Genomic DNA, 257,621 nt, shown 5'->3' with positions numbered 1-257,621 from the left:
TAATTGGGGAGATTACAAAGGTGCCTGGCTGCGATTGGAGGAGAGCTGGGAATCTACTTGTCCATCACCCTAGTGTGCTGTGTGGGGCAGATGGGCAAGTGGCCCAGCCTGAGCACTGCAGGGGTCCCCCAGCACCTGGTCGCCTCTGCCCTGGGGCCTCAAATGAGCAGAGGCCAGGCGCTCGTGCCTTGCGCCACACATTGCTCCAGGAGTGCAACAATCACTCTCTTTACACACGTGTCACGTGTGGCCTGCACACGCTTAGCCTAGCACACAGTGCCCCACGTGCAACGCACCGGTCGCCACAAGAGCAAATGCAGTGCATGAAAGAGACAGTCGGTCGCTGTGCTCGTGCCAGGCAAATGGCCCAAAGTGCACTGCCCGGGGCCTGCGGGCGAACACGTGTCACCCAGGGAGCGCCCCGTAGCTGACCGCCAGCCTCCTCCTCCAAGTGAACCTGCACGATGCCCGGGGGGTGACAAGGCGTCGCTTTGCTAGATGGTGAAAGTCGTGGCCCGAGCAGAGATGCTGGATTTGGGGCTTATTACGACAATTGTGGTGGCCTTGCATGTGGTTCCCTACTGGAGCGGCCAGGCGGCAAGGGCCCCTGGACTAGTAAAAGTCCAGTCGGTGGTGGAGGGGAGCCCAGAGCAAAGGCTTCACTTGGCTCCCAGAACAGGACGCCAAGTCCCTGTGGACCATAGCCTCAGGGGTGGCCAGGGAGGCTCTGCGTGCTGCCTTCGCTCAGGCAGGTGCCACCCATGCAGTCCCCATTGGCCAGGAGCCCACGCTTTGCCACAGCCCAGAATCCTTCTCTGCACCATGAATCCCTCATTTCTCTCCCCCAGCCCAGAGCCCTCTCCCTCACCTCAAACCGTTCCCTGGCCTCACCTCAGAGCCTACACCCACAACTGAAGCCCTCACCCCCCTGCGCCCTAACCCTCTGCCCAACCCAGTGAAAGTGGGGAGGGTGGAGCCCAGCAAGCGGTGGATGGAGGTAGCATGGAGTTAGCAAAGTTGGGGCCTCAGAGGAGAGGCAGGGCCCTGGGAAGGAGGTGTTTGGTTTTGTGTGATTAGAAAGTTGCCAATGCTAACACCAATCTGGAACCCAAACTGCCCTTTTAGTCTTACGTCCACAGGGATATTAATGGGCACTTGTCCTTTAGTATATGTGCTAACTACTTATGCCAAGCTATCTGTTTGGTCTTACATTTAGCTATGGTACCACCTTTCCCAGACCTGAGGAAGAGCTCTGTGTTGCTGAAACGCTTGTCTCTCACCACCAGAAGTTGGTCCAATAAGATATTACCTCATCCACCTTGTCTCTCCAATAGCCTGACACTGGCAGGGCTACAACAACACTGTAAACACAATCAGTGCATGAGTAACCTGGGGAACTCCCTGCCACAGGATCCCAGAGAAGCCAATTACTCAGTAGAGGTCCAAAGGATGGGATGTTTCGGTGGAGACAGAGTAGCCACAGCCCAGCAGCCAGTGTTACATGCCAACTCCTTCTAGCAGCCTTGGAAGACTCTAGGTGCTCCTGTTTCTAGGCCTAGCCCAACCTCTCCTTGACAGGGTCAATTCTCCTTGGGAGCAGGGCTTCTTCCTGTGAACCACAGACGGGATTCTGGTCTAGGTGGGCTGGTGATCGGATCCAGTCTGATAATTCCTGAGCTGCTGTCCATGCTCCTTGGGCTGGGGCCATGACCAGTGGTTCCGGGGCACTGCATGCGAGTGGGAGCACATGTATGAAACTGCCCCAGGCATTTCTGAGTCCCCACCGCTCCATGTGGGACAGGATGGGGGCACGTTGGGGATGGCAGGTGTCCGTTTGTGATCTCTTCCAGTCCCTAGATGTTTGGCTCTGGGTGAGTCATGTCAGGTGTGGTGCCAGAGCAGCCTTTCCTGTGAAGCAGCCCAACAAGCAGCTGTGTGTGCAGGTTGTGAAATCTCTTCCCAGCCTTTGCTCCCTGCCACGCCCCTGGTGAATCAGCTGCACACAGAGGGCCGCAGCACGTGGGCCCTCAAAAGCCATTGCATCACGCAGGCTGAATCATGCAACGGGCAGGGCTCTCATCCCCCTCTGTGAATTCGCTGCCTCTCAGCAACTGAAGGTGCCTGAGAGGTAACCTCAAAACTCCCAGGAGCCGCAGCCAATCACTCCCCTCTTCCTGATTGCTCCAGCCTGCTGCCACGGGCCACAGGAGAGCTGCAGGTGGTGGAACGGGAAGGAAAGAGGGGCAGAAAAGATGCTCTAGTATCTGCATTACCCTGGGGTATTGCAGGTCCCAGTCACTCCACAGCATTGTGCCTGCAGGGGGACAGAGTGAACCAAGAGCCCACATGCTCCTTCCCAGCCTGGGTCACGTGAGATGCCAGGGCTCACGTTAATGAGCATCAGGAGAGGGTGGCAAGCGCAGGAGGGAAGCTCCCATCTGTGGCCCAACATGTCGTGTTTGGCTGAAGTCCAGACCCAGCCTGGCAAGGGAGACCAGCAGCTCCCTCCCCGAGGGCATGTCCTGGAGCCCAGCAGGGCTGACACCTGGGCTGGCCCCAGCTCTCCCGATAGGGATCAGCCTCAGAGGATCTGAAAGCACCATACAAATGCGGAGTCGTGAAGGCCCCTGGGCAGTGGTTACTGTGCCTGTCTCCCTGGTGCAAAGACCTGGAAAGCACCCAGGGTCCACTTCTAAACATGCCCACTCCTGAGAGGGGGAAGCAGGTGGGACAAGCTTTGTTTGAAGTCCCACCCCCTCAGTCTCTCCAGCTGCTCCAGACCAGCCCAGAGTCTGCACAAAGAGCCCTAACAGCCATTGCCCTGGCTAGAACTGCAGCTACTCAGCCAACGCTGAAAGAAGGGGCTGCTGTCCGTCCTGTGGTCTAGCCCTCCTCCTGGGAGCTACATGGGCACCTTGCAAACTGCCTGTGTAATTCACGGTGTAGCGGTGACACGCCCTCCACTGCCTTCAGGGGACGTGAGAATTGTATATGATGTAAGCTTCAGCATCTCTTGCCTTTCCTGACACCCCAGGGTGCAGCCTAAGGATCAGAACTCAGGAGGGGCCTTCTCCGGCTCATGAGGATGGCTGGCTGCTGTGTCCTCAGCTGTCTCTGCTGAGGCGGGTACAGGGAGTGAGGTTTAAAGTCTAACTGATCCCCTTCTTGTTACCGTCCCTGCTGAGGCCCAGCATGAGAAGGAACAGGGTCACTTTCAGAGCCTTGCCTTATTCATCCTACAGCAGCATTGCAGGAGCCAAAGACAGTGCTGAGGGAGCAAATGCATGGCTGGGAGCAAATTCCAGCCGCAGGAGACACTGGGTCTGGGCACCTACAAAGCTGCCACTTGTCCTGAAAATCAGCCTGTGCCCATACGCGCCCTCCACCCAGCCAGCACCCATCTACCTCAGCGAGGGTGCAGGGAACCGTGTTCCCTTCTCCCTGTGCTGTTCAGAGTGGCAGGGTTGTTACATCCCAGGTTGTCTTGGCCATCGGGTGATGCACCCTGAGTGATGTGCTGGGAGCGGGGGTAGGTGGGTTCAGCAGTGCCTGTGAGCCTGGCACTTTCCCCAGGCCCGGGGTACAACCCCCAACCCCCTATATTCCCTCACTTGAAGGAGTTTCAAGAAACACACTCGCTCTCCCTTTCACACCCTGCGCACACTGTCAGACACACACACCATCTCACACCACCATGCCCCGTCACTTGCTGACTCACACACATGCCCCAGACTGGCATGACTGGCAGGCTCTGGTGAGAAGACAACCACCCCTCGACTGGCAGGGGCGCTGCGCACCAGGAGCAAAGGGCCTACACAAAGCCAGAGTGTGAAAATTTGCCCTGTTCCTGCCAGTGCTGCACTGCACACGAGTGACACCAGCTGATTGCTCTAGAAGTGCCAGAGTCATGTCCCAATTCTGCATACGGTGCATGAAAAAGGGAGGCCCTAGGCTGGCCCCTGGTGTGGGGCCAGGGAGCGAATCAGGGAGGATTAACATGGTGCTAGTTTTCTTGCACAGCCCCATCATTAGAAATCAATGCCCAGAGCCTGACACTGGCTCCTCCTTGCTCTGTCGGGACGCCAGCTGTTCATCCTGTCCCAGAGCGCACAAGGCTGTTCCGTATCTTCAGCAGACAGTGAGCAAGAGAGACCCCTGGGCTGCACAGATGCAGGCAGAGCGACAGAAGTGCCACGAAAGAGAAACCAAGACACTGAAGGAGGCCCCAGCCCTTCGTCCCTCCCGCCCCAGCTCCCTGGGGCCCTTCAAGTCAGACGTGGCTGTGCTTGTGAAATTGGGACTCAGAGTTTTCCGAGGTCTGTGATTCTTGCTGAGTCAGAGTATTTTCTACCTAACTCCCGCTCGCTGGAGAAAAACATAAGGATGGTCAGAATAGGTCAGCTCAGTTATCCCATCTCCCGACAGAGGCCAGTGCCAGATGCCCCAGAGGGACTGAACAGAACAGGTGATCCATCATCAAGTGATCCCTCCCCTGTTGCCCATTCCCAGATTCTGCCAAGGACCATTCCCAGCACTGATGGACTTAACCTCCAAGAATTTATGTATTTCTTTTATGGAACCCTGTTATAGACTTGGTCTTCACAACATCCTTTGGCCAGGAGTTCCGCAGGTTGATTCTGTGGTGTGTTAATAATTCCTTTTGTTAGTTTTGAACCTGCTGCCTATTCATTTCTTTTGGTGACTCCAGTTCTTTGTGTAAGGAGAAGGAGTAAGTAACTCTTCCTTATTTACTCTCTCTACACCTGTCACGATTTTATAGACCTCTATCCTATCCCCGCCACCTTTTGTCATCTCTTTTCCAAGCTAAAAGTCCCAGTTTTATTAATCTCTCCTCAAACAGCGGCTGTACCATCTCTCTAATCATTTTTGTTGTCCCTTTCCAGTTCCAATATGTCTTTTTTGAGATGGAGCAACCACGCCTGCATGCAGCAGTCAAGAAGTGGCTGTACCATGGAGATTATATATATATAGCAGCACTATGCTATCTTCTGTCTCATCACTTCTCCCTTTCTTAATGATTCCCAACATCGCTGGCTTTGTCTGCTCAAACATACCCTAGAGCAGGATGTGTGTGTGAGCAGCAGCCTGGGGGTGAGTGGGAAGGACAGATCTGGAAGGGGTGCAGCTGGATTGCGTTAGGGGCCTGTGTCTGGCACATGGTGGTGCCTGCTGGACAGGCTAGGTGAGCCGTAGCAAGCTGAGTTATATCCCAGGCTGGGAACAGCCTGCAAGGGTCACTGACGAGCCCTGTGGGGGACTGTTCACCAGGGCCAAGCGAATGCAAACACTTCCACGGTGAATGGGCGATGTCTTGCCCTCTGCATGGGTGTACAGGGCTGCAGGGTGATGGGGAGTTCGACCTGCAACACATTTCAGGAGATGGGCTGGAGTCTCTCCCCTAAGGCCCAGGGAAAAGCCGCTCAATGCCCAAGCCCCAGCTCCTTGCTCCATATTGGCAAGAGGATAAGGAGCATAAGAACATAAGAACGGCCATACTGGGTCAGACCAAAGGTCCATCGAGCCCAGCATCCCATCTGCCGACGGTGGCCAATGCCAGGTGCCCCAGAGAAGGAGAACAGAAGACAATGATCAAGTGATTTATCTCCTGCCATCCATCTCCTGCCCTTGTTATGAAGGCTAGGGGCACCATACTTTATCCCTGGCTAATAGCCATTTATGGACCTAACCTGCAAAAATTTATCAAGCTCTTTTTTAAACCCTAATAGAGTCCTGGCCTTCACAGCCTCCTCGGGCAAGGAGTTCCACAGGTTGACTGTGCGCTGTGTGAAGAAAAATTTCCTTTTATTAGTTTTGAACCTACTACCCATCAATTTCATTTGGTGTCCCCTAGTTCTTGTATTATGGGAAAAGGTAAATAATTTTTCTATATTCACTTTCTCCACACCATTCATGATTTTATATACCTCTATCATATCGCTCCTCAATCGCCTCTTTTCCAAACTGAAAAGTCCCAGTCTCTCTAGCCTCTCCCCATATGGGACCCTTTCCAAGCCCCTAATCATCTTAGTCACCCTTTTCTAATGCCAATATATCTTTTTTGAGGTTAGGAGACCACATCTGCACGCAGTACTCGAGATGTGGGCGTACCATAGTTTTATATAGGGGAAGTATGATATCTTTTGTCTTATTATCGATCCCTTTTTTAATAATTCCTAACATCCTATTTGCCTTACTAACTGCCGCTGCACACTGCGTGGATGTCTTCAGAGAACTATCCACTATAACTCCAAGATCCCTTTCCTGATCTGTCGTAGCTAAATTTGACCCCATCATGTAGTACGTGTAATTTGGGTTATTTTTTCCAACATGCATTACCTTACACTTACCCACATTAAATTTCATTTGCCATTTTGCTGCCCAATCACTCAGTTTGCTGAGATCTTTTTGTAGTTCTTCACAATCCCTTTTGCTTTTGACTGTCCTGAACAACTTGGTGTCATCTGCAAACTTTGCCACCTCACTGCTTACCTCATTTTCTAGATCATTGATGAACAAGTTGAACAGGATCGGTCCCAGGACTGACCCCTGAGGAACACCACTAGCTACCCTCCTCCATTATGCCTATGGCCAGTGTCAAGCCCAGCCCCCCACAGCCCTGGGAGCCAACTGCTTTGTGCTGTCTGCAGCACACCCCAAGGGGCCTGACCAGCAGCCCAGTGTCACAGCCCAGGCTGACTCCATGTGGGCCGCACAAGTAACATAAGAGCAGGGGAAGCAGCCCAGCCGAGGGCGGCACAGGGACAAGGAACTAATGCATTAAGGGGGCTGCCACAACCCTCTGTGGGGGCAGCAGCTGCTCTCTGTTAGTGCAAGGTGCCCACTCTGGCCCAGAATACAACCACAGCAGATTTCCACCCCCAGGAGAAGCAACTTCCCCCACCCCCAGAACTCGGGGTGGCGACATGCCTGCATCTGATAGCACCCACCATGGACCCTCCAGCCACCCAGCCAGAGGAAAACTGGGTGGTGTCCAAGCTGTCACTTTTCTTGGCTTGTGCCTGGAGTAGCCCATGACCCTGCAGCAACTGCTGCCCTAAAGATCCTGGAAAGAGTAAATAAGACAGGCTCCTTCCTTTTCTAGCCTCCCACCCCCGACTCCAAGTGATTCAGCCACATGAGACCCAGCTTGCCAGTGAGAATATCAAGCAGCAGAGCCCCACTGGAAGAGCCAAGAGCAGAACACAGAAGTCTGGACTGCCACTCCCCTGCTCTAACACTCCAGCCCTATCCCCTCCCTGAGCTAGGCACAGAACCCAGGAGTCCTGGCTCCTCATCCTGTGGCTCAGCCCCTGAACCCACACTCCCCTCTCAGAAAGGAGAAGTCAAATCTCTCTCCTCCAAACCTGCACAGCCTTCTAGTTCCCACACTACTCCTGCCAGCCCCCACGCCAGCGGGGACTGCTCCCCTGCTGAATTGCTGCAGTTGACTCAGCCAGCCCCACACCTGAGCACATGGCTAATAAACAGGAGAGTGGGGGGTGTGGGCAGTGATCCTGTGACTTGGGCACAGGTGAGGACTGGGCTGTGTGGGAGTCGAGGGAAGAAACCAGAGTTTCATCTCACAGGAGTCAGACAGTGCTGACTGGCAAAAAAGAGCCCCGTCAAAACAGAAATCATCTGGTGCTCTCAGCTGTGGCCCAGGCTGACTCCTCCTTGGGTTGAGGGACCAGGAACGCAGTCAGGGACATCTGCTACATCTCAAGTGTCATTTAGGCTAGCAAATCATCAAAAAGAAATTCCATTCCACTTACTTAGGGATAGGTTTAGCAGATAAAATAAAAATGGAACAAGTTAAAAATCACTTAGGAAAGTTAGATGTCTGTGCATCACCAGGGCCTGATGAAATGCATCCTAGAATACTCAAGGAGCTGATAGAGGAGGTATCTGAGCCTTTATCTATCATCTTTGGAAAATCATGGGAGACGAGAGATTCCAGAAGATTGGAAAAAGGTAAATAAATATAGTGCCCATTTATAAAAAGGGGAATAAGAAGAATGCAGGAAACTACAGATGGTCAGTTTAACTTCTGTGCCAGGAAAGATAATGGAACAAGTAATTAAGGAAATCATCTGCAAACACCTGGAAGGTGGTAAGCTGATAGGGAACAGCCAGCATGGATTTGCAAAGAACAAATCGGTCCAAACCAATCTGATAGCTTTCTTTGATAGGATAATGAGCGTTGTGCCTAAGGGAGAAGCAGTGGATGTGGTATACCTAGATTTTAGTAAGGCATTTGATACAGTCCGGCAAGATATTCTTATCAATAAACTAGCCAAATACAACTTAGATGGGACTACTATAAGGTGGGTGCAAAACTGGCTGGATCACTGTACTCAGAGTAGTTATTAATAGTTCTCGATCCCGCTGGAAAGGTATAACAAGTGGGGTTCCACAGGGGTCTGTAATGGGACCAGTTCTGTTCAGTATCTTCATCAATGATTTGGATATTGCCATAGACAGTATGGTTATTAAGTTTGCAGATGATACCAAGCTGGGCGGGGTTGCAACTGCTTTGGAGGATAGGGTCAAAATTCAAAATGATCTGGACAAATTGGAGAAATGGTCTGAAGTAAATAGGATGAAGTTTAATAAAGACAAATGCAAAGTGCTCCACTTAGGAAGGAACAATCAGTTTTACACATACAGAATGGGAAGTGACTGTTTAGGAAGGAGTATGGCAGAAAGGGATCTAGGATTATAGTGGACCACAAGTTAAATATGAGTCAACAGTGTGATGCTGTTGCAAAAAAAGCAAACGTGATTCTGGGATGCATTAACAGGTGTGTTGTGAACAAGACATGAGAAGTCATTCTTCCGCTCTACTCTGCGCTGGTTAGGCCTCAGTTGGAGTACTGTGTCCAGTTCTGGGTGCTGCATTTCAAGAAAGATGTGGAGAAATTGGAAAGGTCCAAAAAAGAGCAACAAGAATGATCAAAGGTCTAGAGAACATGAGCTATGAAGAAAGGCTGAAAGAATTGGGCTTGTTTAGTTTGGAAAAAAGAAGATTAAGGGGGGGACATGATAGCAGTTTTCAAGTATCTAAAAGGGTGTCATAAGGAGGAGGGAAAAAACTTGTTCTTCTTGGCCTCTGAGGATAGAAGCAGCAATGGGCTTAAACTGCAGCAAGGGAGGTTTAGGTCAGCCACTAGGAAAAAGTTCCTAGCTGTCAGGGTGGTCAAACACTGGAATAAATTGCCAAGGGAGGTTGTGGAATCTCCATCCCAGATTTAAGAGGCATACTTAAGAACAGGTTAGATAGATGTTGAGACAGTACTTGGTCCTGCCATGAGGGCAGGGGGCTGGACTCGATGACCTCTCAAGGTCCCTTCCAGTCCTAGCATTCTATGATTCTATGATACTTTCCCTGGTGAAAATCACTCCCTCCTAAAATTAGCCAGGCCCGCCCCACCCCTTGGATGGCTGGGATGAACAGAGCTGTCTTAGGCTGGCACATCCTTGTTGAATCAGACAACCCATCTCTGGTGGAAACAAAAGTCTGTGTCATGAAGCACTGATCACTCATTGTGCTCCACAGAGGAAGGCGAGGCTGGGTTAATTTGTTGGCGGAGAGAATATGGTTTTTGTAAAGGGAAATCATGCCTCACCAATCCACCAGAATTCCCAACAAGCAGGTGGACAAGGAGGATCCAGCGGATATAGTGTACTTAGATTTGCAGAAAGCCTTTGACAAGGGCCCTCACCAAAGGCTCTTAAGCACAGGAAGCTGTCATGGGATAAGAGGGAAAGTCTTTGAGTTAACCACACATAGGCGTGGGTTAACTCTTGCATGAACTGATAACTGGTTAAAAGACAAGGCAACAAAGGGTGGGCATAAATGGTCACTATTCAGAATGGAGGGGGTAGATAATGATATTCCTCAGGAGGGTGTACTGGGGCTAATCCTATTCAACATATTCATAAATGTTCTGGAGAAAGGGGTAAAATGTGGGGTGGCAAAATTTGCAGATGACACAAAATTGCCCAAGATAATTAAGAACAAAATAGACTGCGAAGAGCCTCTAAACGACTTCACAAAACTGGGTGAACAGGCAACATACGGCAGATGAAATTCAGCGTTGGAACGCACACTGGAGAACATCATCCCAACTGTCCATGTAAAATGACGGGCTCTCAATTAGCTGTTACCACTCAAAAAGGAGAACTTGGAGGCAGTGCAGCTAGCTCTGAACGTAACCAATGAATGTGCAGTGGCAGTTAAAAAGGCAAACGACCAATGTTGGGACTCATTAAGAAAGGGATAGAGAACAAGAGAGAAAATATCACATAAACCCCTGGTATGCCTGGAGCTCGATTACTGTGTGCAGATGTCATTGTCTCATCTAAAAAAAAAGATATTTTGAAATTGGAAAAGTTTCAGAAAAAAGCAACAAAAACAATTAGGGGCATGGAACAGCTGTCATCTGAGGAGAGATTAACACCACTGGGATTTTTCAGCTTGGAAAAAGAGACGACTAAGGGGGGATATGACATAGGTCTATAAAATACAAGTCTGGTGTTGGAAAAGTACATAAAGAAAAGCTTTTACTCTTTCCAGTAACTCAAAAACTAGAGTTCACCAATGAAGTTAAAAGGCAGCAGGTACAAAGCAAGCAGAAGAAAGTATTTATTCACATAATGCAGAGTTAACCTCTGGAACTCCTTGCCGGAGGATGTTGTAGAGGCCTGGACTAAAACAGGATTAAAAAAAAGCACTAGATAAATTCATGGAGCTTAGGTAATAGCCAGGATTGGCTGGGATGGTGTCCCTAGCCTCTGTTTGCCAGATGCTAGGAATGGACAACAGGCTGGATCACTTGATGATTACCTGTTCTGTTTGCTCCGTTTGGGGCACCTGGCATGGGCCACTGTGGGAAGACAGGATCCTGAGCTACATGGGCCTTTGGTCCAATCTGATAGGGCTGTTCTTATGTTAGTGACTTTCTGTAATTACCCCAGGCACGAGTGGTAGACCACACCAGGATGAAGGCAGTATGGGGGAGGTCACAGCCCTCTCCCACAGCCGGGTGAAAGACTGGGAAAAGTGACAGACCCTTTGCATAGATGGATCCTTCTATTATTTTCCCACTTAAGATCCAGCATCACGGTATCCCCCATCATCCCCCGCGAGAAGGGAATGGACATGTTCAACAGTACACTTGATGCTGTATGCCACCAGAGTCGAGCCAGGCACCAGGGCTCTCTGCCCAACAGGCCAAGGGGTCACCACAAACCTCCCCCTCCAGAGCCTTAGTGCTGGGCTTGAGGAAATCCAGTGCTGGCAGCTGTTAATCAAGGCTCCTGTCGGTGCCTCAGAGAAGGGGATTCAGCCTGTTGTATTATCCGCAGCCAGCGCTGCCCACGCTCCCAGGGAGTTCCCAGGGCACCTAGGAAGAAATCTGAGCTGAGCAAGCTTCCAGTTGCCTCGGATGAAAGTCTGAGCTGGGAAAGGCTGCCCAGAAACCTAGGGTGGATTCACACACAGGCTGGGCATGTGGCTGCCTGAGTCACCACATTCCAGGAAGGAATTCCACCCAAGGAAGCATGGTGTCCGGCTCCCACGCCTCCACACTCCAGGAACTGTGCTCTAGGAGCAGACTGCAAGAGGCTGGAGGCCCAGACTAGAAGTTTCCTTCTCCAGCAAGCAGCACGGAAAAAAGTTTAACAAAGAAGGAAAGGAGAGCGATATGAAGTTAATCCATTTAACAACTGGCCAGTAAGTCTCAAAATGGAATGGTAAATATGGAACCAACATGTAGTGGGGCTCAGAAGGATAACTGTGTTTCTCCTTTACCCATGAAAGCTCAGGACCTAACAAGTTTGCTAGTCTTGAAGGTGCCACAGGACCACTTGTCCTCCCACTGGGTGGTGTTTCCAGACAGGCCCCATTGGGGTCGGTTCTTGGTGCTACACAGTTTCATACTTTTATCCACTCTCTGGAAGAAAAATATAAAGTGACCACCGAAAAAGTTGACAGATGACTCAAAAATTGGGACAGAGGTAAGTGACAGGGCAGGCCATTGAGTCAAACCGATGTGCAAACAACAGGCATTGAACATGGCTAGATGTTAATGCTCCCATGTATAAACTAGGGATGTCTAACTCCTCGTTTGATTAATTAACTGATTAAACACTAGGTTCAACCTGTTAAACAGGTGTGGGTGGGGGCTGGGGAGGCTGTCATGGGTAGGGGTGCTCCAGCCTGGTTGGACTAGCACCTGTCTGCAGCCTCCCTCCCAGGGGGCTGCTCTGGCACAGTTGGAGAAACCCCTACCCCTGAGTAAGCCCAGCCGGTCTGCTCCAGCCCCTACCAGTTAATCGTTAACAACCCTGGTATGAACTGCAGACTGTAAGCCCTACTTACCGGGTGGGGGACTCTGTCTTAGGACGCAGCAACTCAGAGGTGGTGATCGCGTGGTGACCTTGGTGGTTAATCAGCGAGACATAAGCTCCCTGTGTGATGCTAAGGCCAGAAAAGCCATTGCTATCCTGGGATGCACACATGGGGGGCTCTTGAGTAGGAGCAGAGAGGTCATTTCACTTCTGTATTTGGCACTGGTACAAGCCCTGCTGGAAACACGTGCCCAGATGTGGGGCCCACAATCCGTTAGGGATCATGATGGATTCTTCAGCTCTAGGAATTTTAAATCAAGCGTGGATGGTCTAGAACAGCTGCTGTACATATGATTTTGAGGAAGTCCTATGGCCTGAGTGGGGGACCTACATGAATACAGCCAGTATTAAGGCCCAGGGCTTATGTTCCAGCCTGTGGCAGGTCTCTGAGCCTCATGGTTAGAGTGCAAGCCCCAGCTGGCCTTGTCACCAGGGGATCCCTGAGCCTTGGTGCTACCCCAGGGAGCTGGAGAGTGAGCAGAGCCCCTGTGCCCCAAGATGGGCGAGAGTGTCTGTTTTTCAAATTTTGGCTTCTCACTTCTGTGCAATCCCCCCTCGATTTTCTGCGGGTCAGAGGCATTTGACTGGGAAAATAAATGCTGTCTCTGTTCTCTGGCCTGCGTGACAAGAGCTCAGACTAGATCACCAGATCACCATGGCCTTTGAGCCTATTTGGCTGTGAAAGAGAAAGGAGACCGGGGAGGGGAGGGGAAGGTGGGGATTTCCAAAGGAGTTTAAGGGCTTGCCTACACTTGAAAGTAACTTTGATTAACGTAGAGTGTGAATTTAAAGTGCAGTAGCTGTTCCTGACTGCATGTGGATTCTCTCATGTGCTAGTGAAAAAAATAAAAAAGTCTCTTATTCTGGGTTAGCTTCCGCACTTTCAAAGTAGGTTAGGCTAAACTGGAACATGGCAATTTTATCCTGTACAAAGAGAATCTGCCCTCGGAGCTGTCAAGAGTAGAAATGAATCCAGAATAACACCGCGTGTAGACAAGCTGTTACATTGGTAATTTGCAGGCTGGATGCATGCATCCCGGATGGCTCTTGGTAGCTACATTCCAGTTTGTACCTTCCTCTCTAGGTAAGAATTCTCAATGGACCTGGTCTCCAAAGGCACAGCATCCTCAGCCCTGCACAACACAGCCACTTCCCAATCCCGTCCAACATTCCAGCTTCATCTCTCCTGGCACCCATTCTCCACCAAGCAACACAGGCATGTCACTGTATGACCCCAAAATAGCAAGCTCCAGGAATCATGGCTGCTCTGTGCTTTCATTGAGCCAAGCAGCACATCACTCCTGGCAGCATGTTTCTGTCCTTTGGTCACAATGTACAGTCACAGCACAAGGCTTGCATGCTTCACGCACCCAAAACAATGCAGAAAAGGCTGAGCAAGCCCATGAGCTCAGAACACATTCGAAAGAGCACCAGCAGCGGCAGGCTTCACACAAAACCCACTTCTTCGGATGGCAATGGAATGGAAAACCAGAATCCAGGATTTATACAGTAGGGAGTGGTCGGGGGTGGGGGAGGAGGAGGAGAGCTGGAGGAAGATACCTGTCACTAGTAGGACCAACTGTTAGTGAAACAGATTAAGGTGGACATATTCTGTTCCTGCAGATATCAAAGGTGGATATTTGTAAAACACCAGGAGTTTGAATGTGCAAATTATGGAAAGTCCACACTAGCTAGGGACCTTCAGATCACTGGGGAAGTTAACAGAGAGGGCTTTCTAGAAGGAATACTCCTCCTTAAAGAGGAGCCCATTGAGAAAGGTCAGCTGCTCTTGAGCAGATTAACACTCAGAACAGTGGAAATCCATCCTGGTGCCAGAATCCAAACCCACAAAAGCGTGGGAGCAGAGTAAACGCGGCTGGCCTTGCCACTGCTGTGGGAACTAAAACAGCACCTGATGCCTAACATCCAGGGCAGCACTGGAGGACAAGAAAGGGGCTGAGTTCGAGTGAGCTGCAGTTGGGATGTGCGCTGCTAACCGGCACCGTGGCACTCTCGAGCAGTCTGTCTGAAGCAGCCTTTCTTGGACTTTGGAAGCTCTTGAGAAAACGGCTGTGCAAGGTGTTCACATGCGTGTGCTGCATTTGACAGAGATGATCAGGAGTGGTGCTCTCATTGCTTCCCACAGCCAGCACAGCTCATCCTTTGAGGGACTCTGCTGCCACCCCTGCCACTTCACGCCCATGCTGCTCTCAGCAGGAGCTGTGCAGTCACTCGGACGCAGGCCTGAAGGTGCACAGGGAGCAAGGTTGCACTCAGCACCTGAACAATCCCTGGCACTTTAATTTTCAATCAGGACTTCAGCGATTACAGGGTCTATCAGCTAGGGAAAGGCAGCACAGCTACAGTTTTGCTTGGTTGTGATCTAGGCCTTCCCGGTCTATTGCAGGGACAAAACCACTTCTTGCCTTTGGATAACACAAGGTGAGAAATGAGGGGTCATTTTATAAACCAGTTATCGCTGCTAGCTAGCCCTCTCCCCTGCCTCCTGGCCCAAGACGTCCACCTTGCCTTCCCCCTCAGGAGTATCCTTCTGGTTCTAACATCTGAATGGAGAGAAGGCAGTGAATTCTCACATCTCAGCTGGTGAGCAAAGATGCATGTGATCATGGAAATCAGCAGCCACTCATGAAAATAAAAATACAACAACGGCCCAATCTAGCAGGTCAGCAGGGTTGAAAAAAGGCACTGGAGAAACCTAACACCACAAAAAGTCTTGTGGCATCTTACAGACCAACAGATATTTTGGAGCATAAGTTTTCGTGGGCAAAGGCCCACTTCATCAGATGCATCTGATGAAGTGGGCCTTTGCCCACGAAAACTTATGCTCCAAAATATCTGTTGGTCTGTAAGATGCCACTAGACTTTTTGCTGTTCTCTAATAACACAGAAGAAGCTTGTTGGTTTGTGGCCAAAGGTTTTATTTGAAAAATGTTTACTGATCAACCTGAGAATGAGAAAGGATCCAAAACCGTGTCATCCTGCTCCTTAGATGCCAGGGAAGCAGGAAAAACAGAAGATCTCAAACAGGCATTTAAAAAAAAAAAACCCCTACAGAAGAGCCCTTTTCTGCAGCCTCCCAGCCCACTCCAACACCATCATCTGCCCTAAGAAACAAAAAGTCTCTGCAACAGTCAGACGAACCTGCAAAAGCAGCCAGGGGGCTCTCTCAGGATGAGACATGCTTGTTCTTGTCTTTGCAACCACAGCAAGAGAGACAGTAGGATTTCCTGTACAGAATTTGGAGCGGCAGGAGGAATGATGTTATAACAGCACTGTAAGCCCTAGCTTCAGGTTGGAGAGTTTACTTGTGCCGGGCAGTAGGGAATTCCTTTCTCCCTTTGTCTCGGCCACCGAAGTAGCGCACCTTATGGATCAACTGCAGCTGCTTCTCCACTGTGGCCCTGATATCCACTTCATCAGGGATATGGACATAGCGAACGTTCCTGCCCGTCACAAACAGGTCATCCAGTTGGGAGACTCGTCCTTGTCTATCTGTGAAAGTCACCTCGGCCAGGCGAATGTTCATAAAGGCATCCACGTTGGTGATGCGGCCCACGGCTGTGCTCTCGTCACGGAGATCAACTGTAGTGACGTAGCCATGGATGCCCTGGAGTAGGATGACCAGGCTGTTCTCAGCAATGGTACGCTCTTTGACAGAGTGGCTGATTTCCATTGTGCAGCACTATCCAGCTAGGAAAAGAGCAAGACCAGCCTATGTGACACTTGTTGAATTCACCTCATGTTACTTCTCTCTGTCAGGTCCCACTGCTTTCTTCTACTGCCCACCCCCAGCCTTGGCTAGTACTGACTTCTGCGAAGTTTGGGACAGTCTGTTGGGAACTCATTATTTGCATCACTAAAGCTTTTGAGTTTAGGTTAGCACTGGTGTGTAGGGCTGCCCTGACAACCCTGAGATGGATACTTCTGGTTCTCTCTACAAGTACATCAAGAACAGGAGCAAGCTTCAGACCCACAAAATGCCTCCCTCCTGCCCTCTAAAGGAGAAATGTGAATTGTCTCAATCCCATTTAGCCATTCTGCTGAGACACGAAAATACTGAAACAGCACCGAAGGGTCCTGTGGCACCTTATAGACTAACAGAAAAGTTTTGAGCATGAGCTTTCGTGAGCACAGACTCACTTCATCAGATGCATCAGAAAATACTGAGGCATTCAGCACCTCTTGTGGAATGTTTTGGGATATGCACTCTTCTGAAAGCAGGAAGTTCTAGAAAGCTGAGCAGGGACCTATGAGTTGTAGAGCCATAGATTCCAAAGCCAATAATATTGTCCTGGAATGGGAAATCTGTGGTCCAAGAGCACACGCGACTCATAAGGGTCCTATATGTGGCACACGAGATACTTTGTTTACTGTGGCCCATGTGTAGGCTTGCCAGATTCCAAAGGTTGCCATCCGCATAGGTATCTCGGATATTACTAAGGTGACACACTCAAAGGGCAAGGGTGGGGAAGTGAGATGGGTGATTGTCACCCATTGGCTACCTCTACACGTTCCCCAAACTTCGAAATGGCCACGCAAATGGCCATTTCGAAGTTTACTAATGAAGAGCTGAAATGCATATTCAGCGCTTCATTAACATGTGGGCAGCTAATGCTCATGGGAATAAGGGGACTTCGAAGTAGGCGGCGTCCTTTCGAAAAGGAGCCCTGTCTGGACAAGACGCGTGACGGCGAGGCGCGTCAATTTCGAAGTGCCGTGGCCGCCCGCATGCTAATGAAGCGCCGAATATGCATTTCAGCGCTTCATTAGTAAACTTCGAAACGGCCATTTGCGTGGCCATTTTGAAGTTTGGGGCACGTGTAGACACGGCCATTGAGAGAGCTGTGTGCCTGCTCTGGCTCCAATCAAAGAGCTGCTAGTGGTCAGTCAGCACACCCTGCAAATTCAAGGTGCACAAGTGCAGTTAGAAAAACTACTCTGTTCTGGTAACAGAGAGGAAGCTGTGCTAGTCTATACACTATCAAAACAAAAAGCAGTCAAGTAGCACTTTAAAGACTAGCAAAATAGTTTATTAGGTGAGCTTTCGTGGGACAGATCCACTTCTTCAGACCATAGCCAGACCAGAACAGACTCAATATTTAAGACACAGAGAACCAGACTGTTCTGGGAGGCCATCGTGGTTACAGCAATCTTGTGACCCATTGAGATGAAGGAGGGCCACCCATGTGTCCCATTAACTAGCCTTTGTTGCCCATGGCTGATCTAGTCTCATTTCCTGTCTAGTAGGGGCCACAGAGCCCACAAAATACTTCCTAGAGCAGTTCTCATAGGACAACCTCCAACCTTGATTGTAAATCCATTATTGATGGGGAATCCACCAGGATCCCTGGTAAACTGTTCCACTGGTTACAAAGATAAGCCATATTTCCAATCTAAGTTTGTCTAGTTTTAAATGCCATTCACCAAGCCTGCCCTCCTCTGTTTGTCTACCTATAAAACACACCTTCCATCGCAAGGGGGTTGCAAGGTTTAACTTTTGCGAAGCGTGCACTGGGAGCTGGACGGAGCCAGAGAGCCACTGCGGGTAGTAACCGTGTCGCTACGGACCTGTGATGGATTGGGAAAGAGCGTGGCTAGTGCCCTCCCTCCCACTAGACCCCGTACTCCCCAGTCCCAGCCCTATGGCACTAACACCCGGCTCCCCCACTTGGCCAATGGCGCAGCTTGTGCCGAAACGGCAAGGCAGCCCTTTGAAGTTAACTCACCCTGTGCCAGCCCACCTGGGCCAGACCCGCTGGGGGTGCAGGGCCGTGCCCGGCTCACCCGGCTGCTCGTGTGCGGGCCAGGGCCGGCCGGTGTGAGCACCTGGCACGTCTTGGGCGTCAGTGGACAACAAGCAGGACGTATTCCCACCCCCGCCGTGTGCACACTGACGTGCCAGTCGCGAGCGGGCACGGACACACGTGCGTGTGCAAGCACAGAGCCACGCGCGTGTGCACACCCCGTGCCAGGCAGCCTGGCCGGCCTCTGCTCAGCGGCCACTGATGGGGGTGGGTGGGGTGCCCGTCTGGCCCCGCCCCCGCATCAGAGCGCCCGGGTTTGGCCCCGCCCCCGCAGTCCCCCCCCGTCCCCGCTGTCAGGGGACCCGGCCGCTGCCTTACCCGCCGCGGAGCGCACCGGACCGCGCGCCTGCGCAGTGAGCGATCAACCGGCAAGGCCCAGGCCCCCTTCCGCCCCTTGCAGCGCGGGGGGGGAGGGGGCGGGCGGGGCGACCGCACCATTGGCTTGTGGGCGGGGAGACCACAGCGGAGCGCGGGACTGAGAGCCCGCCCTTCCGCCTGCCTTCGTCCGCTGGCGCCGTCATCTCCCCCCTCTGGCGCGGGCTATGGAACCTTCCAATCCCCCCTCCGGCGCGGGCCATGGAATCACCTCTCCCCTCCCTGGGGCGGGCCGTGGAACCTACCACTCCCCTCTCCGGGACGGGCCAGGGGACCTCCCCACGTTTCCCTTACTCCCGCCCCGGCCTTGAACCCTCCCATTCCTCCTCGCCCAGCCCGGGCCATTCAGCCTCCCTGCCACCGGCCAGGGAACCCTCCTCACCTTCCCTCGACATGCACCAAGGTACCTCCCCCACAGCTGGCCCCCTTGCAAGCCCTGGAACCTCCCCATTCCCCCCCTCTGCTCTATGTTGGATCTCCCCACGTGCAAGCCATGGAACCTCCCAATTTCCCCCTCCCCCCGGGCTATGGAACTATCCTTGCATCGCTCCCTCCCCACGTGCAAGCCATGGAACCTCCCAATTTCCCCCTCCCCCCGGGCTATGGAACTATCCTTGCATCGCTCCCTCCCCACGTGCAAGCCATGGAACCTCCCAATTCCCCCCTCCCCCCCGGGCTATGGAACTATCCTTGCATCTCTCCCTCCCCACGTGCAAGCCATGGAACCTCCCTGACCTTCCCTCCCAGGCCATGGAACCTCCCAATCGCCCCCCCTCGGGCTATGGAACTATCCTTGCATCTGCTCCCCCCAACCCCCATGCAAGCCCTAGACCTCCCCGCATCTCCCGGACTCGCCTGGCCCTGGTGGCTCCTGCCATCCCTCCCCGAGCCTGGGGCTGGCCCTGCCTTGGTGCTGGGGCCTCGCCAGCCTGCAGGCAGCACCCTCCGCGGCCTCCTTTACTCAGCTGCACGTTAGGGGCGTTCTCCCGATACCAATGCAGTGCCCCAGCCTCACCCATGCCAGGGCAGATTACTGGACCCTTGGGCTACCGTCGGCCTTGCACTAGCACTAAATCCCCTTACGCCGACAGCTGGCTTCCAGAGGCAGTCGTGTCAGTCTGTTCCAGCAAAAACAAGGAGTGTGGCAACACCTTAGTAACATGGTAGTCTCTAGAGTGCCATCAGCCGCCTTGTGCATATGGACAAGCTGAGAGAGGATTCCCTGTTCCTTGTGCACAGCAGAGTAGACGAGGGATCCAATTGAAAGTTAATTTCACGCTGCCACCTGTGTAAAGAGGCTCATCACAAAAGGGATGTAAGAAAAATGGTCGACAACGTTTAGGGGCACAGTGCAACAGATTTATTCCGACCATTTCTAAAGCAGAAAAACCTATGCACTCAGGACCATATTTCTGAAGAACTCTTACACAGGAATCTCCTGGTTCAAGGTGGAGGCAGAAACAAACAGTGACATGGTAATGTACCTTACTGAAAAGTGGGGGAAAAAATATCCTTTAAGTTCATAAGACACTCCTTTGACAGCAAGTCATTTCTAGGCCTCTCATTTTTATGACTACAGCAAAAAAAAAACAAACAAAAAAAAAACAAAACACAGGTTGCTGCTGTTTAACAGTGGTCAGACAGCTAGCTCCATGAATTCAAGCAAACACAATCTGTTCTGGCTTCAACTGGCAAGGAGAAAGAGCCATTCCTTCCAAGAGTGCTTAAGAACCACACACAAGCTGGTATATGTTACACCAAACATCACATTTCCCATTGTAAATGGTATCTAAAGTAACCGGACTTCCCACTGCAACAGGTAAGGGTGCTACATGAATGCTCACTTCCGCTTTAATTACTCAAGCTTCTAAATCTGAGGCGTGGAACAATCTAGAGCTTTCACAGAAAGTAAAGGAATTAAAAAAAAAAAGTCACACAGAGCAGAGTGGTTTTGGTGGACTGTGTATCAGTGCCATCCAGCCTGTGATTCTGGGGACTGAGGCTGTCCTGTGCAATCAGTCATGACACAAACAGGAATCGTTACAACTCCATGTGATAGGAGACTAGCAGCAGGTGTCTGTCTGCATCAAATTGTGACTAAATAAACAGCTTGTTCTGCCTCTGAGAAGCAGAGTATCACAGTTTATCCATCATAGCCAGTAAATCGTCTCCCTTGCTCATGCTCTGACTGGGCTGATCTGCCACCTCAAACTCTCCCATGATTCGAGCCAGCTGCTCATTCTGCTGTTGGTCCTGTTTAAAAGGAGGGGGGAAAAAAAACCCTTACAATATCTAAATTCTTAATTTCACAATTATTGTCAACATAACTCCATTCAGAGAGTTCATCTCAAGATTTCAGGTTCAAAATATAACAAAATTTAGAACTGTTGTCATAACCTTAGAAAAGCCCTGAGTGCTTTGAATTTTATACATCTGTCCATATATTAGAATGCATTTGTCTGTCCGAGAGTCCATCCATCCATGTATCTATTTGTTACTCCTCTGAAACTGTACATGCTAAAACCACTAAATTTGGTACACAGCTTCCTCTTATCCTAACTTAAAGTAAAGTCAGGGTTTGGTTGTGCCAGGAAAATGGAAAGGGCCTGGAATAGGTATGTTTTCTAGAACATGGAAAGGGAGGGGACAGAGAGAGGTGATGCTATACTGTAAAGTGACCACTGTGGGCAGCTATGCCACTGAGAGTGGCCAGCTGAGGCTGGGGCTGGCCATCTTGCCAGCCACTGGACTGGTTAACTGGCCCGCTGCCCTCTTTGGCTGCAGCACCAGAGTTGGGGGGGAGGAGAGGTAGAAAGCCCTATGGGATGGGGGGCAAAGGGAATAGGCTCCTGCTGGATGTGGGGTGGAGGAGAAGGGGAGAGACATCCCCACTAGAATGAAAGCACAGAGAAAAGGCCCCACCGGGTGGCAGGGTGAGGAGAGAAAGCCCTGCCACCCCGCAGAGGAGCCACAGGCTAGACCCCCGTACTGCTGGATCACCCAGCATGCCCCCTCTCCAGTCAGCCTGCCCGGCCTCCTCATCCCACAGGTCCAGCTTGGGGAGTGCCACCCTCCTGTGGCTCCTGAATAAGGACTGGGGAGTGTGAGCCTATATGGACCCTTCCTGCCCTGGGACTCTCCTGCCCTCCCTGGGGATAAGCTGGTGGGAAAGGTGTGCAGCCCCTCCCAGCCCGGGTCTCCTCCCCACCCCTGGCTGGCTCAGGTAGAAGCCCTATGGCAGGGTGAGCAGCTCCTGGCCTAAGGGATAAGCCAGTAGGCAGGATGCACGGTCCATGCCGCCCAGGGGGAAAAGCAGGCCCATCACACCCTCCTCCTGCCTTGAGCCCCCATCCCCTGACCTCTGGCTCTTCCCAATCTCCTGCCCAGATTTCTGCATCCCCAGCCCCTGCTCTGAGTCCGTCCTCACCCTCTGCCCTGACTCCTCAACCACACCCACCCTGAGCCTCTCCTCACTCCCAGTCCTCACTCTTGGACTCCCCGCATCTTCAGCCCTGTCCTGAAAACCTCCCCAACCTCCTCCTGACTCCAGCACCCTCAATGCCTCTAGCCTGGAGATCCTCACATCCCCATGGCCCTGCTCTGACTCCTGCACCCCGATGCCTCCAGCCATGAGATCCTCACATCCCCATGGCCTGCCCTGACTCCTGCACTCCCCAGCAACACCAGCCTCCTGCCCTGAAGGATCCAGGCAACAACTAATTAAGTCTTCTGTTTGTAACCATAGGTGAATGATCAGTTTTGTAAATGCTACAAATAAAAACCAATTGCATGGCACTCTTTCCCCCATTGGTTAATAATACTAGCCATGGCCTTTCCCTTAAAACACCTAATGATGGAGCCTGTCCTTTCAGTTCTGTGCTGTGCAGCCAGTAGAAATGGGATCAGAACACAAAAACACAGGTGACATTCTTAATTACCTGCTTAAAGTTGAGCACTGGGGAATCTGCAGGTACAGGGCAACAGGAGAAGGTAAATGGTTCGTCAGTTCTGCCTTCTCTATAGTCTTTACAGTTTAAAAACTTTGGCAGGTGGGTAAAGGAGATACAGTTGCAAATATCTCCACAAATTCTATTACTTTGTAATTCCTAACTCTGCACATAACTTACATTTCTGTGGTCCTCACTGGGTTTTGTCAGAATACATTTAATATTCTTTAAATGTATCAAATCCATCTTTAGTTTTTCAAACACAGAAATGACAAAGCTCAATTATCTGAAATACAATGGGCATACCTGGGTGGCTTGTATGTTGATAACTTTGTACGATAACTCTTCGGGCCTGGTCAGTGCTGCATATCTGATTGAAAGTATAAAAAAAGCGCACTTAATATCATGCATGGTAGATAGATAGTGAGTGAAGTGAAAAACATGTGGTTGGTTATTAATTTACTAAACACCATTCTTCATATAGCAGCAACCCATGCACACCTGTGATTCTTGTGCTAACTATGGAGACATGCTAGTATTGCTCTCTGGTACCAAACATATCTAGCTATCCTCAACTAACATCATGTATGTCATGGTGTGACAACAATGCCCAGATGCTTTGTATATTGGACAGACTTCAAACTCTCTTAGACAAAGAGTTAATGGGCACAAAACAGACATAAAAACACTCTTCTGGATCCACAAACTGGTCAGCCAACATTTTAATGGAGTGGGCCATTCTGTTAATGACTTAAAAGTTTGCGTCTTACTGAAGAGGAATTTTCACAACACTCTTGAAAGAGAGGCTGCTGAACTCTCTTTTGTATTCAAATTCGACACATCAACAAGTGGTTTGAACTGGGATGGGAATTTTCTGGGTCATTATAGGGGCTTGTTTGCATACTTGGCTTTATCTAATTCTTGACACCGCCCCCTTCTGCCCCTCCACTCTCTGATTTGCTCACCTTGATAATTTTTTTTCTGATTTGTCCACCTTGATTACTATATTTGGTTCTCTGTGCCTTAAATATTGAGTCTGTTCTGGTATGGCTATGGTCTGAAGAAGTGGGTCTGTCCCATGAAAGCTCACCTAATAAATTATTTTGTTAGTCTCTGAAGTGCTATGTGACTGCTTTTTTGTTTTGATAGTATATAGACTAGCATGGCTTCTTCTCTGTTACATATCTAGCTATCTTTAACTAATCAGACAATGCAATGGCAACCCTCCTCTCCCTGTTCCTTCCCAACCAGCAAAGAGATCCTTTATGAAAGAGACTAGGATGGTGTAAAGCTGAGAGACTGGACTGGCTGAATTATCATTAAGGATATAATAAAGCATGAATCTTGTGAAATGTTTATTTGCTGAAAAGGAGGTGGAGGGGGATTGGTAATGAGTTTATAGAGTATTTCGCTTCACGCCACAAGTTCAAATCTATCAGATCACTAGTGACCAAAAGTTATGACCGGTTGTCCAGTGGGGAATTGGAGACCTCAGTCACTTTATAGTAGAGAGGACATCACAACTCCCACTTCCCCAAAACAAAAGCCCACTCATGCTTACTGGATTCCTGGTTGGTAATTTCAAAAGAGACCAACATGTAAACACACCAGAGAGACCGAATGCCTCTCATGTCCCTGGAAAGGATCCATCCAGGTCAGGATTGAGCCATAATAGAAAGCTTATCCTGTGCTGTCCCTACTCTATGGAGAAAGGGCATCAGGCGCCAGAACTGTCAATGCTGTGCCTCTCCCCAGTACCAAAACCACAACCACAGCACTGCATTGGAATTAAGCATACTCTTCCTCCTCATCTGTTGTGAACAGGTTTAATCGGAATCCTGGTTCGCTGCCGTTGGGTTTCTCGATCTCTAGGCCTCCCATTAATCTAGCCAAAAAGTTCAGTTCTTCTTTAGCAAGAGGGTTAGGGGTTGCATTCTCCTGCAGAAAACAATACTGGAATCACTGGATGAACAAGCAGAGAAAGAAGGACCAGTGCTTTTTTTTTTTTTTTTTTGTATAAAAAGAGGAGCTGATACTCAATTGGCTTTCCCCCCACCCAGCCACCGGCCTGCCCGCTGATAATCCCCTGGCTGGGGCTGCTGAGGCTGGTACTGAGTACCAGCAAGTACTGGCACAAAAAATACTAAGAAGGACTGTACTCGCTTTGGTGGTTCCTGGTCCTATAAAATACAACATTTTTTCAGTGATATTATTACAGGTAACTAAACAAGTGGAAAAAATCTAAAACTGACAAAAGGACATACTTCTTCCCATAATGTATAAATTAGACCAAACTATTTTTCTGCCATACAATATCATTGAGGTCAAAAAGTCAGCAAAATATGAAGAGGACAGAAGGACATACAACCTTTGTGTGGGACGCCAAATTCTTGGATGCTCCTGACATGTGTGTCTCTACTGGCCGACTAACACTGTACCTAGCAAGAAACATAAAAGTTACTGCATGCATCGAAAAGAGACCAGTCCTGTGCACAGGGTAGGAGCCAAAGGGACTTCTCTCTGTTGCCATAGGATCCAAATTTGTTTTCTGGATCATAAAAGTATATCCATACATTCTTTTCTGGTGGTAGCAAATAGAATGAGCCTTTCTAATTCTGTCTGCTGACATACTGACTGGTAAGTGCTTGAGTGTAGAAAAGTACAAATAATAAAAAGAATCCTAACGCTTCTTTCTTGACTAGCAAAATTACTAAAAAGAAATATCTGTAATCAAAAGTATTCCCTGAAGGCAATCTAACATGCAGCACATAGAGTGTGGAGTGCTAAATGAGATCCAGTCATTTCTCAGTTCTCCTGTGGACGTGTGTTCAGATTTAGCTGTTCTTTTCCCCTGGGGAAATTTATACACATCCATACACAGCTAGCCAGGGGGAGATCACTGAACTAAAGGTGTCAAGTTGACAAGGAGCAGCAGAATTGACATAAACAAGCCAATGAGACACAAAGACTGACAACCTGTTTTCCTTAACAAACCAAGAGCATTCATATTCAAGGCTGAATTCCAGGAGGTTTTATTAAAAATGTATATGTAGTCACTACGCAGGGATAGTTTACTTACATATTTGTCCCCAGTTTAAGCACTCTGTCTCCATAAAGCTCAAACGAACCTTCCCTTTGTGGACTGATATAATTTCCACCAGTTGTGAATTCAACTCTTTTAACTTCATCTCCATTGCAATTAAACATTCTAAAAGGAATAAAATTAAATCTTTGTTATCTCAAGATATTTACTGGTGCCTTTTAGAGCTGACTTGCTCTGTTCTTCATACTGGAGGAGGGGGAAATCAAGTTGTCTTTTAGCAAATATTTGGTAAGACTACAAAAAACTACCAAACTGACAAAGGGCAGTGGTGTAATTTTAAAAGAGTAAAGAAGGACAGAACAAAAAAGCAGTCCTGTAGCACAGTAAGGACTAACAAAGTAATTTATTAGGTGATGAGCTTCTGTGGGACAAACCCACATTTTCAGATCTGGAAAATGGGAAATCTGAAGAAGTGGGCCTGTCCCATGAAAGCTCATCACCTAATAAATTACTTTGTTAGTCTTTAAGGTGCTACAGGACTGCTTTTTTGTTTTGTGAAGATACAAAATAACACAGCCATCTCTCTGGAAAAAAAAATGGGCAGTTTGCTAGAACCAATGATTACAGGAAAATACTCAGCCTGTCACTGCCAGGTCACTTGTTTCAGATCTTGAACTATGTAAGCAATTCATGCCCAACAAATGGCCAATGCTCTATGCAAAATGAAGGTGTACTTTGCACTGGCCAGCTATTTTTGTTATAGTTGGTATGAACTGCTCCTTTGTGGGGAGCTATGCATACTGGGAGATCTGCACACATAATTAATAAGGGTCTAGAAATCACCTGATGAGTCCTGGAACTTCTGTTCCCCATGGAACAGGACCTGATATTGGCAGCACAAAGCGACCATTCGAGTTTTGTACTTTATCCTTTAGAAAGATGGAGACCTGCAAAGAAACACCCCACCCACAAAAATACCAGTCAAATGCCTCCTAATGTAAATCTCTTGGAGCCTTCCTGTCAAAATCAAAGGCAGGATGATATGTGAAAGGACAGTGAGTTCAGGCCAACAATAGTCATACTCTAGTCATAACCACAGACTGGGAGCATTAATTTAAATTTTAGTTTAACTGGTCGTATGTAAATAAATAAAACAGAACCCTTTATTTAGGAATGTTGACTCCTTGCTGTCAGTCCTCAGTTTCTTATGGTTTATTAATCAATCCTTTAATTAGAAAGCAAAATGTCTGTCAGTTGAGCTTGTACATAAACAGGTCTCTAGGTTGCGAAATCTCCCAGTAATGAAAAACACAAGTCCAGAAAACAGTCCGTTTGTAAGTATTTAAAGAACTGCGGCTGTGTTTGAGCAGCAGTTGCTTTTCATCTCATTCTAGTGAATGGGATGTTCACTTAGTAAAATCTGTTGGAAACATTTGTTATTTATATTATGCTCCGTTTTTAGAACTACAGAGAAATCAAGCACATCAATGTAAGTTACAAGCCCAAGCAGCAAAAACACACCTGTTTCAAAATAATGTAATTGTAGCAAAATACCTACATTTTATTGCCAGAAGAATCAAAATTACTGTTTTTCTTATGTGCTAATGCAATGAGACACTTACCCTGATGTGCATGTCCTGAAAGAAAATTAGGAGTGTCTGCCTGATCAGTTGAAATTCACCAGCAGAGAGACAACTGTACATCTAGAGAACAGAAAAGAAATTGTAAGGATAATTCTGTTCTGTGAATGACCTGTCCAATCTAGTCAAATGTGGCCACAAAAGTGTCAAAACTGCGTTGCAGATAAGAGATCAGTAAAGGACAGTGCGGTAAGCAGGAATTGTCAACAAATTCCAAATTCAATTCCTAGTCAAAGCAATAGAAAGACTTACACTTCAATGGAAATTGGGTCAGACCCTAAAATAAATATAAATAAATAAATAAATAGCTTAAAATGTGCCAATATGAAAACAATACCAGAATTCTAAACAACGCAGTCTCAAGAAATACTTCTAAAACACACCAGAGCCTTTCTGCATCAATATTATTAGACTTTATCAGTCACTAATATCCCTTCCATAGAAATACAATTCAGAGTAAAAAATCCTTTCACCAGGATAGTTATATGTGTAGTTCCAAAAATATTAGAAAATATTAGTAACTGAAAACCAAATCTGTTTTCCTCAGGTTCTAAGGGGCATCAGAAAGATTTGAGATGTTCTCCACAATTGTAAGACAAATTCCACGTCCAGTGAAGTACTCATCAGCCTGGTATTGAGCATCTCTATAATTAGCTGAAAGAAAAAATGAAAAACCAAACAGCAATGAGCTCCATGGTTCATCCAGTAACTGGGCCTTACATCGATGAGCTGCCGAAATGTTTCATCCACTTGGTTAAGAATGTTAGGGGTGTCTCGTACAAAATCCTTGATAGCATCCAGATGATTGAAAGTGACTAGCAGTATGTCTTTGGGTCGAGGACAGAGCAGAACTTGGTATTTGAAAGCCATAGTCATAAGATCATAGAGCTGTAAAATGATGACAGGAAATCTAGTTAGATTCAAAACCCTCAGTCAATTATCATCTGGTTCAAATGCCACAGTCAAGTGAGGTTTAATCTGGAAAGAAACTTTCAAAACTCATTACAACCCCTATATGGTAAGAGCTATGATCTTTTATTCTTGTTACAGGCAGAATTTATTTTTAGTACCCAAATCCATAAAGGGTTTACAGAGGTTTCCTGCAAACTCCTTAGTAATAGCCACAATTGTTTGCCCGTAGACAAAAACTCTTCATAGGCACACATTCAGGTATTTGCATACACAAAATAGAGGGGATGAATTTGGAGATGTCCAAACAGTAATATGCACAGGCACAGTTAAAAGTAAGACATACCTAATGAATACCCCAAATTAAACAGTTTCACATTATCAAAGCAGAAACATAGAGCTTTGATATTTTTGTTGCTCTGAGTCATCTTTATGCGTCTGATACAACAGTGTATTTTCTAACTTTTCCTGGGTTTAGAAAAAAAGCAACTACAAGGAACTTTTGCAAGGAGGATTTCTGTCACAAAAATGCTTGATAAAATAGATTGATGTACAAATTCTACTGCAATTAACACCCAGTGAGAAGCAGCATTAAGGAAGCAACAAATGGCTTATAGCATATAGAATAATTGGAGAGGAAGACATTCTTTTTACCTTGTCCATGCTTGCCTGGTTCAACCTCATGATTGAAGCATGAGCCAGCCGATCGTACACTGTTCTCAGGGCCTTCTTGGAATAGAGTTCCTGTGGTTTAAATAACTCCTCCATAAACTTTTTATTGAACATGGTTGTGATGATATCATTCATAACTGTAAAGACAAAAGAACCTGTATAGTTGATTTTCCATACTGACAGTCTTCAAAAACATCAAATGCTCTATTTTGTTCCACACGGAGGACACAGACAGGATTCATATGAACCTAGGTAAACCACACACACAGAACCATGAGGGAAAATATACTGGTATTCTATACCAGCAAAGCACTTTTAGAGTGCATGCAGCTAAACCAGCAAAGCTATTCCTTGCTATTGTGCAGTAAAACCAACTCCCAGGAAAGAAACAAACTGTATGGTAAAAATGCAGTTCTCTCAATATAAAGGCATGTACAGTAGGACTTCCTGTTGGCACAGCTCTGTGGGTCAGCGATCACATCTATTCATCCCTGCAAATGACAGAGCTGGGCTGGTAGACGTCTGCAATGCAGACAGAGCGATAGGCAACAAAGACTTTTTTTTCTGATGGGAATAGGACTCTTGGATGCACTGCTTTCAAAGTCATGTCTACCACTTGACTTTTTAAATTTAAATTAGAAATGTCTGGTTCTGTGGACAGGCTGATACTGCCTACAGTATCTATTTAGTTGTAATTCTGCCTCCCAGGGAAAATTGCGTGGTTCTCAATTATATTAGACATTCACATTACCATCTTAAAACAAATTATGGTCAACAGAATCTTTTTCTCCCTTTAGAAATGTAAGAAATCAATTTTGTTTCCTCTGATTAACAGAAGTCTACCATCTGGTTCAAGGTTCCCTCTCTGGAGCTTTTCTGTTTAACAGATTGGGACTTTTTGGTTGTAAGGAAAGCATTTCAGGCATTGGCATCAATGGAAGATAATACTGAACGCTTCCACTGTGATTTTCATATGAGCATCTCAAAGCATGTCACAAACATTTATTAAGTTCACAACAGCCTAATGAGGTGAGTAGCACCTTTTGTGTATGTACACAGAGGCACAGAGCTGTTAAGTGACTTACTCAAGAGATGCAATGATAGAGCAGAGAACAACTCTGCTGTAGCCGTTGGCTTACATTGTCTTTTTGAAAAGGCAGAAATCAGGGACAAATGTAGCAGTGGTACAAGGAGAGGCAATGAATTTGGCCTTAAACTCTGTATCACACGTGCTCACTCCCTACTGTGGAAATGCGGAATAAAATCTAATACTGTATTGCAGTCCATACCAAGACTGCAGAGCAAGAATTAAGCCTCTTCCAAGCACATGACCACAACCAAAGATAGCGAGGCTAGCAAATGCAAACAGGATGACAAAATCCCCTGTGCAGAAGGCAAAGAGACACTTGGAGGTTGTGATTAGTTATATAACTACTGAAGTTATTATTGGTAGAGAGAGGCATGAACCCTCACTATTGTGGTGGTGATGGTGAGGGGTGAGTGCATTGACTGCACAGCAGTGTGATCTATGTAGCAGCTACTTTCACCTTTGCTGGTATGAAGTAATACTGGGATCTAGTTAGATATCTCTTGGGCAGTTGCTGGGTCCCATGCAGGTTCTGAGAAGCTAGAAACAGATAATTCAGGGTGCTGGAGTGCAACTCCCTCTACGTTTGCTTGGAGATAATATTTACAAAGATGCAAAACAGTATTTCCCCTTGGAGGTATTTTAAGACATTTCATAGCATCCCAATCCATTCTTGGGCTTCTGCAAAGCAATGACCCAAATAAAACCAATTATGATTTAAAGATTTTTCTTCCCCCTACTGCCTACCTTTGAAATGTACTGTCCATAAAACCTTTGATTTGTCAGTCCTAGCTAGAAAAGTTTGCTTCACAGCAATACAATGAATCTTAATCCACCATCCTTTAGGAATGAAGACAATCCAGTTCAATATCAATAAGTATCAATCATTACCTATTTTATTTTGCAGCTGGCAGATGAAAAAAAATCAGACCTTGGGCTCCTATGGCAATACTAAGGTGCTAAAGGACTGCTTGTTTTTTGTGATGCTACAGACTAATATGGCTACCCTCCTCAGACGATCTTACATCTGTTTGCACACTTTTATGTCCACCAAGCTCCATTAAGATCCTCTCCTGCACCTGTTACCACTGCTTTAGGAAAAACTGCTATCCCAACAAGTAGCAGACCAATTCTATTTAGAGTTGCAACAACACTGAAAATTAATCTGTGTTTAAAAATGGAATGCAACAGAACAGAATGAGACTTGTATTAAATATATATCAACCCTAAAATAAATTTCTGCAATTAAAATCATTCATACTACTGTGAAAGCAACAAATATTCAAGGTTAAAAGGGCACAGCAAGCCCCAGTATCATTTAAATAAGCCACTTTGACCACACACTTCTGAGAGTGAAATGTGGCATTAATTTCTTTAGAAATTAAAGACAATAGCTTTGGATCAAGCAAAGGGATCCCAGAGTGCAGGTTCACCCAAGGAGAACACATTGGCTCAGGGGTCGGCAACCAAAATAGCAAGAAGAGCCATTCTTTCCAATGTGGTTTAAAAAAAAACCAAAAAAAAAATCAATAATTCAAGAGCCGCAATGCATGTGAATACAAGACAGTGTATAATAAATAACGTCAAACCATACTTTTTGTAACCCCTTTTTTAAGAACAGCACACACACACAACAATTTGTAATGGAATACATGTTTACTGCAGGATGTTCACAAACTTTTTACATATTCTAGTTCCTCACACTCCATGTGTGTGTTTGTACCACTGCTTTCCTGACTTTCACTCCTGAACCTTCTCTCTCTGGAGGATGCTAGGGGAGTTATCCAATGTTTCAAGATCACATATTGTTTGCTATTCATATATGAGATGTTCATTTTGGGGCTCTTAGACATTCACCATTTATCAAAAATAATCAGGAGGGTTGTTTTTTTACTTTGCAATTATAGCACCAGGAGCCACACAAAAGTCCTTAAAGAGCCACATGTAGCTCTGGAGCCACAGGTTACAGACCCTTGTGTTAGCCACTTGAGCAAAGGAAAAACAAAAACAAAAAACTCAGAGGTTTGCCAGCACAGGGCTATGGAGACTCCAAGAAATGCAGCATAAAGGCAACTAAACACAGAGGGAGCTCAGCAAGCAGGACAGGACAAGGGATTCAAGCGCAGACAGGAGACATTCCTACAGGGAGAGAATGCTATGGACGAGAGAAAAGACAGAGGATTCACAGATGTTTTTCCATGATTGTGTCACATCATTTGTGATCCACGCATCTCTCTTGCTAATGCAGTTTAACAACACACGGCTCACATGCATGACAGGAGGCTAATAACTTTCTGCCTGGATAAAGCTCATGCTTCCCAGATTACATTCAAGTCAGCCAAAGGAAAAATCCAAGAACCAAACAGTTACACGTTTTTACCTGCAACAAGTTTCCATTTAAAACAAAATCCAGGTACACAACTGCTGACAACACAGGTTATAACTGACTCCAGTTGTGAATAACAGATACACACACATTCACATTACAATCTGCCAACTACTAATTACTGCTTCACACAGCAGTCACTAGCTACATTTTACACAGCTGCAGCAGCTCCTTTAGCTACTCATTATGAAAACAGGAACCATTTTACATTAATGATAAACAACTGAGGTCAGTGGAGTAGATGAGGGTGGGTGAAACCTGAACCATTATGATACCATCAACAACAGAATCTTGAGATTTTAAATTGTTGACTTGGGGATCATTACTTTTAAGAGCAGCCTCCAGCAATGGATACTGTATATTTTTACTGCACAGTCCTAACACAAAGAAAGAATTAAAGCTTTATTGATTGGATTTACAGTAAAGGCTTGCTTATCTGGCATCTGGATAACCGATACATTGGGCTAACTGGTATGGCCAGCGACTCCACTCCAATATTCAGCACGTGATTACCCAGCACCCCCAGCCAGATAATAGAGCTTTTACTGTACATAGAATCCACATTTGTGCACTGATCATAAAAATATGAAAAAAAACAGGTGCTTGTATTCTTCGCATCCCATTTTGAATGTGTTACCATACAACACCGCAGAGCCTTTTGATAGGCTTGTACATTTTAAATGCAGCAAGAACATGTAACTGCATGTAACACACTGTGGAGCCATACAGAAGAGCAGAAGCAAACTCCAGGATATTCACATGCCAATATCACTTGAACACTTAGATATCCCAGTGACAAGCACTTTAGCTCAATGTACAGAAAAGCCTGAAGGCTTATTTTGAAAACTGTGAATTGTAACTACTAAAAGGAAGCTGCTTAAAGAGTTGGGCCCAGGGAACTGGAGACTAATTAAAATTAGGAAAAGTAGGGGATTAGGGAATTGGGAATAACCTTACAGAAATACAGCTATGCATCATACATGATTACTGTCTGCATTTTACTCATGAACAATGCTCACAGAATTCATGCAGTCATAAGCTTGAATTTCCATAGGGTTAATCAACAAAGACATTCAGATTTGGCTAGAAAGCTCTCTAGTGAACACACCGTCTATTGATATCTATTGCCCTGATTGTAATTAATTTTCAGAGAAGCTATTTTTAAAGGCTGTGTGATTATAAGATATTTATTGTCAAAGGGTTTTTGATTTATTTGTGTTTAGATCTAAAATTATTAATGTATCTTTTAAAAAGAAAGTCTTGGTTGAAGAATCACTTGTTTGTGTTCTTGACAAATTACTATAACTACAGCACTGCAGCAACAGGGTTTGGAGTGCATGTGTGGCATATGGATTCAAAGTGCGTATGGTTGTGTTGGTCTACCGCATGCAGCTAACAGGTTACAGTACCTCGTTTCCTGTCCACATCTGTCCATTCATCTACACGAAGCATATAAAACAAAAACATGGGTTCAAGTAGTAAGAACAATATTGCAAGGAGATTAAAATAAAGAAATAGGAAAAAATCTAGCAAATGGACTTAATTTTTCATGTAGGCATTCAATGCTTAATAAAAAAAGGGCTGCCTGCCATTTTTACCTTTCACTCACATAAAAAATGTGAAATCCAGGCACTTTCGAGGTCAAAGGCAAAAATCCCACTGACTTCACTAAGACCAGAATTTTATCCCAGCAAATGTTCAGCACTTTTGACACCAAGCTTGGAAAAGGAAGGACTGAGATGTCTGGTTGTTTTAAGTACAACTATACCTATTACTCACAAGTAAACAATACAGTCAACAGTTCTGATCAATGCTACCACACTATAGCTGTAACCACATCTCAGTGTAAATAAAGCCTGACTTTATTGGAATGCAAAATGTGGATACAGCTGTGCTAGTCCTATGTCCTCATTGAGATGTAGAAGAACTTGCTCTACAGGTTTACCAGTTTACACCTGGGCTACGTCTACACGTGCCCCAAACTTTGAAATAGCCACACAAATGGCCATTTCGAAGTTTACTAATGAAGCGCTGAAATGCATATTCAGCGCTTCATTAGCATGCGGGCGGCAGCGGCGCTTCGAAATTGACACGGCTTGCCGCTGCGCATCTCGTCCAGACGGGGCTCCTTTTCGAAAGGACCCCGCCTACTTCGAAGTCCCCTTATTCCTATGAGCAGATTGGAATAAGGGGATTTCGAAGTAGGCGGCGTCCTTTCAAAGAGGAGCCCCATCTGGACGAGCCGCGTCAATTTCGAAGCGCTGCTGCCGCCCGCATGCTAATGAAGCGCTTAATATGCATTTCAGCGCTTCATTAGTAAACTTCGAAATGGCCATTTGCGTGGCCATTTTGAAGTTTGGGGCACGTGTAGACACGGCCCTGGTGTGTCATTATGGTTACCAGTTATTTCACACGTACAGCGCTGCAGTTGTGCTGGTGAAGCCACGCTGCTGTAGCTGTAGTGAAAATGCTATTCATATGGACGTGCGTTGGTAGTGTAGGCCAAGCGAAGTTTCCTATTTGGTTATAGGAATAAGGGGATTTTGAAGTGTGTGGGGTCCTTTTGAAAATGACCCTGTGTAGACAAGCCCTGCACAATCGAAAGCGGCACTTTCATTGCAGTGCCTCATTAGCATATGTCAAAGTGTCTCATTAACATCCTCCTTTTGAAAGGGGGGGTACTAGTGTGGACACAGCCACTGTGATATTTCAGAAGCAGGATGGTGAAAATATTGTCAGAAGACCAACTCTTTAGTTATGTTGGTTCCATAAATGAATCCCTGAGGCATTAAGCTCCAAAATACAAATACAGAAGTGTCCGAGTTTATCTGGGTTTCCATGATAACCATATACATAATGTTAGTTTTCACTTTCTTCCACTCTAGGCCTCCACCTATACCAGCTCTTCACAATAATAAATGTAGCAATCTCTAGTACCTAGAGAAGTGATGATTTTTTCTGGAGATGTAGATAAGTATGACGACAGCTTTGCGCAGTTATTACCAGAGAGGAACTTAGTGTAAGACAGCATACATTTATAATGGTGAGCAAGACTGGGTGCTTTTCTAAATGATAGACTATAAGAATTATTCTCAGGAAGTCTATAGACCGCGTTAGACAGGGCAGATTAGATGATCACAATGGCTCTTTGTCTTGGAATCTATTAATCTCTGACTATAATGTCCTGATTTGGGTATGCTTGTTATGACAATGTTGTGTTTGCAGTACCCTTTGGAAATCATAGTAATTCTCTTACATAAATGTAACACCACAGAAACAGCATCAAACAAAAATGACTGCATGAGACTAGCTTCCTATTAAACTGTAAACCAGGAATCTCAAATTCATGGCAAGTGACCCACCTGTGGCCTGAGCAGTTCCACAGTCCAGCCACACATGGGTGCTGGCATGAGAATCCCTGTGGCCTGGGTGTGTGTGCGTACCCTTACTCCAAATCCAGCCCCTGCTCCTCCCTTGCCTCTTCTCACCCTGCACTGCCTTCTCCCACCTGTCACACCTCTCCCAGCAGCTCCCTCTCCCAAGGGACAAGGCCTTAGGGATTACAGGGGGCCTGGTGCAGGATGGCAGCAGGGGTCAGGCCTCCTACACCAACCATTGTGGTGGGAGCTGAGGGGGAAGCAGAGCAACATAGCAGCCCCTGTTCTGCTCCCATCTCCCAGGCCAGCCCAGTTGCTCCACTTTACCACACCTGTGGGAAGCAGAGCGTCCCAGCCCCAATACAGGCTGGCTTGGACGACAGCAGTAGAGACCAAGCTGCTGTGTCTCTCCTCTTTCTCACAGCTCAGGTCCCCATGGCCTAAGCTGAGTATGCGGGACTGTCCCATCAATAGGACAGTTGGGATGGCTGCTGTGATGCTTCGCCTGTGATGTGGAACCCAGGATGGCTGCACTGAACTGTCCTATAGACAGGATGGCTCTGCATACATCTCCCCTAGGCCACAGGGATGTGCCAGCAGTGGCACAAAGCTAGCAGCTGGAAGCCACTCTAGTCCTGCTGCACTACTGGTGGTGGCACTGGGGCCCTCCTGGGGAGGGATTAATTTGCCTGGAGGTGGCAGGTGGGGCTGAAGAACACACGGGGGAACATGCAGACCAGTAGGTGGGGCCTGGAAACATGCAAGGGTGTGTGAGAAACATGTGGAGACTCCCCCACAGTCCTGCCAGAGAGAGGTGCCCACTAGCTGATTATGGAGGATTTGAGGACTGGTATCGGCCCTAAGGAAAACGAAGCTTGAGATCCCTGCTGTAGATCATTTGCAGCAGGAAAGTGGTTGATCATATTTCAGAGTGAAATTGCTAAAAAGAGGAAACTCACACGAACAAACACCTTTCAGCCCATTTTTGTGCTGCAGCAAAGTCATGTATGGGCAGATGGAATCACTAAGAGAATAGTATTTCACCTTATTTTTTTACATCCATGACTGGTGTTTACTCTGAGTATTTGCTTCTTCGTCTTTTGGGAATGCCTCCTTTTTTTTTCCCCCCCCCAATTCCCGCCCATTTCTCTTCACAGAGGCCAAGAATTCATATTCAATTGGAACATGCATTTCCAATACACAGGTCTCCTACCAAGGCAGCGACAATGAGTGTTTGCACCTGCCCCCAAAGAAAGGGAATCTAGTCAGAAATCCTGGTTTCAAACTATAACTGTTGATTTCATGGTCTCCATGCATCTGATGAAGTGGGTCTTTGCCAATGAAAGTTTATGCTTCAAAAAATCTGTTAGTTTATAAGGTGCCACAGGACTTCTCATTGTTTTCCCATAAAAGATATAACAATGGAACAAAACCTGCATACTAGGTAGTGGGATACGGCATGATTGTTTCTACTATGGGAACTGAGAATAGGGAACTGGAAAGTAGCTTTCAGCTCATTCAACAGTATACATTGCCCACCACACTTACATTAGGCCTAAATTTTCTGTTCAAAGTATAACTTCTCACCCCTGACATCTATAAGTATCCAGTAATGCTATGTCTACAGCTCCATGAAAGCTAAAATTTAAATCCAGTTCTAGGAAAGACAGCTTGGGAAAATATACTTGCAACAGGCTATTTTAAAATAATTCTAGCACCAGATTTGCTCACAGACTCTCAGCTGTTAAGGAGCAGAAACCCTCTTGAACAGATAGCCAAAGATCCAGGATCCAAGAGTGTGTGAATTATTTGCTGACTCTCTTTATGGATGAAGCTAAATTGTGTAGCTGTAAGCTGTACAAATATGAACATAACTCATAAATGTCAGACATGTAAAGGAAACTGAGTCTTTAGACAGACATGAACTTGAAGATGTGATGCTTCCCCATCAGGGCTCTGGATCTTAGTTCTAGCATCTGACCTATTAGCCAGAGGCCAGCAAAAAGCAAGGAGGGGCTGGGCTAAGGGCACCAAAGAGGAGCAGGAATAATACAAATGGAAAGATGTGCCCTACCTATTCCCAGGTGCTCAAAGTCTCTTTAGGTGTCAATACTGTACTTAGCAACGTGGCACCTGAACACCCGGATACTGTCTTCAAACTCTGCTCTATTTTTCTATTCTGTGGATAAGTAGATATTTGATACATTTGAAACCCCACCCCTTGTGGCTTCTGGAGGGGAAAGTGTTGTCTGAGCCAGTCTCCCAGAGGGCTTCCTGCTTTATGGGCTTGCTCCTCTACAGAGTCTGGTGCCCCTCTTTGGAGACCAGTGCAAGCCCAGTGTGCCCAGATTCCTAAGCAGTAGTGTGAACTTGACATGATTGGTTGTGGTCAAAAGACTATAAACAACAGCTGTACATTTGGGTCACAGGCAGAAAATGCTCCTTCCAAGCCACAGGGAGAAGTATTACGGCTTCAAAAAAAAAAACCAAAAAAAAAACCCCCACAAACAAGTATCTGATTTCTGCCCTGCGGTCTCAGCCTATCCAGGAACGCTTCCTACTGGCCCCTGGGGTTAGGATCCGGAAGCCCGTGACAAGGCTAGATCTCAAGTTCGGCCCATGTTGGGTGCATGGGGAGCCTGTGAAAGCGCCCCCCGTAAAGAGCCCTGACTTCCCCACGAGCTCCGCTCCCACTTCCAGCCTCGGCCGAGAGGCACAGAAACCCCACCCCCAGCCGCGTTCCCGGCAAGCGCAGCCCGCGGGCGGGCAGCCGCGCAGGCGAGAGCCCGGTGCGGCCCCGCTGGTTAGCAGCGCGCCCACGGCCCAGGGCAGGGGCTGCTCCCGCGAGCGGCGCGCACCCCACAATTCATTCCGCCGGGGACGGAAGAAGCCAGAGGGCCCCTGCGCCCGGCCTGCAATGCCGGGGCCCGCGGAGCAGCACCAGGGCGGCTGGCCAAAGGCCTCCCTCGGGCGGCTGCTGTGGCCGGGCGGGCGGGCGGCGGCCCCCGGGGATGCTCTCAGGGGGCGCGGGGGGAAGACCCCCCCGGAGGCGGCGGGAGGCCGGGCGGGCGCTCACCTTTGCGCGCCTTCTCGCCGGGGATGCTCTGGGCCCGCAGGCGCTGGTCCAGGATGTAGAGCATCTCCCCGCCCAGGTTGAGGAAGAGCAGCGGCAGCGCGCGGGTCGACATGGCCCCGGCCGGGCAGGGCCGCGGGGCTCGCGGAAACGCGGACGCCGTTGCCAGGGCACCCAAGCGGGGCAAGAGCCAATCAGGGGGCGCCTTATTGATGGGCTCGGCCTCTTAAAGGGGCCTGCGGGGTGGGGGTTCGGCCGACAGGAAGGCCCGCGCGGGGACGTGTTGCCGTTTGGTGCCCCCCCCCCCACAACGCAAACACAGGCACAAGCTAGAGCGGGGGGGTGGCGGCTACCCCGCACCCCAATCCCCCTCCCCGCTCCCCCCTCCCCCCATCCCTTTCCTCTCACACCCCCCGCCCACATACCCCCCCCGACCCATCTCACAGCCTTCTGCCCCTCGGGCCCCCCCCCGCCTGGACCTCAATCGTCCCCCCCCCACACCTCTCCCACTCCCCCAACGCACCTGAGCCCCTCACCCCCTAGCCTGTCGCTCCCACCCAGCCCCCCTTCCCCAACTCCCACTGCATACTTCTCTGCCCCCTCCCCGCACCCCAGTCCCTACCACATACCCTTCCCCCCCACCCCAGCGCCTCTTTCAGACCCCAATGCCCTCTCCCCCATGCACCACAGTTCCTGCACCCCTCTATCCCCACCTATTCACCTTCCTCTCAAATACTCCCCATTCCTCTTGTCCCGCTCCCAGCCCCCCACGACTGCAGTTCCTCCCACCCCCCATCCCTGTCACCTACTGAAGATCACAGAGGTCACCTACCACTGCAGTTCACGTGCCCAACCAGCCCCTCCACCTGCCCACAATGTCTATCAGCCAGCAATACACCCATAATAGTTTTATTCTCTCAACCACCTAATCCAATGGATGGAAATACTACCCCCCCCCCAACCCCCAGAACTGCACTGAGAGACCTTAGGACACGGAGTGAGAACTTTGGGGCAATCACACTCAAGGTGATGGCACTTCTCTGGTGAAAAAAGGCAATGGTGTGTGTGGGATTTCACCCACATGGCAGTGCTCTTTGTCTTTAATGCGGAGAGCGGATGTTCATTTCACGAGCCATTCTGCATAGCTCACAGGGGCCACAAAAGCACATTGCCAAGACATCTCTGCAGATGGTTCCCTGCATAAGTCAAACAAAATGAGAGGGTTATTATCAACCATATTCTAAATCCAATAGTCTGTGCTATTGAGTTGAATGGTCACACGTGTGCTTTTATATGGCTTGAGGCCATCTGTTGGGTACTGCAGGTAGGAATTTGATTTTGATATCAACTGCTAATTCCCTTGGCAGAGCATTGTCTGAATAATACCATTTCTCAAAAAAAAAAATTTGCATTAGTTTTTTTTTTTAAATCTACTGCTATAACCTAATTATTGTACCAGCTATAAACTTGCCCAGGTGGGCTGGACATGCTTTTCCCGGCTATGAACCACATGAGCACTTTGTCAAGGAGGCTATAGCCAGCAGAAACTGAATTGAGACCATTAAAACTCACCTCACAGGTAAGGTAAAATGCTAGTAGATATTAATGACTTTTCAAGCATTAACAACCTTGACAGTTTTCAGTGAGTGATTTAGAGGCGAGAGGCTCCAAAGGCCTGTTCTCACTCAATTCCCTAACAAACTTATTTAAATTTGTTAATTGAAGATAGCACCAAACCTCCCTCCCCATACCTCACTACTGCATATTGCTGTACAGAGATGAATTCTAGATGCTTATTTTACAGGCCTCTGTAGCCACCCACAGGTGAACTTGAACCTGGGACTTCTGGAGCTTAGTGGAGGAGCCTCTACAGTTTGAGCTAAAAAATAATTGGCCTTTAGCTAAGGCTGCAGAGAAGACTACTACTTTTCCTGGGCAAGTGGTCTAGGTACCACTACATGAGACAGTGAACCACACCCCTGCGTGGGTGGATTACACATAGATGGTAGCATATTATTTTCTGAGTTGCCTTGTGTATTTGTTGTCTGACATGAAGCAAAGGGGAAGTAACTTGTGTGGGCTGAGTAACAGAACTGAGGCCCAACAGCTCTAACTGCAGCCCCTACTTCAGGGAAAGAGAGTGCTCGTTTCCAGCCACAGAACATCTCCCCACTTCCTCAGCAAGATAGCAAGGGGTTTTGTAATATAACGATTTGCTGGAGAAAAAGAGAAACTGTAGTGTTGGGGGGAAAAAAAAAAGAGGCCTGTGTATCCCTCCTCACAAAGGGCGAGTTATTTATGCTGTTGCATAACAGAATAAACTCATTTATGTTGTTTTTGCTAGTGTGGTAGGTCAGGAATTAACAGAAGATATTAAGCTCTGTTCAAAAGTCAGAGATTTTAACATCACTCTCTGTCAAAGTTCCTAGCAAAGAAGTTAAAATAATTAAGCTGCTGGGCCAAAGCTGGATGAAGTGTGTTGTTTCATAGTCAGTTCTGTTCTGGAAATGGAAGCCCTCATGCCCACCTAGCAGATGGACTAACAGGGTTTACCTAGGTTTAGCACTTCTGAGGCTGTTGTCTGGTTGAATCATTACATACAAAGGAGTGATCAGATAGGGCTTTAACATAGAAAGCATTTTCACACTATGAGTTTATTTAGAACATGGGTGGGCAATAAGCAGCCCCTGGGCCAGATGCGGTTTGTCAGGGGCTCATCTGGTTTAAAATTTGTCTCTTTATCTTGGAAGACAAGCCTCCAGGTGAGGATTCAATTAATCAAGTGGTGCATAATTTTAGAACAAGTGGAAGGAATTATACATCACATGGTATGTGGTGAACTGTAAAATTACTGCCCCTGGGAGGGCAGAGTCAAGTATCAAAGATGGATTATGTTGCAAGCAATAACATTTGAAGTTATCTACGGTGAGAAAAGGGTCATGAAAACCACAAAACCGAGGGTGCAAGATACTCCTCACAGGGATCAATACTAGAAGGAATGGCTCCTCCCCATGTACCACACTGTACAATTGTTGAGCTGTGTAATGGGGTGGGTTTGCCCTCCTGTGAAAAAAAAATCAGGCATTGCTCACCAGCAGACTAGGGTGCAGAACGTCATGGACTTGAACTTTTATGCAGTACAGCAGATATGTTCATATTCTCAGACAATGTTAGGCATCTCGACAGCAAAGATTACCCTAAGCAAGTTCACAGTCAGTGCTATTAGTGCTTTCTGGATCCATTTACGTCCATTTTACAGACTACATAAGAGTCCTGTTGCTCTGATAGCCCAACTTAATTTAAACCTTGTTCAAAAGATGGACAAATCTAAATTAAAACTTTCCAGAAAGCATTGCTACCTGGATGCCGTAAGAGAGGCGCATGTGAGTTCGCAGTGCTGTCATGCCTCCCAGAGTGATTCCAAGGCAGCAGTTCTCTCCATACTTATTTGCCACATAACATGCCAGAACTGTGGGGCAGAAAGTCCCCAAACAGCCTTCAAAACAAAAGTAAACAAAAACAGTGCACAGGATATCAGTCATTCATTGTTCAGTTTTGTCAAGAAGGGGTAGTGAACCATTAGGGAAGGAACTATATTCCTCCTCCTACCCCTCTCAGTGCTGGGCCATAGATTATCCTAGAGACGGTTTTCAAATGACTAAACTGGGATTGTTTTAAAAAAAGGAACTATACCCCCTTCTCTTGGTGTTTAACTTCCTTAACATGTAGTTAGGTCTCAGCTCTTTCCTTTGTCCTGTGTTTAATGTTTTCATAGAAATGCTCACCCAGTGCGTTATCCATTTCCAACAGTATGGGCAATCAGCAGACCTCTCGTGACAGAGGTCACTTGGCTTGCCTCAAAAGTGCATCACAACTGCAGAAAAGTATTGTACTCACATGTAGCACAATCTGTACAACATTCATACCTCCCGGTGCTCCAGTCACCTGTTGGGGACATGATGGCAGAAACCACAGAGCCAGGTTGCTGGACGATCACTGTCTGGGACATTGTCTAGTGTTCAGTGCAGTCTCTGCAAACAAAGCCCAAGGTGCAGCAACAGTTCATGTTTGCTCCGTAAAGAGCCAAGAACCCTAAGCACTTACGAAGAGTAACGTCAGCCAGTGGTCTCTTGTTTCACAATTGGGGAACAGAGAGAAAGGGTGAGTGACCTTGGTCAACCTGTCGTGTGAAGTCAGCACACAAGATTCATCATAGATTGGGTTCATACACTGGTGTGGTTCTCTTTAGTCAAAGTCCAACAGGTTCCAGGCACTGAACAGAAATCACAGAAGCCCACAACCTGTTTGTGACTTTTGCTAAAAATACTGGGGAGGGTACGACCAGGTGTGGGGCAGGGGAGATTAGTGATGCCTGAGGGGTGAGAGAGGGAGAAATGAGAACCAGAGTCATGGGGGCAGGGGAGTCCAGCACCCAATGCTGTTGTGTGGTTCAGTGCTCCAGGGCGCCCCCATGGCAGCTTTGGACTGGTGCGGGCCCCCCCCCCCACCAGTGCAGTCCCAGCACCTTAAGGCTGTCACAGAGCTCTTGGAAAGTCATGGAATCCATGACTGCTGCAACATCATCTTATCCTTAATTATGAGTTTACAGCTGTGGCCAGTCACCTACACTTGCTAGTTTACCACATTGCCGTTACCACACTGAATCGTTCGTTGGAAATGCAATTCAGTATTTGAAACTACAACCCCTCCAGCCCAAGTTTTTCTTTTCTGTACATATACCACAGATGTCAGTGCTGGGCCACAGGAGATTATCCTAGAGACAGTTTTCAAATTACTAAACTGGATTTTTTTTTTAAATCCTTTATTAAAATATAGATTATGAAAATTTTTCAGCTGGCTCTCCAGTGTATCAAGACACTTTTCAACCAGACCAATAATATGGAAGTTACATATATTCACAATAAGTAAACATCCCTCTGATAGCCTGGAATGCTTTTCAAAGAGCAGCATTAAGAGTTCTGGATGCCTGGCAAATTAATAGGTAAAAATTGTACTCGGTTAATAGGGACAAGAAGTATTTTACAACTAAGAGTAATTTAACCCACAATTTGAAATGAAACAAGAACCACTTACCTCAAAGCTTTGTCTTCCCACTTTCAAGAAAGCCAAAAGAGTGAATGTATTCAAAGAGTGACTTGTAGGGGTTGGTGGTAAGTCACAAGTTGGCTAACTTCCTGCAACTGTCCCTCCTCTCATTTATATGTCATTTCTACAGATAACCATTGGTTAAATTCTGCTAAACTCTTGGCACCAGCAATATGAGGCAGAGAGCTCTTCAGGTGAACTATGCATTGTGTAATAAGAGGAGCTAGGTGGCTGTCAAAAGACACTCTCTTGCCAACCAAAAATGGAGTGGGATTTCTAAAATTAAAGATTTCCTAGCACCATCAGTGAGGACAGTGCTCAAAAAAGCAGCTCAAGTGCCTCAAACTGGTCATTACACCCACTGGGTATTTTCATTGCATATGCAGGGTTTTTTCATCATTCACACGTGGTACAGAGGACACACGCCACACACCAAGACATTGGAAACAGTAGCTTTAAAATCATTTATTGCATTTGGGAAGGAGAAATTACTTTTCGCAATCAGCTACAGAACATAACAGCTGTTCAGGGTGCTGCTAGACTGGGGTCCCTTCACTTCGCAGCGCCTGCTCCTTTGCGGCCCTTGCTTTTGCTTGCCATTCTCGTCTCTGCTTTAGCCTCTCAGATGCCTTCAGTTTCTGAACCTCTTTGAAAACCTGCAGGACAGAGTTAGAGGAGGGAAAGAAAAAGAAACATCGTGTACCGCTGTCAGAAAAAGTTCTAACATTAAGCCAGGATCATGCAAGAATTGATAAGATTTCATAGACCTTCCCTAACATCAGGTTTAAAAGGCAGAGGGCACATCTCAATAAAGCAACTGCATCAGGCAGGATCTCACTTTCTGGGACCCCAAACACGAGAGTTCCAGCAGATGTGTTTATTTCCACACTGCTATTATTTTGCTGAGCCAAAGTACTGTGGTTTTTAGAGGGTTTTTTAAATACAGTTTTTTGCTTTCACCCTCAGGTACATTAGTGTAGATCAGGGATTTTCAACTGGTTTTCTGCTGTAGTCCCCCTTGACCTAATATAAAAACTCCAGGGACTGGGAGGGTGGGGTTAAGCATAGGACTAGGGGTTGGGTGGGGACACCCTGGGGCACAGGCAAAGGTTTCACTTCAGGGAGAGGGGTGAAAGGAGGAAGGGCTGATGAGGCCCAAGTAAGCTTGGCCTCGGCATGGCCACCCCCATCCAAGGATTCACTCGGGAGGCTACCTACCCTGGGAGGCAGGGAGACGTGACAACCGAAAATTGTAACTCGAAAGGGCAGACTCTGTTCAGAAAGTTTGAAACCATTGAAAAGCAGTTGGCCACATGTGCAAGAGTGCACTGAGGGTGCAGGGAGGGGATTACTAGAATCTGTGTATGGCCAGGGAGCTCCCAGGTTCAGGAGAGAGGATTCTAGGGCTCGTGACTTCAGCCCCCTCCACTGCTCCTGGCTATATGCATATGTGGTTTGCTGTTGGTACTCCTGGCTTTGGTGGGCTGGGGGCAGGGTGCCAGTATTCGCCCTGCACTGCTCCCAGATTTGGGGGCGGGGGGAGACATATTTCAAACCCCCCCATCACTGCCTGTTCTTGGCTGGGGGGAGGGAAGGGCTGGTGTGGTTTCAGCCCCAGTGGGGAGGGGCCTGCAACACATGCTTCAACCCCATGCCTCTCCCAGCTTGGGGAAAGGGGGAGGTGCCAACTTCAGCCCCACGCCACTCAGATTCAGTGTGGGGCCCTGCGACCACTCTGAAAGGGCTCATGAACCCTTGACAGAGAACCACCAAGTTAGACTCTGACTCACATATGAGGCTGTTATTTCCCAAGAAATAACAGAACCTTGCAGTTTCATTTCTACATACTCAGTCTCCTAGCAGCACTCTGAAGAAGTGGATTTATCCTGAGCTTGTAACTGAAAACTTAACTGCCCACAGGCAGACTTGAACGTGGGACCTCTGGAGCTTAGTGCAGGCACTGCTACAGTTTGAGCTAAAAGCCCCCGGCTCGCAGCTCAGGCTGGAGAGGACACATTTTTTCCACTGTGTAAATGGTCTAATGCCACTACATAGGACAGTGAACCACACACAGGGGCATGGGTTACAAAAGCAGAATCTCTCATTCAGAGCAATTCAGCAGAATAACCTGATGCTTTCAGACAGATAAAAAGCAGGCCGTCCTGGTAGCCCTCTCAGTGATCCCAGAACATCCAGCTCCTAACTCACCTTCTTTGGCAGCCTTTGGAGAGCTCATCTCTCTCTCTCTCTAATTTTTCAAACTCAAAGCACATCCCAGACTTGATACAGTAAATGCAGGGGAGAGTCACTCCCTCCCCACCTGCACATGTCAGCAGTGATCCAAACCACTGTGCCCCTTAGCAGGAAGGTCACTTGAGTGGTGCTGGCTGGTTGCACTGCATACCTTGAGGCAGAAAGCCTTCTTAGCAACCCATCGCCGGGTCATTCGCCTGCAATAAGGTGGCGGAAACGTGTACTGGATGCCCAGCTGTTGGCAGGTGCGCTCAAAGATGTCATACTGGGTGCGACGCAGGTACTTGAGCAGTTTCTTCCTGCGATCTATGGCCATTAGCATGCAACGCCGGTTACTTTTGTCCTGCATGGGATTGAACATGTTAGCTGCAGTCAGACTGTAACTCCATCCCAATCAGTAGTTCACAACAGCCCCGGTTACTGCTGGAACAATAAAAGTGGTGTTCTCTGTAAGCTGAGCGCTTATGTGGCAGCTCAGGAGAGAGTCAAATGCCGCCCAGTTGATCAGCAGGGTGCCCAGAGCTCGGTTTTGTGTTTCTATTGGTGGTGCGCATTCGCACATGCCTTGGTTCATGGAGCAATTCAGCACATGGATAGAAAAAATCCACACGTGGAGGGAAAAGATTAGTGAGAACACTGGATAAGAGTAACATTTTAAGAACAGACTCTGAGGGAGAGTTGTGTTAGTCATTAGCTTCACAAATAATAAGCTGTCCTGTAGCACCTTAAAGACTAACACATTTATTAGGTCAGGAGTTTTGGTGGGTAAGACCCACTTCTTCAGATGGCTGGACTACACACACAGAATCCAGGGTTTCCAATAACAGATACAACCAGCACCTCAGATCCTGATAAACTCTGAAAAGTCTGATTGGATTTGATTTACAGTTTTTCGGCTATGTCAGTTTCAATTGTATACTCCCTTTTTCTGCTCAATTTCACTTTCACACTCCTCAAAACTACCTTAAACTGCACTGGACAGGTGCCAAAGACTGAAGGGACAGTCTTACTGGATAGAAGTTCTGCTTCCACTAACATTAATTGTTCCAGAAATCCTACAGAAGCATTCAGCTGTGTTTTCACGGTCTAAACTTGGGACCAATTTCACCTGAGGCGGGTCTATTGATTTATCCTCGGCAAAGTTGTTCAACCCTATTATTAGGGGAATCTCCAGCTTCAAGATATAAGAACTGCCTGCAGGTGTCAGAAGCAATCCCCTCCCCACACCAGGTGCACAGCTCCTGCACACAGTCAACTGCATTTCAAAGGCTCCTATTATCGCAGAAACAGAAGGTACAACTGCTGCTACAGGCTGGGTATTGAACTAGTGGGATCCCAATCCAGTATTATAACCCCGACCTTCTCAGGCTACATCTACACTACAAAATTAAATTGATCCAATTTACACTGGCACACAGCCACTGCAGTAGTTACATCTCTTGTGTGCGTCAACACTTTGCTCCTTGTGTCAGGAGTGTGTGTCTACACCAGGAGCACTTGTATTGATTGTACTGTCAGTGTGGGGCATTGGTGGGATGACTCCTGAAGCCTGTAACAGTTGACATAAGCAATGCAGTTTCTGCACTGATACTGCATTGACCTAACTACATCAACCATGACTCTATACTGCTCATGGAGGTGAAGTTCTTCAGTCAGTGTAGTGTGACACTCACACTGGTAAGAGCACAGTTAAAGCATGGACACTCCCATAATTATGTTGACACAAGCTGCCTTGCATCAACCTAACTCAATAGCGTAGACCAGATCTTAAAAGATTTTAATTCCATAAACGTAAAGCTAAACGGGGAACAACTTTAATGTGAGAAACTGAAGCATAATTTTGGGCCATATTTTGTTAATATATTTCCAAGCAACTTCACCAAGAACTTAAGAGTATCTTGTGCACAAACTTGTTTTTGCTGATGATCCAAGTCTGGACTTCAAACCTAGGGGGTTTTGAAATATCAAACTACATTTTAAGACAATGGGGCACTGAGATAAATCCTGTCTGGTAAAAATGTTTAATACCAGAAAGGAATGGGTTTCTAGCTGAAATATATAAATATGTTAAATAACCAACAGTTGAAAAGCCGATCTGAACTAGCGGCATGATTCAGTTTCGCGGTTAATTCAATGGCATCTAGTCACTGGCTTCCATTGCTCCAGGAGCAAATTTGTATCTCTGAAAATATAACTGTGAGCCAAAGAGTCTCCAGTTTGGTGCAGTAAGATTCAAAGCAGTCCTTGAAACTTGAGCTACTGCTTACAGTATTCTCCAGCTTCAAACCCTGCCAGTGACCTCACCTCTTTAGAAGGGAAGAGATATAGATATTTTAAAAACCGAATGAGAATCTCCTGCACAATTCAAACTCTCTAGTTCTGAGGCAAAGTACAAAACCCTCAGGCTGGTCCCAGATTTGTACATTTACATACCTATAGTAAAAACTTGGTTGTCTGGCACATGGATAATCGTCACATTTGGATAACTGGAATGCCACAGGGCTGGTTACCCAGCTGAGGCCATCTGAAGAGCCAGCTTCCGTGAGGCCAGTTATCTGGCCAGGGCTGGCAACGCAGGCCAGCTGCCCAGCCAGGACCCCTCAGAGCAGGGCCGGCTGCCCAGCCGGGTGGACAGAGTGGGGCCAGCTGCCAACACCAGCTTGAATTTCTGGCACATTTTATTATCAGTCATCCCTGGGGAATGGTGGATGCTGGATAATAAAGCTTTTACTGTAATGAGAATTACCTTGGGGTGCATATGAAGGTGCTCCTGAAGAGTTTGAATCTTGGCAGTCAAAATAGCAGCTGTAAAAGACAAATAAGAGATTGCATCAAAGCAGCAACACATTCTCTGCCACTGATGTTTTTTCAGGCTTCTGACAGGCTACATTAGGTACATTTTGGGTACCTGATGTGCACAGAACTCTGGGCACTCGCACAGAATTTGTAAATAAAATACAATATAAATCTTCAAAATTCAACACCCCAGAACCTAACCATCAGTTTTGCATTTATTGTGAAACTGTCTTATGTATTAAGAAGATTTTAATAACAATTGAGAGCCTGACTTTTCAGCTGACATGTCTGCTGCCCTGCTTAAATGGTGACAGCTTTATGTTCCCTCCCTCCACTCAGGTTCGATCTCAGAGGAACAAGAAGCAGCCCACTCTGCTTAACGATACTTGACTATACTTAAATTGATAATGCACTTCAGTACTGGCAGTACCCACTGCCCCCTACCAAGACACCTGAGCTTGGGCCTGGAGGAATTGCTTCAAGTGTTGAGAAGTTCCATTTCTGTGGCCAATTCAGCCTTTGTGCTGAAACTGCCAGGTGCAGCAGTTTGTGCAGTGTGGACATTTGGGTCTGGTTACCCCACACACTACTGTGGGGTGGGTGGGGGGAAACACTTCAGCATTGCAACTGGGAAGGTGCTGAGCAGACATTTGTAATGAAAAGCCTTGGAAGAAGGATGATGGTACTGCAAACCTTCTAGCACTGTACAGCTCTTTGAGCCCGCAGAAAAACCAACTAAGAGTCGGTGGCACAAGCTCCTTGTTTTTGCTGAAACAGACCAATACTGCCAAATCTCTAAGCCCAGAGAGGCACTACTCTTTTTGGCAGGTGGGAAAAGTGGTGACAATGGCTGCCAGATTCAGCATGGAGCTTTAACACAAGGGTGATGTGTCTGGAAGGAGTCAGCTCTCCCTGTCCCATACGAATCTCTGGACCAGGTTGCACACTGTCACATGAATTGTTACGCAGTAGCCTGGCCCCCGCCTCCGTACTCATCCCTTAAGAGTTCATTAAACCATTGGTATGTGTACAGAAAGGGGTGTTATTTCCAAACCCAACAGTGATCTTTCAAAAGCCACAACTCCTGTCATACGCTCCCTCCTTGTATTATTGCTTCATCTTGATGGGTATGGGACAGCACAATTGCAGAAATAGTGGAGGAAAAACAAGAAGAGGCATATTACTGTGACAATATTGTAGCAACATCAATAGTTGCAGCGGAGTCTCTGGAGCAACAAACTACAAGAAGTTCTCTTGCAAGATGATGTCAGCCAAGTAGCTGACTGTCCAGGATCAGACAGTGCAGTGCAATGAGTTTCATGCAGTACTGCCTGGCTCCCCACAGCATAGCTACGAAAGTCCTTCATTTGCAGTACAGTAAACTCATTCATATCCGGCATTCTATTACCCAGGACTCTCAAATAACCAGCATTTTAACCATAAGTACAGTACAGTGAAAGTAAATACAGCAAGTACAGTATAAGCTTACAGTGTACAATACTACTGTTGGTGGTAAATAACTAGAGTACTCTGCATACACTTTTGTTTATTTCTTAATAGCTAATCTTGTTTTTCGTTAATGTCATGCATTGCTAGGTATACTTCCCTATTATCCAGATTTGAATATCGGACAGACTCTCGGTCCCAGGGCTGCCAGAAATGAGAGAGTGTACTGTAATAAACGAAGCCCAGAGTTTGAACTTTCCTGTTGTGGGGTAGAGGGGCCCTGGTCCCCACTTTTCCTACCAGGTCTCATTCTCTATGCAGCAACAGGCACTCATTAGAAAAGTTCATGCTGCTCCATTTGCCACTGGAAAAGCATGTTACATCGATCCCACTCTCAGACTCCAAGGATCCCCCAGTGCCTATCGCAGGCGAGATATCTCCAGTGCTCCCACACAGGTGACACTTGTAGTTCTCACAAAAGCTCTGTAGGGATGTTAATCAATTAACTGGTAAGCATGTGGCTTACCTGTATGCTTACCAGTTAACCTGATAACTGGCTCTTGCCTGTTTCCTGTGGTGGCGGCTGGCCATGAGACATCATGGCAGGGCTGAGCTGAAGGACCAGTGTTAAAAGAGCTAACTGGTTAGCCATTTCAACATCCCTAAAGCCTTCGTAAAACGAGAGGAGAAATGGCTGGATAAAAGCAGAGGAGTGCTTTCTTTTGATGCTCTCTCTTCGGCTCTTGGACTTACTTTGCACCTCAAAGGAACCACTGTCACTGGGAGTCCTCCTGATCTTCTCGACCAACTGTTGTGTCTTTATCCTCACTTTTTCCCTCTGTGGGCAGACAGAAATCAAGGTGCTCAGCTTTGTTATTTTTCTTGGGATTATTCTAGAAGCAAGGCACCCCACCACCTCAAAGCACTGACTCTGTTAGCTGTGTGTTTCCTTTTCTTCTTGTACTTTTTTTTTTTTGATTTAGAAAGCAAGCAGCTCCATGGCATGCAGGCCTTCTAGTGGCTTTCACATGCCTGCATTTTTGAGACACTCAAAAATAGTAATAAAACCACTTTTTTAAATTAATTTTGACCATACATCATTTTCTAGAATAAACAGGTATCATTTCCTGGCACTGAACTGCACTGTGGTTCTTTCTGTGATTCTTACAGCATTTTCTCACTTACTTAATATATGTTAAAAAAATAGCACATGCATGTATTTTACTAGTATAAATGAGAGCTTTTTCAGTGAATTTTAGGCATATTGTGAGCTAATTGCCATCAGATCAGGTGTTTTGACCACCAGATTTGAAGTCACTTGGCAAAACTAACAAACCTGAAGAAGTAAATTATGAACTAAATTTCGTCATACAGACAGATCTTACAGAGGCATGGCCAACCAAATTTCTAGTGTTTACACAACCACAGAGACACTAACCTGGCTTGCCATTTCCAGAGACAACAGTCTTTTCACTACATCATCAACCCTGCAGGGAGAGCAGATTGCTTTATAAAACAAAGCAGAACATGTAATGTGTTAATTTTGTTTTTAATTCTGACTATTGATTCAGATTTCCAGAACGATTAGCATTTCTGTGTTTCAAGGAGCTTTAAAACAGAGTAGGCTTTCTACCAATATAAAATAATATGCAAATCAAACCATTTCTTACATTCTTGAAAACAAATGACTGCTAACAGTTAGTATGTAAGTTTTGTTTAAATTGGATAATAGGATCGAGATGTTTCAATTTGGTATGGAGTACTGATACATCCAAAATCTGCATGATGTGCAATCTCGGTGCTGGAGATCAACTTTCAGTGAACATTCAAAAACAAAATGATTCCTATTAAGGCCATAATCTTTCAAGACATATATTAGAACTGGAAAAGGTGCAGAGAAGGACAACAAAAAAAAATCAGGGGTATGGACCAGCTTTCATCTGAGTAGCAATTAAAAAGACTTAGACTGTGTAGCTTATAAAAGAGATGAATAAGGGGGAATACAATGTAAATCGATAAAATCATGAATGGCGTGGTGAAAGTGATTATGGAAATGCTATCTACCTCTTCACTTAACACATGAACAAGGGAGTTACCCAATGAAATTAATAAGCAGCAAGTTTAAAACAAACTTAAGAAAACAGGGTACTCTGCTCAGCACACAGTTAACCCGTGTACCTTGTTTACAGGGTATTATTTGAACACCAGAAGCACAACCGTGTTCCAACAAGAACTAAATAAGTTCCTGGAGACAGGTTTATCTATGGCTATTACCCAAGATGATCAGAGGGATAATTCTATGCTCTGGGTATCCCTACATCTCCAAATGCCAGAAGCTGGAACTGGACAACAGGTGATGGACCACTGGGCAACAGTCCCATCCTTTTCATTCTCTCCAGACTGGCCACAGGCCCACTAACCTAGCATAGCCATTTTTCAGTTCCTATGTCCTTAGAATCAGTGGCCACTTCTGCAAATTTCAAAACTTGTGCACTTCTCTCCAGACAGAAGAGTGAATGACTGCACAGTGTTGTGTAAATGCTAGCAGTATTACAACTACTACTTTCTGTGGTCAGACCTCTTTAATAATTAAATCTCCGAGGTGATTAATCACGTCCCCTTTCCCTGCTTCTGCAACATACTTATCGATTACTGGGACATTGGCATAATCTTTCTTCAGCATGGTAGGATGAAGGTCATCAAGGTGGCTGGGAAGTGCTGCAAAGAAAAGATCAACCTGTGAAGAACAGCACATTAAATCAAGGCTGTCTCATACCCTAGCGAATCTGGGAGGAGAACGGATCAGAGAGAGAAATCAAAACAAAAGAGGGGCTCTTTCAACTGTGAAGAGAAAAACCAAGAAAGATGTTTTGAATTAACCTTGGACCAGAAGGCAGGTTGTGGGGGTTGATATGGGCCTGCTTCCTGGCCACAGTGTTCTGGATTTGGTTCTGATCCAAACCCACTGAGGTCACTGCAAATGCTCACATTGACTTAAGCAAGCATTCCCCATGTAATCCACAAAAGGACAGCCCAGTTAAGATTTCTGAACAGCCCAGCATGTTTGCTGTCACAAAACTGTTTTTAGGATTTCTGCAACATGACTTGAGTAATTCAAGTAGTCCCCCTCTCCCAAATTATCACACCACTTCTAGAGGGCAACCTTTTCCCTCCCCTTCCCCCCAAATTGGTTACAATATTAATATAATTAAGAATAAAACATTGTGAAATGTGGTCATAATCCAGTCTCTACCCTACCTTTCTTCCTCTTTTTCACAGGCCTGGCATAACATCTGGCTGTCTGAAGAAGTGGGCTATAAACTTCATGGAAGAAAGCAAAGATTTATGAGAGACACAACTATCTGTCATCCATATAGTTTGTACGTTTGGTAAGAATATACTCGATGGCGCATATTTTAGCACAGAAGCTTATCTCCAAGGTTGTGGCAGGAACTGGCTAACATAGCTCAGAAGCAATGCTGTGGCACGAATACTGATGCACGTGTTTGGAATAAGTGGACGATTACAGCGCCTGGCAATCCATGTGAGAAATGACTGACCTAGTGTTACCCCTGCACAGAAGGCTCCAAGTCATACAGGCCCTCACCTATCCCAACCTGCTAACAAGCAAGTATACCCTGAAACTTGGGATCCCACATTCACTCGGTCCTGGGGCCTCCAGGACCCTGATTTCCCCTGGGAATGGCACCACCCTTGGGCCCAATGTCCCAGCTGCAAAACTTTGCTTCCCCCGCCACTTTAGACCCAGCAGGGAGCCTACAAAGGAGCCCCCACACCTCACTCAAGCACCTTTAGCCCAGAATACCACCAGCTCATCTCCATCCCACCCCACTATCCTCATACAACTGCGACTGAACCACCTTCTATTCCCATGGCCCTCCCTGCTCCTTGCCCCCACCCTATCTTCCCTCTTCCTTTCCCCATCACCTGACTAACCCCCTTCCCTCTCAGCCCCCCCGACCCCCACCCCTTCCTCTGTCCGGCTCCCCACCCCCCGCCAGCCCCCCCGACCCCCACCCCTTCCTCTGTCCGGCTCCCCACCCCCCGTCAGCCCCCCCGACCCCCACCCCTTCCTCTGTCCGGCTCCCCACCCCCCCCAGCCCCCTCCCTTCCCCCTGCTGGCCACCCCCGCTCACCTGAACCCCCCCCCGTCCCTCTCCCCACGTGCGGACCCCTCCCCCCAGCCGCCTCACCCGAACGCCTCTCGCCCGCCTCCTGCAGGCCGAGGGCCCCGCCGATCCCCCTGCTCCAGCTGGCACCCGGCAGGCGGCAGCTCCGGGCCCAGCCCAGCGCCCCGCGGAGGCCCTGCAGCAACAGCATCTCGAGCGCCCTACGGGGCGGCGGACATGGGCGCCGCCATCTTGAGACAGACCTGGCCAATCGATCGCTGAGCGCCGCCGCCGAGCTCATCGATAGGCAGCTGAGCTTGGTGGTGCGGGCGGGGCGGGGCGGGTTAGCCCGGCTCGGCTCGGCTCGGCTCGGCTCGGCTCAGGGCGGGTTAGCCCGGCCCGGTTTGGATCGGTTGGGCTCAGGGCGGGTTAGCCCGGCTCAGCTCAGCTCGGCTGGGCTCAGGGTGGGTTAGCCCGGCTCGGCTCGGCTCGGCTCGGCTCGGCTCAGCTTTCGGGCTGGGCTGGGCTCAGGGTGGTTCAGCTTTCCCAGTTCGGAGGGTTGGGTCTGACCCAGAACCTCCTGTGTCTCCGAGCGCTGTTGGGCTGTGGTTGGGGAGTGGGGCCTCTCAGCCCCTCTTGAGTGCATCCCCTAGTGATGGGCCTGGCTCCCTGCCCTTCTCTCCAGGAGGGGGCCCTGCCCCCATGCCTGGGGTAGGCAGGCTCTGTGGCTGGTTGGAAACTGGCTGGCCTGCTTTTAGTGGTTTGCCCCTCTCCGGTACTGAGCTAAACCAGACTTTTATCTGCTGTCGTGCACGAGAGAGGCTCTGCGGCCGAGCACACTGCCCCCAGCCTTAGTGCCGTGCAGGTGACCTTGCCCCAGTGGGGTGCTCTGCAAAATGCTTTTCTGTGTATGGGGTGACCTCACAAACACTGTGGGTGCTAGTTCATGCTGGCCACAGGGGGGACAACCAAGGGGATTCCCTGGATTCTGGGGACATGTCATGGTATCTGTGGAGCATTTTTGCAGCTGTGGAACCAAATTTCGTACCTGCACAGGCTCTAGGAATAGACAGCAGCAGATTCCCCCATACTGTGTAGCTGGCCTAGGCCAACACACTCACTGGTGGGTTCTCTGGAGGCAGGCAAGTGGTTCCGGCTCCTGGTCCCATTCTGTCCTCAGGCTTGCTGCCGTGACCACCAAAAAGCGGGAGATGCCACTGGGAACTGAAATGAGACGCTCCCCCAGCTGATTGTCCTGGGGGCTGCTGGAAAGCTAGCAGATATTATTGATGCTCAGTGGCTGTGGAGATGGCTTGAGCTCAAACACTGGCCCAGAGATTTCACATCCCACCCCTTGTCCTCTGAGCTGGTAAAGCCTTTAAGCGCTGGCAATCAGTTAGAGATCACTCTCAGGCTAACAGGGGGCCTTTGCAGTAGGCAAGAGTTCAGAGTTGTGAGCTGCAGTGGCGCCACAGACAATTGTTACACCTTGTTCCTGCAGGACAAGGCTCTTTTCAGTATGGCCAACACCTTCCCTGTCCACCTGGGTGCCCCATGTGCCCTCCATGTCTCCTTTGTCCATTTTGCTTGGAGGCTCCTGGTCTGAACAAAGCCAAACTCTCAAAGCAAAACTCAGTAAAGAGCAGCCAAAATTCACAGTGAAATGCATGTCCCTTGGTTGCAACACCAAACGTTTGAAGGCTCTGGGGTTATGCAAAGCTGGGAGAGTGGGACCTGTAACGGAGTGCAAGCCAGGTGGGTTTTTTGTGGTTTCAGGTTTCCTAATGTGACTGTCACAGAAGCAAATAGAAGGCCAATTTCCTGTTGTGTTGTTTCTTGTTGCAGCCATTTTCCTCAAGTGCAGAGGGGGAATGAACAGTTATGGGGGATAGCTCAGTGGTTTGAGCATTGGCCTAAACCCAGGGTTGTGAGCTCAATCCTTGAGGAGGCCATTTAGGGCTTGGGGCAAATAGATGTCACAGATGGTGCTTGGTCCTGCCAAGAGGGCAGGGGACTGGACTAGCTGACCTCCCAAGGGCCCTTCCAGCTCTAAGAGATGCATACCTCTTCTGACACTCACAGAGAGCCCATCCAGCAAACCTCGCTTCTCCCCTGGCTGTGCTCTTGTGTATCTTTAACATCAGGTGTCTGTCGGTCCCCATTCACTTCTGGGTGTAATGGCCCTTCTCAGACCCTTCCTGAGGCATAAAGTGCTTTGAGCTTTGAGCTACCATCTGCCTGCTGTGCTGGCCAGCGTGATGTGAATGTACCAGGGACTTCTCTGCAGCTTAGGGGTGCAAGTCCATACTGTGCTGCACTCCTGCCCTTTCCAGCAGGTAGATCAGGCCTGGCTTGGAGTGAAGAACACCAGTGTAGGCCAGGCCAATCCATCACTTTCACAGCAGGACTGGGGAGAACAGACACCACCCCCCTGCTCTGTCAATTTGCCCTTAAGGGGAGAGCAAGAAATGACAAACCTATGGCAGCCAATACAGCAACAAATAAAGACGCCTGGCAAACAAGGCCATTTCACAATGGTGCAATGATACGGTCAAAGGAAACAACCCAAGGTAACATTGAAAAGGGACACCTTCTCCATACAACGCACAGAGCTGGTGTCAGCGCAGCTGCTGGGGCCACAGGGACAGGGCTGGCATGGTTACATTGCGGTACAACACTTGCCCTGCGATGTCTCTCCTATATCTGCCAGCAGTTCCACACAGTGCGCTATTGACAGCGACTGGGAGAACTGGCCACGCACCGAGGCCCTGCACACGCAGCGAACGGCTTGCAGAAGGCTGGATTCAAAAGCCTCAAAGGATATACCCTCAAATGCTAAAGAGTGGTGGTTGGGGCAGCTCGACAAGCTGTTGCCTCGCAGAGTGACCAGGCAGTGCTGCTGACTGTATTAATGCTTGAGGGAGCTAATGCTGCTATGGGGCAAGCCGACCACTGACTTCCTGAGTTGGCAGTCAGGGAGAGCAAACTGGCTCTGCGTGAAGGAGGATGCAGGCTAATCGCTGCCCTACCCCCAACCCTGTGGAGAGTTTTGCACAAGGCCTGAGAAGTTGCATTTCATCCCCGGGGGAGCTGGGCTGGGTTTGCTCCAGTGCAGCTTCTGCCGTGGCAGCCTGTGCCCAGCCTTCGCCTTCCAGAGCTACAGAAACCAGCTAGCTCCAGCTCTGAAGGCGGCCCAGTGGGTTAAAACACCGTTTCCGAATGGGAATGGTCCGGTGGTTAGGGGTGTAACACAGCGTTCAATCACATGGCTAACTGATAACCATCTGCTGGTGAGTTTGTTGCCACTGGGATGCCCAGTTCATTTCATACGCACACCCTGAGAGATGCAGCAAAGGGCCGGACTGTTGATTAGCACGGGCTGTGGTTAGCTTTGAACGGGTGACCTAGGAGGAGCCAGCTCAGCAGCTTTGTACCAGTCCCTGGCCTCAGCTCTTGCTGGGCTGACTCTCTGCAACAAGTGAGCATGTGGAGAAGCAAATAAATAGCATAACGTTAACTTGGGGTTTAGAAAGTGCAGTGACATCTCTCAGCTACCCATCTCTGCCAGGGCCGTGGAGAGCCATGGGCCTTGCCAGAGAACCCCTGGTAGCAGGATAATGAGCTTAGACGACTGTTCCTTGGCATTTCCTCAGCAGGTCGGGAGCTTTGTAAAGTCTGCTGAATCTGTAGGGCTCCCTCCCCACCAGGGCAGCACCGGAGAGAGTAGCTGCAGAAGGGAACAGGTGCAGAGCCCGTTTGTACTGCAGAGCCTGCAGCCTCTGCATGGACCCTGCACCCAGCGGATGTTCTGTTTTCAGACACCCCCAGTTCCCCATCCTTCCTGTCTGTATCGCAGCCACCTTCCCCTTGTGGCAGAGGGACACAGCTCCCCGTAGGAAGGCAGCAGGGTCATCGGAGGGCTGCTCTCTCCCTCCCTACGGCTCTCTGTGGCATCCCCAGCCCCTGGGCAGAAAGAGACTGCAGGTGGTTTTGGGGAAGATACCCAGAGCTGGATTCTGCTGGCTGCTGAGTGCACTGCCCATGCTGAAGTCCAGAGGAGCAGAGCTCCCAGTGCCCAGCTCCTTACTGCCATGAGCAGGAGCGGGCCATGAGGCCTTGCCAGCCAGGGAGCCAGACTCAGGCTTCTTGCAGGGTGTGGGGGCAGCCCTCTGCCACCCCAGGCTCAGGCCACACCCATGGTTTGAAAGTATGTGGAGCAAATGCAAACTGCAGCTTGAGGCCCATTCCATGCAGGTTTCGGGAGCCGGGGCAGGAGAGACACACAGCCAAGCTGCCCATTCTCCTGGCCTCAGCTAGGTGCTAGACCCCTCGGAAGTTGTGCAGGTCTTCGGCCCCGTCAATTTTCAGGCCCTGCAGCAGGGGGAAGTCGATCAGGGGCTCCTCCAGGAAGACCCCATCCTCCTGGGTGCTGGGGCAGCCCAGCCCGGCCTGCGGGGCCCTGTGGAACCACAGGTTCTCATAAGGCTTGGGGCTGGGTGTGGGCTCACTCAGCAGGGGCTGGGTGGAGTCGGACCAGAGGTAAAGGGGAGATGGGAGCTGCTGATGCTGGCCCCTGTAGCCGTCGGTGACCACTGTGGCGTACTGGACAGCCCCCCCGCCATTGACGTAGGAGCCCGGCCTGGCCTCTCCCGGGGATGAATGGCTACTCGACGGGCTGGAGCTGCTGGCTTGGATGTAGGACGTGGGGAGGGCAGGGAAGCTGCCGGCCACTGCAGGGAGGGGGTCTGTTTTCCCCCACAGAGGAGCCTTCTTCTCGGCTCCTTTCTCCAGCACCATGACGTCAGAAATAGTCACCAGGCCCGGCTCCCTCACGCCGGCTGTCTGGAGAGTCTCCTGGGAAACAGGCGTGTGCTGAGAGATGGCCGACCTCGCGCGGTGAGGTGTGTCCGTTCAGCCCCACCAGCCTCCCCTGCCCTGATCGCCCCTGCACAGTCCGGCTGAGGGGGAGACTCTCACACTATGTGCAAGCCCCCGCCTCCGGCCCGCCCCCTGGCTTTTAGCCCCACAAGGTAGCGCTCCTTTCCGTGTTGCTTTGGGGCCTGGCTACAATCTCACCTCGGGGCCTAATCCTGCAGGGTGCTGAGTAAGCCAGCGGTCAGCATTTTGCATGATCAGCCCCGTCACTGTGGTCCTCTAGCCTTCTCCCCAGGACGCTCTACCGTCTCCCAGATAGTTGCCCAAACAGTGACTCGACGTTGGGGTCAGCCGGGGCGGAGGACTGGACCCTTTCTTACCTGCTGTAGGTCGGCTGGCACCCACTTGCTCAGGCTGCTGTTAGCTGGGTCTGGGACGCTGGGCCAGAACTGATTCTTCACCCTGCGTGTTGCATAGCAAAGAAGCTCAGGGCGAGGCCAGGGAGCTGCGTAAGGACCGGGCTGCCAGCCGGCTGCTCCGTCAGGGCTTGGGCTGGCAGGGTGAGAGCTGGGACTTGGCACCCAGCACCAGAGGGCCCTGAACCCCGGTGGAGGCCTCTGGGGGCTTCCCTACCACTATAGACATAATAATGGGAGGCAGCACTGACGCCCCAGGGACGCGTTTGGCTCATTGCCTTTTGCTGCTCCCGTCTGAGCCTGCTGGACCTGCCTGTCTTCAGACACCTCCCCCCAGTGAAGAGGCTGAGCGCTGTGGGGCTGAGCCCACAGAGTGCTGCCAATTCGCCCCACTGTGAGCAGCACAAAACTCCCCCACTGGTGAGCGTCCCGGAGCCTCGGGGGGCGGGGAACGTCTGCCCAGTCCCGTGACTCCTGCCCCCTCCCTCGGGCAGACAGAGATCAGTGCTCGTACGTCGCACGAGAGAGCAGCACAGGTCTCGGCTGCGCCCCGGGAGGCTCAGAGGCTACCAATGCGCTGCCCGGGCCACCAGCACGCACCTTCTGTTTTTCTGGAAGCAGACGATTAATGTGATGAGCAAGGCGCACAAGAGGCCGAAGGACAGGAGGAGGTACTGGAGTTCCGTCTCGTCTGGAAAAGCGACGGGAGACGGGGATGTTCCAGAAGCCTGGCCCCTTGCAGGGGGGTCCCCTTGGCAGCCTGGTGGGACCTGCAGGAGGTGGGGGCAGGGGCCCAGGGTGCTTTGTGCTAAGTAGATGGGGTGAACCTAGGACTTGGTCCCAGTACCTCAGTAACCCGCCACGTGCTCCCCTGTCACCTGGGGACGGGCCAAGCTTCGGTGCAGCTGGGGAGCCAGTTGTCCCTGGGGTTCACGTGTGTCTGTGTGTGTTAGTCCGTGCTCGCCCGCGTGCGTGCAGGTGTGAGGCGCGTGGCTCCCCGGCTGCCTCCTCCCATGCCTCTGTGGCACGGGCCACGCAGTGTCTCTGATCCCTGTGTTGGGTCCACCCCGAGAGCTGTGGGGTTCCCAAGCAGGCCAAGCCCACTGCCTTACCCAGCGCCGAGGTCACCAGCGTCAGGGTGGTGCTGTTGGTGCTGCCGGCCGCCGTGGAGGCCATGATGTGCACTTTGTACATCGTCGAAGGCACCAGGCCCCGGAGGGTGAAGGTGGTGAAGGAGGAGTTCACAACAGCACCTAGGGAGCAGGCACGGCTGTCAGTGACCCCGGGATCCCCATCCTGCGGGTACTCTCACCACTCATTCCTAGTCCTCTGTCCCCACCGGGGGCTAAATGCAGAGCTGGCGTGGGGGCAGGGGTCACCTGCACACGTGGGGCTGGGCAGAATCGAGCCCCACGCCCAACACAGACAGGACGACGAGTGGGAAGAGGGGGGCGTTGGTGATGAGGGGCAAGAGGGAGGAGAGAAAATCAAACACACGTCTGGCAAGAATGTGACCCCCAAAAGATCCCCACTGCCGGCTCGAGAGCATGGCCCCTGATGCACACACCCCTGGGGCAGCTGGAGCACCAGCCTGGGACTCACGGGAGCTGGGATCGGTTTGCTGTGCTGCCGACCACACGCAGGTCACTCAGCCTCGTGGGGCCAGCAGTGCAAAGGGATCTGGGCACCACAGCATGCAGGTAAGTGCCTCAGGGGAGCTTCATAGAGCTGCTGATTCCCAGGCTAGGAGGGATGAGGATGATCTCCTGGTCTGGCTCCCTGGATAGCACAGACCAGAGACCTGCCCCACAGTAATTCCTATGAACACAATCTGCACACCTGGCACGACAAGCTCTCTCTTCGCTTTCTCTAGGGCTGTGGTGCACCATGAGGCCTGGCCCCCTGCACAAATAGCCCCTCGCCCCGCTGCGGCTCCCAGGAAATCTGTTTCAGAGGCATTTGTTTTAAAGGGCCAGGCCTCTTTTTGTGGCGGTTTGCCCCAGTACTCAGCACCAGCACCTCCACACCAATGTTCCCCCCGCCAGGGTTCCCACAGCTGGGTCTGCTGGTGGAGCTCTGCCCCCAGCTGGCTCCCAGCTGCGGGGCTGCTGGAGCCCCTGCCAGCCCCTCAGAGAACGGTGTCATGCTGCTTCTGGAAAAGTGCACACAATAGGGACCAGTTCTAATGTGCCCCTGTTCCCCCAGCCCTGCCTGGACACACCCCCACCTGTCTCACGAGGAGGCCCTATGCAGAGGCCACATTCATAATGACAGCAACGAAGGGTCCTGTGGCACCTTATAGACTAATAGAAAAGTTTTGAGCAAGAGCTTTCGTGAGCACAGACTCACTTCATCAGATGCTGGTCTTGGAAATCTGCAGGGCCAGGTATGAATAAGCCAGAGTAAGGGTGGGGATAACAAGGTTAGCTCAGTCAGCAGGTGTGTAAGCCTCACCCTCCTTTGACCTCCTGCCCTTAGGCATGGCGCAAGGGGGAAGCTTCCCTGCTCCTGACCAGCCCTTGCTGGGGCGGAGCGTTGCTGCCCATCCAGTACAGGGAGAACATTGTGCTGCACAGCCCTGGGAAGGAGGACAAGCTCTGAGGTGCCTGGCGGGGGTGGCAGTGGTGCCGGCAGGACTTACAGAGCTCCTCCCTGGTGGGGCTGGTCCAGAAGATGGTGTAGTTGGTGATGAAGCCATTCTGCATCTCAATGGGAATGGGGTCCCAGCAGAGCTCGGCGTGGGACTTGCTGACTCTGGTTAGGTGAAGCGTAGGGGCGCACGTTGGAGCTGAAGTGGGAGAACACAAAAGGTACAAAAAGCTGCCCGGGGCACTGCAGTGCAGGTTCCTACAGGGCCCCTCAGATGGGCCAGAGGGCAAAGGAGCCTGCACAAGAGCAGGTATTTGTGACACATCTGACTGCATGATGGTGGGGGAGCCCAGGGCCTGTCACACCTCTGCAACTGAATGGCCTGTGTGCCGAGGGTCAGGTCCTCTGCTGCCGCACAGCAGGCCAGCTCCAGCTGACTGCAGCGGGGTTACGCTGACTTGCATCTCCTGAGGACCTCACCCACGGACTCCGCCTGGGATTCTTGCAGATCACTCTGCAGAGGTAACCATCGGGTCTGCCAAATTTCAGAGCCAGGAGACATTTGTCATGACAACAGGGCCTGGCCCTCTGCTCTGGGCTGGACTTTCAGTGTCCCCACTCTTGTGTGTGGTTGGTTGAGCTGACACCCTCCACCCCAGAGGTGGCTGCATTTCCATCACACTGCCTGAACTTGGTACGTGAAGCCGTCTGGGGACATTCCAGGTGGGAGAAGCTACACACATACACACCCTTCTCTTTGGAATAGGCTGCTGCGTGCCGGGGCAGTCCCACCATGTCTGCATACAGGGGGTACACAGAGATATTGTACTGCTGGAAAGGCTCAATATTTCCTGGAAGGGAAAACAAGAGGTGAATAAATCCGTAGGGCTACGAGCACTGAGACCCCTTTTCTCATTCATCTGTAGCAGTGAGGACCCCCTCTACACTGCCTGTAGCCCCTGCATCTCTAGCCAGTCAGGCACAGCCATCGGCTGTGGCATCAGATGTCTGCTTCCCGTCGGGTAGCTGGTCCATGAGGCAGTACCCAAGGGGTTCAGGGGCAGGGCACTGACATTTCCTCCAGGAAAGCCGCCCTTGGAATACAGTGGACAATGGAAGGGCAGTCGCAGAAGGGGCAGAGCAGGCGTGTGCGTGTGAGGGAGAGGGTGCGCAGAATGCAGAGCTGGGGCACAGACGCAGTGCAGGGATGGAAACAGCCCAGAAATGAAGCAGGGGGGTGTCTGCAGGATAGATAAAGCCCAGAGATGGGGGGTAGTGGGATGCCTCCAGTACAGAGACTGGGGGGTCACCGAATTGGATGTAGGGCAGAGCTGCGGCGGGGGTGTCACAGGTTGGATACAAGACAGAGCTGGGGGTTCGGAGGAGGGATACAGGGCAAAGATTGACGGTCACAGACTGAATCCAGGGTAGAGCCCTGTAAAATGGAGGGGCATCTCAGAAACATGGGAAGTCTGAAGGCATAACCCAGGTTGCCCTCCGTCGGCCCAGGCAGAGAGCTGCCACCCTCCCCTGGCAGGCTTCCAGCCTCCATGGCTTCATGTGCTGTGGACAGACCTTGGACCAGTGAATAGAAGGTGTGAAAGGCCAAGAAACCCCCTTTGCTGCCCTCTCCCCATGGCTCCTGCCCCTTAGCACCCACCTTGGAGCAGGGCCTTGGTGGCACTCCTGTTCCGCTCCAGCTGCCAGCTCATGCTGTGGCTGGCTGGTCCCGGCAGGGCTGGCTGGTACCACTCCAGGATGTAGCCCATGGCTGCAGCTCCAGGAGCCTCCCATTGCACCCAGAGGCTGTGCTCATCGCAGGGGGACACATGGATGCGGGCCAGAGGCTGCCCTGGAAACAGGCAGGAGGAACACAGTCAGGCCCAGCCAGCCCAGGAGGGGTTAAACAAGCTGTGTTGGCTATCGGGGACTCCAGGGGCTGCGGAGGGGAAGGGCAGCAGAACTGGAGCTGCTGTGACCCCCTTGGCGGCGAGGAGGGCGCGGGCCTGTGCGCTGCAAGCTGGGAAGCAGCTCCTCTTGCTGAGCTGCCCCGGGAACATCAGGATTCGTTGCCTGCTCTGGGCTCTCGCACTGCCCCAGCTCAGCACACCGGACTGGACGTTCATTGCTCTCTCCCAGTTCCAAAGGAGGGGCCATAAATCACAGGCCAGCTCCTCTGCTGGGGCAATGTGGTGTCAGTCCCTTGGCTCCTCAGCTGATTCACACCAGCTGAGGATCTGGCCTCCCCAGCTAATCACTCGCAGAGCCCTTATGCACCTGGGCCAGTGTGTGGTGTCTGCCTGGTTCCACCCCCAGCTCCTCTGAAATGTTACAGCCCGGGGCGTGCACCAGGGAGCACATCTCAGGCTCACTGCCTGGGTTCCCTCTATTTTTTTTCATCCATGGGCAGAAGAAATTTTGTTCTGGGCACCAAGGTGTGTGTGGATGTGCACCGTCAGTAGAAACACACACTGCTGGCTGTAGGCAGCTGTGGCTGCTCTGCTAATCAGATGGGCAGTGTTTGAATCACTCCTGGGAACACTGGTCACTGCAGGTCTGCAGGAAGGCTCAGGAGAGCAGAGATCGTGCTCTGCCAGGTAAGTGCCTCCACTGATGACGAGGGCAGTGACCAAACAGAGAGACCGTCCGACGTCGTGGCGCCAGACGGAGGAGTGACGGGGAGGGCTGTGGCCCACGTGCAGCTATGCTGAGGAATCAAATGGTTTCTGCAGAGCGGCGCCCCCCGAAAGCACAGTCAGGGTTTCTAGGAGCCTTTGACCGGCCTGTGAGGGCGTGTAGTGAGCGCCTACCTTTCTTCTCAAGGAAGATGACTTCCGTGGCGGGAGACTCGCCGGCTGAGTTGTAGGCGGAGAGATAAACTCTCCTGACCCCAGGCGGCACAGAGAAATGGCACTGCATCTCTGTCGTGTTGCAAATGGCTGCTAGCTCCCCCGTCCTCCGGCGGGGATTCAGCGATACCCAGTACCCCAGGATCCTGCCGTTGGCCTCGTTCTGCCTCGGAGCCTGCGCAGAGCAGCAGAACAGCAGCGGGGTTACTGCAGGGCCCCTGGCCAGACCAGAGCCCGTTGGGCAGAGTGCCATGCAGGGGTGATTTCCCCCATTCAGTGCTTAGCTCCTGGGCAGAAATCCAGGGGGAGGGAAGAGAAGAAGGAGGCAGCCTTATGGCAATGAGGAGCCCCACATACAGCCAGGGAGTCCCAGCCACGTCCTGTGGTAAAGTGCCCACGCACCTCTTCCCGCACGAGCAAGCTGTGTGCTCACAAGGGAGTGCTCACCAGGGCCTTTGTACAACGAGCCACACGGACGCTCTGCTGCTGGGGTCACGCCCAGTGTTACCTTCCACAGCAGCTGAACCTCTGCTCCCTTCCCAGAGTCCACCGGTGTCATCTTCCACCAGACGTCGAGCTTCCCGGACGGAGCTAGGGCACCAAAGAGGAGACGTCTCTTTCACCCTCTGCCCAGCTGCCCTGCACTAGTCCTGTACAGCAGTGACAGGCCTTCCCTCCATGGACCGGAACATCACTAACATTCAGTCTTGCGCCTGCCTCAGCTGCGAGCCCTGTTCATAGACCTGCTCCACCGTCAGGCGTTGTGCCGCAGAACGCCAGGGCTGGAAGGGACCTCAGGAGGTCATCGAGTCCAACCCCTGCCTGAAACAGGACCAACCCCAACTAAATCATCCCCACCAGGGCTTTGTCAAGCTGGGACTTAAAAACCTCCAGGGATGGAGCTTCCACCACCTCTCCTGGTAACACACTCCAGTGCTTCCCCACCTCCTAATGAAAGTTTTGCCTAATATCCAACCTACACCTCCCCCACTGCCGTTTGAGACCATTGCTCCTTGTCCTGCCATCCCGCGCTGCTGAGAACAGCCTCTCTCCATCCTCCCTAGAGCCCCCTTCAGGGAGTTGAAGGCTGCTATCGAATCGCCCCTCACTCTTCTCTTCTGCAAACTAAACAAGCCCAAACCCCTCAGCCTGTCCTTGTCTGTTCCATGCTCCAGCCCCTGAAGCATTTTCGTTACCCTCTGCTGGACCCTGTCCAATGCAGCCACACCCCTTCTGTAGTGGGGGGTGGGGGTACCATTTGGACCCTACTGGGGTAGTTACATAGGTACCTCCCAGTGGCGGGGGGCGGGTGGCCCTTGGCATGAAGGTGCCTGATGCCGGTTTAGCTTCCCCGAGTAGGAGAGGAGGACCAGCTGCACCCAGACAAGGCCCCTTCACTGCGTACAGGTGCACCCGGGGTGCAAACACCCCTAAGCAAGGCTCCCTCCCAGCTTTTCCATCCATGCGGAATACGCTTCTATGCGGTCCGAGGCACGTGCGAATAGAACCAGGCAGCCTGGCTCCGGGCACTCAGCTCACCAGCTGGGCGGCATGCGAATCTCCGCTGAGCAGCTGCCCAAGCACCCTGCTTAGCGGGAGCCCTGCCCCTAAGAGACATGGCTTTGCTCAGACCACACGTGTATGCAGAGCAGCCCTCAGACTGCGGGTACCTTTGGGCAGAGCCCTTGTCTCCTCCTTGTGCCCATTGCCCAGCAGATAAACCCCCAGAAGCCAAGCCCCAGGGGAGAGCCAGGCTGGCCGTGGGCAGGACCTGGGCACTGCTCCCAGCACTGGGAGCCTTAGAGAACCGCTGCAAGAGCCAATAAGCATCCCCAGGCCTTTCCCTCGTCACTCCCTGTGCCCCATTGCCGAGCTCTGCGTGTCTCGCTGTCCTCCCACCCTGCCCCGGTCCCTCAGCAATGCCCAGACCCAGGGTTGCTTTGGGGTCACAAGGTGGGTCCCAGCCCAGGCTCGGTCCGTGGTCTCTGCTGAGGTTGCTGGGATGTGTGTTGGGGGGGGGCAGCCATGAGGGTAGCTCTCTGATGCGTTTGCTACACACAGGGGTCTCTCAACAGCGCTGGCGTGGGACGGCCCCCCTGCCAGGCCCTGAGGCCTGGCACGCCAGCTGGTCAGACCCTGGCTGGGCAGTGGAACCTCAGCATGGCTGGTTCCCCCCTCAGGACCCACCTTTCTCATGCGTGGTGAAGTTCCACTCGGGGCTCCACTCACTCCAGTAGCCCAGGGCTGTGACCCGCCGGCAGCGCATCTGGACGTGATGATCCGTCCCAAAGAGGAAGCCGCAGAGCTGGGTCTTCAGGTTGGGGCTGACGATGTTGGGGACCTGGTTGCAAAGCGCAGGAACAACTTTGGCAGCGCTCGGAGGCAGCCCCCTCCAGGCTCTTGCTGAGGTGTGGCGGGGCCAGGCCCTGGTCCCCACGCCCCAGACTGTTTGGTGGGGCCCTGTATCACTCACCAGCGTCCACTCAGTGTCCTCAGGGGTCCTGTAGCGGAGCTCACATTGCTGCTCTATGTGGGAGCTGGTGGAAACTGTTTCCCAGGCCACAGAGACGCAGTCCGTCTGGAAAGGGACTGACCGGATGCTCTTCAGGACGGGGGGGTCCAGTTTGGCTACAGGGAAGACGGAGATGGCTAGTCAGGACCAGCAATGCCTCTAAGCTTTTCCATCCAGGGGCAGAATCAATTTTATGTTAGCTGAGGCATGGGTGGATGTGCACCACCAGCAGAAACACAGGCTGCTGGCTGTGGGTGGCCGTGGGCACTCAGGTAATCAGCTGGGAGGCACCTGAATTTCCCCCGGGCGGCCGCCCAAGGGCTCCGCTTACAGGGAACACTGCTCTGGGCTCCATTGAAGCACAAAACACAGCCAAGGCTTGGCCCCACTAACCATTGGCCGACAGACCTTCCCCTGAAGTCAGCGGGGGTCGCAGGCCCTGGGATTCACAGGGGGAGCCAGCCCCGCCATCTCTCTGATGATATGAATTGGCGTTAGCGGCTCTGACTGGAAGCCCCAGGCAGAGGAGCGAGAAATATGAATGAGTTAGGGAAGTAGAACTAATCTGACAAGGAGGAGCTGGACGCAACATGTAAAGGAAATGAAATAAGATCCTGTACATGAGCCTTGGGCACAACCGTAATTACAACAGCAGGAAAGGAACCGGCCAGGTATGGAGGGAAGTGTATTATTACTACTAGCTGACAACTCGTTAATTATGCATTGGTTTGACATTCCTATTGTGCCTTTCCTCTGGAAACCTCACAAAGTGCTCGATCCCCCTTCCCTGGCTGGAGAGGAATCCCCGCTCTGCAGCCCCAGTGCTGGGAGGCTGGGGTGAAAGGCAGCAGCTGTTTAGCTGAATGGCTCTGTCCAGCTGCATACAGCATTGTATGGAACTGCCTGGAGAGGGGAAGCCAGGGAGCCGGGGGCTGAAACAGCGCATAGAACCAAATATAAATCCTGGATATGATGGAAGCCACGTCAAGCGCCAGCCCCCAGCCCCCTAGCGCCAGCCCCAGTGCTAGCGAGCAAATGAGAACACCTGCACTGTCACCTGGCCAGGATCTAGGGGGCCAACTCCGACTCATCAACCTCCCTGCAACGCCCAGGGCTCTGCTAACGGCAGTCCCTGCTGCTCAGAGAATACAGCAGAGCTCTGTCAGGGGCTGCACTGGGGCCAGGGTTTCACCTGGGGCCAGCTCAGTCAAGGGGAAGGCTCGCCCTGACTTTGATAGGCTTCGAATTCCACAGCAAAATACCAGTACTCCCGAGGTGTGGTGTGCGGCAGGGAGTTCCGCCGATCATCGTTTCCAGAGGGCTAATACATAAATGACGCGCTGCCGTTTCATGTCTCGGACTGGCTCAGTGGGTGCTGGCGGGGGGGATGGACCTCCCAGCTGCACACAGCTCAGTGCGCTAAACTCTTTCATACCTGCATTCTGCCATCTGGAGCGCTCGGCTAACCGGCCCGTGGCCCAGGACCCAACCTCAGTTACGTTTCCCATAAGTACAGTCGAGTGCAAGTAAATGCAAAGAAACGCAGCGGGCACAGTCTAAGCACCCAGAGTAGAATCCTGCAGTGGTTGCACATAAAGCACTCTGCAGACATTTCTGGTTGTTTCGTATTATCTCCTCTTGTTCTCCTTTAGTGCTCTGCTCTGCTAGGCCTAGCCCCCGGTTAGCCAGAGCACTTGACTATCATATGAAAGTTTACTGTAAATGCTTCGTCTCCTGTCAGGGAGACCAGGTGGACGACAGGTTGCTCATGATCCTCTCTAACATTTCGCCTGTGTGATCACCTGTACCGCGTCCCTTTCGGAGGCTGACAGCTGTATTAACCCTTCGCAAGCCACTTCCAAACAGCACTGTACACCAAAGTGTGACCTCCCACCGGAGCGTTTGAAGGCACTTGTTTCACTCTCACCTACCCAGCCTCTTCCTCCCTCCCCCCGTAAGTTCTTTTGTCCAGCCTCTGCCTTAGGCAGCTCCAGAGGATGCCCCCAGGCCAGTTACACACCTACGTCCGTGGGGTCGATGCACAGGTGCTCGGACTCAGCAGTGCCCAGGGCATTCTGGACTGACACCCAGATGTCCATTTTTTGGTACAGCTGGAGGGAGCTGCGCCCCAGGGTGCAGGAGTTCTGGCCAGCTGGTGGGATACAGTCTTTGTTCATCTCCTGGGAAACTTCACACTGGCCTCTGCTCCTGCAGCACCGGGAGACAGGGTTAGTCTGTCGGTTCCCACCCCGGTCCGCACCTTTTCAGGGGAGAGCATCGGCCCCAGGCACCTCGCCCGCCTTCCTCTCTGCTTGTGCCCAGGGGACACGCCCAGGGACAGGGGAATGTGGGGCAGGTTCTGGGCAGGGGCAGAGGGACCTGCTGAGCTAGGCCAGAGGCAGGGGAAATGCACTTCTGGATGGGAGAGCTAAGCTGGGCAGGGTCAGCTGACATACTGTCCTGGAGCCCAGGCTGAGCTCAGCAGGGATGAGCTCCTGCCAGCAGTGGCTCTGCGGTGCATTCCCAGAGGCTGGGTGTCAAGGGAAGCTGGGCTCAAGTCTCAGCAGCTGCATGTTTGCTCTGGGGTGAGTTTGCCATGTGGTTTCATTCCCCCATGGGCCCCTAGTGAGTGCAGTGACCTGGTCCCATCGCTGAACCCTCCCTGCTGCACGAGTCCCCAGTGGACGATGCTGAGCCCGGGGATTCGGTCACATCTGTGGGTGCACGGCCAGGGGCTGGCGCTGAGCAGCTGCCAGACATAGAACCCCTCTGAGGACTCGCTGCCCCTGGGATTCTGCAGAGGGTGCAATGCAAACCTCCCTGCCTGGGCTCTTGGAAGCAGCCTGGACACAGCCTTAGACAATCTGTGTGTGAGGGGTCCCCTTTCCTGGCCGTGACAGGACAGTGGGGACCCAAATGGGCCCTTTTCTCTCCAATTTCCTGGGCTCTCTGTGCCGGCAGCTCATATGCCATGCGCAGCATGCAGTGGGCAAACAGGCTGACCTGCAGAGGGTGAGGAGGCCATGCATGTGTCTAAGGCTCAGCCCTTACTTGGAGCTCTTCAGAGCCACTCTGGCTGGGAGGTGGCTGTCCAGCCCAGGGTCCCAGCGGCATGTCAAGCTGTTGTCACTGAGGTTCATCATACAGGTTAGATTGTCAGGCTTCGACGGTGGGTCTAGGCAGAAAGCAGTGGAAAGAGGAGCTGAGATGCAGCTCAGGTACCATTGTCATATCTGAGCTCCTCACAACCTTTGAATATCTCTACCTCCCTCCCCCAGCACCTCTGGGAGAGAACCGAGAGGCTAAAGGACTTGCCAAAGGTCCTGCGGGCAGCCTGTGGCAGAGCAGGGGCTTGACCCCAGGACTCCCCTCTGGAGGCAGTGCACTAACCATTGGCCTGTGTCTGGGCCAGAGCAGCTGCAGAGCAGGGAGCTGTGTGGGGGCGTGGGCAGGTGTGGGGGCAAGGGCCACAGCCCCCTCTGCATAACGGTAGCAGTGCTGACACCACTGAGCCTTGGGCCTGTGAGAAAGGAAAGAGGTGGGCACAGGCTGACTCTCTGAGAGGGGGAGACTTCGTGCTGGCCACGGGTGCACCAGAGCCTTGGCTGGCCAGGCCAGCAGCCTCTCGCTCTTTCCCCTGTCCTGTCGCTCTGCTGCCTTGGCTGTTGTCTCTTGTCCCACTCTGGCAGCTCCCTGGGCCAGGAGCCGGCCTGCGGTGCGGGTTGTCTGGCCCCAGCTGGGGCTTCGGCTGCACCTGGTGCAGATAATACACGCCCACGTACGAATGCCGCCAGGGCTGCGAAGGGCTGACATCGAACTCGGGGGTGAGTTTAGTGCCGAGGGTCCCGGCCCTGTTTCACTGCCGACACCCGGCTGAGAGCAGCTGCCAAGAGGCTGGCAGGGGCCAGCTGGAGAACCCCAGTGCTGCGCTGTGCGTCTCAGAGCCTGTTAACCATTCGCCTGCTGATCTCCTGCAACGTTTTTAAAGGAAACACCCGCCTGGTGCCGGAGAGCCCTGAGCCAGACAGCAAACGCCTCCCGTGTGCCATCCCTCCCCTGCTGCCAGACCTCCAGAGCCACACGTGGCCTGGAAGGGGCCTCTCCCCCCACACCCGGCAATTGTAACCCCCACGCTGGCCAAAGCATGAGAGAAGCATTATCTGCCCCAGGTCCAGCCGGCACCTCCTGCCCTGCCCCAGCTGCATGTGTGGACACAGGGGTTTGGTGCCTGGAAGGGGATGCCAGGAAAAAGTGGGCCCCGGAGGCCGGGGCGAGGAGGGTGAGACTTACAGCCGGCGTGGACCTCCGCCATGCCGACCAGCTGGGGGGTGCCATTCCACGCCACGTAGCACCGCAGCTTGGCCCTGGTTCGGTTGAACTGGCTGACGGTGAGATTGGAGATTTCTGTCCCATTCACGCTCTGGTACTGGCTCCCCGGCATGGGCTGGTTGTCGAGCCGCCACATGATCTGGATTGCTTCACCTTTCAAGCCACTGCAGTTGTTGCTTTGGATGGTGCAAGAGGCCGTGACTGTAGATCCCAGGAGAGTGGAGGGCGAGTTCACCGTTACCAAGCCGCAGGCTCGGGCTCCTACAGAGTAAACAGGAACATCAGGTTAGGGGGCCGGGGCCAGGGCCTGGGGCTGGCACAGGAGCAGCTGGCCTTCTAGTCTGCTCCTTCACTGGCAGGCCAGCCACGCCTGTGCGCAGTCAGAGTGAGCTTCTCCTTCCCGCAGGCCAGCCCCACGTTTAGAAACCTGGGCTCAGAGCAGGGCTGCGTCTCACCCAGTGGGAGAGCGGATCTGGTGACCTGCCCCAGGGAGAGCCTTCCCTCACCCCGCTGGCTGGCTGATGCCCTATATTCCAAGGTCCTATGGGTTTTAGCCCTTTCTATATAAACCCAGAGGGTCGTGCTCGCCGGAGAAGTGTCCAGCCTCGTTCTGACGCTTGCTAAGTGCTCGGTCTCCAGGGCCCTTGAGGCAGCGAGTCCCACAGCCAAGGGGCTGGCTCCCGCCTGCGGACGAGCAGCAAAGCAGCATCTCAGTTTTGTCAGCTGTACATGGGCTGCCGTTTAGCTGGACTTTTTCTGTCCCCAAAGGAGATTTTAAGGACAGGCCCGTTGCACAGCAAGAGCTCAGCCCAGGAGCGGCCAGGATGGGGCAAGAAGGAATGGCTTTTCGGTGACCCACTGGAGCCAGCTGTGCTGGCTTGGCCTTGGAGAGCCTGGTGGGAGGATTACAGCTTCCTGGAGCCCTGGAACACAGCATGGCCTTGCTAGCACCCAGCAGGGCAAAGGGCCAGCACAAGGGACAGACATGCAGGCAGTGGCTTTTGTTAGAACATGGAGGGGCCCAGCACAGGCTCACTCCAGCTGTGCCAGCATTGGCTCAGGGCTGGGATGCCTGAGGGGCTGTGGGACTGGCCTGTGGCACAGCCTCAGGGTCTGTACCAGAGGGACACCCATTAGGAGTGGGGGCCTTCATCTCCCTTGGGCTCTTGTTGGTGAGTCACATGTGGATTAGGTGCTGGGGGCTGGGGCAGCCTCTGGCTTGAAGGGGTTTCCAGTTTGGTTCTACAGCAATTAGCCTCCCCCCCACCAGAAGGGGTTCCAGCTCCCCCGGCCTGTGGGCACAGCTAAGTCATGCTCAGTCCATGGTCACTCCAGGGGGGCTCTTTGGGTTCAGAGCCCCGAGACGTCGGTCTATTATTTTCCTTTGGTTCTGGTGAAAGGCCGGTGCTGCAGGGGTGGGGGAATTCTCCAGTTAGCTACAGAGCAGGTCCAGGACAGCCAGGCCAGGGAAACGTCCACCGCCCTTCTCCACCTGAAACCCTCTCAGACAGGCCTGTCCCCTACACATTCACTGCTCGGCCCCTGCAGCCACCAGTCTTGGGACGCCAGCAACCTGGTTCCACGCCTGCCCCAGAAGTGATGGCCCTGCACCCACGGCACATCTGTCGGGAGTAAGAACCTGCCCAGCTCTGCCTCTGGGAACTCACTCCCCTTTGCAGCTCACCTCCCAGGAGCACAAGGAAGAGTGCGGCGTACACCAGCAGCATCTCAGCCCAGCAGGACGCAGCCATGGTCAGATCCCGGGCTTCAGGTTCACCTGGAATTCACATACCGAGTCCCGTTGGCAGGCCCAGCAGAACAGCTGTGGGGATGAGAGCGTGCTCAGGTTAACCTAGCCCGGTGCAGTCACACCCGAGAGAGGGATGAACCCCTGTGTATTCTACCTGAGCTGGAGCTCAGAAAGTCTAGCTACCTATCTATCTATCCCCATCAGCCCCATCTGCGTGTCTATCTGTCTGTCTGTCACACACATGCCACCAACAGCTGACATATCCATTCCATTTGTATTTCACAGAGCAGATTTCACTTTGCGTCAGCCCCCGGGGGCTGAGAATTTCTCCCGTGGCTGGAGACGTTTGGTTACTTGTGTGGAAGAGTTTGTGCTTTGGTCATCTCCTGGCAGAGCCGAGCCAAGCCAAGCCCTGACGTGCTGGGTGCTGACCCGCATGAGGCTGTTCCACGACTCTCCAGTCACGGCATGGCTCAGGCGGCCAGCCCTGCTCTCTGCCACGGCCCCAGTGCTCAGGCTGCCATTTTTAACACACTAGCTTGATCTCTGCAAGTGTGAGTCTCCAGCCAGGCAGGGTGCCTGCTCCCAGCTGCAGGGGAGGCACCCCTTAGTAAGAGCCTGTCCCTGCTGCTCCCAGGAGCTTGCAGCCTGTACAACCAATCCTTTACACTGCCAGACTGCATCGAGCCCCTCCCCAACCTGCCTGGTGCTGCCACCCTGATCGGGCAAAGAGACTGTGGTCTGGCCAGGATGGGACAGGTGGGCAGGTAGTGATGGGGCCACCTCTCCCCTGACTCCCAGATGGCCACGGAGGTAGGAGGGATACACACAGTGGCCAAGGGCCCCGTACAAATGGGGCCCCCATAAATATGTATGCCTGGCCCTCCCACCGCAGGCACTCCGGTCTTGCCCTGCGCTATCCGTGGGGTGCTGCTGCTGGGGAGGGGTACTGGGGGCTTGCCATGCTATGCCTGGTGCTCCAGCAGGGAGCAGGAGCGGGGTGTGGGATCTTGCCCTGCTGTGCTCCCCACTCTCGGTGCTCTGAGTGGGGTAAGGACGTGGGGCTTGCCCTGCTCTGCCCACCTGGCCTGCTGCTCCCAGTGGGCTGTAGGGTCGGGGCACCAGGGCTTGCCCCCCTCCGATGCTCCAGCTGCATAGCAGGACTGGGGGTGCACAAGTCCCCAGCTCCACTCCCTGGCAGGAACCCTGGGCTGGCCCCCAACTCCATTTTCTAGGTCTTGCTGGCGCACCACAGGAAAGGGACAAGACCCTATGTCTGGACGGGAGCAGAGCCAGGACTGAGGGCGGGCCTGGACCTTGAGCAGGTGGATACGGACCACGTATGTCTGTGCCCCTGCAAAGAACACAGGGAATGGGCAAGCCCTGGGAGCAAACCACAGCCTTTGCCATGAGCATGCATGGGGAGAGCTGAGCACGGCCCCAGCAGCCAGCTCAGAGCTCTGCTCAGCCCCACACATGGCAGGTGGGTGCCCCAGCTCCTGAAGAGAGGGGAGAGCCGCATTCCTGTTTCCATGTGTCGTGCTGGGGGAGCAAGGGGCTTTCACTCCCAGGCCATCCATCGGGAGGGTTTGCAGAGCTGAGAAAGGCGGCTCCCGGCTCGGGAAGGGGCTGTTCTTCTGGAAGGACGAACAAGGAAATACTTGACAGCCACATCTGCCGGCCACTCGCTGTGGTCAGTTTATCCGACAAACTATTTTCAGTTTCTTCTTCCCAGCCCCCTGCTCTGCCCTCCCTAGGGGGTTCCAAGTAGGGACCTGCTCAGCGGCTCCTGGCAGCTGATCCCCACCAGGTTCAGGTCTGGGCCAGGGTCTCTGGCAGCCCCACTGACTCCCCCAAAAGGAACCCCTGTGAGGAGGGTTCCCTCTACTATTTTCCATCCATGGGCAGAATAAATTTTGTTTTGTGCACTGAGGCATGTGCGGATGTGCACCACCCATAGAAACACAGGCTGCTGCCTGGGGGAGCTCTGCTAATCAGGTGGGTGGCTCCTGAATCTCTCCTGGGCGGCTGCCCAAGTGCTCAGCTTCCAGGGAACGTTACTTGTGGTGTGGGGTCAATGGGTGAGAGCCTGGTGCAGGAGAAGGAGTTATTCCGGCTCCACACCCCGCCGGTGGGGCAAAGCGCTGTGAAGAGCCCTGCTTTCAGGGACAGCACTTCGCTGCCCCAAAGCACCATGCAGACTTCATGCAGCTGCCAAACGGTTCTGAGCAGCAGGAGGGCTCTCAGTGCCAGGACGCCCAGATTCATCGCCTCTGTCCCGGGGGACAATTCGCCCTGAGAACCTTTGGCACAGGACGAAGCCAGCCCAGGCAGCAGGATCCCATCAGACGTTCTGGACAACCTGACTTCGAGTGGGCTCCATCCCTTACCTCATCTCAGCACCTTGCTGCACGTCTCGGCTCGTGGCTCCTTGTCTGGACTGGCCCCCGGCCCCCAGGACGGCAGAGTGTTCCAGCCCTTCGCTAACATTCTGCTTTCACCGTTAGTTCCTCAAAAAAGAAAGAAAAAACCCCAAGCCACCAACCAATGCCGTTAATTGCTCTGACTTTCAGAAAAGGTGATTGCAAAATGCTTCCCCGCAGGCTGTATGTGCCTGGCTTTCTGGCAGGAAGGAAGGAGCACATCGCACACAGCCAGTGGCTGGGGAAAGGCCTCCCCGTTCAGCATCCTCCCCTGCCCACCCATCTTCAACCGGAGCCCACAAGCGGCCAGGACGGGGCAAGAAGGAACTGCTTTTCAGTGACCCACTGGAGGCAGCCCTGCTGGCTTGGCCTTGGAGAGCCTGGCAGGAGGATTACAGCATCCAGGAGCCCTGGAGCGCAGCCCAGGCTTTGGGGAAAGAGGGAGGGGCTGGACATGTGCTGTAAGTGTCCCTGTTTGGGCAGGGCACCGTTCAACGCAGTGTCAGGTGCCGGGAGCTCATGTCTGCCCTGCTCACGTGCAGCACTCTCTAGCTAGTGTCATGTTAGGCAGCACCCTGTCATCCCCTGGTACCCACCTGTATTCCCATGGGCTGGCCATGCCCCACGAGCTGTCCCCTCACCCCACAATGGAAAATAACCCTCCAGGGTCCCCACTATGGAGCTGCCCAGGCCTGCCCTGTGTGACATTCCCTGGTAGCTGAGTGCTGGGTCGGCTGCCCAGGAGAGATTCAGGGGCTGCCCAGCAGATTGGCAGAGCACCCCCAGTGGACGGCCTGTGTTTCTCTGGGTGGTGCGCGGAAGAAAATTTATTCTGCCCATGGATGGAAAAAGTTAGAGGGGCCCTGCCTGGTACACCTGGTCCTGCTCCTGGGTGCTCCAGGGGAGCCTGAATGAGGAAGGCCTAAATCCAGGATTCGCCCGTAAGAGCTGGTGGAGTGGCCGTGTGCTGGGACACCAGATCTGTGTCTAGAGCCACAGAGTATAAGGGGAACAGGGACAACACGATCAGCTGGTCCAAGCTCCTGGGTGTCAGAGGCCACCAAGCCCCCCCGGCCCCAGCACCCACGCGCCAGGCTCAGCCAGCGCTCCCCAAGCCCCGGTGTTCGCTGCTGCGACGGGAGGAGCCAAGGGCCTCAGCAGGGCTGCCGAGAAAGGGGAGAGTCGCCCTGTGGGTTGGAGGATCTGTCTCCTCGGTACAGCGTGTGCTCAGCCGACTCTGTTGCAACCTCCCACAGAGCTCAGGACAGCACTGAAGAGGGTGTTCGGGCAGTTCAGGTGCAACTTACAGGGACGTCAGGTCACAGCTCTGACTGGGGCACTGCTGGGATGTCTCCAGGCTTCGCCACGCCAAGTCCTAGCACAGGTCTTCAGGGCTCCCTCCTGCCCGAACTGGCCAAATAGTCCTCAGCGTCCCTCCTCTTCGCCAGGGTCTGCCCCAGGACTCTGCCTCTGACCCCGGCTTTGTTTGCTTAACGGCCGCTTGCGAGGCCTTTGTCCACGGCCATTTAAAGTCCAAATTGATGACACTAGTGGGCTGTCTCTCGCCAGGAGCTCTCGTTCCTGGTCGATCTGTCCATCTAGGCCTGTCTGTATTCTATTTCTTTACAGTTTCAATCAGTTTTCCTGGCACTTTGGAGGATTCTCTGCTGAAGAGTTCTCCTCCCGCAAACCTCACTTGTGCCTGGTGTCAGCTGGAAAGGACACTGATTCCCATCTTTCTGAGGGGCTCAGTTCTCATAGTAATGAAGCAGAAACACCTTTAAGTAGACAACCCTTAACTCTGCCTTGGCAGGGCCCACCTTGTCACTCTGAGGGGGTGGGGGGTTTCCTTCTGGCCCCTTTCATAGTTTTGCCTGTCCTCTGAGGTATTTAACTGATGAGTATTGAAAATTATAGGTTGTCACTTGAAATGTGAGGGTTTTTTTTTCTTGGTCCTGCTTGGAGGTTAGATAGTTCTGTACTGAAGTGTGCAATTGGAATTGGTCTGGAAAGAACCAGCCTAGTGTAAAGTGGAGGGAATTGGGCCTAGCTGGTTCAGGGAGCAGTCTGTTTTGTCTCTTCCTGGCTTGGGTTCCAGTGTGTTATTGTTCTGAATTCAAAAAGTGAAGGCTTGTTATGTTGCAACCTTCCGGTGAGAGGATGTGATGTTTCCCCCTAACTTCTCTGCGTGTAGGCAGTGCTGTGCTCTGGGCCAGGAATGGTGCTAGTTTATGGTGGCTTTTGTGATATGAATGCTCAAAGTAAATCCTCACTGATCTATTTTGGGTGCTGACTGCCCCTGAGGAAAAGCCACAGCTGAGACAGGTCATTGGTGAGGGCATCCGCACCCTAACACCTCCCCTTTAAATATCTTTGACGTTTCACCCACACGCCCCCAGGCAGCAGCGCATCCCTGAGTCCGCATGACATGCACGTTGCATTTGCTGAGCTGGAGTATGGGAGCAATTGTGTAAACAGAGCCTTGCCCAATCCCAGCTTGCACTGTTGACCTTTCCCGTGGGGGCCTTTATTGTGCAAACAGCTGTTTACCACGATGGGATTTGTAATGTGTTTGTTTACTTGCTACGAGGCACGTGCCCCCCCACCCCCCACCACTGCTGTGTGTCTGCCTCTCCAACCTCTGTCGGAGGCCTGCACACCTCTGCTCCCGGGGCCTGTGCACAGGGGCAGCTGATGCCTTAATTTCCTCCATAACCTCACATCACTCTCCTTCCCTCTGGGGGACCAGTGGGGGGAGCATCCCTCTGACCTGGGGGCCGAAGCCCAGGCAGTTGCAAGAGACATAAAGTCCAGATGAAATCATATTGGGTCTTCTCTAGCTGTAGAAAAATTGTCACATGGTGTGGGGGTCCCCAGGCCCTGCCCCTTGCCCGCAGGCAGATGGGACGCTCATTCACAGGGAGAGCAGACCGGTTGAGGCGACAGGGACACAGCGTAGAACAGATTTGTCAGCACATGAACCAGAAGCCGTCAGCACCATCCATCCTGGGGAGAGGGGCCCAGAGGGGTCCCTGAGCCGGGTCCTGGCCCCCCTTCCTTCCTCCCCAGCCAGACACGACTGCTTCACCCAACAGCCCGGTTCCAATTCACACCAGCCCAGCCCCTCTGCCCGCCTTGTCCTGTTTCCCAGGGAAGAAAGGGGTCACCTGGTGGCCTGGGTTACAAAGAGCCTGGAGGGCCATTGCCGACGTGTGAGATGTCATCACCCTGGAATTCCCATCACCACTACACACTTGTGCCTAGGGAAACTGAGGCACCCACCTCGGGTTCCTAGTGGGCATCAGGAAACACAAGTAACCGAACCAGGGGGATAAAACCCTTTCACGCTCCACCGCGTCACACAGCCGAGTACCAGTGTGCCCAGATGGACTTTGGTGCAGGTCGCCGTGCCCAGGGGGCTGACGGACGCATTGGCTGCTAGCCAGTGCGTGGGCTGACACAGTGACAATCACATTGGCTTCTAGCTGGAGTTGTGTGTATTTCGAAACCCTCCCTCCGTTCCCCCTGCCCCCAGGAGGGGTTGCGTTGCTTTCCAAGTGTGACGCAGGCTTGCTCGGGAGGCCTTGAAGCCTCAACCTGTGGCTGCAGGTGGCTCCCTGGCTGAGGGAACAGCCCGTGCCGCTCGCTTCCCACGCCCCGGGCTGGCGACGTGCCGTGGGCGACACTGGCACTCCGTCACCAGAGCTGTGTTGAAGGGAGCAGGAGAGCAAAGCCGACCACGCGGCGGGCGCCCGGCCATGGTCTCTGCATCAGAGTGAACGGGGCTCAAGCCCCCGGTCCCCTGGCTGTCAACGTTACCAGTGCCTGTGCCCTGGCAGGATGGACTTGGGGACCAGCGCTAAGCACTGGTGGGGCTTGGGCGCCCCCAGAACCTGCCCTGGGGGAGCGGGAGGGAGCAGCACAAGCCCCTAGCCCCGCTGTTGGCTGAAGCAGGCCTAGGGGGCAGCTCGCTGGGTGAGAAGCTGCCCCCTCTTGGCCTGGTGGCTGAGTCCCCTGCAGGCTGCATTGAGGCGGCGCTGGTACTCCCAGCGTGCGCGCAGGCCCTGGGGGAGCAGCCGGAGGGATTGCTCTGTGTTATCTTGCTCAGCTGCTGCCGGCCCTCTCCCTGGGCGGCGTGTGTGGGACTGTTACCCGCGGGGCTGAGCTGGAGAGATAAAGCTGGTGCTCACAGATGCTTATCTTGGGCTGGAAGAAGTCCCGCTCTGTGCCCCGGCAATCCTGCCCCGCATTCACTGGCCTCCCTTGTTTCTGCCCTGTTGCTTTGCTGGGCTTCCCACGTTAGCTGGGGAACATCACAGCCTACACCAGGGCTTCAATCACTCCAGCCCCATCCCACCGGAGATCCATTCCCGGTTAGCCTCGGCTTCGCCCGGGAGCTAGACTGGCAGATGGAGTCTAGGGATGGGACTAAACTGTCTGATAAATGACCCCTCCCCAGCTCCGGTTTGCTGCTGCCTTTTGCAGCACTGGGTTTATTTGGAGCACCAAAGCTCCCGCTGATCTCTTCCATCCACGTGAAGGTTTTCTCCATTCCTGTGTGGAATATTTTTATGCTCACGGAGGCAGGTGCGGATGTGCACCACCAATAGAAACACAGGCTGTGGGATCTCTGCTAATCAGCTGGGGGACACCTGCCTCTCTCCTGGGTGTCCCCCCCAAGCACTTGGCTTACAGGGAACACTGGTCCCAGACTTCAGCAGTTGGTTCCAAGCCCTGAATGCCAGTTGTCTAGTCTAGTGCATGGTGCACCTTGGCAAGCCAGGTCTCCTGCGCTGGTGTCTGCTCTGCCTGGTTTCCTTGGGCCAAGTCCTGCCTGAGCAGCCCCTGACATAGACACTGGGCCACATCTGCAACAGTGAACTCAGGCCAGGTAAGCCTCTTGCACCAGTCACTGCTTGTAGGGGCAAAAGTGTTCAAATGCAGTGTCACAATTCTGCTATCAAAGAATTGTAGGACTGGAAGGAGCCCGGCAAGCTCAGCTAGTCCGGTCCCTGGCATGCCATAAGGAACTCCAGAAAGCTCCCGCCAGTTTTCAGCCCTTGCAGCATGTCTGTCACTGCGGACAGATGCTGGGTCCTTGAGCACGTGCCTGCCCAGAGAGTTGTTCATTACAGGCCTTGCTGAAAACGGACAGCTACGCAGAGAGCATCATACAGCACGGCTCCAGGAAGCTGCTGACGGCTGGAGGCTTCCAGACTTCTCAGTGACCCATTACAGAGGAGTTGCCGTGTTAGCCCCTTCGGCCAAAAGCAGGAGGAGTCCGGCGGCACCTTGAACCCCCAGGGCCGTCTTTTGTTACCTGGGAGGGCTGGCGCACCATGGAGCCATGGGACAGACTGTTTGGCAAGAATTTCCCTGACCGACAGATGTTGCTGTGAGGCGCTTTGACTGGGGCCGGTCTTCACTTAGGAGGAGCACCTGGAGACCGGAGGACCACTGCAGCAGGTGCTATACAGACAGGACAACAAGGTGATCCCCACCAGGGTTCCCTGGAAGCCGAGCACTTGGGCGGCCACCCAGGAGAGAGTCAGGTGCCGCCCAGCCCATTAGCAGAGCGCCCTGTTGGTGGTGCACCTCCACACAGGCTTGGTGCGCAGAACAAAGTTTATTCTGCTTGCAAATGGAAGAAACTAGTGGGACTTTTGGTCCCCCCAGTGTGAGTGCAAGGAGAGCTTGGTGGGATGGTGGATGGCTGCGTGTGGCTGCGGGACTGTGGCGTGCTGGCCGGGGTTAGCCGCGCTGCCGGGTGCATGGGAGAAGAGCACCCTACGGTGTCTCTTGGGGTGAGAACCAGGATGCTTCGGCCTCGGCAAGTCAGTTCAAAATCAGACACCCTCTCTCCACCCCGCGTGTTGCGAGCTCCCTTCCGGCCACCCCGACTGATGCCCATCTCACCGCGCGCCGGTCTGATTTCCCGCAGATAAGCGATGAGCGCAGCGGCGGGGCGCAGGGGAGGGGAGGCTGCCGTTGCAACATCTGTCCTGAGTGTAGCAACCCGAGAATCTTACCACGGAAACCTGCCTTCTTGCAGCCTGTTTACTGCAGAGTGGGACCTTTGTTTCTTGTAACTATGGTGACACGCGGGTCCCCGTGGGAACCTCGGCACAGCCTTGAAGAAACAAAGAGAGGGTATTAAGAACAACGGAGCTGCCCCTCCCCTCCTGCCCCAGAGCCTGTGGAGAGGCAGAGCCCAGCCAGGCCTGGGTGCTGCGACCCCCTGTGTGACACCCCTGGGGTGCAGGCCCAAGGCATCACGGACGCACTCAGCACGAGGGCGAGTTGCAGCCAACAGCGCGATGCGGATTAGTGCTGAGCCAGCTGGGTACCGCAGAGCCCAACCCCGACAGCCTGGCTGCTCTCAGCTGCACGCGTCTGGCCTGAAGCCAGTGGGGTCCCCTCCCAGCCCTGCCCCATGGGGCGACATGCCGCTATTCGGCTTCTTCCTTGAGCTGGCAATGGCTCCCTGTTGCCCTCCTGTCTCTTGCTCCTGGCCTGGCTTATTCCTGCGGCTTCCCCGAGTCTTGGCTGGCCCCAGCTCTGGCCGTGGGTCTGAGGGGCTCCAGGGGGCTGCTCTGCTCAACCACTTCATTTGGGGTGCTGGTTACTGCACTTTTGCTTTGTGGTGCAGCCACTGAGGTGGGTCTTGGTTCTAGTAGCCCTGGGCTTTCCCAGCTCTGCCACCAACTCCCTGGGGGGGTCTTGGGCATGTCCCCTTATGTCTGCACCTCAGATCCCTGCTGTAAACCAGAGACAATGGTCCTTCCTTTCACTGGTCTGTTCAGAGTGGGAACTGTTTGGAGGCAGGCCTGTCTCCTGCTGGGGCAGCGTCTGGCACAATGGGCCCCTGATCCCACTGGGGTCTGTGCAGTGCCTGGCACAATGGGGCCCTGATCCCCGCCTGGGTCTGTGCAGTGCCTGGCACAATGGGGCCCTGATCCCCGCTGGGATCTGTGCAGTGCCTGGCACAATGGGGCCCTGATCCCCGCCTGGGTCTGTGCAGTGCCTGGAACAATGGGGCCCTGATCCCTGCCGGGATCTGTGCAGTGCCTGGCACAATGGGGCCCTGATCCCTGCTGGGGTCTGTGCAGTGCCTGGCACAATGGGGCCTTGTTCCCGCTGGGTTCTGTGCAGCGCCTGGCACAATGGGGCCCTGATCCCTGCCGGGGTCTGTGCAGTGCCTGGAACAATGGGGCCCTGATCCCTGCCGGGGTCTGTGCAGTGCCTGGCACAATGGGGCCCTGATCCCCACTGGGGTCTGTGCAGTGCCTGGCACAATGGGGCCCTGATCCCCGCTGGGGTCTGTGCAGCACCTGGCACAACGGGGCCCTGTTCCCGCTGGGTTCTGTGCAGCGCCTGGCACAACGGGGCCCTGATCCCTGATGCCTGGCACAGTGGTTTCCCCAGGTTGACATGAAACATTCCCTACAAAGAGGGTGCAGAGGCTGGAGCTCAAAGGGGCGTGGGAGAACCTAAGGCCCCAGGGAGTGGCGTTCAGCTGGCACAGGCTTTTCCCCATGTCCCTGGCAATGCCTCCGGCAGCCCCAGTTCCTGAGGGGCAGGTACAGACGGGGCTGGATGGCACGGTGACTCGTGGCCACAGGTGGGAATCAGGCCTGGGACACAGCATGCTCCTGAGATGCCCTTGCTCCCTCCCGGAGGCACTGGGCAGCTTTCTGCAGTGTGGGGTGCAGCCGGGCCAGGGCCCCAGGACAAGGCGTGGGTGGAGTGTGGCTAGCTGAGCAGGGTTTGGAGTGAGAGCTGTGTGATGGCACTGGGGCCCTGGGTGTTCCGGGATGCAGCCTGGCTGGCACCAAGCAGACAAGGCCCCGGTTTGGCCAGTACCGACTCGTGGCCGCGCTGGCACCCGGAGCTCCAGGGGAAGGATGGAGCTGGCCTGAGAGGGGTGCTGAGCAGGGGTGTGGGCCACCCGGGGCAATTGGAGAAGTGAAGGTGAGAGCTGATGGGAATGGCCGGCTCCCAAGCAGTGACACTGCAATGCCCTCGCTCCCCACCCCATGACACAGCGAGAGTGGGAACCCCAAATGGGGAAGTGGCCCCAGCTGCTCGCGGGGCTTTTCCAGAGTTACCATGCGTGGGCCGGCGGGTAATGGGGCCTGGTGGCTGGGCACAGTCTGGCCCCGCTCAGAGCTAGGGCGCACTGCCTGCAGGGGAAGTGCCCTCACCGTGCCCCGCTCGCCCAGCCTTCTTGGTCCCAGAGCTCCCCAGGAACCAGGGGGACCCCACAGCTCCAGCCTGTCCTGCCTGGGGCTCCCTCTAAGACTTTGCATGTGTGGGCAGAATACATTTTGTTCTGTGCACCGAGGCACATGCAGATGTGCACCACCCATAGACACAGGCTGCCGGCTGTGACACTTTGCTAACAGCTGGGCAGCACCGGAGTCTCTCCTGGGCGGCCACCCAAGCGCTCACTTACAGGAAACATGGGTCCTGCCCCTTGCTGCCGCCCACCCCCAGGCACCAGACCCACATCTAACCCTGCAGGGCCCCCTTCCCTGCCCAGATCCCCAGAGAACCAGGAGGGGAGAGAGCGACCTCTCTTGAACACCAAGCTGGGCCCGAACCTTCCCTTCCCCCGAGAGAGCCAGATCCTCTTCTGCCTCTGCCTCTGCCTGTCAGCCTGGGCCTGGGAGCCTAGGCCAGCCCTGTGCACAGCAGTCCCTCTGTGCCCTGTCTGCCCGCAGCCCTGCCAGGCGCTCCTGCGGGCTGCACAGGGGCCCTTGTGACACTTCCTCAGGGTGGCAGGGCTGGGAGGGAGCCTTCTCCGTGCCTCACACCCCTGCGTCCCCACCAGCTGCCACCCTGCGGAGTGCAGGGCACAGACCAGTGTTGCCAGGGTCAGTGTGCAGCCCCAAGCTGCCCGGGAGGGGGCAGCACAGCCTGGGAATGCTGCGGGAGGAGCAGTGGGAGCTGTTGAGCTGCGAGCCCGGTTGCAGAAGGCGCATCAATGCCCTCAGAGGGAGGAGCAGCCCCGGGGGGGAGTGGGAGCAGGGTAGGGCTGGCTCACCGGCTACGGCAGCTGGGCTCTGTGGGATGCGCAGGGTCCGGAGCTTGCTGCTGCGTCGGTGATGCATGGAAGGGGCTGCGTGGCTACAAGACGGCCAGGCCTATAGCTGGGGCAGACGGCAAACAGGCTCCCCAGCCACGCAACTCAGTGCTGAGCAGGTCATGAACTCCCCACTGGCTGCCCTGGCGCCTTCACTGCCAGTGGGCTGCTGGCAGGCTTTGATCCAGTGGATTTGCAACCTGCCTGCTCCACAGAGCAGCACCACTGACAACATCCCATGCCGGGAGGCAGCGCTCTGGCTGCTCTTGCTGCGCCGGAGAGGCCAGGCTCTGTGCAGAGGGCCTGGAGGCACGGCTGGGCGGTGAGGCATCCCTGCTGCTGGCTCCTGGGCGGTCCTGGGAACAGGATCTTCTCTGCAGCTGCTCCAGGCTCCACGGACGGGGAACTGCCGAGCGACGGAGAGAGAAGGATGGCTGGTGGGGGGTGGGGGAGCAGTGCCCAGCTCCCACCCACCCAGCTGAGCCCGAGCCCCAGAGCTCAGCCTGGCCTGGTGTTCTCGCAGCCTCCTTAGGGCGTACAGCAGGACGGGCAGTCTGGCTGCTCCGACTCCCAGACCTCAGCCTGGGGACTGGCGGTGCCCCTGGCCGGAGTCCTGAGCAGGTCAGAGACATGGCAGGAGCCACGTGAGGACTGGCCAGGCTCTTCCCATGCAGCTCGCTGCGCCGTCCGTCCCCCTCTGCTGCCGAACCCAGTGTAACCCGCGCCCTGACCGGGTGGGGTTTGCCGTCCCGTGCGGGGGTGCTCGGACCACTCACACACAGCCAGGAGTCCCTGTGCAGCAGGAGTCCCTGAGAGCCAGCTGGCTTGTAGCTCAAGCTGCAGAGGTCCTGAATGAAGGTCCCAGGTTCAGTTTGGTTCTGCTGGTCGGCGGTACCCAGCACAGACCCTGAGCTGCAGTTGCCTTGTGCGAATGGTGTGTGTGTGTGTGTGTGTGTGTGTGCTGAGCTGCAGTCGCCTTTTGTGAACAGTGTGTGTGTGCGTGTGTGTGTGTGTGCGCGCTGAGCTGCAGTCGCCTTTTGTGAACAGTGTGTGTGTGTGTGTGTGTGCACGCGTGCGCTGAGCTGCAGTCGCCTTGTGTGAATGGTGTGTGTGTGGGTGTGGGTGCACTGAGCTGCAATCGCCTTGTGTGGACGGGTGTGTGTGTGTGTGCGTGTGCTGAGCTGCAGTCGCCTTGTGTGAATGGTGTGTGTGTGTGTGTGTGTGCGTGTGCTGAGCTGCAGTCGCCTTGTGTGGATGGGTGTGTGTGTGTGTGTGTGTGCTGAGCTGCAGTTGCCTTGTGTGGACGGGTGTGTGTGTGGGGGGGGGGTCTTCCCTGGGTGCCCCCTCTTGGCCTGAGCTAGCCCTGGCAGCTCCCACCACCTTGTTCCTTGCAATGTCAGAGGGGCTGGAATTCTTAAAACAAAACTCCCGGGGGTGGGGTCCTGGTGATTTAGTTTTTTCCCAAACAATCCCCACCCCCCCGGCCCCAACCTCTCCTTTAGCCACAGCCTCCTCCTCCGGGCTGCACTAAGCTGGGCTCACGGCAGGTGTAAACCAGCTCCATCAGCTTCCCCCCAAAGAGCTGTCGCTATGGCACTGCACCCTTGCCAAGCCTGGCCCCAGTCTCGCCCTGGGCGCATAAGAAAATCTGGCCTTGAAGTGGGTGCCTGAGCGGGAACTGAGCCCTAGAGACACTGGGGTGGCTGCGACGGCTCAGCACAGCTCTCTGGCCCGGCAGACACTGCTCCCCTCCAGGGTTATCAGAGCTGGCGAGAACCCCCCTCTCCATGTTCCTTACTCTTTCCCTTCCTCAGGTGTGCCCACCAGGCCTGGGCTTTAACCCCTGCAGGCGGACTGCTGCTACGAAGTACCTTTGCTTGCTCATAGCTGCCCAGCTGCCTGCTGGAATCTGGCTCCAAAACTGAATTTTTAAAAAAATTCCATGAAAAATTAAAATCTCGCCAGTCACTTCACATGGCAGAGCTGCGTGTCAAAGCCGGCGCCCCTCCTTGTACGCTCGCTAATGTCCTGGTACGTCTGTTTCACTGCCAGGAAGCATGATTAATTCAAACAAACCATATTGTTCCAGCCCTTCAGCCAGAGAGCGAGCGCGCGCTGTCATGGCAAACAAGAGGGTCCACATTGCAGCTGGTCCCTGCCTGCAAACGTATTGCCAACAGGCGGGAGCACAGCACACCGGCCATAAATCAAACCCAACAGACGGGCAATTGATACAAATGGGCCTTCAGAAAAGGCAGGCAAAGCAAGCGCTCTTCCAAAGCAGCGCAGTGTGCTGCTCTCTCCGGAGGGGCCTCCCCAGCCACACGGAGGGGAGAGAGAGAGGCTCAGGGAGGGAGATAAAAATAAAATCCTCTGCAAGGAGCTGCTAAAGAGAAGCCCGACTGCATTCTGAGCTGGCTGGAAGGCTGTTAGAGAAGCAAGCTCTTGCTTCCCGCCCCCGGCCTCAGCAGACGCAGCCAGGGTGACCTCTCGGCACCTCCCCGACAGACGCTTCAGTAATTCGTCATCATCTCCTGAAGTGTGGGAGATAAACAGACCTGGACTTGTGTTTGTGTTGGGCACTTCCCAGGCACAAATTGCCTCAGTTAGTCAGGAGTTCTGTGCCGTGGTGACAGCACTAAGGATTGTAGCTTTAGACAGCAACCCTCGTCCGGACAGCTCGCAGGGGTCCTGAGAAAAGCCCCTGTGGGCCGGCAGGAGTGAAAACCAGAGACTGCTTCACACGACGCTAGATGCAGCACAGCAAAGCTGCACGCACGCAGAGGACAGGAAACGAAGCAGGGTACAAAAGCCAGCTGAAGGGAGCAATATCTATCCATCCAGCCATCCCCACAGCATCCACCCATCTGTCTAATCTCCCAGCTTCACAGCCTCTCGTCAGCTCCAGCCGGAAAGGGTCCCCCTTCCCACCCTTCAGCTAAGATGGCAGTGAATAAAGATGCCCCCAGACCCCGCTTGGCAAGTATCCAGCCAGCACTTGGGGTTATGGACACTTTGTAGCCCCCTCCTATTTGTCCTCACCCCTCTGAGTATGGCCTTCTTGTCCACTCCAGTGCAAAGTCACCTCTTGTCTTTCCCATCCATGTGTGGGATAATTTTTATGTGCACCAAAGCAGGTGTGATGTGCACCACTGGTAGAAACAAGAAACCTAAGAATGGGCGCTCTGCCAACCGGCTGGAGGGCACCCGCATCTCTTCCGAGTGGTGGCACAAGCGCCCAGCGTACAGGGCACGCTGCTCCTGTGCCGGCAGCCTATTCGGTGAGCGTGCCAGCGGGAAGGGCAGGGTCTTGCTCGGTGGTTGGCAGCCCCGGAGCGGCAGACATGTCCTGAGCAACAGCAGCAGCTCAGACCCAGAGAGAGGTGCTGAGGGGAGGACAGGGTGCCAGGCCCCCTCCTAATGGGGCTGGAAGCCTTTTTGTGGCTCACCAGTGTTGCTGGACGGGGGGAGCTCCCCCATGGAAAACCACAGAGAGGATAAAAGTCCTGCCCCAGGGACTGATGTGGCTCAGAGCAGGTCTGGGAGAGGCTGCTTGAAGAGCCCTCACCCCCCACCGGGCGGTTGGTCTGTTTGCGCGGCCCAGCGACGGGCCTCTCGCTGGAAGGGAGCCGTGTTGTTTAATGAGCTCTCGCCGTGCAGCTCCTCCCTGCTACACATTTTAGGCCAGCTCAGCACCCAGCATGCCCCTGACGCGCTGGGCTCCGGGGAAAGTCAAAGGTATCTACGTGGGGGGGCTCAACCCTCTGGAAAATCTGATGTTCAGAGGTGCTGAGCAGTGTTCCCTATAAGCTGCACTCTTGTGCGGCCACTTGGGAGAGTCAGATACTGCCCAGTTGATCAGCAAAGTGTCCACAGCTATGTGGTTGGTTTCTACTGGGAGCGAACATACGCACATGCCTCAGCGCACACACCACAATTTATTACACTCAGAGCTGGAAAAAGCTGCACATGGATGGAAAAGATTAAAGGAAACTTTGGTGCTGATCCCCTGCAATGCCTGTCGACTCCAGCTGGAGCGGCGGGTTGCCCAACACCTTCAAAAACCTCTGAAAACCCCACTCTCCGTGCCTCAGTTTCCTCATTTATAATGCTGGGATAAGGACTCTTCCTTTCACCCATCTTTTGTCTTGTCTCTCTAGGCTGTGAGCCCTTTGGGGCAGGGAATGTCTCACTCTGTGCCTGTGGAGCACCTTGCACAGGAACCCCAAATCTCAGCAGCAGCTCCTGCAGGAAGGAACGACGCTCACTAGTTAACATGGGAGGAAAAATGCAGTCTTGCCTGTGCTTTATTTTGATGTTGCTTTCCCAGGCCTCAATTACATTAGCTCCTATTGTGATCTACACAAAACATGACAGATTTGAAATGGCCTTTGATTTGCAAAGAGATAATTATGTTCCCTGCAGAAGGGAAGATCTTTGTCTGTTCCAATCACCCAGTGTTTTCCACTTCTCTAGTCAGGCAGTGAGGTTGTTTTCTGAACAATCCAGGCCTATTTGCAAAATATGAAAATTTCGTCCAGGCCCTTTAAAGATGAAAATCACAGACCCAGGCAAAAAGACACTGAGCCACAGAGGCTTTGCTAATCTGCTCTTGTCCCAGGCTGCCAGCTGCTAATTTCCTTGTCCAACCCTAGCTACTTGTGATAACATAGCATACAGCTGGTGGTGGTGTTCATTCACGCTGGATTGCACTGTGCTCTACAGAGACAAACAATCCAGCTGCAAAGGGGGGAAGGAAAACAACAGGCAGAGCCAAAGGGGATTTTACAGGACAGGGACAGCATTCTGGAAGCTTTAGGTGACTAGAGGCTGTTTTGGGCTGAAGACAAGCACGAGAAGGCTAAAGCTTGTGCCATGACTCCAGTTAGAGAGACTTCGGTTGCCTCCAGTGTTCCCTGGAAGCTGAGTGCTTGGGTGGCCGTGCAGGAGAGATCCAGGTGCTGCCTAGCTGATCAGCAAAGTGTCCACAGCCACCAGTGTGCATTTTTATGGGTGGTGCACATCTGCATGTGCCTTGGTGCACATGAAATTTATTCCACCTGCTGGTGGAAAGAAGTAGCAGGCACCAACCTCTGCGAATTCTTAGGGATTGGCTGTGGTGTGAAACACACGTGTTCACTTGCTCCCTTCCCCAGTGCCACCTGCCCTAGAAACACCTTCTATGGAGAGCTCGCCCACTGCTCCCAGCACCTTACAACTTCCAGAGTGGGGCCACGCTGGACGAGAGATGCAATGTTGCCAGGTCTCAGAGTGGGACCTGTGTTAGTCTATTTCAGCACAACGCACGTGTTTGCGCAGAAGCTTTCCTGGGCTGGAGCCTGCTTCATCAGATGCATGAAGTGAAAACGTCCCCTGGGCAGGGACAGCCAGGCCTGCAGAGATGGGAGTACCATGCAGGGGCCCAGTGCTCATGAGGCCAGTTCAGTCAGGCTGATTGTGCCCCATTCCCAACTGTTTCCCTGAAAGGGGTCAAATGCCTGTTTGCAGCAAGCCAGCCATTCCCAGGCTCCATTCAGACCCAGCCTGATGGGGCCAAGCGTGGGTATGAATTCCGGCTCTGTCTGATTGGCAGTTTTTGTGCTCAAGGGTGTCAGTTCTGAAGCCTGTTACTGGCCGTCCGGGGAGGCTGACCTGCTCTCCTGCTGGTTTTAATGTTGCCATTCTTGGTGCCTGATTTGTGCCCGTTTATTCTTTTGCACAGAGGAAAAAGGCCAGGAGCTTTTCCTCTTCCCATCGGGGTAGCCTCCCCTCTGGTGGGCCCAGTGCGGCCTCAGCCTTTGCAGCTGCTGGCACCTGCCGTTTGGGTATTTGCCTGGGAGCTCTGCGGCAATGACTGGCCCCGGTTACATGTGGGGGGAGCAAAGAGAGGCAGGAGCTGTGGTCTGTGATGAGCTTGCCCCATTGCCCCTTTCCTCGGAACCCCAGTGCAGGCAGACGTGCCAGCACGGCGGCCGCTCGAGTCAGACTTTTAATGCTCGGCAGATAGGCAGCAGGGATCATTCTGAACTAGCCCCACTAGGCCGGGACTGGTTTCCTGGCTCTAGCGTCCCACATCTCTGGGCTTCTGGTCCCCGAGGGGGAGATGCACCTGGGCCCTCTCTGCCTCCTGCAGGGTTTACCCTTGATGTGCTGGTGGGCTCTCGGTTCAGCCGTTCGCTAGGGCTGATGCTCTCTCTGCTCCTTAGCCAGGGCCCCCGGCTCCCCGGTTCAGCTGGCAGCCCGCACGCCCCAGAACACGGCGCAGATGGCAGAGCAGAGGAGGGGCCCCCTGCAGCACAGCTGGGAGCACAGGGCCAAACTGCCACTTTGCCGTTGTCCTACTTGCCAGTGACACCGGCTCCTGCTACCGGGCTCCGGGAGCCGAGATCCTTTTCCGCAGAGCCGCCAGCCACGGCCCACTAGATGGCACTGTTCCCCCACCTTTGCCGCCCCACCACCGCCAGCGGGAGGATGAACTCGCCTGTTCTGGCCCCAGGGCTGTGAGTGCCTCCAGCACCCTCTCCGGCTACTGCAAGCAGCAGTGCAGGCTCCAAGCTGGATGCAACACCCGCCTGTCCTGGCCCCTGTGTGCTGAGCGCTGGAGGGTCGCTGGGCGTGCACGGGCCTGGGGGTGGGTGGGATGATGGCTGGTGGGTTGGTGTGATGGGTGGGTGTTGATGTTCTCCTTGGCCTGGCCTGTCAAATGCAATAGCGAAGCTGTCTGGCCTCGTGGAGCAAAGCAGTTTGGCCAGTGTATTCCTGGTACAAGGTCCTGGGAGGGTGAGGAGGAGGAAGGGGACCTGCCCCCTATCCGGAGAGATGGGGAGCTAGAGCCCAGCCAAACAGCCACATTCCGACACCCTCACTCAGCCAAAGCTGTCAGTGAAAACCGGCCTAAGGGCACGTTGCCATGGCAGGCAGCACAGCACCACTATGCTGCTGCGGTGTTGTAGTGCCCACGCTTCCTGCATGCACCAGAGGGCTTTGCCAGCTCCCCGAGAGGTGGTGCCAGGTTGGCAGAAGAATTCGTGCATCAAACTAGAGGCATCCAGCAGTGTCCCCTGTAAGCTGAGCACTTGGGCGGCTGCCCAGGAGAGAGTCAGGTGCTGCTCAGCTGATTAGCAGAGCGCCCGCAGCCGGCAGCGTGTTTCTGTTGGTGGTGCGCATCTGCACGTGCCTCGGTGCACAAGAAAATTCGTGGTGATGGCCTAGGATAAAAACCCAGAGCGCAGAAGTTGATCCACGACCTCTAGATTTGGTCAGAAATTAAATGGAAATTTTGCAGTAAACTGTGAAAAACATTTCCATTTTTATAAAAAACGCCAGGTTTTGTACAAACCACCACCATGTTGGAGGGGTCTGAAGTGGAAAAATGTTGAGTAAAAGGGTTCTAGGAAAAATCCAGAATGAGTCAGAAGAAAAAGGGTCATTTCACCAAAATTTTTGGAAGGAAAATAAGGCTCTGCCTGCCCACCCCTCGTCCTGTTGTCGGTGCAATTGTGGCCAGGCCCCTTGGGTACCCCCCAGGGCCTGACTGCTGGGAAAGGCAGGCGTCCATCTGGGGCTGAGCCTGCACCTTGCCCCATCTTCCCTGCCCTTCTCAAGCCATTGGCCCCAGCAGGCAGCCGAGTTCTGAGGCTGCCCCTCTTGCCCTGCCCTGAGGCCTCTGGGTTATCCTGTTCTGTCTTCTCCTTTCAACATTTTCTTCCCTGTTGGAGTTTGGCTTTGGGGCCTAGCACAGCATCCAGGAAGGCCACAGGCTGAGGGCCCTGGAGGTGTGGGAGGGAGTAGCAGTAGCAGACCAAAGGGCGGTGTGGAGGGATCTGCCATGGTCAGCCTTGCTCCTGGGGTGCTCAGACTGCCACCTCGCCTATGTGCCTGCTGGCCCCGGACGGGGCACCTGAGAACAGAGCCAGCGGTTGGAGCTGCTCCTGACAGGAGAGGACTGTCTTTCTCAGCCAGTGCCCGGAAGCAGGAGGCTGGCGCTGCTGCCTGCGGGGCCCCGGGAGAGACGGATGTTCTGCACTCGGTGACTCTCTCTCTTTACTGTGACGTGAGTTTTAAGGGTGAATTTAGCTGTGGCTAAGGGGTGGGCACAACTGCCCCACAACTGGGCGCCTCCTGCTCACCCACAGACAGGGAGAGTCCTCCTGCTGTCTTTCCACAAGCCTATGCCACGTCCAACCTGTAAGCCTCTGACTCATTATGGGAGCCTGGAAACAAAGGCTGTTGTCGGTGGATGGGAATGTTGTGCCCAGAGCCGATGCTGCAGGCGGTTAGCAATCTCATCAAGAAGAGTTTATTGCTCTGTTAAATTGATTTCCATATGGCAGCAATGAATGCTGGAGAATGGCTGGCAGCAAATGTCCATAGAGCAAACTCTCCCGGCGCATCTCAGGAGCAAGGCAGGCTGGTGGCATCTGGCTGCCCAGCTCAGGGCGAGACTGGAAAGGAGAGGGGTGTGCCTGCAGCTGGAAGCTTAGACCACCCTGAGGAGGCTGCAGGGACTCTATCAACCATGCATGGCTGGGAACAGCCAACAGGGCCCTACATCTGCTCACTGACACCCCCCCACCACTGGCACCAGCCTTTGTGAGCCAGCTGTGGGGCAAAGAGCTTGCGATTCATACCCTGCACCTGGATCTGAGCACCCAGGTGGCCAACAGGCCCCTGCCCGCTGCAGAGAGGCGCATCCTGGTGCAGCAGTTCCCAGAGCAGCTCCACCCCCTGGGCTGTGTGCACGGGCAGCCTCCGCCCCAGCCATCTGGCCAGGGTTCTAGCTCTGCCCGGATGCTGGCTCTGCTGTGGCCCCCCAGCCTGAACAACATAAGAACATAAGAATGGCCATACTGGGTCAGACCAAAGGTCCATCCAGCCCAGCATCCCATCTGCCGACGGTGGCCAATGCCAGGTGCCCCAGAGGAGAACAGAAGACAATGATCAAGTGATTTATCTCCTGCCATCCATCTCCTGCCCTTGTTCTGAAGGCTAGGGCACCATACTTTATCCCTGGCTAATAGCCATTTATGGACCTAACCTGCAAAAATTTATCAAGCTCTTTTTTAAACCCTAATAGAGTCCTGGCCTTCACAGCCTCCTCGGGCAAGGAGTTCCACAGGTTGACTGTGCGCTGTGTGAAGAAAAATTTCCTTTTATTAGTTTTGAACCTACTACCCATCAATTTAATTTGGTGTCCCCTAGTTCTTGTATTATGGGAAAAGGTAAATAATTTTTCTATATTCACTTTCTCCACACCATTCATGATTTTATATACCTCTATCATATCGCCCCTCAATCGCCTCTTTTCCAAACTGAAAAGTCCCAGTCTCTCTAGCCTCTCCCCATATGGGACCCTTTCCAAGCCCCTAATCATCTTAGTCGCCCTTTTCTGAACCTTTTCTAATGCCAATATATCTTTTTTGAGCTGAGGAGACCACATCTGCGCGCAGTACTCAAGATGTGGGCGTACCATAGTTTTATATAGGGGAAGTATGATATCTTTTGTCTTATTATCGATCCCTTTTTTAATAATTCCTAACATCCTATTTGCTTTACTAACTGCCGCTGCACACTGTGTGGATGTCTTCAGAGAACTATCCACTATAACTCCAAGATCCCTTTCCTGATCTGTCGTAGCTAAATTTGACCCCATCATGTAGTACGTGTAATTTGGGTTATTTTTTCCAACATGCATTACCTTACACTTACCCACATTAAATTTCATTTGCCATTTTGCTGCCCAATCCCTCAGTTTGCTGAGATCTTTTCGTAGTTCTTCACAATCTGTTTTGGTTTTGACTGTCCTGAACAACTTGGTGTCATCTGCAAACTTTGCCACCTCACTGCTTACCTCATTTTCTAGATCATTGATGAACAAGTTGAACAGGATCGGTCCCAGGACTGACCCCTGGGGAACACCACTAGTTACCCTCCTCCATTGTGAAAATTTACCATTTATTCCAACCCTTTGTTTTCTGTCTTTTAACCAATTCCCAATCCATGAAAGGATCTTTCCTCCTATCCCATGACCGCCTAATTTACATAAAAGCCTTTGGTGTGGGACCGTGTCAAAGGCTTTCTGGAAATCTAGGTATATTATGTCCACTGGGTGCCCCTTGTCCGCATGTTTATTAACCCCTTCAAGGAACTCTAATAGATTAGTTAGACACGACTTCCCTCTGCAGAAACCACGCTGACTTTTGCCCAACAATTCGTGCTCTTCTACGTGCCCTGCAGTTTTACTCTTTGCTAGTGTTTCTACTAATTTGCCTGGTACTGATGTTAGACTTATCGGTCTATAATTGCCAGGGTCTCCTCTGGAGCCTTTTTTAAATATTGGCGTTATATTGGCCGTCCGCCAGTCACTGGGTACCGAAGTGGATTTAAAGGATAGGTTACAAACCTGCTGCTCCTCTGCTTCCTTTTGCTTTTTGTCATCTTTGGATTCAGACGATTACGCACCGATGGTGCAAACTCAAGGGCCCTTTTGGAAGGGGCATGTTAATGAGGCACTTTGGAACAAGTTAATGAGGTGCTGACATGCATATCCAGCACCTCATTAGCATAATGCCAGCCAGGCACGTTTCAAAGGTGCCTGCACAGGACACAGGCAAGATCTTTAGCTGGCCACTGATCATGGGTAGCAGGAATTCCTTCCTCCTCACCCTACTCCTCTACTCCCGTGCTCAGGAGACATCAAACCCTTCATACGTTTCTCTGAAAGGTGGTGTAATTTCAGGGGACTGTGGAACCACCCAGGAGTACTGAATGGTGAGGTTCTCAAGCAAGCCCTAAGCCTTAGCCCCAGGGAGCGAAAGATCGGACTGGCCTTTTGCATCATCTGCAGGAAGGTGATACTTTTGTGTTCAAATTCGATACATTAACATGTGGTTTGAACAGGGATGGGAATTTTCTGAGACACTATAGGGGCTTGTTTGCATACTTGGCTTAATCTAATTGTTGACCCCCCCCACCTGTCCACTCTCTGATTTGCTCACCTTGATCTTTTTTTTTTTCTGATTTGTCCACCTTGATTACTATTTTTGGTTCTCTGTGTCTTAAATATTGAGTCTGTTCTGGTATGGCTATGGTCTGAAGAAGTGGGTCTGTTCCACGAAAGCTCACCTAATAAATTATTTTGTTAGCCCTTAAAGTGCTACTTGACTGCTTTTTTGTTTTGATAGGAAGGTGATATGTTCACTTGCAGTTTACTCTTCAGCCACTAGATGTCCCTGTTTGCTGGGTAGATTTCCAGGCGTGAGTTAATCCCTGGTGAACAATGGAAACAATGCTGGGACTCAAGCAGTGCAGAAACATTTTTGTGTCTGTGGTTGTGGGGCCATGGCTCTGCATAGTATGACTCTCTTCTTTGAGCTTATCCTGCTCTCTTAAAGGGCCAGTTTTGTCTGTGGAGTAAGGAGCCTGGAAGAGGATATAGGATGTGTTGTTAGGAAGGAGGAATTTCATGCCATCAGCAGGGGATCTGGAGTAGACACTAGTTCCAGAAATTCCAACTGCCAGAAGGGGTGTCCGAGGGCACTGCTGAGAGCAGAACTCCCCGGGGTGAGCGCACAGGAGGGTAGTGCGCTGCTGGGATACTTTTCTGTCTGTGCGCAGTGTCCCAAGGGGTGGTGAGAGCCTATCCTGGGCACTCTGCTGGGTGAAGTAGGTATCAAGCAGCTTCCCTGTCCAAGTGTCTCGACTCCTTCCCCTGCCTGCCTCTCCCCAGAGACTGCCACACGACAGCAATTTATCCCGCCCCAGCTTTCTACACACACACTTGCCTTCTCCTGAAGCCGAAGGCGGTTGTGCAGCCATATATCACTGTCAGCTGCCCCCGCAACCCTCGCGGCTCCTGCTCAGAGGGTGGTGCAGCAAAACCACTGCCAGGCTTCCTGCCCTCAGCAGAAAGATGGGCACAGGCGCCAGGAGAGCAGGGGAATAATGCTAGTGATCGATGGGAAACAGCTGCCTTGGCCGTGCCCGGAGCCTGCGGCGCTGATCCTCCTCCCTCTTGCTGGGTTTGCATTTTCACGTCTGTCGGAGCCAGCCCTCTGGAGGGAGGCGTTGAGAAAGCTCTGCCTCACCAAAGGGCAAAATCTGGGAACTAGAGCAGGAAGCAGCTCTCAGGAGGACATTCGCATGGCCCTGAGTGTAGGGCTGACAGTGGTGACCTGCCTGCTGTTCCCAGATGTGCCCTGATCTGTGGGGTGCTGGCCTTCAGGGAAACCGCATGCATCCCCTTTCTGGGGCAGGGCGCGTCTTCCCCAGGCACTGCACACCACTGCGTGCTACTGCCATACAAACACTGCCTATACCCCCAGCCTAATCCTGTCAGGTACTGCGACACCAGAGTCATGTGCCCTCCCCCGCATTACAGTAGCTAAGCACCTCTGAGCTGCAGCCAGGCTCCTGTTGCCCAAAGATGCATATGTAAATTGGACATTAATTGATTACAGAGGGTCTAAGAGGCTGACCTTGAACAAGGCTCCCAGCATGGTACTGTAATTAACTAGGAAGGAATATTAATTCTCCTAGTTGCTGGGCTCCCAGGGAATCCCTGCTGGAGGTAGGTGTTTGCCTGGGGCTGGACTATGCTAATGTGAGCAGCGAGAAGGACACAGTGGCACTGCAGCTCGTTATGGGGTGGTACCTCCTCATTGCTCTTCCTCCAAAAATGCTGCTTGGATGTCAGCCTGTCAGAGAGACCTCACCCTTCTCCCCCATCGCAGCCACAGGCAGCAGCTGCTCTGGCCCAGCCTGGCACCACACAACAGGGCTGTGTCTGCCTGGGAGGTTGGTTCATTGGAGGTGACAAGGGTGGGGAGTCTGCCCAGACAGAGAGAAGCCTCCCTAGTGTATTTTGCAGCTGGGTGTCCCAGCTGCAGCAAAGCCAGAGCCAGAGCAGAGTCTCCCACCCCCACACAGCCAGAGACTGCTTCTCCGTGGCTCTGCCCCAGGTTACTGCTTCAGCCAGAGGAAGAAGGAATCACGGACTCCTTGGGCTGGAAGTGACCATGTAAGGTCATCCACAAAAGAGGCTGCCAGGCCGCAGCCAGTCTGGTGGGGGCAGGGGGGTTACCAGCTCATTGTCTCATCTTGTGGCAGTGAATTCCCCTGGATACGCGTATGGAAAGAGGATTTCCTTTCATGGGGTCCAAAGGAAATTCCCTTTTTAGTGCAATGGGATATGCACAGATACACCCTTGCTGCCTCAAATGCAGACAAACAGCTCCCAGGCCTGCTGCCAAGGGTTCTTGGCATGTGCTGTGCCAACCGCAGTCCATCATGCAGCAGGTCTTCAAACAGCACGAGCCCAGGCTTACAATCCGTTTGGACGGAGGAAGAGGTCAGGACAGAGCTGGTATATTCCTGGGAGCAGCAAAGAGAAATGCCACCGGCCATTTTTCTTACCTGCTACTAGCCAGGTAATGAAAGCTGGCAGCTGCGGAGCCAGCTGCTGCACTGATGTTATCTCTAATGATAAAGTGGCTCTAGTGTGCAGTGGGAAGCTGGGGATCAGTCACCCAGCTTGAAGCACCATGCAGGTAACCCCTTGGATCTGGGGTTTGGGATAGCACGGGCTGTGCTGGCCTCATGAGGATTAAATCCCAACTCCTGGAGTGGAGCTGTGCAGAGCTGGGAACCCAGGGGGCTCTGCTCCCCGGCGCGGGGCTGGGAACCCAGGGGGCATGCTGACCCTTCCTCACGCATCTCACCCAGCTCGAAACTGAGTCTGTTGGAAAGCCATGCAGCTACTGAGGCTCCAGGACTCAGCTCAGTCCAGCCTCAGGACACCCTCTCCTGTTGGTGTCTCCCTCATTAGTTCCCTTTGTCCACTCATCAGGACCCCACTCTCTTTTAGACTGCAGCATCTTTCCCTTGGCGTTCTGCCCCATGGCAGGGCCCCCCAACATGCTGGGGTCCTCCCCTCCCAGAGAACTCCAGCCCCCAGTGACACATGGCCAGTTGTCAGCTAGCCCCTTACTTCAGAGCCAAACTGCTGTCTGAAGTGGCCACTCCTCATTAGCCGGGGGTACGGACCTGCTGCTTTCTCCTGCCCTGGCTGTGTCTATGCAGCCCTCGTACCCCCCTGGGCCCTGGTGCCGCACCTCAGCCTGGAGTCGAGTCGAGTCGAGTCGAGTCGAGTCGAGTCGAGTCGAGTCGAGTCTATTCTGCCCTGCCCTGCCCTGCCCTGCCCTGCCCTGCCCTGCCCTGCCCTGCCCTGCCCTGCCCTGCCCTCTGACAGTCAAGTCCCTCTCGCGCCAGAGCCAGAGCAAGAGTGAATCCATGGCGCCCGAAGCCCCTCTTATAGGGCGAAGATGGGTCCTGATTGGTTGCTTCAAGCCTGCTTGTGATTGGCTCTCAGCCCCAGCCCTCTCCCAAGGCTGTCTTAACCCTTCTGTACCAGTGCAGGGGTCAGTGCCCAGTCATGCCACCGCTGAGGACCACTGACCCCGGGGAGAGTTGAGATGCTGCCCTTTTGGGAGCGACTTAAAGGTGAGTCAGACCCAGCAAGCAGGGTCCCCTCTCTGGCAGCAGCACCACAGCCAAACAGGAGTAACCTCCCCTCCCCGCCAGGCCCCACCCCTCCTCTGTTCTGCTCCAAAAGTCCACTTGCCAGGTTTTCCCTCCATCCAAGAGGTCAGCACAGTCCCATGTGGCCTCTTTGAAGCTACTGTGGGAGACAGATTTTTGTATTAATCCTCCCCCCCAGCCCCCCTGGCCACTCTCTTCCCTTTTGATGACAGCACAAAAAGGCACCTTTCATTGCCAAAGTGCCAGTCGGTGTTGTCTGATTTCTGACATTTCCAGGCAATCACGCTGCAAGTGCAGAGCTATTATTTTTCTGCTCTAATAAACACCTCCGACCATAATAGAGAAATTCTGCTTTTATTGGGGGTGGGGCAAATCTATCAGAAAATTATTTACTCCTACTCAATAGCTGCAGAACGAGGCTGTTAGCCCCAGCCAGCGCCTGATGGGGGTTCTCATTTGAAGCATTTAGTAGAAAAGCTTAAAAAAACCCTCAATAACAGCAGCTATACAGATACACAAGCACTATTGCTTTCTGCACAGGGCTATCAATATTTCCACCCTGTGGAGAATACTTCACTTTCTAAACTGGCTGCTGGCAGCACCTGCTGAATAGGACCCCAGCAGGGGTCCCTCTATTTTTTTCCATCCATGTGTGGAATAAATTTTGTTATGTGCACAAAGGCATGTGAAGCTGTATACCACAATTAGAAACAGAGGCTGCCTGCTCTGGGCGCTTTGCTAATCAGCTGGGTGGCATTTGAATCTCTCCTGGGTGACCACCCAGATGCTCATCTCACAGGGAACTCTGGATCCCAGAATCAGCTGCTGAAGCTTTTAGGCCCATATTCTGTATTGACTGAGCTAGCAGGGCAGGCTCAGAAATTAATTAAGCCCCCCCTGGCTGAGGTGTGCTCCAGACTCATTTAGCAAAGCCCTCAAGCCCTGACCAAACTTTAAGCACGCAGGTAGTTGCATTGGCTTCCCTTCATTGGCTTATGTGCACTGCAGGAATCGAGCCCCTTGTCTGTGCTAGGAATTAAGATGACCTCGCAATCTGCAGTGTATTTATCCTCCGGGCACTTCTGTGAGGCAGAGCACATCCTACTGTCCTGATTTTGCAGATCAGCAACTTCCCCGTCCCACCCCACGAGCCTGTGACTTGATTGTGGTTTTCTGCACCCCAGGGCCAGAATCACAAGATCATCCAAGTGCCCGAGTCAAAACACACCTTACTGCTGCTGAGACTTGCATGCCCTGTGGTATGGATGGCAGAGCCCCTTGGCTGGCCTCCATGCAGCCTCCCCTGGGGTAAAACAGCTTTATTAATCTTTTGTGGCAAGAACACTGCCTGGTGAGCCCCAAAGGCGCTGCACTCAATAGCCGCGGGAACTTGTAGCAGGACAATCACTCCTGACAAAAGACTGGAAACCATTTAGAAGAGGCTGAATAAAACATGCCGGAGTCCCGTGCCAATTAGGTGTCAGATACATTGGATCTGATGCTATTCATCCTGCGAAGTTCACTTTCTGTTACACGTCAAAATAGTTTGCTCAAACAACCGCACGCTGGGCTTCCCCAGGAGGAGACGTGCTGTAGTTTGACAGCTCCTTCATGCAATGAGACTTGCGTTTAACAAGCGCTGGCACAGGGTGAGGAGCAGCTGCGAGCACCTGGGAATCAGGCGCTGGGTGAACAGCCATCCCTCTCGAGAGGTTTGGAGCCAGTCTGGCTGCACTGTGACTAACAGCAGGTAGCACAGCCCGTGGGTGTGGTGGTGTGTTAGGTCCCAGGGGTAGCTCTGGCCTCCCATGAGATACAAGTTTTGTCCCTCTCCATTTGGGGATTTGCTCAGCCCAGGGTAAGGGACAGGTACTGGAGAAGCAATGGGGGCAGGGAGGAAGCCCGGATGCCAGGTAGAGAAATGAATAAACATGAATGATTGCTGAAACTGGCTGAGCTGGCAGGGGGCTGCCACCTCCTGTCGGGGTTATCCAGACACAACCAGAGCTCGGGCCAGAGGGTCGTTGTTCCCAGGGCTGGATGGTGGGGTGTGTGCTAGATCGGAGGCTGGGTGCGTTGCAAGCAGTGGGCTGGTTGGAGGAGGGGGAGCGCTGTTTCCTGCAGGTTGAGCAGGAGCTGGGGTGGGGTCAGGACTCTGAGTCCCTGCTCAGCTGCCTTGCCTGGCCTGGATGAAGTCACATCAATCTCCATTAGCAAGGCTGGGTGCCCCCTCTCCCACAAGCTTCCAGGAATGAGGGAACATGCCTGGAGCGGCAGACCTGCTTGGGCTGAGACTGGGCAGTGCCGTGCACCCTCCTCTCATGTCTTGGGGACACTGGGGTCATTTAAGAGCTGGCCCCAGACCTGCTGAAGCCAATGAAAAGTCCCTTGTGCACTCCAAAGGGTGCTGGCCCAGGCCCAGAGCAGCAGACCAGCCTTCATGCCTCAACATGCCCAGTGCAGAGTGGGGTATTGACACTCCTGGGGAACCAGGAGTCCAGGGCGGGTGCTCAGAAGACAGGTGCTGTGTGCAGCCCCCAAGGCAGGCAGGACAGCAGAACAGCGTCAGTCCATGGGAGTGTCCCCACTGCGCTGACTGAAACAGGCCCTTGGGTGAGATGGTGCCACTGGGCGGGCAGCTCCTCCCTCTCCCCCACCGCAGGGCTGGCTTGTCCTGGCACGGCAGAGGAAGCCCCCCCAGCTGGACAGCTAGCCACTGGGGCTGCCCACAAGTAATTCAGAGAAGAATCAAGTGGCCTGTGATTGACTGGGATAGAACAAAGTCCTCCGGGCCAGGCAGAAGGAGTGACTGAGATGGCAGAGATGAGGCTGGGGTATGACAGGCGATTATGTAAAGCAGTATCCTCTGTGAGGCACCATCCCTGGCTCGTAAGCTGTGGGCACATCAATACCCCTTAGCACTTGTGGCATTACTGACTTCCTGCCTGGGGCGTGAGCTCTGCAGATGGACAGAAACGATGCTGTCAGCCCTGTGAAGTGTTGCTTGTGCGTGGCTCTTTGGCAGGGCCCAGGCAGATTGTTGCCGGTAGCAGCACAATGGCTAAAAAGGCAGATTTGTTAAAAGGACCAGCCCCTCTCGGTGTACGGGGGTGGCCCTTTCAACAAAGCTGGGAGAGCACATCACAGCTCACCCCCTCGCCCCATTGCAGTGGCTGCAGCGGCCTGTCGGGGTCTGCTGGCAAGCGTGGGCTTTTCTGGGGGTGGGACATCAGGCAGAGATCCTGGCCCAGGGGGAGTGTGCAGGCAGGAGTGTGAAATGAGGATGCAGAGTGCACAGCTCCTGTGCAGAAAAAGAGGTTGTGAACCCCTCGGCTACACCCCACAGCCACCCACTGCCGGCAGCATGTTTCTGTTGGTGGTGCACATCCCCACGTCTTGGTGCATATACAATTTATTCTGCTTGCAGATGGAAAAAATTAGAGGGAACCCTGCTCCGGACCTGCTGTCGGTCTGCTGTGACTGATTCACAGCAGCTCAGAGTTACACCGATTGGGGTCAGGACAGAACCTGTGGGCTGGTGTCTCAGGAGGTGATTCACCCCAGTAGAGGGGCCAGAACCAGGATTTCAGCATCCAGCAGTCCCAGCAATGATCGTCTAAAGTGAGTTTAGTCTGGTGAGCTTCATTCTATGGCAGTGATTGGATGGGCTCTTCAGAACAGAGAGGTCTGAGATGTGAGGCCTGGGTCTTCAAAGGGGCACAGGGAGCCAGTGCGCCTCGAGTTCCAGTGAGTGTTGGGTGCCTGCCACTTCTAGGTGCCGTTGAGGGCCCAGAGTCAAAGTACTGAGTGCATCAGTGGGTAAAAGTTAGTGCCTTCTTCCACTCTCCTTCCTGCTGATGACAAGCCGGGAGCCAGCCAGAGCAGAGCACGTCGTATGCCCAGACCTTCCTTTCGCAGTACCATCAAAAAGGAAAAGAAAAAAATCCCAACTCACGTACCTCAACCCTGGTCCAGGGCCGCAAGGCCTGAGGTTGCGTCAGGGGCAGGTCTGCTCCTTTAAACAGCTGAAAGCTATAAATCAGCCCCTGTGACACCCAATCCATTTTGCAGAGGCGGCTGTGGCAGGCCTTACCCCAGGAACAGACTGCTTAGAACACTTATCATCGCTCCCATTGTTACACGCCTGGGCTGGTTTGTTGTCTGCAAATTCCAATTAATTTCACCAGGCTTTTCTGACAAGACAGATTAAGGACTCTCCTCTTCAGTTGACTCTCGGCTGCTAGCAGTTCTGCAGTTGCAGGCGTCAGCGTCAATGCTGAGCTGAACTCCGGGCTGTCTCCCCCGCCAGTCAGTTTCCCCAGCCTGTCTCTTCGGAGGTCATTTGATCTAAGTGAGTCAGATAACCTGTTGATTTCACCATGTGGCTTGGTTCCAGCATGGGCAGTGAGAAGTGCTGCAGGACGAGACAAGACCATTCCCCTGGCTACAGAGGTCCCAGGGGAGAAGTCCCTGCAGCTTTGCAAAGGGGCTAGTTTTCTGCAGCCCCCATCGCAGGTACTCCCAAGAACTTGAAAGCCTTGTTGAAGGGTTGCAGCCAGATCTCCTGCCATGGGCCAGCCTTTGAGCCAAGAGTTGCTCAACGTGCTTCTGACAAAGCGGGTCTTTGCCTGCGAAAGCTTATGCTCCAAAATATCTGTTTGTCTATACGGTGCCCCAGGACTTCTTGCTGTTTTCAAAGATATAGACTAACATGGTGCCCCCTCTGATACTTGTCAATGTGCTTATGAACTATCCACTAGAATGCCAGGCCCAGCAGATCTGAGGATCCTTGACTGAAACTCCACAAATGTTTCCCTGAACACTGCATGATATCAATTTGCCCTTCCCAACAACTGCCCTGCATTACAGGTGGCTGCATTTCTGCAGCCTCAGTAGCAATTTCCCAGTGCACATAATTTGCAATTTGGGGAGCAAGATACTGTCAAGTGCGGTGTTGCTGTCATTATCATCCCTGTCCAGACGTCTGGAGGCTTCTACAAGTCCCCGACCTTTCTCAAGTTCACCCGCCATTATCTGCAATGGCCTTGAAAGCTGTCTGGCTGCGCAGGGGCATTTCTGCAAATGCAGGGAAAGGAAAACTGTGGCTGTGTGTATTCCACCAGAAATTAATTCTCGCTCACTCTCGCTCTCCTTTTTTAAATGTAAAGGAACTGTTGAATGAGGCCGAGTTGTTAAGTGACAAAAGAAAAATGATTTTTGCCTGCCAGGGTTATTAAAATCATGTTCTACAATTTAGCAGCTACAAGGAGGCCCAGATAATGACAGATGATGATAATACATCGCCAGCACAGTGTGGAGTATAATGATACTGCCCATATCTCTTGTATTACCACCAATTATTCAGCACCTAAGTGTAATGGAAATGTACGTCTTCTCATGGGAATTGTATTCTGTTTCCCTGGATCCAATTTCTTCCTCTTCCGTGTACAGAAGGGGGCTGCAGCCAGCTGACTGTCAGAGCCACCTGGATGTTTATACTTGAACTGAGCAGTGGCTGGCAGAGCTGTTTCCAGCCAGTGGCAGGGAAGTGGCACAGAGTCTTGGTAGAGTTTTCCTGCCTCATTGTTTGTCTCTCAACAGCCAGAGAGGCCAGGGATCTTCACAGGTGCTGCCTGGGATGCCTCAGAGAAGTTCCTCTTCAAGGACATTTGTGTGTGGTGGTCCATGAATGTATAGCAAACAGCCAGCCTAGGGCATTTATCTGAAATCCCAAGGGACTGATTCTGGCCCCACCAGTCAGTGGGAGTTTGCCATAGGTCTGAGTGGGGACAGAATTTCCTTTCCCCCAACACTATACGCGGCACATGGTGAGGACCGGTGTGATGGGTTACGCCCACTCCAGGATGCTGCCTGATGTACTGAGGTACCACAAGACCTGCCTGTTCCCCTAGGTGGGGTTCCCTTACATGGCTCAGCTGAGCCAGGCCCTCCACCCTTCGTACATCTTCACATCCTCGCCGTGTGACGCTTAGCCCCATATTCTTCATAGCGCTATCAGTCCGATAGGATCATGGCACAACTAAGAGGTGTTTATGCAAGGTGGGTCACGTGAGGCATCATTGGAGAGGTTAGGGAGTACTGACTCTGCGGCTTTGCAGGCATGTCTCAGTTTTGTATCTGAAATTGGGACTCTTGGCTGTGTACCTGTTGCACCTGTGTTTCCACCTGGGGAACTTCCACCAGACAGATATGCAGTCAGCCTGGCTGAGTTACTGCAGAGGACAATGGCACTTTGAAGATGCTAATCTCCCACTTTTCTGGGATGCTGCCAGGGTTGCTGACTGTCCCAGCTAGGTGGACCGGACGCAGGAAACTTTGACTCATGGATGCTCTGACACTACAGGATCATGTGACTATGTCACCTAGTCCTAAACTCCAACTTGGACTACTAGTAGTAGTTTGTCACTAACGGGGGTGGGCATCAAACTGACAAACAAAGGATTCCCGACATATGCAGATCCTGCTTAGGGCAGGGCAGTGAGTTAATCATGGGTCATTCCTTGCAGAATTCCCATCCAGGATGGCTGCTGGAAACATCTAAAAAACAAAGACAGAGCAGGGGGTGGGAACTGAGCCTAGGCTGGAAAATTTGTTTGGCCTGTGAAAAGAATATCAAGTTTTAAGCGGCAAACAAAAGCTGACCCCGCAGTGCTATGCAGCAGACAAGTGGAGAACAGAAAGACTATAACCACATGTGCCCAAAATGGCCAGTGATTTTGGGTGCCCAGGATGAGCCACCTTCCAGGAACCTCATTTTCCCAGGGCTGTCTATCAGCACAGCATGACCATCCAGCTTCCTGGTGGCATCTGGCTTCTGATCCAGCTCATCCAGGGCCCAGCGCTTGCTGCTGTAGAGGAAGGCAGACTAATCTGGGGGCCACTAGTGAAGAAGCAGGGTGCCCCTAGGCCTGGGAGGCAGCATACGGCAGGGGGAGAGGTGAGGAAGTGGAGAAGGTTGGGAGGTCCTCTCTGGTGGGCAGGAAAGCTATAGCATCACGGGGTTCCAGCTTTCCTCCTGCAGCACTGGGCTCAAGGGAGTCGAGGAGGGGAACCTCTGGAAGAGGAGCAGTGTCGCTTCTAATTTTTCCATCTGTGTGCAGAATAAATGTTGTTACACGCACCAAGGCATGTGTGGATGTGCATCACCAGTAGAAACTCATGCAGCCAGACGCGAGCGCTGGGGGAACTCTGCTAATCAGCTGGGCGGCCCCTGAATCTCCCCTGGGTGGCTGCCCAAGCGCTCAGCTTACGGGGAACCCTGGAGAGGAGCCTTGGTCCCATCCCCTGTGAGGAACAGACGAGGTGAATTGAAGGGAAGGGGCTGTGGCACGGACCCGGAGGATCTGTGCTGCAGTGTCTGCCCTGTGCTGCCCCTGTGTGCTCTGCAGCTGAGCCAAAGTGCTTTAGCCTGACTTGTTCCCCTGCAAGCACCACGTCAGTAGCCTGGTCCCTCGCTGCTCTGGCCCAAGTGTCAGGGCTGTGGCTGTGTCTCTGCAGACTGTGGGGTGTGTGTGGGACACCGCCCCTCTCAGGGTCTCTGAGCTCCGGGTTGTGTGTCCATCGGCAGGGGAAGACACTCTCTGTACAAGATTAATGCATATATGCATTTCATTCGGATTCTATCATCTTGCCGTCTGTTCAGGTCAAGAAGCAGGAGACGATGTCTTTTAAGAAGAAAACATAATCAGATGGAAAATTGGAAAGCGCGACCATTGTTTGGGCTAGCAGCGTGTGAGTGTGTGGCCCTCTCCCAAAGAACATCTTATTCTCAGTGCATCCATCTCTGGCTACATGACACTTGGGAGGCCTTCGTTTCGGACGTGTCAAACACCAGAGCTCACAGACAGCTGCCCGAATAAAGAACTGTCTCCTCTCAATAGGAAGGAGCTAAGGGTATGAAAGGTGCCTTCAAAGCTAGTCTCGAGTTCCTACGAAGATGCAGCAGTTTAATTATGGGGGAGAGGAAGCTGGACAGCTTCTCAGCCAGGAGGTGCGAGCAAAGGGCAGAGTTCCCTTGTTCTGGGAGTGCTGTGCACACACCGGCAATTTTTAAAGGTTCCAGCTGGGGGCTGCCTGGTAAAATGAATGGGAATGATGAAGCAGAGAACCCCCAAGCAGAAGGGTGGGATGCTTCAGAGGGCTGACCGCCTCGCCATCGCTTGGTCACAGATTCAACTCCTGCCTGGTTTTGGGTCAATCAAAACTCTAAACCTGGTGGTGGCTAGTTAACTGCATCTGTGAAATACATTTGTTTCATCCTGCTACTGTCACCAGGTGTCCACATGCCTGAGCTCTGTGTCCACAGGCCTTTTGGGTGGCTAGCCAGGCTGCAAAGTTCCTCTCTGAGGCCCTAGCACCATTTAGTGCTAAATTAGTTTCCTTTTTTCATATAGAAAATCCTGCCAGCTGAGCCCTGCTTCAAGGACAGTCCCCTTCGCAGTGTGATATGGAAGCCACTTGAGCGTTAGCTAGGGTCTTGGGCCATGTGCCCCTAATCTTTCCTGTCTGTCTGCAGAATCATTTTATCCATGTGCCCCCAGGCCCAGGAGAAGATGCACCACCAGTAGAAACACTAAATTGAGCTGTGGGCACTCTGCTAATCAGCTGGGCGTGTTAGAATTTCCCTGGAGCAGAGGCAGAAGCACAGAGCTTCACGGGAAGGCTGGTCTCTGGCCTTTTGGAAATGCCCCAGGATTTCTGGCTGGGGTCAGAGAAGCCTGTGGGCTTAAATCCTGGCGGACGCAGCCAGGCGGAGAGCTGTGCCCTTGGGGATCCTGTGCCCCACTCCTCCCATCTCTGCAGAAAGCTCTCTTCAAGTCTCATGTCAGTCCAGACACACTGGACAGATTTCTATGGAAACAAGCTGCTAGTGCCAGGCCGCCTTGCACATCAGGATGGAAACGTCCCCTCCCCTCCTCCCATCTCTCATTTAATGGCAGCTGGGTTCCTTGCTCTGCCAGGAATGCTCGCGGCGTCTGTCACCGGTCGGGAAGCCCATTGCACTAATCACACCATCAGATAATGCATGTTTTATTTAAGAGACAAATTATTTTAATGAGAAATATTAGTGAGATGAAAGGAGATGCTGATGAGAGCTGCAGTGGGTGGACAACAGCCAGAACCATATGGATGGCTTATGCACCCATGGGCTAGATCCTTGGTGTAAAGCAGTGATGCTCCAGTCACACTGGTGCAGCTACGCTGTTTCACCCCAGCTGAGGATCTGCCCTAGAGTGGATCGTTCCAGGACCCTTTGCTCCTGAGGAGATGTTGCTTTTGCATTGAGAAGATGTGAAGGAAATGTGATGTTGGGGGTGTTTTTGATGCAAAAGCTGGCACACATCTCTGGCCATCTGTGCCCACAAACCCACCTTGGTTTTGCTCAGAAAAGTGCTGCCCTTTGCAAAAGTTTCTGGGAAAAGGAGGGTCTCTGCAGGAGGAGTAATGGTGGCATGTGAACAAAGCAGTAGGCCAGGACTCAGGCAATTTGAGTCCAAATCCTGGCTCTGCTACAGACTCCATATGTCACCATGGACAAGTCACCTAATGTCTCTGGGGCCAAGTTCCCCATTTGTAAAACAGGGCTAATGATACTTCCTTTGTCTCACTATCTGACTGGCCTGCAAGCTCTTCTAAGCTGGCACCCTTGTTTATACTCTGTAAATCCCTAGCACGGTGCCGTCTCCTAGCACCATGGAAATACTACTTACAATAGACATCCTTGAACTTGCAGTTGCAGTACATTCTTTTCTGCTGACCTTGTGCACTGGGGCTACGTCTACACTACAGCGATCTGTCAACAGACAGTTCTGTGAACAGATCACAGCCAGACTGCTAAGCAGATTTCAAGAGCGCTCTGCTCTGAAGGCAGAGAGTGGCCAGACTGGCTGGCTGCTCTCTCGACAGAACGGCAAACCAGAAGCACAGCACACCAGGCTGCCTGGTGTCCTGGAAACCCTGTCAGTCAACAGAGGGCCCCCGGCACAGCGCAACACCGTTGACGGAAGGGCCATGTTCTCTTGACTTACCGTCAACAGAGCGCCTTGGGAGTGCGGACGCTCTGTGGGGTTTTGTCGACAACACTCCCTAGTGTAGATGCAGCCTGAGATTGTTTCACCCCCGCCCACCCTGCTAGCTCCCTTCCCGGGGAGCAAATGCAGCACTTGCCAGCTCGACAACACCGGCTGCTTCTCAGGAACCGCTGAAGTGTCCGAGTGAGGAGCGGAGCATCAAGCTTCAGGGTAAGTTGAGGAAGAAGCCATCAAGCCCGTTCTCCCATGCAGCAAGGTGGCTGCGTGGTGGTGTTTGTATCAGACCTGCCATCCCATATCCTGGGAAGCAGGGGATGTGGCAGATTAATGATTTCTCTAGTGGTCGCTGGCTCTCTGCACAGCTCTCTGCGTGGGTGTCCCATGCAAGGGAAGCCTGGATTCCTTCGTGCGTGGGAGAGACACAGGTTCAGAGCTGGGAGCTAGTGCTGGGTGCTGATCCGTACAGGAGTGGAGGAGGAGTTGGTGTCGGTGGCAAGGCTGGTCATTCAGTGCCTCACAGCTAATCCACAGGTGACTAAACACGATTTGCTAGCAGGGGTGTATGAGTGAGCCAGGGCTCCGTTTGCCATGAATTACCCCATGCCTCACACAGTCATTTACACCAGTGCAAAACAGGAGTGCAATCCTCTTAAGTGTGTGGGAATCTGCATTCTGGGCTGGCTTCGCATTGGTGCAAAGGGCCACCCAGCGCGCAGCGTAGCGGTGAATCAGGCATAACGTCTTGGCGAAGGTGTGGCTGGCAGCTGGACTGTGGAGTCCGCACACGCTGGAGACCAGGGAAGGGGCAGGGCACAGGGTTCCCTCTAATTTTTTCCATCTGTGGGTGGAATAAATTTTGCTATGTGCTCCCAGCCATGCGCAGATGTGCCCCACCAGCAGAAACACAGGCTGCCAGCTGCGGGCGTTTTGCTAATCAGCTGGGCAGCACCGGAATCTCTCCTGGGCAGCTGCCCAAGCACTCAGCTTACAGGGAACACTGGTCGGGGGACACTGTGCTGTTTGTTCCTTGGTGGCGGGAGCAGAGAAGACAGAGCGCCTTTCCCACCCTTCCTTTGCTTTTCCATAAGGCAAGGATGCGGATGAGGCCTGCCGGGTGAAGCGGGTGCCCCTGCCCAGGAGTTCCCCCTGCGGCGTGCCATCCAGAGCACATGTTCTAGCACTCACTGGGGCCCGTCCATCTGCTGGGAAAGTGTCGTGTTTATCTTGTCAACCAAGCCAAACAATGCCAGGTGCTCCATCTCTCCAGCAACAGTCAGAGCCTGAGTCAGGCTTGGAAACATCAGCCTCCTTCATGCCAGTTTACCAGGAAAACCGCAGGTGCCATTGTCTGGAGCCAGCCCAGCCATTTGCTGCCTTTCTGCAGCAGCGCGGACTTGCTCGAACTTGCTTTGCCATGCGAGCTCTGAGCTGGTAAGATCTCGAGCGAGGGGATTGGCTCGATGCAGGTGAGATGAAATGGTGGGGTCTATGCGGCAGTCCTTATACACCATGGGCACAGCTGTCTCTTCTAGCCTCAACCATACCTGCACTTACTGGAAGATTGACCCGGTCAGGGTTGGACTGCCAGGGTTTAATTTCGCTTGCCTAGAGGGGAAGCATGAAATCGAACCATCAGGGCTTGACAACTGACCCTGGCACTCTTCATACTCCTCACTCTCATGAGGAGCAAGGGAGGCCCCGTTGACCTCCCACTGCGTGGACGGCCGGAAAAAATCGATCTTAGATACATTGATTTCAGCTACACGATATGGTATCTGGAATTGCGTATCTACGATTGACTTTCCGGGCTAGTACTGACCTGCCGTCTATGCAGAGATGGGGATTACAATCCCAGCACCAAAGGTGGGGAGGTCACTTCGGGGTGGTGCTCTGCTCAGCTCCAGCCCCGCACCCATCGAAGGCTGCAGGAGTCTGTGACGCTCCCTGGCTAAGGACCGGGTCCTGGGACTTTTCAGGAACTGCCTGAAATTCCCCATTTCTCCCGCTACAGAGAGTCCCCATTGCTCTGGGCCAGCCCTGGGGAGAGATAAGGCCTGCCCTGAGGGTTCCTCTGGCAATGAGAGGAGCCTGGCGTGCACTCGGTACGCATCTGCTCATGATAACCGCCTAGTGATGTAAATCTGCGGCTCTGGCACATCCTGCCGGCTGGCCCTGGCGTTTGGGCTCTGGGCTGGGCTGTGTTCAGGGCATGGGCCGGTCTGGGAGCTTTTCTCCTGTGGAGACTCTGTCCTAAGGGAAGGGACCTGGGGAAGTTGTGGAACTGCACTCGGCCCAGAGCCTGGTGCTGAGACCTGGGAGGCACCATAGGTAGGTCAGAGGGATCAGCCCCTGTCCCCAGCCACGCTCAGCTGCGAGCACCATGCTGGGGGCCCAGGCTAGAGGGAGGGCTGGAAAACCTACCCCGCTGTCCCAAGGCAAAGGCCCCGGGGGAGCTGATGGCTGTGGGTAGTGGGTGGGACTTTACTTTCCAGAGTGATGAAGTCAATGGCCATTGTTAGGGGCTGCTGGAATTCCTGCTCAGCCCATCTCAGCTGAGGAGGCTTTGTGCTTTGAGTCCCCCACAAAGGGGCTGGTCTCTGAGACTCTTCCTCCTCCTGGCCACGGTGGGGTTCAGGCCCGGAGAGAGCAGGGGACAGCTGGAGCTGGGGGGCCGTGTGGCTCTGGACTGGGGAATGGGGAGAGCGTGGAGGGCCAGGTCTCTAAGGAGGGCCGGGTGCGGAGGTGGCGGGCTGGGGAGGCAGTGGCGCTGTGCTGTATGAGAGGCGGGGGCCTTTGGTTCCCCACCACGGAGCTCATCCCGGCGTGCTCTTCGTGCCGACCCATCGGCCGCTGGTGACACCTGAGGGGTGCGAGGGGCCGCGTGCCCCCCAAACGCTGGGGTGGCAGGGGCAAGGAGGCCAGGGCGGCTAGCGTGGACCCCTGCACTCACCAGCAGCCCGAGGAGAAGTAATGTGGCTGCACTCCCGACAGCCGGTGCCTCTCTCGGGCGATGGATGGGACCACCCCCCGCTCACCAGCAAGAAGCAGGTGACGTGGCCGGCAGTGGGGACTCTGCTGTCCCCCACCAGTGCCTGGGCTGTATCACTGGGGGAGGGGCTTAGGGGAAGAGGAGGGGGCAGAGGCGGAGCAGGGGACAGATGGGGACAGGGCCAGGGGTGGAGGGGACGTTGTCCAGGCTCTACCCATGGGAGGAGTCATGTGGGACAGCAGTCACATGGGGGGTGTCCCCCATATTGCCGCCAGTGTCAACCTTGTAGCATGAGTCCAGGCAACACCTCCCAGCCCAGTTGCTGGGTCACTCGTAAACCCGTCCCAGGCTGGAAGAATGAACTGCTGATGTGGGCTGGGCAAGGAAGGGGATATTTCATCAGCTGGGTGGGACAGATGGCTGGGGCAGGCTCAGCCTCAGTGCCATAAACCTGTTTTACAGCCTCCTCCTGGCTTTAGCTCTTTGAGCAAAGTTTGCTGGCAGCATCGCAGGGATCCCGGCTCGCCAGATACAACTGATACCGCAGCATACGGCTCTGTAATTACCAAAGTTATTGAATGCCCTGCAAACAGCACTCTGGGGTGCCTTGCAAGGGGACAGATTTAATGTTATTGCTCAGCAGCAACAAGTGGGGCTTGTTATGAGTCAGTAAATCAGGGCTGCTCGCTAGCAGGCTGCCGGCATCTGCATGCAAGTGGGCAGAGTCAGGGGAGCTTTCCTGCCCTCGAGTCCCAGAATTTAAAGGAAGCATTGTTGGTCTGAAAAAGTTCGAATTGCTCTACCCGGTCAGCAGCGGCAAAACCTTGCAGGCCAGCTCGTCTAACCAGTCAAGCAACAAACTCACACCCCTGTCACCACGGAGGCTGGTGCACTGTGATTACTACCTGCTCTTTCTTATCAAGCTCTTCCATAGGGGTCAGGGGGTGCAAAAGGTGTGAACCCCGCCCCCCCAAGTCTGGTTTCTCTCCCTTCCTCCCTGCTGCACTGTTCAGGGGGAGTCTGCAGGGCACAATGGGGGAACACGAGCCACTCTGGGAGCTGTAGTTCCTTGGCCAGGGCCTTGAATAAAGAGCTAGCCCTGGAGCAGGGAATGGACCACATTTCTCACATGCCCTGGGCCACTAGCAACAGGAAAGAGAGGGGAATGAGGGAATATTGTTTTTCACTTACAATGTTACAGCAAGATCCCAGAAAAAATTTCCATAAACCCCTTATTTGGGCGTAAATGTTTAGTGTGTTATAACAAAATCCTTTTACCAGTCACTGTTTCCTACTTAGATTTTTCACTACCCTCTCTTACGCACGCTCATTGCACGGCTATTTTGAACCCCTTTACATTTTAAAAAAATTGAGGTCCACATTTACAAGAAAAGCACAGTGCCCCCCTGCCCCAGAAGTCCTGCCTACAGGCCTGAATACTAGCCATGATTGTTCCACTGTTCATTGTCTCCTTTCCCCAGGCTGTTCCCCCCCGGTGTTTCCCGTCCTTTGCTAAGATTGCAAGCACCTCGGTGCAGGGGCTCTCTTTGTGCTGCATGGTTCTGCAGTGCCTGGTGGGCTGGGAAGTCGATCCTCTGGTTGCTACTGGGATCCAAATCCTGTTCCTGCAAGTGTAAAGCAGCCTGGACAACTCATAAATATTTTTCCGCCTGCATACTATAGATCCCACCTCTGGACATGGCCAGCAGCATTGAACCTAAATCCAGTGTGTCCACTGGCTAGAAGTAACCCCTTAATGCAGCCGAGGGGGTGCACATGTGAACAGAACTGAGCGTAGCCTGGGGCTGATGTAGTCAGGAAACACCATGAGAACAGGCCTCCTTGTGCCCCTCCACCTGCAGGACACTGGAGAGCTGCTGCAGTGAGAGAATGGCCTTTCCTTATGCCTTGTCCTGAAATATCCTGCGACGGCCTCTCTGTGCACCTCCAGGTGGGGTCTCTCCTGGCGGACACCAGCAATACACAAGTTTCCAAGTTGGTGCCCAACAGCCGCTTTACGTTACACCTTAAATAAGGCGGCAGGCAGGCAGAGGAAGTTCGCCTGGCAAATCCCAGTTTCTAAAGAGGGTGGGCAAAACTCTAACGTCCCTGTTAACAAAACTCCTATTAACAACCGAGGCTTGGCAGTGTCGGGCGTCCCCTAAATCCTGCAACTGAAGCCATAAAAGGAAGGTAGAGATGTTTGCCCTCCGCTTCCCTCGGGTTGTTGGGTCATGGGGGAGAAGCGCATGGGACTCTCTCCAGGACGTGGGCTGGGCTTTGGAATGCAGCGCTGGGAAAAGCAACATCCAGCCGTGGGTCTGTGTGCTTGCCATGGGGGCGGGGACTGTTTGGGTGCTCTCCATTTGTGCACATCCCCAAAGTGCCCCTGAGACTGGGGTGACACACCCAGGCCTGGCACAGGGAAAGAGGGGTGCACATCAGCACTGAGGAGCCTTTGGGGAGCCCTGTGCTGGGCTAGCAGGGAGTGCTGGGGTTTGGGGTGCAGAGGCATTGGCAGAGCCCAGAAGGAGGATGGGGGGAGCTGAGTGTCAGGCGGGGGGATTCAGACTCCTTGGGGCACACACCCTGTGGTGTGGAAAGCCAGGTCAGAGGAGCCCCAGGAAAGGGCCAAGCCTGCACTGATGCAGCAGCATGGACAGACAGACAGACAGACAGACAGCTGTTCTGAACCTGTTTACTCCTGTTGGCTGGGGGCAGTGTGTGTGTGTGTGTGTGTGTGTGTGTGTGTGTTGGGGCATTGGGCAGCTCTTGCCCGCCACAGCTGTCTCCCATTCTCACACCAGCCTGGAAGGGCAGAACCAGGTGGTGTCATGGTGTAGCAAGAGTTCAGCACTAGGTTCTAGGGTTCTGCATCTAACAGCTCCCCCTGTGAGGCCACTGGCCAGCCAGACCCCAGCACCCAACGTGCTGAGCTCTGCCAAGAAGTGGCTCCCGCTTTCGCTGCCTGAACGGATGCTGAATTCCCAGGGCTGTGCAGGGTAAGGTCTATCACCATTCGAATGACCATATCCCACCGACTCACGGAGAAAGGTCTCTACTCTTGAGAGAGAGTTTAGAAAACAATGTTTCAGTCTTGCCTAAAAACTCACATTTCCTGTGAGTCTTACAAATACAAATGCAGTAGGTAGTGGGTAACAACCTACTACTGCTGCCAGCTAATGAGGTCACTCCTTTGGTCATGAGGCAAGGGCTGGGTAGCAGGGCTGCAAGTTGTGAGTCTCAAACTCTGACCATAGTTTCACAGACAAAATGTAAGTGCTCTCCTTCCTCTGGGTCCTGCAGGGAGTTCAGACTCTGTCTGGACACATAGGCCTCAAACAACTGTAAAATGGGAATTTTTTTTTAGCTGTGTCAGCCTCTGTTTGGCTGGAGCCTGGAGCTCAGAGGTGAAAGCTCCTCATTGCTTTCTTAATAACCCAGACCCCTCCAGCAGCCACACAGAGATGGGTGGATAATGAAAAAAGAAGCATTTTGTTTGGGAAAAAAAGAGTAGCAGAGTTCAAGAATCAGTACACATGCCTTTGAATTAAGTGCCTGGCTCAATGCAAAATGTACTTATAAGGGGAAACAAGGGGAGAGGGACTCTCCCCTTCCTGACATTGGAATCATATAATTACTGAGCAAGCTTATCTCAAATGAAACCGCTATCTCTCAGAGCTGGAGGCGCTGAGAATTTTGCTGCTCCTGTCCTTGTTACATTAAGCGAGCGAATGGCATGTACACATAGAATGAAATCAATAACAAAAGGACTTTTGCTTTTGGGAGGGTGGTAAATAGGCCTCCCAGAATAGTATGACAAGATGTGACAACTTCTATTAGGAATCACGCCTCCCCACAAAAGGAAATCGATATGCCACATTCCTTCAACACACTTTTCTGTTGGTACCAAGCTGCTGAAATCACATATTACCCTGCAGGGGAGGCGACCCTTTACCTTCTTTGAATAAAGCTTTGAACATTTTTTGTTCTCTTACAAACTAGATCTAAACTTCATTTTTATTTAACCATCCTGCTTCCCTCTTATTAGAAACGCCCTAAATATTTTCTGGATGTCAGAAATTGATGGCAATGTGCTGCCTTCAAAATACATTTGGAAATAGGAAAAATGTCCATTGTTAGCATGAAAAAACTCAGTACTGGTTTCAGTGCTCTATTGACCTGCAGCGTCATTAGTCAGCTGCTAGATGATTAGGTGTACTGCTCCCAGAGTTCCAAGAAGTGGTTCCTGGTAAGCAAAGGAGACAAGGCTGGAAAATGAATGGCATGGAAGTTTGTTGGTCAGTAGTTGTGTATTTTGTTTAATAAATACTTCTTGTTCCAGAAGGGCTGCTATTCTACATCCACGTGCCCCAAGCACAGGTGATAACATCCCAAATGATAGCCACAGCACATCTTGCAGGAGCTTCAGGATCCCTTGGATCTTCTTGCACCTTTCAAATGGACTCTAAAACAAATAATATACACACATCCGCTTAGAAGACTGCAGACTCAAACTCTGCCCACGGATCCTCCCTGCTGCTGCTAACCACTGTCTCTCAAGACAAGCAGGGGCCATGGATAGACACACATCCTCATTTATCTACAGGAATAATGCTACAAACAGGATAAGGGCACAGTTCAACCCCCCACTGAAGCTAAAGGAAGACTGCACTGGCCATGGACGATGAATCAGGCCTGGAAACGGTAACCCAAATTAAGGGCGGAGCTGAAATTGTTGAGCGTTTGGCTGTTTAATAGTCTGGGTGCCCGTTGAGGTTGGCGTCTGCATTGTGTGTATCACAGTAGGTTTCGAAGGCTGTTTCTTTGCAGGTGGGCTGAACAGCGCATCTTCTCAGGAACTGCATTAATGATAGTGCAGCAGAGTGCAGGTTGCCCCTGGAAATTCACGCTGGAATCTCCCTAGGAAGGTGTGAAAAGAGCAGGATCAAAGGGCCGGGGATGGCCCAGCGATGGGCGAGGGAGCTTGCGGGGGGAGCTCTGTCATCGCTGGGTCATGACCACTCAGATGAATGGCTCAGGTGTGCTGAGTGGATCCAGAGCAGCAGACCTGCAGGGTGGTGAGAAAGGAACTCTCTGTGTCTCCAGCACAGGCACTGCCAGCGTAGGCTGCCTGGTCCCCTCCTGTCACTGACTCCAGCCTTAGCCTCTGTGGGCGCTGAGGTCTTCTGAGCTCTCTACTAGGAGGAACCACAACAGGACACCTGTGGTGCTGGTGTGTGGGATATGCACAACAGGGACTGGCCTGAGAGCAGTGTTCCATGAAGCTGCGCACTTGTGCGGCTGCTCAGGAAAGATTTGAAGGCCACTCAGCTGGGGAGCAGAGAGCCCACAGGTAGATTGTGCGTTTCTATCCGTGCGGCCCATTTGCACATGCCTTGGGGCACACAACACTTTATTCTGCACATGGGTGGAGAAGTTAGAAGGAACACGGGCTCATTTCAGGGGAGCCACAGCACTGGCTCTGGCTGTGAGGAGAAGAGCCCCCAGGAGCTTGGGACGGGCGCTGTCTATCTGGAAGCGAAGGATTGCATATCCCCCAGCCAGCTACTTCAGCTTCCCTCATTGTCAGTGTCACACACCTGCTGTGAATTCCCACCAGTGCCAAGTGGGAGGCCAAGGGGGCAGCCCTTTCCCCAGCCTGCATCCAGTGCTCTGTGTGTGTGTTTCCAGCTGCCTGGTCCTGGCTAGCACCCGACAAGGGAAAGCCAGTCACTACCTGCGCTTTGAAACTACTGCCAGTCATACAGTCCTCTGCCTTTGAAGCTTTGCCTCCGCCTTTCATACGTCCTGCACCTCACTCTGAGAGCTGTAATTCTGAAGGGAACGCGGCTGCCTTCGTGGGGGGCAGGACAACCCACGCATGTGCTGAGAAGTTGTTCTGCAGCCTCAAAGAAGCCGCTGCCCTTGGTACATGGGCAGAAGGAAACTGTTCCTGGCTGGAACTTCAAGGTGAGCAGCCTTTCAAATGCACCTCAAAGGAACTTCAGGGGATCGGTATGTGGATGCAAAGTACTGGGGGTGGGGAGAACCCAACGGGAGGCTGTTGCATCTGGGAAATTAGATTAGAAGCAACCGCTGGAGGATGCAGGTGTGATGGGAATACTGGGAGCAGCTGTTTCACTTTCCCTGGATCACAGCACCCCTCCCCAGGTGCAGGGCATGATAGCTCGTCACTGCCCTGGATAGAAAGCAGAACTTGTCCCAGGGCTGCAGAGCTAGAAAAAGACAGAGGGAGGGTGGTCCTGGAGAAAAGACCTCCACCTACCTGTCAATTTCTACATGAAAGTCAGATGCCGAATGCCTCAGTTTCTCTTGGCTGTCTAGAGCTGGGACAAGCACCAATTGTGTGTCTGCGCCGCATGCGGTACAATGGGGTACAGGGCCAAGTCTGAAGTGGCCGCTCCTCATGGGCAATGCAGGGTCCAGGCAATGCAGAGTCTTTGTGAAACCTGGGAAGTTGCTGGCTTGTTGCGCCTCAGAGGGGGCACTGTGTTACCTACCCTGTGTCTGCAAAGTCAACAAGGAGTCCTGTGGCACCACAGAGATAAAATGATTTATGTGGGCATAAGCTGTTGTTTGTAAAACCCACTTCATCAAATGCATCTTCAAGGTAGGTTTTTATCCATGAAAGCTTTTGCCCAAATCAATCTGCCTGTCTATAAGTTGCCACAGGGCTGCTTGTAGACTTGTTTAGCCATTTCAAACACTTTTCTGCCTTTCTTTTGCAGAAATTTGGTGCTTGGATTTTTCATGGGCTACGGTATCTGCTCCCGGGGAAATGTAGAGCTGTGAATGCTGCAAACATCAAACCACTTTAATTATGTTCTTAAATAAAGCTAAAGAATTGAATTGTAGTTTTAATTTGCCAGTGAGGGAATAAACTGTTTTTTTTTCTTTTTTCTAAACAAGCCTATTAAAAATGCAATAGGTGGGACGTAAGAAAGGCTGTTTTGGAGCGATCTAAAAATGAAAAATACAGACAGGAGAATTAGTTTGGCCTCACAGCTCCAGAAATACTTTGACTCCCTGACTATCTAGTTTTGGGATAGAGCAACACTAGGGGCTCTTAGATTGTGCAGCCCAGTCTGGGACTCTCCCATCCTAAGCTCTCCCCACACTGCAGGGGGCAGGCTGTGGGCTGGATTAAAAGGTGTGATGTGCCCGGTCTGGCCCGTGGGCCATATCTTGGCTGCCCCTGGCCTAGTGTGACCCAGCCCCAGGACAGAGTGTAGCACCTGCGCTGGATACTCCGTGCTGGGTGCTTGCATCCAGCAAGGGGATGAGGAGTGGAGGGGAATTCCAGAAGCCTTGGCTCCTGCCATGCATATGCAAGGGGATAGTCTCTGCACCTTGGAAGGGAATTTGCCTCCTGGAACCACGCAGCTTACATGCCCCTCTGGGCTATGCCTCCAGGCATAACCTAGCTCTGCCCAAGGAGTCAGTACCATGGGCAACTCTCCCGCAAGTCTGCCATTATGTGGCAATGTGCTTAAACACCCAGCTCCTGGAGTCAGGTGAATCTAGACTTGCTTGATATTTTTTTGTCCTTCTGGTTGTGAATGAAAGCTTAAAAATGTGACCCCAAAAGGGGCAAGCAAACCATCAGCAACCCCAGGGTTGCCACTTCCCCAAACACCATGTTGGTGCAAAAATCATGAGATTAAAAAAAACCCCCAATCCCTCCAGACTTGTGATTCTTGAACATCAGAACTGGGCAGGGGAGAGTTGGCTTAGCCATCGAAGCTCAGCTCTTCCTGGGAGGGTCACACCCTTGGGATAGAGGTGGTTTGTGTCTCAGGAAGAAGGAGCATCCTCTCCAGCTGTGCCCCTTTGTATTGGCCCGTGATTGTCACTTCTGGACTGGAAGCTTGACTGGCAAATGGTGCTGATGCTTGTTCCAGAAAGTTGCTTATTCTCGTCTCTCTCGTCCCTGCCTGGAAACGCTCAGGGTACTTGTGGCACACACATGCACTGCCCCTCCCCCCTCATGAATATTGATGACACATCTGGGTGCGGGGGGAAAAGACACACTCTAATTTAATCAGGGTGGCAGCACAGGGGCTCCCCAGAGGGCTCTTGCCACAATTTCCTGACACTGATGTTACTTTGTGTCACACACACGGCATTTTTTCAAATGGAACTTACCAATAATAAAATTAGCCTGTCTCTGGGAGCATGGGGGGAGTGTGTAGCTCATCTGTTACAATGCAGATGCTGCTTTTCAGCTGTCATTAGCCCAGGCGAGAAAAGCCAAACGACAGCAGGTCCAGAATTAAGTGTTCCATGAACGGGAAACTTGTCCATTCCCCTGCAAACCTGTGCCAGCAAGCCCACTCCTCTTCAGTGCCATGGTGCTGGTAACGCGAAGGCCACTGGAGCCCACGGTGCCCTGAAGGGCAATGTGGCATTAGGTGGCACGTGAAATGCCGAGCGCAGCCCTGCTGAGTGCGACGGGTTAGCCCGTAGTACCGTGAGAATTCCACAGTGGCCTGACGATCACAGAACAAAGCTGGAAGACGATACTGAGAGCGACTCTGCTCTCCCGGGGCAGACTTTTGGGTCAGTTCCCACGCGCCTGCTGTCTCAGCATGGCCAGCATTTGTCTTGTAGCGTGCTGATTAACGGCTGCCTTGGGAGGCAGTGTGGTCTTAAGGCTATTGCAGGTGAAGTCAGGATTCCTGTGTTCTGCTTCTGACTCTGACACTGACTTACTCTATGACTTTAGGTCAGTCACTTTTCCTCACTGTTCCTCAGTTTCTCCATCTCTAAAATGGGGATAATACCATGCTAGCATGCAGAGGAGCTATGAGTGATGTGTATTGAGATCCTAAAGTATTACAAAAGGGAAAGCTGCATTGCACAGAACACAGCACGGCCCAGGGGAATCAGTCTCTGCTGGAGTTCTCACATGATGAGGAGCTGGTTTTCCCTCGTGGCTCTGGACTTGCAGAGTAAACACACAGGCTCTGGACCTTGGAGGGCTCAGACTTATTACAGGGTAGGAGCATTCTGCTGCTGCCTCTTCTCACCCGTCATTACCAGAAAAGACTCACTCCCCAGCTGATGGGGCAGCTGTCTCTGGCTCCCCGGCCTGCTTGCAGCAGGCTTTCAATGCAGCGCATTTTTAGCTTCTGCCAGAGATCTGTCAAGCCTCTGTACCGATTCAGTTGTGTCAGTTCAAATGACTCCCCAGGAGGTTTGTGTTCTAGCTGAACTGTTTGCTTAGTCAGATGTCCAGGCCCTGGCTGACTCTGGTGCAAGGCTGCACAACGCATTGGGATCCAGGTGGTGCACACGCCTGTTCATGAGCAGTTTCTCAAAGGCCACCAAGTTCAAGTGGAACGTCCAAGTTTTAACCGATGCCCTAAGACGCGGTGGTTTGCTCTGAGCAGTTGCAGATTCCCAGCCTAACTGCTTCCAGGGTAGTGGCCCCATGATCTAGGAGCTCCTGGAGGTGGGCTGACTCGGCATGGGCCATGTCATGGCTACAGGTGGGCTGGTCTAACCAGACGTGGGGACCCCCAAGGCTGGAGAAGTGGGGCCCATTGCTGACAGGCACTCAAGTGCACCTGTGTTCCCTCTGATTTTTATCATCTGCATGTGGAATGAATTTTATGTGCACCAAGACACACGTGGATGTGCACTGCCTGGGGAAACAGACTGCCGGCTGCGGCTGCTCCACGAATCCATTGGGCATCCCCTGAATCTCACATCTTACAGGGAGCACCAGAGTGCACAGCGCTGAGGTCCATTGGCAGAGCTGGGTGGACAGACCTGACCGGTATTAGCTGGGCAAAGTGAGGCAGTGACAGTAATGCTCTTGAGCCTCATGCTCCAGAATAGAGGCGGATTTCCCAACTCCTGCCCCCGCCACAGCTCTGCTCATGATGAGCAGATGAACCCACCAGCGAGGGCACGAGGAGCAAGGGGCTGAGATGGCTGGAGAACGCGTTACATGTCTCTTCTGGTGTATCTGGCCCACAGGCTGGAGAAAACACGCTCATTCTGTCTGCTCACTGCCTCTGGTTTAGCTCCTAGGAGATTGCCCACAACACGGCAAGAGGGGAATACTGCTTGGACTTTGCAGAAGGAAGCTGCCTTGCCTGCCTGCCTGCCTGCCTGCCTGCCGCTGGACATCTCAGGAGGCTGCTCCGTGAAGGTGCCTGGGAAGGTTCACTGCGAACAGCTCTCAGTTCCTGCTAGCTGCCTGGGTGGAGAACCTGCAGCACACACTGATGCAGAGTCGGAGCGCAGGGAATTCTCACAGCTCAAGCCGAGGGCTGGCCCTGGGTCAGACACTGCTGCAGGGAGGCTGCCCCGCTGGGTGTGCGCAGAACTGGTCTGAAAGGAAATCAGAACAGATAATTGCCAGCAGTTGTCCCTTTCGCTTTACTGCCTCCCTTCCAAGGGTCCCTCCAAGTTTTCCATCCTGTGTGCAGAATAAATTGCCTTATGTGCACCGAGGCATGTGAGGATGTGCACCACCATAGAAACACAGGCTGCAGGCAGCAGGTGCTCTGTAATCACCTGGGCAACACCTGAATCTCTCCTGGGTGGCCTACCAAGAGCTCAGCTTACAGGGAACGCTGCTCCCCTTCCTCTTTCTCTGCAGAAGACTCCCAATAATTGCCAGCCTCCCCCGTTACCCCATTCAGCGCCAGCACTTCCCCTTCTCTAAGGCCCAGGCCATGTCATGAGCTCCAGGAAGGTGTCTCTAGGCCGCTCCAGGTGACACATTGTCATTACACTGGCACCAGCAGGCTGCAGCGGAGCTGAGGCCCAGCGTGCCTGGGGCTGTACAGGCACTCAGGGAGAGCCTGGCCCTGCCTCAGGGAGCTCACAGTCTGCAGTCTAGAGCAGAGCTGGGAAGATGAAGTGGCTTGTAGAGCGTCACTGCCAGAGAACACAGGTCTCCTGACTCCCCACCAGAGCCACTGAGCTCCACTGCCTCTGCCCAGACACGGTACTGCCACGTCCCAGGAGGGGCCCCGGAGGCTGCTGCCAGACCTGCCGGAGTACAGAGCAGACCTGCCTTTCAGTAACACCTCCGGGCATCTGACAGCTGCTGCCTCCCCCGTTCCTCTCCTTGGCTGTCTGAGCTGTGTGACCCAGTCTGAGATCCCCGCCAGCCCCAGGCAGAGTTCTGACATGACTCCTGCCAGGATCAGAGCCTGGCTGGGGTGGGTAAGCACGTCCCTTGCGCAGCCTTCAGACAGTGAAGCGCTTTGAGGTCGCATTTTCTCAGAAGCTGCCTCGCTGGGCGGGTGGGGGAACGGCACCTGGAGAAGCCCAGAGAGCTGGTGGGTCCCCTCCTGAGGGCGGGGAGTGGCAATGGGAAAGGTTTAGTTCAGACCTCCTGCTTGGGAAGAATTATGACACCCTCCAGAAGGCAAGGATGTCCCTGAGAGGCAGCAGGACCTTCCCTCAGTTCTAAAGCTCCAGCCGTTGCTGGGCTCTTTGTCTTTCATTCTCTCCACTCCCCAGGAACACAGGCCTGCCCCGGGGACTCCCGCACTGCCTTTGGATGTGTGCCTGCTCTGTGCTCTGCTTGGCATCCTAATGACTCGGAGCTAGGGAGGTGGGATGAAGGGCTGGGAAGCGTGGCAGAGCTGGGAAAGCACCGTGGCCCTGCTGGAAACTCACCAGGAATGTCTCTCACTGTGTCAAAGGAGGCGCTGCCCCTTTTAGCTAAATAATGGACATTCATGTGTGGGTGGAGGCAGCTCCGAGTCCTGGCCTGCTGGGCTGTGGTGAGCACAGTAACTCCCTAGGAGAGAGAGGGGGTTCAAGGTGATGGACAGGCATCTGTTGCCTAGCGACTCATGTCCAGAGCAACACTCCCTCTTATCGTTTCTGTCCATGCACAGAATAAATTTTGTTATGTGCACCAAGCAATGTGCACCCCCAGGTAACGCACACCCCTGGCTGTGGGCGCTCTGCTGACCAGCTGGGTGGTGTGGGGATCTTTCCTGAATGGCCACACAAAGGCACAGGGAACACTAGCCAGAGTAAAATTCACACCTGGACAGAGGGGCCAGCCTGATGGCGAGACTCCAGTGGCACGACTAAGCCCAGTGCCTCAACAGGCACAGTGTGACAATGGGACATTTGCAAACCTCCTCCTCAGACTCCAGAGACCTGGGCATGGGGCGCACGCTTCTCTCCCTGTGGGTGCAGCTCTGAGCTCACACAGGAACTTAACGTTTTCTTCAAACCTTGCACTCCGGGGCCGGGGGGGAGGTTCCGTCTGTGGGAGCCCCCTCAAAATGGTACTTCAATTGCAGCCCAATTTCCCTCTAATCTTTTCCATCCACATGCAGAATAAATGCTTATGTGCACCCAGGCATGTGCGGCGGTGCACCACCAACAGAAACCCAAACCTCACTGTGGGCGCTCTGCTAATCAGCTGGGCGACATTTGAATCTCACCTGGTGGCTGCCTCTGTGCTCAGTTTACAGGGAACACTGACTGCAGCTCCCTTGGTCTCTGCTGGAGCATCTCTGAACACACCATGTAACAAACATCTGACCAAGTTATTTCATCCTAGCCAATGTTTCCCTCTGCCCACAGAACAAACTGACTCACCCCCGTACGTCCATGGGCAGATGCTGGAACAAAGCTGTGAAGGAACAGCTAGCATTGGCTTTCACTGTCTGTTCTGTTATCTATGTAATCTCTTCCAGCTAGCTGTGCCATTGGCATAGGAATGCAACAGGGGACATTCTGGATCCAGACCCAGTTTTTCAGGATGCTGTTTTCATCTCGCACTGTAGAGCTGATCTTCTGGGAAGATCTTTGTAACAGGGGTCATTTTTAGTCACCCTTTGTTGCTTGAAAATCTGAAGGTTCAAAAAGTCAATTAAGGCAGCCTTGCCGTGATTAATTCCTGCACCAAAAGCAACAGCTGCATTTTATTTAACCAGGCTGAACCCCAGTGTGCTCTGTGTGTGTGCTGCTGTGTGTGCCCCGTATGGCAAGGTTGCCCCATTGAAATTCAGCAGGTGTTTAGCTAGTGGACTCTACTGTGAGCTGAATTTCAGAAGGTTGGAGCCCAGGGAGCCGAGCAAGAGATTCCCGTGACGCTGGGCCCAAGGAGAGCCGTTCTGAGATGGCAATTGGTTCAAACTCAGTGTCAGCCTTGCCGGGGTGCAGGTAATCTGGAGATTACAGGTCCCAGTGCAATTTGCTGGATCTGATCTGAAGAGTCCAACTTCATTCAGAGAGAAGAAACGGTTATGAAATGTACAGTGCAGAGTTGGGCCCCTGAGCCAGGTGCTGCCTGAAGCCCAGCTGGCTGGCTGGTGAAACCCTCCTCTGGGCAGGGCAGCAGCTCAGTGTGCCCAGGGTGGACCTGTGGGAGCCGGCTTGGGAAAGAGCCTTCCAGGGGAATGAAGCAGCCAGTCAGTGCTGTCCGATGGGGTCCTGGGACTGGCAGAAGGGGTGCTTTCAGCAGTGACATGGATGCCAAGGGGCAGAGTGCAGCTGGCTGCTCGGGAGGGCCTGGCTGGGAGATGCCTGCCCGGCTTTCAAGCTAACAAAGCCCGTAGGCCCATGATGTCGGCAGGCGCTGCGTCAGCATCCTTTGCACAGCGCCCCATGCTGGCCTGGTCCGGCCATTGCCCATTGCCTGTCCCTGTACCTCTGCTCCCCCTCCTCCAGCTCATTCCTGGATCCAGGAACAGGTCTGCCACGGGGTCGCTTCATCGGCGTCCCTCACCACCAGCCTCCACCGCATTGCTGGGGGCAACATGCACTGCCCAGCTGAGACCCACAGCCTCACTGGCAGCAGACCCCACTCCCAGCAGGGCCCCAGGCCCACCCCGCTGCCAGAGAAGGTCATTTTCCCTCTGGCCTATCTGCCTCCCAATCTCGCAATGCATTCGAGCTGAACTCCTGCAAGAAGCGCTCTGCAGAGAGGCGCGGGCTGGGGCTGAGGCCCCCACTCTCCGCGAGAGGATGGTCGCAGGCGTTGTTCTCTCTAAACTAAGTGCTGGGAGGGATTCAGGTGCTGCCCAGCTGATTGGCAGAGCGCCCCCAGCCAGCAGCCTGGGTTTCTCCAGGAATTCCACCCAGATGCAGGGGAATGCTGGTGACAGGTACATTCCTTGTGGCACCTTGGTGCGCTGCTGTGTGCTGGGATGTGGCATAAGCTGCCTGCTCTGGGCTCTCAGGGGTCTGCCCCGGGGTCTCTCTCTCTCTCAGTGGTCACTCAGTAATTGGTAGGACGTCTTCATGTCACGCTTCTAGTTGTGAGCCCATGGATGGCTGATCAGCCTGAATCTGGGGCCGCAGGTCTCATTGCAGAAGGGGCAGGTGCTGGTAGCTGTTGGAGGTGTGAAAGGGAACAGCATTAAGGGAAAAGGCAACCTAAGGACTTCCCCCCCACACCACAGGAAGCACACTGACTGCCGATGCAACATCCCCGAAGGAGAGCCCTGGGGCCTGCTCTGCCCAGGAACAGGGGGAGCTTCCCCCAGCCAGCAAGACGCTGCATGCAGGGAGCTTGTCATTGCCTCGTCATTGCTGTGCTTTGGGCCTCTCTGCCGCAGGAGCTTCCCACTGCAGTTTATAGCTAGTGCGAGTACCTGGCTCCACAGCAAGGGCAGCTGGCATTGAGATACTTGTCCTCTATGATGCCAGACCCTCCGCTGGCTGTGCTGGGGGAAAGGCATGGGATGTTATTGTTACCATGTGGCAGCCCACGGACAAGCCCAGTGGGACCAGCAAAACCATGCTGATGGGCAGCCCTGCTATGCTGTCGGAGCTGGGATAAATCCAGCAGGGGTGCAAACCTGGGACCTGATTCACAGTCCTTTGAAGTGATGGTTCAGGCCCTTAGTTAGCAATGTTCTGCTGCTGAATTATCTCCCAGGCAGCATTCCCTCTAATTTTTAACATCCATGGGCAGAATAAACTTTGTGAAACACACGCTGCCAACTGTGGGCACTCAGCTAATCCTCTGGGTGGCATTTGACTCTGCTGGGTGGCCACCTAAGCACTCAGCTTGCAGAGAAAGTTGTTCCCAGGCCTTTGGAATAAAAATATTCTGCCCAACTGGCAGAACTGGAATGCTGCGCTGCACACAGGCAGCTGTGACCTGGGGAGGGAGAGACATGAGTGGAGAGGGAGGAGAGGATTGGGAACACTTTACTTCTATGGTACATTAATTTATGCTGAACTACTTTGTGGCGCTACAAGACAATCCACATTATTCCTGAGTGATCCCCATTGTCACATGCACTCCTCCAGGGAATAGTTGATGAAATAATAATGATGGAAGATTCAATAACAATAGAGGCGTATGACAGCTCCTGGTTCATTTGGGGAAGTGGGAGCCCAACTCCAGTGCTATGCAGCTGGCAGCCCTGCACTCCCTTCCCAGTCACCCTGTGCACTCCCTGCCAGCAGGAGGAACCCTTGGAGCATGGAGAGGGGGTCCAAGGCTGGGATAACCTGGCTGAGTTGGGGTAAAGTTCAGACGATGCATTTGGCAGGCCTGACTCTCCTGTGCTGCTTCAGAGTGAATGATCCAGAGCAGAGGGGCAAGTCTGGGTAAAGTTTTCCACCCACTTTGCTCTGGTATAACTGATGCTGGGAAATCACGCCCTGCGAATGTGCTTGCACTCACCCTGGGGAGCTCTGTGGGACTGCTCCCAGGCTCACACCCCAGCCGGACTGGCCTCTGCTTGATTGCTGCCAGTGGCACTTCAATGAGAAGAGTTGGCTGATTCATGGGATGGGCCTGTTCAGGGTTCCCTTTAATTTTTTCCATCCATGGGCAGAATACATTTTGTTCTGTGCACCGAGGTGTGTGTAGAGGTGCACCACCCATAGAAACAGAAGCTGCTGGCTGTGGGTGTCTGTGGGCGCTCTGCTAATCAGCTGGGCAGCACCTGACTCTCTCCTGGGTGGCTGCCCAAGGGCTCAGCTCGCAGGGAACACTCATCCTGTTTACTCCTGGCACATTTATCCGGTTTGCTGGGTAATTGCCTGGCAGTTTGCAACTCCCTTCCTGGCTGCTGCTTCCTCCTGTGTCATATTTCTACAGCTGCTAAGAGAATATCGAAGCCAACACACAAATCAATGAAGAATGCCGCAACAGCCCCTTCCATGTGCACTGTGCCCTTCTGCCTTTCACACAGGGAAACGAGGAGCATTAATTAAAATCCCGTCCTCAACAAGCACAGCAATTAGACTTAATGGATCGGTTTGTGTTAATAAGATTAAGACATTTGTACAGCCTGGTGGGAGCAGGTTCAATGCAACAGGAGTTAGAGTCTGGTCCCAGCCAATGAGGAACCAACTCCATTCATCTGGGCAGAATCCAAGCAGAGGCACCAAATGGTAATGTGATGGCACGAATGACCTGGCCAGATCTCCAGAGGCACAAGGCGTAATGCCGACGCCAGTCACCTCCATAGCTTGGCGGTCTGGTCAGTCAATGGCTGTAAAGTTAGAGAAATGGGCCAGATGGCCTGAAAGAATTGTAGCCATTAGACGCAGACAAGGCCAATGGCTGAGTGTCCACAATCATGTGAATGGCAGCTGACCCATACCTTGCACTACTTCTTATGGAAGGTGTTCATCTCAGTCTCCTAGATTACTTTGAGTAGCCAGGCCTTGAATTTAGCAGGATTCAAAATGGATTAGACATCGATGTGAGGAAAGAGAACAGTGGCAGAAGAAAGGATCAAAATCTGCAATGGATCTAAAATCATAAACTCTGAATTGTAGGTGTGGAAGGGACCTTATGAGATCATCAAATCTACTCTCCTAAACTCACAGCAGGACCAAGCACCACAGAGACCACCACCGCTGACAGAGGTCTACCTAACCTGCTCTTAAATGTCTCCAATGATGGAGATTCCAAACCTTCTGAGGCAATTTATTCCAGTGCTTAACCAGTTAGGAAGTTCTTCCTAATGTCCAACCTAAACCTCCCTTGCTGTGATTTAAGCCCATTGATCCTTGTTCTATCCTCAGAGGTTAAGGAGAACTATTTTTCAACCTCTTCCTTGTAGCGCCCTGTTGCATACATGAGAGCTGTTACTATGAACTCCCTCTGTCTTGTCTTCTCCACACTATACAAACCCATTTTTTCCCAGTCTTCCTTCATAAGTCATATTTCCTTGACCTTTAATTGTTTATGTTGCTCTTCTCTGGTCTTTCTCCAATTTATCCACATCTTTCCTGAAATGCAGCACATAGAACTGGACACCGAACTCCAGCTGTAGCATAATCAGTGTGTACCACGTGCTTCGGGGCATAAACTGACTGGTACCTGACAGAAGTCAGGAAGAGCTGTTCCTGGGGCAGGCTGGCCCACACTGGTCCATTATGAGATTTCTTGCCCCTTCCCCTGAGGTATTTGGCGCCGTCTGCGATGAGATGCTGGGGCAGACAGACCAGGAATCTGACCCTGTCTGGCAATCTCAGGGATGTGGCTCTCTTGATATTGCCTCTGGGAGTCAGAATTTCAGCAAACGGAGGACCTAGCGCAGTGCAGCCAGCGGCTGAAGGGGGGGCACATGAGACTCAGTTTGTGCCTGTCACCTGCACTTCTTTAAACACTGCCAGTACGTGAAATTCTGCTGCAAACACCGCTGACGGCCAGGTACCACGTTGTCTCCCTTTACTGCAAACCCCTGTAAGCTAATAACAGATATTTGGCTCTTCCCTGAAGAAGACTCTTGTCGGTTTGGTAATGGAGGCATCAGCCTTTTCGCAGCTGAGAAGGAGAAGGGAAACGCAGCTCATTGCTCTCTGCCACGGAGCGACACCCTGGGCAAATAAACACGACAAGGAAATATTGCATGGAAATTGCTGTGCCTATGCCACCAAGGAGGGTGTGCAGGGCAGGTGAAGCTGTAATGTGCTCTCCCAAGAGACTCGGCAGCTTGAGTAACAGCTCACCCTAGTTCTGGGGAGCCCTGGGAGTTCTGGAACCCTCGTTCCACTCCTGCCTCTGTCTCCCACCATCCGCTGGAGTGGTTCCAAAGCAAATGCAAGGGAGTGGAAGTTGCCCCACCATCCTTTGTTCTCTGCTTGGTTTTTCTGTTGGGGTAGTTAACTGGGTGCAGGACACCTCTTTCCTCTTCCGCCCTACCCAGAGTCAGGCCTTTGGCAGAACGATTGCATTGAAGATGCCCGTTCTCCCAGGCTGGCTGGAAAATCCAGGGACCCTCCACTGAAACTGTCACACTCAGCGAGAAGGTGACTGCTGCCTTCTTGGCCAACACACCAGGGCTGGGGCCAGCGACCTCCATGAACTGTCGCTGCCTGAGCTGAAGTGCCGAGGCCCTGTGGTTGGGGGCTGTGACCCGTGCTCCCTGTAAGCTGAGCACTTGGCTGGCTGTGCCAGAGAGATTCAGGCACTGCCCAGCTGATTAGCAAGCACCCACAGCCGGCACCATGTGTTTCTGTTGGTGGTGCACATCGCACATGCCTCAGGGCACAGAACAAAATTTATTCTGCCCTGGATGGAAAAAGTTAGAGGGACCCTGACTGTGACATCTTAAACTCTTTGCAAATCAACACAGTGTGAAGGCCAGTGACACACATGCACCAGGGGCTTACAGAAGCCCGTGATCCTCTCTGGGGCTAGTGATGCAGTGATTCAAATTCTTCTGTGTCACATCAGGAAAAATCAACCACAATGAAATTTTCCATATTAGCATCTTCTTCTACTGGAATCTGTTTCTCTCACCCTCAAACTTCAAATCCATATGCTATGATATTATTCATCTGTAAAATTAAGTTTTCACAGGCCTGGCCAGTTTTTCCCTATTTATTTATATACACATCTAGTACAAATCCTTATCCCAGCTATCCAAAGCTCCCTACCAAATAGGCTGGCCCACAAACCCATCTGCTCACTTTCTGCACTGGAGGCCACTTCTCTCACCCCATTTCTGACCCACAAGTCTGCATTACAAGATGCGCTTTGCAGGAAGATGAAGAGGTCTGGACTGGGTTGCAGCTGTAGCAAGGGGCACAGCTCCTGGCACAAAGAAGTTGACTTGAACAAGGCGAGACAAAGAAGGGAATCTCTTTTAGTTGACTGAGAGTTAGGTAGTCTACTGGTGGAAATCCCAGGAGCTGGTACATTTCAAATGAGAGTGGGCTAAGCCCCAGGACATAGGGAACAACTCTGTATGGGCCAAGAGACATGTGAGAGAGGCATGCCCCTTGCTGATCTCAGGGGTGTTGAGATGTGATGGTCTCTGGATGTGCAGATGGGTGGTGATTGTCGAAAGTGCCATGCTGTTTGAAGCCTCCCCCCGTGCTCTGGCCCTGACATAGGATCTAAGGTGGTTCATCTAGGTCTCTAGTGAGCCTTGCATCTCACAGGCTTTCAAAGCGCACTGGTATGACAAGCAGCCCTGCTCAGTCCTGGGCCTGGGTCTCTGATCTCTGGTGGAAAACAGCATTTTTAACTATCGTTCAGTTCCAGAGCCAAAGATGAAAAAAGCAAATCTCAGCCTTGAGCGGGCAAAAGGAGGCAGTGGCAGCTCCTCTTCGCAAAGGGCGCCCTTCTTGCCCCGTAATACGATACCAGCTGGGCTCAGCTGGCACATGGGTGGCATGGGCAGGGCAAGGGCAGCCGGGGAAGACAGGTTGTGCTCTGCAAAGAACACAGCAGTGGTGACAGCCTCTCCCATCAAGCACTGCGAGTCTCCAGAAGATACTCTAAGGAGCATTAAGAACCCATTGGCTGGTGAAGTGTGACTTCCTCCTCTGTTCTTCTTGGCCTCTGAGGATAGAACAAGAGGCAATGGGCTTAAACTGCAGCAAGGGAGGTTTAGGTTGGACTTTAGGAAAAAGTTCCTAACTGTCAGGGTGGTCAGACAGTGGAATAAATTGCTGAGGGAGGTTGTGGAATCTCCATCGCTGGAGATATTTAAGAACAGGTTAGACAGATGTCTATCAGGGATGGTTTAGACAGTACTTGGTCCTGCCATTGGGGCAGGGGGCTGGACTCGATGGCCTCTCGAGGTCCCTTCCAGTCCTAGTGTTCTATGATTCTATGATTCTATGCTTGGGGTCTGAAGTGCAGAAATGTCTGGGAGCCGAAGGAGTGGCTGGCAGCACTTTACAACTGATTAGAACCTCATTTTCTGCAGACCTCAGGAACATTTATGCTGGGCTGTTGCAGCTGTGTAAATTCCCTGGGGGAGACCAGGCCCTCCCTGCTCTCTTTCTTTGAGAAAGTCTATGCCAGAAATGGGATGTCAGTGCAGTTCCCCAGGCTGTGGCTGAAGAAAACTGTGCGGGTGGAATAAGCATCTCCAACAGACACAGCGCAGGTGTGGGCAGAACGTAGTCCCTGCGGCTCGTGCAGCTCATAAGGCAATAAGTACCCAGCGAGACGCAGCTAAGTTGACACAACTGGTAGGGGACACCTGCCCTGTGTCTCATGCCCTTTTCTCTTCTCAAATGCATGTTCCAGCACTGGGCTCAAGGGCCTGCTCCAGAGCTAGGTGTGTTTAGCAGCCACAGGCCTCAGGCAGCCTCCTCGTCTCCAACGTGAACATCATCCATGTGAACAGAGCCACAAACGCTGGGACCAAAACACCTTCCCTGGAGCGCCTGCAGAAAGGGCTTGGTCCAAAGCTCCCTGACAACAGCTGAAATCTAAACTTAAACCCTATGGTGACTGGTGCATAGTGATGGGACCAGGACCGTGTAATCTGGAAGCCTTTAGTCATGGACCAGCACACAGGCAACTGAAGGCGAAAAGCAAGACCTCCACAACCTCGATCCTGGAGCTCCAGTATGTGCATAACGACATGGTTGCTGCTCTTTCTCCCATAGCCGTTTGGACCATCTTAAGCACCTTCGCCAAAGTATACGAGAATCTTGGCCTCACACTAAACATCAAAGAGACCAAAATGCTCCACCGACCCTCGCTGGTGGGACAATCTCATGTACCAGCTGCTGAAGTCAGTGGGAAACTGCGGGAAAATGTGGAGCACTTCCCGCGTCGTGGGAGTCGTCCTTCCACTGAAGTGACATTGATGTGGACATCCAGCGTCGCCTGAGCCAGAGGAAGTGATACAGGGATGTGGTGAAGACTCACATGAAAACGTGCAGCATTGGTGTTGATAGCTGGGAGAACCTTGCCTGAGCGCGTCCCTGGTGGAGAGCGGTAATCCATGAGGGGCTGGCGCAATTTGAGACATCCCACCGCAGTGCAGACGAGAAGAGGTGGAGAAGGAGAAAAGAGCATCAAAAACTGCCCTGCACCCCTTGTGATGGAGTGGACGTGAGACTCAGGCTGGATATGTGTGAGACAAGCAGAGCAGCTCCCAGAGGCTAAGGATGACCCCTGGGGCTGTAACCTGAGCTGGCAGGTAACACCTCTGGCCTGAACAAAGAGTAGGAAGGAGCCGAGCAAGGTGTGAATTGGGGGTGGCAGTTAGAAGCTGGGGACAGACAGTTGGAAGCAGACAGTCTGGCTACTGGGGAAGCTACACCCCAGAGGGGCACCTCTTGGGCTCCTCTCCCCAGATGGGTTGGAATGACTGTCTCTGCCGGCTGTACTGACACCTCTGTGCTGAGCTGGGCCTCTCTTGCCTAATGAACTTCCTGTTCTACCTGCTGAGTGAGAGTCACTCCCACTTGCGGACGGGGTGCAGTGCTTGGGGACCCCTGAACCCCATCACACCCCTCCAACAGCTACCAACACCTGCCATATCTGTGATGAGACCTGCGGCTTCAGAATTGGGCTGATCAGCCATCAATGGGCTCACAGCTAGCAGGGTAACATGAAGACATCCTACTCGTTATTGAGTGACCACCAAGAAGAATGACAGGGGAAGGGCAGTGCCACTTCAGGGGGCTGGACTCCATGTGTGCCTGTGATGATAGCGTCAGATCACGCACAAGCCAGAGGTTTTCCGCCCACTGCCATATCGCCAGGTTGGGAGGAGAGGCCAGGCCAGACACTCAAGGGGCCTGATCTTTAATCCCCAGCTTGACGTCAGCTCATTTCAGATGAGCTGTGGGCTGTGCTGTGGGCTGGGTATCTCAGCTGGCAACTCTCTCAGGCTGCAGCTGGGCTCCCGGAACCGCGCGAACATCCACAAACTGCCAGGGGGTGGGGCCAGGGAGCCCTGAGACCAATATCGTATTGTATTTTTTAAAGAGAGATGATTGCTATGGCAACTTACATAATAGTTGAGCACCTGAGAAACTGTCTCCAAGAGAAACTTGCCACTCATCCTCTGACAATGTTAATCTGCCAGATCTACATAGTAATTAATGTCAAGAGGCAATCTACTCTTTAAGCAATCAGAACTCCTGTTCCCAAAGTCAGGCTTTGCAGAATGCAATTTATAATGTCAAGCAAGAGATCACTTCTACCTCCTCTGTGCTATGTCGCTTGCAGAATGAAAAGGAATTAAACCTCCACCATTTCGGGGAAGTACCCTGGCATGTCAGTGGGGACTGGGGAGCCCAGCAGGGTCGGGGGGAGGGTTCCAGTGAGTTGGACCAGAATTACTGAGCACCTACATTCATTGTTCTGTTCTGTTCTATTCCATTCTACACCCTCTTTCCCAGTCAAAAGGTATCAGAGATGCACATTTGCTCTGGTAACCTGATCTTTATCTGTAACATCTCCCCCTGTGCAGAGAGGCTAGTGTCAGGTTGCCTCTTAAGTCCCTCTCAAGATCTCAAAGTGCTGCCCAAGTACAGCTTCACTCTTGCGTCAGCCTTCTGCTGGCCTGGCTGCACAGGGTGCTTGCCCAGATGTGCCTGGCTCCCACTCACACACCCCAGGAAGAGCACTTTCCTGAGAGCTGCAGAATACTTGGAAAATTCCAGCCTGTGCCATTCGGACTGTTAGCCCTTTGTTTTCCAGGAGCTTTTCGCCTTCCACAAGGCGTTAGTGAGAGCATCACAGATGCTAGAGCTAGAAATGACCAGTGTTCCCGGTAAGCTGTGCCCGTGTGTGGATGCTCAGGGAGAGGGAAATGCCGCTCACCTGATTAGCGGAGCTCACCCAGGATTTTGTTTCTACTCATGCTGCACATTTGCACAGGCTTCAGTGCACAGAAACATTTTATTCCATGCAGCAATGGAAAAAGCCTGCACATGGATGGAGAAGATGAGAGAACATTGGAAATGACCCATTGGGTCCCCCCCCCCGACTCCAATCCTTTTCCTGCAGAAATTGTCCCCCTACACAACTGTTTTTACACAACCTCACATTCTGCTGCAAACTCTTCTTAGCTATTTCCCCCCCGCTTGCGACACTGCAGTTTGCTTCTTTTGCGGCAGTGCGTCTTACTGCAGCACCCGCAATTATATCACCATTAGTGACCCAATGAGGCTGCCTTCTCTTTGCACACACACAGGGTTTGAACGGGACGGAGTCGTATTTCACTCTGACACTGCTAGCACATCAGAGAGTGGCAGAAGGGGCCTAACAGAGAGGGTGGCCAGACCATGAAGTCAATTTCAGAGAGAAGGGGATGTGTCAGAACTTCCCCTGAAAGGGAGATGGCACCTCTCTGGCTGGGGATTGGTACGGGCAGGACTGAGTGATTCAGGGCTGCATTTCTTCTTCCTCTGAGGTGCATGGCAACATTTCCACTGACTTCAACTTCGCATTCACAGCCTAGGAAGGATTCAGAGAAGGAGGGGAGGGGGACCCAGGTGATATTATTTGCACTGTTATGGTAGGAATCATCAGAGGGGACTATTATGGACAGGCTTATAAATTCTGTTTCCTACTGTGTGAGCACATTGTTAGTCTTTGAAGGACTTAGTCTGCTGCGGTCCTTGAAAAGAAACTGTGTCAGCGAGCGGTTTTCTCTCTGGCTTGGTCCTTCTACTTGGGTATATGCTTAAGACTTTGTAGCTTCCTGGGGACTTGGCTGAGGTCTGGAATTCTGGCAAAGGAGCTTGTCTGCACACACTTTGTGACCCACTCTACATAGCAGGCATCTTTCAGCCTGCCCCGCAGAGGGGCTCTGCTCATTCCTGTTGCATTGTTGTCCTGCCTGGTACCCAAACATTTTAGATAACCCCAAAAGTGACTTAGCAAAATTTCCTTCCCACAGCCACATGTAGCCATCCCAACTATTATGGTGCACATGCTATTGAACTGGACCAGCACTGGCAGTTCCTCTATGTCCGTAGCTGAGCTCCTGGCTTTCAAAGACATCAGCTAACCAGCATTCGTGATCACTCCCTGCTCTCCTTCATCCCAAACAAACCTCTCTGCCCACATTCTCACTGAAACCGGTCAGGTATTCCTCAGCTGCTGGCAAAAACTCACCACTCAGCCCTGCCCTTTGCAGCTTGCCAAGGGGCACCGATGTAACCATTAACTCAGCAAATTGCAGGCTAGGTTTTAATAAGGCTTCCATTAGCCCCTTGCTGTCACCACCAGCTGTCCAGAGCTTTCTTTCCCCTTTGACTTTTGAAGTATAAGACTAAAACTCCCGGCATCAGAACTGACACGAGGCCTGTCCAGTGCCCACCCCGTTCCTGTGATCCTCAAGAAGTGGCACAGAGGTGCACCATGCCTCGCAGGCACTTTTAGGTTTCAGGCTGATGGAAGCAGTCCTGGAAGGGAAGTAGTTTCCTACGGGCCCTCAGGGCTACTCATTGGGGTTTCCCCCTGCAAATAAAGCCTCAGGAACAGAGTTTCCTCTAATTTTTTTCCACCCATGTGTGGAATAATTTTTATTATGTGCCCTGAGGAATGTGCGGAGGTGCACCACCCATAGAAACAAATGCTGCCAGCTGTGGGCCCTCTGCTAATCAATTGCATAGCACCAGACTCTCTCCTGGGTGGCTGCCCAAGTGCTCAGCTCACAGGGAACACTGCTGAGGACTGCTCTGCCAGGCACACAGCAGTCTTCCTTGCAGGGAGCAGCTGGCAGTTTTGAAACAGGCACATCCCTTGACTAAGCCATTGGCCCACACACCCATATCCTCTCAGCGAAGAGAGGCTGAGACTGGCCACTCAGTTCTAATCCAATGGGTCCAGTGCACAGAGAGGGCTGGTTTCGTGTTAAAAATTTCACATGCCTCTTAGGAAATTACTACTTTATATCCTGGCTTATGGCAATCCCATGACACAGTACTTGCCCTCTGCCTCTCTAATACCAAGCATCTTACAGTCTGCCCCCCAGAGGGGCTTTGGTCATTCCTCTTTCATTGTTATCCTGCTTGGTACCCAAATGTGCTAATAAACTGTGGTCAAGACAAGGAGTTTCCAGCTGAGACCCCTTAAAGGGACCCAGTTTTCAGAGGGGGATGTACAGTCCTCCAATCATGAGTCAGTTAGACAATCTTGGCCTGGATCTTTAAAAGTGCTTCCATCAGTGCGAACACAGGCCTGGACCCAGCAGGAGGCAAGTCTCACTGCGTCATCCAGCAGCAAAAGTCTCATATGTGGGCTGCTGCTCTCGCTGCACCAACTGCTGTGGTGCCAGAGGTGGTGTTAGGGCCCTACAAATGCTGTCATTAATCCGCTGCGCTGTTTCTGACACAGTCACCTCCCAGCGCCAGACCAACTTGTGCAGCATCGCTGTGTCGGTCAGTGTCCCCTCCAGGCGCCGGAGGAGCATTTGTATTTCTGGTGTCACTCTGCAGCTTGATTTATTAAGTTGGCTGGGTGGCCTCATCTATCCTCGGTGCCTCCGCCTGGTGCACCAAGCTGTGCTCATTACATATTCACAGACAGGATAAATCACGTGCTGCACCAGCTTGCGGGAACTTTTGTGGAGAGAATCAACTTGTGGGGGGCAGGGGGAGAATTGGGCTGAACTGGGTCTGAGCAGCCAGAGCAAGAGCAGCCCCACCCCAGCAATGCCAGCCACGAGGGGCAAGCAGCCGAGAGGGGGCAGAGCAGAGGGGTGGAGCAGACACTGTCTCTCACTGAGCTGAGGAGGCAGCAGCACAGCCTCAGCTGACCCAAGCGGTGGGGTGGGGTGGGGGAACATCACTCAGCTTTACACCCTGCAGAAAGCCAGCCATGGCTTTTCCGGGGCTGTGGCTGCAAGAGTGGGGACGCAGTGCTGGGAAGACAGTAGGTGGGGTTCTGCAAATGATGGGCTGTGGTCTGGATCAGACATGGTCCAGGCTCCCTGGGGCACCCCAGCTGGTTTCACCAGCACTAAATCTGCCCCTTTCCCCCAGCATCCGCCCAGGAGAAAGATGAGTATATTTCAGCCATAGGTGGGATTTCTGGCACATCACCGCTGGCCAGGGTGGGGATGGGGCAGTGCTAAGCAATGGGGTGAGGGGTCAGGAGGAGGGGTTGGGAGCAGCTGCTGGGTTGGCCAGAGGTAGGGTGACCATATCTCCCTGTCCCAAATACGGCCGGTGGGCGGAGCCCAACAGGACACGTTGACAGTGGGGCCCAGCTGGTGGGCAGTGGATGCTATGATCAGTTGGTGCACAGGGCTCTCAAGGCACCTGCCTTGCCCTAAGGCCAGACCCGTTAGGCATGGCTGGTTGACCTTGGTCCGGCCACTGCTGCTGTCCGTGGTTCTGTGTCTCTTTGTGCTTTGACTGTTCAGACAGGAAGCTCTTTGGCCCAGGTCTTCAAAGGGATTTCGGTTTCAGCCTGCCATGGCTCTCCAGTACCTTTGAGGCGCAGGGTCTGCAGAGCTCTGACAGGGGCGCTGACGGTGCAGGTGGGGTTTGCCGCTGAGTGTAGGTAGGGGGCCCGCGGGGATTTTGCTGGGGTTTATTTATAACTGCTTCACAGATTCCAAGCTGGAGCTTTGGGATCACCAAGTTCAACCTGCGGAACGCAGGCCGGAGGACGCCCAAATCAACCCCTCTGGCGGATCTGGCAGGCAAACGCCCGCGCTCGAGTACGAACGGTCAGCGCTGGCGACTCTACCCGATGCCTGGGAATGGTTCCAGGGGTTCTGCAGAGCAGACCTAACTGGCTCACGGCCAAGGAGATGAGCCGAGGGTGAGTCCATGTAACCTCATGTGCCCATCACCTGTACCCCCCGACTTCCTTCCCCCACTGCCTGCCATCTGAATCACAAACTATCTGGTTGCATCTCTCTGTAAAAATATCCAAGGGCCCCCAGATCAGGATTCCCTCTAATTTCTTCCATCCATAGGCAGAATAAATTTTATTATCCGCACTGAGGCATCTGCGTTTGTGTACCACCCATACAAACACAAGCTGCTGGCTGCGGGCGCTCTGCTAATCAACTGGGGGCACTGAATCTCTCCTGGGCAGCCACTGAAGTGCTCAGCTTAGAGGGAGTGCTGGCCCTGATCCTGAATGGATCTACCACAATCCTAATAAATTATCTGCCTCTCCTTTTCACTTATCTGGCCCCATCCCTACAGCAGGTATGTGCCCCACAGGGCTTGTGTGCCTCCCCCCCTCTGCAGATGGGAAGCTCAGGCACCAGGAGGCTAGCTGACTTGCCCACAGGGAGTCCCTGGTACACTGAGGTCCCCTGGGTCCCAGGCTGGTGCCGTTAACCACTGGCCTACCCTGTGTCTCCAGTAACAGTAATTAACAGTGACAGGAGTACAGGTGTTGCATTACGCCATGGTCACATGCACTTATCCCTGATTCTACCAGGCAGCCTCTGAGCCTTGGGGAGTGGGAGGGAACAGAGATGTGCAGTGCCCTCTTTCATGTGTGTCTGTATCTATGGATTAGAGCATTCCCAGAAGTCTCTGTCACAAGAAATAAAGCTCAGCTCAGATCTGGGCTCCCTTTTCCCTCCACCCTTGTGGCTGAAGCTAGAAAACTTCAGCAGAAAAAAATGTAATTGATTTCCTCTGTATTAACAAGTCAATCACCGGGGTGTTTTTCTTTTTTTAATGGCTCATAAGCAAGCTTGACATGCCTGTTAATTAAATAGCCATCCTGGTTTTAATCCACTGAACGTTAATCATTGGAGGAATTAAAAGGTGTCAGCAATGAATAGTCCATTATTGTAAGTGCTTTCCTATCTTTTCTTCCAGGCTGGGGATCTTCAAATGCAGCAACTCAGCACTGAACATATGGCTCAATGGAGCTATGATTTGGGGAAATCTCTTTTCCTTGGTTTATTCTTGCAAACATCTTCTAGGCTTCTTTGTTTTGATTTACTAAGGATCTGCCCTATTCTCAGCCTTACCTTGGTGCCCTACGTTAGGCGTATTGTCTTTATCACCTTCAAACAAAGTGAATATTTTTTTCACACAATGCACAACCAACGTGGGGAACTCCTCACCAGGTGTAAATGGTGGCAGTCAGTGGAAATGAACCCTTTGCACCAATTTCAGAGGGGTCGCCATGTTAGTTTGTGTCTGCAAAAACAATGAGGAGTCCTGTGAAAGCTTAAAGACTAACAGATTTATTTAGGCACAAGCATTTTTCCCACAAAAGTTTATGCTCAAATAAACCTTGCTGGTTTTTGAGGTGTCATGGGACTCCTCCTTGTTTTTATCCCCCTGGAGTATCTGGTTCTATATTTTAAAGCCAGATCTAATTTTGGGGCCAGTTTTACGCTCATAATTTAGGGTGGTGGTTTTCAGCATTTCCAGTCTGGTTTGTCTTGCGTATCCCCAAGTTTCACCTCACTTAAAAAGGGACTTGCTTACAGAATCATACTTAAAAATACCAAATGCCCCCGCCCAATGTACTGAAAAATGCTGATTTTCTCATTTTTACCCTATAATTGTAACACCAACAGACTTTCTCCTGGGTGAGCACCCAAGCACTCAGTGTACAGGGAAGGAACATTGATTGTTTGCATGAATTTTTTTTCTTTCTGTTGGCCATGCTGATGTCTTTTATGTAGCCTGTTATAAAAATAGGTAAATATCGAGTTGATGGACCACTGGAAGGTATTTGTGTACCTCCAGGGCTACACAGAGCCCTGGATGAGAACCCCTGATTTATGGCACCTGAACCTACGTGGGTTTGTCCTCAAAACTACCTGCCCTGAGCTGCAATTAGGTAGCACGCACTCACAATTCATTGCAAGGCATGTTTTTCAAACCCAGCTGCAAACTTGCTTTGCTGTTAATGTTGCAGCAAGGAGGGATTCCCACCGACTGACCTAATGATTCCAGTTCCCATTAGGTGAGATGGAGTCTGGCAGCATTGTGACCAGCCAGGAGTTTTTCAGGATACTCAGATCAACTGACATTGGGTGGGGGTGTTTCTGCAGGTGTGCGTGGGCAGGGGACGTTTGTGACTCTGCCGAGGTCCAGGGCTCTCTGTCATCAAGGATGGACTTCCACTGGGGCCCTGCCCTGTGTGTCCCTCAGCTAGGTTCTGGGATGATGCCGGGAGGTGGCTGCAGTGCGGTTTAGGGTCATTCTGCCCTCCCAGAGCGGTGTCCCTTCACAGCAGGCAGCACGCTCCCTCTGGCTGGGAAATGTGGATGAGCACAAAGCTAACTGCAGTCCTGCTCACTGGTCTGCTATGGCCGATGTGCCCCTGAGCTGGGCTCCTGGAGAAAAGCACAGTGACCTCCCTGCAACCTACATGATGCATGGAATAAAGGCCATGAATGGCCCCAGGCTGCCTGTGCCCTTCCCGGGGGAGCTGTCAACCCAGTGAAGTAAGTCCTCCCTGGTTTGCACTGCCTGGGGCCAGGCCACTCCAGTACTGCTGGAAGAAGATGGGTTTGGAGAACCTGCAATAGAGCAAATCATGGCCCTTCCTGCCTCTGGCAGCTACCTCCAAGGACCCAGGCTCCCACCAAGGGTCTGGGAAACAAAGGGTGAATCCGAGCAGTGTGATGTGGGCTGCCAACCAGCCTCATCAAACTAACCACAGCAGATGGCAGCATTGGCCCACAGTCCTAGCCAGCAGCCTGGTCTCTGCAGTCATTGCAGTGGGGTTCTGGTTCTCCGGGATCTTGTTGGTGGGAGTATTTACTTTGCAAATTACACCCCTCTCCCAGCTGTGCGTTTATCCAGTCATTCCATCAGCCATTCAGGGAGTTTCACAGTTTCACAGCTCTGTTTCCACATGGTCTGGATCTCTCCTCCCGGGTGTGCCTTTCTGTGTCAGGGAAGCTTTTAAAACTCTCTCCCTCTCCTCCCTGCCTTACCCTGGTTCGAGCTCTGGCTTTCCTCCTGAGTGGCGGGAGGTGAGTTCGGTACTTTCCAGAGGGTTTAACGGGTGATTTCAGGATCTGGGGAAGCAGTGGCCAACGTAGAGGAAACCTGCCCACCGTCTGACACCTTCTGCGCTGGGTTCATTGGCTGAGTGTGTTTTCTATTTGCTGGACTGAGCAGGAGGGGTGAAGGTCACACAACACTCAGTGTCAGAGGGGTAGCCGAGTTAGTCTGTGTCTCAGGCTAACACTCAGAGATTCCACCCTGCAAAGGGCACCAGGCTCCCTGCGAGTCAGAGAAATGGCAGCATGCGGCCACAGGAGCGTGTCCTCTGCCTGGGGAGAACAGTTAAGTCTGCCAAAGATTTCTCTCATGATCTCTCCAGCTCCTCCTGTCCTTATTTGGGCCTTGTACACTAACGAAGAGGCCACGAAGTGAGACCTCTGCAAAAGCCAGACTGTGCGGCTAGCAGGATGAGATGCAGGTCTGTGTAAAGGGCTGGCGGGCAGACGAGCTCCAAGGAAATACTAGCTGATTGCCATGGCTGTGCTGTTGTGTGAATAGTCAGTGAACCCTCATCCTACCCTGAGTCCTGGCTGCTAATGTTCCCAGCCTCCACTAGCGCTGGCACTGAATCTGTGAGCGGTGAGCTTGTGAAATCAGAATGAACGTCACTGAACCTGAAATGCAGGTCCCAGAAGGCTGGGGCTGATGTGCACCCACGGCCCCCACAGGGTGCGAAACCGCTCAGCCTGCTACATCCTTTCACCAGAGCAAACAACCAGACTGAGCATGCAGAGTCCGAATCCCAGCTCCTAATGGCCTGACTCAGTCTGCAGAGCAGCTCTGTTGGAGGGGTCTAACCTGCCATTCCTCTAAGGAGACATGGCTGCGCTACTAACCCAGAAGCCTCCCTAAGTGACGTGGTGTGTCCGGGCAGCACCTTCAGTGACACCCTTTAAGGATTCCCAGAGAAAAACCACTTGGTCGCTTGACGCTGCCCCTCTGCAGCTTTTCTGAGCCCTCACCGAGCACATCCTAACCTGGAGCTCCTGCCTAGAGACAGCAGTTCCCATTCAGAAATGTGCCTGCGCTGGGTGCTGAGATGTATGACCTCAATAAGGGACAAGCCAAGGGGAGTTGGGAGCAGTGCTCCCCATAAGCTGAGTGCTCAAGTGGCCGCCCAGGAGAGATTCAGGTGCTGCCCAGCTGATTAGCAGAGTGCGCACAGCCATGGCTGTCAGCCTGTGTTTCTATTGGTGGTGCACATCTGCACATGCCACAGTGCACATAACAAAATTCATTCCGCTCACGGATGGAAAATATTAGAGGGAACGCTGCTTGGGTGCCTAGTTTTTCTGTAATCCCCCCTTGGCTTGTTGAGGAGCCTAACACCATGGTCATTCTGGCCCAAACCCCAAAAGCCTGTGCCTGACAACGTCTCTCCTCTGATTCAGCTCTGGCCTCCAGTTCGCAAAGGAATGCTGGGAACCGATGTCACTCCATTGCTCCACGGGCAGTAAGACAGGAACCTCTGACTCCCGGGAGCTGCTGCAGACACAGGCAGGACAATTCAGGGTTAACAGAGCTGCTCTTATTTTGAGCCTCCTGGCTCAGGTTCTCTTGAAAGTATCACCTAACTTAATAACAACGCAGCCACTCCAGTTTAATTTATTGGCTGACTGCACACACCCCGGGAAGGACCCACGCGAATGGCGCCGAGAGCTGAATAATGGGACAGCACAGTCCCCGCACAGAGAGCAGCGCAGGCTCGCTGGGGAGCTGCTCCGCTAGTGTGTCGAAGGGCTAATCTTGTGTTATCAGCCATAATACAATTAGCTCAGTGTTAGCCAGGTATTAATGGTGTCGGGGTGTGTGTGAGAGAGAGCTGGGGAGGATGTTGCTGTCATGGAATGATAGAGCTGCCCCTGTTTAGCTGTGACTGGCTTTCAGTCCTGGCTGGGAAGGAGGCGATTTAGTCAAGCACGGTACTGGTCAGGCTAATGTCTGTCGAGGTTGCTGCGGTTTGTTTTGCTTTGAAGAAAATGTTCCCAGATGTTCTGCATCAAAATATGATTGTTTTGTGTTCTGCTGTTTCCCAAGTGTAAGAAATGCCGCTCTCGAGTGCCTGGCTGGCTACACGTCCTGTCCCCAGAACCAGCTTCGCTTGGCTCTTTTTTCAGGAGTGAAACCTTTTCAGACAGCTGGCCTGCTCCGGCTGCCGTGGGCGCCATCCCAGCAGGTCCCCCAGGAACACTGCGATAACCTCTGCCTGCAGAGTGAGCGGGGTGGCTGGCACCTGCTGGCTCCCTCGGCTGGGAACAGATCCTGGTAGAAATGCCTCGCAGTGCGGCGTGCAGGAAGAGGGCTAATCCAGCAGAGCTCTGTGTCTAAACACCACATCTCTACCCTGGGGATTGAGTGACTATTAGCCAAAGGACCGTCTCAGTTGTTGGTGCTAATTCGGGCCTTGTCAGCCTCAGGAGATCATGCTGTTTCCCTGATAACTTTTTTATTGTAATAAAAACGTGGCAGCCTCACCTGCCGAACTTCAAAGGAGGTAGGATGCATTTCTAACTGCCCCCTCCGCCTCCCTCCCACTGCAGCTGCGGTGCTGGGGGAAAGTAAAACCCTCCTTCTTTGAGGACAAAGGAGTCACAACTTCCCAAATGAAGCCCCTGATCCTAGAGCAATAGAACATGTAATTATTGCTCTTCCCTGCAGCTTTGCATCTGAGGCTCTCCAAGACCTTGCAAGGCAGGGATGGAAATGTATTGTCCCCCATTAGGGACTGGGAAGCAAACCACAGTGATGTTGAGTGACCCAGACACTGAAGTAGAATTGAGACCCAGGAGACCTGCAGAGCTTTGGGATGATGGAGACAGTAGGAAATAGTAAAACTAGGTACTTCCTTCTCCTTGTGATGCTGCAACATTAGGACTTCCTAGGGTGGTACTTTGTGCACCCCTGTGCCGCTGTCTGTTCAACCCACAAACCCCCTTGTCTGGCTGCTCTTCTCCAGGCACCGCCTGTCGGCTACCGGAGCAAATCACGCACAAGAGTTTCGGAAGAAGAAATTCGCCTCCGTCTCAGGGAACATTTCCTTGTCTCATGTCCTGCCCGGCTGGTCAACATGCAAAGGGCTTCCCCAGGGCTTGCACTCTGTGCGCTGGGGAGAAGGAAGGAACCACCCACTGTGCTCACTGCCGTGAAGGGGCTGACTCATGTGTCACAACAACTGGCCTGCACCTACTCGCGTACGGACTATATTCCATGTTCATGTATGCCGGGGCGGCACATGCCCAAGCACAGCTCTTGCTCCCTGCTCTAGGGCATGCCATAGCAGGTCTCCAGCCTTTCCCAGTGGCTTCCCTGGGTCCTCATGGGAGTTACTTTTGTGTATGGGAACGCCTTGTCCATGTCAGAGCTTGGGGCAGGACTGACTCAGCCTTGCTCCTCCCGGTCAGGCAGTGGGGTAAGTCTGCTCCTCCCTCTGCATGGCTGTACAGACCCTACCCCACCCTTGGGTCTGGGCCGGGGCAGGGTTCCCTCTAATTTTTTATCTAAGGGTGGAATACATTTTGTTACGTGCACCAAGGCCTGTGTGGATGTGCATCACCCATAGAAACATGTGTTGCCCTGTGTGGGTGGCTGTGGGCGCTCTGCTAACCAGCTGGGTGGTACTCGAATCTCTCCTGGGTGGCCGCCTAAGTGCTCAGCTAATGGGGAACACTGGTGAGTGGAAGGGGGTGGCCCAGTGGGGCAGTGCTCCTGATACTTCTTCCCCTAGCAAGCAGTTACAGGGTGGAGCCCTGGTTCCGCCTCCTGCAGGTGGTGGGTATAATAGGCCGGGGGAGACAATGCCTTCCCTGTGCCTTACTGCTCAAACTCTCTCCTCTTCCTATTCCTATTCTGACCCTGCAGGTGCCCACAGTGGGACCTACCAGAATAACACTGAACCTGTGAAAGAGCCATTAAGTGGCACTGAAGCCCTTTAACAGGCATGTGCCAACCAGAAGGCGTGTACTACTGTCAGGTTTTGAATTCACTGACAAAGCCGGTGATGCAGTAATGTAGCATGACTACAGGGCCTTAGTTTAGATTTTGCTTTGAACATTTCATTCGTTTATTGCTGAAGCTTATGAAATCACATCTCTTAAGTATTCTTGCGCCAATGTTTGGATGCACAATGAGAGCAGTCATTTTTATCCGTGAATGCTTGTATCTTCACACATGCAGTTTTTAAAATAAATTCTTCAAAAGATCACCCTCGTATAACACACATATGTAATTTTAATTACTGTAATACAAATACTTGCTCCCAGAGTTTTCTTGTCCTTTCTGTCCCTCTCTGTTCTCCTTTCACCCTGGACCCCCATGTAGAGAGTCCTTAAAGGGACAATATCCCTTTTCTTCCAGATACCTGGACAAACAAAGGTCCCTTTCTTTATTTCTGACTATTTGATGAAGTAGGTTGTAGAGAACCCTCCACCAAATCAGTCCCTTAGTAAGATATAAAATCCTTTCTTATGCCTAAAATCTTTGGAAACCTATTTTAATATGAAAGCATATGATGGTGACACTTCATAAGCATGTCTATTGTCATGGAGAAGACACACAACTAATTAGAGTTCCCTTTTGCTAAAAGCAATGAACTTTGTTATGAACACACTAAATCCCTCTGACTGATTAACTTCAAATAATACCTTTGTTTCAGTGTGCTAAATGTGCAGGAGTGGAGAATGATGATCAACGCTGAAGAGTGCATTTAAAATATAAAGTCAGCTTAGAAAGACTGATTAAGAAAACATAAAGCAGAGGAGGGCTGCACCTGTATTCCACACTATTTCATGTTGTATCCAGAAGGACACTGACTTGCCCTTACCACAAAGTTTTTGCAAATAAACCTGTGACCAACTTCAAGGTATATAAAAAACCTGTGACTGACCAGTTTTTTATTCCCAAAATTTAGTGCTTTTCATTAAGTACCTTCTGCATATCTAGTCTTCGCAGTCTGGCATGCAGTGGAAAACATGCTTCACTGTCTTGAGAAAGAGATTTCAGAGAAGTGTTTGGTTTTGTTTTAAATGTCATATGCCACATTTTTGGATCAGGGATTTGGCTGGAAGGAGTGAGCAGAGAGGGGGAGGGAAGAGAAGAGAGAGACAGTGGGGAGAGAGGGGGCCAGAGAAGAGTGGGGGCAGGGCCTGGGGGGAGCAGGCATGATGTACGAGCTGGGCCAGAGGCTGGGGAGCTTGCCCCTGCAACCCGCAGCTTCACGTAAGAATGGCCAGACTGTAACAGAGCAAAGGCCCATCCTGCCCAGTGTCCTGTCTCCCGACAGTGGCCAATGCCAGGTGCCCCAGAGGGAGTGAACAGACCAGGTGATCATTGAGTGACCCATCCCCTGGCATCCATTTCTAGCCTCTGGCAGACAGAGGCCGGGGACACCATTTCTCCCCAGCGTGGCTAATAGCCACTGAGGGACCCAACCTGCATGGATTTATCTAGTTCTTTTTTGAGCCCTGTTGAAGTCCTGGTCTTCACAACCTCCTCTGGCCAGGTCTGGTCCAGAGGGAGGCCAAGAGCTTGGACAGACCGAGGAGACTGGAGTCAAGGAGGTTTGAACAAGGGCACCAGGATCTTATGGAAAGTCTGTGGCACTGGCACTGGCTACATGGAGCAGAGAGGCCTGGCTGCTGGAGGGCTTGTCTAACAGTCCTCCTGCAGAAAATTGCCTGGGACACAATGTGAAGGGCTAGTGGTAACTATCAGTGCAACAGCCCCAGTGTTTTCAGAGCTGTGCACTCATTCACACTGCACCCCAAAGTGATTTATGCTTCAAATGATACGTTCCAGAGATAGAACTGAATGCAAAGTTTTCTCTGGGTATCGATTTACTCATGAACATTCGTACCCTTGGCTTCATGCACCAGCATTCCTGCTAGCGCCACAGATGGCAATCTGGGAGACTGGCATTTCAATACTGATTATGTTTTGTCAGTTTCTCTTTTGGGGCTAGGGAATCCCACACCCCTTTCCTTGCTACGGTAACTGCTTTGCACAGGCCTCCCCTGCTTTTCCCAGGGCTGGCTCCACAACGAGCTTTGATTTATCTGATTTTTCTATTTCTCTCACCAGTTTTGTTTAATGAAAGAGCAAATTAAAGGGGTTAAGCGGAAAAGGGATGATTGCAATTGTGCACGAGCCATTCGGGGCTCGTTGCCTGGTGCATTGTAATATGCCAATTAATTATTTATCTTCATGCTGTCTGTTGTCATGACACGAGATAATGAGAGATAATTAATTGTAAAAATTAAGAAGTGGGCAGATTGCCAGTTGGTTAGAGGAGCAGCGGCTTTGTGGGCAGAAATTCCCTTTGCAACTGATTACGAGTCTGTTTTAAGGCATCAGATTGTATCCCATTGCAAGAGGCCAAAGATGGTGTGGGACCAAGCATTAAGGGGTGCACGGTTAAGAGGTAAGCTAGTCTCACTCACTGGTGTGTGCATTGCAGGGCCCCTCTGAGACAGAGGAGATGAGTCTCTTAGAGTTCCCAGAGGGGCGACTTAATCCCTTAGCTCTGGCTGTGGCCTGAATGGTCTTAGCTCTGCAGGCAGCTGGGTCCCTTTAGCAGCTGGCCATAGTGAAGAGTGGAAGAGGAGCAGTGTTAACACTTGCCCGGCTGCTGTGCCTGTTACCCCTGTAATTTGGAAAGCCCCCCAGCCTCTCCAGCATGTTCCTGGGTGTGATGCAGTGGAGGGTGGGGGGTTCGCCATGACTGGCAGTGATCACACACACACACAAGCTGTTCCTGGCCATGCAAAAGTCGCTTTAGCTAAATTTCCCTATTTTGAGACGAGTCGCTGGCGGCTCCTTCCCTTGCAGATGAGACAAGCTCTCAGCCATGAGCTGTCAGGGCAGATTTCTTTCAAACCCAACTTTGCCGTCCTCTGTTTGATGGATTAAGGTCACTTTCCAGCAGCCCCTTGGCCCACAGCGCAACCAAAAACAAGGGGCTTCAACAGCACAGACTGTGCTCAGTTTGTTCCAAATTCTCCCGCCACCTTCCGGTTTCACAGCACCCTGGACACTGGCTCACCTCCCGGCTGTCGAGCAACAGGGTGGATCAAGGGGCAGTGGCTGTTGTAGCCATGGAAATTATTCCCTCATTAGTCACACGATTCAGGGTATTTCCTCCCCATCTTCTCTTCCCGGTGCATTTACTGGAAATTACTGGGGTAAAACGTGTGCAGAATGCTGGGATGTGCTAGTGTAACCCACACGCTTATTGGGTGTGGTTCACTGTCTCATGTCGTGGCACCTAGACCATGTACTCCTAGAAAGAAGGAGTCTCAGCTACAACCTTAGCTGATGTTCAACCGGCTTTGAGCTCAGGCTGTGAAGCAGGGGTCAGCAACCCCCAGCACACGGACTACTCTTGGCGTGGGAGCTGATTTTCATTGGCACGCAAGGTGGGAGCTCAGTTCCACCCCTCCTCACCCAGGCAGCCAGGAGTTTGCTCAAAGCCAGGCTGCTTGCGGATTAACAAAAGACCAACTAATGCCACCAACCCCCACCTACACGGTAAAACCCTGCCTCGTCATTTGTTTATTAATGAAGATGTTGTAAGTAGGACTATTAGTGATTTAAAAAGTATCACTGGCACTTAGACCACACATAGAGGTCAAATTGCAGCACTCCGCCTCAGAAAGTTTGTTGACCCCATTGTAAAGGTTTGTGCATTAAGCTCCCGAAATTGCAGTTTGGATTCTGCTGGTCGGCCTCTTTAAAGGCCTAACCTGTAGTCTCAGAGGGGTGGCCATGTTAGTCTGTAGCTTCACTAACAACCAGCAGTCCTGTGGCACCTCAGAGACTGGCACATGTATTAATTAAGGCCATGGGTTGTTGTGCAGTTCCATTTACTTCAGTGGGCTTTGGAGCAGCTGCTCAGAGCGGAGGGTTATTATCCTCTGATTTCGTTGTCTTTCTTGCACAATATATCCAATGCCCTACAGCCCATCTGTTTCTCACCTTCCCCAAGCAGCTGAGCGGCAGGTGGAGACATGGCCCAGTCGACTGGAGAAAGTGAGGTGCAAGGAAGGGAATTTTGAACTGCATGGAGCAGGGTTAATCCCAGACCTGTCCTACCACTGGGGGGTGCGGGTGTGGGTGCGGGTGCGGGTGGGGGACAGCACTGAGATGCTGGCTGCCCTGATTTGCACCCGCATTCCATGCCAGGGAGCTGCTCAGCAGCCACCAAACCCCCTCCTGTGATTTACAGCCTGAGCTAGAGAATCAGAGCTGCAAATGTCACCTGTGTTTGCGGAGAATGTCACTGCGAGACAGCTGTGCAGCAGCCCACCCGCCGTTCTTAATGCCGTCACTGCCAAGAGAACAGACTGCAGCATGCGCAGAGAAAACCTGCCTGAAATCACCGCCGGGGCTGCTGCGGCGGGCAAACGCAGGCCGGAGTAGGCCAGGCTCTGTCCAGTCTGGTCTCCTCTTGCTGGCAGTGCCCAGCACCAGCAGCTTCCGATGTGGGGCTCTGGGTTTATTCATTTCCCCCTGGGACGCCCAGCAAGCATTGTGTGGGGCGAGTCCCCCAGCCACTCCTGCTGTGCTGGTAATGAAGTGCCACAGGGACCGCTTTAGCGCAAGCCGATGCACCCGGGGTGTTTTGAGGGAGACGACTATTCACAGCAAAGCGAAGACACTACCCTGGCTGCCGGTGTGATACCTCGAAGAATTCTTCCAGCTCTTTTCCAGCGGGATAAGGCAAACCAGCATATGTATTGGCCTGTCCCTCTGCAAGAGATCCCACGTAAGTCTGCCCAGACTGGGGGAGCAAGAGATTCCGTGGGCACAGCAGAACCCCGAGGAGTGGTGGAGATTGTCCTGAGCTCTTTACCGAGTGACTACAGAGGGGCTCATGCCTGGAGGGGCGTTTGGAGTGCCCTAAGTTCTGGAGAGTTGAGGGCTGGGACTGGCCTCGGGGTCACCAGAGCCAATGGAGCAGCTGGCAAGGCAAGCATGCCCAGCCCTACAGCAGCCACAGGGGCCGTCCTCGCCACAGACTGTCAGGGGCTCAGACAAACAGGTGAGGTCAGAGTTAAGGCTGGACCAGCCTACCTGGACTAAGATAAGAGGCATCTCTTCCTCCTCCCGCATCTCACCTTCACCCAGGCCTGGTTCCTGGCAGAAGCTGCCCTTCGGACCCTGCCTGCTGGGCCCTGGCTGGCTTCTGCCTGATCCCAGCCCTTCCGGCCACTGCAGGACTGATAAGCATTGGTTCCACCTGCAGCTAAGCCTGGCTGGCCTTTCTCGTGGGGTTTGTCAAGGGGACAGGGCCTCCCTTCGGGGGCAGCCCATGCCTGGGATATGCCATCCCAGCCCTGCCGTAGAAATGGGCCCAATTTCCAAAGGGAGTGTGTGCTCTGGGTTTGGATTTCAAACACCACTGACACCTGGGAGCCTGGTCTGGCTGCCTTTTGTTAGGACGGTTAATAGATCGTACTCTTGGGCATGCTGGCATGAGTGCTCTTCTAGGGCAGGAGGGGCTGGCTTGGGCATGGGGCAGAGAACACTCTACACATAGGTTGGTTCCTCCCTTTTCTTCATCTCCCTGGCTGCCGCAGGAAGCAGGACCCTGGGTTTGGCGGCCCCAGTGTCCGGCTGATGTCCCCAGTCTGGCTTTCCCATGTACTTTGCAAGGGAAGTGAAATCTCTAGCTTCCCCCGGTCCCATCCTCCTTGCCTGAGTGGGGGTGGGATGCTGGTAGCAGAGCCAATAGCAGGAACCCAGCTGCAGACGACCTCCAACAACTGGCTCCTTATTTTAATCCAGCTTTAAAAAACAGAGTCACATGAGCTCATTATGTGAATCTGGTACATCACACACACACACTCATACATACAGTTACACATGGCCACAGCCACAGGCATTTGCTCAACCACACCAACACGCACCATCTCACACGCATGCACATGTACACACACAATCACACATGGTTACACTCATTCTTGGTTGTACATATATGCACACAACCACACACCCATAGCACATGCAAAACCCTTCAACATTAGCACACAGTCCCTCCCACACACAGTTACACAACTACGAGCACCTACACACACATGTACAGCATTACACATTGAGTGGCTTTTCAACTAACCATAGCAGGAAACCTCTATTTTGCTATTACACTGTTCTAAAACTGCAGTCGCAGGAGTAATAGATTTTTCTTCTGCTTGTAGACACAATTGATATTTTCTACATATACCAGCTACCACATAGAATGGGATACAGGGGCCAGCTCCATTAAATCTGTTGGAATTGATACATTTGACACAAAAAACGCTATACCTTAAACTCAGAGTCTGAATAATAGAGCTCTGTGTTCAGGCCTATGAGTGAAATATACGATTGTCATATTGCCTTCAACCCAGGAGCACAATCCGAAATCGACTTCTTTTGTTATCTAGAGAATAGGGAGAAGCACCCAGGAAACATCAGAGAAGAATCCTCCCTCCGCTTTTATGTTTAAACAAAGCCAAGCCCCCAGCTAGCTCCTCTCTTTGGAAAGTCAATGGGAACCCCCTGCATGGAGCCTTTCAAACCACCATTGATTCCTGCTACCCAGATGGGTTTGCACATCATTAAAAATAATAGCTCCCCTGGACCCCACCAAAAGGCTTAGGTAGATTCAAAGACAGTTGTAAGGGACTGTTCTGGCTGAACTTCTGGATACTTGAGTACAATCAAGATGTGATGTATGCAAGTGTGCAAATACTTTTACTCAAATAGTTTTCCAGATGGACACTGGTGACTTGTACTTAAGTACATTCCCCTCCAAGCGGTGGTACTTCTACTCAAGTAACTTTTTGGGTACTTTTCCCACGTCTGTCTGGAAGGAGCCAAATGTGCTACGCATATCCCAGACACCAGGCGGCACAGACAGAAACACAGTCCTGGCTGCAGAATTCTGGACCTTTTAAGGTGTCTAGGGAGATATATTTCCTTCTAATCTTTTTAGTCTCAGCTGGTTTCAACAATAAGAAGTGGACAACAACAAAAATCTGCTGCAGAGGTGTCCTGCTCCATAGCTGCAGCTGTCTCTCTGTCAGGCCCAAGCAGCTTGTTAGCTCATAAGAGCGCTACCTCACTGGACGATTAAGCTGCACACATCCTGCCAGCAGATGCTTCCTTTATGAAGCCCATTTATTAACTCTAGGGCTTAAAGCAGCACATTTATGTCGGGATTAATGAATGCGTAGCTAGTTAAATGGCCTTAATTAACGTACGCTCCGGCTTTGGATGCGTGGTGGAGTCAGAATGAAGAATGGGCCTAAACCAGCATCCTGGCAGGGGACTAAGCAGCTGGAGGGAAGGGAGACCCAGGTCACCATGCTGTTGGACTATGGGATTTTTCTGGATTAGCTATTCTGCTCTGGCTAGCAGAGAAGTCTCTCACTAATCCAGTTATTACACAGGTACTTAAGGAGAGATTAGAGGGTTTAGTCTGTCAGTGATATCGTGGCTGTTCAGTGTAATTGTGCCACAGCCTCTGTAAGGCCTTGTTGTTTTAGGAAAGTGGTTTGACTCTTAGCGTGCCGTAGCAGCTTGGTGCAATGTCGGCCCAGAGGAAGGTTGCAGCAGGAGGAAGGGGTTACACCAGGACAGGATTAGGTTACTCTGACTCAAGCAGCTTTGACTCCCAGGGCATCTAGATTAATTCTAGTTCCACCACCCCAGTTCTTTAATATGGTGAGAGCTGTTGTTCTGGGGCAGGGGCTGTCTGTCTTTGTGTTCCTGGAGTCCTGGCCCATGACAGGGGGTTACAAGGGTTACTGCTGCTAAACCATAATGATTGAAATGATTAATAAGAAGAGACAAGCGGGAAAAAACCCACACTTTTAAAAAGTTCTTGCCCCCCCCCCAAAAAAAAATAAAAAAAGAACACCCCACAGTTTTGGGAGGAATGCTGGTTGTATGGTAAGGGTGCTAAATTGGAACTCAGGAGGCCTGTGTGAAATTTCCAGATCTCCTATGGACTCTCTGTGGGATTCTGGTCAAGTCACTTCCTTTCTCTGGGGCACATTTCCCCAGCTGTAAAACAGGGAGGTGAGCCTTCCTTTCTTGGCTGCCCTGTGAGAGCTGTTGTGGGAGCGACTGTCTGTGCACGTTGACCTCCTCTTGGGAGGAGAAACAGTTAAACTCCTGCATCAAACCTGGTTTTGGATGGAAATCTGGAGGGGGACCCCCTGCAATACCCTTGTGGACCCCAGTTGGGCACCAGTGCACTGGACTGGGCTAGAATCTCTGGTCTTTGGGGTGGGATAGCTGGCCAATACCTTATGCCAAAATCAAGGAGCATTTGGTCCAGGTATAACTTCTTTTTTAAAAAGAGTTTCTGAGGCTATGTCTACGCTAGCCCAGAAGACTGACCCACTCAAGGTCAATCTTTGGGGGTTCAAGTTTGTGTGTCTGGTAGGGACGTGTGAAATTGACCTCTCTGGGGTCACAATTGACCCCGCATTCCTTGGGAGGAAGGGGTTGCCCAACACCTTGGTCCGAGCAGCACTAAGGGCTGACTGCCCTAGGCCCTGCCCCTTCCAGGGAGCAGAGCTGGGGCCTACCTACCTTGCCCCCAGGCCTATAGTGGCTGTTGGCCCATTGGTGATGGATGATAGTCTGGTAGCACTCACAGGCCGGACTCAGACACAGTGCACAGTGCATGGAGGTGTCCTGCCTGGCAGATCTTCTGCCCTCATTACAAAAGAGACACATGAGAGAGAGAAATGGGCAGGGAGGATGGGGTACCAATGATGAAAAGGAGTCCGGTGGTTCCTTACAGCTGGCCTAAGATTTTGTGAGTTGCAACTTACTCTGCGATGCAGGTTCCAACTCACAAGCGCTTCTACCATAGTAACTTTGCTCGTCTTTAAGGTGCCACCGGACTCCTTCTTGTTATTGCTGAAACAGACTAACACAGCTCCCTCTTGGAAACCCCTAGTCATGATGGGAAGCTACAGGACTCAGACTACCTATCTGTACATTGCCAGTCCTTGTGCCACTCCTGTCTCCCAGTCAGGTGTGGCACAGACTTGTCCTTGTTCAGTGGCTGCTTTTCCTTGAAGGAGATGTGGATTTACCTGGTTTGAAAATATCCACCTAAAACCTCATTGGCCTGCAGGGGACACTGCCACATTTCCAGGGGGGAACACGTTGTACCTGCTCTTGCAAAGGGGAATCTGATCTAGCACTAGATACTGAATAATATTTTACTTGGTGTAATTTTAGTTTGGCTGCTTTGGTCATTTGACAGCATAGTGCATATCCGGTCAGCTTCTCTCTTCCCTTAATGCCTTTCCCTTGGGTCGACAAGGAGCTGCTTAGCAGTAAGACAGCATCAAGGCTGAAACTGAAAAGGAATCAGACAGAAATGGGCTGGAGGAAGGTGGGGGAGGGGGTGGGAGGGATGGGGTGAAGCTGGTCCTTCTTTCACTCAAAACACCCAGAGAGAAAGAGAACACCTTAGTATGCAAAGCTGCTTCCGAGGAGGGAAAGAATCACACACCCACAGTCCTTGTCTTATCATCTATATATCAGATGTTATTTCAAAACCTCAATGAGTTAGCATGATTACCTGCTGGCTTTACCTAACTGGGATTACAATAAGAATCTCTGTGATTCTCAGAGTGGTTGCATTTATTTTATTTCCCTGCCTACAAAGTGTGCCGTGCCTTTGTTTTAATGAGAATACTGCAAGCCCTGGAGAGTGGTTTGTCCCTGTGCTGGTGTTATATTTGTGTCAGTTTGACTCAGCAATGACTTAACTTGATGTATAACTAATTTGCATTCTGGGATCTCAAAGCCCTAATTAGAATTCCCAGCAAAGAAATTTGTATTCCTTGAACACAGACCAGGAAATGGAAGCACACAGTGATGACAAAACAAAAAAGCAGTCAAATAGCACTTTAATTACTAAGAAAATAATTTATAACGTGAGCTTTCGTGGGATGGACCCACTTCTTCAGACCATAGCCGTACCAGAACAGACTCAATATTTAAGGCACAGAGAACCAAAAATAGTAATCAAGGTTGACAAATCAGAAAAATTATCAAGGTGAGCAAATCAGAGAGATGACAACGTGACTTGCCTGAGTTTACACAGTGAATGAGCCTGGAATAGAAGCCAGGAGTCCTGACTGTTAGCCCCCTCTAGAGGAGTGGCTCTGATCCTTGTCAGACTACCTTTCATCTGTCATCAAGTCTGATCTATGTACTTCACTCACTTAAAAACTGCCAGCTTACAGCATTAGACATAAAAGGGTCAGAGCATACTACTGTTGAACAATTAATTACCCTCTCTCATTTTTACCACCTCTCTATGTATTTTAGAGAGTTTGTGCACATGTCTGTTGCTCTGTGAGCCCATCTATATGTCTGTGAGTCTGTTCAAGAACTCCTCCTAAACCACAAGAGCTAGGGCTGTCAAATTTGGAATGCAGTTACGTTCAGTGTCGGGTGTATTAACAGCAGTACCAACATCACTGTATGAAATTGTAGTTTGTACTGACTTTGCTCGTGCTTGTTCTGTATCCTGTTGTAAAACTAAGCCAGTAGTTAGATGAGTCAATGTAGGAGCTATCGGGGTACACAGACCCCTGGCAGAGAAACACATCTCTAGCTCAAGTGACAGACAAATTCCCCTGGGATTGTTATTTGCCCTGTGCAAAGAGCCCTCACCAACCCAATGCACCACGCCTGCCATGTCAGCTGAGCTGTTTCCAAACAGCGTCTCAACCTTTCTTCCACTTTTTTTGAGCCAAGAAAAAATGACTGATAGCGACCCTTTCCCTTCCCCTGCAAAGCTTCATTTCAATTCACTGGCGTTTTCCAGTAGAAAATTTTTTTCCCAACTAGGTCTGTTGCTTGGGTCTTCTTCTGACCTCTCTTCACAGGGATGAATTCCCTCTTCTGAGTGACCCTCCATCTCTGAGCTTTCCTGCTGCCTTACTGAGGTGGAGAGGCACACTTGCCAGTTGCCTGGCGTGGTGTAGGGTACATCTCCAGCGCTGTTATTTAGTATGTAATATTGGTTGTTTGTTGTAAGTCAATACTGCCTGTAAGGCAGTGGGAGCTTGCCAGGCGTTAGGGGCGGGGCCTCCGCACACGCGCTCCCCTCTGTCAAGTGGATGTCGTTAGGTTCAGCTACAGATTCTCATTAGTTTTTGCTCACTCTGCTGCTTTATTGATTTCCTCTCAGCTTCTTCATTACCAGTCTTGTCACATTGGAGAGGTTCTCCGACAAATTTACAGAAAGAAAGAAAGAAAGAAAAGAAAGTCGGATGCCTCCAGGCTCAGAAGGCTGTGAACAAAATTCTTTGAGAAAGAGAAAAGAAACTTCACCCTTAACTCTGCTCTTCTCACCAGGGACTAGGCCAGAGGAGACAATGGTGGGGTGGGAAGACAGCGGGGGTAGCAGAACCTATTGCAATTGCCTGGGGAGCAGTGGTGCCACACATGTTTTATGGTGAGTCCCAGGATATCTGGTGTTTCTCTTAAACCCCAGCTGCTTAGGCAGGCCCTTACATCTACACAGCAGCTGGGACTGTGCTGCTCCAGGCAGGCAGGCAGATACACATGAGCTCTACAAAGCCTGCGTGGTAACAGAAACGTGGTCACTGTGGCACAGCCTGTGGTGTGGGCTAGGCACCCAGTTAGGAACCAGGCTGCATCACGGTGGCCCAGCTGGCTTGAGCAGAGTGAACACATACTGGTCTATGCCTCCAGGGAAGCCTGCTCTTACCTGTGCGGTGGAAACACCAGAGGTGAGACCTTGGAGGAAGGGGAAGGGCTGGAGTCACAGAATAAGAAAGTCTCTTTAGTCCTTCTGGTTGCAGGGAAAACCTTGAAAATGTGGCACAAGGGTCCCTCGAAGGCTCAGAACCCAGAGACCCCACGATGTGTTCTTTTATTTCACTAGGGCTGCGTCTACACGTGCACGCTACTTCGAAGTAGCGGCAGTAACTTCGAAATAGCGCCCGTCACGTCTACACGTGTTGGGCGCTATTTCGAAGTTGAAATCGACGTTAGGCGGCGAGACGTCGAAGTCGCTAACCCCATGAGCGGATGGGAATAGCGCCCTACTTCGACGTTCAACATCGAAGTAGGGACGTGTAGACGATCCGCGTCCCGCAACATCGAAATAGCGGGGTCCTCCATGGCGGCCATCAGCTGGGGGGTTGAGAGATACTCTCTCTCCAGCCCTTGCGGGGCTCTGTGGTCACCGTGGGCAGCAGCCCTTAGCCCAGGGCTTCTGGCTGCTGCTGCTGCAGCTGGGGGTCCGTGCTGCATATACAGGGTCTGCAACTAGTTGTTGGCTCTGTGTATCTTGCACTGTTTAATGAAAGTGTGTCTGGGAGGGGCCCTTTAAGGGAGCGACTTGCTGTTGAGTCCGCCCCGTGACCCTGTCTGCAGCTGTGCCTGGCTCCCTTATTTCGATGTGTGCTACTTTGCCGTGTAGACGTTCCCTCGCTGTGCCTATTTCGATGTTGGGCTGAGCAACGTCGAAGTTGAACATCGACGTTGCCAGCCCTGGAGGACGTGTAGACGTTATTCATCGAAATAGCCTATTTCGATGTCGCAACATCGAAATAAGCTATTTCGAAGTTGGGTGCACGTGTAGACGTAGCCTAGGTATTACATATACACGGGGGGAATTTCACCCACAGATGGGCGTTGCCTACAGTGTCACCTGATTGTTACTGCTTGTCTTTTAGTCCCTGATCCTCCTGGGGCCAGAGAGATCCCAGACCCCACCGGGAGTCTTATGACTGCAGTAGCACATCCTACAGCCCTGAATCACCAAGCTCCTTGAGCAGGTGCCTGGCTTAAAGAGTAGGAAATTTCCCCTTGCAGTCAACAGAAACCCCTCAGGTGCTTCAAATGAAGCAGCTGCTAAAGCGCCTCGCTGATGTGGGGTCTTAGGGTGACGAGATGGGGAGGTGAACGGAAAGGGCAGGACACGCTCATGCTGGGTGAGCAGGTGGGGTGTGTTCGGAGCTAGCCATGTTGTTGGAGTCAGTGCACGGCCAGCCTTTCGTAAGGCGTGTTGGGTCACAGGATGATAAACGCTCTGTGGTACGAGGCACTTGGAAAGTGCAGGGCCTGGGTTTTTTCCCTGCACAGTGTGCTATGTCAGGGCAATATTTGCACAGAGTTTGGGCACAGGCGTGTTTGACTCCCCCACTAAACACTTGCATCCCCTTCTGCTCTGGGAGCGTTCGCTGCAGAAAACCCATTTGTGCGACTGACAGACATGAAATTGCATGCCAGCTGCGGGCCAGTGAACGGCCTCCTCCGACAGCAGACACCACGAAATAACGGCAGCCCAGTTGGCTGACGGAGAGAGGAAAAGGCTCTCCTTGTCAGAGGAGAGTGACAGGCGGCGGCTGGCTGTGGCCTGGCTCCTTTCACCACAATGCATGACAGAGAGAAGCTGTCCTGCCCTCCGTTGCTTTCTGCTTCACAGGAGAAGTGTGGCCTGCCTGCTTCTTCCTGTGGTGGCAAAGGAGTCACCTTGGGATGTGTGGCTGGCGGTGCTGATGGAAAGCCTCGCCATTGTGCCTGGGCTGTTCTGCAAGGAAGCAAGCCTGGGCTTCGCTCCCAGGGCCTCCAGTGGACTCTCCTGGGGTGAAATTGCGCCCCTTGCACAAGCACAGCCTTTGGGGACAGCCAGTCACGGCTGCTAGTAGCTGGCAAACAGACATTGGGGCCAGGGCTGGCAACAGACTTGATCAGTCCCTGGCCAAGCGGGAAGGATGCTTGGCTCCGCCTCCTGGAAGGGGTGGAGTCTCATAGCAAGGGGCGGGGCTGGAGCTAGCCTTTCCCACACAGCGCAGGTTTCCAATGGTGATTTTAAGGGCCCACATTCTGGCTGCTGCTGCTGCCACAGAAGAGGTGATGGCAGCCCAGAGCCCCAGGCCTTTTTAAATCACTGGCTCCCAGGGCAAGTGCCTCCTTTGTCCTCTGTCACTGGCTCTGGTTGAGCAAAGACACTTTCCCCGCCCACTCCCCTTGCCGTGCCCAAGACATGGCCTGCAGTGCCCCAAGGCCAGCGTGGTCACAGTGTGGGCCACTCACAGCCACACTAGAAGCCACATTTTGGCTCCTACCCTGAGTTACAGAGGTGTGGAGCTGCCACTGCTGCTGTCCTGGAGGCCACGGACGCTACTTGGCTGCTCAGACGAGGCCCTAAAGCCACTCAGGCTGGGACAGGCCTTCTCCTCTCCACAGTCCCTGACAGGCACAGGTCTGCCCTCCTGCTCACAAGGCCTTTCCCAGCCCCTTGCGCTGCAGGGTTTGAGAAAGTGTCTTTCCTCCCTTCATCCAGTTCAGTGCACATGAGCACTGCAGGCCTGGCTCTCCTTGGGTTGGCTCGTCTCTGCAGTCAGCACAGTGCCGTGGCTGTTCACCGCCGGCTGCTTTGTTTGGTGGCCCAGACTTGCGTGAGTTAATGAGCGAGCTCCTGCCTACACAGTCTGTTACGCGGGGTCCCTGCTGGATTCAGTAGGGCAGCAGGAGGGTTCCTTTCCCAGGCCTGCAGCCGGAGGCTGTGCATCTTTGTTGCGTGGGTGGCAGACTGCACTGAACCCCGCCAGCAGGTCCTAGGATGGTGTCCTGCCTGCAGCGCAGCACTGCGGAGGCTACAGCCCAAGCAGGCAGAGCCATTCCAAGCATCTGGCCTCCTCGCTCATCCAGAAAGTGGTGGGGGTGCCAGTCCTCTGGGGACGTAGCTCAGCTTGAAAGCAGCATGGGACCCCAGAGCTCATTCTGCAAGCCTCTGAGGTGCTCACTGCCAGAGGGCATGTCTCAGACCTGCTGGGAGAGTGCAGGAGTGGGAAATTCCAGCACCAAATGTTTTCTGGGATGGCAATGAAACCCAGGGCTCTCTGATCCCCCTTCTCTGCCCCACCAAAAGAATTTCTCATAAAGAAAGTGCAAAAGCCATTGGTGCATCCAACAGAGATTGTAATGTTATTAACTTACCAGCCATGAGCTGGCAGAAAAGCAATCATGTCTGGTTCTCCCAAGACTGAGCCAGGGGATCATTGAGTTGAATGGAAAGGAATTACTGCTCTTTGTTGTCTGGTAGGGAAATGATGAGTTGACTCTCCAAGCCCTTCCATATTGATCCAGTATCTGGTGATTCAAACAGACTTTTGAATTAAGGGATAAAATAGTTCAAAGAGGAGCATCTCTGAGTGTCTCTGTAAGAGTTCGAAGTTTTTTTTTTTTCTGTTGGAGATGATTCCCCTTCTTGCCTTGGGACTTGGAAACCCTGCTGGGTTCATTAGAATTGTCTAAGACTGTCAGAGCAATGCAAGACAGACAGACAGGTAGATTCTGCTTTAATTCTCTCATCAGATGTGACGAGACCACATTCATTTTAGTGTGGGAGAAGACCCATTATTTCTGGAATAGACTTGCTTCTAACTGTTTTGTGCTTCCCAGGCCACAAAAGGAGAGTTTAACGAGCATCTCTGACATCAGTGCTCAGTGCAGGACATGTGTGGATGACCTTTTCCATCAGTTAGAACAAGAGGAGAAAGACACCCAGGAATGAATGAAATAAACACGAACTGAGCAGCTGAACAGATCAGGGAAGGGTTGATAGTAGGGGTGACTTAGTGGGGGTTGATCCTGCTTGAAGAAGGGGGCTGGACTAGATGACCTCCTGAGGTCCCTTCCAGCCCTGTGATTTTGTGATAGACTCGATGACCTCCTGAGGTTCCTTCCATCCCTAGGATTCTATGATTCTGTGATGGGAGACTCCCACTCCTGTCATGGTTGGATGTTCAAATTCAGGCCAGCTGTGCCCAGAATTTATTCCTTCCTGAACATCACTTAAGCATTTGGAATCAGCTGGGGGCCTTGGTCCATCTCACCCCAGTTGGCTTTTGTGGCAAAGAGACCCTGCCTTGTGGAGAAGGGATTTCGTGCTCCTTTGAGGGCCTGGCACAAAGGCTGGAAGCCTGGCCAGTACTCGTTCTGCAGCGGCATTTCAAACTTTTTCAGCTTCCGAGGCTGTTGGATTCAATGCCTTTTGTAAAAGAAAGCCACTTCTGGCAGGAGACATGACTTGTAATTCATCATAAGGAGACTGAGAGCTGGAGTCTGGAGTTTCATTTCCTCCCTTTGCTAATGAGAAGAATCTGTACCCATAAAGCACACTGCTTCTGTGTGAGGGGGGATTTGATAGCAGACTTCAACTCTCTGAAGGGGGATTACAAAGAGGATGGAGAGAGGCTGTTTCCAGGGGGTGGCAGATGACAGAAAGAGGCACAATAGTCTCAAGATGCAGTGGGAGATGTCTAGTTTGGATATTGGAAAAAATCCTTTACTAGAAGGTGGTGAAGCACAGGAATGGGTTATCTACAGAGGTGGTGGCATCTCCAGTCTTGGAGGTAAGTCTCAGCTTGACAGAGCCGTGGCTGGGATGATTTAGCTGGGATTGGTCCTGCTTTCAACAGGGGGTTGGACCTGATGCCCTCCTGAGGTCTCTTCCAGCCCTCGTATTCTATGATGGATGCTGAGATGAGAACTCGGCCCACAGGCCCCATGAATGTGCCATCGAACGACGACGAGAGGGGTTAGAACTGATGCGGAAGCTCTCTCTTCTCACAGAGTTAGTCTTTTCGCTGTCTCAAGACAAGTATCAGCTGAGAGCCCCGTGGGGCCCCTGTTCGGCTTTCCCTTTGGCTGCAGTGCTTTGAAGGTGAGCCGCACTCGTGCTTGCAGGAGCTGCAATGCAGCCAGAATCCTGAGAATTTAGAGTTTATTGAAAGATCACTGAAGTTTATGTTATTGACTGCAGAGTGCACTGGAGGGACTGGCAGAAAATCAATCCTGAAATATAGCCGCCTTTATGGCCTTCCCTAAATAGCTCTGTTATGATTGTTTTAAGGTGAAATTATTAAAGGTCACAGGAGGTCAAGCACACAGGGTAATAATATAGCTGAAAATTGCTGCCTTTATCAACAGTTGAGAAAATAATACTCATGTTCCCTCTCCCCAAAGTGAGCAGCTGTTAATTTCAGCTTAAAAAATAACACGCTGAGCTTCTTGAAGGGCCGTTGATAAAAAAAAGAGTAGGATTCTTAGAGAGATGCATGAAGTGTAGGCTGAAAATTCAGCTCCAGCCTGCACATCTGGGTTCCCAAATGGAAATGTGATCGAGGTACAAGCCATCCTGAGAAACATTAATTTTAACAGAGTGCTGGTGTCTCCCTGGCATCTCTGGTGCACTTTCACTCAGTTGAGGATACAGGCTACGTATGAGTTAGTAGATGCAGCGAAAACCCTCAGGTAGCTGGAAAAGAAAATCCTAATTCACAGCCATGGCGTAATGCTTGAAAAATGCTTTCAATATGTTAAGTGCTGTGTAAATGTGATTGTAGTTAGTCTTACTAATCCTGTTATCGTCTGGCACACGATCGAATAACACGGACAGGGTGGACAGCACTTCCTTTTCAATGCCAGGGGAAGGCACAGTTTCAGGACCTAGCATTGAATAAATTTCTGCACAGCTAGCTGCAAAGTGCAGATGAGGGCTCTTTGCTATTTATTTGCACAGCAAATCCTCACCATTCCAGTTGACACAGCACTGTGGTGACATCGCCTTTAAAGTCTTGCAGTGGGTTTTAGGTTAGGCTTCCTACTGAGAATCAAATCCTGGCATTTCTTTTACTGGAGTTCATTTACATATTCAATACCGGCAATTTAGGACTGAATAATGATCTTACCTGGATAACACACAACAAAGATAATATCATCTCTCTTGATATTCACAGCTCCACGGCAAATGCCGCGAATGAGACGCATCCACATTGACTTGATTAGACTAATTACCACTGGCCCTATAATGGACAAGTATTTCTTTTAGGCTGTGGCCACACTTGGCCAAAACTTTGAAATGGCTGCACTAATGGCCAAACTGGAGAATACTAATGAGGCGGTGAAATGACTATTCAGCACCTCATTAGCATGCTGCTGGCTGCGGCACTTCAAAAGTACCGCGTTTTGCTCGCGTGCGGCTCGGCTACATGGGGGTCTTTTTCGAAATTCAGCTGATAGGAGTAAGGGAATTTCAAAGTCTGTGGGGACCCTTCGAAAAGGACCCCATGTAGATGAGCCACGCGCGAGCGAAACGCGGCACTTTCGAAGTGCTGCGGCCAACAGCATGCTAATGAGATGCTGAATATTCATTTCAGCGCCTCATTAGTATTCTCCTATTTGGCCATTAGCATGGCCATTTTGAAGTTTTGGCCAAGCATGGCCAGAGCCTTATTGTCCTTATGTGTACCGCTGCCTTGGTAATTTCCACCCCAAGTCAGCTGTGGAAGTGAGTTTTATCCCTGAAAGCTTATGCCCTAATAAATCTGTTAGTCTCTAAGGATGTCTACACTACAGAGTTATTCCAGAATATTTTACTCTGGAGTTATTGTTCTGAAAGGAGATATTTGGGAATAACATATTCATGCTATAGGGAAGCTCAGAAAAAGCCCAGGAACATGGCAGTATGGAGCAGTTCTGTCTGACGGGAAATGAGGGATTCCATTCTGGGGTGTGGCCCAGCAATGGGCTTGAATTGAGACCCGGATGGCTCTGGAGGTCGCACGGTGTGCCACAGACCCCACTGAAATGGAGTTTGTTTCAGTGCATGATTTTAAAGGGACACTATTGCCTTGAACTCTATGCACCTTCCAGAAGAGAGTTAAGAGTAATTCCAGGTGTTACCTCACCTGTGTCACGTTCTGGCAATTTCTGTGGTTTTAAAATCAAATCTTTCCTCTTTTTCGAAAGTGTTTTTCGTTCCTTTGTTTGGGTGTGAAAGACCCAGAGACAAATAACAATGGAAACTGATTGTGCAGGGGAGCAGTGTGCAGAAAATGCTGTGGACGGCATAAATGAAACACACGGGGGGTGTGGGAAGTGGAAGAGAGAAACATGTTTCTAAGGTCTCTTATGTACTGCAGCCTTATTGGAACTCTACCAGCAAAGCCACATAAATGTGATTTTAAAATGACAGTCTCTTTATTGGGCTGAATATTTCATTCTGGCTTCTGGGCACAGGACGATTACTACCTAAAACCAGGAGAAAATCTCCTCCTCAGATTAAAGTATTTCATAGTTAGGGCTATTATACTTCTGCATCTGTCACTAGGGGGCTTGTCCCTGGACACGATACCAGGCTACCTGAACCGGGGTCTGTGCTGGCCTGGGCATTTCAAAAGCAGCAGCCTTGGAGAACATTCCTTTGCCATGGGCGATGGGGGCTGCTGCACATCAATAGGTAGGGAAAGTAGCTGTGGGTGTGTGTCTTTTGACTCCTTTGATGAGACCAGATTCCTCAGGGCCTGGGATCTCTGCAATTTACCATGCCATCCAGTTGACAGTTACCTGTAGGATTGCAATCTGTGCAATGGTCAGTCCCTCAACAAACGCAGTTTGAATCTCTCCAGCCTGGCACTCTCTCTTCCGGCTACATTTGTAATCCAGCATGATGTTTGTTAGCTGGACGACCACTAACCATGGGTGTGGCCAATTTCCTGTGGTCCCATAAAGTTTGTTTGCAGCCACGAGTCCAGGCTCTCAGTGTTCTGTGCTGTTATTTAGCTGTAATTTACCCCAGTAAGCAGTGGAAGTGTTGGTAATGCTGCTAGACAATATTGACCTCCTGTGGTCTGGCAAATTCTCTCATTCGGCACCAGTCAGATCCTGAGGGTGCTGGATGACAGAGGTTCAACCTGTACCTAGAATTACTTCCCTAAAGGAGGGTCCCTCTTTACTCTATATTGTCACACAAGACTCCACTATCTCCCTGAGACATCAGCAAGAGGGGAGCTAGAAATCCTGAAGCTTCATTTTCTGTTGTGAAAATGGCTGTTTGGAGGGGATGGTTGTGTAGATAGCTGGGACTATGCCTCACGCAGGAGCTAGTTTTGTTCCACAAATCTCTTTCTGCTATATACACTCGGATGGACAGACGGACACACCCGGAAGCGTTAGAGACAGATCTAGCAGATTCAGCCTATCCCCCAGCTGATCACCCTCTGCTCACTGGAGATACTAAGGTCTAAAAGGGCAGGGAACATTCTAGTACAGCAAAGACTTGGGCAGAGCTGCCAGGTTGCCTTGAGGTCTTGGGGCTGGTGCACTCAGCGTGTGTGTGTCTGTGTGTGTGTGTGAGCTTACACAGAGCCTGCATAAGTGGAGTCAGGTTGTTCAGGGATAGACGAAACAAAGAAAAACCTCCACTCAAAGAGTAGACCATGTCCAAACCTAGGCAGTGGCTAGGCCATGCAGTTCAAGGGATCAGGGATCTGAGGTCAAGTGCTGGAATAGGTGGCAAGGGTCCCTCTGCTTTTTTCATCCATGTGCAGAATAAATTTTGTCATGCGCACTGAAGCATGTGCTGATGTGCACCACCCATATAAACACAGGCTGCTGGCTGTGGGCACTCTGCTAATCAGCTGGGCGGCACCTGAACCTCTCCTGGGTGGCTGCCCATGTGCTCATCTTACAGGGAAACACTAGTAGGTGGTTGCTTTGGTTGCTGGTCTATGTGTGTGTGAGAGTGCGAGAGTCCAGTCACAGAAAGAGGAGGCAACAGACAGCCAAAGAAAGAGTCAGGAGAACTGGCAACACTGATCTGAAGGAAAGCAAAGAGCAATCTTGGGGGTAGAGTGCTGGAGCTCTGAGCAGGGAAACCGTTTGCTGTTGTTTAATTCCTACTGTGCTCTGGGTAAGAGCCCTCTGCGCACATTCCTTGTAAGCAGACAGGATTGCAACAAAGAAATAACTGACCCTATGAAAAACTTTCCGCCTAATGGAAATAATGCACCAGATCCCCGAAACTGTCTAATTGCTCTGGGCAAGAGAGGTAACAGTATTAAGAGCCATGCACCTGCTGGAAGTCCTTTTAAAAGCTGATTCTGGTGACCTGCACACAGAAAACTTCATAAAATCACAATGGTGCTATGTTTCCTCTCGAGGGATAAGTGCAGATGCCAGGGGAGAAGATGGGCTTTGCTGCAGCTGGGGGCATCTAAAGACAGAACTCAAGTCCTGAATTCACCTTTAAGAACAATAGATCAATATCTGACATTTACATTCTCAGAGGAAGCCCTGCCTGAGCTGGGTGACCTCTCTGGAGCTTCCCTCTGTCCTTTATGCTGCATTGACTGCACACCTCCTGGAAATAGGCAAATTATTAGAAGAAATTGAAATGGAGGTAACAAAGGACACTAATCTCAGATTAAATGCAGCAAGTGAAGTGTTGATTCACTCCCATAAATCAGCCATGAGCTATAAATCTAAAACCAGCCCCATTGGTGGCAAATATATTATTGGGAGAACCTATTTATTATGAACCTATTAATTTTTAGTAGAAAGGAACCAACCTGCTAAGATTAAAAAATCATTAAAATAACCCTCCTCTTTAATAAAACTAAGAGTATTTGGAAAGTTTAATTTAATTTTTGTCTGTCGTGCCTTTTTGTCAATTGCATTCCACTCACCTTGGGACAAAGAAAACAGATTGATCTGTTTCCGTTTTCCTTTCCTTCTTTCTTCTTCTTTATATATATATATATATATATATATATATATATATATATATATTTCACTTTCTGAGTTAGCCAGGTGCTATTGTTGTGTTCATGTATCTGCCAGCGCCCAAAGAGTGAATGCATCACCTGTCAAAGATCCAGCATGTGTGACACACACAAAAGGAATCATGAAGGAAATGTAAAAGGCTGTGGGCTTGCTTGCTTTAGTGTGATTAACTGTCTGTGAACTTGCTCCTACAATTCTTTATTACAGATATAAATAATTTCCACTGGTAAAGGTCTCAGGACTCTCAATTTTGTGGAACATAGATAATGGTGGGATTGGAATGATGAGCTGTAGTCGAGTAGTTGCCCCAGTCCGGCAGGGAAAAGGTTAAAAGCAGGCCTGAGGGAGCCTGGCCAATGAGCGGAATAGAGAAGTCAACTAATCAGGGCTGGGCTGTGCCCTATAAAAAGCTGAAGAGCTTACAGGCACTCACTCTCACTTTGGCATGAGAGGAAGGAGGAGGGCAATGCCCAGGGCAGAGTAGTGAGAGCTCTGGCTACCCACTGGGTTGCAGGCCTTGAGATGAGGGCTAAGTGGTGTGACAGTTATGGGGAAGTGGTGGAGGGAACACGGCAATAGAGGGGAGTGGAGGGCAGCATATGGCTGCTGTCGGAGGACCCCTTGGTCGGGAACCAGAGGAGGGGGCAGGACTGGGTCCCCCTCCCTTGCACTGGGAGGGCCTTATACAGACAGCAGGTTGCTTCTGAGATGATGGGCTGGACGTGGGGGCTGCAGTTGGCCACAGCAGCAGGGGCATGGACTGACCTGTTATCCTGAAAATTCTTTCATCTGGCAACAGTCAAGTCTCCAGGGTGCCAGATGAGAGATTTATATACGTGCCAGGCCCCAGGTCTTCCCTCAACATGGACAACGGTTCTTCCACAAGGAGCAGCCTTTTTTCATAAATGTTCTGTCCTGAGACCCCGATCCTTGATTTGCTCTCTCCCTTTCTGCTCACGGGCTGTATGCCTGCTGATTTCTGATTTGCAGGAGGCACGACTATGAACCTTTTCATCACTAATTCATGAGCAATCAAATTTTCATTACCCCCAAAATCAAAATTTTATAAGAAATAAATATTAATCCTCAAAGAGGGGCTAAGTCTAATGACTCACTCACACAAAACACTCCAGAAGCTCATTTGCCTTCCAGACATTCATCATAATTTCTCTTACCATACTGGTTAATAAGGAAGCTGTTTGTGTTTACACCAGCCCATTGCATGCATGTGGCTGGCTGACTTGTGGTCTGGTTTCCAGTAGGATAGGATGTGCCTACCTCATAAAGATGGTCCTAAGAGGGATCCTTACTGCCCGTCGCAGTGGTAGGTTCTCAGTGTTCACAGCACCAGACTTACAAACAACCGTGCGTATGAACTGTTCTTCCTGGTGGGAAAAGGACGGGTCACAGCCTGAAGGTGACATCGGTTCTGGTTGCAGTACCTTCAGGGCACGGGGAGTCACTTTGCAGCAGCCTGACGGGCAGAACACTGGGCTGCAGCTATTGCACCAGGCTGACGGTAATCAGATGTTCGCCTTTACAAAGGTGTCCCTTTTCGGGACTGCTCAACTCCTGTTAATTAGTCAAATAGACTTCTCCAGGATTGAGAATGAACAAAGGGCTGGCCATGAGATGGGGTTGGGGGGGCATTGTATGTGTTCATGAGAAACTTCTACGGGTGTTCTGCTTCTTGGGCAGGACATGAGGAAGTCAGGCGTGTATCTGAGCTGTCCTTACTGACCTGCTGTTATAAGTGCTACTGAGGTGCTGAAAGTGCTTTGCCCTATTTAGCACCTGGGAGGGGAGTAGAAGGGAAAGAGAGGAATAAATAAATAGTGACAGCACCCGCTTTTGTGCTCTATTTAGGCCTTGCCCCAGCAGCTCATCTCAGCCTGGCTTACCACGGTCAAGTGGGGCAGAGGAAGTAGTACAACAGCTTCTGCAGGAGAGACCTGGGAGTGCAACTGGTCTCTCCTGGGTCTTGGATGGCAGTGAAATCAGGCAACAGGTTGTTCTGGCAGTGTGCCACTAGCCCCCCGCACCACCAGGACTTTGTGAGTGAGTGCCTGGAGGTAAAGCCCAATGAATCTAAGCATATGCTTCTGTATTTTGCTGCATCAGGGCCTGGACCCTTCCAGCTGTTTTGTTCCCCTGTGCTGAAAACAAGGAGCTTGAGGCAGCAGCATGTGACATTTCTGGCTCCCTGGTGAGCATTAGGAAAATCTCCCCCCGAGCAGACTTAGAGAACTGATGTTCTGCACTGTCTCCACCTACTAAGTGGGTCAGGAGGGTCTACAAGTGGCCCAGTCCACACAGAGTCCTGGGGTAGTGCTGGTGCTTGGGTGGTGGCCAAGGAATTCCTTGGAGGTAGGAAACTCTGTCAAGTGAAAATAACTACTCAAAACAGAAACTCTGCCCTGGGCACAAGTCTCACTCAAGCTCCAGGTAAGAGGTCGACTTCAATGGGGAGGACACACAGGTTCACGCCTGCCATGTTTAGCTCCTGTGGATGTGCAGATATACATGGAAGTAACTTTCACAAGGTTAGTTGAACTAAAAAACGCCCCGGGGCAAATCGCTCAAAGGACAGTTCCTTATTTATGAAGCTGAACTTGTGACTTTAACTGCAAGGAGAGCAGGATCTCAGTCTGCCACGTGAAGGAAGCTTCACAGAATGCTGCTGCTGTCACTGGTTCTGAGCCAGCTGCCAGAGCCTCCTATTTAGCTGTTGTTCAAGTTTCTTTGGCCCCCACTGGCCTGTCCAAATAGCACACAACCCTCTGCTTGGCATTTCCCACTGGCTGGCCGGCAGACATGGCTGTGCGCCTAGCTGGCTGGGTTCAACAGAGCGCAGTCCAAGGTGCCTGTCTCTCCCACTCATTGCACAGGAGTCTCGGTGCTGAGCTCTGGCTTTGGGAGTTGCAGTGATCTGCCAGGCTCCTGACTTCAGGGCACCCAGCCTGCCCAGAAAGCAAGTCCACAAGGCAGGGGGGTGTAGCAGGTAGGAGTCAGCCTTTAATTTCTGGCTTTGCTATGGACTTGCTGGGTGACCGTGGGCAATAAGCTCCAATGGGATTTCGGCACCTACATACTTTCCAGAATCTAGACCTAAGCCCCTTCCCTCCTCTGGGCTTCCGAGTCTCCTCCCATGTTTTGACTTGCGTATTTCGGCTGAAAGCTCTCTAGGGAAACAGCTGTCTCGTGTTCCGTTCAGTACAATGGGAACCTCCTCTGGGCTGGAGCCTCTACATGCGATTGTCATGCAAACACTGACAAGGTCTGGGATTTTGTCTGAATTGCATTTGCGTCAGACTCCACAGAACAGTTGTAGAGAAAAGTTCCACCATTGATTCAGATAACAGAGATAAATATTAAGCTGTGGGTTTGAAACGAAGAATGGTTACTTTCATGTTCGAAGGGAATTTGAGACTGTAAATACATGTCTCTCAAAAGTCTCTTGTTTTAGATTAAAACGATGGCGCTTTTCCTACCAGAGATGTGATGCGGTATCTTTATGCACCTACAACTTCCACGTTCCACCCTCATTGAGGTGGCTTCTCAGTGGTGAGTTAAAAGAAAATTATCCTAACTCTGCACTCATGTAACTTGTACATATGTTGATAATTTGCAGAGAGGTTTGTTCTTGGATAAAAGGCCCCAAAGATAAGTCATTGCCCCCAAGCTCTGTTTTCTTACCAAAGTCTCCAAGTGGTGTATTTTTAAACAATGTTTCCATGCAACCATTTAGAAACCCCTAATTTTTTTTTTTTTTTTAAAAACAAGTTTTTAGAAAGAGCAACCCCCCTGCACCCCGGGTAACAATCCTGTTTCTTTTGCTGCGTCCTGGTAGGCAGCCATACCTGGAATAAGGCAGAGGTTTTGTTTCAACAGCGGAATCGACAGCCTATAAGCTGTTGTGTGTCAGCTTTTAAATTTAGTTCACGCAACAGCTGGTGCTGCACAAACTTTGCCAAGGCTATCAGACCCTGCAGACTTCGTCTGGCAGAAATGCATTTTATATAGATTTGTAGCCCAGCCTGGCTTCAGTGTCAACATATAAATACTATCAGCAGCATGCATGCAGCATGGAAGAAGTGTTTACACTCCATTATTGACCTAAAACAAATGTTCATTGAGGCAGGAGCTTGAATGCAGGTAGGAGCCCAGCACAACCCCTCTCTGACAGGGCAGCACCACTAGCTGAGGAGAAGCATAGAGCCCTTCTCACCCTCCCCAAACCCAGTGCCTTTGCTGCAGGGGTTTACTACCCCCTGTGCTCCCTTTATAGGTGAGCTGTGCCTCAGCTGTGGGCACTTACTAGCCCTGCTCCTCTTAACTGCTGCCAGACCTGTAACTCAGCTGCTGCTGGTTGGGCCAGTGAGAGCTGTACTTGTGCTCTGCTCGGCCGCCAGCAGCAAAGGGAAAGGCTGCAGGGAGCAGGGGGTTTGCATCCCTGGGTGCCTTCCCAGGCTCAGATGTACCACACCAGCACCAGTTTTGCTTAAGCATTTTGGTCAAATTCTACCAGCCCTTCCAAATGAAGCTTTTAGTGGAACACGTAGAGTCCTCTTCGCTGGTGCTTGTCCCATCACTAGGGGCCCTATGGCACCTAAGCAAATCCTAGAAGTATTGGCAGCAAGTTCTGGGGGCCCAAGCACCAGGAATATTCCTGGCCCACGGCTGGGCTCCACCAAAACTCACCGCCTGCCTGTGCTCTCAGGCCCCTGGGTTCCCCAGCACAGCTGCCCCCTTGCTGTGCTGCTGGTGGTGGCAGTGGGGCCCCCCGAGGTGTTTTTAAATCACCCAGGGCAGCAGGGGGACATTCAGGAGGAGCGTGCAGGGTGGCAGGGAGAGCAAAGGGTGGCAGGGACCGGGAGAACATATGGGGAGGCAGTATGTGTGGGCAGCAGCACCTGCAGATCCCCTGGCCTTCCCAGGAGCCAGGGCCAGAGGGGGTGCTCCCAGGTAACCATGGCACCCCATCCACTCCCTCACACCCTTTGTACACCCCACTCCTTCCAGAGCCGGCATGGTCTCTCCCACCCCTTGTCCGGCCCCCAAGCTCCTGCCTAGAGTCAGCACCAGAACCCGCACCCCACACCCACTGAGCCCCATCCCTCCTCCCTCCTGCATGCAAATTCCCTCCAGGAGCCTGCACCCTTTCCTGCTCCAGCCTGGAGCTGGCACCCAGCACCCAAACTTGCTCCCAGAGCCCGCCCCTCCCCCACTCTAATTCCCTCTCGGAGCTGCAGGCAGGTGGGGGAGGGGTGCGGGTGCTGGGCTTTCTGGGCACCACCGATATTCCCGCAAAGCTGTGGCCGCTGCCTAGGGAGGCTGTAAGCGATGTTGTGAGCGGCTCTTTCCTTCTCGCCGGGGGCAGATTGCAGGGGTTTTGGCAGGCTGGGCTCTGGCGTGTGTTAGTACAGGTGGAGAGGGGGGTGCCCAGTCTGGTGCTTTGCTCCTGCTGGAGCACATCCCACCGCCTTGGTCCAGCCCCTGGAAAGGTCTGTCTCTGCTCCGTTAGCTAGAGGGATGCAGTTACTCCCGCGGTCCTCCTCCTGGAGCTGCAGGGGTCCTGGGCCCAGGTCAGTCAGCATCTTGAAGCCAAGGCCTGAGACGTGATCCTGGCTGGCACATCGACGTGGAGCAGCACAGACAGAGGCAGCGTGAGCTGGTGGACAGGGCACATGCCTGGCCACTGAGACATGAGTTCTAGTGCCGCCTCAGCCACGCACCTGCCGCGTAGCCTGGGGCAGGTCAGCTCGGCTCTTGGGACTTCTGTTTCCTCTCTGCTGGGAGCCGTGTGGGACAGGGCTCGCTCCAGCAGCTGCTGCATTCATCCCCGAGCCGCGCACACTGGGCCCCAGACGCAACTGCAGCCTCTGCGCATTACCCGAGAGCAGTGGTTCTTCGCCTTTGTGAGACCGCAGGGCACCAAACAATAGCATTTCTAGGCAGAACACTGCTGAACGTTTCTTCCAGCAATTGTCGTCAGACACAACCAAAGCCAAATACAAACCAGCCAAACACACAAACAAAACACCAACCCCCGGACAGCCACATGCGCAGCAAAAACAAATGCAAGTAATTTCCTCAGGTATCAGAGCGATGGAGAAGTAACCTGGTTTTAATGACAGAGAACATAGACCATCCGTGTAGGGTATCCAAGAAGCATCAGACGCTCGCGCACACCTGCGGGTTGGTCACACAACGCCAGGGTTCCACGGGACACAGGTTAAGAAGTGGCACCTAAAGCAACTACCAAGCAGTGCTGTAGCACCTTCAAGACTGACAAGTTAATTTAGGACGGCTTGTTATTTGTGAAGCTCCAGAGTGACACGACCAACCCCCTGAGCCTAAAGCCACCACCTACTGACACACAGACTTCCCCAGCCGAGGCCAGCGCTGACCCCTGCTGCAGCTGAAGTTTAGCCTGCTTCCCTGAGGTTTCTCCCAAACTTGTCTTCCTGCCTCTGTGACTGGCGAACCGTTGCCAAGAAGGGCAATGCTGAATGGCCACGGAAATCCAGGAGTTGTCTAACCCAGAGAGGCCTGGTCTCTGGAGATTAGCACTGGGAAACGGAGCCTTTGACCCCGAGGACACAAATTTACAGTCAAGCTGGGCTGACTCAGTGACTGCAAGGCATTCTCCTCTGGTGCCCATATTAGGAAGTTATCAAGGCTGGAATGAGCCTAAGGGAATGCACTGCCTGGATGGCCGTCTGATTCAGGGGCTGGCCCCAGGTGCACAGTTGCTGCTCTAGGGACAAAGACCTGTCTGCAGCCAGGTCTGTCCTCTACCTTCCACTGCCCCCAAGCTCTGACCTGCCCTGTCCATGCCACACAATCTCATCTCTGCGAGGCGCCACTTCGAAGTCCCATGAGATTATTTATTACTCGTTATTTTTTCCTTTTCACTTCACCGCAGTTGAACCCCCCGAAGAGTAGCACGAAGCTCTGTGCCGCTGACTGTTTGATTTCTACAGCCTGCTAACAGCATAATTAGAAACAAGGAATTAAACGAGTTCCTTTTGTTAACGGTTGTGTGCTAGTTCAGGTTTCACGACCAAACACTCGCCATTTCCAAGGTTGCCTCCCGCTGAGGCTTAGCGGATATACCAGTCCAATGACACAATGTGTCCATACCTCTTGGGTGCATGTGCCTAGAAAGCAGACTCACAACGTCATAAGAGCAGGATTCTCATGGGGCTGCTGAGGGTCCCCTAGCCTGGAAAGTACAACTGAACAGGGCCTGAGCCTTTCTTGCTGGATTTTGGCATCTCCGCTACCTGTCTCCCCTGAGCGCTGAGTGACAATTCAGAAGAAAAGAACAGAAAATGGAATTTTTTTGCAGTTTGAAAGAAAAAAAAAGTTTCAGATTTGGTTGAAGTCTAGTGAGAAATTCAGGGTCAGGTTTTACATTAAAATAAGTTGGGCCTTTGCCACAAGGAATCCAGCTTGTACAGTGTCCCTTCTGCTGCAAGGGGTTGGTTTGTTATGGCAGAGCAGCAGGGGAAGGAACACATGGTCTTTGCTGTGCATTGGAAACAGCCCAGTTCACAGAGAAATAAAGAACATCAAATTTTCAAAGTCTCAGCCTCCCTCCCTGCTTTGGTCATGCTCCAGGAAGGTTCACCCGTAGCAGAGGGGCCTGCACAAGTCCTAGGTGCCGGGTAAGCCTCAGACCAGGGTTTGGTGGCAGTTACATGGTGCATAATACAGAGGCCTGACAATTTTGTTTAGTTCTTCTTTATTTAAAAATGCCCCCAAACTGCGTCAGTAAAGGAAACCGTTGCTAAAAAATGTTAGTTTGATAAAAAAAATTTGGATTTTCAATGAAACCCTCCAAAATGTCAAACACAATCTTCAGTTTTTATCCATAATGTCTGTGGGGAAAACAAAAAGAAATCTTTCCCCCATGAGCTCTAGGGCACTGGCTTTCTGAGCAGGTGTAAGGCAGGGGTTAGTGGTGTCAGGACTTGCTTCTCTGGGGAGAGTTTCACCATGAGGAGAGCAGGAGGCAGGGAGAGCATGGGTCCCTCTGGAAAACTGAGCAGTTTCCTAATGACTCATAAAGATATAATGCACATGTGAGTGAGAGGAGGGAGACCAAGACTTGACACGAATGTGAGGAAATGCACTAAAGGTTGAACCTCTCTAGTCCGGCACCCTTGAGACCTGACCAGTGCTGAACCAGAGAATTTGTTGGACCACAGGAGGTCAATATTGTCTCGCAGCATTACCAGCACTGCCACAGCTGACTGGGCTCTGAGAAGAGACTTAGAGGTAAATGACAGCTCAGTAACAGCACAGAACACTGAGAGCCAGGACTGGTGGCTGTAAACAAACTTTATGAGACCCCAGGAAACTTGGCCACACCCATGATAAGTGGGCATCCGACTAACTCAGATCATGCCTGATCACAGATGTAGGTGGCTGAGAGCGTTCTGGGTTAGGCAGGGTCAGCCTATAGAAATAACCATCATTAATAAAGTTGAAGTGATGTTTGGGGGAAGCACCCTGGTACGCACACTAGCTCATTAAGATGCACTAAGGAAAAATCCAGAGCTGGGGAGTGAGTCCTCAAGATCCAATTCCGGCTCCACAACGTCAGTGTCACCTGTTGGAGATGGGGCTACTACCAGCTGCAGTGCTGCTGCCGCCGAAATATTCCAATCTTGTCTCCATAATAGGTTCTGTCACTGCGGCTGACAGGCCCAGCATTATGTCTTTGGCACGACGGTAAGAATTATTAACGCATGAGATTTTTATATTATTTGACAGCTGTCATTTCCCTCGGCGTTTGTGATGACTGACTTAGAGCTGCCCCCGTCTCTCTCTGGCCTGTGTGCAGCCATTTTGGTTCCTTTGTACCAAGGCTCGGTGTTCCCTGGAAGCTGAGTGCTCGGTACTGGCCGTGGGTGCTCTGCTGAACAGCTGTGTGGCACCAGAAGCTCTCCTGAGCAGCCGCCCCATGTGTTCCTATTTGTGGTGCATGTCTGCACATGCTTCAGTGCATATAGCAAAATTTATTGCACACAGGGATGGAAAAAATTAGAGGGAACCTGCACCCCGCTTCCTCTCCTAGCTTCCTCCAGCCTCTGCTCCTCCTGTTCATAGACTTGTTTCTTCCTCTGTTTGTATAAATGAAGCCATTCAATTCATGGGGCATTGTGGAAGAAACTGATTGCAGTAAAGCTTGGAGCACCAAGGCTTGGCTGAAAAGGCGATGAACACAGCCTGCTCGCTGAAAGGCCGGGATGCCTTGCAAAAGTGAAGTGTATCCCTGTAGCCAGACAAAATCTCCCCACTACAGACCAGCTTTTGCCTCACCTCTAAGGTGCCTCAGAGCACACAGGGCACTGAACAGCAATTAAACAGCACAGTCTTTGATGCCTTCCTAAAGGGGCCCAGATGTGCTGGCTCATCGTGACTCTGAGAAAAAGAAAACACAGATAGAGGGCTAGCAGGCTAACCGTTAATGAAGGGCCTCAGAGAACTGCCCTTGGCTGGCATTAATGGAGTGATGCACCCACACAGCTATCCCAGAAGAGAAATCTCCACCCTTGTAAAAGAACATCCTGTACTCCCAAATTCTTTATCTCCTGTCTTACAAGTGCAAATTAAGTAAGAATTGCCCTTGTAAAAACTGGCATCACAAAGGTAAGACCAGTACGATCTGACACCATAGATAAGAAAGAGAATACGTGACCCAAGGGGTATAAAGATGAGCCCAGCAGCACACTGACTCTGAGTGCATTCCCACCAACTACCTGCTGGTCGGGTCAGGTGATTGCCTCCCGAGGTCCGCAACTGGGGACACCCAACCTCGTATTCGTCTTTCCGTGGAATTGAGTGACCGATCCTGGCTTGGCTACGCTGGTATTGAGAGACGCAAGGAGGGTAAGATGTACCCACATTAAGGTCTCCTTTTGGTGTACACAGTTAAAGAAGTAGAGCTCTATAGATTGATGTCGTTGTATTAAGATGTCGTTGTATTGGATTGTAATGTAACCTGTTAACACCTGTACTCTGCTAGCATATAAGAAGTAGACAATAGCCTTTTGTAACCGTACGCTTATAACTGTAGCTTAATAAACTTGTAACTAGTTAAGATCTAAGCCTGACTGCTGTTTCTCTTTGTCACTACAACACAGCCGGCACAATCAAAAGAACTTTAACCATTTGGTTACCACAGCCTGGCCATAGGTGAGAGTGCTAGGAGCCCAGCGCTCTAGCAGTTAAAGACTCAGATGGTAACAAGGGCATAGTTGGTACCTCACCGCACATTACCCGGCCACCGGCTAACAATCCCCCAGCTAGTCTGAGCTCCCTGGATGGTTCTGCTGGGCAGTGCAGCCCCCAAAGTCCTCCACCAGCTCTGCGCATTTGGGCTTTAGCAGATCAGAGCGGATGGAATCCCCTCGCTACATCCACACATTCAGTGCTGACTTGAAAAGCCAGGCCATGCCAGTCTGCTGAGCAGCAGGTACCTAATCCACTTTTATCTAGTGACTGTGACAGTCGCCCTGTTAAAAGGAATGGACTATTGATTTTTGTCACACTTCCAGACCAAGTATTTTCCATCCCAGCCCTGAGGAGAAGAGAAGAAAAGCACTTCGTATTAACTACACTGCCAGTCAGGGAGCATGGGGTGGGGGGAGGCAGGCAGAGAGCTCCATGGGAAATGCTTTGTCAGGGTGGGCTGCAGAGGCCGACCCTGGAGAAGGGGCTGGGAGGAGCAAAAGGAGAACGGGAGCTCAAGGGCTTGATTTGGACTGTGCTCCTGGGCTAGGGGGGTTAGAGCTCTCCTTACAAGACTGCAGCCAGCACTGTGGGCTGAATGGATGCCACACTGAGTGAATTTTACCTCCCTCAACAGCAGGGTTCCCACTAATTTCTTCTGTTCGTTGGTAGAATAAATTTTGTTATGTGCATGAAGGCATGTGCGCCACTCATAGAAACACAGTCTGCCGGCTGTGGGTGCTCTGCTAATCAGCTGGACAGCACCTGAACCTCTCCCTGGCAGCTGCCCAACTGCTCAGTTTTCAGAGAATGCTGCTCACCCTCCTAAGTGACTTGTGTTAGCTCTCGGGAGGTCGCAGCATCCCCCTTTGTGCCTCCGCCAAAATTTTAATCACTAAACGGGGTGCCCCATCTGCCCCTTCCTGCCCTCCCGAGTGGACCTCCCAGCACCAGCTCCTGCCGAAGGCACCAGTTGGCCATTGTTACCGCCCATGCAATCCGGGGCTCTACTGTTCCCTCTGACACTTCTTGGGTGGAAGAATGTTAACATCAATGTTCCCTGTAAGGTGAGTGCTTGGGCGGCTGCCCAGGAGAGATTCAGGTGCTGCCCAGATGATTAGCAGCCTATGTTTCTACTGATGGTACACATCCCCATACGCCTGGATGCACATAACAAAATGTATTCCATCCATGAATGGATAAAATTGAAGGGAACCCTGATTAGCACAATGGAAGAAGAAGGCAATGCAGTGAAAGAGAAAAAATAACCATCTGCATTTTCTCCACGTATTGTTTGGCAAGGCAGTAAGGGGAAGAAAAAACCCCAGAGCAAGTGAGTCTGTTGCAATGAAGCTTGCCTGCACAATGTTAAGATGCAGCTAACACAGAGGGACCGTTCAAACCCAAATACCAGGATGTATTGACAAGGTGATTTTTGTAACTGCTGTGCAAAATAATGTAAACGATTAATTTTGGCATCTCCCAGGCACTCGTGCGATTATCGGAGCAGAAATGAGCGCGTGTCCTTTGTTAGCTGTCACACTTCTCCTTATTTTTAATCTTTCCTTCTAAGCCAGGATTTCTTCCCCTGGGCAAAACAAGGCATATGTTAATTGAAATTGCGGCACAGCTGAAAAAAAATTGGATTTTGGGATTGCACTTGGCTGTGTTTCTCGTGTGTGGAATGCAGCGCTCAACTGTTTACAGGCTGAGAACCACCTAGGGATGCAAAGGCTATTAAAGAATAAAGCCGAACAAATCGCAGGCATGTGCACACAAACGGATGAAAAATGAAACTGGATTGTTCTCAGCCTCCTTAATTGGTGTCATTCAGCATTTTATTTATGAATAAAAGGAGAGCAGGCCAGTCACCGGCGAGGTTCCGGCTGCATTTCAATGAGGGGTGGCCAAAGAACCCAGCGAGAGGGTTTGCTTTATCACGTCTTCTTCTCAAAACCCATTGGATTTCCAGTTTCAGTCATTTCTGCCCTGTGTTGTGCTGCTAATGGCTAGTCAATCTCTGTGCGCAGGGGGCACCTCCCCACTTAGCTTTAGGCGTGGGTGCCATATCGAAGAATCTCTTTGTGTTTTTCCTCTCCAGTTGTTTGTGTTTTATTGTGCCATATTAGATAGTCTATATAACACCTGCTTCGGTGGCAGGTATTGTCCGGCTGTTGCAATTACTTAAAGGCTAATCACAGGGGATTTTATTGCAGGACTTGCAATTGCTCCCTGGAAGTTGCATGCTTGTGTGGCTGCTCAGGAGAGAATCAAATGCCACCCAGCTGATGAGCAGAGCCCCCATAGGTAGGTTTTTTGTTTCTATCAGTGGTGCACATTTACATATGCTTCAGTGTACATAAAATTTATTCTGCACATGCATGTAAAAGTTTAGAAGGACCTTTGCTCCCTGATTATAATTTGGAAGCAGGAGACTCTCCAAAGGCTCAGATGTTTGCTTTGGCCTAATGCTTGACTGTCTCTGAACTCCGGTTTCCAAACACAGCTGGAGATCATGCAGCAATAGGCTTCTGTATGAGATACTGCATACCTCCTGGTCCTGGACCGGTGGGGGATACCCCTGCATCTGGCCGAGGAGACAGCCAGGGAGTTACAACACATGGGGATATTCCCAGGCAAATTAGAACCAAACACTTACACTCAAGGTAGCTGCCACCTGCCTGGTTCTTGCATGCATCTTTGCAGCAGCTGGAGATGAACACTGGGTTAGTCTGACCCTAGGTCTTGCAATTCCTGTATTCCTCCGGGATTTGGTCTGCATGGCAGTTTGCAGCCAGTGTACACACTGAAAGGAGCTACTGTGTATGGAGAACATGGGAGAATCCAGGATTTCCTGAGACCTCCTCTCTACCCTGCCCTTGACACATGGCATGTCCTTCAACAAGTTATATCACCGGTGTGCATTGCACATTTCCATTAGTGAACGCTCCCCATTTTCCAGGGCTACTGGGATGGGCAGGTAGGCTTGGTACAGTGTCTTGACAGTGTAAAGTGCTCTGCTCTCTGAGTACCAGTCTGCATGCAACACTGCCCTTTACTGGGTAAAATCAGAACCTCTAAGTTGCGTGTCATAGGCCCTATCAGGCAAGCAATGTAAAGACATTCATTTTCAGTTCAAATGACAAGGCCCTGTGCTTTTTGGAGTGGAAGCTTGTGAGTTCTAGTCCTATTGTTCTTCTTGGCTATGGGGAAGTAGTTAGTGGTTGTGCATTTGCTATAAACCGTATGTATTTACTAGAAGATTTACCTAGTGTTGCTTGGGTCCTTAACTCGGATACATTTTGTTTTTCTTCATTTAAATCATTGTTCTGCCTCACCCCACTAGGGAGGGTTAGCTAATGTGAAACAGGACTGTCTTTGCGCACCTCTTTCAGCTGATAATTGATGGTACAGAGTCAGAAGATCTATACTTTAGCTGGATGGGAATGTTTGAATTAAAAACATCTTTTGCCAAAAAATTCTGATGTGATTTATCCAAAACTGGTTTGGTTTGGATAAATCTGACTTAAAAATAAGATTAAGTAATTGTACAGTTGTTGAAATAGCTTGTTTTGCCATTTGCAGAACAATAAATCCCTCTGTTCCGATTCAGAAAGACATTTTGTTTTGATAATTAAGCTCCATCAGAAGCAGGAAAAAAAATGAAAAGAAAATTGTCAAAATTGAAGCATTTTGAAAGGTTCCACATGAAAGGGGGTTTTCTTGGGTCATGGAAATGATTGAGATTTCAGCTTTTTGTCCAGATTCAAGCTGGAAAACATTTCAAACTTTCACAGCTATTTGAGGGACACTAAAACCATTTCCCACCCTGTGCTGCTCCAGACGAGACGCATCAGTGAAGCTATTTAGCCAAACAAAACTGCTCTGAGGAAATTGATCCAGGACCAGAAATTGATCCAGAGATGAGAAAGAAAGAGTGGCTTTTGATTCATTCTCTGGGCTGGGACCCAGGGGACTCTGCCATAGACTCCCTTGGAAAAACCCCCTTCCTGCTCTGTGTCTCCAGTTCATCTTCCTCACCCTCGGTCCAGTCTGTTTAAACATGGTGCTGGGACTGTGTGTATGCAGAATGCCCAGTACTGCAGGTCACGTGCCTTGATGGGGGCGTCTCGGCCCTTATGTAATACAAATAATTAATAATTAATAAATAACTGGTGAAATTTCATTGCTGTCATTTTGAACAAGTTCCACCCAAAGAGTCTCATGAATCATGGAATTTGTCACAGTAAAGCTCCGGCTCACTTAAGAAGTGAATGGGAATTCTTTGCTTATTCCTTCAGGTGTGTAGGAAAACATTTCTAGTGCTGTTACAGAGAACGGTCTGCTGGGTCCTGGTCACGTAAAGCTGTGTTTATGGCATTTAACGTTGCCCTGAGAAAACTGCCATTTTGCTATTTGATAAATGACACTTCTTCTGTGAAGCAAACACATCCTCAGGCCTGACACACTGGTTGGTATCTTATGATATCAGCTGTGTAGCATCCATCCAGTGGCCAGATGCATGTAAAATCTTATCTTACCCTCAGGGGTAGCAGGATGTTGTGATGATGGGAGCCAGATACATGCCCAGACAGGTAAAAGATGATATATCCAGTGATTTCTTGCATCTCTCTGACTATATCCTTGCAGGTGACTATGCCCAGCTGCAGAGAAAAAGGTGGTGTTGACATGCTATTGGCTGGTGGTCAGTTGCGTGGGATAGAGTGATCTGGTCCTCTAGGTGCTTGTGCAATGTTAAGTACATTGCTTGCTTTCCCCTTCCTTCCTGCTCTGTACAGGTGGTGTTTTGAGGGTTAGCTAGGGAACGTTTCTGAAGTGCTTTGGCAGAGTGGGGGATGAGAAAAAGAATCCGTATGGCTCTAGTGTGCCTGAGCGGAATGGGTTAAGATACAGAATGGAATGGCGGTGCTAATGGAGATGGTTTCCAACTCCATGATCTTGTGGTGAAGAAAAAGCAGGAGGGGGCACCCAAAAGTCCAACCTGAGCACCCCTAAATAACTGACAGGTCCACCTCATTTTACAGCATCTGGTGGGAGAATCATAGACGTTAGAAGGGAAGTGGCTCACTGTCCAACCCCAGAGTGCACTCCTCATTGTTCTCCAGGCCCGGGTCCAGGCCAGCACTGGTAGAAATCTTGAATTTATCAATGAGTTGATTTTTGATGGGAAAAGAACCTAACTTTTTTTGAGGCTATATTTTGAAAAAAAATTTGATCAGCTCCACAGCTGGCCGAAATACCTCACATTTTTCAGTTATAAAATGTTGAAATGTTGTTATTTTTCAAAGTAATAAAGAAAAGGCAAATAAAATTTTTTACAATTTTACAACAACAAAATTTTAAAAGTCTTGCCCCTGCACATTGTTTTCTGCCAATTACAATTCAGACCAGTTTTGCATGTCTCAGGTTAAGGGAGCTATTAAATAGTAGAAGGAATAAAATTCCCAAATAATTATTCTAGGGCTTGATATGACCCACTGACTATATGCTGGAAATTTCTTAGCCCAAAGTGTTCCAAGCTGAGTGCCTACACGTGGGTACAGTACATTAGTAAAGTCTTTTATGGTACCCGGCTATATAGATGCTTATATGGCTCTGATCACTGGGATGCCTGGGGGCCTGTCTCGTCTTAGAAGCCCAAGTTTGAAGATGTTGGCTCTAGAGTCCTACAAGATCTGAATGAGTCTGTCACCAATGAGTTTATTCCGATAATGTGTTTGTTCCTATGACAAGTCGTGCACACTAGTTAATGAATAGAATGAATTTCTGTTTCTGAACCAAAGGCGACACAACCCTGCCCCATGGAGCCATGAGCCTGAGAGTTACAGTGCTTGTCTACCACAGACCTCCCTGCTTTGCCTTTCCATAGTGGCTTTAAAGCTCCCCTTGTTGTGTTTGATGGCTTGTGCTGTCAGAGGCGCTAACTGAGTTAGGGACAGAGCCTCGTAGCTGGGAGGTGTCTACCCACTTCCACTGCCTGCTCCTTAGTTTGGCACTGAGTCACCTGTGTGCAGCAGCCTTATAGACACGGGAACTGAGGCAACCCTGAAGTGAGAGAGGCGAGCTCCTTAGTCCTCTCCCATCCAGGGACTCAGATAAGCCTAACAGCATATTGGGTTCCCATCCAGTCCAGCTCATGGCTCTCTATGGATGTGAGGGCCATTCATTTGGCCCAGTCTAGCTTTAAATTCCCCAAGCAATAAGTTCTTGGCTCATGAAGTCATATGCCACAAGGAGGCTGCAAGAAGTCCTCTGTGTGTTATTTCACCACAGGGCCTAAGAGCTCATCCTGGGACAAAGAGGTTTCAAAAGCTTCCTACTCTTTTTTTTTTTTTCCAATCTAGGTTTAATATCAGGCATGATGCTCAGAGCGGCTTGTACAAATAAATCAGGTGCCCGTGCCTGGCCTCCTGCCTGTCTGGAGTGTGCCAGGAGACAAGAGAATCCTAATGCTGGAAATGAGCCTGAATGGAGGGAGTGGGTCTCCAGCTGCCAAGGCTCCTTCTGAGCAGTTTCATCAAAGGGGTGAGTGTGCGATGTTTCAAGCCCACTGGTAAACAAAGTCGGACCTGTGTCATTTTGAGGGACCTGCCCTTGGCAGAATCTGCCTGGTGCGTCTGGAAGCTGCTCTCCTTGTAACTTGCGTATCTCCCTAGCTCGCAGGATGAGCTCTTATGCCCTGTGGTGAAGCAACACACAGAGGACTTCTTGCAGCCTCCTTGTGGCATATAACTTCATGAGCCAAGAACCTATTGCTTGGGGAATTTAAAGCTAGACTGGACCGAATGAATGGCCCCCAAGTCCATAGAGAGCCATGAGCTGGACTGGATGGGAACTGAATATGCTGTTAGGCTTATCTGAGTCCCTAGATAGGAGAGGCCTAAGGAGCTCACCTCTGTGCCTCTCCCACTTCAGGGTTGCCTCGGTTCCCAGCGTCTATGAGGCTGCTGCAAACAGCTTACTCAGTGTCAAGCTAAGGAGCAGGTAGCGGAGTGGGTGGACATCTCCCAGCTACGAGGCTCTGTCCCTAACTCATCCCCAGCATGTCTCTGTTGAAGTCAGTGACAATTCTCCAGGCCAAATATGTCCCACTGAATCGAGCAGTTAGCGCATAGGCCTATGAGTTGCTCTTGGGTGCCACTGCCCTGCTATGTTACTGTACGGCCGATCCTCTTTGCCCCGCCATTTCCACAGATGGAGCTGAGGACACGGACCCCAACTCTCTTACCATGGGCCAGAGGTTTCATTAGTGCTTGGAGGCATCTAGCTCCTCTTACCTCTGGACAGAGATGATGAAAATGGAACATCCCAGCCACCACCCGACAGCAGCCATCACTTCTCTCGGGCAGTGCTTTGCTTCCTTGCTCAAACACACTGCATGCCATTTCGCTCCATGCCATGTCCACTGAATTGGACACTGGCTCTGAAAGGCCCCGGTTTCACTCCCCAGAGATGGCTTTGCAGACAGTGGCAGCTGCAGCACTCCTTGTAAATTAAGCTCGAGTATTACTCTCTGAATGTACATAACTGGGCAGCAAAATGGAGCCTCAGGAAGAACTGCAGTACCAGGCCCCTGGAGGAGCTTAGAGGGTCTGAAAGAAGGGGGGGCAAGGAGAGAAATAATTCGGCTATAATCATTCTATTTGCACTGGTATTGTGATGGTGAAGGAACAGAGTCCCCTTGTCTCTGCCTTTTCCTCAGTATCAGCCACCGAGCCTCCTTTATCTGAAAGCGATTATTTTTTGGCAAAGTCTCTCTTGCTGCTTCTTTGTCTGTTAATCTGCCTCTGTCTCTTTGTGGAGAAGAGAATTACAGAGGCTGTTTGGAGCTCTGCTTGCTCATCTGTCTTTGAACCCGGTTGGCAACATGTTATTAGCAGAATTGAGCAAATAGCAGAGAAAAGACATTTCTGCAAATACGCTTTCAAATTCGAAAGCCAATTTTGAGCTGGCAGCGTGTGCCACTCTTTTATGCTTACTCCCAACCAGCCTTCCAGCATTTGCACTTTGCAAGCACAAATCTGCATGAAAAGCAAATTTTAAGCTGGAACATCCACAAAGGGCAAAATTTATTCCACTGTAAAATTCACGATTTACGATTTGCACTGCATTGATGACTTTCATAGGTCATCCAATCTGGCATGAGAAGGAATGCCATGTGACTTAGGTAACTTGCGAACACAGCATGAATTCTGCCTTGCAAATATTCTCAGTGGATGACCTGAAAGCTCGTAACTGTACAAAGGCGAGAACACTCCCTTGCCCATATAATTTTATTCAGAAATCGCTGGAAGACATACAGATCCCATTTCTACAGAACTCTGACACAGACGTGTTTTCTGGTGAATCCCTTTGTGGCAAATGGCCTTTCCAGCTGCTCCACCCTTTGCTACACATGAATATGTTTGGCCCATTAATTAAAACAGAATCTGTTGGCTTGCAGTGATTGTGAATTTATGAGGTTACATCAGCCATGTGGGCTGAACCCCGAAGCACCATCCATACATTGTACTAGAACTCCACACTGGACAACTGGCTGGTTATTTATTTCACAGCCTCAGAAGAGGGGCTGGAGGAGCCCATCCCATTGACATAGAGGCCTCCCGCTCAGCAGGTTCACAAACAGCAGGTGACAGGGACATCACCCTGGAAGCTCTTTCCAGGTTTAACCAATAGGCTGCCATCGGTGGCATGTGGCCCTGAATTTGATGGAACAAAGCCTGGAAGGGCCACCTTTAAAGTAGAGGCAGGTGAGCACATGCTTCTGGCCAGCTGGGAGGGAACTGTGGAGTCCTTATCCTTCAGCTGCCACGTGACAGGGTTCTGAAGAGATTGGGGGTGTGGGAAGGTTAATGCTTCTCTGCTACTGCAGCACTTCCCGGCCCTTCCTCTGTTGTTTCTGGAAGGGTACTTGCTAGATCAGCTGCTACACTAACCTGGCCTGGCAATTTTGTCTTGGTGCTTCCAGCCCTCCCACCCTGGTGTCTGAGCATCCCTCAATAGATGGGTTTTGTCCTCACAATGCCCCCTGTGAGGTAGGGGGGTGTTATCTTCATTTACTAGATGGGGGACAGAGATGCAGGGCAGACTTCAGGACTTCCACATGGTCACACAGGAATTCTGTAGGGTGGAGTCAGACCATGAACTCAGGACCCCTGACACCAGATCTAGGGCCTACCCTGCTAGAGTTTACATCGTACCTTCTTCTGCACTCACTGGGCCAGTCCGGAAGGGCTGCCCAAAGCTCTGTCCTTTTGCTGCTTCACAAAGCCCATATTTTCCTGCCCAGCCACAGGTCACCTCTGGCCTGTGCCCATAGTACTACTGGGGAGTGCTGCAAACCTAGGGGCTTGTCTGCACAGAGAAGCAATTGTGGAATAAAGTGGGGTTTGAATTTAAAGCCCTGGAGCTATTCTGGAGTGAGGGACCATGTCTACACTGCACAGATTTTCAGAAACAACTATGTTGAAATAAATTATTTCTGAAAAGAGCATTCACACTGCAGGAGCATTTTGAAATGGAGCCTTCAAACAAGGGAACCCAGTTTCAGAATAAGAACAATGATGGGCTGCATCCCTGGAGGCCAATGAAGCTGTAATTACCTCTGCTTAATACACACACAGTCAATTTCCAAACTGAAGGGGGCGGGCCAGCAAAAGTCATTTGCTTTGGTGGAGTTACTATTTCAAGTGAAATGCCCTTTTCTTCCGGAATAACAAGCTTTGCAGTGTGGACTCAAGGGTTTTGTTTTTCTGGTTAAAAAGGGATTCTTCTGCAAAAAATTCCCCCAGTGTAGACACGCCCTTTTACTTCAGAGTACTGGTAGTGGAACAGTTGTTCCAGAATAGCCATGCCAGTCAATGCATAGACAACCTCTGAGCCCTAGGTCAGTCAAATGCCCTTTCCTGGGCACTCCAGCAGCTTTCATATGGCAAAAGAGACTTTAAAAAATGCAGCAGTTTTGCAATTCAGACAAGCTGAGTGCTCAGCATCCAGGCTACCAGCTTAAAACACCGATTACTTTCTGCAGAACACTTAGACGAGTCTAATTCAATTGGCCATATGGTCCTGGTCTCCCTCCAATTTAATTCACCCATCCCTGGGGCCTATTAAAGGGAAAAAGGGGGGAAATTGAAAAAATGTAAATCACATTTTAATAGACTCATAAAAATACACAAAGTGATGACCGAGAAAAGTGATCCGATTTTATGGCATGTGCCTCACTCAGCAGAATATGGAAATGCCACTCAAATGGCAGAGCTCCCCTCACCGAAAATTTCACAACATAATTCAATTTATACCTTTTGCTAGACAGAGCAGCCGGAGTAGCTCAAATCTGACACATCCCTGTCACCTTGATTTCCTGGGCGTGCCACTCAATGGGAACAGCAAGCTGGCGTGTGTGGCCATTTTACATGTCATAGCCATTAAATAAGGCCAGATGATAGCCCCCTGGAAGAGCCAAAGGCAGGGCTGTTACACAGTGCATGGTTGGAGTCCTGTTGGGTGTGAGTTTAGTGATGATTTCCCACTCCCCGTACAAGAGATTTCAATTAACACACACACACACACACACACACACACACACACACAGACACCCTCCCTCCCTGGCACACAGAACGTTTAGGGCAGAGTAGTTTACAGCTGCTGGCCCATTACCTTCAGTCTCTGCATTCAGTTTCATGGTCAGGGGGTCAAACAGGAATGAGGAGGGGAACCCCAGTGCTGATGCAGATCATTTTAGGGCGAGGCGAGCTGGCTGCGGGAGAGGGGAGAGGACGCAGGCTGGCTTTATTCAGGTTGAGCCCAGCCATCTAGGTAGAGGAAAGGCTCATTTGGGTTTGCAAGTGCTTTGAAGATGGCAAGTGCTCTGTAGTGCCACACAAGACACAGTGGCCCTGTTCTTTTAATTCCACCCTGCTGTAAGAGGGCAGGCGCTCAGGGCAGTAAGTAGGAAGGTGCAGGTGGGCTTGCTCAGGAACTGGCTTGCTCTCCTAGGCTTAAAGGACTGGCAGGTATCATCTCTGACCTCCTGCTGGTTGGAGGCCACAAGCAGCAGGTACCTTTGCAGATTATCTCCTTGCAGTCTATGATTCTAGGACTCAGCTCGTGCTGTCTGGGTAGATGTCTAGCCAGCGCAAGGCAGGGTTTAGCATTCACTCTGAATGAACGAGGCAGCCTGAGCACATGAGCAGACTGTGATTCCCTTAGATAGGAAACCAGAGCTGTCTGAAGGGGATGAAGTGGTAAGATCCAGGCCCCCTTTGCCTGGGTTATGAATCTCCCTGGAGATGCAGCAGCGGCTTCCGGGTTTCAGATCAGCCTCTTCATCACCAGTCAGCTCACACTGAGTGCCAGCAAGAGGGAAGTTATTAAAATAAACACGGGGAAAGTTTATCTCAGGTCTCCAGGCCCCAAGATCAATGTAGCGCAATGGAGGGGAAAGAATATTGCCAGTTCCTGTGGACACAGTTTAATAAACTTGATGAATCCATTAAGCGGAAGATGGAATTTGGGCCATAATCTCACTGGCAGGAGCACGGGGTGTGGGAGGCCAAGGGGAACCCTTCTCGGGCATTTAACAATAGGAGGCGCCTTGACATTTGCGATATCTCTAAAGTTGCCCCCTTAGATGTTGTTCCGGAGCGGCTGAAGCAAAGGGATCGGAACTAAAGACACATGCTGGGCTTTTGTCCCACAATGAAGCCAAAAGTTAGCAAGTGATCCATCCAAAATGTCCCCTAGTAGGGGCCTACATTTTCAAGAGGGATGGTGCGATTTTTCTGAGCCTCCTTAAAGGGCCCAGGCTGCAGACAGCAGATGCTCAGGAAGGCTGGAAACACGGCCTCTCGGAAGCAGTGACATCTGGGCAGCCAAGAACACCTTGGACCTTTCCTCCTGTGAGTAATCTTCCCTGTGCACCAAACCAACACAAGGTCTGGGCACCAATGGGGCTGAGGCGGGACTCAGTTGGTACCTAGGTCTGATAGAGGGCAGTGATCTCATGCTGACCCTGGAGAGAATTTCTCCCAATGGGACCAATTGCAGGAACAAGGATCGCTCATGAAAGGAAGGTGCACAAACTTCAGCCCCACATTAGTATGCAGCATGGACTGTCTTGCTCAGGGGGGCGTATCAGGATTAATGGCCCAGAGTGTCTATAGGGCTGTAGCTATGCAGAATATTATTAATAATAATAATTCAGTGGTTTACTGTCAGCGGCAAGAAAGCAAATGTTTGGTGGCTTGACAGGGAGAGAGGGAACAAAAGGAAGGTGCCACGTGGGTGAGCGGGGAAAGTTCACGCCTATAATTGCTCTCTCATTGTTCTGCCTTGCAATAGATTCCTCTCCTGAGTGTGTTTTGTTCTAATGCACACAGGGACCAGCTATTTGGTTGAAGAACTTAATTTTTGCCATTATGTTGCCTGGCGCAGGCCAGCTCTGAGTAGTTATGGCCTATTATCTGTCTGCTAGAAAGCTAATATTGACACAAAGGTCCTTGATGCATTGGCTTTGGGATACTGCCAGGCAGGATAATTAGTGGGCACAGATGCACACAGAAGCTACCATTGCCTGGTGTGCTGCATTTATTCACTAGGATGTAATGGTCAGTTTTCAGGTTTTTTCTTTTTGAAGTTCCTGCATTTAATACCTGCCTCAGAGCAGAAAGGGTTTTGAGTCCAAAATTTGTTTTGTGTAGAAAAAGCCGCATCTGAGCTCCACCAGTAGGATCTTAAAGCACTTGACAACATTAACTAATTAACTCTCTCAATAGCTTATGCTTCAGATTCCCCCTGTGCACCATAGGGACATTGTCAGTGTGCAGATCACATTTCCATCTGATTTTGTTTTACCTAGTATTGCTGCAAATAAAGCCAAGAGCATTGGGATGGCAGGGGAGAAAAAAAGATGCCTCCCCTTTGCTTTTCCACCCTCCAGTTTAAACGCAGCGGCAGAGAGAAATGCCAGGGCCACAGTGCTCCATGGGGCAGGACTGGGGAGTCAGACAAAGAACCGCTCTGAAAAAGTTACACTGCTCAGTTCCCTTCCTCTCCACCACCCAAAACCCACTGGTAACAAAATAAATTAATGGCCCAATCGAGGGCCCAAGTTGGAGCCCTGCTGCCTGGTGTTCCCCGTTGGAGTTCTCCTTTACTGACTTATCCACTGATCTGTCATTCCAGTCACTAGTTCCATGACGCATGGCAGAATGGAGGCAACAAACACCCTAATTTTATTTGTCTGATTTTGAAATTGGCAGAGAAAATGAGGTTTCCTCCAGGCTCGGCTGAGGAATGGCTGAATTCTAGAGAGGAGATAGGTATTAGAGGCACATCTGGAGTATTGTGTCCAGTTCTGGGCCCCCCAGTGTAGAAAAGATGTGGACGCATTTGAGAAGGTCCAGTGGAGGGCAACCAAAATGATTAGGGGCCTGGAGCACATGACCTATGAGGAGAGGCTGAGGGATTTAGGTTTATTTAATTTGCAGAAGAGGAGAGTGAAGGGGGATTTGATAGCAGCCTTCAACTTTCTGAAGGGGGGCTCTAAAGAGGATGAAGAAAGGCTGTTCTCAGTGGTGACAGATGGCAGAACAAGGAGCAATAGTCTCAAGTTACATTGGAGAGGTCTGGGTTGGATGTTAGGAAAATATGTTTCATCAGGAGGATGGTGAAGCACTGGAACGCGTTGCCTAGAGAGGTGGTGGAATCTCCATCCGTACAGGTTTTTAAGTCCTGGCTTGACAAGGTCATGGCTGGGATGATTTAGTTGGGGTTGGTCCTGCTTTGGGCAGCAGGTTGGACTCAATGACCTCCTGAGGTCACTTACAGCCCTAGGATTCTAGGATTCTTCAGAATATTGTAACATTTCAATTGTTAATTATTATCTGTGTTGTTCTGGCCCATCCTCTCCCAATCCTACCCTGCTCTTCTTTTGGCCTCCCGTGTTTAACCCTGCAAAAGCATGGTGAGGGTTGACTCCTATGCCCGGGAGGGCACTTACTGCACTGCTGGGCACTACAAACAAATCATTGTTCTAGTATCTCAGTGCACCGTCCTAGGGCTCCACATTATGGTCATGCCAAGGAAGTCCCCGGCCTTCCCCTGTGGGGCATTTTCTGAGACAGAGAGGACAGCTAGGCAGGCACTCAGCACCCTTGCACAGTCCACAGGCATTGGAAAAGGACCATCTCTCCCTGGTGCTGCCCAGAGGGGGATGGTAAGGCCTACTCTTTCCAAAGCAGCCTCTAATTTTGGCCCCAGGGGTTGTCTTCTCAGACGAGCTGAGCAGCCGCAGCCGCAGCCGCAGCCGCAGCCGCAGCCGCAGCCGCAGCCGCAGCCGGATTTAACAGGTGTAGTGGGCAATCGGCACTGTCTGAATGCCAGGGCCTCTTAAGGGGTCTCGAACAGAACACCCCAAAAATCACAGCCCAAAAATCACTGTCTGAATTCAGCACTGTCTGAATGCCAGGGCCTCTTAAGGGGTCTCGAACAGAACACCCCAAAAATCACAGCCCAAAAATCAGAGGCCACTTTGAAAACGGGGGAAATGCCAAGGCCCTGCCGTGGAGCTGGGTGCTGTTCCCAGCCATGCCTGAGTTTTTCAGCAGGGGAACCACCTGGAGCTGGTAATATTCCCCAAGTCCTTCACCCTAGGGAACTTTTTCTGTTCAACTGTTTGTTTTTGGGGCCCACCTGGAGCAAGGTAGTTTGGCTCCAGCAGGGGAAAAAAAACTGTGACTGCCTTAAAGCTGATTTACCTTTTGAACCCTGAAGCCTCCCCGTCCGTGCTTGTGCAGCCTCTCCAGCGCTGTTCCCCAGGGCTGTGATTTAATGTTTGTTTAGAGATAATTTCACTGGCCTCTGAGTTTACAAGCTGCTCCAGCTCCCCTGTACTGACAAGCTGAGAGCCTGATGGGTAGGGAGGGGCTGTTTACTGCTGCTTGTCTACTCAGGGGGCAATAAAATAACCATTGCCATAATACAGTATATGACGTGTCATGGTATAAAAGGGGGAGAGGGATGAACCCTTTATTTCCTTCCTTTCATAAGCTCCTGCTCATGGTCAGCTGTTGTGGCTGTGATTTACCAATGGGCTTGGTTTTTGGCAGGCGAGATCCACCTCGGCATCTAAAACAGCAGCGACTAAAAGGGGAACATGCTAAATGCCTGCAGATAGTGAAGGCTTTTGGGTGCAGAGCCAGGCAGGGAATTATTTGAGGCTTATCACTAAGATTAATGAGCAGTGTTTCCTCTATTTTTTTCCATCCATGTGAAGAATAAATTTTGTTATGTGCACCCAGGCATGTGTGGATGTGCACCACCAACAGAAACACAGGCCGCTGGCTGTGGGCGCTCTGCTAATCAGCTGGGCAACACCTGAATCTTTTTTGGGTGGCCGCCCAAGTACTCAGCTTCCAGGGAACACTGCTAATGAGGTGACCTGCAGAGAGACGGATTTACTCCGAGAAGCTGGGGAATATGCAAACAGAGAGACGCACTCGACAGTGGGACAGTTTCTCAAGAGAGGTGCTGACAGGCCTGTTGCTAGGAGGATGATGCCGTAACTGATGGAGAGTGGAGAAGGCTGATCCGCTGTCCATTGAGGTCAATGCAAAAACTTCCATTGCCCTCAGTGGCTGCTGGACTGGGCATTACATGAAGTTAATGTTCAGGGCGAAATGGAAGGTCATTGCAAGGGGAGGGCACAGCCTGGATAAAAGCCTAGGCCCCCAGGCTGGCATTGCTGCAGATAGAGGGAGCTGCTTTAGCTGGCAAGGTGAGATGATGGAGACCAGTTCTGCTCTTGGAAGGTGACAATGTGACACAATGGAGTGATGGGATGTTAATAGCGCTGAGCGCGCTGTGCCGCCCCTCCAGTGCTGCAGGGAGGGAGAATGCATTGGAATCACAATTATTAGTTGCCACTGTGTATTTCTGGGGGTGCCCAGTGCATGAGCTGGGAGCCTTGAGGTCCCCCACTTGGCCCCTTTCTCTCAAAGGCTTTGCAGTGCTGTGTGAGCGAGGGGCATGGGATGGGCCTAAAGTTTGAAAAAATGCTCAGTGACTCCATCCGAGGCAGAAGTGTAACTGGAACAAGAATGCCTTTTGCTGTGGATTCATTGGCCAGTCTCCTAACCCCCTTCCCCCTGATTCTTGTAGCACTGGCGCTTGGGGAATTAGAGGTGGTTGCGCATTTTCCATCTTGGTTCTTAACACAATTACATTTTCTGACTAAATGGAGATTGTCACTGGCCACACCAGTTTTGGTTACTATTTCTGGAGTTTTCATCTCTCCCCCTCTCCCCCAAACATTGATCCCCAGCTCTCTCCCCCCTCCCTCAAACTTTGATCCCCAGCTCTACTCAAAGTGCTGTTTTATTCTTCTCTTTGAAGGCCCCGATGCCTTTGTTAGACACCTGTTGGCTTGAGATCAGAACTGGCAAGATACTTTGGAGGCCGGTCACCAGAGAGTGAATCTGAAAACAGACGCAGGCACGTCCCAAGAAGAAAAGGCCGTGTCACCCCAACACACAGCAAAGAAGAAAGGCAGATGCCGCAAGCTGCAACCAACCAGCGCTGTCACTCAGACCCCAGGAGCACAGCGGTAATAAGGGACAGCTCAACATTCAATATGCAAATACAAACAGATGGTGCTGAGGAGTGATCGATGGTGAGGCAGGGAACAAACTGAAATGGGGAGAATGCTTTTCCTGAGCATCCGTCCTAGCAGCAGCAGTGAGAATTTGACATCCCATGAGACCAGTTTCATGGGGAGGTGGCGTGAGACATGGGGCAGGTGCAAGAGGGCGCGGGGGTGGGGGGGACAAGACTGCTTATCTCGCACACCAGTGCTCTATCAGAAAAGCGCCGTGGTTCATCGAGCCGGTGGGTCTCCAGCCATTTCCAGGTCAATGGTTAATTTTGCTGATCAGTTGATGCTAGCAGCTCCTGGCCCTGTGGTCACTCTGCTTGGCTCTTTATTAAACACTGCCCTGCTCTGAAAATGAAGAAGTCCTGGCTAAGCCAGGCAGGAATGAACTGGGAAACACCCCCCTACACACCCACACACACACACAGAGTCCTTCTCTGTTAGCGGAAGTTGTCTCGTGACACAAGCAGAGCACATTCAAGGAAATGGAGAGGAAATACATTTAAAATGATAAAAAGAGACACAGTCATGTCTCATAGGCAGGTTTGCAAGTCATTTATTAAACGACTGAGAGATGTTTTAAGAAATGCTTTATTGATTACCATCAGCAGGTCAGTAGATTCCTTCCAACCTTGGGTTTATAACCGTTTATAACCCCACTCACTGATACAGATTCTGTAACAGTGAATAATGATGTTGGTAACATGCTTACAATACGTAGGAATCATTTACATGTTAGTTCTGAACATACCCTGACCATGAAGAGAGTCCCTGGTGCTGCACTGCTCTGCAAGAGGGGAGAGACCAACCCAGCGCTCACTGGAAGCCGTGTGGCTCAGCAGTGAGAGCAGCGGGGGGGTGATTGTGAGGGGGAGGCAGGCACAGGGGTCATGTGACCACTTGTGCACCCCTATGTGTTTTCCATTGGTGATTTCTATACAAATAATGGCCTGTTATTTTATCCAGTCTCTAAGTTCTCACTCAGGGTGGAGACTGAATTGAGAGAGAGACACGACTGTTTGTGGAATTTGCAGACACCAGCTCTGGTGTGCTACATGGGTAGGCATGTGAATCAGGAGTAGCTCCGCAGAGGCCTGGGAAACGATGAGGAAAGTCAGGTCCATTATGTTTAACAGCTCTTTACGCCTCACCTCCAAACCTAAGACCACCTGGGTGGATGTTTAGGGCCTGGAGCCGGCGTGCTGCCAGAGACTCTGCATGGCCTGGGGCCAGCAGCTCGTACTGTCTGCTGAGCGCGTGGTTCTCACGCCTGCAGGGGTCATACCATTGCTCTGTGATACGCAGTGTCGTTGGAGCCCTGCACATCCCAGGCTACCAGACAGACCAGGTGGGGGAGGTAAGATCTCTCATTGGGTGGTGTGAGAGACAACTTTTGGAGATACACTGAACTCTTCTCCCAGCCTGAGAAAGGTACTCAGAGTAACACAGCTAACTGCAAGGCAGAGCCGCTGTGGGCCACAGGGCAGCGTGGGAGGAGGGCCCCCTGTTCCATGCCCCCAGAAAGAGCGGGGCCAAGGGAGAAAGGGGCAGGGCTCAGGGCAGTCATCCCTTAGCGCCGCCTGGGCTGCAGTGCTCGCTGCTCCCTGACCCCTTCTCGCAGCTGTGCTGGCAGGCCTGCGCAGAACAGGTTGTTTAGTGTATGAAGTTAGGACATATCCCAATGGAGCATGCAAGCTTGAGTGGCCTGTTGTTAGCGCCTAAAGGGGAGTTATTGGGTTGCAAGTTGCTGCTGTGAGCCATAAATTCCGCGTCTCTGGTCAGTCAGTGATTTTTAGCATCGAGCACCGCTATGCATTTTGAAAGGGTTATGCAGGTTTCCTCTGAGGGTGAGGACTGAGCAGCCGGACACAGAGCGATTTGAAATCACCCCCCTGCAAAAATACTTCAGCACACGCACAAGCACTCAGATGCAGTCTGAGAGCTGGTCCAGAGCAGGTCAGTCCAGAGTGCACTTTCATACCCAAATTTCAATACACCTCAGAAACTGCCTACAACATAACTTTTTACCCTCCGGGAGCAAGCTACTTATGTCTACAGTGAGGATTACAGGCTACTCGGGTGGAGGAAACAAAGCTATTGTATTCCCAGAGGGCTCTGCCATCACCCTAACCGAATCTGACACTTCCAGTGCTTGACAGTGTTTTTAAAAGCTTCTGTCAGCTCGAGCGGATCCAGAGTTTGGGAGTTCCAGGCAACTTGAGCGCAGGATCTCCAGCAATGGGATTTTATTAAAGCAATCCACAGGAGAGAGTCAATTCTGAGCTAGCCCCTGGCAGGCAGTGGGAGGGATGGCAGCAAAAACTGCCGTTTAGCAGAGTTCATGAGCGAGAGCGGAACAAGAACCCTTCCTCAACATCTTTTTAATTTTAAAATAATTTTTCTTCGTACATGTTCACGCCCCGTTTTGTTCACTTTACACTAAGTTCCTTGTGCAAATGACTAGAGACAGTGAGTTCCAAAGTCTCACATGTGAGCAAGCTGCAAACAAAGGGTGGTACATGCACAGGGGCTCTGAGTTACCAGCAGCCCCTTTGAATCGCTGTCACAGCAACGCAGAGCCACTCCCCTGGCTCACAGGCTGGGAGGATGGGCCAATACCATTTTCTGGGCAGCATTGAGGGCTGCCTGCCTGAGGACCTGCCCCTTCTCTCAGAGGCTCCACCCCTTATGTCCAAGGCTCCATCCCACGCATCTGAGGCCCTGCCCCTTCTGGGCACATGGAGTTGGTCTCCACCTTGCCCCAGAGCCCTGCTGTCAGACCCACTGCATGTGAGCTGCAGATCATTCGCCCCATATGGCGATCTCCGATTATAGCTGTGAAGACGAAACTGCAGATCTTCAACACACATGTGAAGAGTTGCTCTTGTATGCATGCGAGAGCTGGCATACTAAAAGGTCTTCAGATCATAAGCTAAGGCATGTTCCTCAGGCCAAATTGCATGACTTAGTCGCAAACGAGGAGCTTTGCAATGGAGCAGGATAAGAACCACTTGATGCTCAAACCATCTGGAGTGCAAGGGGTTAAGCTAATTTAAGTAATCCTGCCAGGTCCAAGGCAAAAGTAGATCACAGTTGAACAGAAACAAGTGCCATTAAACTTTTTTTAACGTAGTTTCTTAAACATGGTTGTAATAAACCTGCTTCATCTCCTGCCTGTCTACAGGTCTCCCCAGTGCCCTGGGCTACCAACAGGGGCTGACCTAATGACGCATTTTACGATGCTAATGCTATTACCAAAAACGCTGCTGGCTGGGAGCTTTTAATTCATTTCTCACTCCAGAGGGATTGTCTGCATTTTTCATCGGGCAAACAATAAGCAAGAAAATATTTACACAAGTCATCTGGGGTAGCAATATTGTCCCATTGATTTTGTGTCGCTTGGATTTAAGCAGCTTAAACATTATTGGTTTTTCATAAAAATTAACAGTGAAGCACTTTGCAAACCCAAGAGGTAAATAAGCACATGCTGGGATCTTTAGCTCTATAACCAGTCAATTATATATACACTTAGATATATAAAAATATAACCAATTAAAAATATCAAGGGCTGAAGAATATTAGGGAGCGGGAGTGGGGAACAGTTTGGGTTAGAGCAGCCAGATACACAATAGAACAGCCCAACTGATGCCGTTGGTCTGTTGGAGACCCCTCCATCCTATGTTGCCCATCCCCAACCTGTGACGTGGGGCAGGGAGTTGAGGGGAGGGTCAGGGGGGTGATGGACAAAAGAGGCAGGTGGAAGAGCTGATAATACTGTGGGATGCTCACAACAGGAGGGAAGTTGCCAAGGGAAAGGCATTGCATCTGATTCTCATCTCTCACAAGGATCAATCAGGAATAAGGCTGCCCATGTTGCCACCTGGGTTCTGCTCAGCCCCTCCGTCCATCTCCTCACCCAGCTGGGCTGGGGGATCCCCGGGTAAAGTGCTGTGGCTGGAAACTTACCCCCTGAACCAGGCTTTAAAACTCCCTGCCAAAGCCACCCCGCCAAGCAGTGCTCCCTGTGAGCTGAGTGCCTGGACGGCTTGGATATCCAGCTACTGCCCAGCTGATTTGCAGAGCACAAATGGCAGCGCTCCCAGATGGCTGGGTGTGCTTCTACTGGTGGTGAACATCCACATGTGCCCTGGTGCATATAGCAAACGTTAGTCCACCCATGGATGGAAAAAGTTAGAGGGAACCCTGCTGTCAAGGGTGAGAATGGGTGGAAGGACAGAGCAGAACCTGGTGAATTCCCTGTGTGCAAGCCAGCGGGCTCTCCTTTGGGGAGGGGGGAAGAGACAAAGGCAGAGAAGGAAGCAAATAAACTGGATTCTGCAGCAGGAAGGGGTTGGGAGCTCACACTGCTGCAGAGGCAGCAGCCAGCTCCATCCACCCCTCTGCAATAGCACTCAGAGAGCAGTGCTTGGCTGGCTCCCCCAGAGCCGTGCAACAATACCCAGGGCTCTCAGGTGACATTCCTCCGACCGAATGAAATCCCTGCTCTGAAGGCTGAATATTTTATAACCCCACAAAACCAATGTGGAGTCCTATAAATCATCTCCTTCTTCAGTGTGGCCAACTCTCATGACTTTGTCATGAGGCTCATTGCTCTCCGTAAAGCCCCAGCTCCTGGAGTCAAGTGGATCTGGGATGATTCATTCTTTAAAAAGAAAATATGAGGCTGTAGAGAAAGCTCCAAAATGGGACCCCAGCGCACCCTGCAGGCTCAGAAAGCAGAAGGCAAATACAAAGAGTACACGGCTCCATTAGTTTTACACAGTCTCCTGATTTTTGGTGAGCCTGATGTATGATCTTTGAATGGTTGGGGCTGGCAACAGTGCCATTGGCAGCTGAGATCAGCCCTGAAAGGAAAGGCAGCTGCAGTTGTGTGGGGAGGTGGGCAATGTGTGCCCTGAAGCCTGGATGAAGTCACAAGGTGTGACAACATGGCCTCCACCTGCAATGCAGAGGTGCAACCCTGGGAGACCACACGCCCCAGAATGCACTGCATCATGCAAATAAGATTGCTGCATTGTGGGACTTGTAGTTTCTGAGGCCCACATTGCAGCCATATCCTCATTGCTGCAGGTGTTCAGGTGCAGAATTGCAAGCTGGGACCAGCCGTCACTGCAGGATGCATTGCCTTTCTGGCTGGGAATTCAGCTCTGAATGTCAATCTCCTCTACGCGTGAGGGAATTGCTGCTCGGGCTTCTCCGAGATGGGGTTGACTCTGCTCTCAGATGAAACTATTGCATCCATGTTAGGCGCTGGTCTCTGGCTTCTTGCCAAGGTGCTAACATGTCCTTCTGATGGGCTGGGATTGGAGGCCTCTGAAAGCTGGAAGAACTGCAGTGGGGGCTGGTGCCCACAGACTGCATCACATGCTGACTTACACGGGGAGAGCCCTGCACCTGCCGAGTGTAGCCACACGTGATAATTGGCCTAGCCGCAGCCGAGATGCACCTGTGCAAAATAATACATTCATAAATAAATAAATAAATAATCATTTACTGCTACCTGGGCAGCAAATTACCCTGTTGTCGTCTGCAGGCTCGTTTGCACAACAGCAGCAACACAGAGGCAAAGTGACAGTGCACGCTCAGTCTCACCCAAACTCCTGGGAGCTGAAGTATTACCATAGACCAGGGCTGGCAAAATACAGCCTGCAGGTTATAGCCAGCCCACCAAACTGCTGGAACTGGCCCACCGCTGTCCCATAGCCCAACAGGAGCCCCTGAACACTGCTCACAGTGGCTGGTTGTGGGGGCCACGTGCATCTCTGCATACCACGCACCCCAGAGGGTGGAGCTTTGCAGGCTGCCCCTTCCCCCCAGCACAAACTTGCAACTCCCATTGGCTGGAAATTGGTTGCTGAGTGCTACCTGGGCTGTGCTTGTGGTGCAGGCAATGTGCACAGTCCCCTACCAGCAAAGGGGCACGCGGCATGCAAAGAACACATGGCCCCTGCAGCTGCTGCTTTAAGTGTTGTGCACGGGGTGCAGCAGACAGGCTGACTGCCTCCGAGTCCTGCGGGGCTGCTGCCTGGAAGCCACCTAAGATAAGTGCTCCCGGTCGTAGTCTACACCTGGCATCCTAATCTCCCCCTCCCGTCAACTCCCTGCCCCAAGTCATCAGCAGGGAATGGCTGACAGGGGAGGGATCACTTGATGATTCCTGGTCTGTTCACCCCCTCTGGGGCACCTGGCATTGGCCACTGGCAGCAGACAGGACCCTGGGCTGGATGGACCTTTGCTCTGACCCAGTCTGGCCGTTCTTATGTGCCTGAATGCACGTCAAAAACTCTCCCTTGTCTCTTTAAGTGTGTCACTAACCCCCCCACCCACACCCCCTCCAGCCTTTGCATTTATCGACTACCTGAACCCAGGAAACTTGCAATATCCTCCAGTTTGGAGAATATGCCCAGTGCGCTGCCCTTTATGAACAATAGCAGCGCTGGGTCTCCGCCTGCTTTGCCAGTGACCATCTTTGCTGATACCAGTGGTTACCTGGGCTGGGAAATTCTTTTCAGACGAAGGGAAATCAAGAGGTAGGAGATTAATAGATGTTATTGTGTTGATTCTCTGGTGCACCTCCCCAGGCTGTACTAAAGGAATATCAGAGCAGGCAGATACCGTCGGTGTTGTGATCATTAGCTGCAGCGGTGGGAAGTGCTTTATGTCAGTGAAATTCTCCCAGGAGCCCCTGCCGAGAAGGAGAAAACCTCTCTGGAGCGCAGGGGCATCGAAGGGGTTGCTGCCTGCCCTGAGCAGAGGTTCTAGGGCTTAGACAGCTCTGTTTGCAAGACGGCATCAAATTAAACAAATAAACCATCCACCCAGCTACATGATGGAGGGGGTGTTTCGCAGGCGCTGGAACTCAGAGCTGAAATACCGGGATCTGGTAGCTAAAACTGCAGTGACGCCAGCCAGGTTGGGGATGCTGCTGGAGATGGGCTTTGGAACGATGGCCCCAAGAGCAGCTCTGAGTCCTCTTGCTAGTTTCACTCCGCTCCCTGGAAGCTCCTCATCACTCTGCTGGCCCCAGGGGGAGGAAGAGCCCCGGGTATCCCTTTGGCAGGGCAGTGGGGAGTAGAATGGCTGCTGATTTCTCTTTCTGGGCCACTAGTGCAGGCAAAACTGACACAGCAGTCCCTCCACCCGGTCCTGACTTGCCAGGTCAAGGAGACTCTCTGAGCAGCTGTCCAGCTCGGCCTCGGTTTGTTGTTGCTCTGCTCTCGCTTATGGTGTGTGACCAGCTCTGAGGCCTAACAAGCTCGTGGCCAGTCATGCCTGAACCTAAATCTCAGAGGTGAAGTGCATTGACCTTCCTTCCCCACAGAGTTCCTGGGCTGCTGGGAGGCTCTTTTGCAGTGCGAAGGGTGCGGCTTGTTCCCAAGAGTGGCCAGAGTGCTCTGAACGTTTGCCTCCCCATTGAGATGAACCCTCACGTTTACTCAGCTGTGGGTTAGTCATCCAAAGCCCTTACTGCTCCTGTCCATCCTCACTGCTCCTACCTCCTCACTCTGCCCGCGACTCCTTTTTCGTCCTTTAGAAAATAGCCATCGGTGCAGGGAGACCAGCCAAACATCCCACTCGCTGGGCAGCTCCCAGTCTTCTCCATGTAACCTTTCTTGCCTCCACTTTTCTGCGGCTTCTCATAGGTGCGGTGCCATCTATGGAGGGCGGAGCAGATGTCCCACTGGAGCAGAGAGAGGAGTGCAGGATGGGGGAGAGAGGGGAGCAGGCTGGAGGTGGGAAAATCAGGGATTCACGAGCAATTCGGTTGCTCCTCTCTCCCCAGTGCTGGGAGCATTTTGTCTGGTTACTGGGTTTCGTCTCTGACAAATCCTTGCCACTTGTGTGTTTAGTTCTGCTGCTTCTCTGAGAACCCAGTGCCTGGGGACTGAGGGAAATGTACTACCACGAGTCTGCTATAGATGGCAGTATTGGAACAGAGAGAGCTGCTGGCTCCTCCACCAAGTTTATCAACTAATTAATATACAAAGCAGAAATGCAGACATAATATAGGTAATTCCGAGCATAAATACTTTGCTCCTGGTAGCTCCCTCTCAATGCTCTTGGAGCTGCTCTTCCAGGACATCCCTAATTACCTAGGAACAGCACATTTAGCTGCGACAGAGGGGCTCCGCACCTGCCCCACAGCACACCGGATCCTCTGGATGTCGTCTGCCACCTCAGCCAAGCGAGCAAAAATTCAAGTCACTGAAGTCCCTAGAATGCAAAGTCTGCTTCATAAAAAAGCATTACAACATGAATGCTAGATGGGTACGTACCCCATCTCCTCTCCTTTATTGTGTGTATTTCAGCAGCCTCTCGGGACCCCACGAGCGTAGCCTGTAAGCTGCTTGCTTTGGAGGCAGCCCAGGAGAGATTCAGCAGCTCCCTAGCTGATTAGCAGAGCGCCCCCAGCCAGCAGCCTGTGGGTCTGCTGGTGGTGCACAGTTGCACATGCCTTGGTGCACAGAACAAAATTTATTCTGCAAATGGGTGAAAAAGTTAGCGGGAGCCCTGGACCCCACCCTCCCAGGAATTTATGACTAGGTTTAGTCAAAGCAAAACTGCCTTTTCTCATGAATAAACTAAGTGTCTGAACAATGTTGGTCAGATTGCCTCCTGTGGTACTTTCCAGCACCCACCTCTCTACCCCAGTCGCCCTCTGTGACTCCTTTCCTCCCCTACCTTACCAGCCAAAGTTTCTCCTCCCGTCACACCCATTGCTTGTGGCATGGTGTGTCAACCACAACCGGAACATATGCAAATGATGTGCACATATGCAAATTAGTTCATCATCTAATGCTGTATAAAATGCCACAGCTGGAGCTACTCAAAACACCAGTCACTAGGCTGGACTTCTTCCAGCCCCAAATTGTCACTCAGGAAAGTGGGATCATGAGCCCTAGGCAATGTCTGGGATGAAGTAACACCCACAGGTCCGGCCAGTCAGCATCATGAAACTCCCCTTAGGTTCCCACCTTGGCAGCGCAGTGCTGGGTATGCGAAAGCAACAGAGCACTAGACGGGGCTTTCCAGCCCTCTCGCCTCTAATATTTACAGTGACTGATGATAACTCAAATACGGTTTGAGATTCAACCTGAAGAAGCCTAAGCTTTAAATCACATGAGTCTGTCAAGGAAAGTACTTTAGCCTTCTGCCCTCACCACTGTAAACAGAATGCATCTCCTGCACGCCTGGGAGCAATTTAATGGACTGCTTAATACTGCCAATAGATTTCTGACTGCCTTGTGTTCCTCCTGCTAAGGCCCCCTCCCTCCCTTCCCACCAGGTGCGCGTTGCTTTTCTTCTGGGGAAAACAAAAGAAAAAAGAAGCCGGGTAGGCAATGGACAAGTTAAATCCAGAAGCTCTGGCAGCTCCTGCAGCATAATGTGAAATAAACTAAAGCCCTGTACAGGAGCAGCGGCCTGGGTTAGGTGGCAGTGCTGGAACGAGGCAGGCACAGCAGGATGGCCCTCGGTGCAGGCAGACAATGGGTTTACGGAAGAGCTGTTCCCAGTAATATTTCTGGCTTCAAAACCAAGAGGTCCTGGGGCCCCTGATAGCCTAACAGCTATTTTGGAGCACAGGCTTTCGTGGGCAAAGACCCACTTTCTGGCTTCGCTCTGGTTCCCACAGCAAGGCACAGGAGAAGTAATCAGAGTCAAAGTTTGCGCTTGCATTATGTGTGCTGCGCCAGGATCTCAGAACGCGCCACATGTTAGTTCATCAGGAATTAATGATTATTTATAATTACCAGCCCTCGCTGCCATTATGTGCTAGATACCAACCATGTGCTGGGGGCAGTACTTAGCACAGTCCCCATCCCATGGAGCACTGGACTCTGAATATAAGCTGTCTAAAGCCCTGAAAAGCTGCCCTAACAAGTAAGCTCCTTATCTGGACACATGGGAAAGCTGAAATGCTGAAAAGGCAGCTGGGATGCTATTGCTGTCTTGAGACCCAGTTGTGTGTATTCTTACTCACGGGAAAATCACCATAGAATGGTGAATGGCTTTAATACGGGGGGACAATTCCATAAGCCACAGGGTGGGTCGTGTCCTTAGGAAGAGAATGGCTATCAGTTGGGCTGCTTGTGTGACTTAGGGTAGGTCTATACGGCAGCCAGAGGTCTGACTGCAGCATGAGGAGGCATACCTGTACCAGCTTTAATCTAGAAGCGGAGCTAGGGCAGTGCTGACTTCAGCATGGGCTGGCCAACTTGGTCAAACCTTAGCACCCCAAGATCTGCAGGGCCTGCACTGAAGCCAGCGGTGCTGTATTTCACTGCTGGGGTCACCATCAATGATCCCACTATTTTTCCACCCAAGTTGCAGATTTTTTCAATCCATGTGTGGAATAGTTTTTTGATGTTCACAGAGGCATGTGAGGAATGCGCACCACCCATAGGAAAAAAAACACTAGCTGAAAGTGTTCTGCTAATCAGCTGGTTGGCATTTGATTCGCTCCTGAGCACCCACACAGGCACACACAGCTTACAGGGGACTCGTTCCCATGCTAGCTAACTGATAGCTAGTTGGGCTATGCCCCCATGTGTTGCAATCACATGCCCTGATTCCAACATAGATCTTGCAGAGTTCTGGGGTCTTATCCAAAGTGTCCATCACCTCCCAGGGCAGCCCCTTGATTCAATTCACTATTATGGTGCAGTTTTTCACCTTTCTTTTTATTAGAGAATGAAAATCTTTATATTTGTTTTTAATTTAAAATACAAAAGTTTTCCCCCCCCACAAAAAGCAAATAAATCCCACCTCTTAAATAGGTTCGGTCACTTGATCTAACTCCAGCCAGGAAACATTTGCCCAGATTTTAGTTTGTTTATTTTAGAATCTTGCAAAATAAAGTAAAATTAGACAAAAATGTGCAAAGAGCAACCCACTTGCTGGTAAACCTACCTACCCGGGGCAGTCTATCACAGGAGCAATGATCCATTAGCTCCATCCATAAATTAGAATCATACTTCCAGTTCACGGCATTACAAATTGTTGGCTTCTGGCATTACATCAAAGCTAACCTTTGCTAAGAAAGAGACATGATTATCACCTGCATTGTCTACCCTCAATACATCTCGCAGGCTGGACATCTTAGGGTTAGGAGCAAAGTTAAACCATTCCTTGCTTTGCTTGTTACCTTTATGCTGTCGATAAAACACACCATTAACAGGTTCCTATTACTGCAGCACAAAAGCACGCCGTGAAAGCTGTACTGGAGTCCTGAAAACAAACTCCTGAAGAAAGCTGCATCCATCACACCCTTGGTGCTGTCAGTGTGTCTGAAGGAAACAGCTCGGTCCTTGAAATGAAATCAAGTAATAAATATTTCTCTCAATGCATAAACCATTGAAGCACCATCTCACTGCATGCTGGATTACGAGCGCCTCCGCTCTGTTATGTCTTTGTGGAGGAGAGGGCCAATTGCAGCCCTGGTGGGCACTTGTGCTGCTAGCGGAAGGTGGTAAACTGGAAAATAAAAGGCTGGTAGCCAGGTGGGCAGAGCTTGTTTTTTCCCCATATTCAAACACACTCAAAATGCCTGGGAAACCACAGGCCTCTGTAGCCTTGCCCCAGGGATGGAATGTGGCCATGTGGGTTCTGGAGTTTGAACCTAGCAGGGTGTGTCTGCACCACAACTGGGAGCCAGGCCAGTCCTCTTCCCCCACAAGCAAACAGGAGCGACGCAGACGTCAAAGTTGGGATGCTCAAGACATGGATTGCATTTCACACACCTCTTGTATAAGAGCAAGGAGCGACTGGAGGAGGAGGGTGGCTGAGAAAGGGGACCTGGCAGGTGTGACGCTCATCATACTTAATGTTCACAGCAGGACATTTCAACTGAAACCCAAGACAGACTATGATGAGAAGGAACCCCCTGGGAATTTCCATAGGTCTTCAGTAGGTGTTAACACCCATCCCCACTGTATCTTCCATGGATTTCAATTGCCTCAGCAGCTTCTTCTCTTCTGCCAGCCAGACACAGAATAGCCCATAAAAGGCATGAAACCTCTGGCAGTGTGGATGAGCATGCAGGGCTGCTAAAGGGTTAATTTGGCTGACTAGCTGGGAAGACACAAGTATGCTGCCCCCAGAAAGTGCTACTCAAAACTAAGCTACGAGTGTGCCTGTCCTTCTGTCATTTTAAGGCTCCTCTTCTCTGGATTGCATATTACTTCTTGTGCCTTGTTCTACTTTTTCTTTTTTCTTCCTGGCTGCATGTTTCAATACAGAAGAAAACCATCTTGCAAGATTATAAACAAAACAAGACAAAACTACAATAAAATGTCCTTTCAGTTGTATCCTTTTATGTTTCTAAATTGAGTTTGCAGGGACTTTTGTTGTTGTGTGAATGGCAGAGTGCCTGAAACAGTTTTGATATGGAGTGTCAAGATTTGCCTGGCAAAGTAGAATGTGCTGCTTCAAATGATCTCCGAATACATCAGAGCAAACAGAATAATGTCTCATTAAGCTGTCAAGGGGAAACGGGAGGCCTGTCAGAAAGCGGCATTCGGGAGGTTTTTCACTGGCATCTGGAAGGTGTGTTGTACTTTCCTTTAATGATTAAAAAACCCCAATGGCTGACTCCAACTCTGTGAAAAAAAGACTTCCACCAGGAGGTGGGGACAACAGAGAGCTGGGAAAAGTGCAGGGCTTGAGTTTGTAATGTAGTAGCAGAGAGCCAGCTGTGCTAGTCTATATACTATCAAAACAAAAAAGCAGTCCAGTAGCACCTTAAAGAGAAACAAAATAATTTATTAGATGATGAGCTTTCGTGGGACAGACCAGCTTCTTCAGATCAAAGGGTACGGCTATGATCTGAAGAAGTGGGTCCCTCCCTCAAAAGCTCATCACCTAATAAATTATTTTATTAGTCTTTAAAGTGCTACTGGACTGCTTTTTTGGCTTGAGTTTGGTTTGGGTAAGCTCCCTAAAGTTCTGATGCTTCTGCAGACTGTTTCTGAGCCTTTACAGTGTTTAAAGTTAATCATGTAACTTTCATATAACTGTTTAAATTTAACATGTGTAGCGGTATTGCTGGATCAAAACTGAGGGGCTGGATCCTGCCACGTGCTAGGGACCCTTATACCACTTTAGTCATACAAAGGGGGCAATAAAGCTGGCTTGAATGTGCAGCTACAGGTTGACCCTCTCTCGTCCAGCACCCTCAGGACCTGACCTGTGCCAAATGAGAGAATTTGCGGATTGAAGGGAGGTCAGTCTTGTCCTGCAGCATTACCAGCACATCCACGGCTCACTGGGCTCTGAGAATACGCTTAGGAGTAAGTTAGAGCTAAATAACAACACAGAACACTGAAAGCCAGGACTGGTGGCTGTAGACAGACTTTATGGGACTGTGGGAAACTTGGCCACACCCATGATAAGTGGTTGTCTGACTCACTATAATCATGCCAGACCCTGGATGTTGCTGGACGAGAGAGAGTTCTGGATTAGACAGGGCCACCTGGAGGGGTGGGTGACTCTTCTGCCTGCAGGTGGCTGCCCTCTTGCTTCCCCCAGTGTAGAGAGTGGGAGAGGGCGTAGGCAAAGCAGCAATACACATCTAATGCCCAATCTCCCTGAAATTTACAATAGGAACTGGTAGCGTGTGAGGGAGGGAGTCAGGAAATGACGGTGCAGCTCTGGAGCAAGACCACAGAGCTAACCTGATACTTGCTCATGAGCTTGCTGGGCAAATAAACCTGAATCCAGGATGTGAACCGAGCACCCTCCCCTTGCCCGGCAGGCAGCTTGTGAATGGATCAGTTTGCCCAGTTATTTGCCCTGTGAGAGGAGGCAGGGGAGACGTTGCTAAGTAAATAAGAAGTATAAACACAAATATAATCTCATATAAGTAATTTGCCTTAATAAAAAAATTGCCCGCAGCACTTGTGCAAAGACGCATACCTTAGGTGAGACAAATCTGGTTCAGTGGGGAGGGTCTCTTTTGCCGCTAGCGCCGTATTTTATTCATTAAGTGCTTTCGTTTACATTTTGCGCAGCCACAAGGGGGCTGAGTAACACAACAGGCCTGTGTTTAATATGTTAATATATTTACAGAGAAGCCTCAAGTCATTGATACTATAGATGGCTGATTTGCTGTATCCATTTCATATACTGTAAGTCCTGAGGGGAAAATGTACCCGCATCCCACCTCCCTCCCAGCAACAGGTTTGCAGAGCTAGTAGCAGTGCAAGACCACTGGGCTAGGGGTGTTTTGAATGTGCTAAGGAGATGGGAAAGGGCCAGTGAAGAACTAACCATGCGTTGCTTTGGAGTGCGTGGCTGCTACAGGCCAAGGTGACCCGAGATGCTGTTTCTCTAATTCCTGCGATTCGAGGAATGAACAGGCAGCAGGGCCATCACTGGGAAACCCCCTGTCAGAAAATGTACACAGGGAAACTTGGTTTTCTAAATTCTCTTGGCCAGATCCTGAACTGGTATAAAATGGAGTAGCCCCTTTGACTTAATCTATGCAGCATTATCCCAGCTGATGGCCTTCCCCAGTCTATGCCTTGAGTTTAGGGGCTCTCAGTCCAGTTTCCAGTAAACAGGTACCTCCAATCGCTCCCCCTGCCCAAAAAAACAGCAGCACCATTGGCTGTAGCTGGCAATGTCAGCCGAGGTTTAACACCCGCTGAGCCATGGAGCTGAACTCCCTTCTCACCCTCACCTGAAGCACATACCTCCCAGCAGCCAGTCACCACATCACAGAAACATTAACCCAGGAACCTGTCCCTGCAACAAACCCCACTGCCAGCTCTGTCCACCCATCTGTCCAGGCGACACCGTCACAGGGCCTCACCACATCAGCCACACCATCAGGGCTCGTCTGCCTGCCCTTGTACTGATGCAATATAGGCCATCATGTGCCTGCAAATTAGCATTGGGACCGAAGAAGGATTTAGAATGGTTCTGTCACTACAAAGGCAATTTCCTCCCTCTTGGTATTCACACCACCACATCAGCTGCTGGGAGTAATCCACATCCACCCTGACTGAATTGGCCTGGTTAATACTGGCCCTACACTTGCTAAGAGTCTCGCCTCTTTTGATATAATAGTATATCTATCTCTGTCTCCCTGCCTCTACATTTCCCCTCCAGTGCAGCTGAGCACATGCTCTTTGCGCACAAAAGCTAATGCCCAATTAAATCTGTTAGTCTGTAAGGTGCCACAGGGCTCCTTGTTGTGTTGTATCTGTTCGGAGACTGGAGAAAGGCTGCTGCAGGGGCTTTGGTTCAAGGGGATGGAGTGCGTGGGAGTGCTCTCTGCCTCTCCTACCCACCCGCCCGCCCACCCGCTCTCCCCGGTGTAAAGTTGTAGGAACACATTTGTTGCACCCTGTGCGGGGCAGTTGCTCCTAGCCAGTGGTGCATCTGATTGTAAAAGCGAGAAACCAAACCAAAACGATCTCCCACCAGTCCAAAAACCAGCACCAGCCAACACTGCAGTCTCCAGACCAATCACCTCCTCCATCTCTGGACTGGTATGTGGCCCGCTTGCTCCCAATGTTCTGTTGGCTTGCTTGGCTTTTAGATTGTGGCCAGACCTTCCCTCACCCCTGTGAAGTGCCCAGCACAATTGGAGATAAATAGTCCAATAAAAGCAGCTCGGAGAATCTAGCCAGCATCTGTTTTTCTTGTTCAAGCCCTTTCAAGCAAATTCTCTTGTACGGTTTCTAGACTCGAAGAGGGGCAACACCAAAGGGAAGGCTTATGTAAATTGTCTTTCCTTCTTTCGTATCCCACAGTGCTACAGAACTGTTTCAGATCCCCTCTTGGACCCTGCACACTGACTTCTGCATCCTTAGAGGTAATTGGAGCTTCAGGCTGGAGTGAGTGTGCGGATGTCCTGATTTAAAACAATGTGCAATGCCCCCACTTCTCCTGTGGGGCCTGAGAAACCCACAAGAAAAGGCCTTTTTAATAAAATGGCTGAAATTCATGCAGCAATTTCCATTCCGCCCTCTCCAGCCAAGATTCTGGGTGGCTTGAGCTCCCGTTCTGGGCTCTGAATTTGGAGCAGTGTCATCTTTTGAGCTTTCTTTTCTGGGAAACTTATTTTGATAGCAAGGGAGCTGGGGGGGAAATGCATTATTGAAAGGGAAGAGGCCTTTATGTAAAATTCAGCCGGATCTTGGAGATGAAAAATGTTATTTCCCAGATTCTGCCCAGAGTGGCTCGGGGGCTTTTCTTTCCCATACAATAGTGATCAAGGGGGAGATGAAAGGGGAGAGGAGCCTCAGACAGAAAGAAGCAAAGGTTGCCAGTTCTCTCTAAAATTACAGCATAATCCTCAGCCCCATGAGCGCAGAGCACTTCCTCGCAGGAGAAATTCTGGGAGATAAAGCTAGAAAGAGGAGACATCATTCTGGATTGATTATGCAAACATTTACCACCAGGCGGAACCTGACAGAAATCCAATGTGTTACTTGACTGAGTAGAAAGAACTCAACGAGTATGAAGAACTCACTTGAATCAAGAGAGCACCCAGGAAGTTTAAGTGGAGAAAACCTTTTCTCAGCAGTTTTAAATAACTGATACAGAGTAACCCTTTTTTTTTTTTTTAAATTTTCTTGCGTTTACAAATGATTTACAAGTGATAAGCATTTTTGGAAGTTACTCAGTGCAGTTTAATGACTTCCCAGGAGCAATGGTAGCATTTAGGTGTAAACCCAAGCACCACTCACAAATAAAGCAGAGGGATTGCTCGGCAAATTAATTATTTGAAACTTTGTTTCCAGAATTAACTACCAGTCATTAAGCACATTTATTACAAATCATATTTAGAATGGACACAGACCACATTTCCTACTGCGACTGAGATCAGTCACTCACACTGGCAAATTATATATGATATTTATGCAGGGTGGGGTGGGGGTGGGGGTGGGGGGATAGAATCCAACAAAGAGCTCACATGGCTTTAGACACCCTTCACATCTCTGGCCTAAAAACCCACACACCAACCCCAACACCTTCAGACAAGGAGTACAAAGCTTAACTGTGCCAAAAAGTCAGCCAGCACCTTTACAAATTGAGTCCTTAATTTACTTAACTGATATCATATGCTTAAATCCCAATTGACTTCAGTGCTTAACTGCTATGCTGTGTAGGGATTGATTTAAGCACATGCTTCATTGTAAGCATTATGAATAACACACCCCTACCTGAAAAAACTTGTAAGTATGCTTGAACAGTTTACCAGGAGTTGTGATTCTTCATTGCTAACAAATTGTAAATCAAGATTCAATGTTTTTCAAAAAAGATCTACTCCAGGAATAATTTTGCAGAAGGTCTATGGCCTGTGTTATGCCGGAGGTCAGATTAGGTCAGGGTTTCCCAAACTTTATAAAGTTGGAACCCAGTTTTTTTCAGTACCTTTTTCTGTGGCCCAAAAATATAAACGCATATAAAAAATGAAGGAAAAATGAATAAATTTTCACTGTTTATTTTCATTCACAATAATATTAGTACATAATAATATAAATCTTGATATAAAATATTTAAGTGTCTAACTTATTGTTATTACCTTAATTACATGGGAAAATATGAAATGTACCAAATGAATGGGATTATGCATGATAATTAGTATATTTTTGAAGGACCAGTATTTTTTTTCCAAGGACCATTACTGGGCTGCGGACCACACTTTGGGAAAGTGCTGGATTAGATGATCAAAATGGGGTCCTGTCTGGCCTTGGAATCTATGAGTCAATTTGCTTAAACCCATTGAAGTTTTTTCGGACAGAGCACGTACTTAAATGTTGTGCTCACTCTGGGTTTAAGAGCTTATGGATGGATGAAGATGGAGGTGAGTGTGTAGGGGCTCTGGCAGGACCAGGAGAGTAGCCAGGATGTGTGCTGAGTAGGGGAATATGGAGGTGCAAGCTTTTGGCTCTGTGGGAAGCATGTGTCTTCAGGGACCTTGGCTTTTCCCATTGCAACTGGCCAGGCAAAGCTCTACAGAAGAGGTTTGGCGCAATCTTAAATTTTGACTATACAATAAAGTAGAGACGTTCCAGTATATCTCAGTGCCAGCTGAGCCTGTGTTAGTGCCTTACGCTTCTGTGCTTCTGCTTTGCTCCCATTAGCATGAAGAGTCGGCATAGCAGATGTTCTAAAATATGGTCAGAACTTTCCCATATTGCACACACCACTGAAATCTCCTGCCCATGACTCCCTCCCACGCGACAGCTCCCAGAGCTTAGAGAACATGCTGCCAGGAGCTGGGCAGAAAGCTATGACAACTAAGGGTAGATTAGATTTGCCGAAGACTGGAAAACGACCTGGTCTCTCTGCTGGTAAGAAAACAACCGGGGGTAGCTGAAAACATTGTTTGACTGTGATTTCTCAAGACAAGTTCCCAAACCCTTTCCCAGATGATGCTTTGTTGTGTGACCTCACATCAGGTCATGCTGCTTCACTTTACTGGACAACCTGGGTTCTGAGGTTATTGACAGAAACGACTTGTAAAATCCGCCATGGGAAAGTAGTGCATGTGGTCACTTTCAGCGCAGGTAGGCCAGTCCCTGGGACCTAGTGCGCTGAGCAGGGGCGTTGGTCACAGGTGCAGATAGGAGCTTTATGTCTCAGTCCTATCAGCTTTCCACCAGACATGGGTGACGCCCTTCTGTTTTGGAAAATCTCCCCCAGTGTCTTCCCCATGCGTCCTGGACATTGTTGGAGGAATCTAGGGGACGATGGAAGGACAGTCAGGAATGGTCAGGGACTGGTGCTCTCATCCTGGGAGAATCTGAGATTTCAAAAATGTGGCTTGTACCCAATCAGGAAGAAAAGCCAAAATCTTGAAATTGTTAATGAACTAAGTCACCATTCCTCCCCGTCCCCTTCAGACTGGGTCTTTTGAAATGTTTTTGAAACTCACCAGATCCATGCTGGGGCTGGGGGTAGAACTGGCCAGAAAAGTTTTTGGGAAGCAACTGATTTTCTTCCTGACTCAGAAACAGTTCAGGTTTGCTTCTATTTGTGGGATTTAAAAAATAAAAATGCTCTCCTGCTGTGATCAATGACATTGCTCCTTTCTCCTGAGCTGGCTGTGCTGTGCTCAGGGCACTGGGAAGAATGGGAACAGTAGGATCAGGACCAGCATAAACACATGTGAAACAACAACCTCCTGTCTCTCTCTGGGGGTGGCTCTGGTAAGCTCTAGGCATGGGAGAGAGAGAAATACAGTAATTCCTCTGTCTCCTGTGGCAAGGTACCCCTGTATCTTGCCAGGGTCTCTGGCCTCTACCGTCTGGGCCAGCTGGTCAGTCCATTCCCCCTTTCCCACCATCAGGGCTTCAGATTTGCTGTGGATGGGGAGCCCAGGCAGTCCCCTGGTGGGCTACTCCCTTCCTCCTGCTGTCTTTTGTAAACACTACCTGCTCTCCTTATCTGCCTTCTTTTATCTCAACTAGCTCCACTTATCCACCCCCTCTCTCATCCCCTGCCTCAGCCCCACCACCTGACTGGGACGGCTTTTTAAAAGCCCTGCCAGCACCTGGGCAGTGAGATCAACTGGCTCTTAATTGTTTAATTGCAGCCTCTGCTGGTTGCCTCCACCTCGGTGCTTAACTACTTCTTTCTCTTCTTCCCTTAGCCAAAGCTGTGTCCTGAGCTGCCTTTTGCCCTTCCAACGGGCTCTGCTGGCCTGACCCTGTTACACTCCTTGAGAAATGGTCGGTTCTGAGCAGAATTCCCTGCCAACTGAGTACTTGGGCAGCTGCCCAGGAGAGATTCAGGTGCAGCCCCGCTGATTAGCAGAGCGCCTACACTGGCAGTGTGTGTTTTGATGGGTGGTGCACATCCTTACATGTCTAGGGGCACATAACAAAATTTATTCTGCCCATGAATGTTAAAAGTAGAGAGAACCCTGGTCCTGAGACATCCAGGAAGCTACATTCCAGGGCCCATTGTCCTAAAGGTGAACCTTGCTGCCTTGATAACAAATATTACAGCAGACAAAATAGGATTCTTTCCCCTTTGTTTCAGGCGGTCAGTGGGAAATGAACTTTGCACCCAGCATTTGGACTGCTGTGAGCTCTCGCTCTCTGCTGGGTGCCTCGTGCTCGGTTCTGTCAGGCCCCAGCTCCCAGAGCAAAATGGTGAGAGGCAGCCTGTGGGGAGCTCCCAGGCTTAATGCAATACGAGCCTGACACTGGCTTTCCACGAATTTTCAATCACTGCAAGGGCAGCTGGAGCGGGAAGGCAATGCGGAACCACTGCCTGCTTTCACAGAAACAAAAATAACGCCAGCCTCATGGTCGCAGCAATTATTTCACCTGTCTGACTTTATGGGGAACAAAACCCCATGTGCAGGGAACTGTGGTGCTTGAAAAACAAAACAGCCCCAATGAGAACAAGGCCATCCATTTAAAAAGCCGCTATGCCAGGACGTCTGTGTGACACGAGAAAAGCGACCTCCTTCTTCCTTCGTGTTTAGTGTTTAGTCCTCAGGCTGGTGCTGAGTGTTGGCTTGGCAGAGAGTATGACGCCCCTCTCAGCTCCATCCAGAGTGTTGGCTTGGGAGACAGTACGATGCCCCTCTCGGCCCCACCGTTCCTCAAGAAGCTCTGCTCCTCCCAAACTCTTCAGCAGAGGTGCCACTGGGACCTGAGGGAGCAGCCTCCCTGAACTCCCTGGGAGGACCCTGGCATGTAAAGCCAAACCTGTGTGCAGAGGTGACTGGTGTGGGGATTGTTGGGCGGCATGGGCCAAGTGCCCCTGCCCTGCCCCCTCTCCGCCCCTGCTTTGCTCATGCCTCACCCTGCCCCATATCTCCCTTCTGCCTCTACCCGCCTCTTCCCATGGAAGCACCACCCTGCTTCTGGTGGGTGTGGGGCAGTCCCCCCTCCCCTGGAGCAGCATGGCTTGGAAGTGAGTAGTGAGTGTGGGGCGTGATGACGTGGGGGGTGCATGTGCTCCACCATGTATTGCCCATGTCTGTGTGTGAGTAGTTGCAGGAACAAGATTTTGTCCACCAGTCTGAGCCCTGAGGTTTGGGTTCAGAGCTGGCCTAGGAGGGCCAGGACAAGGCAGCATGCTGACACAGGGCCCAGCCAGTGGGTGGAGACCACGGCGGCACGCTGACAGCAGGGCCCGGCCAGTGGGTGGAGAACATGGCGGCACGCTGACACAGGGCCCGGCCAGTGGGTGGAGACCACGGCGGCACACTGACAGCAGGGCCCGGCCGGTGGGTGGAGAACATGGCGGCACGCTGACACAGGGCCCGGCCAGTGGGTGGAGACCACGGCGGCACGCTGACAGCAGGGCCCGGCCAGTGGGTGGAGACCACGGCGGCACGCTGACACAGGGCCTGGTCGGCGGGTGGAGACCACGGCGGCACGCTGACACAGGGCCTGGCCGGTGGGTGGAGACCATGGCGGCACGCTGACACAGGGCCTGGTCGGCGGGTGGAGACCATGGCGGCACGCTGACACAGGGCCTGGCCGGTGGGTGGAGACCATGGCGGCACGCTGACACAGGGCCTGGCTGGCGGGTGGAGACCATGGCGGCACGCTGACACAGGGCCTGGCTGGTGGGTGGAGACCATGGTGGCACGCTGACAGGAGGGCCCGGCCGGTGGGTGGAGACCATGGTGGCACGCTGACACAGGGTCTGGCCAGTGGGTGGAGACCATGGCGGCACGCTGACACAGGGCCTGGCCGGTGGGTGGAGACCATGGCGGCACGCTGACAGCAGGGCCCGGCCGGTGGGTGGAGACCATGGCGGCACGCTGACAGCAGGGCCCGGCCGGTGGGTGGAGACCATGGCGGCACGCTGACAGCAGGGCCCGGCCGGTGGGTGGAGACCATGGCGGCACGCTGACAGCAGGGCCTGGCCAGTGGGTGGAGACCACGGCGGCACGCTGACAGCAGGGGCCGGCTGGTGGGCACTGAATGCTGTAGTTGTTTGGCATATGGGGCTCTGAAGGCGCAGGGCCCAAGGCAACGTTTTGCCCCAAGGCTGGGCCTGTTTGGGTTAAACACTTCAGTGCGAGATGAGTCAAGAAAATGACTTTCCTCTTCTGCTGGTGGTTCTTTGGTGGGTAGCTATTTACAGCTGGCCTGGGTGAAATGACTCATAAATCTGGGAGCTGGAGAGGGCGCCTCATCTGTGGGCAATGCAGGGTGTACAAGGACCAGTGAGCAATGCCACAAGAGAATAAAAATAGAAGACAATGCTCAGCAGACACTTTCAGGGTGAGACTGCAGGGTGCTCACCCGACACCTGCTGAGCAGGAGTCAGACTCTGCTTTCTGGATTGCTCTTGAGGCAGCACAATACACTGTTGCCCTCCATTTAGGGAGACGCGGAAATCTTCTCATCTAGGTCAATGTCTCCTTCCACCATGGAAATCCATTGCACTTTTTCAGCGAAGGTTTTCAGTGCTCTCTAGCATGCTGCCCTTGATTTTTGTGCTTCCATGTGCAGAATACATTTTCTTCTGTGCCCCAAGGCATGTGTGGATGTGCACCATCAGTAGAAACACATGCTGCCCTCACTGGGTGGCAGCAGGCACTCTGCTAATGAGCTGGGTGGCACCTGAATCTCTCCTGGGCAGGGGCCCCCATGCTCAGCTCACAGGGAACACTGCTTTCTAGCATTCTAAGGTCTAATTCGCTGTACAAATGCCATTCTCTGCTCAGTTCTGCAGGTTGCTTAAAGTCAATGCTACGGAAAGCCACTTGGCTGCTCTAGAACCCTGTTGCTTTAGTTCCCGATTTAGGTAACTTCAGAACACGTCCGCCGTGGCTGATAGCCACCAGGGGCCCTAGGGCAAGGTGGTAGGGGGCCTGGCTCCATGCCCTGGGAAGCGGCAGGGACACTGGTGTAAGGGGTATGGCCTAGGGCAGTCTGCCCAGGCCCCACACCTCAGAGCTGTGCGGATAGGCGGAGCAGCACTGCCATGGAGTTTCAAAGGAGCCTGGTGCTCCAGCTACTGCTTGGGACCCCTTTGAAATGCTGAGCCCTGGGGAAATTGCCCTTTTGCATTCCTGTCCACAGGCCTGAACAAACCTGACCTAAGAACTGTGTTAGTCTCTCAGGTGCCCCAGCACTGCTTGTTGTTTGTGAAGTTACAGGTTAGCACGGCTCTCCCTGAGGCTTGTTAAGAAGGTGCTTAGTCCCACGGATGACAAGGACACTATGTGAGTACTGACGTATCTTGCTGAATCACTGCATTAGTCCCTCTGAGATTTGCCTGGACTTTGACATAAAGGTTGCTGCAGCCTCTTGCATTTAGGCACCGGGAGGAGTTCCAGGCATTTTGTTGCTAATGGCTTGTTTGTTTCCAGAAGGGGAGGCTGAGAAGGCCGTTTTGAAGCAGCATTGCCCCTCATTGCATCCTCCTCCTCTTGGTGCACTCAGGAGGTACCAGAAGATCCATTTCACTCCTCTGTCCTGTGCCTGGGTGTCAGGTCACCCCACAGCTTAGGGAGGCAGGTACCCTCAGCCCCACCTCTTCCCCACTGTTGTCACTGGCCTTTGCCCAGTTTCTGCCCTGCAAGAGGGCTGCTGGCCCCCAGCCCGACACAGTACACCTTGGAGAGCCGGCCGGTGGTGTGGCTGCTGCCTTTCGCAGCCCAGCAGCTCTGGGAGCTGGTGGGTGGCCCCTCTTTCCCAGATGAGCTGCCAGTCCCTGTGCTGGGAGGACAGGCAGCGTGATGCAGCCCCCAGCTGGCCTTCTCCACCTCTGTCACCACAAGAGCAGGCTGGGAGAGGGAGCCTGCAGTGGAGTGTGGGTAGCTCCAGGTGAGGCAATTTTTACAAGGCATTGCCTTCCCCTGCCTGCAACACTTGCCACTCACAGTCCTTGGAAATAAATAAGAGCTGGACATAGGGCAGGTCCAATTTACCACTCACACTCACTGTAGTCCTAGTTATTTCAGCTACAGTGTATTGCTTTTATTCATTTTCCCGCTACAGAGCCAGGGGAATTGCAGGTGTTCTCCACAACATCCATTCTGCCTTCTTTACCTTTTCCCCAGGCTGCAAATGAAGCTTCTATGTATGGAGCCAGATGGTTTTCAGCAATCAAGGTTACATTCTGCTTCATTTCTTTTGCAACCCAGAGAGTGATTCTAGCATTAAGTTTAGAGCTGTTAATTATTATCCATTGCAATAGGGCAGACGGCCTATTATTCTGTGATAATTCAGGACAGCTCAGTACATCTTTATACAGACAGCAGAGCTGTGCAGTAGGTTCTCCTTATTCATTGCTGTTAAAAAAGGAACATTAGGGTCTTGTGTGGTTTTTGTTTTACTGAAATTAATGTGTTGTAATATTCTGCCTGGGTTAGGTCAATACAATATTTCTCTGATAAGTTCTGACCACCACAATGTTCATGCTCATGTTTGCCTTCAACCCCACACGCTAAGCCACTCACTAGTATGAACAAAAACAGAGTCTGGCCCAGGGATTTGGCAGTGTGGCAAAGGAGCCAGATTTGAGCTTCTCTTTGCAAGGTACGTGTTTGCTTTGACTTGATTCTTTGGTTTTGCAACCGTCCAGCATGAGACATTCCAAACAAAACCTCTATCAAAACAGCCCAGTTCTCCTGGTTTGTTCTACAGGTAGTTGAGTTTCCCTCAGTGCAACATAGCTCATTTCTGAGGGATTTCTGCACCACTGCGTGATGCAGACTTTGCAGACATTAACGTTGTGCACACAGAATTTCCATTTTTCCCAATGAAACGGGCTGCTGAGATGTTGGCTGCCGCTAGGGGCTGGTCCAGCTCACAAATTACAGACAAGGCAAGGGACTGGAAAGTTCCCTGCAGCTGTGAGTTCCCAGCAAGTCTGGAGGGAAGGAGGCGAGCACATGCATAAAACGCCATGCAGGCCTGAGAGTCAGTGTCAAGCTCTTTCTCTCTGTGGGCTGGGTCTGTAGGCTCTGGGATTGAAGTGGTGGGATTGGCTGGGCTCTGTGTGGGAGAGGGCAGAGAAACGGGAACTGAGTTTATGTAGGAGCTACCTGAGCTCTCTACTCCCGCGGAATTTTTGTGTGTGACGTTATTGTTACAGACACGCTGACAGATATTTTGAAATAAATTACTAAAATAAACTCACATGATTATGTTGTGCTTTTTTGACAAATACAATGTGCAGAATTTTGCAGAATCTTAAAATCCTATGCAGGGACTTTTGGGGCACAGAATGCCCCCAGCAGCAATAGTCACAGAAGTACTCTGCTACCCATGCTCTCATTTTGCCCCCAGCTCCCATTTACAGAGGCTTCCATGGCTTCCACTTAGACAGTGCACTTTTGTTTTGGAAAAAAACAAGTGCCCAGCCTCAAAAGCATTGATCTGGCGGAGGTGGTTAATGCTGGTTAAATCAATTTCTTCAAGCTCTGAGAGTACTGCTTTATTTTGCTACTAAACTGCAAGGAGAGGTATTGGAGATGAGATTAGTTCATTATTTATAAAAAGCAAAATCCCTCAGAATGTATTAAATATGAAAACATTGTATTGGGGTGTAGGATGGAAGAGGATTAGGCTCTGAAGTCTAGACATTAATCTCTGAAGGCATTACATTTGCATTCATTACGTATTCTTCTATACTGCTAAACATGAAAACTGATATGCAGAACGGGTGATCAAAGCAGGGAAATGCAGATCATAAAACATGCTGTGTTCACTTAGGAACTAAAAATGGTTGTAAAAAAAAGAATTGTCTGATATTCTGGCACATGAAACTGTAATGAAAACCCTGCACTAGCAATGGGGGAGCCTTGGAAATTTCTGACATTTGGCTTGGTGTCACTTGCTGAGGTTCAAACATCTCCACAATGCTGCTCAGACCTGAGTCATTTACCAGTTACCAGCCTGACAGCCACACACGAATGGCAGTCTGATGGAGAGGCAGAAGGGTGCAGTATTTAGGGTGCTGGGCTGTGAGGAGGGAGGCCTTGGTTTGGTTACCCGTTCTGCCCCAAGCTACTTGGGAAAGTCACTTAGCTTTCTGCACTGTAGTTCCCCATCTGGCAAGTAGAGGCAGTACCTGCTAGGGGTGCTTGGAGGACAAGTACATTGAAGATTATGAAGCACTTGGACATTACTGGGGACAGAGAAGTAGCTCCGAGACAGATTATGAACTTTTCCTCTTCTTTCTCTGAACCCCTCGCACTTCCTCTGTAATGCAAAGGGCCTCTGGCTTGCTGGATGGCAAAGGGCTGTGATTGCTGGCACAGACTTCCTGAGCATTGTGCAAATTCTGTTTTGCTTGTTTGTTGTCCCCTCTTGCCCCCCAGAACAGCTGTAACTCAGTGTTTTGCTTCATTCTCCCATCACCTCTTGCCTTTTGGACTGTGATCACTGGTCTGCATGCCACACTCAACATGTAGGGTTGCCTCCTCTGTCTCTGTAAGGGAAATCTTTCCTGCTCTGTTGTCTCCCACTTTCCCAGCTCTGCACTCCTGAGGGAGTCACTGACCATCTGTGCTTCAGACTGGAGTGCATCTCCCTTTCCCCAATCCCTGCTCTGCAGAGATGGGGTACAGGGGCAGGGAAATACCCTGACTTCAGTATTACCTTCTCTCTGCCAGCCCTACGTCTCTGCACAGCTGGCAGGGGAATCCTAGAAGCAGCTCAGCTGCAGACGAAACAAGGTGCTGCCAGCAGGTGGGGTGGGGGAGGGATGACGCTGTGGGGCCTTTTGTTTGCACTCTACTGTATTTTTCTTTGCATTTTTATGGCTTTGAGTTTTACTTGGGTTCTAAGGAAAAGTGACAGAATGGGTTGCAGAAATCCTTTTCGTATTATTAACCTGCTTTGCATTATTCTTTTAGTACAGCCATGTTCCAGCCCAAATACATCCTAATCCCAGCACCGATGGTGGAATTGTTTTCATTGTTTACCTCCTCTTACAACAGAAGGCTAATTAAGTTGAAAGTACAAGAAACAATTCAGTATAACAACTGAACCTACAAAGCATTGCCAAATCTTTTGTTAACTGGTTCAAAACTCATGGCTTTAACATATAACGCCCCTTCCTAATACAAATTTTAAGTGACAAATCTGCAGAATGAATCTGGTTTTCATTATTTGCAACAGAGAAGAGGGAGGATTTAAATGAAGCATGTATTCTGTGAAAAGCCGGAGGAAATCACTTAACAGCTTGGGCGAGAGAAGAGAAGCTGTATTATCATTAAGATTTACATGATACATTAGCCAGGAGTGGAAATGTTAATCTTTCTAACCAAAAGCCATTTGCAAAATTAGTGGCATACAGTTGTTTTAACAGCCTTTTTTCCTCATGAAAAGGGTAAATCCTTTCATTGCTGCTGGGAATTGCCATTTTTGGATAAATTAATTAAGTGAACAATTGTCCTTCTCCCAAAATATCACTACAGATCGAACCTCTCTAGTCCATCACTCTCTGGTCCAGCAACATCAGTGGTCCAGCATGCTTTAGTTAGTCAGATGTCCACTTATCATGGGAGTGGCCACCTTTCCCGCAGTCCCATAAAATGTCTTTACAATCACCAGTCCTGGCTCTCAGTGTTGTGTGCCATTGTTTAGCTGTAATTTACCCCTAAATGTCTTCTAAGAGCCTGGTAAGCCATGGAAGTGTTGGTAATGGGCTAGACGCATGGTGTCCAACCAGTTCATTGCTATTGCGAAACAGCCATGTTATTCTGAAATTCTATTTATTGTTCAAGCCAACTAGCCACACTCTACCAGCCAAATAGCCACATAGGGCTAGTGGCTAGCATGTTGGACGTCACTGTGCTGCCGTGCTTCAGCAAATGCTCTGATTCAGTACTGGTCAGGTTCTGAGGGTGCTGGACTAGATATGTTCAATTGTACAGCGTACAGTTTAAGTACAAAAAGGCTAAAAGGAGAAGCACAACAAAAATATCATGCTAGTGAGCCTGAGAGAAATATGTAAAGGGTGTTTAAACATAACCAACGGTGGTTCAGTTTGGCTGCGTCGCTTACTCTGTGTCGATGTGTATTGCAGAAGAGTTGGTTATTCAGCTTTATCAGCGTGTGTCTCATTCTGCTGATGAAAAAAACATGAGAATTTGTGGGAAAATAAGGCGAGAATGTCTCAGAGAAGCTACTTGTTAAAATCCAGTGATTGCTCTCTTATGTAGCCACATTCCAGACACTCTACTTAAATTGTAATTAAGTGGAGTTGTGTTCTTCTACAGCTTTGGAAAATGAGGAGCCTTCTTCTGAATACCCCAGTTCTACAAGCTACCAAAGTACATGACTAACTTTACTCATTATTGATTCAAGCAGGACGACTCAGTTCTTGAAGTTAACCATGCGCATACAGGCCTTGCTGGTTGAGTGCTCAATTGTCGCAGTAGCTCCGGCCTGGTCTAGATTAGGAAGAAAAATCAATTTTAGATCTGCAAATCCAGCTAGGAGAATGGTGTAGCTGGAGTCGACTTATCTGAAATTGATTTTTGCCATGGTCCACACAGTGGGAGGTCAACTGGGGAAACTCTCCTGCCGACTTTCCTTACTCCTTGTGACTGCCAGGAGTATAAGGGTCGCCAGTGGTGCCATGACAGTTCAGTTTAGCATGGTCCCTCTACATGCGGTGAAGCAAACCTGGGACGACTGACTCCCAGTGTACAGACACATCCTGAGGTTCAAATTCATAAATGTAAATCTTCCTGCGGAGAGATAGGAGGGCACATCAGACCCTGTTTCTCCCTTGTTTGAATCACTCTCTCATAGCACTAAATTTAAGATGGGCTAAATAACTGTTGGTATGAAAAGATGGAGGCCAACTGAGAGAACTGTTAATTTCCCCCAAAGCAATTAGGCGCTCTCGTCACACACTTCAGCTGGAACTGTAACTGAAGGTGATGTGAATAATCCAAACATCCAGAGTTACAGGAGTGAAGATTTGGGGTGGAACCATATACATAGAGAAAGACTTAATAGATCTCTGCATCCATTCCTTTTCTGGGACAGCCCTAGTGCCTGATACTTTGGGAGATGAAATTACATGCAAGACATAGTCAATAGAATACACTTATAGCCACTTTTCTGTGTGAGCAAACTTTTCACTGGATCTTCACCAAGACGGAAAGCTCATCGTTGGCAGTAGATCCTACAGATTTCCAGTCCATAAGCCACCACTGGGGACTATCATTGTGGACCACAGTCAGATTTTCCAGCAGAAGCAAGAGCCTAATGGCCAGTGCTGGTAGCATTTTAAAGCCTGGGTAGTTAAGGGAAATGATACAGCAGTAACGCAGTCGCAGAGCGCTGAGTGGCATCTTCAGCAAATAGCTCTGGCCATGGTACACACCAGTGTTGAAATTACTTTTCGATGCTCTGTCAAGCACAAGATATAAATTGTACAATGTTTTTAAAATGCTTTGGGGAGATTGCCTTTTGAGTGGCATCCTCCATTTATGGGTGCCCAGGAAAGTGCAGAAAATTAATTTTCATTTTTATCTGAGTCTTTTAGCCAGCCTGGGCCAGCTGAGTAAATCCAGCTGGGTGGGCAGTGCAAGAAATGGCTCAGTCTCCATCTACTCCAAGAGACAGATTTGATTTCCTTTCATCTATATTGTTTTGTCTAATTTTTTAACCCCTTTTCTATAACCTTGTTTTGGTCTGTTGTCTTTTCTCTCTAAAGGGGATACCGTCAGAATGAAATTAAATAGAATGGAGTCCCTGCATCTATTCATTGCATGGGAACTAACCACACCTAATAAGACATCCTCTATCTATTTTAATAGCGCAGCATTCGAGTCTTTCCTGTTGTGGTTGGATATTCAAGTTATGCTGCTGCTAAACATTATGACTTTCTTTCCTGTACTTTTACCTGCCAATCAGTGTAAAGCTAAGTAGTTGCTATCAGTTGACTGCTGGATAAATATTGAGGGAGATGGAATTAGTGATGTTACTAAGAAGCTTAATGGGCATTTTCAGACATCAAGATAGTTAACAATCAGAGGGCATCTGTGCCATTTGCCTTTCTGTGGAGCAATGAAGGCATGTAATGGCCAATTACGACATTTACAAGCCCCCATGGATTTCAAGTGATGTTGGAGGGGTGGGAAGAACCCAATTACAGATGTAGAAAAGACAGTAATGGAAACTGAAGGGTAATTGGAGTGGCCAAGGGTTGAAATTGGATGGAATTTTGCTGAGAAATGTTCCCGGTATGAAATCACCATTAGAGCTGTTGCGATCCACTTGGTTCCCAAGCCCCATTGTTGCCACACTATAGGCATAGTGTGGTATGAAAATAGGCAGAATTTGTGAATAGCCAGTTTTCATCAGGCATCTTTTTCTAGCATGAAAATTCACCTAAACCTCAATTTATATTCAGAAACAGGTCTGAGTTTACAGGAGTTTTTCTTGCCAAAAGGAAACTTTTCCAAGATGAATGGTCATTGATTCCTGAGTCAGGCACATACCTTGGAGCATGCCTGCTGACTGCTCTAAAAACTTCCAGTGGCTGTATCTGTACAGTCATTGTTAATTTATGAATACATAATGGCAATGAAATCCTGGAGAACCAAAAACACATTATTGAGGACTGGGATAAGTGGACACCAAGTGCATTCTAAAAAGTGATCAGTTTCACATGATTGGACTTATTTTTACATTAGGCCCAATCCAGTGAACTACTTAAGTAAGTTGGTAGCTTTCTGAACAATTCCAGTGGTGTCAGTAGAAGATACGTGCCTGAAATGTTTTTCTAGATCATGGCAATTATCTCTAACACCTATAAGTATTTCTTTCATACAGCTTCCCAGTTCAAAAGTGTATGAACTGTTAGGTATTCTGAGAATGAGGTCTCGAATAAGATTTGCTTTTGACTTAAAATATAATCTTTTAATTATATTATTCCTTACAAATCTCTCTTTGCTCTGCAAATTAAGAGCCAAAAACCCAGACCAGCCTTGCCTGGCCTCAGTGTTTGCAGGCACAATTATGCAGGAGCAAATCAAATTTCCTCATTATTTCCTGTGTACAGCTATTTTGCATGCACAACCAGTTGCTCAGGATGGGATTTTCATATGCAGGGTCAATGAACATTTTGTCATTGACTTCAGTGGAAAGAGAGTTGAACCCACCATGTGTTTGTTTTTGAACATTTGACCCTTGGACACCTAAACTGCACCTGGTTATCTATGTTAGCAAATTATAGGTGTCAAATAGATACCCATTTGTAACACTGCAGCTGCCCTCTCTGTGTGCTCTGTGAGATGAATGGGACCCAAAAAAGAATGAACAAATCTCAGCCAGATATTTGCGTAACTGCATGGATTTTTCACCTCTGGTTTCTCTCGTTCATGCTGAAAATATACTGCATGCTTCTGATAAATAGTGGGCAAAACAGACACTTGCAAGACTCCAGAGCTCACGGAGCAGTCCGTTGCTCTCCATCTACCACTGGAATATATTTGCCAGCATTTCAATTAGATCATCAATAACCCCGTGTAGCTGCTGAAAGAAGAACTCAGATGTTCATAAATGTTATAGTCCATTAAGTTCAGATACTTCAAATGCAGTTTGGAAAGAAAGTCATTTGTTAGCCGGTGTGTCAGTGTTCTGAATGCAAATCATGATGGTTGCCAAAGTCAGAGGTAAAAAAATGGAGTTTAAAGGTCAAATTAACTTAATTTGACCACTGGTGACACATGATGCAATGTTCTGACATTTAAAATCTTACAGACACCTCCTTGGTTGATATGGATTCCTCCAACAAGCCATGAATGCAGTAAATTAGGAACGGTGACCAACAGGGCTTGCTTAGGGCTCGCCTCACTCACTGTATTTTAAAGGCACCCCAGTTTGTGTGTGTCGTCTTGGCCAGAGGGACTGTGCGGGTCCTTCCCACTGGGGCTCTGAGGAGCAAATGAATGCTCAGAAATACACTGAAGATTTAGCAGCCTGATTCTGTGGTGGGAGAGTTAATGATTTCATCTGGCAGGCAAAGAACTAATGTGTGGCTGGTAGGATATTTTATCAGGGGCTCTTCCCCTTCCCCTCATTTGACCAAGAGGGCTCAGGAGGAGGCACAAGGTGATTTGCAGTGGACAGGAAGCAACTGATACATCAGGATGGATGAGGGACCTGACAGGAGATGCAGCCAGCTCACCTTTGTGAAAGGATGGCGTGACGGAGAGACAGAGACACTAAATCAATGCCGAGCTGCCATGCTACAGCTGAGATGCAGGAAAAATCTGGGCAAGGCATGTGCTTGCGATACCTATAGCTATGCCCAGGGATCAGTGAGGGCTGGGAGTGAGTAGAAAGCCACATCCTGTCCTTAAACAGAGCTGCGAGTTTAACCCCTCCCCTGCTGGACTCCTGCCAGCACACACAGGAAGTGGTCAGGTTCTGGAGCATAGCGGGTGTCCCAGGTGGGGCAGGGGGACCCTATGATGACACAGCCGCCATGGTCCCTCCTTGGATCTATTTGGAGAATTAGACCTCACAGCTGGCATGGTATCCGACTGCTTCTGCTGGAGCAATTAGAAAGTAACCATGTGATTAATAAATGGGACAAAGGTGGGTACAGGTTGGACCTCCCTGGTCTGGCACCTTTGGCACATGACTGGTCCTAAGGGAGAGAATTTGCCATACCAGGGGAGGTCCCCTGCTACTGCTCCCCCCACCAGCCCACTGCCCCTCCCACTCACTGGCTTTGCTCAGACCTTGGCTGGCCCACCTGACTCCAGCCCAGCTGGGCTGCTGGCCTTGGCTGGGCCCCACAGATGCCAGCTCCACAGATGCTGGCTTCTTAGATGACCCTGACCGCATGGACGATGCAGGTTCCATAGGTGACAGGGGGTCTGGCAGGGCCGCTGGCTTCCCTACTGCCAGGTGTCTAGCCCCTGGGGCTCTCTGGTCCAGGAACATCTGTGTTTCTATTGGTGGTGCACCTCCACACACAAAGCATCCAGCTGTGGGCTCTCTCCTAATCAGCTGGCTGGCATGGGAATTTCTCCTGAGCAGCCACACAAGCACACAGCTTACAGGGAGCACTGCCTGGCACTTCATAGTCCCAGCATCTGGGGGCTTGCTGAGCCCTGGCTTGGTTCCTTACAAAGTAAGCACTGGGTATACTACACAGTGGGGCCTGTTAAGCACAAGTGAGAATTTAAAAATGACTTGCCATGTTTGGTTTCGTTTGTGCGTGGGAAGAGCTGGGACATGTGGAGTGGGAGAGGAGCACAACATTGGGGTTGTGAGGTACAGGTGTGAAGCTCCAGAGCAAGGAGACAGATGTAGGGGGAAGATGTCACCACACAATGGTAAGGGAAGTGAAGACTGTCAGGGCTGATCCCCTCTCTGACATGCCGAGTGAAGAAGGTGGGGCCTCCAAAAGACCTTAAAAATCCCTTGCCTCTACTGGCTTCTGCTTAAAAAGCTTCCCAAAGTCACAGATTCCCTGACCCTGGGAGGCAGTGGCACCACCCGAGTGAGATCCTCCCTTTAAAGCTCAGGAAGACATACTTGGGATGTCTCCCTGTGGAGTAACCCCAAGCTCTTAACTCTCCCTTAGGAGAGAGCTTGAAAACAATGAGGAAGTGATTAAGCTGCAATTCAATAGCTGATCTTTCAGTCTCAGGTGTGGATATACACAGACCCTTCTCTAGGACGCAGGAATCAAACCATGGCCTTAAAAATGTAATTTATTAACAAAACAAAAGCACAGAGAATTACTTCTTGGAAGTTCAGTTTAAAGGGGGGAACGCCACAGCCAGTCTGAGAAGTTCTGCACCAAACCCAAAATAAAAAATAACTGGATCACGTCTGACTAAACATTTCCTTTCTACTCACATACCTGTATGCCCAAGTCGTGCTGTGACCTGAATATTTACTGGACTCATTAAGCCTGCTCGGGGTTAAAACAACTCTGTCTCTCTGCTCCGGGCACACAAAAGAAAGACCTCCCCCCACTCAGCAGGTAACTGCTTCAGTTCAAAAGATCGTTCCCTCTTCCTGTTGGCTCACCTGGCTGCTTGCCAACAGAGACCCCACTCTCTCTGGGTTTAACCCTTTGCATGCTTTCATTCATGACAAAGATGCCGAATCCTGCACAGATGTAGCAGTGATCTAAGCCAGCTTTTGTATAGGCCCAGTGTGCACAGGAACCTGTGTGAGCTCTGACCTGCACTGCCAAGGCCACAAGAAACATTCTGATTCACAGGTAGAATACCTGCAAAGTCTCATTTTCACACAATTCATTTTCATTGATTAGCTGAATCCCTCACCTTTCCCTGTGGCCTTCTGTCTGTCTCTGGGCTGCTGCCCGTCACCCTAGCGTCTGATCACCTTTGTGCAGTCAATAAGAATAGTGAAGTCTCTAGTGGTTTTCAGGGATGCTCTGGCTCTTCTCTTGTTTGCGGGTAAACTCTCAGCTTTGGGGACAGTTTGTGGGTTTTTTTTATGTCTTTAGAGGTTATTAATTCATGTTTGATCATTAGGTTGATTTATTTTGGATTTGTCGAGTTTTCGGTGGCAGTGGGGGAGGGGTCTCCTTTGCTGCCCATGCTGGGAGTATTAAGCTCATTGTGGAAAGGTCTTTCCCAAGAGGAAGGTTTCCCAGCAGTTGCTAAATGTGGTCTATAGCAGGTAGAACAGAATGTTTATTAGTCAACTGAGACAGACTTGTCAGCACAGAAACCAGAAGCCGTCAGTACAATCTGTCTTGGGGAGCGGGGTCCCAGGGAGGGTCCCTGAGCCGGGCCCTGGCCCTCCTTCCTCCTTCTCCAGCCAGACGGGACTCTCTAACTTAACAGCCCAGTTCCAATTCAAACCTGCCAGGCCCCTCTTCCTCCTTTGCCTGGTTTCCTGGGGAAGAAAGGGGTCACCTGCTGGCCCAGGTCACAACGAGCCTGGAGGGCCATTGCCTAGGAGTGAGAAGACATCACCTCGAAACTGTCTTCACCACTATACCCTGATGTTGTGCCTAGGGAAACTGAGGTACACATCTGGTGCTACTACAGGACAGCAGGAAACACATGCAACCTAACCACGGGAATAAAAACTTCACACACCCCACTTTGCCACAGCTGCACACTCTGTTCATTGGAGTGTTTTTCCTTCGGGAAGGTGCTGGGATGATTCAGACCAGGTAATCAATTTAATCAGTCAGGAGACTGGAGTGAAATTTGAGACGTGTGCCTTGGTTGATTAAGATGGAGAGAGTAGCTCCCTCCCGTTTAACTCCCGTCTGACCTTTTGAGTGGGGCAGGAGGCAGCCCGTTGAAAAATACCATTCAGAGCTCTTAAAGGTTTTGCGCCCCTGAACAGCTGAGAGCTTTTTGAAGAGAGCGATATTCAGACTGCTCATGTCCTGCCAATTCTTCCTTTCACTCCCTGCAGCTGCAGCTCACCAAGGGAGGCTGGGAAGGATTTAAGAAAGGTCAGTATTTGCATGCATGAAACTGACTGTACTTATCAAGAAGAGAGAGGGAGTGCCGGTGTCAGCCTATTTAAAACTCAGACAGAACTCCCAGTCCAGTAGGGTGGCAGGTGGCATGTATCTTTTCATGTTCCCCAGCAATTGGCTTTGGTCAGCTACACTGACAGCTTCATAAATATAAATATCCATCCTCGGTTGAAATGCATGTATCTCAAAGAGCTGCAGTAAAGGACAGCTGAGAGCAGTTTCTATATTGCAGCCTGAGGCCTTTGCACTCTCTGTTACTTTGCAGAATTCACTTGGTTGTTCTATGGAGTAGCAGGGAACCCTGGAGCCTCACTACAAAATTAAGGTATTTATCTGAGGCGCTGAGGATATTGGGTATTTAGTTGTGGGACTTCCCACCACGTAGGGTCAGAAAAGTCTCCTCCCAGGACATTTTCATTTCTAGACACCCCTGCCAACAAAAATGAAAACAACCACCCCCACCAAGGAAAACAACCAAACAAACCCCAAACCACCCCAAACACAAGTGCCCTAGCACCTGAGAGTGCAGCTAAACAGCTACAAACACCCAAAAATTTGTGATACAGTTTGAGGTAGGGATCAACGTTCCTTCTGATATTTTCCATCTGTGGGCAGAATAAATTTTGTTATGCGCACTGAGGCACATGCAGATGTGCACTATACAGACAAACATGTGCTGCCAGCTGTGGGCAGCTGTGAGTGCTCTTTTAATGTACTGGGCAGCATTTGACTCCCTCCTGGGAGGCCGTCCAAGTGCTCAGCTTTCAAGGAACACTGGTCGGGAGAACCATTTATGCTAACCCAGTAACTTCTTAGACCTGCTTGTAACTAAAGGCAGACTCATCTGAAGTCTTTTATTGTGTAAAGTAGTTTAGAAACCTTAGGCATGAACCTAAGGCCTGAATTTGGCTAAGCAGGCCCTTCTCCGCAGGGCATTAAATTAAGTTAAAGTGACACTTTCACAAACTCACATAAACTGGAGTGGAAAGTTTGACTTCCCAGACACTTTTCCTGTCTGTTTGGGATGTGCTGCTCCCTGGAAGGACAGAGCCATTTGCATTACTGTTCCTCTGGAATTTATTTCATGCTTTCCAATTATTATTTTTAAATTGAATTGCTTCCTTCCTTGGGCCAATGGGAAATCCTGCCTCTTGTTTACCCCATGCCATTCATTGTCGGAATATATCTGTAGAAACCAGCGTTCCATAAGGGGAAATAAATCTCTCTATTTTGCTCTCACTGTGCGTTCTTCAGGTTTCACGTTGCTTTATCAAGCACCCACAAACCTGCCCGGCCACCTGGCACAGTGCAGCATTATCCATATTGGTACAGTATTATCAGTATCCACTATGGAGTCTGGACAGATCTGCATTAATAAATCCAGCTGAGCCGTAAATAAATCGGTGTCCCCATGCGCACACGCTCATTCCAAGCAGTAATGTGGATGAGCGTGGAGCAGTTGTCATTGGCTACGTCTACACGTGCCCCAAACTTCGAAATGGCCATGCAAATGGCCATTTCAAAGTTTACTAATGAAGCGCTGAAATGCATATTCAGCGCTTCATTAGCATGCGGGCGGCAGCCGCGCTTCGAAATTGACGCGCCTTGCCGCCGCGCGGCGCGTCCAGACGGGGCTCCTTTTCGAAAGGACGCTGCCTACTTCGAAGTCCCCTTATTCCCATGAGCTCATAGGAATAAGGGGACTTCGAAGTAGGTGGCGTCCTTTCGAAAAGGAGCCCCGTCTGGACGCGCCGCGCGGCGGCAAGGCGCGTCAATTTCGAAGCGCGGCTGCCGCCCGCATGCTAATGAAGCGCTGAATATGCATTTCAGCGCTTCATTAGTAAACTTCGAAATGAAGTTTGGGGCACGTGTAGACACGGCCATTGTGAGAAAGACACGAGAAATAATTCTTCTGCTCCATGCTGTGCTGATTAGGCCTCAAGTGCAGTATTGGGTTCAGTTCTGCACCCCACATTTTAGGAAAGACGGGGAGAAATTGCAGAGGGTCCGGAGAAGAGCAGGCAAGAAGATTATAGACCTAGAAAATACGACCTATGAGAGAAGATGAAAAGAACTGGGTGTGTTTTGTTTGGAAAAGAGGAGGCTGAGAAGGGACTTGATAGCCTATATTAAGTAGCTAAAAGTGTGTTACAAGGAGGAGGGACAGAAATTATTCTCCTTGGCCTCTGAAAATAGGACAAGGAGCAATGGTCTTAAATTGCAGCAAAGAAGGTTTAGATTGGACATTAGGAAAAATTCTAGCTGTCAGGGTAGTTAACTACTGGACTAAATTGCCTCAAGTCACTGTCGAATCTCCACCACTGGAGATATTTAAGAACAGCTTGGCTAAATATTGAACGGGGGTGAGCTAGAATCTAGATGGTGCTTGGTCCTGTTGTGAGGGCAGGGAACTGGACTCGTTGACCTCGCGAGGTCCCTTCGAGTTCTAGTGTTCTATGTTTTTGTGATTGTTATGTGGGATGGGACGGCAGAAACCAAAGGTCATTCTCGATTGTGGCAGTAGCAGTCTGGTCTGCAGGAGCAGATCCAACAGTCAGGCTGGAGCAGACTCTGGTGTGCGTGGCAGACAGTGCCTGAAGAACGATAATACTGTTAAATACCAGCTCTCACGACCTGAGTGAGGAGAACTACACACCCACGAGCAACAAATTACTGTAGAACTGGACTAATGGCCAATAGCCTTGAAAAGATTCATGCAGGATTTCTCCATGGTGAAATAATTTCCTCTCTCTGTGAGTGCACCTGGTTTCTCCTGGTGCAATGTCTTTCACAACAAGATGTTTATCTAGCTAAGGTCTGCCTTTCTGGTGGCCTTCTTCCACGGGCAAACTCCAGTTGACTATATGTAGGGAACCACATAATGATAATTGGTGATAATACTTGGCACTTCTCTACAGACTTCATCCCTGAATCTCAAAGCCCTTTTACAAGCAATCCAGGTGCCTGGCACAGCACAGGACTGCTTCTCACCTTGGACCAAGCTGATGCATGGAGGTGCTGGGTAATGAGTTGGAAGATACATGGAGGGACAGGGGTAGGACTGCTTCTTACCTTGCATTGTGGTCATGGGTAATGAGCTGGAAGATACATGGCTATTGTCAACATGAAAGCTGACAAGAAGCTGGTTAAGCCTCAGTTTTAGAGATAAATGAGACACTTCCTTTTTGGCACTCAGACTTCTGTGCTGGCGTTGCATGGAAGAGACAACAGTCATCCATAAAAGCTTGTAAATCAGAGAAATCTGCAGGGGTCATTGCTGGGGTCGGTTGAATCTGTTCTGCCCAAATACAAGTTGCCTGGACTCCTGGCCCATTTCTAGAACCCCAATTGATCATCAGAATGTTGTTCAGTTCTGGTTTCCAGACAAGACAGAGATGACAACATAACACAAGAATGATCCACAGAGTTCGAATGATCATGAGTGGCAGCAGAGTTATTAGTCCACTGGTCCATGAGATAATGAAGTGGCTTCTTTTTATCACTGAAAAGTGTGTGCGTGTGCATGTGTTCTCCTTCAACCCCCTCTCCCACCATCATTTAGAAATATTTGCCAATTCTTCAGTATTTAAACTCCTTTCAAGAGCTAAAGTGCCATTAAGTTACCCATTTTGTTGCAATTTACAATTAGTTTACGTCGTTAAGCATTGTAAAAGCTGTTGCTGAATCACCTCAGTGATTGTTTGTCATTGATTATTGCTCCACGCTGCTGGATTGTTGTGCAGGCAAAGAGAGGTGCTGGCTGGCTAGTGCAGTCACTCAGCGTTCTGTCCAGCCAATTCATGAGGAACAGCACTTATTTTGTCACGCAACACTGTCCATGCTCTGATGTGTGGTTCTTCTGTTTTTCCCTAGTGCTCATAAGTTCTGGCAACTGGTTAAATATTACCAAAATAAAATGGTTCACATTTTTCAATCTGTGTTCCTGAAATTACTCATCTAAATCCACATTCTTTGGCATTTCCAAAAATCAGTGATTATAATTAGGTGCTTAACACCCAGAAATCCTGCTGAAATTATTGGGGGCTACACCTTTGAAAATCCAGACACTTTCATTTAGATATCAAATATGGACTTAGGAGTATAATGCAGGAATTCAGGTTGGAAAATTAAGCCAATATCAATTAGCCTAAGCATAAAAACACAGAATACACATTTCCATTGCAACTTGAAGTAATTAAAACAGATAGTACACCGGCAGCAATTGATATTAATTATTCCCTACCATCGTCACTGCACGTCATGGCAAATTAGCCTCCTTAATTTTTCGTTCCCACCAGTGGTGCTGGTACCATCACTGCTAATTGAAGTAGGTTCCTGCTCCAGCTTCCCATTCTGGACACTTGAAAAAACCCACTCAGGAAAAAAGTAGGGGAGTGTGTAAACATTGATGTCTGTATCTAGGATGGCAACTCATGCCCAGGTGCAGCATTTCAGAGGACTTTGCCTCTCACGTGCCTTCTGGTGGCCATTTTCTGTGCCATGATGGCCATTCCCAGTCAGTCCCTTCTCTGGTCTGTGGCTCAGCCCCAAAGGCAAGTCACACAAGAGTTTGGTTCCTTTCAAGGGCAGCACCCTGAACAAGAGATCATTCACCCCTTGTGGGCCCAACCACAGGGCAAAGGTCCTTCGCCCTGCCTGAGGCACAGCGACAGCCTCTCCCCCATTGTCAGGAGACTGACCCCCTAAGCTTTCACTGCTGGGAGTCTGAGTATTGCTTCTCCTGGATTTCTGCCTCTCATGGGCTTCAGTTTGAAACCCTGGGCCTCACAGACACTAGCTCAGGGCTCCTTTCTTCTCTAGGCCCCAGTTAACTCCACCTGGAATTCCCGCGTCCGGGCTGCAATCAGTCCCAAGCTGCCAGGTCTCCCTGCAGGCCTCTCCCAGGCACGCTAAACTCCCCAGCTCCTCTCTCCCCAGCCTTCCTTTTCAACTCAACTCTCTCTGCCCCTTCCGCTGCCTAGCTCTGCCCTCTCTCTCTAGGGGGCAATCAGTTAATCAACGGGCAGAAGTGGAGCCCGGCTGGGTTACCCTGCTGTACAAGTGATGCTATTTTGTTCTATCACAGACCTGCTATTTCATTCTTATTAGGGTGACCATCCATTCCGGTTTCTGCGGGACAGTCCCGTATTTGTGACTCCAGGATGGTGTCCCAATTTATTTTGTCAAAGGCCCTGCCGAGGCTACCTGGCTGTCAGCTTCCCTCAGCTGGGGGAGCTGGGAGCTTCACTGGGAGGGTGATAGCCCCCATAGGGCAGCCACCTCCTGACTCCAAGATAGGGTGACCATTCGTCCCATTTTGGCTCGGATGGCATCATTCCCCTTGTCTCTTATACCAAGACACAGCTCCTTGTATGATGCACAGTGGTTATTCCAACGCTACTGTACACATGTGACACTTGGACAACTTACAAGCGTCATTTGAAGACACATGAACAATATCATCAATGTTGCCTCAGGAGAATCCTAAATATCTCTTGGGAGGACAGGCACACAAACACCAGCATCCTGGAAGAGTCGAACATGAGCAGCATCGAAGCCATTATCGTTCACCAACAACTTCATTGAGCTGGTCACATGGTTCGGATGTCTGATCAGTGCCTCCCACAACAAATTCTGTTTTCCGAGTTGGAGGATGGACAGAGAAGTGTTGGGGGCCAGAGGAAGCGATAGGGATGTGCTGAAGGCACATGTGAAAAAGTTCAGCATTGGCATCGACACTTGGGAGAGCCCTGCCCAGGACTGTCCCCAGTGGAGAGTGGTAATCTGTGAAGGGGTGGGACAATCCGAGAGGTCTTGCTGTGGTACAGGTAAGGAGAGGTGAAGAAGAAGAAAAGAGTAGCAAAAATTTCCCTGTGCCCTTCCAACAGCTCGCAGCATCTGCCTCTTCTGTGATAAGACCTGCAGCTCCAGAATTGGGCTGATCAGCCACCAACGAACTCACAAATAGGAGGGTGACATGAAGACATCCTACTTGTTATCGAATGACCACCAAGAGATTTCAGTCAATAATTATTCTAATACAAATGCAGTCAAGTGGTGGATATTTTGGTCTCTAAGGGCCTATCTACACTTGAAATGCAGCCATGGCTCAGCTGCTGTGCTGGAGCTACACTGCTGGAATGCTTCAGTGGAGACTTGGGAAGGGTTCTCGCACTGGAGCTGGTAACTCACTCCCGTCAGAGGTGGCAGCTAGAACCTACCATTGCCCACGCCAGGGTTTGGTTTCGTCACTACATCACTTGCGGGGGGGGCGGGGGGCGTTTTCACACCACTGAGTGATGTAGCTATGCCACTGTAAGTTGTAAGTAACCAGTGTCGACCAGCCTTAGCTGCTTTGAGATGCACAGGGCATTTTGCCAGAGGCAACTGAACAAATGCTGCTAGTAGCTCAGAAGGTCTTTCTGCTGAGCTGTGCATCAGATGTGCTGTTCCAATTTTCAAACATGATTGTTTAAAGTGAGGATCTGTGAATGGCACTGACTGATCGCTATGTCTCCACCAGCCTGATGCCAGCATCAGCCTTGTGCCATGCCTGAGCGAGCTGGGCATTAAATATTCGTTGGTTGTCTCGATCATCCCCTTCATGGTCTGTATCAAGACTTTGGAGCCACTAAATAACAGCTAGAGACTCCAACCCTGACCCTGGTGGAACAGGAGCAAGAGAGTTCCGTCAGTGTCCTTCTCAATGCCCAGAGCAGACGTGCTGTGTGGTCATATTAAGACCCTGAGGCACAGATCCTAAAGGTATTTAGGTGCTGCACTTTCAGGAAAACCCATGGGAGTTAGGCACCTCCCTCCTTTTATAGATTGCTGCCTTTCAGCCTAAGACAAAAACCCATGGAATCAATGGAAATACATCTGCTGCCCTCAGTGCCCTTTGGGTCATGGAATTAGTGCCTTGATTTAAGGAACCTGCTCTTAATCAATTTGTTGTCAAATTCCCAGTTCTGTTACTTTGCTCATTCTAGAGTCTTGTTCCATGTCTGGGTTTCAGCAGGTGGAGGTGCGGGACATTCATTCCCAGGAGGCTAACTTGAATATCACAGCCGAGCTGTTCTTATGCCACTAAGTCCAGATCCCAAGTCCTGGAAGTCAATGATAGTCTTCTTTGCTTTCAGTGGACCTTGCATCAGGCCCTGTGTGTCATTGGTAATGTCTGTCATTAGACCAAGGTGTGTGGTATCATATATAGATACTGCAAGGACAGTAATTCTTGCTAATAGCCTTCCAGTTAGCAGCAAGCGAGGCTATGCAGAGGAGATAGAGGAAAGTTGGTGAGGAAGCTCCAAAACAAGGGAGAAAATTTCTCAATTCTAGTTTGCATGTAAAATTTTAAGCATCCTTTGTTTTAGTCCTTCTGCCCAGGTGTATCACTGCAGACGGAGGTTGTGGGAACTCCCTTGTGTGTAGAGGCCAGCACACAGCCTATGCGCCTGTGAAGGGCTGAAATTGGATTTAATGATACACAGGCCTTGAAACTGGCCCTCTGCAGAGTGCTGAGGACCTGGCTGGGTCATTGAACCATCTGACCGATGCCCCTGAAGCCAGTTATTGGGAGATTCCATGTTCCCTGGCCAACTTTATTTATTACCACTCTAATTTTTTTCCAATCTGCCTTATGGTTTCCACCTAGCTTTTCTGCCAGTGATTCCCTGAGTGTGGGTGATATCTCCACTCTTTTCCAGCTGTCCTTACAGCCTCAGCCCTAATTTCCTTGTCATTCATTCTGAGATTGGTTCACCGGCACTGAAGGACAGCCTCTGGAACAGTGTTTAGGATGTCAACAGCCCCAGCCAGCTGTTGCCAATGGTAACCAGTGAGCACATTGCATCAGCGTGACTGCACAGAGCCCTTCTGCTCACCCAAACACAAGGCATCATCGGCAGAAATGCTGGGTGGCAAGGATGAGCTGGAATGGGACAAAAAATCAGAACAGCTAACCAGTAAGGCTGGGGCATGGAATTCAGCAGGGCCTTGGCCATTTCTTTTGTAGCTCTTTTCTGAAGGTAATCTGTTTTCCTAGGCTTCTGAGCCCTCCAAACCCACCAGCCTGCGCTGTCTCTGGCACATTCTGTGGTGCTGATGTCAAACGCCAAGCCTCTGACAGGAACCGCCCTTATATAGTCGCTTCCCAGTCGAATTTCTCTGTGCATAGTCTCAATTCTACACAGGAAGCAGGATTTGAATCAAGCAGTGTCTCACCCTGACACATGGTGCCAACACATTACAGATCCTCAAGACGCTGGCTGGGATGACTGTCCAGCCTAGGACCAAACTTCCTCAGCTCAAAGTCTTTGTCTTTTACAGGTAGGGAGGGGGCGATGCGGCCGTACTGAGAGGTGCCATGGGCCCCAAGTCAAGGCGGGAGAAGAGCCCAGCTCTCTGCTCTGGAAGGGGTGGTGCCAAGGGCGGAAGGGGCAGGGCCTAGGGAATTTGACCCTCAGCTGTGCCTGGGCCATGGTGCTTGGCCTGCCCCTCCCTTATATCTGTGCACAGCAATTCAAAGGGGCCTGGGGGCAACTGCCCCCCTCGTTGTTGGCCCTGAGGGAAGGCGAGAAAGGCCGAGAGATGATGTCATTGTCTCTCTTTTTATACCTCCTTACAGCTGCTTTGCTGTGATGTGGGGCTCAGGCGATCTCCCCTCCACATGTGCCTCTCCCAGAGTCACTGCGATAGTGGGTTCTTTACTGGCAGGGCCATCAGCTCTGGCTACAGGTACATCCTCCCTTATTGCACCTGGAAGGGTGGCTGCGGGCATTTCCTTACCCCACGATGTATTCAGTAACATGTGTACTAATACTTCAGAACTACCCTTCCGATGACAGCATATGCAATCCAGCAGGGGCTTAGTGTTCAACAGATCACGTTTAAAATGATAGCTCACAAGGTGCCTTTTGTACAAGCCATATCAGAATCATATGGCAGTGGGGAATAGGGGGGCTTCAGGTGTTGTTTTGAGCTACAAAGTGTCAAAAGGGGATTACGTGCTGGCCTTACTATCAAGGGAAACATGGCCCGATCTTTAGCACTCTTGTGTCTGCAGCTCTCCGTTTTATTTTATCATGCTTTGCGTTTGGGAAGATGAGCTCTCTTTGGCCATTAACGTCTATGACTGCTATGTCAGTAAGGCCTGAAAGAACGACAAATCTCTGGAGATGAAGTGTAGCCGTACAGGGTGGAAAGCACGTTGATACCTAATGCAAGGGGACAGTTTGTCAATGAGTAGCAAGACAGAGTAATACTGAGGAAAAATATCCTCTCCAAATGAGTGAAACAGCCTGTTTTCATATTTTCCAAGGCAGTTTTCTTGTTTTCAAGGACATGTTTTTGAGCAGAGTTGGGTGGAAAAGCTCAGAGGCTGTGCTGGGGAAGCCATCACTCTTCACTGTGAAGTGTGGCATTCTGGGCCACCGCCTCAGTAGCTGTGAATGGTGGTAGCCCTCATTTACACCTGACAAGTCTCTGCCCCACTGTGATCTCCCACCTCATGTCCTACCCCAGCAAAAGGAAAGGTGATTTTCTTGAGGCCTGCTCTACACTAACAGGGAAAGTTGGATTAAGATATGCAACTCCAGCTATGTGAATTGTGTAGCTGGAGTCAATGTACCTTAACTTGAGTTTCTGCACTGTTTCCTTTGCGGGTAGTCATCAAGAGCATCAACTTCCTTTACTTCTAGTGAGGGGCAGGAGTGGTAGCAGGGACACCCTGTGAGTTTGAATTAGTGCATCCCTGCCAGTGTTGATCTTCTGTGTAGTGAAGACTCACCCTGAGTGATGAGGCTTTTCTTTTGGGGAAAAGGGATGGGGCATTTTCACCTGGCAAAAACAGAATTCAGAGCTTCATAGAATCCTAGGGCTGGAACAGACCTCAGGAGGTCATCGAGTCCAGCCCCCTGCTCAAAGCAGGGCAAATCCCAACTAAATCATCCCAGCCACGACTTTGTCAAGCTGGGACTTAAAAACATCTAAGGATGGAGATTCCACGACATCTCTCGGTAACACATCCCAGTGCTTCACCTCCCTTCAGCTTTGTCCCACGTGTGACATTTCCTCACCCTCTTTTCATCACCAGGAATTCCTGCACACTGACAAAAGTGGAGATTTGTTTCTCCTGACTGAGTTTGGAAGAAAACTCACTTCATTCTCTCCGTGTTCCTGCATGAGGTCAAGTTTTCTACAGCTCAGTGCAGACTCTGCTATTGACCCATGTTTTTATACGTGGACATCAGCAACTACCTGCACTGAAATCAGAAGGAAAAGTCCGTAAGGGAAAAGGGACGTGCACCCTCTACCAGAATGCAGCTGCCCCTTTCAAAGCTTTTGTTGTGAGCCCAGTGAACTCCAGGATCCAAACAAGGGACTGAAGGTTCCACTTTGTCATATCTGTACCTGGCTTGCCCTGATCACCAGACCCCTGTGGTCAGACAGTAAACCCCTTTCATGTTCATTTTAATAGCTGCCTTCCATGGAGGGCAGAGAGACCAGGCTATTGATGAGCCGACTGACAGAAGATCGATATCAGACAGCCTTGTCAGAGAGCTAATCTGAATGAAAGAGAATTACATGGGGAACCCTGCTGGCACCTGCTCACTTCACACAGATTTTCACAAAATGTTTCAATAACTTAAGATTCAGAGAACTGGATTAATTCCTGCAAAGGCCCAAGTCTTTGGAGAATGGCAGTAAGCAAAAGTCCTTGTCTGCAAATGCTTAACGAGATCTGACAACCAGAAAATGAGTCTTATTGATGTAACCCCAGTTGCTGCTGGGTGCCCAGGTTGAAACAGTTTTTAAGGCAAAGCGGGCACAAAATGAACCCAAGAACTGCTAGGGCTGTGTGCTCACTTTGACCATTCATTAGATAGCAGTGTTTGATAAAATCCAGCCCAGAGAGGTGAACGATACACTTTGTGTTGAGTTTCCAGTTAGAATGATGGAGCAAGGCAGAATTCTTCTTACCCCACTTTGATACTGGCCTGGAGCGGCAGCACCTTAGGACCTCCAGGGAACTGGCTCAGCTGGGCTGCCTGGCTCATTGGGGCTAGGAGCTGAGGGGCTGTCTAATCCCAGATTCTTCTTGGCCCCACCTCTCTGGTTGGAGGATAATGAGTGCATGTGGTCATCTGAATATCCTGCATAAGTAGGGCATGCTCATTCCCCCTTATTCTGTGCTGGGGTGAGAAGTTGGTGTCTCTGAGAACTACAGCTGCTCAGCGAGTGGATGTTCTATCCCCTGAAATATTTGGAGACTTTGAAAAAAATCCTCTTGAATGGGGATGAAATGCCAAAATTTTAATTTTTTTTTTTGTGTAATGAATTTTTTTAAAAAAATACACATACCAGGCAATGAAAATGTTTTGTTTGGACTTTGACCAATTTTCATCAACATTATGTTTCATTGCAAAGAAAAGTATGTTTCAAAACATAATGTCTTTCCAAACAAAGACTGAAAATTTCCTGAAAATGGCATATTCTGACATTTTCCAAACTTCTTCTCATTTTTATAAGTGAAAAAAGCTAGTGAACGGGATACTAGTGAATAGTGACACTAGCGAACAGGAGCAGCTAGTAGGGAAGTGTGGTGAGGGAATTCTTCAGGTGCAGGAAGAGCAATTATATGACCTTTGTTGTTTGTAGTGTGTGTATCTGTGTTTGTGGCATGCTTGCGCATGACTGAAATATACTGTGTGGTTGGTTTGTTTGTTTGTTCAGAGGACCATGTGCTGATTGCATGTGTGCCTGCGAGGCAAGGCTGAGAGCTGAGAACTTTTTAATGAGGATTTGATCCTGTGATTGGGGTAGATTGGGCCCAAAAGGCCCCTGCTGGAGTCTTGCAGCCTGGCCAAAGCCTGTCCCTGTAACCATAGAGAAGTCCTCCAAAGGAGGCTAGAGCATTGGCCAGAGGGAGTGGCCAATCAGGGGCCAGGATGGCCCTATATATGAAGAAAGGCAGGACCAGAGCCCACTCAGTACCCGGGGGAGTCCTCTAGGGGAGAGGACCTCTTGGACTGGCTGTTGGAGCTGCAGCAGCACCATGGAGAGCTCCCTGGTGAGAGACTGAGGACTGTCACTATGTACTACCAGACTAGGATAGGGCCCGAGGTAAGGGCCAGGACATGGCAGGCCCACAAGGAAGCGGCCCAGGGAATCTGCAGTCATAACATGAACGTGACAGGTAGCTGCCATCCATAGGGTTTTTACGGCTGAGTAGCCAAAAGAGCAGAAGAACTGAGCGAGTGCCGGTCCATGCGGTCAGCCAGACAGGGCTGCTTGCAGGAGCTGAGAACCACCCCGTTACAGATCCCTAAATCTTCTAGCCTAGAAGATGGGGGGAGGGCCTAGAAACATTTCATGTTCTTTAAACTTAAATCTCCCCCACTTGACAAAACAAAACAAAACAACCACCACAAAGGAACAAGCTTCAGGAGTGAAAAGGAGCGCCTGGACTTTTGAGACGGTGTATGGGCTTTGGAGACCAGAGCGGCTGAGCTAGAGGAGCTAAGGGAGACAGAAACGATATCTCTCCAGGAGAGGGAACTCCACTCATTAGGAAAAGACAGGTGTTAGTAATGGGGGATTTGATCATTAGAAATGTAGACAGCTGGGTTTGTGATGACTGAGAGAACCACCTGGTGACTTGCCTGCCTGGTGTGAAGGTTGCAGATCTCTTGAGACATCTAGATAGGTTTATGTGTAGTGCTGTGAAGGAGCCAGGAGTTGTGGTACATATAAGTGCCAGTGACATAGGGAAGGATAGGTGATAGATACTGGAGGCCAAATGTAGGCTGCTAGATGGGAGGCTGAAGTTCAGAACCTGCTCAATAGTGTTCTCTGAAATGTTTCCAGTTCCACATGCAGGGCCAGGCAGACAGGCAGAAAGAAGTGCATGGCTTCAGTGCATGGAGGAGTCAATCATGTAGGGAGGAGGGGGTTAGATTTCTTAGAAACAGGGAAATTCTTGGGGAAGGGGGAGCCTACACAGGAAGGATGGGCTTCACTTAAACAAAAATGGAACCAGACTGCTGGCACTTAACATTAGAAAGATCTTAGACCAGTGTTTATAATAAGAGCAGGAGGAAAGCTGACAGGTGTGAAAGAGCACATGGATCAGACAGAAACATCCCTGAGGGGAGAATCTATTAATTGAGAGTCTCTGTGTTCAAGTAAGGAGGAGAGGATGCACAATGGTAAAATACAGACAAGATCTGATCAGAAATAGCCAAATGAAAAAGAGTCCAATTCAATTACACCAGGTAATGGCAGACGGCTAAAAAGTGACAGGCTTTTAAAGTGGCCATGGGTGAGCTAGAGTGCCTCGTATTGAAGGAGGGTATTGATATAATTGGCACCACAGAAACTTGATGGAGTGAGGATAACTGATGGGACACAGTCATACCAGGGTACAAAATATATTGGAAAGAGACACCAGATCATGCTGGAGGGAGAGTGGCACTACATGTGAAAGAAGTACGGAATCAAACAAGGGAAAAATCTTCAATGGCCCAAACCATTCTGTAGAATCTCTATGGATAGTAATTCTGCGCTCCACTAATAATATTACAGTAATGACCATCTGAGAAAGATATTGATTATGACTGTGAAATGCTCAAGGAAATTATAGGGTATTTTAAAATTTAAAAACCTCCTCAACAATAATGGGGGATTTCAAGTATTGTCATATTTATGAGATACAAATCACCTCAGGATGCGATGCACAGATAAAATTTCTTGACACATTAAATGATTGCACATGCCAACACATATTGACTACCATTCAGGCTGCAGCATCACACCTTTAGTTCTGCCTTGTTCAAAGCAGAACAAGTAGCTAATAAAAATGGCCAAGCTGCTGAGAAGTAGGGAAAACATATTGTCTTCCTGGGCCCAATTCAAATCCAGATTTAGCTCCTCCATGACCATTGCAGATAACAGCTTTAAAGGATCCGAAGGTAGGACATACTTTAGAAACAACTTTAGAATCAATAGGCATTTTAATTTGCAACTCCCAGCCCCCACTCTGACAAATAGCCCAGGAAGCTGGGTGAATCACAGGGCTTCAGTTATATTTCTGTACAATATTTATCTTATTTTGTGCTGTGTGCTGCCAGACTAATTGAATTTCCCAGCACTGGCCAGGGCTTGTTCCCCTTTCGCTCGCAATATATAACTTTATGAAGAGCGACTAAATCTTCCTGCATGAGTGGCACTTTATCCCAGTTTGTTATTGTAAAACTAAATGAATAATAGCAACACTCACTGGAACACTAAACAAAAAATAAACTACCCGGGTTATTTTTCACTAGTGACAAATGTTGTGCCAAAGAATGAGCCGGCCAGGGGGCAGCCATGGGAATAGTCTCCAAAGCACCGTGTGCTCCAGGCTCACTGCCTCATGTTTTCAATGGAGCCTAGTTTGGAGTCCAGCAATGAAGGCAGCAGTAGAACTGGAGCAGTGGCAGGCTGGGAAGGGGATGAGGAGAGAAAAAAACAGGCTTATTTCAGCTAAAGGAGACTGGGGATTGATTGGCCCCAAGCTGAGAGATATTTAAGGTTCTCACGTGAATTCCCACATGGACAATGCGAACAGCTTGCAAAAAGGAGGACACACAGAAAGAGCAAAGGAGGAAATTGATTTAATGAGCCCGTTTTCTGGGAAAGCTTTCCCTCAAGGAATGTTGAGCCAGCTGACATTTCCACAAGCCTACACAAGGAATGTGACTCCTGGCTAATTACAGCCCTGCCAGTTTGTTCTCTCAGTGCAGTGAAAAGCAATCGACCCAAGGGGGAAATAATCCTGCTTAGAGTCTATTTGTGCAATAATAACGGGACGTGTGCTCCTGTCCTGTCTAAAGCCACTGTCAATGGCCTTTCCACTAGGGACCCATGTGGGCACTGGGCTGGGTGTAGCCACAGTATAGGGCAGCACTGTAGCTGGGAGCTATTGTAAACAGCACCCTATTGAGGGGCTTATGGCCAATGTTCCCTCTAACCTTGTCCATCCTTATGCAGATTTTTTCCATCCTTATGTGGAATATTTTTTTCTGTGCATTGAGGCCTGTGCAAATGTGTACCACCTGTAGAAACAAAACCTAGCTGTGGGCATTCTGCTAATCAGCTGGAGGTGGGGGTGGGGTGGGATTTGATTCTCTCCTGAGTGCCCACCCAAGTACCCAGCTTAGAGGGAACACGGGATATGGCCCATGAACCACTGTAGTTTGCAGGTCAATGAGCCTGCCCCGACCCGCTGAGAACCCACTGTTCCTGAGGGCGGGACCCAATCCTCCTCCTCCTGCAACCCATTGCCCAGGCCTGGCAAAGTCTGTCGCCAGCTCTGCGTCTCTCTGACTGAATGAAGTTGGAGAGACAGTCCAGAGAGGTAACCTGTGCCCTCCACACTTACTTCTGGCCCGTACTGGAGTTGTTCTGTATTTACAGTAGAGGAATGGGCAGAATTTGATTCCAAACGCTTAGTCTTTTCTCAAGAGCACTAAACCTGCTGTAATGAGGAGTTAAGAAAAACAGAGGCTGGCCAGCACTGCCTGGAAGAAGGCTTGAAAACAAACACATTTTTGGATGTTGAAACCACTAATTTTTGGATACATGAATCCACAAAAGGTTTTCACCCAATGATTGTATGTCCTTACTCATTTGCCTCTGCTCTGATCTTCGGAATGTCGCTTGGTGTCATAATTTAGCCACTGGTGTTGATATTGTTCTATTTGGCGCAGTAGCAAATGGAAGATCAGCTTTGATTTCTGTTCTGCAATACTTTCCCTGACTCCTTTTTAGCCTGCTGTTGAGTAAATGACCTCCCCAGGACTGAGGTTCAGATGTGGATGTGACGTTAAATTCAAGTCGTGAAATTTCTATCCAGTGTTGAAATGGAATAAAAAAAATTTTTTTTTGCTTCTGCTGAGAGCTGAGCTCCTTTGAGCTGTCACAGCAGCATTACAGCTGGATTATATTTTGTAAGATATAAGCAAGGTGTTCAGCCAATCTATGCAAGGCTCTATTGTTGTAAATTAATAAAGCATAGACCAAACCAAAAAATAATCAGACCCTGTTTTCTGCATTTTTTTTTTTTTACTATAAATTTTGTATTAACTTGGCAGGTGATAAAATGTGTAGAATAGGGCACTTAGTTAACTAGCCCTTCTCTTCCTAGTGTCTAACATTGCTTTGAATAAAAGTCTGTGCCTCTGCCTCCAACGTGGGAACGTATCGTTATCAGAGAAGAATTGCTTCTTAATTGCACATAGTTTCATTGGCGAGAAGCCTGTTCCTGATTTGTTATCTGTGGATTATTGAGCAGCCTCCTGAAACGATTGGAGTGTGACCATGATTAGTTTTATTGTTCTCTGATGCTGGACATCAGCAAGGGTGTATGCGATAGTGGGAGAAAACAGAGAAGTGGGAAGTGCCCATGGGTGGAATAATTTTTTTCCGTGCCCCAGAGCATGTGTGGATGTGCACCACCAACAGAAACACAAGCTGCTGGCTGGAGGCACTCTGCCAATAATCTGGGCAGCATTTGAATCTCTCCTAGATGGTCATCCAAGTACTCAGCTTACAGGGAACTCTGGGATCTTCTTCCTGGCTTTTCCATCGACTCACTGTATGCACACGGGCAAATCATTCATCGTGCCTGTGCTTCTGTGCAGTGCTTAATTTGTCAGGAAAGATGTGCTAGGTCTCAGCTGATGTGACGTGCCCAGGGTTGCTGGGGTTCTGAGCTTCTGAACCTAGAAGTGCAGAGGCATAGCCCTGGCAAGCCCTGGCACAAGTTAAGTACCACCTCTATGTACCCATCTGTAAAACAGGCTAATGGGATTTACCTACTTCAGATGCTATTAGGAGGTTTCATTCATTAGTGGGCCTGATTCCATTGTTTCCTAATAGAGTAACTTTATATGGAACAATATTGACAAATTTTGCTAGCTTCTTAGGATAAAACTCATAACAGAAGAACAAGGTTTCATTCTTCCATACGATCAAATTTTATCCTGTTCATCTACTGCAGACACTCATCCAGTTCACACTGAACCAATGAAATATTACTTCATTAAATTTCAGCAATCCTTCTTTACAAAACAGCCACTCAATTACTAACATTACTTATCGAATAAGTTGCCCTCTCTATTCAGTTGGACATGGTGCCAATCAAATCAGATAATTCAGCCACAAAATCAATGGTATCACATTTACTCAATCAAATACATTGCTTAGTAAATTATGCCCACATGGAATTAAATAGATGAATAGACTAGTGGCACGCTGACATTGAGCTTCAGAATTTTGGCACATGCAAGTTAAAATTAAGGCAATCGATAGGTCAGAGAGAATGTATTTGACATCAGTCACTGCTTTTAATACATTAATTTCTTCAGCAGATAAATCACCTATTGATCATGCTTCAGCTTTCGGAGAACTGGAATGAGAGAACACAGCGTGCTCTCCCTGTCAGAAAACTGCCAGGGCCTAAGGTAGCCTTTTGCCTTGGCCTGTGATGAAAGGACATGCTGACCTAGCATTGGATGGGCGGGAAGTCCTCAGATGTCAGTTGAAGCATGACTAAATTATAGAATCCCAGGGCTGGCAGGGACCTCAGGAGGTCATCAAGTCCAGCCCCCTGACCAAAGCAGGACCAACCCCAACTAAATCATCCTAGCCAGGGCTTTGTCAAACCAGGACTTAAAAACCTCTAGGGATGGAGATTCCACCATCTCTGTAGGTAACACATTCCAGCGCTTCACCACCCCCCAGTGAAATATTTTTTCCTAATATCCAACCTACATCTCCCCCTCTGTAACTTCAGACCATTGCTCCTTGTTCTGTGATCCATCAGTAGTGGAAACAGCCTCTCTCCATCCTCTTTAGAGCCCGCTTACAGGAAGTTGAAAGCAGGTATCAAATCCCTGCTCACTCTTCTCTTCTACAAACTAAATAGCCCCAGATCCCTCAGCCTCTCCTCATAGGTCATGTGCTCCAGCCCCCTAATCATTTTTGTTGCCCTCCACTGAACCAGCTCCAATGTATCCTCATCCGTTTTACCCTGGGAGGCCCAGAACTGGATGCAATATATCAGATGTGGCCTCACCAGTGCCGAATAGAGGAGAATAATAACTTTGCTAGATCTGCTGGAAATGATCCTCCTAATGCACCCCAATTATGTCGTTAGCTTTTTTGGCTACAAGGACAGCCTATGGACTCCTGTCCAGCCTCTCCTCCACTGTAATTCCCAGCTCCTTTCTGGTGCACTGCTACTTAGCCAGTTGGTCCCCAGGCTGCAACAATGCGTGGGATTCTTCCCAACATTTATCTTTTTCCCTGCAGAATGGGGAAGAGACCACCACTACTCATTTTCAATGGCAGAACACTTTGCCATAGTTTGCAGAACACCAGTGTTCAGCTGGAACGTAGTTTGGGAATGGCTGCATTAGCAGAAGGTCACTATATCTGAGCAGGGGAATACCGGTGTGTAACTCATGCCCTCACAGGGCTCTTTTCCTCTCTTAGTCTCCACTCTGCCTCCCGAAGTCTTTTGTATGTGTTTGCTGGAAATAACAGTTGTGCTTTGATGCACGATTCTAGCTCTTTCCTCCTCTCTCCAGTGCTCAGACAAGGTCATCAGTCAGGGCACAGGCTTGAATCATGATCCGGGATGCGGCAATTTTGGTCTCACCTTTTGGCAGCTGCTGTGCTTTTGTCCGTGCTTGGAGTTTTATTTTGTTTATGGGCATGTGAGATTTTCTAGGCACCTGCTACCCTCTCACTGTAGGATACGAGCTCCTTGTGTACACTAACAAATGTATCCCCAGGGTTACCCTGCATGGTAGACCAAGTACAGCTCAGACTTCCCTGGTCTGGCACCCTCAGGATCTGACTGGTCACGAACAAAGGAGTTTGCCAGACAAGGGATGATCAATTCCACCCCCTCTGCTGCCAGCCTCTGGGCTCTTCCCAGGCACCACCAGCCTCTTGGCCAGGCTCCCCTCATAGTGGGCAAGCCTGCTGCTGGCTCCAGCCACAGGGCTCCCTTGATCCACCCATTAGACCAGCTCTGCTCCCAGCCCCCCAGCTAGGCTCTGGCTCCACTCCTAGCCTCCTGGCCAAGCTCTAGGTCAATGACCCCTCAGCTACTGGACTGATTCAACTCCCAGCCCCCCAGATAGGCTCTGGGCCGCTGTCTCTGCACCTCTAGTTTCCCAGCCAGCCCTTGCTCTGAGCCACCAGGGCTCTCTGGTCCTGCCAGACCTTGAAAGTTACCAGACAAGAGAGTCTCAAACCAACAAAGTTCAATCTGCATCATCACCCCAGTTGCACTGATGGGGAAACTGAGGCAAAGGGCACATTTAGTGTGATTTTCTCTCGGTCAAATAAGCAGCTTGCTGCATAGCGGGGACTCTGGAGTCCCAGTGCAGCGCTTGGTACACCGCCCTGCCCTTCCTCCAGTTGGAATTCAGGGCTGCAGTTTTTGAGAAGTTCTCATCTGGATTCTTAAGGCTCCAGGCTCACAGAGTGCATCATCCTGGGGTGTTTGCACTTCACCCAGTGCCTGGGCTTCCCAAGTTCCCTCACTGGTTGAATGCAGTTCTATTGCACACTGAGGGCCACAAGTTTGAAGGAAAGAGCACTGACTGCTATCCCCACTACCAGAATTTGGTATTAGCACACCTAAGTACCTGGTTTTCACATGCCAATGTCCATGTGCAGGGGTGCGTGGACAATCTGTACAGCAAACATTGCGCCTGTGCAGGAGCCTGGAGAAAAAAGATGAAGCCAAAATTCAGTCCCTAAGACCATTGAAGAAGTCCATCCTCGTGCCACTAAAATAGCTCCCAGTCACCAAGTCCAATGGAATTTGTAAAGATGGTAAAGAGGAGACTTCAGTGAGTTTGGAGCTTCATTACGCTAGGTGCTGGATGGAGATATGCACAGACCAGAGCTCTGCCACAAAGAGTTACCATCAAAAGGTATGGAGTCAAAGGGAGTTTTTATTTTGGTTTGGATGGGCTCAAGATCGGGGCCTGAAGCCAAGCCCCTGCAAATGCTTGCACCAGGACTTAACTTTGCACAAGCCATTGCAGTCACTGGCAGCATTCCCTTGAATACATTTATGCTTGTGTTTGTGTTTGCAGCTTCGGAGGCTACACTAACATAGGCAGATGGGGGAGAGATGCTGATAATTAATTATTTTGGGCATATCTAATGCAATGTTCACATAATCCATATTTTATTGTTTGAATGATTCACCTGGTGCCACCCTGATACCGCTGCTGGCAGGTTGGTAGTAAGTGGGTTGGGTTTAGTTTAGTTTTTCTAACATGCATTTGTTTTTTACCAAGAGGCAGAGGAAATGAAGGAAGAGGCACTCTTCACCTCCCCTGAAGGCTCCCCCACACTTAACACATCCATACCATGGATCCCTCTGTCACTTCATTATGATTGCAGTCACTGAGCTATATATTTTGTGCCTCTTTCTCATTACTCCAAGCCAGCAGGAATCACTCCCTTAATTAATCAAGGCAGGGTTGTTCATAGTGTTTAAACTCTGCAAGTCCAGAAGGGCGTGAGGTTGTGCTGTTGTGTGCCCCTCTGTCCGCCAGAGGGAAGGACCATTCAGCTGGAGGGCTAGGGCAGCATGATTAAGTCTTCATTGGAATATGACAAAAATGGATCTTACTTTAGCCTGAAAACTCTCTGTGCAACCTGTTCTTAGCACAGTGCAGTGGAGCTTAGCTTATGCCCCTCTCTATTTGTTAGACCAGACACCTGTCAGCGATGAGCCAGTGGTACTTGAGTGTGCCTTGGTGCAGGGGGATGGACTTGGTTAGCTCCTGAGGACCATTCTAGCCTGACATTTCTGCAGTTCTAAGGTGCTTGCCCATCACACCTATGGTCTAACTGGATTCCCCCCTCCAGCCAAATGGAGAAGACACACAATTGCTGAAAGTAGGGCATTCTTCCCATACTAAACCAAGCCAAATAGCCTCTTAGTGTAACAACAACAACGAGACTGGGAGCACCTTAAAGACTAACAATTTAATTATGGAAAAACCTTTCATGAGTTTGCAACTTGCTTTGTCAGAGGCATCAAGGGAGATGTATCTCACAAAAGTTTCTGCCATGATAACACTGTGAGATGCCACTGGACTCCTTGCTGTTTTTGCTGAAGTGGACTGACACAGCCCCCTCTGAAACCTCTTAGAACAGTTAAGATCCCATATGGCTGGAGGCAGACGAGCACACAAAAGGCAAGAATTCTGGTCTTATTTCTACAAGCATAAATCCAGAGTAACCCCACTGATGTATCAGACTTACTCTGGATTTACATGGCACATTCAAATCCAGTGCATTTGGGGAATGGAAGTTGTCTGCCGTGATAGAAGTGAGGAGTGAGGAAGGATTCTTGCCTTTTCCTTTGCAAAGTGAAGTGTTCATTCACTCAAGGGGAGGGATGGAAATCTTCATTATTTGAAGACAAGCAACAGTTTCTAATCTCTGCATTGTGGATGATCTGATTCACACAGGAGCTGCTTATCTTCGTGCCACCGCTAACCTCTAGGTTCCTTTTCTGAGCCCCACACCAATAACATAGCTGTCGTTAGACTCTGATAAAAGAAAATGGAAAAAAAGAGGGGGTAGGGAGAGAAATAGCACTATAAAAATACTTTAGCAGATACCAAAATAGACTTGGTCAAAGTGCGGTGTCCTACTTAAGCACATAGTGATGTGGTAAGAACAGACTGCTCCTCTTTTTATCTGCAACTGGCTGGTGAGAAGCACGTATCACTCCTTTGCCCTAAAATCAATTCTGTGGGGCTCAGGATTGCCTGGGTTTCAGTCAGAAGATGACAAGGGTGATAAAATTAATTAGCAAAGCAAGAGACAAGCCGAGAGCGCGTGTGCCTGGCCTCGTATATTACATATCAACAGCAGCTTTATCTCGCTGACAAAGAGAAACATGCTGGCTGCTGAAAGTTATCGCGGGTGATGTGACAGGTACAATTGTTTCCCTTTCAAGATGCCGCGTGATGGAGCCCGGCACTTTATTGAAAGGTTGAGATTTCCAGCTAACACACGCCTGTCACTCGAGTGAATTAGCCAACAGAGGGCCCCGGTCTCCTCCTGAATTTATATTAGAATTATAGATGAACCTGCAGTAATAGACCTCAGCCTTTTCCTCTTCCATCCATCTGTCCAGGCCCCTGATGGAGCACGTGCCGCGCTCCCTGCGTGATAAGTCATTTCTGCAGAAAGGAGACTGCACTTTGGAAAGCTGCAACCAACGAAGCAAAGGGCAAGGCAGGCGGAGGATGCTCCTGCCATACTTGGCCTCAGTTCAACAGGAACCCAGTTGGACAGAATGCCAAAGTCAGCCTGGCTGCCCACCCAGGTATAGACACTGGCCAGGCAGAGAGCATGTACTGGGTTTTGGTGCTATCCAGAGAGAAACCAGGGCCCCCAATGGCCACGGGAGGCAAAAGAGAAACTGCTTCAAGGTCCAGAGAGTTCAAAGGGCCTGGTGCCTCCAGCTGCTGCTGGAGCCCTGGACCCTTCAAATCATCACCAGAGCCCCTAGTGATATGCACCCAGCAGCCCTGATGGTGCTGAAGGGCTGGCTGGAAGAGGCTAGCCTCCAGCCCTGCCCCTTCTGCCCAAGACCCTACCTCCAGGGTCCAGCAAAGACTCTCCTCAGCCCTGAGAGAGACAAAAGCCCATGGAGGCAGAGCTGGGCATGTCACATGGTGACAGCCAGAGAGGCCACAGGTGAGAAGCAGCTTAGGATGGGTACAGAGAATCTCCTCAACCCATCTGAATGGAGGAACATCCTACAGAGGTGCATGAATGAAGAGCAGCAGGCGGATGGCAGGCACAACCAGCAGCCAGCTGGTAGGAGCAGCAGCGGACAGACGGACGGGCACAACCGGCAGATGGCTAGTGGGGCAGCTGTCAGGGAGCAAGCAGAATGCCAGAACCGGGGCAACGGGGGCATTGCCTCAGGTTCCATGAGGGAATGCATCAGGGTGGTGTGTCAGGGCCTGCATGGACTGGCCTGAGTTGTAAGTGGGGCATTTGAAGTCGGGGTATGAAGAAAGTTTGGGTGTGTGGATTGGCTGGTTACAGTATTGGACTGGTGAGCCTGAGAGGCCAAGGACACCACTCAATCCATTTGAGCTGGGACAGTTACTTGAGGATTGGTTATGAACTCTGGGTGTGGTATTTTCCCAAGTTTATGTATATTGACTTTTCTGCCTCTTTCATTAAAGCTGGATAAGGAGCAGAGCTGGATGTTCATCCAAACTTCACCCCCATCCACCTTTGTCTGATGAGCTGAGCCCCAAACCCAGATTTAGACACAAGTTCAGGCCCAGACTTTGCTGCTCAGCACCACCCTTCACTGCCCCTTGTGGGCCTGCTCTGGGAAATCCCTCATCAAGATCCCAAGACAAACGGCCTCTGTTGGCAGCAGGGTTTTGCCCTTATAGCCCACTTGGAAATTCTGTGACTGTTTCTGTTGTCCCAGATACACCCGGGTGGGGTGACATGAGAGTTACTACTTCATGTTCCTATGTGGCTTTGAAGGTGTGAACACTGTGTTGCAAGCAGCCATGAGTTAATATAATTATTGATTAATTTATCAGCATCGTTCCCCATAACCCCAAACCCTACAAAGACGGAGGGCTGGCTGAGAAGCCAGAACTTTGCAGGCCTTCCAACTGTGAGACTCGTGTTGCTGGACTTCTCGGTGGAGCTGTACTGATAGACATCTCTGTGTGTAGCAGTCTCATCCACTGCACTGACCTCTTGGTCAACTTTGCTCCAGTGCTCCCGGCCCAGCACTCGAGATAGCCATCCTCATTCATTCAAACAGCAGTCATTTCTTTCTGCCCAGCCTCTTGGTTTCTGCCAACACAACCCTCAGGCCTTTAGCAGTAGCTGAATCCCCAGGAAGAATTCATGCAGCATTTGTGGCTGCAGGGTGTGTGTGTGAAGAAAACGAGGGGCAGGACACACAGGTTTAGCCTTAAACACAAAACTAGAACACACAGGATGTGTCTACATTTGCATTCCTCTTTCAAAAGAGGTATACAAATGAGGTAAATCGAAAATGCACATGAGGTATAAATTCAAATATTCAGCACCTTATTTGCATATTCTAATTTCAAAAGAGCATCTTTCGGAAGAAGAAAGCCAGTGGAGATGCTGCTCTTTTGAAAGTAAACCGCATCTTCAAAAGAATTCTTCTTCCCATTAAATAAAGGGAAGAAGGATACTTTCGAAGACGGGTTTACTTTCGAAAGAGCAGCGTCTACACTGGGGCTGGGTCTACACATTCCCCTTCCTTTCGAAAGGGCCATGTTAATGAGCAGGTTTGAAATATGCTAATGAGGTGCTGCAATGAATATGCAACACCTCATTAGCATAATGGTGGCCACAGCGATTGCAAAGTGTGGCTTTTCGAATCGTGCGCCACCCATGGAGATTGGACATTTTAAAGGACTCCCCTCCCCCAGGTTTCGAAAACCCTTCTTCCTATCTGGTGATTGGAAGAAGGGGTTTCGAAAACTGTGGGGGGTCCTTTCGGAAGGTCCCATCTCCACGGGTGGCGTGCGATTCGAAAAGCCGCACTTTCGAATCGCCGTGGCTTCCGTTATGCTAATGAGGCACTGCATATTCATTGCAACACCTCATTAGCATATTTTGAACCTGCTCATTAACACGCCCCCTTTGAAAGGAAGGGGCACGTGTAGAGCCAGCCTGGCTTTCTTCTTTTGAAAGAAGCTCTTTTGAAATTAGAATATGCAAATAAGATGCTGAATATTCAAATTTATACCTCATTTGCATTTCCAATTTACCTCATTTGCATACCTCTTTCGAAAGAGGAATGCAAGTGTAGACATACCCACAGAGAGAATTAAAAGCCAGACTCTACTACACCCATCCCCACGGAGCATGATCCCCCAGACTTGGCTCTTATCAGAACAGGGGAATTGGTTTTTCCATCAAGGGAGGTCTCCCTCAGGCTTTTTGACAAAACTGAAAATTTTGCTAGATGATCTGCCAAGGTTCCTTCCAGTTCTAATCTGTGATTCTGTGCTAGAGGCAGGGTACTAGAATATCTGTTATTCTAATGGCCCCCTAACACATGGCTCAAACTGCAGGTTCCTGGGGGCAAGGATGAAGAATTGTGTCATAATAATTTACAGAAGCCTAAAGAAGCATATCAGTCTCAGGTATATATTGTGACATGGTCCATGTATCTCCTGGGCTCCAGTCCTCTGCTCAGGCCACAGTCCTGCAGCATGGGGCCCAGTTGCCACTGCCAGGGTCTGGGCATTGGTCCCAAAGACTGGAAGGGCAGAAAGTAAGAACCCCCTGGTTTGATCAGGCTCTGTATCCAGTCCCCCCCCAGATCACCTCCAGGAGCTGATCACCATCTCTGGTGTTAGAGAGTGGTACAGACCTCTGATACTAACGCCTTTCTCATTTATCTAAACCTCCAGCCTCCTCCTATGCTCTCCTGGCCCTACTGGGGGAAGGTTTTTAAAAGGCAGCCTTTAGTGGGACCAGGTGGCCTGAATTGATTTAGAGCAGCCCCTTCCCTGGCTTCTCCCACTCTACCTGATTGCCAGGGCTGTTTTGAGTTGCTTTTCCTCTTGTAAATTGCTCCCCTGGCCTCACCCTGTCACAATGTTAACAACGCTTTTGCCAACATTAAGAAAGACGAGCTTGTCAAACGCCATTAGAAACTTTATAAAGTGTGAATATAAAGAACCAGATTCTTATTCAGAGAATTAGCTTTGATAAAAATTCCCTCCCTCTCCCCTTTGATTAGTGTATACCGGCTGGTTTTATTACTCCATAATTTACACCTTGGGTCAAACCAGGAAAGTGCTAACAGTCCTCATTAAACTTTTACCAACACAATGCCATCTGTAATTTACTGGTCCTGCTCCCATGTGGCTTACGCTGGTCTGTGAACAGAAAATAGAGCACAGGATGTGAAATTAATTTTTAGAATACATACAGCAGGGGTAGGCAGAGACTTGCAGCTACATGCTATTAAGCTGAAAAGTAATGGAGTTCATGCAGTGATGTCCTGATTCACGGCGGGGAAAGAGCTACTGATGGCAGATGGCAGAAAAAGCATAGCCCTTGCTGGACAAGAGGTAGTGCCACAAAAGGGCATTTGCAATTTCTGGGCAGAAATGAGGGGACAGTGTGACACTGCAGTTATAGCACTGAAGGAAATATTGGACAGCAAGCAGTTTCTAATTTGAGTTGCAACATGTTGATTGCCTTCAAGTCCTGATTGTGTTCCATTGGAGAGATTTATGTGTGTTACAGTGAAAAACTTCCTTTGGCTGCTGAGCGAACAGATGTCTGGGCTTTAGTATTTGCTTCTTTTATATGCAAAAAATTCCAAATAAAATTAAAAAATCTGGGGCTTTCACAAGTTTCACTGACTACCTCCCCCCTGAAATTTTAGTATGGATCAAATTTGCAAAAACGTATAGGGAAGTGTCACCACCATATGAGCCAGGCTACCCAGGTGCAGCTGCCTTTAAGATGTAACCTGTCTCATG

General features: G+C 50.7%; 4 protein-coding genes across 6 annotated transcripts; all 4 read right to left on the bottom strand.

The window, feature by feature from the left end:
- Positions 1–15,363: 15,363 nt before the first annotated feature.
- LSM10 (LSM10, U7 small nuclear RNA associated) lies at positions 15,364–24,443 on the bottom strand. 3 transcript variants are annotated; one of them, XM_074976176.1, is made up of 3 exons: positions 24,378–24,443; positions 22,886–22,949; positions 15,364–16,143 (listed from the first exon to the last, which is right to left on the bottom strand). In XM_074976176.1, the coding sequence occupies exon 3, from the start codon at positions 16,124–16,126 to the stop codon at positions 15,755–15,757; it is 372 nt and encodes a 123-aa protein (XP_074832277.1). In that variant the 5' UTR covers positions 16,127–16,143; positions 22,886–22,949; positions 24,378–24,443; the 3' UTR covers positions 15,364–15,754. The 3 variants fall into 3 exon arrangements, with proteins under 3 accessions (XP_074832277.1, XP_074832276.1, XP_074832278.1); XM_074976175.1 differs by lacking the exons at positions 22,886–22,949; positions 24,378–24,443 and adding an exon at positions 18,576–18,839; XM_074976177.1 differs by lacking the exons at positions 22,886–22,949; positions 24,378–24,443 and adding an exon at positions 18,180–18,363.
- Positions 19,978–38,898, bottom strand: OSCP1 (organic solute carrier partner 1). The gene is made up of 10 exons (XM_074976174.1): positions 38,770–38,898; positions 28,826–28,980; positions 27,983–28,150; positions 27,245–27,325; positions 26,466–26,569; positions 25,659–25,787; positions 24,948–25,017; positions 24,378–24,517; positions 22,886–22,949; positions 19,978–20,885 (listed from the first exon to the last, which is right to left on the bottom strand). The coding sequence occupies exons 1-10, from the start codon at positions 38,879–38,881 to the stop codon at positions 20,769–20,771; spliced, it is 1,140 nt and encodes a 379-aa protein (XP_074832275.1). The 5' UTR covers positions 38,882–38,898; the 3' UTR covers positions 19,978–20,768.
- A 5,419-nt stretch (positions 38,899–44,317) lies between these two features.
- MRPS15 (mitochondrial ribosomal protein S15) lies at positions 44,318–54,813 on the bottom strand. The gene is made up of 8 exons (XM_074976249.1): positions 54,582–54,813; positions 53,626–53,688; positions 53,010–53,085; positions 51,806–51,854; positions 51,121–51,205; positions 48,872–48,930; positions 46,277–46,468; positions 44,318–44,528 (listed from the first exon to the last, which is right to left on the bottom strand). The coding sequence occupies exons 1-8, from the start codon at positions 54,796–54,798 to the stop codon at positions 44,409–44,411; spliced, it is 861 nt and encodes a 286-aa protein (XP_074832350.1). The 5' UTR covers positions 54,799–54,813; the 3' UTR covers positions 44,318–44,408.
- Positions 54,814–56,907: 2,094 nt separating this feature from the next.
- On the bottom strand, positions 56,908–204,327 carry CSF3R (colony stimulating factor 3 receptor). Its single transcript, XM_074976054.1, has 18 exons — positions 204,292–204,327; positions 203,106–203,290; positions 196,740–196,858; positions 73,752–73,844; positions 72,029–72,328; positions 70,790–70,913; positions 69,759–69,946; positions 67,700–67,854; positions 67,414–67,567; positions 65,735–65,817; positions 65,188–65,401; positions 64,038–64,229; positions 63,127–63,228; positions 62,430–62,576; positions 60,901–61,041; positions 60,389–60,479; positions 59,753–59,834; positions 56,908–59,351 (listed from the first exon to the last, which is right to left on the bottom strand). The coding sequence occupies exons 1-18, from the start codon at positions 204,325–204,327 to the stop codon at positions 58,818–58,820; spliced, it is 2,940 nt and encodes a 979-aa protein (XP_074832155.1). The 3' UTR covers positions 56,908–58,817.
- Between the last annotated feature and the right edge of the window lie 53,294 nt (positions 204,328–257,621).

This window comes from Carettochelys insculpta, chromosome 24 (genome assembly GCF_033958435.1).
Source record: "Carettochelys insculpta isolate YL-2023 chromosome 24, ASM3395843v1, whole genome shotgun sequence".
Lineage (NCBI taxonomy): Eukaryota > Metazoa > Chordata > Testudines > Carettochelyidae > Carettochelys > Carettochelys insculpta.
The sequence above is the reverse complement of the archived record's forward strand: the minus strand, read 5'-3'. Positions and strand labels throughout refer to the sequence as shown.

What these genes read in the sequence shown, in the direction of transcription:
- MRPS15 (XM_074976249.1), bottom strand. Translation starts at nt 54,798, where the DNA reads ATGAGCTCGGCGGCGGCGCTCAGCGATCGATTGGCCAGGTCTGTCTCA. An exon ending in TGTGAAAAAGAGGAAGAAAG is followed by an intron (nt 53,086 to 53,625) that starts GTAGGGTAGAGA and finishes TTTTCTTTGCAG; the next exon opens with CACTTCCCAGCCACCTTGAT. An exon ending in ACCTTCATATGCACCCCAAG is followed by an intron (nt 46,469 to 48,871) that starts GTAATTCTCATT and finishes AATCCCATGCAG; the next exon opens with GACAAAAGTAACCGGCGTTG.
- OSCP1 (XM_074976174.1), bottom strand. Translation starts at nt 38,881, where the DNA reads ATGTCGACCCGCGCGCTGCCGCTGCTCTTCCTCAACCTGGGCGGGGAG. An exon ending in ACAACAGATGAGGAGGAAGA is followed by an intron (nt 22,950 to 24,377) that starts GTATGCTTAATT and finishes ACTTTCAATCAG; the next exon opens with ATATGCAGCACTGACCAGGC. An exon ending in TCAACATACAAGCCACCCAG is followed by an intron (nt 20,886 to 22,885) that starts GTATGCCCATTG and finishes CCTTTTAAACAG; the next exon opens with GACCAACAGCAGAATGAGCA.
- CSF3R (XM_074976054.1), bottom strand. Translation starts at nt 204,327, where the DNA reads ATGGGTGTGACGGGAGGAGAAACTTTGGCTGGTAAG. An exon ending in CTTCCTTGTGCTCCTGGGAG is followed by an intron (nt 72,329 to 73,751) that starts GTGAGCTGCAAA and finishes TTTACTCTGTAG; the next exon opens with GAGCCCGAGCCTGCGGCTTG. An exon ending in GTGGCTCTGAAGAGCTCCAA is followed by an intron (nt 69,947 to 70,789) that starts GTAAGGGCTGAG and finishes CCGGTGCTGCAG; the next exon opens with GAGCAGAGGCCAGTGTGAAG.
- LSM10 (XM_074976176.1), bottom strand. Translation starts at nt 16,126, where the DNA reads ATGGAAATCAGCCACTCTGTCAAAGAGCGTACCATTGCTGAGAACAGC.